This window comes from Pogona vitticeps, chromosome 6 (genome assembly GCF_051106095.1).
Source record: "Pogona vitticeps strain Pit_001003342236 chromosome 6, PviZW2.1, whole genome shotgun sequence".
In the NCBI taxonomy this organism is placed as follows: domain Eukaryota; kingdom Metazoa; phylum Chordata; class Lepidosauria; order Squamata; family Agamidae; genus Pogona; species Pogona vitticeps.
The window spans coordinates 83,128,039-83,416,396 of NC_135788.1; the positions used below are offsets into that span (position 1 = coordinate 83,128,039).

The window sequence follows — 288,358 nt, forward strand, 5'->3', positions numbered from 1 at the left end:
GATCTAATGGTTGTTGTGGGTTTTTCGGGCTCTTTGGCCATGTTCTGAAGGTTGTTCTTCCTAACGTTTCACCAGTCTCTGTGGCCGGCATCTTCAGAGTGCTGTCCTCTGAAGATGCTGGCCACAGAGACTGGCGAAACGTTAGGAAGAACAACCTTCAGAACACGGCCAAAGAGCCCGAAAAACCCACAACAAGCATTGATGGAAAGTATTATCATAATTCAACAGGGGCATGGCTAAAACTGGGGACTCTTAAGAAAGAAATGGAAGGCTTGATTTTTGCTGCACAAGAACAAGCACTCCAAGCCAACGGGATGAAAGCTAAGATCCAAGGAGTTAGTACGAACAGCAAATGTCGACTCTGCCAAGACAAAGATGAAACTGTGTCACACCTCATCTGTGAATGTCCAAAGACCTCACAAACAGATCACAAAGTTAGACAGGATAGAGTGGCAAAGTTACTGCATTTGTCATTATGAAAAAAAATGTAACTTGCCGGCCTCAAAAAACCCATAGGAACATCAGGTAGAGAAGGTGTCAGAAAATGAGGAAGCCAAGATTTTGTGGGATTTCCAGATCCAAATGGACAGACACCAGACCTAGTAGTAATAGAATAAAGAAATGTCTGGATCATTGACATTGCAATTCCAGGTGATGTTAGAGTTGGAAAAAAAAGAAATGGAAAAAACAAAGTACAGAGACCTGGCAATCGAAACATCTCACCTCGGGAAGAAACACATTTCAGTGGTCCCCATAGTCATTGGGGCTTTGGGAAAAATATCAAGAAATTTTACACAGTATTATTAGCAGTTGCAGATCTGAGAAATCACACCACCATCAGAGCCCCAAACATTGGCAATATTGGGAACAGCATACATACTGCATCGATATTAAACAGATACTTAACTTTTTGGTTAAAACCTGTACAGTGGTACCTCTACTTAAGAACTTAATCCGTTCCAGAACGGTGGCCATAAGTTGAAACGTTCGTAAGTAGAAGCACCATTTCCCATAGGAATGCATTGAAAACTGATTAATCCATTCTGGCTGAAGAAAAAACATAATAATAATAATAATAATAATAATAATAATAATAATAATAATAATAATAATAATAATAATAATAATAATAATAATAATAATAATAATAATAATAATAATAATAATAATAATAATAATAATAATAATAATAATAATAATAATAATAGATTAGGCACCATTCAGTCTTGAGAGACTATGGTAACGTGCTCTGAACAGAGGAACTGGAACAGCATCTAGTATGGCTGAGGAGGCCAATTTGAGAGTGACAATGCCTTCCACACTGAAGACAAATACAATCTGTCACCTGTCCAGCTCCCTGATTTTGCTGGTTTTGGAACTGCCTCTTTGCCTCGGAACTGCTGGACAAGTGTTTCTTCAAAATGGGAGAGGCCATGATGCACTGCCTGCCTCCAGGCTGAACGCTCAGATGTCAAAATTTCCCATCTGTTGGGGTCCATTCCTAACGCCTTCAGATCCTGCTTGCAGATATCCTTGTATCACAGCTGTGGTCTCCCTCTGGGGTGATTTCCCTGCACTAATTCTCCATACAGGATATCTTTTGGAATCTGAACATCAGCCATTCTTACGACATGCCCAAGCCAACATAGTCGTTGTTGTTTCAGTAATGTATACATGCTAAAAATTCCAGCTCATTCTAGGCTACTCTGTTTGGAACTTTGTCCTGCCAGGTGATACCAAAAATGCATTGGAGACAACACATATGGAACATGGTCAGCTTTCTCTCCTGCTGTGCACAAAGGGTCAAGGACTCACTGCAGTACAGGAGTGTACTCAGGACACAGGCTCTACAGACCTGGATCTTGGTGTATGCCATCAGCTTCTTATTAAGCTATACTCTCCTTGTGAGTCTAGAGAACATGGTAGCTGCTTTGCCAATGCGTTTCTCCAGCTCGACATCTAGGGAGAGAGTGTCAGAGATTGTTGAGCCAAGGTGCACAAAGTCATGAACAACCTCCAATTCTTGTGTGGAGATGGTAATAGAGGGAGGTGAGTCCATGCCCTGGCCCACAACAACAACAACAACAACAACAACAACAACAACAATTCCCTCCTCCCTCCTCTTTCTCCTCCTCCTCCAGCAATAGTACTCCATGTGTTTCTTTCCTAGATACCTCTATTGCCTCTTGACACTTTCCTTTAGGCTTGCTCCATCTTGGAGGAAAACACACACAAGGTTAAGGAGGAGTAAGAGCTGTGTGAATGATGGAATTTGGACAAGTGCTCCTCAGAGGTGGATAATGGTGAAAATTAACTTGACTCTGGAATCTTATCGGGGAAAAAATATCATAGTGCCTAGATATATGGTGCCACATGCTTTCTGGCATGGAGCTACCTCAAAACTTCCTCCAGTCCCAACATTCAGTTTCTGATGACAGCACCCCTATTTCACATATAAGTGTAATACTTGAATGGTCATGTTTGGTAGCTATTATGTTTATGTCCTTCTAGCAAGGGGATGATTAAACATAAGCACATATGTCAACATGCTTTCTATTTCCCTTGATCAGTCATGAATTCAAAGGAATTCAGAAGGGCGACTTCACCCATCATCATGAAGACCTTCTTATTTCAAGGGGCCTCCTCCCACCTTCCTGCAGAAGTCTCTTTTATGTCTCTTCCAGTGCTCCATCCAAAGGAGGCATCCACACTGCCATGTACAACTCTACTCAGCGGATCTGCTTTTTTCCTCTACTCCTTCAGTGGCTGCTTCTCTCTCAGTTGACGTTGTGGAGGGGCTGTGGCCCCTTCAGCAGGTGTGCCCTGACTTATTTCCTCTAGGCTCATCAGCCTGAATGGAAACTCTAAACCAACAGTCCTGCTCTCATGCTCTGTTTCACACAAAAGGTCCTGTGGGCAGCTGAAATGAGAGTCTGCCACAGGACATTTCCAGGACTCTTCTTTCTGTATGAGAACACAAAGTTGGTTTTTGTAATGAAATGTATCACTGTGTAAAGGTAAGCTGTAGCCTTGGCCACAATAGTACTCCCCTTCATCTTCAGGCCGTACCCCACTGATGGTGAAGGAGAAGTCAGTGCCGCTGCCGCTGCCACTAAAGCGATCCGGGGTCCCTTCAAAACGGGTTGAAGCTCTATAAATAAGAAGCTTGGGGGTTTGTCCTAATTTAAACTGATACAGGTGCATGTAGTTACTGACAGATGAGGAAGCTGTGCATCGTATGGTCACAGTGTCCCCAGGATTTGCCTGGAAAGATGACGGTGTCTGAGTCACGACAATCTGCCCATGGGATCCTAGAAGGAGAAAAACAAAGCTTTTTGGTGAATCTGTAACATTTGCCAGAGAACTCAGACAAAAAAAATCTTCAGGAAACTTACCTTCAAACAAAGTCAAGGTGAGACAAATCAAATATATGTGGAACATGATGACAGAGCTGCTAATTTAACTCTCCTTTCCTAAAAAAATATTGATTGGCAACGAACCTTCCACACAACAAGGATCTACATGAGGTCTTAAAAAGGCTGGTGATGGAAATCTATGCAAATCGACCAGAGGTGGAATCACAGTGTTGGCCTTTCTTGCAGGGATCTTCAGATACAAGGACTTCAGGTAAAAGCAACAGATGGGGGTGGAGAGGTAGGGTTAAAACTGATGAAACAGAAGAAGAAACCTCAGAGAGTAATCATCGAAGATCGAGGGAACAACTTCTCACCACAGAATGATACAATTGTTTTCATACAATACATGAAAAACATGTATTCATATTTATTCACTGGGTTTTCCACATCACAAATGTCTTTCTTTGGATTATGGAAAAATTCATTTTTAAAATATATTTCAGATATATTTACATAGAAAATTCATCCCAGCCAAACAGAAAACAAGAATAGCCGTTTTGTGCGGCAAATAAACATTAAAAGCAGCAGATGTTTCGCCATAATTTATAGCAACGTTCTGTGATTCTGCTGGTGTCTATGGGCTATCCTGGCTGGAGAGCTCTGTGGCTTAGACATCAGGCTGTGGGGCCAGAGGTCAAGCATTCAATTCCTCAGTTTGCCTCATGTGAGCAGATTCACTCTGTATGCCCTTGGGCAAGCTACCCAGTCCCAAGGTGATTCCAGAAGAAAGGAATGGTGAACCACTTCTGAATATTCTGTACCTGGAAAACCCTGAAAGAGGAATCCATAGGCCACAGTTGACTTTAGGCAGAAGATGATTATTATTTATGGCCAGCATCCTGTTGCCTAGATGCAGAGCAAAAGGGAAATTATGTGTGAGTGCCCAGTTTGTGACTGATTCCGTTGTGCTCCCTGCTACATGACTAGTTGCAGTACGAGAACATTTATACAGAGAGATACAGAGAGAGAATTTTCCAGAATTAGGGGGCTGTTTAACAATTTCACTTCCCCACTGCCTTCAAGCAAGAGGAGAGGCGCCATGGTGAAACTGGCCTACGACTCCTTTGAAGAGTTAAGTGAGCACTGAGAAAGACAACTTGTATTGGGCCATTTAAAAAAATCAAACAACTTGCATGCTTTCATGGAGAAAATTCCACTTCATCAGGATTAGCATTCCTGGTTTGGGCTTTTTTTATATCTTGCCTTTAAGACCTACGGCTTTGTAGTCACCTCTGGTCATTGTGAAGAATCCAAATGGTTGGTGTTGAGAGTCCACATTGTCTTATAGGTGGTGTTGTTTGTGGCCATCCCTTTGAAGCCCAAGGCTTACCCGGACACGCTAACAACAGTGTCTTTAAACAACATGTCAGGCGTGTCATGTTGTCCTCTGTTCTTTGCAGATTGACTCTGCTAGCAGTTTTCTTTAGCAGTGCCTGAAAGGGTTCTCAGAGCCAACATGCAGACATGGATAGCAAGGTGTCCAAATAATGTGGGTGGACAAATTTTGTCAATAATAGATATTGATTGTTGACATGCCTGTAGTTTTTATCTATCTGCATTTAAAGAGATATCATGTTTATGATTGGGAAAGGGGTCAAGCACCCTTCCTTGCCTCCCCTTCAGACACCCACAGTGGGTCTATAACTTGGGAGGGTTGGTCCCACATCCCTGCAGGAGGATGGAGCTTTTCCTCTGCGCTGAATTCCAACCTGTTTGGGATCCCCAGGGGGTTAGAATCACCCCAAAGAGGTTGTAAAATGGGGGAGAAGCCTGTTGATCATGGGGGGAATGGTGGTTACCCACATTTGATCCAGAAAACTCCCCAATCAACCAGTGGGCGGAAACAAGCAGCTGAACTAGCTTGCTTGCAAGTCATCGGCAGCTGGGAATGAAGAAGCAATAAATCAACCTAATTAACATTGTGTTACACCTGGGTGAGAAACATTTTTTAAAACTGTATTCATTTACTATCCCTGGACGAGACAATTCCTTTGGCAGAAATAGTGTCTCATAGCTCTTCATCACTGATTGAACTGCAGAGAAGCTGGAGACAGGAGGAAATGCAAGGAAAATAAATTGGACATTAATTAGACATTTAATTATACTTAAAGGAAGGATGTTCGGTATTAATTTGTCATTGTAAACCTAAGAATCTTTCTCCTGAAAACACTGCGGGCAACAACTCTGGGAAACAAAGCTGTTTATGCTATGTGTAACAACTATCTAAGGCACTAGCCTCCCACTTACTCCTAGTGCAGCTCCAACAGGTGTTTTCTATTCTCTGGCCTGTTGTTCCTACCTTGCACATGATGAGAAGCCCTGCCATTAGGCATAGTGGGGCAACTGGTGGCAGATGCTGTGTGATGTGGAGTAGGCAGCAGTAGCCCCTGGGCTCTGTTGGTATACAGATTTGTGTATAGACACTATATATACCAATAGACAATGGTCTGAATCACAGTAGGATTACCTGTATACTGCTAGACATTGTCTCTTGAACTGCCCTAAACTAGATTACTGCCATCAGCTGAAGTAGAAGATGATGATTTTCCAGGAGTGTTAAAGTAAGATTCAACTGCCTGTTTGTAGCTGGCTGTGACAACCCCAGACCTACTGGGATGTGCCACAGTTTCACTAAGCTGCCACCAACCATTCCCTGTAAGGAGTCACACAGACCAGGAATGGATTTTTAAACAAACAAAGGAATAAGGTTTATTTAAATAACACACAGGGAAAATAAAATGATCAAGTGAATAAGATACAGTAACGTGGCTTAGTCTCAATCATACATACACCAGTTTGGTTCACACAGAACACCTTTCAATAAAGCACAGACCCTGAACCTATCAGTTCTGGCTACCCATAAAGACACCTGAACCTATCAGGTTGGTACTGACTGACACACAGACTCCCACACCAGCTTCTTCTCTCAGCTCTCCTCCAGCTTCTTCTAACTTCTCCACACAGGCTTCACATATATATACAGTACAGCCCCTCCTCCTGATGTCCCGCCTTCCACTCCCCATAGGATGGAACTTTCCCTCCAACCCATGACAGACAGGTAACATCAGTGCTGTATGTAACACCTCCCCTCTTTATAAGTTGTTTTGTAGGGGGAAAGCTAAAGTGCTTTTCTCCAAAAAACAACCTGGATCCAAAACATACAAAAACAGTTATACAATAACATACAATACCATACTTACTCTAGGATAAACATATTAATTAGGCATTTAAACATTTACCATTTACAATACATCAAGTTACCTTTATTCATACAAACCAAGCATGTTTAATAAACAGGTACATTTAACCTTTGGTCACCAAAATATATACATAGTCCATGTTCCTTCGCCGTCTTCATTCTTCGGGTCTTCTTGACAAGGCGTCAGCAACACAGTTCACTGACCCTCTGACCACCTTCACTTCAAAGTCATAATCTTGCAGGTTTAAAGCCCACCTCATAAGTTTACTATTATGGGTTTTCATTGTCTTTAACCACTGCAGTGGTGAGTGGTCAGTGCACAGAACAAAATGTCTTCCCCAGATGTAAGGTTTGGCCTTCTGAATCGCGTATACTATGGCCAGGCACTCCTTTTCCACGGTTGCCAAATGTCTCTCACCTTTCTGGAGTTTCCTACTCAGGTAGGACACTGGATGCTGGTCACCATTCTCGTCCTCCTGGCAAAGAACTGCTCCTACCCCGCTGTTAGACGCATCGGTGTAGATGATGAACTCCCGGTCGAAGTCTGGAGCACGCAGCACTGGATAATTGATGAGCGCCTCCTTCAACCTCCGGAACGCCTCCTCACAGTCGCTGGTCCACGGGATGCGGTCATCAGTCGTCTTCCGCGTCAGATCGGTCAGCGGAGTCGCCATCTCGCTAAACCTCGGGATGAACTTTCTGTAGTAGCCCACCAACCCAAGAAATGATTTGACCTTTTTCTTGGTGTTGGGTCTGGGCCAATCAGGAACAGCTTCTATCTTGGCCTCTAGGGGTTTGATCACTCCTCCCCCTACTATGTGACCCAAGTATTTTATTTCTGGGCTACCCAGCTGCAGTTTGTTCTCTTTGCAGGGCCTAGGCCAAAGCACTTCCTCCCCTGGGTTAAAGTGCCTCTCCCTGCCTTCCTGGTCATCCCAAGCTTTCTTTCTGACCTTTTGAGCTTGTAGGGTCTCTGCTGCTAGCTCTAGGTTTCTCTTTAGGTCATTCCTTAAAGAGTCTATATATGTCACAACATCTTGTGGGTCATCCTGGGTGATCTGCTCCCACTCTTGTTTGATTAAATCAAGGGGCCCTTTCACCCTTCTCCCAAACAAGAGTTCAAACGGACTGAACCCGGTACTGGCTTGTGGCACTGATCGATAAGCAAACAAAAGGGATTGCAGCTTCTGGTCCCAATTGTTTGGATTCTCTGCCAAGTAAGCCCTAATCATGCGCATTAGAGTCCCATTGAACTTCTCAGTTAACCCATTACTTTCAGGGTGATAGGCAGTGGTTTCCTTGTGTTTAATTCCACAGATTTGCCATAACCGTTTCATGAGCTTCGATGTAAACGACGCGCCCAAATCTGTGATTATTTCTGAGGCAAATCCCATCCTGGACATATACCCCACCAAGGCATCTGCCACTGTGTTAGTTTCAATGTTAGTCAAGGGAATGGCTTCAGGGTACCTCGTGGCATGGTCCACAATGGTGAGAATGAACCGGTTCCCCCTCTTTGTGGCCTTGGGCAAAGGTCCCACAATATCCACCCCTATACATTTGAACGGAGTGTCAATCACAGGCAAAGGGCACAACTTTGCTTTGGTCCTGTCACGGTTATTCCCCTGCCTCTGACACACATCACATTGTTTACAGAACTCCTTGATCTGCTTCCCTATTTCAGGCCAGTAAAAATTCTGGGTGATTCTCTGCTGTGTTTTGTTCACCCCTAAGTGCGCAGCAAACATGTCAGAGTGCCCTCTTTGTAGGATCATGGGGCGATACTTTTCAGGTACCACTATCTGACTTCTGATCCCATCTCCCCCTTTTGAGATATTCCTCAGGGTCTCTCTATATAAAATTCCCTTTTCCTCTCGAAATCTCACTGGGGTTTCAGGTGTTAGCTGGGCGTCTGTCACCTGTTCAAAACACTTTTGGAGAGTGGCGTCTGCCTTTTGCTCTTGGCCGAATCTGCTGTCCGTGGTCAAGGTTTCCACCACAGCCTCTGAACTCCCCTCTGCTTCCGTCTCGGGCTCATCAGTACCCTCCTGAACTGTCCCCGTGGTGGCTTGTGAACGTGTAATCACTAGCACCCGTTTCACATGTTCAGCCAGGTCATTTCCCACGAGCACGGCTGCTGGCAGAGTCGATGAAATCGCTAGCCGCCAAACTCCCCTCCAGCCTTGAAAGTTCACAGGTACCTCAGCTACTGGCAGCGAGATCACCTGTCCCTCAATCCCTGCCACCTTCAAGCTCTCATTCGGGATTATATACTCCCTAGGAATAATATCTGGATGGCACAGGGTCACCTGGGAACAAGTATCCCTCAGCCCCCTATACTGATGGTCAAGTATTCCTACGTCCACCCCTGCGGTTTCAAACAACTGAGAATCTGTTCTCACTAGTAAGCAGCGCTTGACCTCCACAAGAGGACCATTTTCCTCAGCCTGATCAGCAGATGTAACTGTTCCAGATTGAGTAGCCATGGCAACAGGCTCCCTCAGTGACAAGGAGCTTTGCTCTTTCTGGACACAGAACACAGCTTTTGGCTTGGTTCCACTCAACTCATGAGGCACATTTCCTTTTAGCTGCTTTAATTTCTCACACTCTGAGATTAGATGGCCCTTTCCTTGACAGAAATAACATTTTCTGCTGTACTTGGAGTCTTTCTCATCTGGTTTTGGTTTTCCCTCCAAAATCTGAGGTCTTGGTTTCGTGTCTGAGGGCTTCCCTTCACCATGGGCCCCTCCCACTTGCTGGTTTTTCCCTGGTCCCTGAGAGTACTTGCTGTAGGTTTCTTTGGGTTTACCTACAGATTTCCCCTCACCTAAGGGCTTTCTTATTTGGGAAATAAAATCTGCGATCTCGGCCGCCTCTGCCACAGATTTCGGTTTCCTTTCCCTCACCTGGAACTTCAGTTCCCCATGCAGGACTGAATAAAACTGTTCCAGCGCTATCAGGTCTTTGAGCTGCTGGAAGGTCTCTGTTCCCTCCTGAGATAGCCATTTCTCTAGCAGCCTCACCAGTTGGGCCCCCACTTGGGTAAAAGTCTGCTCTGGTTTCTTGGTGAGTGACCTGAATCTCTGCCTCAGCTGTTCCGCATTTATCCCATGTCTGGCAAACACCAGTTTTTTAAACTCTGCAAAATCTTTTAACAGCTCCTCTGGCATCTCTGCATAGACTTCTGCCAGGCTGCCACTGATTAAAGATCGCATGATGGTCATCTTCTCAGTTTCCCTTACTGAGAAGTCCACAAACGCTCTTTCCACTAGGGAAAAGAACACCTCAGGGCAATCCCCCTTGTGGTACACAGGGAATTTCTTCAGGTCAGTTTTAGACAATTGGCCCCCCTCAGAATCCCTATTGTTATTATTGTTCTGATTCATCAGTTCCAATTTTCTTAACTCAAACGCCATTTTCTCTCTCTGCAATTCCAATTCAAATTGTCTCTGTTTCTCCCTTTCCCTTTGCTCCATTTCAAATTGCCTTTCCCTTTCCTCCCTTCTTTCTCTCTCTAATCTTTCCTCCATTTCCCTCACCCTCAGTTCATGCTGTTGGGCTAGGAGCAATTTTCTGAGTTCTGGGTTCTGTTCTCCCGTGCTCTCATCCTGCACTGAGCCAAGTTCATCCTCAGAACCTTGGTCTACCTGGGGTTCCCTCGCTTCACCCATTTCTGCCATTTGGCTTCGAGTCAAGGGCATAATCCCCCCCCCCAGAACAGGCTGCTGTCAAAAGTCAAGCCTCTAAATAAAGCGACCACTTTTTTTTCTTTTACCTCAGAACCAGCCTTCTATAGATTGCTGCTGTTCTTTCAGCACTAACTTGCAACTGTTGCCAGCCAGAGTCTACCCCCCTCTGCTAGGCCTCTCAGCAGACAGGCTAGATCACTGCTATTTCACTCAGCTTTGCCTCAGCTTTTTCCCGCCAAAACAGGTTGCCTCAGAGCTCCCTAATCTAATCCCACCAATCTGAGGTTACACGTTCTTCCACTAGCGTACCTCCCCGTGAGGTAAGCCTAGAAGATTACCTACGCGCTCTCAGATTGTCCCTGACTAGACCCCCCTTGCTCTGGGCACACTTGACAAGGCTTTGCTGGACCACTGGACAACTGGACCAGTCGTATCCCACACGCTGGACACCAATCAATGTGACAACCCCAGACCTACTGGGATGTGCCACAGTTTCACTAAGCTGCCACCAACCATTCCCTGTAAGGAGTCACACAGACCAGGAATGGATTTTTAAACAAACAAAGGAATAAGGTTTATTTAAATAACACACAGGGAAAATAAAATGATCAAGTGAATAAGATACAGTAACGTGGCTTAGTCTCAATCATACATACACCAGTTTGGTTCACACAGAACACCTTTAAATAAAGCACAGACCCTGAACCTATCAGTTCTGGCTACCCATAAAGACACCTGAACCTATCAGGTTGGTACTGACTGACACACAGTAGTACCCTGTCTGACACACAGACTCCCACACCAGCTTCTTCTCTCAGCTCTCCTCCAGCTTCTTCTAACTTCTCCACACAGGCTTCACATATATATACAGTACAGCCCCTCCTCCTGATGTCCCGCCTTCCACTCCCCATAGGATGGAACTTTCCCTCCAACCCATGACAGACAGGTAACATCAGTGCTGTATGTAACACTGGCTTCTGTAAGTATACACTGGGGGAAAGGGGATTTGTCCTTCATGTCAAGCTGCAAAATATCTTGGGCTGATTATGCTGAAAAGTAAACCTTCCTCCTTCAACTATTTTCAACTGATCAGTCTACCATTCCATGACCAACTACATTGATGTGATTGCCAGGACTGGTGGGTAGGTAGACTGAAAATAAGAGAGGGGACTATTTTGTTTTAATCTCATATAGTCCATTACAATTATTGGTAAGGCAGGCATATATCACAGTCTTTCAGGGCAATATCATCATCAGCAACAACAACCATCAATTATAAATTATAAATCATCATCACAACTGCCACCACCATCAGATCAGTCAGACACATTTTTTGTTATCAACCATTAACTGGTAGTAACCCTAATGGTAGTAATTGAGGTATTTCAAAGTAAGTGAGATATTTAGTAAGTGGTTTTACCAGTTCTGCTCCCCCAGTGAGTTTTCATGACTGGGTGAGTATCTGATCCCAGTCCTCCTGCGTCCTAGTCAGTCACTCTATCCACTACCACCACACTGACTATTGATGCCAAATTCCAAACAACTGATTCACCTGCTTTGCCTCAGAATGAACGCTGCCTGTGGAGATCAGAACCTTCCCTAAGTCCTCCCATCAATTCCAACCTCGCAACCTCCAGCTACCAAATCATTAATTCGGTTCAACTCTAGAATGTATGTTTGTATACACACTTCCTCTCTTATAACATTGAAAACAGGTTATAGTTTGGGCGCCTCAGCATTTTCTCACTAGTAACAAACCTGCTACCCAGGTTTTTGTACTGAGTGATATCACTGTGGGAGGAATACAAGAGACGCGAGTGCAGAGTTAGTATCTGTACTGTCAGCCTCTGCTCTGCTGAAATGGAAGACACATGGCCACAGTATCCGCCACTAAATCTTGTGGGAGCATCTTCAATGAAGCTGTTAGAAACAAATCTCTCCCCCCACCACTGCAAATGAGGAGGGCTCTCCTGACACCCACTGCCATTACAAGGAATACAGTACTAGGCAAGGAACTGCTGTACATGGGAACAGCCTGAGAGGAACGGCACTTACATTTCCCTCAGAATAATTGAGTTGGAAGGTGCCTATAAGGCCATTCAATCCAACCCCCCTGCTCAGTGCAGAATTCTAAGTCAAAGGAGGTGACAGATAGCTGTCCAATTTTTTCTTGAATGCCTCCAGTATTGGGGCGCTTCAACCTTAATATAAAGCTATATGTTGTTACTGAACTGTTAAGCACTGTGGTACTAATGATCACCTCTTGGGAATGTGGAATAAAAGATTTTTGATCCTTTCCCTGGCTTCCTATGCAGCAAGGTTTTGAGCAGAGATTGGAAAAGTAATGTTTTGGAACAGTCTCTTCCCCCAAACACCACTGACCAACAGCTTTAGACTAACAGTGGTGTCAGGAAGTCCTATTGAAGCCTGAATGCTGGAAGTGGCAAAGGGTGAGGATCAGACTTTGGACTGACTCCGTTCAGTTCAGGAAGAGCTAAGTGGGATCACCCAGTCAAGGCTTGACTGCATTAGACAAGATGAATACATTTACCTGGAACTTAAGGCCACAAATGTTCCAGTGTTTAGGGAGGTGCGCAGTGCACCATCTAATCAGCTTTTGGGGATCAATTGCAGTCGATACAGCCTGATGCTGCCTGAAAGACATTTTGCTTCTCTCTGGTATAATTAGCTCTGCAAACTAGCAGAATCACAATATGTAAGTATGCTTTATATAAGGCAAGGGTTATTGTACTGTATGATGCGGAATGGTTACAAAGATGTTTGTAGGTTAACCTCATGTTGAAAAATCAGTCAACAGCACCACCTTGTGTTCATAATTAGAAAAGTTGTAATTTTGGCAGCAAATCCAGGAGGCTTGACATGGCAGTTCTTTACACCCTCCAAACTATTGTCCATTTTGAAGAACTGGTGGTGGTGTCTGTGAGCTCACTGGGATTGCAAGGGATATGGAAAACACTGGATGTTGTGGAGAGGTGACAGCTAGCCCTTCTTGTTAGACTGTATGGAGGCAACAGCAGCAGTCTACATAAACGAGTGGCTGAAACTGCAGCCACATGCCTACCAATTGAGACTCTAATCAATTCACAGCCCTTCAGGTCAATTGAATTTGTGGAAGGCCACATAGCTGCCACACACCTAGCTATATCATGGCAGTGTGCTTGAATTGTTAAATGGTCAGAGCAAGTGGAAACTTTAAAGCAGAATGATAGCTTTTTTCCTCTCCTCCGTCCCAGAAGACATAATTTCCTAGGTTCCAGTTCCACATCGGGCAATACAGTGGTACCTTGCTAGACGACAACCTCGCAAAATGACAAATGCGCATGACAATGAGGTTTTGCAATCGCTATAGTGATTCGCAAAACAGTGATTCCAATGGGCGATTTTTGCTGGACGATGTTTGGGTCCCTGCTTCACAAACCGTTTCTCGCAAGACGACGATATTAACACTGATTGGTGCTTCGCAAAACAGGTGTTTTCGGAACCAATGCTTCGCAGGGCAGCCATTTTAACAGCTGATCGGCGCTTTGCAGAATGGCTTCCCTATGGGCAATCTTCGCAAAACGAGAACGATTTTCCCCATTGGAACACATTAAACGGGTTTCAATGCATTCCACTGGGGAAACGGTTTTCGCAAGACAATGTTTTCGCTAAACAACGATTTCTATGGAACGGATTATCATCGTCATGCGGGACACCACTGTATAAAAGGGTATATTTTTAATCCAATGTGCACAGTTGTAGTCAGTATGGAAGCCAGTGTTTGGTATCATCAACAAAAGATGGCATGCACTAAGGAACTATTAGTACAGGGTTGGAAAATACGCACTCCATAGGTAGCACATGCTCCCATAGGAAAAAAAGGGGTCACAGCAGCAGTCCAGGAATGGGAATGTATGGCCCCCAAACTTATTCAGGTTGCCCACCTCTTAATTACTGCCTCTACTGCTCCCTGGAGGTACAGTACAGTTCATTGAGAAAACATGCCTGCACATTTCTTCCATCTCAAGCCCTAGATTTCATACAAGTTAAGAAAAATAATAGTTTTTAGAACAAAGATGGCAGCCAGTGTTGCTGAAAAGCTCTCCCTGACTCCTGTACATTATAGCTATATTAGGTGCACTCGCTAGCTTCTGTTTGCTGACAAGGCACAAAAATATTCTATGTGACTAGAAAGATGACAAAACTATTCAGGTGTAAACTACTGTAAAATTTTCAAATGAGACAATGATGCAACTACTTTAGTGGAAAAAGGGAAATACGTGGCATAATGACTGAAGCTGGGGAATCCCTTCCCTCCTCTTATTCTGTGCAAGCATAGGAAGAGGAGGAAAAGGGAACCAAGCCATTCCCCAGCCCCGGGGGTGGGATTCCCTTCAGGCCCAATTTAGTAGGCTGCCCTAAAGGAAAACCAATCTCTGCTAATGGCCCTGAGGAAAGCTGATCCACAGGGACATAAGCAGATAAGGAATGAAAGGACAAATATTGCTTCGTATTCGTTGGGGTCTCTGGACTCCAAAAATACGAAGCAACTAATCTCACGAATCAGGGATATTTAATGAATATCCTGATTCGTTTTGATATTCGTTCCCACATCTAGCAGATACCATAGTTGCCTGTTGGTTTTAGTTCTGATCAATTTTCTTTATTATTTTTAGTATAAAACATTCAAGACAGAGAGCGGTATCTTCACTCTTCCAGAAATCAGGCAGTTAGCTCCTTATAAATGCTTTGCCCATAGCAGAGTGTAAGATACAGTGGTGCCCCGCACGACGATAATCCATAGAAATCGCTGTTTAGCGAAAACATCATCTTGCGAAAACCATTTCCCCATTGGAATGCATTAAAACCCGTTTAATACATTCCAGTGGGGAAAATAGTCATCATTTTGTGTTTTGTGTTAAAATCGTCGTCTTGCAAAAATCGGTTTGCGAAGCAGGGACCCAAACATTGTCCAGCGAAAATCGCCCATAGGAATCAGTTTTGCGAATTGCTATAGCGATCACAAAACCTCATCATCATGCGGATTCATCATTTTGCGAGGTCGTCATCTAGCGAGGTACCACTGTACAAAGCTTCATTTCCCAGAGGCCATGATTATTAAACATACTTCAGCTAGCAATGAATGGAGTCTCCAGCCTCAAAAGTTACAAAGACCTGTATTATTCCAGGAAATTTTCCTAATAAAACGCATCAAAATATTTATCAAGAGAATACGCCCGAGATTTTCAGAATTATGTTCTGAGCCATTAAAGCTGGTTTACTTTTGATATTTCAGAGACAATGTCTTAAATCGATTTGCTGGCAGATGGATTCCTTGTCAGGATTTCATATGCCCAGGGTTCTTTGTATTCAGTTTTAAACTTTTAAGAACCTGTTTAAGCATACCCTGTTTCTCTGAAAATAAGACCTAACCTGAAAATAAACCATAGTATGATTTTTCAGGATGCTTGTAATATAAGCCCTACCCCCAAAATAAGCTGTAGTTAAGTGAAAGCCCACCCTCCACCATTGTGTAGCAACCAGAAGATGACATGACTGTATTTGAATAAACGTAGGTTGTACTTTAAAAAAATTAAGCATCCCCTGAAAATAAGCCCTAATATGTTTGGTTTTTTTGAGCAAAAATTAATATAAGACCGCGTCTTATTTTCGGGGAAACAGGGTAATCATACACTGAAGACTGTAAGGATAATTTTTTATTTTTAATGACAATACCCGAGACTTCAGGAATCCAAGACAGAACAAATACATGTATAGAAGTGCTTTGGAATCTGTATACAATTTGAAAACCTATGTGTTAACCGCTTATATCATAGCTAGTAAGAGAGGTAATGAGTATTCTTGCACTCTCCTGAAATCTCAGTGGAATCTCCGATACCTTCCAGTGATATGTACTTCTTTATTATAAAAATAACGATGTCTCAGTTCTCATTAGTTCAGAGGAAGTGACACATTAAATACATCCTGTTCAACTGACCATAATTCTATTCCAGTCACTTGGGTCAACAGCACAGCTCTTCCCAATGTTCAAGAATTTCACTTGATGGAAAACTTCGCACAGAAAGCCGAAACAAGATCTCTGTAAGGAGTGTCTGAATGGGACTTGGTCTGAGGTATGGCACAGAGTCTACGGAAAGCAGGAGAGCGCAGCAGAAGATTGTGTGAGAGGCCCATGAAGCTTGAGGACAACCAGTACAAGGCTATGCACTATAATAAAAAAAGAAGGGAGATATTAATTCCAAAAGTCTAATGTATTATGGTCCCCCAAGTAAACACATGTTGCTCGTTTTTTTAAAAAAATTAGGAAACAGTCACAAATTTAAAAAATATAACATTTTCACAAGGCCAGGGTGGCAAATAAGGCTCCATCACTCCATATTTTATCTTTATTAACAACACCATGAGGAAAATTCGGCCAATAGATAACCAATTGAACCAACATCACCCCATGGTGGTCAAGTTGGGATTTGAATTCAGGCTTATCTGTAAAACTCTAATCCCTACACAAAATGTATGAAAACATCTTTACAGTGGTATCTTTTAGAAATGACGTTTCATAGAACTTGCCTTGGGATTAATGACATAATATATGACACACAATTTCTTCTTTGTGAATAGTGTAGTGCAGTAGTCCCCAACCTTTTTAACCCAGTGGACTGGTTGAGGAAGGCAGGGCACCTCCCGTGCTCATGCGTATGCACGAAGGAGTGGGTGCGCTAGTGCGAAGGAGTAGGACAGCGCTCATGCAAGCGTGGGCACTTGGGGAACACTCGTGAGCATGGGTGGGGGAGCGCTCGTGCGGGTGCAGAAGCTGCTGTGCATGCTCAAAACAGCTGTGGGGATGGAGTGCGGGCGGGGGTGTGGGGGGATGGTCTGTCTCCATGGCCTGGTCTGTCTCAGACCACGGACTGGCACCAGGCTGCGGACTGGGGGTTGAGGACCTCTGGTGCAGTGTAGCAAATAAGGCTGTAGACAGAGAAGACCTAGCTTCAACTCTTGCTAAATCTTGATGAGTATCGAGTGGGCCTTAGGACCAGTGACAAAAACTTTATTGTGTCACTGAAGTCTTAGAAAAAAAGGTGGGCTATAAAAATATTCTAAGTATAATTAATTAATTAAATAAATAAACAATAGTAATACTGTCAACAAGTTTTTGCAAATAAAGTGCTAGAACATTCTCATGGCATTCTAATGTAATTTCTAGAGCAAAGTGACCCAATCATGAAAGTATTTTGAACTAATGTATATTATACACTTTCTCACACATAGCTTGGAACAATGAACCCAGCAGAGGAAGTTGCTATATGCAAGGTCAGACTACTTGCCCATCTAGCCCATAGTGGTTTGACCTCATCAGCACATCGTCTCCGGTGTCTCAAGCAGGTGTCTTTTCCCTTATCTGCCATCTGACCCTTTTAAACTGGAGATGCCTGGGACTAGGCACAGAACCTTCTGCATAGAAAGCACATGCACTGTCATGGGGTACTGCACAGAAAGCACGTGTGCCCATCCAAAAGAACAGCACGTGATCTCTTCAACACCTGTAAATACTGCTGGGCAACATTTCCATACTGGAAAATGAAGGACTTCTTTGTGATGCATTTCCAAAAGCCTGTATCATTAACACTGCTCTGAGTTACTTACCGAAGGTGCGGTTGCAGCAATTGGGATCATTAATACAGACACGGCTCGGCAGAAGTGAGTGATATACTTCTGCAATTTGGATACTTCTGTTTTGCGCAAAGCAAATAACTGGGGAAAGAAATACCAATTATAACGAAAATAGAGAAAATTTATCATATGATGTTACGTTAATAAAACAGATGCTTTGTCTCTGAGCTGACTATTGATGTTACTGTTGGAATATACCTGGAGCCAAAAGTCACTGTGCATGACATGTGCATGACAGTAGAAATCAGGGCACCTAGGCAAAGAAATGCAATAGACTTAAATATGGCATCTCTTCCCCTCTTTCTCTCTCTGATATGTAATCAGCAAGGACACAAGACCCTAACATTAGAATAACCAAATACGTGTTTTATTACAAAAACAGAGAAGTTACTTCACACAAATACAAAGGTAAGAACTGCAAGTATTTTGATGATATCACAGAAAATAAACGAAGGAGGAGGAACCCTGGTGCCAATAAGAAAAAGGAAGAGTTAAAAATATCAGACAGGGAGAAATCCTAAGCATGATCAAGATGGGAGTCAGGATATAAACAACAGGGAGCAAAGCAATACAGCTGATGCACCTGATGCAGTTAAAATGCCAAGGAAATAAGAGCACACATGCTAAAAAGAGAAGAGAAAATGTGTCCAGTTCTAAGGTGGGGGCAAACTGTGCTACAAGGATTATCACAGGTTCTGCAATCATGTTATGGGGAAGTGGGGACCAGCAAACCCCAGCACAAATTCTTAGTCTTGGGTATTATTGAGGGGTGGGGGAGTTGCATGTGAAAAACCTGAAGAAATAAAAAGCTATGTGTTCCCTTCAAAACCCTGATGAAGCCAAGAACAACACAACACATATTGGTATAGGGGAGAAAACTGGGGGAGAGAGACAGGAAGGTGGGTGGGGTTCACCTGCAACATCTTCTAGAAATGAACAGAACAAGCTCTGTAAACAGAATTAAAAATAGGAATTTTGGTTCACTACAAACTACAAATATAATTAACGCAGGGAATAATTTTCTTAGAAAATAAGGAGGAGCATGTTTAGGGTGCAAATTCTCTCACTATATACTGTACAGTTATGTGTAAAAAGTGTGAAGTGCAAAAAGGGTTTCACATACACTATTTGAGCAGAGACTCCTAATGTTAATATATGCTGATGTGGAGTAATACATTTACTGGCAGTATTTCCAACATGGAGTATTATCTCATTATCTCTGGGTAGATCCATCCCATGAGTGCACTCTGATGCCTGAATGTGTTAAGGAACAGGCAGGGAAGAAGACATCTGCATATCACGGTCTAAAATGGATTAAAAAGAAAAAGCGGGCCCAATTTTTCTCCTGTACTTCTATGCTTAGCTCCACATGGCCGATTAGGTACTGTGGCTGATTAGTACTACCAATGAACTGCTTTGCTAGGCAGTGTTTTAACATCTTAAGATGATATTTCACAAGAGATGGTCTTGCTGCCAACCAAGATAAAGATATGGCACACTTGGTCCTCCTTCTGAGAACTCAGGAACCCACTGATCCAGTGGTTCCCAACCTTCGGTCCCAAGATGTTCTTAGACTATAACTTCCAGAAATCCTGCCCAGCCAATGGTGAAGGCTTCTGGGAGTTTTACTCCAAGAACATTTGGGGACCCAAGGTTGGGAACTACTGCACTAATATATCCCATTCTTTGCAACATTCTGTCAGGAATGATCTGAAGCAAATCCAAGCCCCCAAGCAGAAACTAAACTACAAAAAGGACTTACAAAAAGTCATATTGGCATTTGCAGCACTTTACCACAATGTCTCAAGAATAGGAAAGGAGATACGCAAACATTAGCTTTCCCTTGCATCTACTGAGAAACTATCTTACAAAATAAGTCAATTATGAGGCATCTAAAGCAACAAGGCTTTTGGGTTTTATAATAATTCCGGTGCCATCATTTAGTACCTCTATTATGAACAGATTGAGGAGTCCAAGGGTAACTGGCATAATCCAAGTTGAGTCAGGTACAGTGAGGTCTGTAAACCAAAGCACACCTCCTGTAGAAAGCTGCTCCTGAATGAAATCCCCTGCAGAAACACAACAGGCATTTTTGTTGTTATTTGCAGTGAGCCTGGTCATTGTTCAGTTCAGCAAGGGCTCAGCAAACATGCCTAACCCAGGGTGTGAAGAATTGTGGGAAGATGGAAAAATTAGCCATTTCTGAACCTTGGCCTCTCCCCAGTAGTTTGGATTTGTAGCCAATGGGTCTAAATTCATTACTGCACCTAGAAAATCATGTTACATCAGTGGCTAAGAACTCCTGTGGATTTTTTAAAAACTGCTTTTTCAAGGTACATTATGTTAACAAATGTTCTTCTACTGTGGTCTAAACCAGTACTGTCCTAAAGGTGTCAACAACTTTGGCCAACACCGAATTTACCAACCAATCTCTCAATATGTTTGGCTGTTGGAAGGACAGGGAGTCCTTCTGCAGTCTTCTGTGAACAGCCCTGAGACTTTCCTGCATCACAAACATTAAGACTAATCAAGTTATATCTACTCATAAGACTAATCAAATTATATCTATTCATAAGACTAATCAAGTTGTATCTACTCATTTATATTTACACCACAAATCGTAACAAAAAGTAATTACTGTATTTTTCGCTCCATACGATGCCCTTATCCCCCCAAAAAAGTTTGGGGAAAAGTGTATGCATCTTATGGAGCAAAATCACCACCTTCAGGGACTCTTTTAAGGCTTGGGAAGCTTCAGAAGAGTCCCTGAAGGTGGCAATTTCGGCCCCTCTGGCCCTGGGGGGGGGGGCAGGGTGAGCCTCCAAAGGGTCCAAGGGTGTGTTCCAGGACCCTTTGGAGGCTCAGCCTGCCCCGCCAGAGGGGGCGAAATCGCCACTTTGAGGCTTGGGAAGCTTCAGAAGAGTCCTTGAAGGTGATGATTTCGCCACCTCTGGCCCCGCAGGGGGCTGGATGAGCCTCCAAAGGCTCCTAGCGTGTGTTTCAGGACATTGCCGCTAGCCCCACGGGGGGGCAGGGGGAGCCTCAGAAGAGTCCTGGAACGCACCCTAGGACCCTTGGAGGCTACCCCCGCCCCCCCGTTGTTATTTCTGTAGTGAACATCAAACCAGATACCAATAAGAAAGTACCTACTGTTACCATTAAATGTTTAAAAGCCATTTATTAATCATTAAACACAGATAGCCCTAATACATCTCAAATAACCTAACTTCCCTTTTCTTTCCTTCAAAAAGACTAAAAGATAAATTATCTTTATTGTGAGAATGTTTTTAGATGGCTATGGCTATCAAAAAGGGCTTGTGAAAAAACTATTCACTAACATCTCCTGTTTAGCACTAAGCTTTAATATAATTTAAAAAAATTAACTAACCCGAATAAACGGAGGTGGAATTTAGCTAAATCTACAAAAGGAACCTTAATGAAGTCTTTTTCAATCTGATGTTCTCTAGATATATCAGACTACAAGACCTTTCAACAAGAGCTAGTCTAATGCTACTGGGACTTGGGAAGCCTCAGATGGGTCCCAGAAGCTGGCGATTTTGCCCCTGCTGGCCCCATGGGGGGGAGCGTCTGAAGGGTCCTGGAAGGCACTCTTGGACCCTCTGGAGGCTTCCCCCATCCTCACCCCTGCTGGCCCAGAAGGCCGAAGTTCCCAGATTATTTTTTTCTTGTTTTCTTCTCCTAAAATTTTGGTGTGTGTTATGGAATGAAAAATATGGTACATTTTCATGAGCAAGCCATCAGACAGGCCAGCCAAGCATTTCCATTTGTAGACACTGAATTTAACTCACAAATATTTTGATAAGGAGAACTCAAATGAGGACCAAGGAAAAACCACAGATTCACCAGTGTCCTTTTCACATTAATGACCAAGCAAAGCATGTAAATATGGACATGAAACTCCATATTCACGCTGACATCAAGTATGTCAATGGGGTGGGGAGAATGTTGTAGTTGATGGAACTATTTTTAGTGTCATACAACTTGTATTACTCCAATCTATACAGTTTATATTTTTGGTTTCTTACAATTTATATTACAAGCTCAACACAATTCTACTGTTAGCACAGAGTTCCAAGAAACAGGCACTAAGTCCCCAGGCAGCTTCAGTCAACTCAATTACACAGTACAAGATAATGAAGTCCTTATGTTTGAAGAGGAGTAGGTTGACTCTGGAGAGAACTTTTATGAACAGCTTTTTCAACACCACTGCCTGACTACAACGAGAAGCAACAACTGTTTAGCCTTCCATAGTGCTCCCATGTGAACAATAATGTTCCGATTCAAATCTCTAATGTTCCCCACCCCAAGCCTTGGTTTTAAAAAGCTACATGACTTCTTGGTCATAAGTATTCTATGATTCAGTTTAAAAGCATTACCTTCAGAAGCTGTCCTGCCAATGCTCAAATTACGCAAAGCAATTGAAACAAAGACCCACATTGGCATCTGTACTAATACAAGCAGGCTGGCCTTGACAGGATGACAATTATCTCGGATGTACAAGTTTGAAACAATCCTTCTCATGTTCCTCTTGAATTGGAACCTAGTTGAAAAGAAAGGTTTCAACCTAGTTGAAAAGAAAGAACTAACATGCAGATCAGCATATATTTATGCACTTGGAAGTTCTATTATGTTCATGGAGCTTATCCCCAAAGGTATATAGAACTCCAGCCCTGAAAAGCTTTTTAATGCAAGTGGTAAGCACCATAGATATTAATCATGCTTGGGACTCAAATGTGTATCTCACTTTGTTTTAGTTGAATAACAAACCGAACACGACATTCAGTTTAGATCAGAAAGTAGTTAGCAACACAATTTTTCATTTATTGTGCCCACTAAGGACATTACAGGGATGATTATAAAGGCACAAACATAGTATACATAAAAAGGTGGGTCCTGAAAGTGAGTGTGTCTGTAATCTATGTGCAGCATGGAAACCAACAGTGATAGTCTAATATGGGACACAAAACCCAGTGCAATTAGAAGCTGCAGGGGGTGGGGGAAATGCTACAGAATTGCCCTTCGCATGCAATGCCACAATATATTAGCTAAAATCCTGTTGGTACAAGTTATGCCACAGAACTCTGATGTCAGCAGCAGCAGTTGTGCTGTACCTGTTTTCCGGCTTTAAATCATGCCTTATATCATTCTGCTGCTCCCCAAAGTTTCCCAGGGTAAAGAGGATTGCTGGGGATCCCTCAAACCTGGATTGGGACATTTTTAATTCTACTGACTTCACACCACCAGAGTTTTGCAGTGGAACTTACATCAACAGGACTGTTTGCAGTGGCTAGTCCCAGCCAAAATACTAAATAACATTCACAATTATTCAGCCTGAGCTGTTATTATGATCTTACCTCTTTTCTTTTTCAGACCAACCCAACTGTTTTCCATAGACTGAAACTTCACAGTGAAGTTCCTTGGCTAGGCTTTGAATTTCAGGTTGCAAGTTTTCCAACTAGCTGAAAAGACACCAGAAGCCTCAATTATAAAATCAAATCAAGTATTCTTTCTTCATGCACAGTCCCTAAAGAGTAAGACAGCTCTTAGCTTTATAATAGTCCGTTGCAGTATGGATAGCTTGAATTCCAGGAAGAATGTGGACTGTACTTTTTAGTAATCTACAATAAATGCTACAGAAATACAATTTGTATTTTGTGGTTCTTTGAAGGGCACAAGAATCTACAGGATGTACAATATGAGGTCTATACGGAAGATGCAGATGACATTAATGTGCCAAGAGGTGTGAGGAATGGTTCAGAAGATGACAAACATACAGATGAATCTGTGCCTACCACTAACGTTTGTTTGCAAACAATAGGGAAAAAAAAAGGGGGGGGAGAAGACAGTTAAATGCAGGGTGGATAAAGATCAATTTTTAAAAAATCGAATTGGTTTAAGTAATAATTTAAGTCAAAACTATTTTTTAAAATTTAAATCATCCAAAAAGAATCTATTTTTTAAAATTTAAATCGAATCCACCTGGTTACATGCACAAAATATTCCAAGCTAAGAGGATATCAATCCTGATCAAATATTAAATGCACCAGTGAATACAGCTGAACTCCCCCATTTCACATTGCCTCTGCTGGATGTGCATCTACTATTTTGTAAACCATTTCCCTTTGTGGCCTCTAGCCTATGAAGCCTTTACTTTCCATTCTCAGTTCTTCAGAAATGTTTCTACAGAGCTCTGAGAACATTTCATTATTTGCAAGGTAGCAGTCCTTATGTATAAACTCTATAAGGTTTCTTTAAGTATCATACTGCAGCTTGTCATAGCAATAGAAATTTATCACATTTAAGAAACTTCCTGCAACAGAATACATGTACTGGCCAATTTAGTTTGTACAAGCAAGGAAAACAATAGAGTGCTTCCATAAGGGCGGGCCTAATAACTTCGTGCTGCTGACTTCGGTTTTAACTGATGTTTACAGTTAGCGTTACCCGAACTGCTCCTTTTCATGCTCTTGGGGCTTACGACCAATCAACTAAAATCAACTGTTCTTCTGCAAAGCCTGTGCATGCCAGCAATAAAATAAGAAAAAATAAAATTTTAAAATCCTTTTTCTTTTACGGGCCAGCTTCTTTCCTCCTGGTTTTCCAGGATCCGTTCCTCGCTAAGTACGGAGGAAGCCCTCGGCCAGTGCCCAGATGGACCCGTCCTGCGTCCTGCCTCCTTCCCGGACCCACCTTGGCAAGCACACGGTACTGCAGGACGGCGAGCGGGAGGGTGAGGCCGGTGCGGAGAACAGCGCTGGTCGCGACCAGGGCGGCCCACCAGGGCAGCCCCGACGCCGCCTGCAGCGCGACTATGCCCGACTCCACAAACACCACGGGCGCGGACGAGGCCAAAGACTCAACCCCACCCCAGAAAGGCTGAGCAGCTGCTCCTCCTCCTCCGCCGCCGCCGCCGCCGCCTTGGACGGGCGCGGGCGTCGCAAGCGTGCGGACTCCGCCGCCGCGGCACAGGAGGCGGAAGCGGGACACAGCCCGCCACTCGCGCACTGCCGAAGCCACGGCCAAAGAGCCGGCGAAAGTGCCGGCCGCCATCTTGCTCACGGCGATGCGCATGCGCCCACCACCCACTTCCCACCACGCGCCCCTCTAAGCTCCGCCCACTGGCCAATCGAGCCGGAGGGGCTCTGTTCTGGGAGCGAAAGAGGGGGGGGGCGTGGCGGGTGTGGAGCTCGCGGTCGCCTCCGACTTTGCCTCTCATTCGCGCCTACGCTCTTCCCTTCCAGTTTTCCTAGCATTATTTTTTCAGAGTCTCGCCTTCTCTTGAGGCTTGTAGCTTCAAGTTTGTCATTTTTGCGTCAGGAAAGAAAAAGGGTTCATTCTAAATGGAACTAAAATTAGGCCTTAATTTATTTATTTGATTTATATCCCGCCCATCTGGTCTATTCGATGCTAACATTCCGTTTTTACTTTCAGGGAAGACCAGAGGTATGGGTGGAATTTCTGCCTGAGATACCAAAGTAATTTGACCTGCTGGGGGTATTATAAACCTGACTTTGAGGAATGGAGCCTTATTTTTCCCACTGCCAACAAAACATCTCAAATCAAAAACTATTTTGTTTCAGGGATTTTAGATTGCAAATGTAGCATAACTATCGATGCAAATGGGCCATATTTGGATTGTATTGGGTTGTATTGAAGCTTAAAGTCTCAAACTGTTGATTTTCTTTAATGAGAGAAGTAGAATGGGATGTGCATCTCTGAGATTAATCTGTGCGTTAATGGCAGTTTTTGAAACCAAAATCACTCTCTTGCTTTGGGATTTCCTTGTCATTTGGAAAAGTGCATAGGCAAAACCCACAAGAAAAAAACTTTCTAACACAGGCTTCACTTTTGGAGAGAGAAAAACAGTGATTTAAAAAAAAATCTCAACAGGATTTCAGAATTGCAGTTCTGATACAGTCAGGCATTTTTCATATTGCCACTTGGGAGCTGTGGGTGAGGCTTGTGGGATGAGGTTCCCTCAAACCACTAAGTAGTCCAGTGTTATTTTGCACCTACTGTGGCAGGCAGGCAGGAAGATATGAGAAAAAGAGTATTAGTGATAACCCTGCTTCTCTCCAGGTCATGGAGAGACAGTTTTCCATCCTTATCTTACCCAGTTGCTCAATTTTTTTCCCAAGGGAGTGTTAGTCTTCAGCCAGTCAGGAACACAGATGAGGGGGAATGAAAAGTTCCATTGGAGACTACAGTACAGCAACTGAGTGGCAGATGCTTAGAGATTTGATCCCTGTAAACTGATAACTGTATTTTGTATGGCCAGTTGGTAGAGGTGGTGCAACCATAGGCGATTGTGAATAGGACTCTTGCATGCCTTCTTGTGAGTCCTCAGAAAAGAATCAACATCTTCATAAAGAGCACAGCAGAAAAATACATGACACCAGAAAAAGAAAAGTGAAAAGCTATCAAAAGTTGTTCAGTGATTTTGCATGTCAAGAGTATCAGTCTTGGGGGTTGCTTAATAGTAGGTTAGGATAATCTGTGTGCACAGCAGTACAAGACAGTGCATTTAGAAATTTTTTTGGGGGGGGGAGTGCCTTGTTCTCCTTCAACACCTGTGGAGTATGATGACCTACCTGCTTGGCTTCTAAATCCCGTCGTCAGCATAGTTGCCCTGTCCCCCTCCAGCAAACCTAAAACTATTATGAAGGCAGGAGATCCCGGACAGCTTCTCTAAAGAGCTGAGATGTTATTAGTTTTCAGAATGCTGGGAGGGAAGGGGCCTGGCACAGTTCCACTGGCAGCACATTCCACAATGTATTGGCCACCACTGAGAGGGCCCTGTTCCTGGTCATAGATTTACAGGCCTCCCTTGGGGTGGCCACCCGCAGCAGCCAAAGCTTGTGAGGAGTGGGTGGTACAGGTAGAGATGCTCTGACAACTAATGAGGTCCCAAACAGGGCTTTATATGTCAACATAAATACCTTGAATTTGACACAATTTGATCACATATTTAGGAATATGTACAAAAAGCAAATAGCCTTATCCCGGCAACATCATGATGTAAGAGTCTGTTGTAAGGTTTTCTGGTCTTGCCAAGTCTTTGAAAACAACTATTTATTTATTTATTTATTTATTTATTTATTTTATTTTATTTTATTTTATTTTATTTTATTTTATTTTATTTATACCCCGCCTATCTAGTCATTTCGACCACTTTATGCTTTACAACATAAAGCATAACAAGTTCAAGAAAAATGTATAACAATTAATTAAATGATTCTGCAAGATGGAAAAAATACAAAATAAATCAAGAGGAAAAAAAGGAAAGAGGACAGGAATTAACTGGAAGGGAAGGCCTGCCTATACATCCATGTTTTTAGTTGGTTCTTAAAAGTACCCAGCGAGGGTGCAGCGCGAATCTCCGGAGGTAGGTTATTCCAGAGGCGAGGAGCCACCGCCGAGAAGGCCCGGTTTCTAGTTCTTTCCTTCCGGGCCTCCCTCAGCATCAGGCTCCTCAGCCTCACCTCCTGGCTCGCGCGGGTGACACGGGTAGAACTAGTTGGGAGTAAGTGTTCCGCCAAGTATCGAGGTCCTAAACCGTTTAGGGCTTTATATGTAAGCATTAACACTTTGAAGTCAATGCGGAAACAGATGGGCAGCCAGTGCAGCATGGCCAGAGTAGGAGAGATATGTTGGTATTTTCTCACTCCAGTAAGGAGTCTGGCCGCCGCATTCTGCACCACTTGAAGTTTCCGCATCAGCTTCAAAGGAAGCCCCATGTAGAGCGCGTTACAGTAGTATAATCTAGAAATTATGAGCGCAAGTACTAAGGTAGTGAAATTATTGAGCTATACCTGCCTTTGATGAGTGAAGAAATGAGTTTGCGACAGATGGTGGTGGGGATTCAAAAATATTTTTAATAGAAAAAATTAAAGGCTGTTTTTCCTATCAGCAGGAAAGGTGGCAGGTTTTAACATGGAAGAGTTAAGTGGAAATTCCAAGTTAACTGGTTCCACTGTTGTGAAGTTAGGAAGTTTTTCTGATATTCAACTGAAATCTGGCTTCCTTTAACTGGAGCCCATTGTTGTATGTCCTGCATTCTGGGATGATCGAGAACAGATCCAGCCCCTGCTCTGTATGACAACCTTTCAGATATTTGAAAAGTGCTATCATATCACCCCTAAGTCTTCTTTTCTCAAGGCTAAACATGCCAAGTTCTTTCAGCCTTTCTTCATAAGGCTTGGTTTCCAGCCCCTTGATCATCCTTGTCGCCCTCTGCACTTATTACAATTTGTTAGCATCCTTCTTAGTGGTGTAGTGTGGTGTGGTGTCAAGAACTGGACACAGTACTCAAGGTGAGGCCTAACCAGTGCTGAATAGAGGGGGGCTAGCACCTCGTGGGATTTGGAAACTATACTATTAATGCAACCTAAAATAGCATTTGCTTTTTTTGTAGCCACATCACACTGTTGGCTCATATTTAGTTTGTGACCAACAACAATTCCAAGATCCTTCTCACTTGTAGTTTTGCTGAGCCAGGTATTGCCCATCTTGTAACTGTGTAATTGGTTTCGTTTTCTGAGGTGCAGTACTTTGCACTTCTGTTGAATTTCATTCCGTTGTTTTCGGCTCAGTGCTCCATCCTATCAAGATCATTTTGAATTTTGTTTCTGTCTTCTAGGGTATTAGCTATTCCGCTCAATTTTGTATCATCCATCAATTCGACAAGCATTCCCTGTACTCCCTCATCCACACTATTAATAAAAACATTGAAGAGCACTGGGCCCAGGACTGAGCCTTGGGTTACCCCACTTGTTACCTCCTCCCAGTTAGAGAAGGACCCATTAATCATCACTCTCTTGAGTACTATTCTGTAACCAATGGTGTATCCACCTGACACTTGATCTATCCAGCCTACACCTAGTTAGCTTGCTAATCAGGATATCATGGAGCACTTTGTCAAAAGCTTTGCTGAAGTCAAGATATACTACGTCTACAGCGCCTCGTGGCGCAGTGGTTAAACTGCTGTACTGCAGCCAAAACTGCTCATGACCTGGGGTTCAATCCCAGGTAGCCGGCTCAAGGTTGACTCAGCCTTCTATCCTTCCGAGGTCGGTAAAATGAGTACCCAGCTCGCTGGGGGGGGGGGGGCAATGTGTAGCCTGCATAATTAACTTGTAAACTGCCCAGAGAGTGCTTGAAGCACTATGGGGCGGTGTATAAGCAGCACGCTTTGCAAATTCCCTCTATCAGGGAGGTTCCCTGATCAAAAAATGAGATCAAATTACTTTGGCAGGATTTGTTCTTGGGGCTTCCCATGAGACTAATCCAGAGATTGCAGTAGATTCAGAATGTGGCGCCAGGCTGGTGGTGGGTGTGAGTAAATTTTAACATCTCCTCAGTCTTGGCTCTCCAGCACTGGTGACCTGTGATATCCTGGGTCAAGTTCAAGATTTTGGTGCTCATCTGTAAAGACCTCCATAGTTTAGGACCTTGTTACGAAGCATTTTCCCCCGGTATCTATCTATGCCAGCAGATTTTCCCAAGGAAAGCTTCTCTGGCTAGCCACACCAAAAAAGGCCAGGAAAACCTCCACTAGAAGTCAGGTCTTCTTAGCTGCGGCACTGCCTCCCGGTCAAACTGTGCTTGGTCCCCTCTCTGCCTATTTTCAAGAGGTTGCTTGAGAGATGGCTCTTCACTGAAGTTTTTGATAGCAATCTCATGAATTTGCCAGTTCACCTGCCTGCCCTATAACAGGCAAAGTTTATGCTGTCTTGGCTTAGTGATGTTTTTAATGGAGAGTATTGTTTTTATTTTAGTATTCTTATTATTTGATTTACGGTACTGTTATTGCTGTTCAATTACCTCTTTTGTGAACCCAGAATAGTGCCTCACACTAATGGGGCAGTGTAAAAATCTATGAAATAACTAACTAAACAACGTCTATGCTGAATTTGCTAGTGTGTGCGATCTCTAAACCACAGAACTATTTTTTCCCAGTTAGCTCAAATAAAACTGATTATTGATACTTTGAGTTTAAGCCTTCATGTATTTTGCAACTGTGAGGATAGAAAACCTTATTGTGGAAGCAGTTTTTTAAAAATTGCTTTCGATTAAACTGATAATTGTTAAAAATTAACCTTGCCTCAGAATATGGAAATGGGGCAGGGGAGACCTTCTGGTTTCCACTACCAACAAAAGGAAGAAAACCAAAACTGACAAAAAGGTTCCAGCCTGTTCACTTCCAGAAACTCTGGGACAAGATGAAGAGCAGCTTGGTCCCAGCCATCAGCCAGAGATGAAACAGCAACAACAGGCTGATTTCATCTGCCTTGCATTTACTAGTTCTCTCTCTGAACACAGATGACAGAGGAACAAATCTCTCTGGTTGCCTTTCAGTAAGGTCATGTTATATAAAGTGTGATTGAAAGAGAGGATATAAATCTTGAATTGCATTTCATCTTTTATTTAAAACTGCAATAATGACATTTTTCTTTCTTTGTTTAAATAGGAATTTGTCACAAGGTAAATCGGAGTTAATGCTTGTTGAAATTTAGCCTGATCCCGTATTTGTGATTAAACCATTATGACTTCACATAGCTGGACCTATCAGGGAATACCTTTTGATTAATTACAAGGCCTTATTTCTTGTCCAGAATCTCCAAATTCTTTAGAACAATTTGATTATTATGCAAAGTTGCTTATACCACAGCATTTGTCAGTTTTGCTTCTGTGGTATAAAACACTGGCCATTTCTTTATAATGCTTTGATAACTAGCCACACAGCCCTTGCCTCTCAGGATTAACATGTTTTGACCTCATCTCTTTGGCCTTAATCTTCCTAGCTGTAAATGGCAAGTTTTGTGCATTTTACTATTTTCTAATCTGAGTCTCTTTTCTAATCTGATTCTCTTTTCCTCCCATCCACCTTAAACAGGTGATTATCCTGTTTGGAAGTTGCTGGTTCAGATCTCATCAGAAACACCAAGTAGCTTGTTTCTCAGCCTCATCTTTTGGACCTTTGTTGTAAGAGTTACTCAGTTAACTGATGCTGAATTATTTCGTATCTAGCCTTTTGCTATGAGTTACTTTAAACAATTACTATTGCTTTAAGACCAAGATGTACAACTGGACAATTCAAGAGCCAATTCAGTTTTCAAACAGATTTTTCTAAAAGGATGGCAAGGCATCTTGCAGAGACAGTAACAAAGTCAACAGCCTGGCTCTGAACAGTTACATTTCTAACTCCCAAGAAAGGGTCGGGCTTGGGTTTATTGGACAGCAGCTCTCCCATTCAAGTCTCTTTTCAAACAAAGGTGAATTGTAGTAGAAAGAAGGATGTAAGTCTATATGCATTCCAAATAGGTATATATATATTTCTTTTAAAAAAATAGAGATGTCCTAGATGGTCTCAAAAAGAACATGTTCCTTGTCTTTATTGGTCATGTATGCATTACATTTGAAATATAAAAAGTGTTCCAAAAATGTTCCTAATACAGACTTCCAGCAACCCACCCCTCCCCCAATATTTAATTTAACAAGCCTTATTCCATAAACAAGACATGGGGTGTTCCAACCTGTTCTCCTATCAACAGTTTGTTTTCAGGTCAACAAAATACATATAGCTTTAATAAGAAACCACATCCTAAGAAACTTATCTCAGCTGAACCTATTGGTTGTAATAAATATTAAGCAGCATCTATTCCACTGAAGGATTATTTCAAAGCTCAAAAATAATCCTTGTTAGCTGTGGAGAGGCATAAACTAAGAGAGTAGTAAATGTTACATAAAATATTTGAATAACATAATTTCCCCACGCATTAAAGTGCTGAAAATTGGATTTGTTTTCTTTTTCACCAACAGCTATATGGTTAGGCATTCCTTTTGCTTCAACCAATTTCAGACGTTTGAGTAAGAACAGTAAGTGATAATGCAATTGTTATTTTTAAGAGCACCAACAGAGGGCATGTACACAGATGAAATACGTGTTCACAAGCTTTTCAACATCTCAGGTCAAAGAATTTTTTGGGAAAATCATTTTACTTGCTGGTTCTATATGTAAGATAACATTTAGAACTCTGGTTTTGGAGTTGAGAAAATGAGCTGGTCTAGATAAGCTGAGAGTTTATTTCAATTAAGTCTTGAGTTGAGCCACTGAGCTTGTTATTGTGTAGTCAACTGAGAATGAGCTCCACTAAACTGGACTTGCATCTAAATAGACAAGTTTAGGATTGCACTGCAACTCTTTTATGAGAAACGGCTAATTCAAAAGTATAAACAGATTTTCAGGGTTCTTTTCTTCCAACTAGCAAAGGAAAGACACTGGACTGTTTGTATCTTAACATGCAGTACTAAACATGAGTAACGGATTGATTTATAAAATTTAAAAATACATATCACACATTCATAGACATATCTGTTATAAGATGGGTTTCAAGTAATGATAAAGTATCATTAGCTCTACGGCTGCTTCTAAAATCTGCTGTGGAGCTCAAGAACTTCCTAATTTAGAATGCTGATGTTTTCATTCCAGCTAATATTGTAACCCACCTCATATATTGTGGGCTGGAATTTTGCAAGACACCATCCCTAAACACTTTTGTTTAAGGACTGAAGTTTTTATTATTATTATTTAATATTCCAGTGTCTTCTGAATAAAATCTTTTCAGACACCTTTGTTAGTGAAGTTTTGAGCAGATGCAGTTGCCAGACATGCATACTTCTTTGTAACTGACTATAAAACAACATGAGGCAACAAATATGTGACAAATTCAAGACCATAGAGGGCTATGCTATAGGATGTAACTCACCAATATCTGTTAACCCACCTTTTTAGAAACTTCTTTAGCTAGATCTTTGCCGAGTTTCAAAATGCACTAAAGGAAGTACCGCCTAATGATGCCAAAGCTTTGAAAATGTCTAAAGACTGAGGGGTTTAGAGGTTTGTATTTTGAGTTGTTTCAGATTCATAAAGGAAGAGTGGAATATTTCTTTGACTTCATATTCTTCTTACAAAACAAAATAGTGAGTAGCTGCTGAAAGGTGTGGGGATAACCCACAAATAATGCCCATTTAATGCTGTATTTAAAATTACACAAGTAGAAAAACGTAATGCTTATTAATAGTTTAATGTATGAAGGAAACATCCAGACTGCTGTATATGAAGGTACATCTGTCACATTAAAGTCTACATAAAGTAGAGCCTCTATACTGACATACTGAAAAGATTTACTTTCTGCTTAGCCATTTCTGTTATGTAAACAATTGTACATTTATCTGCCACTCTAAAACTTCAGGATCAAGTTTACATAATTTTGCTAAATTTTTGTGTATGCCCAGAAGCAGCTTACAGTACTAAAAACCAACCAGCCAAAGAACAGTTTCAACAGAAAGTTATGTCCAAAATTAAGAATAATCAAATGGGAAAGAAAATGAAACTAAGAGAGGCTAAGTTGAACCATATGATGGCAGGGAATGGGCAGTCACAATGTTCACAGAAAAGGGTCAGTTAGTACGTTCTTCTGCGAAAGCCTACATACTTCAGTCCAACACAACCGAAGAATGATCTGAGAGCTGAGGAAAACTGGTTCTGTTTGCACGTTCCTCTAAGCCAAAGAAAATTGCCAGGCTAACAAAAGTGATCCCCACTCAGCCAAGCTGGTTCATATGCACACTGTTCATGTGAGGTGTCCATGTTCCAGTCCATACCTGAAGAAGAAGAGAGAAGGTTTTAAGAAATGAAAAAACAATCTCTTTGCAACATGGTTTTCTGCCATCTGTCTCCATATATCGAAAACAGGCTGACTATACTTTCAGTAAAACAACTTAATTGACAGTTGGTTGACAGTTGACAGTTGGTCAAGATGGCGGCGCAAGCACTTGCAGCGGCTAGGCATTCCAGAGATCGGCCCTTATTACGGACTCTACACGCTCAGGCACAAGTAATTTACAGTCGACAAGAATTATTATCTATTGGCAGAGAAGGTTACAACTTTGAATCGACGGTCTCAACTTACAACATCCCAGCTGAGCTTTTAAGACAGCCTGCATATCCGGGGGTTACTCCCACTGCTCTCCCTGTCAGGAAGAAAAGAGCACGGAGAAAACGCAAGCAGAAAAGAGGTTGCAGGGCCGGTCTACGAGTGAGGTTAGGCAAAAATCCTCACAAGCCTGCATTGCCAAGTCTTTTTGTCTCAAATGTTAGATCTCTACCCAACAAGATTGAGGAGCTGGAACTTACTATCTCCCTACAGAAAAATATTCGAGACTGTTGCGTTATGATCTTTACAGAGACATGGCTTGACTCTTCCATCCCAGGGGAGGTAATTGAACTACAAGGACGCAGAGTACATCGAGCAGACAGATCTGTTGAATCTGGGAAGAGCAGAGGTGGAGGGGTTTGTGTTTACACAAACGATAATTGGAGCACAGATGTTAAAATACTGGACATTCACTGTTCTCCTGATTTGGAGTATTTGGCAGTGAAATGCCGCCCCTTTTACCTGCCTCGTGAGTTTAATGTTATTATAATAACAGCAGTATATATACCTCCTGATGCTAACACAACCACAGCTTTGAGTTGTTTGTTAACTGCTATCAGCAAACAGCAGCAGGCCTACCCAGATGGAGTGCTGGTGGTAGCAGGTGATTTCAATCAAGCCAATTTAAAGACCGTCCTCCCTAACTTTTATCAGTATGTGGACTGTCCCACTAGAGGGGAAAATACCTTGGATCAGGTATATAGTAACATCATACATGGATATAAGACGAAGCCATTGCCTAGCTTGGGACAGTCAGATCATATATCTCTTTTTTTGATTCCATCATACAGACCTCTTGTTAAAAGAATCAGACCATCAATTAGAGAAATACAAGTGTGGCCAGTGGATGCATCTGAGCAACTTCAAGATTGCTTTAGGAGCACTGATTGGGCACTGTTTGAGGAGGACAATGTTGATACTTATGCCTCAACAGTACTGTTTTATATCAAAAGCTGCATCAATGTTGTTACTACTACCAGACAAGTACGAGTGTTTTCTAATAACAAGCCTTGGCTAAATAAAGAAGTGCGCCTTTTATTAAAAGCCAGAAATGCTGCTTTTCATTCTGGTGATGAACTACAGTACAGAGAGGCTAGAGCTAAACTGAAAAGGGGCATTAAGGATGCCAAAGCTATGTACAGCCAGAGAATTGAACAACACCTTGAAAGTTCTGACACTCGCCGAGTGTGGCACGGCCTAAGACAAATCACTGGTCAGAGTAACAAAAACAGTCTGTGTAGCAGCAGTGATTTTTTGGCTGAGCAGTTAAATCAATTTTTCAGCCGTTTTGAGGTGGAAACAGGAACAACCATTATTCCAGCACCTACTGTCTATAATACATCACTAGAATCTACCATCAACAGACAACCACTAGTACTGCAGATTTCAGATGTGAGACGCGCTTTCCAGAATATTAATGTTCGAAAGGCAGCTGGACCAGATGGAATCATGGGACGAGTTATTAGGGGCTGTGCTGCAGAATTAGCTGGAGTTTTTACGGATATTTTCAATCTATCCTTGTTGCAGTGTTCAGTCCCCACTTGCCTGAAGACATCTATTATAGTGCCAGTCCCCAAGCAGTCAGCTGTGGTATCTCTCAATGATTACAGACCAGTAGCTTTAACATCTGTTGTTATGAAATGTTTTGAGAGATTGGTGCTGGATTACATTAAGGCTAGTCTTCCACCTTCTTTGGACCCATGGCAATTTGCATACAGGAAAAATAGATCTACTGATGATGCTGTGTCCATTGTACTCCATACTGTATTGAGCCACTTAGAACATCAGGGAACTTATGCGAGGCTGTTGTTTGTGGATTATAGCTCTGCTTTTAATACCATTCTACCAAATAGGTTGTTTTTTAAAATGATCAACCTGGGATTACCTCAGGAGATATGCATGTGGATAAAGGATTTTCTGACAGATAGGCCACAGTCAGTAAGGATGGGATCTCACCATTCTTCTACCCTGGTACTAAGTACAGGAGCTCCCCAGGGCTGCGTGCTAAGTCCCTTCCTCTATTCCCTGTACACACATGATTGCACCCCACTGTATAACACCAATGCAATTATTAAATTTGCGGATGATACGACAGTGGTGGGGCTCATAAATAAGAACAATGAGTCTGCTTATAGAAAGGAAGTACAAAGGTTGATACTTTGGTGTAAAGAAAATCATCTCACACTTAACATCAAAAAAACTAAAGAACTCATAATTGATTTTAGGAGGAAGAGATATGTACATTTACCACTGTACATAAACGGTGAGGAAGTGGAGAGAGTTGGTAGTTTTAAATTTCTGGGTACTTACATCTCAGAGGACCTCTCATGGACTATAAATGCCAACATGCTAATGAAGAAGGCACAGAAGAGGCTGTATTTCCTGAGAATGCTCGGCAAGTTAAATTTATCTCAGCATTTGCTTCTGTCATACTATCGTAGCACCATTGAGAGTGTCCTAACCTATGGCATTCTGGCATGGTTTGGGAGTAGCTCTGTAGCGGACAAAAAAGCTCTACAGAGAACCATTAAAATTGCCCAGAATATCATCGGGCTCCAGCTACCAACCCTGGATGACATCTTCACATCCCGCTGTCTAAGGAAATCACATAGCATCCTGAGAGACTCTTCCCATCCTGCTTATAACTTTTTTGAACTGTTACCATCTGGCAGAAGATATAGAACAATTAAGACTCGGACCACACGTTTTCTCAATAGTTTTTATCCCAGAGCTATAATTGCAATTAATAATGAGCTTAAAGACCACCAGTAGTGAATAATTAACTGGACTGTGTTACTTGGCCTGCGGTGTAGATGTTTGTATTTTTAGTGGGGGACTTTTAGTGGGTGGGGAGTGTTTGGGAATTTTATGTGTGTGCATGTGTCTGGTCTCTGGGTGTCTGTGAATTTCGTTGTATGTGTATATACTTACAATGACAATAAATTATTATTATTATTAATTTCCAAAAGATTCTTCATTTTCCCTACCCCACCACTGTGTGAAATAAGGATATCACTTCTATCAGCTCTAAGAAGAAAGAACACTCTAGCCACTAAAGTGTACTACCCCTCCATAGGGCTTAAAGCACTCTGGGCCATTTACAATTTAATTATGCAGGCTACACCCTGCCCTCCTACCCCACCCACAATGATTGGGTAGTTGATTTACAAACCCTGGAAGGTTGAATCAACCTCAAGTTGGCTACCTGAGCACAGAACTGAGGTCATGAGCAGAATTTTCACGGCAGTATTACTGTTCAACCACTGCACCACACAGCGGCTTCTACTTGTACAGTATAAAAGTAATATTTGAAACAACCCATGAATTGTGCTTATTTTAAAAATTATGCAAAAGAAGCGTGACCACTAAAAGTCTCATGTTTGAGCTTCTCTAGCCCTATTCAGGTAGGGACGTGGTGGTGCTGCGGGCTAAACCGCAGAAGCCTGTGCTGCAGGGTCAGAAGACCAAGCAGTTGTAAGATTGAATCCACGCGACGGAGTGAGCTCCTGTCGCTTGTCCCTGCTCCCGCCAACCTAGCGGTTCGAAAGCATGCAAATGCAAGTAGATAAATAGGGACCACCTCAGTGGGAAGGTAACAGCGTTCCATGTCTAAGTCGCACTGGCCATGTGACCACGGAAGATTGTCTTCGGACAAATGCTGGCTCTATGGCTTGGAAACGGGGATGAGCACCGCCCCCTAGAGTCGAACATGACTGGACAAAAATTGTCAAGGGGAACCTTTACCTTTACCTTTTTAGCCCTATTCAGGCAATACCTATCTATCTATAGTCACCATGGATAGAGAGTAATGTTCCACTCCTGCCTCTGTTTCCAGTGATATTAATCCTGTACTTAAGGAGATTGAGTTTGAAGAAACAGAGCTTCCACTACCTGTGGGGGTTCACCATGTAAGAACTCTGGAAGATTAAGATAGATAGTCTTTGAATAGAGTTTTGTCCTGCAGAGCTCCATGTCTGTTCTCTCCTGCTATGTTCTTCTTTCTTTGATCCTCTCTACCCACTCCCATAACTAGCACAAGAGACCCAAACTCTGTCAGAGTAGTACTGTTATCACCATCAAATTATGCATACTTAGTATTTTCAGTTACTGAATAGAGTCACAACTCATGAACCCTAATATTTCAGCTACAGATAGTTTACACACACAATACCTAGCCAATTAATGTCCATTTCTGTTCCCAAATTACATCTACAATTTGGAGTTATTTTGGCTGTGTACTAGAGTTACAAAGTCTTTCAGGAAAAATTAAGAATCATATCTTAGATCACTGGTTCTTAACCTTGGGTTACTCAGGAGTTCTGGACTGCAACTCCCAGAAGCCTTCACCACCAACTGTGCTGGCTGGGGTTTCTGGGAGTTGCAGTTCAAAAACATCCGAGTAACAAAGGTTAAGAACCACTGCCTTAGATAATGAGGTAAACCCATAAAATTAGATGGCTGGGACATGGCTGAAGATTTACAGAAAGATCAGGTTAGTTTAGGAAAAAGCTATGGTCGGGGTTCGGTAATCTAGCACTCTCCAGATATACTGGACTACAATTCCCATCTGCCCCAGCCAGCATGGCTAATAGTTAACAAATAGTTATAGGAGTACTGTATACAAAACATTTCGAAAAGACAAGTTTGCCTATTCCTATATGGTGGTATTCCCAGCAAGCACTAAAGGGAACGATACAGTAATTATCAATTTCATGTCATCAGTACATCAAATATGTCAAAAAAACAAAAAACAAAACAAACAAACAAAAAACACAGTGCAACGCGAGGACCTACTGTCTGAGGGCCGTTATTCTCTGTAGAATTTGAAACCATCTTTATTAATGAGTTCCAAGATGGATCAGCAGCATGAGGTCCGTTGAATATAGGTCCTCCAGTACCATCCGCAATGGGTGCAACAGGAGGAATCATTGCATTCCCATACACTGAGAAAGGCATGCCCTATTTGGGAGGAAGATAAGTGATTATTCAAATATTGTGTATATATATATTCCAGCAATAGTAATAATCATAATCATAATCACCATCTTAGAACTGCAGAGCTCGAAGGGATCTGATGGATCATCGAGTCTACCCCCTGTCGAGGAGGCACAGAGGGGGATCAAATTCCCTGCCTCTGGCTCCACACCCAAATACCTAAACCACGGAGCTATTAGTCTGTTAATTTTTAAATACATACATTTTAATTCAATAATTCTAAAGTCAGCATATTTCATTAGAATGCCAAAGGAATTTGTTACTTCTCTGAAGTATTTTGTTTTTCAAAATCTACTTGCCAGAAGTTTGAGTTACTATAAAATCAGGGTACAAAGCTGTTGACATTCCACTTCAAAGTTGCCCCTGTATATGTAGCAAAGGTGGCCAAGATAGTGTGGCTCAGAAGACATTCAAAATATGATCCTGGGCTTAGTTATAGTAGTGAGCAAGAAAAAATTTCAGGACCACAAATGCAACTGATTCTTGTTAATTCTCTCAACTTCACAGGAACATTCTAGTCACACTGGGGCCAACAAAACAATGGAAAGAGCATTGCAGCAGGATCAGATGTAATACAATATGTTGATCTGGGAGATGGCTCATAGATAGAAGCAAGGTCTAGAGAAGATCAAGACTGGACAGAAAAGCCAAATCCAGGGAAGGAAAAAGGTGGATACTATACTCAGGAATTTAACAGACACACGTTTTTGTTTGTTTGTTTGTTTTACTATATAACCACATTCCATTTAATAATATTTTTCTTGACTTTCTGTCACTAAAGGCAACTAGCAAAGTATCATACAAATAAAAATCAATAAAAATTAAGAAATATAAATCACTATCATGGCAGAAAGGGGCAGCATAGAAGAAGAAAACAGAAACAAAAAAGGAATTACTTTCAATTCAATTAAAAAAACTGATGAGAGTTCACAGCAAAACATTTGGATCCTTACCCCAACTTTAGGGAAGTCCATGTATCCTGCAGGAACATGCTGATGGAATGTACCGGAAGGAGTTACAATTCCTGTGCTATCTCTCTCCATTGCTTGATGTTGTGAGAATACACCTGGGTCAGACATTGGCCTGTGAATCATATGGTTTCCCATTCCACTGTGACACCAATCTACTTTATCTAGCAAGAAAGAAGTGGGCGTATCTGTTAGCAGCACACTTTCGGACAGAACATTCAGCTGTGACAACGAGCAGTTAATGCCAGATAGATCATGTGTATTCCTAATGTATGGCACAACAATCAAAATGATCCTGGTGGGTGCAGGGAATGATTGGCTTCACTTCATTTTCATGCACTCCCCAACTAGGAAAGTTGTACTGTGCTGCAACTAATACTTCATGACGAAATTAAACACAAATGGCACTCTTAAAGAAGGATTTCAACCAGGGAACTTTAAATCAACTAACCAATTAACAAACTGCAATGCAAAGAGCCATAAACCCCATTCAGGAATTCAGCATGAAAGTGTGTACTGCTCTGAAAGGACAAGGTGATAAGCATGTGCATAGAGAACCTAAACTCCAATTCTCCCCCAGTTCTGGATCCTGCAAACGTTCACATGATCAGTGCAAAGGTCTGTGGATATGCTGAATGCACATTCAACTGCGTCCTAACATTATCACCACCTTTTAAACTCTACATACTTCCAGACTGAATAACTGCATTTTGTTATACAAATTCTTCCAATGGTACGTTGTAGTTATTTACAGTAGGGAAAGAAGTTAAATAGATTTGTGCGAGGCAATACATACCACCTTGATTTCCTCCTATCCCTTCAAATGACCATATACCACTGTGACCCACTGGAGCGGCAAGGTTGCTCCCTATAACAGAAGGTGTGGATGTTCCAGTTTGTCTGATACGTGCAGAACGCTCAGTTCCAATTGGGACAGGAACTTTTCTATCCTGAGACACACTGTTGGGCTTTTCTGACCCCAGGGAAACAGCTGAAGGGGTTGGAGATGGTGCTCTAACTCCAGCAGAGACCGGCTGAGCAGGTGGCTCTAAAGGATAATAAATATTTAAGCAAGTTAATGAAAATCGTTAAATCCTACTGTTTTCAAGACAAGAGGATCCCATTCTCACATATACATTCAACATGAGATTCTATAAGATGGGCTGTTTAAATGTTGTAATTTAAATAAGTGCATGGCATTCATTAGAAGAGGGCTTGACCTAGTACAGGTTTGACACAATTGGTATGCTGAGCAAGCAGTTTAAAATCATATGCAAGATTAAAAACTACCACCAGCATCTTTTTTTGTATCAGCAAATGGCTGCAAAACCACAAGCAGGACTGTCAGAACATGGGCCAAAATATTCTTATGTGGGCAAGGGATATCACATACCTATTGTCCTCCCTCTCCACTCCCACAAGCTATCTTTCATGTGACTGATACACCTGATTTGCAGCAAGACTGCCACTGATTGTACAAAGAAGAACGTGCCAGAGAGGAGGAAATGCATGCACAATGGCCTTTCTGTGGACATACAAATGAGCAGCATTCTAGCCCTATAGTTTTACAGATCATAAGAGAAGTAGAATAGGAACTTCCACTCTCTCCGCAAAGGATGAAGTTTGCAGTTTGTATGTACTTATGGACCCAGTTCTAGCGATGGAGTCCCAAGTAACATCTGTGGTCTGTGTGGCCTTTCTCTATCTGAGGCGGATTGTCCAACTGCGTCCCTACCTTGGCACTGGGTCCCTCACTATGCTGCCCCATGCACTGGTGGTCTCATGATTAGACTGCTCAATGCTCTTTGCATGGGGCTACAGACATTCCAGCAGGTCCAGAATATGGCGACCAGATTGTTGAGTGAAGAAATAACACATATCCCCTACACTGGCCGCCTTGCACTGGCTACCTGTCCATTTCCATGCCAGCTTCAAGATGATGACCTTGACATACAAACCCTAAGTGGTTTGGGACCTTGATACCTGACAGAATGGCTCCTCCCAATGAGATCTGCCCAATTTACCCAATCTTCCTAGCCTAGGCGCTTGAGAACACTGACCCTGAGAGAGGCCCGGAAAGAGAAGACTAGAAATCGGGCCTTCTTGGTGGTTGCTCCCTACCTCTTGAAAAACATCTCACCCAAAATCCGCCTGGCCCCTTCACTCAGAACTTTCAAATGATCTCTTAAGACATGGCTTTTCAGACAGTCTTTTCCAGAGAATACATCATGATAATGCAGTGGCAGTCTCAACATTTATTATTGCTCTGCCATCTTTCCTGTTAATTATTCTTTTTTGTTTTTGTTTTGCTTGTATTTATGTTTGTGATCCTGTTGTTTTGTTTATTGTAATGGTATATTGTAATTTTGATCCCGATTTTTGTATAACTATTATGTCTAGGTTTTTTAAAAGTTGGTGTTATTGTTTTATGGTTTTGTTTTATTATATTGTACACTGCCCAGAGTGGCCTTGCAGCCAAATAGGTGATATAAAAGTCGAAGAAATAAATAAAACAAACAGAATAATAAATGTCTGGTTATCACAATTACTGATTTTCACATTTGAATGCTAGAAATAACTGGACATAATGCAGACATCTAAGTTAACTTGTTAGTTAAAAACAACCCAATCAAAGTGGTGTAGATCTACCAAAAAGGGACACATGCATACCCATGCCACTGTTGCCTCTGGCATCCAATCCTGGAAATATAATACAATGTTTGGAATATCATAAATTACATTCACAACTTGGAACGGTTACCTTTTGAACTACAACTTCCAGAATCTCCAGCCTATGCCCACATTGGCTAGAGATTCTAGAAGCTCTAGTCCAAAAAAAGAGTAGTTCTTCTAAGCTGTGACTCCACTGCTATAATAGAATGAATATGTGTAGTTGTGGTGACAACTCACCATTTGATGCAGAGGAACATGGAGGCAATAAGTTGAGTGGGGAGAAATGCTGTCTATTAAAATTAGCAGCTGCTGGCGCTCCACCAAGAGGTGTTCCTGGAGCATACACTTGACCGCTTGAGAGGTTTGAGGCAAAGTTACCCAAATGTGTAGAAGGAGGTGTTACAGAACTATATGGAGAATCCATACTGACAATACCTACAAAATGGTTGACAAAATATCAGTTTTCTCTCAAAAAACAAAACAAAACAACAACGTTATATTAAACAGAAGTTTTCGGAAGGGGGCAACATCTGTGTCAAGGACAGTTCCTTCTTCAGCAGCACCAACAGTTATGATTACTCACGTATATTTCTCTCTTTTCTATGCACTTTATGGATCAAAAGGTGGCTGCAAACAGATCCACTTGCAGATCTCATGTATTTAAGTACATTTTGAGAATGACCATACCATCTCACTATTTACATAATATACCAGTCACAATGTAAACCACATAAAATTAACTCCATTAGACTGAAATCAGCATTAATGGGAAAGGCACATTTTCAAGAGTGCCTGGTTTTTTATGTTTATACTAAGCACAAAAGCTTCCTGAAACCTTAATGCAGGAGTGAGCTTCATTCCATTGTCCACATCTTATATCTTCACAAATAAAAAATATGCCATGGGCACTACAGTACTTCTAACATTTGTATTTGCTGCTGATAAAGAAAGGCTACAGTGGGGTCTTGACTTGAGAACTTAATCCGTATTGGAAGGCGGTTCTCAAGTCAAAATGTTCTCAAGTCAAATCTGCATTTCCCATAGGAATGCATTGAAAACCATTTGATCCGTATCCGCTCTTTTCCGTCCATAGAAACTAATGGGAAGCTGCTATTCTGCCTTCGACAACTACTGTAGAGGCGGATATTTTATTTCTTTTTTTCTTAGGTCAAGAAAGGTTCAGGGAAGGCAGGGAAAATACAGTCCAGGCAGTACAGTACCAGGCAGTCCGAAGACTGTCTCCCAATCCACTCTCTAAACGCTGGGAGGAGTGAGGAAGCAGACAGACACACTTTTTACTGGCCAACAGTTAACTGAAAGTTCAAATTTTGCACTTTCCCTGCCTCCCATGTGGGTTTTTTTCAGTTCTTAACTCAAATCTAAGTACTTAAGTCAAGTAAATATTTTCCTATGAGAGCGGTTCTTAAGTCAAAATGTTCTTAACTCAAGCCGTTCTTAAGACCCCACTGTACTTTCTCTTCTCTTCTGTCCTAGCACAATTCACTTCACCTCCAAGCAATAGATCTAATAGAAACAATGTATTTGAAGACACCTAACTCATTGCTTCCCACGGGGTGTGTGTGTGTGTGTGTGTGCACTTAGAGGAGCTAGAAGAAATTCCAAGGGGTGGTGCATTATTTTTGTAACTGTTAATATTTTTACCAGCCTAAGTTAGGGATGGGCAACTTTGGCAGGGCCAAGAGTAATTTTTTTTTTACTTCCAAGGGTCTGAAAGCAAGGTGGAAAAGACCAGGCCAATGTGGCTAATTTTTAATTTATTTGTTTAAAAATACTTTTAAAATAATAGATAATTACATAAACATTTCATTTTGTTATATAAACAAAAACCAAAAAATGTTTGCCAGCCCAAACATACGCACATATACTTAAGACACAATAAACACAAGACTTCTATTCTTAATATGGTGTTTTAGTTCATGAAGTATTACTCGCTCTCTGAAAGCAAAATTCATTCCTTCAGGTGAATTTATTAAACAAAATTGATGCACAATTTTTAAATTTTACATCTGCACAGATCAGTACTATTTGGGGCTACGGTACTTTGTTTAATAAGGCAGCACTGAGCAGTAGCAGCACCAGCAGACAATCCTAACTTTGTGACTCTGTGATGCCTGTCCAGTATCCACCCATCCAGGAATGTTAAGAGAACACTTCCCATTGCACCAGAAAGGGAGCCAGTCTGCCATAAGCACAGCTTAACTGAGTGAAAACGTCTAAAGATGATTAACAGAGGATTCAGCTAGACAGCTAAATTGGATCGGGTTGGATCGGGCTAAATGGGGTGGGTCACTTAAGGTTGGGCAGAGATGTGCCATACCATTTGGTGCAGTTTTTAAAAAATCAAAGGCAGTGGGGGTGGTGGTTTGATGTTAAAATGTCTGGGAACCACGGATATATTCCATTCTAGAATCCTTGCCAAACATACGAAGCAATTGGATGTCCACTGAACACTTAAACTACACCCTTAAAAAAATTGCACCTCCACTATTTGCTGTCAGGTAAACTAACCATCTTCATTATCACATGAAGCACAGCAGCAGTATTAGATTATAATTTCTCTACTAGTTTTCAATTAATTTTCATTCAGGTTAGTTTTTTATTACCATTTGTCATGCACCTTTCCACTCATTTTATTTTGGAGCCACTATCCTTTTATAAATTCACAATGGCATTAACATGGCACAGCTTCCATGCCAAAATTATGGAACACCTCAAAATCCCGAAGTATTTTGCATCAAGAACATTTATACATTTATACCTGAGCAGATGCTAAGCTTGTGAAGCTCCTGTTTCCAACCAAATTAAGTGAGAGAGAACTGGTTAGGGTTGAATGCAACCTCCTTTCTTCCCTAAGATGGAAGAGAGGAAGACAAGCTCTCTGCACCAACTCTGCCTTGAAGAAAAGGCAGATGGCAAAGAGTCCACTAAGTGCCCATCTAAATAGTGGCCAAATCGCTGGGTATGTGCCAGCCTTCTATCTACAAAGATGTAGAAAGCGCTACCTACCTTGAAGTGTAACCCTGTTACAATTCCACTTAAAGCACATTCTTCCAGCCCGCAATCTATGTCCTGGGAATTAAGTCTAACTACAAATCCAAAATCTGCAATTCCCTCCCCCTCTAGTCAAAAAGATTTTCTTCCTTCAGCCTCGTTTGGTCTGTCCTCTAAAACAAAGCAAATTCAGAGAATTGTGTCACTATCAAGTCAAGAGAATGATTAACTTCTGGGAGTCATTGTGAGGTTTATCATAGTCCACTCTTCAAGTTTGTAGGAAAAGGGCTTGCTCTCTAGCACACAGAAAAAAAAAATACTTATGTTTGGGACTAGTAGATGATGCATGCAGGAAGTGAGGGAGAATTCATACCATTAAAGAAGAACTTGGCACCCAGCACCAAAAGGCAAAAAAATCAACATACATCCACAGAAAAGGGAAGATAGAATTCACATATTCACCTGAGGAACTTGGAGCTGGTCTCTGCAATGGGGGCCTAAAACCTGGAGCTTTGGAAGTATCTAACTGATGTAATGGATCTGAGTTTGGCAGAAATGAAGATTTTCCAGGTAGAATGGATTCCGGTGTTGTCTGAGATGACAAGACAGATCCACCCCAGAAGGCATGAGCAGAGGCAGGGCTATTTTCAAACAGTGTGCTGAAGGGCCCAAATGGTAAAGCAGCACTGAAGTTGGTAGCCATAGATTTACTTGCTGGATGGACTGTATTTTGAGAAGCACTTTGTGTACTTAAGGTAGAAGGAAGTTGCACTGAAGAAGGAACACTATGGGGTCTTTTTATGTGGCTGACATTAAGGACGGCAACGGAAGAATTCTGAACTGGAGGAGCTGAATTCTTATGTGTAGGATTTGCTGCATGGGAAGGTAGCCTGACAGTGGTGCTTTCCATTTTAGCTGATGGAGGTTGCTGAGAAGATCCCACTGTTGCCTGAGGCAAAAGATAGTTTGCTGGGGAGTTCACTGGTGCATTCGCAGGAGCAACCACTGGGGCAGAAGAACTCACGGTTACTAAATTTGGAGGCACAACCACTCGAGGATCTTGGGATGGAACCTGAGGCTGTGGTAGAGGTGGCCTTGCTTCTTGGGCAAGCGAGCCAAGAGTCTGTGACTGAGCAGGATGCTCTGGGGGAACTCCAACAGAGCCACTACTTGACTGCCTGTTGCTGGCCAGACTGGCTGCTTCTACTACTGGTGGGCTCCCCACTTCCTGGTCAGAAGACGATGCCCCTTTACTTGGAGAACTGGTCACACATTCCGAAGGACTGCTTCTAGAAGCCCTTGCTGGCTGGGCTGGTGGTGAAGGGGAGGATGTGGATGACACAGGATAGTGCTCTTTGGCAGTAGGAAAGGGGTATGTGGCATTTGTGGGTGTTGTGCTGTTGTTACTTGCTATCGTTGCAATTGTGGTTGTGGAAGTGCTGGAAGTCTTAACCACAGTGACAAAGAGTTGCCTTCGAACGGAAGGTGAGCTGGGGCTGCCACTTGCAGAAGAAACAGGCACAGTAGACACAGCCGAACTTGTGGTAGCTGTTGGACTGGAAGTCGAAGAACCCACCGAATTCACCTGAGAACCACCGCTGTTCTGATTGCTGTGGCGAGGCACCGTGTGAGGCTTAGGTGAGTTAGTAGCTCTTGCAGGGCTCAGTGGTCTAACAGGGAAAGGGCCCCAGGTAGACTGAGCTGGTGGGAAAGTTCCTCCAAAATGAGTCATGGGCAACCTTGGTGGACGGATCTGCTGGAAAGTCTGAGCAGCGAGCAAAGCATGTGCAAACTGGGGAGGAGGATATGCTAATGGCAGAGAAACTGGAAATCCAGGCCGCACATTATTCGCTGGATTCTTGACTGCTTTGTGAGTAGGTGTTGAAGAAACTGTAGGCACAGAAAGTGCTGTGGTAATCTGAGATGAAGACGAGATTGCTACAGTGGTCACCTTGCTTCCAGTTACAGAACTGTGAGCTGCTGTTGTAGTGGTGTGTACTGATGTCCCCGTTTTAGGATAGGCCACAGAGTTCTTCAGACGATTCTTTGGAATGAGCTCATCAATCTCCTTGTCTGGATCCTTAATCAGAGCATTTATTAGCTGTGTTGCTTGTCTTGTTGATTCTGTGCCTCCCCTAGAATAGAGATGGATAAAACACACATTAAAAGATGAAATTCAAAACTAAAAGATTGACTCAGTGAAGACTTAGCATACTCAATAGTCCCCTAGGAACCAACAAATGTAGAGTGTCACGTTGAAAAGGACACATGAGCTAGTCTATTTTAGCCTCTTACAGTCTGAAGCGTCTAGAGAACATGCCTGGCTGGCTAGTTGGAGCTCAGCACAGGGTTAGTCCTGCTCATTATAAGAATACAGCAACATTTAACTGCAAATCCTACCTCCAATGATCCATTAGTATTTTCAAATCTGTTTCCTATGACACAGTGCTCACATCAGGCTACACATGTTTGTTAGTAACTAAAATAAGAAGTCCTCTGCTTCAAGTGAATTCATTTGATTTGAATAAGGAGTACCAAAGTGAATATTTACCTTATTGTTATGATTCTGTCCCCCGTTTTGTCCTTTTGTTTATCAATGTCTATGTGCGCTCCAGTAAATTCTCTGATAGCGTTAATATTACAACCGCCTCTCCCAATTACTCTGGAAATAACTGTCGAGGGGACAGAAACCTTCTTTGATCTAAACATGAACAAGTATGGAAATCATACAATAGTATTAGAAAACTGGAAGCTAGGTAGGACTGGATGTACAGAACAAGATGTGCAGAGTTTTTAGCTTGCCAAAAGCTTCAATCTTCTGCTATGTAAGCTTTGTCTAAAACCACAAATGTGTGAACATTCTCTATGGTCATTCAGTGGGTAAGAAAGGTACTCTTTCACACTTTGTGGTAGTCTCCTTTCTAGACTGGTTATAATTATGAAGAAAGTTAGAATTCACTAATACATGATACATGGCAGAGACAGGTTTCAAGATCAAACACCTGAAAGTTTCTGCTAATCCAAATACTGAAGCACTCCACTGAACGTTTTTAATGAGAAAGTGTCATGTTTCTATGCAAAAAGCTGAAAGGGCAGAGACAGAAAAACACTTGGATGGAAAGTGCATTCCTATCCTGCTTCTCGAAAGCTGGTGCAGAAATAATTAAATTTGCCAGCAAGACAGAACAGGATTGTAAAAAAGATATTCTGAAGCAGAAATCGCCATTGGGAAAAATGGCATCTACTACCATCACAAAAATTAACTTGCCTTCTTACAACCTCTTTCCATCCCTCTTCTCTCTTCTGTCCACGTTTAGGGCTAGCTAAGGTGATTTTTCCATTAGGAGAAGAGAGCGGTGATGAACAAGACTTTGTGCAAGTAGACAATGAATTACCAGTTACTTCAGCAATAACTTCTGATAACCTTTCAGGAAAAGGGAAAACAAAAAATAAAGGGCAAGAAACAGTTGCACGTTAACACAGTTTTTATGAGATAAACGTCAAAGACAAACAAGTACACTTTCTTCTAGCTTACTAAGTGTATTGGTGAGAATCAAGACAATAAGTCCCTTTAATTTCAGCAGGTCTACTCTAGCTATCACCAAGTCCAGATCCAAACCAAACTATTACATTTATGTCATCCTAGGGGGAAAAAAAGATTATAGGGGTATGTGTACATACGTATACACATAAAGGCACAGGCAATTTCTATCCCATGCATGTTTGTTTCTTTTACCATTCATTATATTTTAATGCAGTACTGACTGTGAAAACTATAATAGGTTTGATCTTATTGGCTAACACGTCTGCTATTATCTGTCTGTTCCACCAGAGGTTACAATTATGGATTAATTAATAGTTAATTAATATTGTTATCTTCAATTAAGGAATTCAAACCTAAGTAATCATGACTGCTCAAATTTTTGTTTTCTTTATGGTTCAGTAATGCTGCTTATTTGTGGGCTTACTTTATCAAAAGTGCATATTGCTAACTTGTTAATTTTTTTTGAAAGCCACTGTATCATGTTCAGTACAGACAAATAAAATATATAAAATAATCCAGAATCCTGGTCAATAAAGTAATATGGGAGAAAAGAGAGATGTAAGCCAAATCATTCTGAGAAGCCAAATCATCTTTTCCCAACATCCTACATGCTCCAGAGTAACTGGAATACGGCTTTCATTATTTGCAGCCAGCACAACCAATGGCAAAATAATTTGCACCCTAAGCTAGCTGGAGGACATCAGGTCAGAGAAGGCTAGGTAAGATCCTGGGGCCATTTAAGTGGAAGCCATCAATGCTTACGTGACTGAAGATTTGCCAGAAACTGCTTTGCGCTCTTCTTTTGGGAAAGTGACCAATACTGATGGCTGCTTCTTGTTTGGAGCACTAGTGACAGTTGCAGAAGAATGACTGTCACTTCTGTGGCTGCTGTTACTATTACTGCTTTCATCGCTACAGCTGGAAATCCTCATGTTGTCGCTGTCACCACTTTCACTGGTACTGCTGCTTTTTGACTCGCCGTTTATTTTCTCTGGTTGAGAATAGGAGATTGGGAGCTGATCATCAAAAATAATCTGAACAGTATCTTGGCTGATTTTGTTTTTCCTGCTTTTCCTCTTAGAGCTGCTTGTGGTGACAGTATTGTTTCTTTTTCCATGGGAACCTGCCAAAGTTGTCCACGTTGCAGATATACCTATGGTGGTGGTGGTGGTAGCACTGGGTGGTTCTGTAAGGACCCCTGGCTCATCTAATTGAGAACCAAAAGAAGAATTACTGAAGTCGACACAAGTACTTGCCTGAACAAGGTTTTACTATACATACCCACTGACTGGCCCAGTCATATCTGCGTAAGTCACTTAAAGAGATTTGAGGTCCTGTTAGTACTATCACTAGATGTCAATATCTATTTAAGGAATGCATAGGTGTATTCCACCTCCCAAAGTGCTATTTCAGCTAGAAGTCTAAATCAGAAATATCCAGGAAAACAAAACACCAGATTTTAGAGAATGATGGGGGAGGTGTGTGTGTTAGATTTTGTGAATAATTCCCATTATACGAGAAAATTCTCTCATGGAACAAGTAAAGTATAAGTTTAAACTGCACTTAGGCATCAATCTAAACCACCAAGTAAAAAGCAGCATCCCTTGGCATCTAGAGAAGTCTCAGGAAGAACCCTGAAGGTAGTACATCTTTTCCACATATCAGAGGTGCAGGCAGAAGTACAGTGGACCCTCGACTTACAGACGGCTCGACTTAGAGACTTTTCGAGTTACAGACTTCTCTGGCTGCAAAATTTAGGTTCGACTTGCAGCCAGAGAATCGACCTACAGACCAGAAAAAAACTAAAATGGAACAAAAATGGTTGGTTACGGGATTAATCGGTTTTCAATGTATTGTAGGTCAATGGAGACTCAACTTACAGACTTTTCGACCTGCAGACACCATTCCAATACGGATTAATTCTGTAAGTAGAGGGTCCACTGTAAGTCTGACAACAGTTAATATGAACAGACTTTAAAAAGATTAAACATAACATGTTATCTTTGGAAGGGGGTTCAATTTTGTATTTGAATGTCAAGGGATGAGAGGATCAAAATATTCAGGTTAAAATAAGCTTCTATAAATATAAATGATTCACACAACATGATGATAACTTAATGGAGCAGACATAACACAGAGTGTTCACATAAGGAACACTGGGAACTATATGTAGTTGTGAAAGATAAAGGACTACAGTGGTACCTCAACTTAAGAACTTAATCAGTATTGGAACGACATTCATATATCAAAAAGTTTGTAAGTTGAAGTACCATTTCCCATTGAAATGCATGGGAACGGAATTTATCCGTTCCAGCATTTCAAAAGGCAAAAAAGCAGCCCTTTCTCCCTGCCTTTTTGCCTTCGAAGCTCTCAAATGGCTTCCTCCGATGTTGGGGGGAAAGCCCTTTGAGACCTCCGAAGGGGCTGATGGCGGTGGCGGGGACCCCCAGGGAGGTTTCCCATGGTGGCTGGCAAGCCCTGAGAAACCTCCCTGGGGGTCCCTGCTGTCATGATCGGCACCTTTGGAACTCTCAAAGGGCTTTCCCCCCAACATCGGAGGAAGCCCTTTGAGAGCTCCGAAGGCACAGATCACCGTGGCAGGGACCCCCGGGGAGGTCTCCCATGGTGGCCGGCAAGCCCTGGGAGACCTCCCTGGGGGTCCTCACTGCCGCGATCGGTCCCATCAGAGGTCTCAAAGGGCTTTCTGCCCGACATTGGAGAAAGCCGTTTGAGACCTCTGAAGGCAAAAAGGCAGGGAGAAAGGGTGGGAAATTCGAATTTCCAGCCCTTGCTCCCTGCCTTTTTGCAGGGAGCCATTTACGAATGGCTCTGTTGGCAAAAAAAATGGCACTGACATGCGAACGGGGCCTCTACCTCGTTTGTAGGTCGAGCTCTGTTCGCAAGTCGATGCTAATTTTTGCCAACAGAGCTGTTCTTAAATCGAAAAGTTCGTATCTAGGGCCATTCAGAAGTCGAGGGTTGACTGTACTTTGATCCATTATATTATTTATTGCATTTACGAAACTGTGAGATGAGAACAGACAATTTTTGCCCATGGACCCTTGGCAGCCAGCCTCCTAAAAAGAAGGGACATCAAAGAACTACAAAATTAGTTCCACAAGACCAAATGTGCTCAAAATGTGTTTGGCCTTACAACAACTTCCTGTGCCATGTAGCAAAATGGTTCTTCAACTGAGGAGTACTTCTAAAGCAATTTGATAGTTGACACAGGAAGTGACTGCTGAAAAGTAATAAACAATTCTTTCAGTCTAACACAAGCAAGCCCCTTGTACATAAAGCAGCATTTTGGATCTAACCCAAGCAGTCTGTTCTTGCCCCCATTAAAGTTCATATCAACTGCAGTTCTGAAAAGGAATTTCCTTCATTTTGCATGGAACAGTACTTGTTTGCAAAAAAAAAGTCGGTGTCATGTTCAGCATGGTTAAGGAAACACACACCAACTGCAGCCGAATGCCAATTCAATTAGATCTTCAGTGATGAAAATCATAAGATAAAGGTTAATCCATAAACACCTTCCATATCTTCAATAATTTATAGTAAGAACTTCACTCTAATTAGATTACAGTCATGTTAATTGATTATATTCAAGCTGACAAGACTGATGATTAGCTTAAAGGTGGTGATTTTTCAGAGAAGAGATGCTATGAGGGAAAGAACAGAAATATTTGTGTACAGAAAACTGTTGTAACTTGCTCTTTGTCTATGTGATATAAATCCAATGCCTACCTTCTGCTTTTAGTTTTTCCTTTTCCTGTGCAGCCTGTAGTTCAAAATTTTCTTTGTTTTTCGCCTCTATTTCTTCCAGCTTCCTCCTTTGCTCCTCCTTTTTCTTTCTCCTCTTCTCTTTTCTCTTCTCTCTTTTTGCAGCTAGTGCTAGTCTTCTACTTTCTTCCCGGAGCTGCAAATTAAGATCATTTGATGATGATCAAAGGAATCTGCTAACAGGCAACTACACCTTGAACAGGTGAGATTGTTCCTGACTGTCTCTTTCCCGAACAGAAACATACACATCAGTCAGAGCCGCTATATATGACCCAATATTTTACATAAATCCAAAGTGTTAAAGCTAGTTTACCTATAATCCCAGCAGACTGAACAAACACAGCCGTATAGTCCCATAGTGTGAGTAGAGATGATAGATATGGCTGAGCAAAAAGCTTGCCCTAAGGTCACCTACTGGTGGTAAAGAAAGAACTTCACAGTTCACAGTTCTTAAACTATTTTGCTAAGCAGATTTTTTTTCCCCAAAAAACTACAGGAGATCTCTCTGTTCCTCCATCTGAAGAGTAGGGAATTCATTCCTATAATTCTCTAGTCAGGCATAGACTGCCTTGAACCACTGCAGAAAAGCAAGACATAAATGTTTTTAAAGAAATGTGAGCTTGATCTATATTCTCATTCTTAGTACTTTCTGGGTGGGGCAATCTTTATTTCAAGGAAAGTGTTTCTTCTTGGTAACTATCAGGATCTCCTTTGAAACACTATCAAGTGTTTGTAGCTTCTGATTGGAGTTCTGAGCCTAGAAAAAAAATGCTCTCCTAGATAAGTATTTATTTTATTTTATTTATTTATTCAATTTATACCCCGCCTATCTGGTCAATTACGACCACTCTAGGTGGCTTACAAAACACAAAATAAACAAGTATATATATAACATAACATATAACGTAATTTTCATAAATTAGAAAAAAGAAAAGAAAGTTTTTTCTCCAAGATGGCAAGTAAACAGAGTATGTTATAACAGAGAGGAGGGAAGAAAAATTAGGAGTACAACTGTAACCACAACACCTAAAAAATATGCGACCATGAGGCTCACAAAAAGCAGCAAAGGAAAGAGAGAAAGTAATCTACTTGGTCTCAGAATATCTCCCTCAGTCCTGTGGACTATGTGACTACAAGGACTTTTCAGCCCGAGGGGAAAGGAACAAATTCACAATTTAGAGGAAGGCCATTTAAAAATATTTTAAAATATCAGAAAATATGAGAGCCTGGCAAAATTCTTATCTACCATTTTTGTTTCCTAGGTATTGAAGGGCAGGGGAAAAGGAAGAAGTTGTTAAAGGTCTAGATGAAGGATCACCATATCCTGCTGGAAAATGCAGTTTTCAGTCTACCCCCAGTATTCCCAGTTACGAATCTCTACAACCTAAAACTAAGAGGATTCTGAATGTGAGAACTGTCAGAGGGGCTCTGACGACACCTGAAAGCTTCACCCATATGGCAGAAAACTCTTATATGCCAAGCAGACAGGGCTGTTATGGAGGCTAAGAGGAATCCACTCCCCTTGGTGTCTTTTACAGTATGATCATGCCTGCTATCAAGAGGAGGTAGGAAACCTCCTCTGAATCTTCACCACCCCTGGCAAACAGCAATGGCTTCTGTAGTTTCCTTTCCCCACAATGGATGCTGTGGGGAAAGAAAACTATTTTGCACATTTCCAAAAGAGGATTTCTTACCTTTTCTAAATCCAACTCCTCCAAAAGAATGCTTGCATTCTTATTTGCTTCAGCAGCTTGCCTGTCTTTGGCTTGAACAATTGATTCTATACAAAGGTGGCACTTCTTCAACATTTCCTAAAATGACAAAGTCATTTTTTAAAAAAAGCTATCAGAAGGACACAAATAAGAAACTGAAGAAATATAACATGGCATTCTTAATCATTGGTATATAAAAATATTATTGAATAGTAGGGCTCGACTATAAGAATACAAATACAAATACTGTATTGCTTCATAATCAATCAGGCTGTACGCACAAACAGAAATTAAATCACTCTTTTTAAAAAATAGTATTTGGCATCTAAGTACATATAAATAATTTAAAAAGCACAAAATAAGCATTCTCAAACTATCAAGTTGTGAAATTAACTTGAAAGGCTTGTGAAGCAGGCAATGAGTTCCATTTTTCCATGGCTTATTTAATGAATTTAGCAGTCCTATAGGACAGTGGTCCCCAGCCTTTTTCCAACCATGGACTGGTTGGGGGGCACAGTCTGTGCACATGGGGGCGTGGCACACGCGCAGGGCAGGGGTCTGTGTGCACAGGGGTGTGGCACGCTCACACGGGGGCCTGGCATGTTCGTGTGCACAGCACTCACAGGGGGGCAGGAGATCTGTGTCTGCAGCCCGCTCCTACCTAGGCCACGGACCAGTGCTGGGATGGGGAACCCTGCTATACGATACATAGTAATCTGTGCCAGCTAGCAAAAATAAAATTGTACGTAAAGGGGAACTGTTCTTGATCACAGTCATTAAGGGTTTAAAATATTCAGCACACAGAGGGCATTCTTTTAGAAAATGCACTACCATATATCCTCCATCTTACAGCATTCTGCTGGGCAAAATCTGCCTGTACCATGTTGGTCTGTACAATGTCCCTGAATATCTTTCAACTGTAACAAGTTCAATCTGCATAATTTTATTAGCTCATCTCATGTGAGCTAATAAGGGACAAGGAAAAGCCTTTGTATATCCTATTGTAGCAGCAGCTAACTATGAGTGCCATGGTAGTCTGAATATCAATATCATATAATCTTGTAATAATGTTTTCTTAGGCAGTCTCATATCCCCTGATGTGGAAGTAGGCTGAGGAGTAGCCCATATTCAATATAATTGTGGGCATCTTAGCTGCTCAAAGGCTCATGATGATTATGAACCCTCAGCATGCATGGGGAAGCTGCTTAGTACTATTACAGGTAAGAGTTCAAAACCTCTGGACAAGACGTTCAGTGTTCTTATTGGAGGGCTTGAAATGATGATTGTGGGTGTAATGTAGGAGAGAAAACATGGAGAGGGGACAGAAAGACCAGAGATAAGAAGACATATTGTGCACTGATTGAGGGAAAGGGCATTATCTGCAGTGTGAGGCAAGACAGCTAAAAGACTGAAACAAGATTTTTATCTTTTTGTTTTAGAAAAGATAAAACACTATTCAAGGCTGAGAGGTGCAGGATTTTAGTAACATTTTAAGGCTATTCATCAATTTACTGTGAAGCATTAATTCCACCAAAGCCTTAACGGAGGATTGATTATAAGCAAGGAATTATGCTTACCTTGTCAGTAACAGTTGCTATGTATCTCATACATTCTGAATCTGATGGGAACTGATTTACTTCTTTTACAAGGTAGCGTACAACTTTCACATGACCCTAAGAATTAAGTTTCTAGTGTTAGCCCCTTTCAAATGAAGGAAGATACACATTTAAATACATTTAAAAATAAATATCAATTGTGTTTACACTAGCAAAAAAAATCAATAGGATTTTCACGGATGAAATTTAGTTGAAAATCTATTATTTCATTTGTATAACATACTCCATACTATTTTTAAATTTTACACCAACTTCTCTGCATCTGTCTGCATATATCTTTATTCAACCATATTTTTAATATGCTGTGAAAATCTTCTGCAAGGGTTTTAAATATACTTCTACCATTAAGAATCAGATTCCATGGATGGCATAACTGTTAGTTTATAACACTGGTGCCATATGACATTTGCAGAAGATGGAACAATAGAATTGTGTGTGTGGTGTAATCTACTTTTTAAAAAATTGTCAAAAAATAAATATAAGGGTTCTTATTTATCAAGAGAACTTAGCAGGCATGAATGCTTAATATGCAATTATACAGTACAGTTGTATTTTTAAATGGGTTAACAAAAGTAAAGCAAAAGTTCTACCTTTCGAAAGGCTGCCATCAGTGGGGTTATCTTTCTGTTATCAGCTGCATCTACATCTGCTCCGGCTTGAACCAGCAACTGGACAACATCTAAATGCCCACCATTTGCTGCAAGCCATAATGGAGTATTTCCTTTCTTGTTACGAACATCAATATGAGCGCCCCTAAAAAGGCAAAATGCTTGATCAAAATAAAGGATACATAAATACACGGGCTTAGGCATCCGTTTGCACTCTTGTCTTTATTGAAAGCTTAGATTTCTTATACAAAACGAAAGGCTTTACATTTTAAAATTTTATTAGTATGCCAAACAGTACAATTTTATATGCTAACTAAGTTATGAATGATGTTTTTTGTGTTGCTTAAGCAGTAATATGTATTTTGGTTTGGCAGGAAAATAAGTGCATATATTTTAATTTTTCTCCAAGTTCTCATTCCCCAAACACACACAAAAGAGAGGTGTACACATCAGAAAATGTGCTCTGGTTGCTAATCTGGCAATTAAATTCGCTAGAAAGGAAATACAGATATGATATCAGAAATCAAAAACCTAGCACATTTCTCTCCTTTCCACAATAAGTCATACTGTAATTAGAGGATAAAATATGGTTACCTGCTAATAAGAAGCTCACAGAATTTGTAGTGTCCTTTGTCTGCTGCAATAGTTAAAGCTGTGTCTCTTGATGAGGGGACTGGAGGAGCATTTACATCAGCACCTTTGTCTAGAAGAACTCTGCCTACTTCTGCATACCCACCAGATGCAGCTTCCATAAGTGGTGTCAGGCCAGTCTAGAGAAAGAATACAATTAAAGATACTTCTTCTATTAAAGCAAAAACAAAGGGCCTTCTATTGTCCACAGTATCAATGTCCACTGTTAACTTAAAGAGAGAGAAAAGTAGAAGTTTTTGTAAAACTTAAGGAATGGAAAGCTTAATACTACTGAATCCTGATAGTTTACCTATCATGTTTGGAACAATTAATGGGTCTGGGATTATTACTGGCCACACTGAGTCTGATGGATGTTGGACCAAGGTATCTGGGGGACATGGGGTTAGAGAAGGCTGCTGTATGTACTATAACTTTGGCCCTCATCAATTCCTTTTCAGAAGAGTGGTGCACGGAAAGATTCTACCCTCTTCAGTCATCCAGAGTAGATTGGCTCTTTTTGAATGGAGAAGCCAAACTGTTCTTGGTAAGATAGCCATAAGTCATGGATTGTTTTCTGGAGCAGTGATACCTATGGAGTTGTGCCATCTTAGTATCTCTACTGTTCTGAGGAGAAAGAGTAGTATGCAAATATCTATAACTATCTCTAGCCCAAGAAAACTTATAGGAGTAAGAATTTAGTGTCCTTGATGACTGGGGAGAATAGCCCCTGCTTCCACAATCATCACCATGGTGATGGGAAGAGAATAAATTTGTCTAAGGTGACCTCAATCCAGAAGACAAAATGCAGGCATTTTCTTATTTCACCATGAAGTGGATGGATGGATGAAAGAACAAATTAATTCCTTATACTGTACTAATTATGACAACTACAGAAGACTGCATGTAAGGCTTCCAAAGGGCACGTTCCACTTTCTTTGATATAGTGATAAGCTATTTCTATATCCAGTGTTTGCCCAAGTTGTGCCAGGGCAGAAAGGCAGCTACACCAGGCTTCAGATGAGCTTGGTATATGCTCAGAGGAAGTCTGAATATTCCTTGGACCATTATTATTGACCACTGCCAATTATCGAACTTAACTCAAAACTGGTGACAGCATTTAATCATCTAACCCCTTGAGCCTATCATAGTTTGTTGTCTCTACCCTTGCCACCCAGCACAATTCTTTGTTTTTCAGAAAAAGAGAAGAAAAACACCTTCAGCCATCCAAAACAGATTTTATAATCACACCCCAAGTTTCACCCTACTAGAGCTTTACAATTGGCTGCATTAAAAAAATAACTCAAAATGCACATTGTTTACTTTGGGAAATGTCTGACATTCAAAGTGCTAATAAAATTAAGCAGAAGGCATGTAAACCAAAGATTACTCTGTACCTTAGCTCTGTGTTCTACATTGGCTTTTCTATCGAGAAGAAGGCTAACCACTTCAGTTCTTCCTTGGAAACAGGCCAGGGTCAAGGCAGTGTTCCTGTTGGTCTCGATCTGTGCATTGATATCAGAACCCATGTCCAAAAGCAACTTAACAGCAGCAGTGTGACCATTCATGGCAGCCAACATTAATGGGGAGATGCCCAGCTTGCTTCCAGTTCTGGGGGGGGGGGGAGGAAGAATACATATGTAATGTGGACACAAAACATTTCCAGTTTATAATGTGGTGCATTTTGTTCATTTTTATACATTCATATAGTATGGAAATCCACATAAGTCTCAAAAAATTTCAAAAATTTGAGATTGCACTACTGAAAGGTCAATACAACCAAATGTCATTTTCTTCTAATGATTCACTTTCCAGAAGCCTGCTGAGGTTTCACACTTCTAACAGAATTAGGTCTGGATGCTGTCACATCCTTGTGAATTCCTAACCCTATAGCCTATGGAACAGAAGGCAGGTGGAACACCTTCCTGTCCAAGACAAAACATGGACTTGTAGTCCATTGAATGAGACAAGATGTAAGTGAAGTTGCTTTTGTCCACATAGTACTTCATAGCTTGCTTGCTTCTCACAGGGAAAATGGAATGAGAAAAGAACAATTCTTGAGCTGAAAAGTTGTCAGTGTAAAACAATGAGCAGTTTAAAGGACCATCTTGTTCTGCTGAAAAAGAGTTCTTTTTCTAAGGAGACAGAAATAAAAGTGTCTTCAGGATTTTTTTTCCAACAACACAAGAGGCGACTCTACACGTGGACATCACCAGATGGGCAATACTGAAATCAGATCGATTATATTCTCTGCAGCCAAAGATGGAGAAGCTCCATACAGTCAGCAAAAACAAGGCCTGGAGCTGATTGTGGCCCTGATTATCAGCTTCTTATAGCAAAATTCAAGCTTAAACTGAAGAAAGTAGAAAAATCCAATGGGCTAGTGAGGTATAATCTTGACCAAATCTCTTATGAATACACAGTGGAAGTGAAGAACAGATTTAAGAAACTAGATTTGGTGGACAGAGTGCCTGAAGAACTATGGATGGAGGCTCATAACACTGTACAGGAGGCAACAACAAAAACCATCCCAAAGAAAAGGAAATGCAAAAAAGCAAAGTGGCTGTCCAACGAGGCCTTACAAATAGCAGAGAAGGGAATTAAAATGCAACGGACGTAGGGAAAGTTATGGAAAATTGAATGCAGACTTCCAAAGAATAGCAAGGAGAGACAAAAGGACCTTCTTAAATGAACAATTCAAAGAATTAGAGGAAAATAACAGAAAGGAAAAAAACAGAAATCTGTTCAAGAAAATTGGAGATGTTAAAGGAACCTTTTGTGCAAAGATGGGCATGATAAAGGACAAAAATGGGAGTGACCTAACAGAAGCAGAAGACATCAAGAAGAGGTGGCAAGAATACACAGAGGAATTATACCAGAAAGATTTGGATATCCCGGACAACCCAGATAGTGTGGTTGCTGACCTTGATCCAGACATCCTGGAGAGTGAAGTCAAGTGGGCCTTAGAAAGCTTGTCTAACAACAAGGCCAGTGGAGGTGATGGCATTCCAGCTGAACTATTTAAAATCTTAAAAGGTGATGCTGTTAAGGTGCTACCCTCAATATGCCAGCAAGTTTGTAAAATGCAACAGTGGCCAGAGGACTGGAAAAGATCAGTCTACATCCCAATTCCAAAGAAAGGCAGTGTAAAGAATGCTCCAACTACTGTACAATTGCACTCATTTCACATGCTAGCAAGGTTATGCTCAAAATCCTACAAGGTAAGCTTCAGCAGTATGTGGACCGAGAACTCCCAAAAGTACCAGCTGGATTTTGAAGGGGCAGAGGAACTAGAGACCAAATGGCTAAGATGTGCTAGATTATGGAGAAAGCCAGAGAGTTCCAGAAAAACATCTACTTATGCTTCATTGACTATGTAAAAGCCTTTGACTGTGTGGACCACAACAAACTATGGTAAGTCCTTAAAGAAATGGGAGTGCCTGACCACCTTGTCTATCTCCTGAGAAACCTATATGTGGGACAGGAAGCAACAGTTAGAACTGGATATGGAACAACTGATTGGTTCAATATTGGGAAAGGAGTACGACAGGGCTGTATATTGTCCCCCAGCTTATTTAACTCATATGCAGAATAAATTATGCGAAAGGCCGGACTGGAGGAATCCCCAGCCGCAATTAAGATTGCTGGAAGAAATATCAACCTCTAATATGCAGATGATACCACTCTGATGGCAGAAAGTGAGGAGGAATCAAACCTCTTAATGAGGGTGAAAGAGGAGAGTGCAAAAAATGGTCTGAAGCTCAACATCAAAAAACAAAAAAACAAAAAACAAAAAACAACTAAGATCATGACCACTGGTCCCATAACCTCCAGGCAAATAGAAGGGGAGATATGGAGGCAGTGACAGATTTTACTTTCTTGGGCTCCACTATCACTGCAGATGGTGACAACAGCAACGAAATTAAAAGACGCCTGCTTCTTGGGAGGAAAGCAATGACAAACCTCGACAGCATCTTTAAAAGCAGAGACATCACCTTGCCAACAAAAGTCCATATAGTCAAAGTTATGGTTTTTCCAGTAGTCATGTATGGAAGTGACAGCTGGACCATAAAGAAAGCTGAATTGATGCCTCTGAATTGTGGTGCTGGAGGAGGCTCTTGAGAGTCCCCTGGACTGCAAGGAGAACAAACCTATCCATTCTAAAGGAAATCAACCCTGAGTGCTCACTGGGAGGACAGATCCTGAAGCTGAGGTTCCAATACTTTGGCCGACTCATGAGAAGAAAAGACTCCTTGGAAAAGACCCTGGTGTTGGGAAAGAGTGAGGGCAAGAAGAGAAGGGGACGACAGAGGATGAGATGGTTGGACAGTGTCATCAAAGCTACCAACATGAATCTGACTCAACTGTGGGAGGCAGTGGAAGACAGAAGGGCCTGGCGTGCTCTGGTCCATGGAGTCATGGACTAAACAACAACAACAAGAAGCCTCTTGGTGGTTTGTACAGTAGCCTGCTTAAGCCTTGTGGAATACTATCACCAGTGGATGATGAATCAGAGAAGCTACTCTGAGGAACTGAAAATACATGAAAATTAGGAGACTTGGGAGGAAGTAGTCTGTCAAGATGCAGGACAGGGCCAATGGGCACCTTCAACCCCTGTCCATGGGGACAACAGGAAAGAGATTACTGAAGAACAAGTCACTGCTGTGGATGCTGGAAAGAGGCAGATACTGGTGCTAATAGTGTAGGAAGGCAAGGCATCTGTGTAGCAACAGCCAGCACAATACAACGAGTTCTCTAAGCAAGAGTAGGCAAAAAAGAAGGAGATTAACAGGAGAAACAGCTGGGTTCTACACCTTCCAACTCCCCTTTTCTGGACTGGGTTCTTTCCCCTCCTAAACAGTCAGCCATGTTAAAAATCATGAAGCTCTGTTGGCAACTCTGCATATGAGTGTTTTCCCCTTTATGCTAGTTGTCTCTTGTCTTGAAAGGATAACTTCTTTAACTTCTTGTGCAACTGCTTTTAGAGTGGGTGCTGAGTGTTTGAAGGAAACTCAAAGTCATCTTCCAGCACTGCTTTTTGCAAAATTTGGTCAAATTTTCATATGGATGCACAATTTAAGGAATGTAATTTCCAAATTACTGAGGAAAGAGATCATCTGATATATTCAATTCTCAGTGCTTCACAAAAATAGGAAGAATATCTAGTTCTGACTTATATAATGTGGCAAGAGAATAGATTCTATAAATTGGAGAGAAAAAGGATTGAGAAGATACATAAAAGAATTGAAGAATCTGAAGTGCCTAAGTAGTTGAGTGTCCAGAAATATTAATAATAGTATCTGTTTAGCCTGAATTAAAAAATATTGTAAAGATGGAGATAGTTTCATTGCAGGATTTTTTTTTTAAAAAAAACTCTGATAAAACAAGAGTGCCTTTAACTGATTTTAAGAGCAATGAAAACTTGTTTTTATCAAAAGATTGATTGACTATACCAGGAGCAGGCTCATTTCATGTCATGAGTGTACACTGCCATTTGTCATAAAAGGTGATTTTGGGGAAATGAAAGACACAATTATGCAGGAATATTAAAAAAGGAACTTGCCTGGAATTTATCTCTGCACCAGCATTCAACAAAATTTTGATGATGTTCACGTAACCACCAGAAGCAGCTAAGCTTAGAGGTGTATAGTCAGAAACATTTCTGTGTTCTTTGTTTGCACCTCGAGCTAGCAAAAGTTCTACCACCTGAATTAATATAAAAAAGAGTTACTTCAAGAAATGACAATCAATTCAGTCCTGAACACATAGTTTGCAATCAGAATCCCTCTCAAGCTTATAGGATGGACCAGAATGCTTACATCCACCTCCAATGCCACTACAAGGGACACACACAATTCTGTTTCTGTGGTTTGGCAGAATGCACAACTAAGTAACATGCTAGAACACCAGTCTCTTAAAAAGCACAGTAAACACGATTGTAGGATTTGGTTCAACTATGCAAAATGATGAACACACTGCTTGGAGCTGCTCCTGTTGCTACTTGTAATATATAATGGAATCTAAATGCCACTGACATCAAGATATGAATAGCAGACACACCCACTCCCATTCACACTTAAGTGATACGTTTTAGGATACACATGCATTTGTTCATTTTATTTCTGGCACCTTCCTCTTGGTGTAAGAATACAGCTTAGGTCACAAATGATTAAAAAAAAAAGATATATTAGAAATATGATGGCTGGAATCCAACAGAAAAACTACACTGGCACAAGTCCATTAGCATGCATTCCTGGAGCAAATCACTGTGAGTCAAAAAGTCAGCACTTGTATTTATAGTCATGTGAAAGTTTATGTCATTAGTGTCTGAAAGCCAGTGCCTATGCCAGGTGATGAACTTCCGGCACTCCAGATGTTTTGAATGTCAACCCCCAAAATTCCTGGCTTGTATTGCCAATGATAAAGGACTGTGGGACTTGTAGTCCAAAATTTCTCAAGTGCCATCGAATTGCTACCCTTGGTCTATGCCAGCTTCTTAACTGGCAGCAATTCACAACTGAGATTTATGCCAATGGTTGGTGTAAGCAACAGTATTCTGACCAACTGAAATAACATCAACTGTGGGTCTTGATGATGGCAATTTTAATTGTATTTTAATCATATTTTAATTGTATTTTAATCATTTTATATTTTATTGTATTGAATTTTAATTGTTGTAAGCGGCCCAGAGACCTTTGGGTAGAGTGGGAGGCATACAAAATAAAATAAATAAATAAAATAAATAAACTAAAGATGGGGGTATTCGTATACAAATATCTCCGCACAGCTGGACCTAACGATGGGCTGGCTCCTGTGGCCAGCCTGTCCACTCACACATCCAGTGGCGCCAGACGCCTCCCTCATCCTTCCAATCGCTCCCAGAGCTCTGCTCTTTTCCTGCTTGCCTGGCCACTCTAGGCAGTGGGAGGGAGGACGAGTCTCCCTGCATGGCTGCTGAGTCGCTAGCTGAGCAGGAAGAGAGTGGAGCATTGGGAGCGATTGGAAGAATGAGTGAGGCTTCTGCTGCCACCGGACGTGTTAGTGGACGGGCTAATTGCAGGAAACAGCCCCTCATTAAGTCCAGCTGTGCGGGGATATTCACATTCATATACAAATACAAATACCTCCATCTCTAGTTAGAACACTAAAAAGCACTTGAACATCCAGAATGAAATCCTATTAGGTTTGTGGAGGGATGGCATAACTTGCAGTGGCTAACTGCAGTTAATTAATGAAGTTCCAAGGTGTGTGTTAGAGCAGAGGTCCCCAAACCCCAGTCCGTGGCCTGGTGCCAGTCCATGGCCTGAGCCCGACCGGGCCACGGAGACAGACCTCCCCCCACCCCACTCCCCCACAACCTGTTGGCGCGTGCGTGCGAGTGCACAAGCACCCACATGAGGGCCGTGCTGCCCTTTGCGCATGCGCACAAGCACGCATGTGCCCACACGAGCGCCGCACTGCCCCTTGTGCATGTGCACAACTTTGCCCACCCGGATGAGCACTGTGCCGCCCTTCATGCATGCACACAAGCATGCACACACACCTTCACACATGCTCACGAGAGCAGGGGGGTGCCCCGCCTTCACCAGCTGGTCCGTGGGCTAAAAAGATTGGGGACTGCTGTGTTAAGAGTGTGACCAGGCATATGACTGACACATGTCTGGCATGCTGTCAATCAGCTGTGGCAACTTACAGGATCTCTCCACAAACATTGGGATTTGGGGTGTATTGATTTTTAAAAGGCTACTAATTTAATAACAGTTTAAATACACCTTTAAAAACATACTTTAAAACATAGTAAAACATGCAGTATCCTACAATAAAACTCAAAGCTTTATCAGCTGTTTATTTATTTATTTATTTCATTTATATCCCGCCTATCTGGTCGTGTCAGGACCACTCTAGGCGGCTAACAACATTAAAAGATAATACAATAAATATACAGTGGTGCCTCGCTTAACGAGTGCACCGTATAGCAATGTTTCCGTATAGCGATCCCTTTTTCGGGATCGCTATACGGAAACATCCCCGATCGTCGCAATGGGGAAAACCCGCATTGCGAAGATCGGGTATTGCGGCGGCCATTTTGGAGCCGCCGAACAGCTGATCGGCGGTTCCAAAATGGCCGCCGGAAGCCCAGAAATGGCTGCCGGCAGCCGTTTTCGCGCCCTGCCCTCGCTTAGCGAAGGCGTGAAAATGGCTGCCGGCACCTGGAATCCTCGCAGAACGGGTAAGTAACAAAGGTATTGGAACGCATTAAACGAAGTTTAATGCGTTCCAATACATTTCCCCTACCCGTTTAGCGACGATTTCGCATAGCGAGGGTTAATCCGGAACGGATTAACCTCGCTATGCGGGGCACCACTGTACGTATAAACAATTTTACATAACAGAAATACTGAACAGAATGGGAGTTCTAGTCAGTTGTTAAAGGTTTGCCTAAAACAAAACAAAACAAAAAAGAAAAGTCTTTGCCTGTGACAGGAAACACAGCAGGGAAGGGGCTGACCTAACTGCCAAAGGGAGGGATTCCATACCACTTGAGAAGCAACTATTAGAAAGGCCCGCTTGCACATCCTCACCAAATGTACCTGTGAGAGCAGCAGGACAGGAGAAAGCTCTTCTCCCAAACATTTAAAAAGCTGGACACGCCCGTAAGAGGACATATAGTCCTTCAGTAGCTTGATTCTATTCCACATGTGTCAAACTCAAGGCCCGCAGGCCGTATCCGGCCCATCAGGACATTTCATGTGGCCCTCACAGTGTTGCCTGCTACTCTGCAGTATACAATATGCAGGCGCTTACTCGGTCAGCCGTAATGCTCCGCAAGAATGCTGGGAATCCACCCAGTGGGACTTCTAATCCCAGCATTCCAAGCAGCGAAAAGTCAGAAAGTGCAGTAATAATCGAATGAGGAGGATTATATTTAATATGATAAAGAGTAGATAAATTTATATAGTCTTGCAGATACAACTGGCCCTTTGAGGGCAACCATAATGCTGATGCAGCCCAAGATGAAATCGAGTTTGACACCTCTGAAAATGTATGTGGGAGAGAACTCTTTAAACCTAAACATTTCAGTGGGCTAGTCAATAACCCAGAGATAGCTCTCCTGATTCTGTTCTGAGGTCACGATCTGCAAACTGTTTACTCTGAACCAGTAAGACAACAGATTTACCGGTTGAAGAACTGCATTTTATGACATAAATGGTTTATGTGCACATACAGGAATTATTCTAACATGTCAGTTATTAATGCAGGGTCTGAAAGCAGTAGGGCTTACTTTCCAAGTATTCCTAAATACTACCCTATTCTGACATCTACAGCACATAGAACTTGAAATCAATTAAATAAGATTCTAAGTAGGGTTTTTACAATCAGAGCAATAAGCTAATTCTTATGAAGAAAGGCTCTATTTTATCTAGAGCAATAAGAGTCTTCCTTATTTACCTCTTGTCTTCCTCCAGAACAAGCTAAAGATAATGGTGTATCCTTGGTTCTCTCAGACTGAGCTTCAATATCTGCACCATTGTCCAACAAGATCTCAACAACACCAACATGACCAGCTGTAGCAGCTAAAATTAGAGGAGTAAAACCTGGAAAAAACAAAGAAAAATTGCTTAAGGATTTTAAAAAATCCTACCCAACATAACTTTGTATTTAGCCATAGATCACAGTACACACACGGAAATTAATCTACAAATGGGAGAAGAATATAAAGAGATACTACGGTATTTAAACAAAGCTCTAAAAACATTCTAATCAATCTATTAAAAAAGAACCCCTAAAATAAGAGTTAAAAGATGAAAAATTGGGATTGAAAACAAGACTTAAAATTACACTGAATATTTCTTTTTCACAAAAGAGTGACATAATTTCTTAGTTGCCATAGCTAACAGAGCAACCATATAGATGGCAAAAGGCTGATTAAAGTCTGGGAATTCTACTATTAGTCCGGATTATCTATTAACATACTGGGCAATTACATTAGAGAGGAATTTTATCCTTGGTTTCACATCTGAGGGGCAAAATAGGTTGTAGTGCAGAACATCCTCAACCTGGCCATGACCAAAAACATAAATTCATTGTGAGAGAGGAACACTAGAATACCTCCCAGAAATTCTAGATAAGCCGTTCAACAAGACAAGGAACAAAAGGAACTAGTATATCCAACAAATGTGAGTCTGAAGGAGAAACCGCAGTCTTGGGATTTAAAACTGAAATAAAAGGAGATTTATTTTCTTACATTCTGTCATTGAATCTTACTTCAGTAAAAGCTCTGCAAAGCTGAGAGTAGGTCAATATTTGAAGATAATCTGCCATGCAATGGTTTCATTTGATCTTTTCAAGCAGGATGAAAAATCAGAATGATGAATAACCCTCTTCTATCTACACCTGCATCTTGATTAAGACCCCTGTTTTTTTTGAGCTGTGGTACACCCATGTGCTATCCAATTCTTCATCAAGATACGGTAATTTCTTGCCTAATTTTGGCAAAGCCGTTCCCAACTTCCTAATCTCAATTGCTTGAGCTAGCATTGCTTAACAAGTAATTCAATCTCATTCAGCTTCAGCTAGTATCTGAAATAAACAGTTTGGGACCTCAGTACCTGGCAGAATGCTTTCGGCCAATGAGAAATGTTCGTTGCACTCACTCGTCCCAGGCAAGTCAAGTGAGGATGTTGACCCCAGGAGAGGCCCAGAGGGGGAAAACTAGAAACTGGGCCTTCTCAGTGATAGCTCCCCTACTTTGGAATCAACTTCCTTCAGATATCCATCTGGCCTTCAGATATCCCACTGGCAATTTTTAAGAAGCTTTTTAAAACTTGGCTTTTTCAATGGGCATTTTATTCTGATTCACCAAAGGAACCCGGTGAAACTATCAGCCAGTAAGATCATAATACCACCATTTTAACGTATTTGCCGGCGTAGACGATGACTGGGCGTATAAGACGACCCCAACATTTAAACTCAAAATAGAGCGTTCTTTACATACTTGCCATATAAGACTACCCCTCCCTCTGCCTTTTACCCCACTGGAGGGGCCAAAGAGGGAAGAGAAGGAAAGAAAGTTTCTGGGGCGGGCTACCAGCTGGCCCGAGGCAGAGGCCAGCACCTGCTCACTTGCCCGGCCTCTGGAAGTCTCTTCGGGAGCCCAGCGCAGCAGCGGCACTGGCGACGAGCGGGGCGGCACTGGCTTGTTGCAGGCGCCGTTTGCTTGCCAGCTTCTCTCCGCCCGGGCAACATGGTGGTAGGTCACGGGGAAGAAGGAGGTGGCGCTGCTGCTGCTGCTTTCCGCGAGGGCAAATGTGCGAGGAAGTGACTGAGCCGGTGGGGACCGAGCTCCGCCCGCTTCCCGGGCTGGGCTCGCCTCTCCATGCTGCTTCCTGCTGGTCCATGCGTCGCCTGAGAGCTGGAGCCGCCCGCTGTCTCCTTGGGAGAAGAAGCGCCACCTCTGCTGCCTCCTCTTCTTCCTCCTCCTCCTCCTCGTTCACCTCTCCTCTTTCCTCCTTGTTTTATGTGCTGCCCGCTCTGGGTGTACCCGGTGTATAAGACATGGAGGCATGTTTTTCAGGGCAAAAAAGTCATCTTATACGCCAGCAAATAGGGTAAATGCTTAAATATTTTAATACTGTTTTATTTTCTCATGATTTATTATGTTGCATTTTTATTATGTTCCAACCTCCCAGAATGGCCTCCAGTTAGATGGGCAGTACAGTGGTGCCTTGCAGTGAAAATGGCGGCACTATGGAGGATTTTCGCTTAAAGGTGAGTTTTAAGCCCATAGGAACGCATTAATCGCGTTTTAATGCGTTTCTATGGGCTTTTTAATTTCCCTTAGTGATGTTATCGCTTATCAACGTTTTTTCCGGAATGGATTAACATCGCTAAGCGAGGCACCACTGTATATGCACTGAATAAAATAAAATAAAAGATGTCAGTCCTAGAAGTGATGGTAATTCTAATTCAGCTCTAAGAAGGGTGACTGGTGTACCAAGGGGAAATTCAAAAATATTTCTCATAAAGTTGTTCTGCAAGATCTCAAGAACTGATTTGACTAATTTAGCTTCTTAGCAGATTTCTGTCCATACAATAGGTGAATAACCAGGGGAATAAATAGGTAACAAATAGGTGTTTATGACAATAAATACATGAATTCTAATTTAGCTCATTAGGAACAAATTAATTTCCACTTTTTAAAAAATATTCCGAGAAAAATATATATACATATCACTTAATTATTCAAATAATATTTAAAACCTACGCAGAACACATTAGTGGAGGTAGTTTATTTTTAGAAACAAAGGAATCACCCTACATCTACTTCCAAAGGTTTATGTAAATCTGTAACTCACTGAAAACTTTTAAAAATTCACTAGCAACCGGTAGGCACATACCCTTTTTGTCCCTATGTTCGATATTTGCTCCTCTCTCTAGCAGCGTTTGTACCAGCTCTTCATGTCCACCAGCACAAGCAAGAGTTAACGCAGTATCATGGTTACTTTCAGTCTAGAAAATATAGCATTAATGGCATTTGTCACATGTCAAGAGTATATGCTACTTGTAAGAAATACCATGTTAACAATTACAACCTTTAAAATTTTAGACACTATTATAGTTAAAGTAGCTGCCTCTAAATTAGATGAAAAAGAATTTAGCACAGTTCAGGAATCTGCCACTTTTGTTTCCTGTTAAAGAATTATCATTTAAGTCCATAATCACGCTTCCTTATACTTGAACTTTAAAAGCAATTAAACACAAAACAACAGATCAGAGATGCTGCATGCATGTGAACATTATGCTGTAAGCACTGGCTTATGTGATCCCTCTTTCTTTTCGTCCACTTCTTTGTGCATGTGAAAATAAAAATTCTACATTTCTAGTTGCTGTTTTTAGGAAATCATTTTCTTTTCATATCTGAATATGCCTATTGTGACATGACAATCGGAAAAAAACAGTTTCCGCCTAGTTTGTCTGTTCTATTAAGAGACAGGATCAAGAAACAGTATTCAGTAGTTGACCATGCTTAATTGTAACCAGAAATCAAGGGTGGAGATCCTGAGTTTAAATAGAGATTGTTCCTCTTCATCATGGGCAAAGACTTTAGGAGCCATTTTTAAAGAATTACCAAACTTCACTGTCATGGAAACTGCAACGATATTATAAACCATAATCTATTTCATCTCTCTTTTATCAACACAAGGAATCTTAAGTCTTTCATAACATATCACTTATTATCTAGATTGCGTTTTCAAGTCCACTGAGGATACAAACAGAAGTTTCTGTTCTTGATTATGGTTTATTATTACATTTCATTTCAGGCTTACCTGTGCATCAATATCTATGGCAGGGTAAACTGGTAGCATAGCTGAAGGCGAAATTATAGGACTTGGCGCTGGTGTCTGAGGTTGGGAAACAGATGTTGCAATGCTGTGGGTAGGAGTGTTTGACACTGCAGATGCTCTTCCACTCACTGCTGTTGAAGAAAATCACTATGCTTATTAAAAACAAAAGTAATTTTACTTTTAGAAGTTCTTGAAATGTGTATAAAAGTTTACATGGAAAAATGACAACATATTAAATGAGTTTTTAAAGTAGCATTCTTTGGATGTTATGTATTCGCGAAGGCTTTCACGGCCGGGATCTAATGGTTGTTGTGGGTTTTTTGGGCTCTTGGGCCGTGTTCTGAAAAACGAAGAAGTTTAAGCGATCGCAAAACAATGTTTCCTATGGGATTTTTTCGCTTTGCGATGATCGGTTTCCTGCTTCGCTAACCGATTATCGCAAAATGATGATTTTCGCACAGCTGATTGGCGGTTTCAAAATGGCCACCGGGTTAAAAAAATGGCCGCCCGCTGTTTTCTGGGACGGATTCCTCGCTGCACGGGCAGCGAAAATGGCCGCGCTATGAAGGATCTTCGCTGGACGGTGAGTTTCAAGCCCATAGGAACGCATTAATCGGGTTTTAATGCGTTTCTATGGGCTTTTAAATTTCACTTTACGATGTTTTCATTCTGCAGTGATTTCGCTGGAACGAATTAACATCGTAATGCGAGGCACCACTGTAACAGGATTCATCAGTGCTAAAATAAAGCCAAGTTGAATTGTCAAAATGTGACAGCCATTTTATCTTTCATGAACACTGCCAATGCTATACAATAGTGGTTCCCAACCTTGGGTTTCCAAATGTCCTTGGACTAAAATTGGAACCAATTACCTCAAGAGGTGGTGAATGCTCAAAACACTGGAGGCATTCAAGAGAAACCTAGACAACCACCTGGCAGATATCCTTTGATTTGTATTCCTGCATCAAGCAGGAGGTTGGACTTGATGGCCTTCCTATATGCCCCCTCTAACTTCACTATTCTAATATTCTATAATTAGCTGTGGCACAATTTATGGTAGTTATAGTCCAAGAACATCTGGGGACTCAAGGTTGGGAACCACAGCTATACACCAATATGAATCCCAAAATTACAACTACCAAGGTACAAGTGACAGCAGCTGGATTTATGGAACTATATTTAGACCCATGAAAATTAACAAAATGTAATTTATTTTGGCTAAATATTGTAAATGAGCTTCAACAGGCTTCTGTCCCTACAAAATTTTTGAGGTGATAGTAGTGGAAATCAGAACAATGAAATGTGATTTTGACCAAGGAAAAACAAATTCAAAGTTATTTCTCCCCTGCAATATTTATTTTATTTACCAGGATGTACTGATACACACTTTAACTTCTTAAACTGCCTAAATCACACCACTGAACTATGGTTCTGAATGGCTGGTACTCAGAAGATAGGTTGTCAAAGGATTAACTAATTTTTAAAATGAAATTAATGGAATTCCAACTCCTGTACTTCTGTCAGTACAAATCTCTGGTCAATCTTTGAATCAGTCAGGTAGTCTACACTCAAACATTCTCTGAGCCACATGTGTTTCAGAACTCCCTAGGAGTATTTACCCACTGACCTCGATGCAAGCCTTCAAGACACCCAGAGTAGTTAAGCTGATGAATGTTGCTACAGTGAAATGGAGGATTTGTGGCAGATACAAGTGGGAAGGTGTAATTTGACCTAGGCTGCTTCCAAAGCTTTTCGACTCAAAAATAGGATATAGCCACTTATAAACAAATGAACAGAACATACTGTAGGATCACTTAGACAATAATCGTTTCACAATAATTGCTTAAAAAGCCAAGCCACAGTGATAGCAGCAAAGAACTGTCACATTATTGCTCATCACCATCTGGAGAAAGTATCAACCAGAATAAGTTTTCATGTTTAGAATAATCAAAACATGTCCAAGTCATCACATGATATATTGTCAAATTTATGACCTATTCTGTCAATTAGTTTGCACAGAGATGGAGGCAGCAAAATCTGCTCCACTCCAGTCTACCTATCTGAGAGAAAAGGAGTCAGGCAGATCCTTGATGCTACTACACAGCTCTAGAGATGTGCACTGGAATTGCTGTATTGGGTTTATAAGCCTTCCAGATTAGGTCTGTTTAGATGTTTTTTAAGGGAAGAAGTTAAGTTTCTTTCCCAAATCTATATTTCCAAAGTTATTTTCATCCATAATTCAAAAGTACTATTTTCATGTAAGTCAGAAATCTGAAAAATGCAGCAATCAAAGAGGTAACTAAAGACTTTAACACATTTATGGGGGCTTAAAGAAACCTAAGGAATGCAACATCAATATCAGGGCAACAGATTCTGGATTCCAGAGCTTGGAATAAAAGGGGACAATATACTTGACTACACAGATATGACTCCACTTACTCAGTGACTGTCAATTTCTTTTACTATATGCTCTGCCTGCTTCTAGAGAAAGCCAACTGGCTCAAAATGCCAACACTTTAAATTGAATAAATAATAAAATAAATAAATGAATATTCTGCCAAAATTTTGTTCCTTTAAACTATTAGTTATGTAAAACAGAACACAATTTCCCAGAATGCCTGTTTTTAATAAAGCTAGTTGGTCAACAATGCAAACTTAAATGCAAATATGATCTTCAGGCATCAGATATCTTAAAATGGGAAACAAAACAAAAACAAAACCACCTTGGGTGGTAAGGAAAGAATGTAAGGATGGCAGCATTACACCTGCATGTAACCAGCTATACACACCTGCCATGATGTCATCCAGTGTGTCATTGAGTGTCTGGGCAGGGCTGGCTACCATTAACCCTTGTTGTGCGTCTGTCAGAATTCCTTGTCCCAGCCCTGTAAGTTGTGCTTGGCCCAGTACTGGCTGTCCAACTATAACACCTTGCAGTTCTGTCAGATTAGCAATAGACCCTGGAGGTAAGGAGCTTGCAGACAGAGGCAATGCTTGGGGCATTGCAAGAGGCTGAATTGGAGCAAAACCAATCTGGGCAGCAGTTTGCTGAGGGTCATCTTTAAGCAAGTAGGGGTCCACCTGTTGCAATCGTGCATAGTCTCCTTCCGTAAGCTGCTCGCCTACACCAACAGGAGTTAGCAGTCCCAGATGTTGGCAGGACTGCTGCTGTTGCTGCTGCTGCTGCAGTTGAATCCGCTGCGCTTTCACCTCCAGGTACTGCTTTTTCAGTTGTTGCTGTGTTTTCAGCTGCAACTCTCGTTCTACTTTCTGTAGCTCTTCTAGGATTTTTTGCTTCTTCTGAATTTGTTCCTCTCTAGTTTTGTTCAGTTCCTCAATCTTCTCCTTGGTGAGCTGGTCGGCGTGAGCTAATTCCAGGGACTGCAGCTGGGCATTCTTTTCGATGGCTTCCTTTATTCTTTGCTCCAGTTCTGTCAACTTGCCCTGAGCTTCCTCAACAATGCTTTCTGGAGACTGACTGGCGATGTAACCTTGTACATCTGGGCTGGCTGGCTGCACGTGGCTGCTGGACTTTTGTTTGGAAGTGGCTGCGTGAAAGAGAAATCCACTCAAAACCAAACAGAAGTGCGCACACACAGCATTCTTATTAAAGACTGTCAATAAAGAACAATGACATTTTGGCACTTTTTTAAAAAGGTGAAAAGCCTATGGGAAAGACACATGCTTATTTTTCTTTGAGCCTTTTAGTGGGGAATGAGAGAATGTTATTTATATAATATTAGTAGCTTATTTGCTACGGAGTCTACAGATCATTGTTTAATATTGGTAAAGTAACAAACTGTTTTAACAAACTTTCTCTTCAATGGTAACTGACAGTTCAATCCCATGCATGTTGTTAACTTCAAAGTTAACTGTACTGTGTGAGGCAGTACTTATGTTCAGCAAGTATGCACAGGAATGGACTTTAAGCTGAAAGATGAGCTATAGAGACCTGAGACACACAGTATTTCAATGCAATTTCATTTTCTTCACCAAGAGAGAGAGAGCTGTAAACCCTTATCTTGGTATTTTTATGAATCATGATTTAACACCAAATCCTTTTGTACTGGACACACAAGACTGATACCAAACACCCATAATCTTGATAGTGATTAATGAGAGGACCCAAAGCAGCAATCTAACTAATCTATGCATAAAATGACCTTTAAATAACCCAATATGAAAACAGCCCTTGATTTTTATTCTCTAGAGAATACTTCTGAAATATTCTTTAGAGAAGCTAGCAATAATGAAGAAGTTAAAGCAAAAACTGTACCTATAAAACCTTTTTAGTAATCATCTACAAAATTACAACTGACCTTTACTTCTGATAGGGAGGGTAGTGGCAACGGTGGCCGGGGGTTTGTCAGGCTCCTGAGGTGGAACGACCATGGGGAGTGCCTGCACTGGTACACGAGGAGCCTAGAAAATGGGACACCACAGTTACATTCTTTGTTGTCCTACATGACTAAAGCAGATTATAACAAAAACTAACAAGTATTTTTACAATTCGTAAGATAAAATCAGCACCAATACGTACAGTTTTAGATGATATAGCTAATGATTATTGATCCTTAACCATTTAATTCTCAGCATCAGTGGTAATACTTTAAATATGGGAATAACAACACACTTTAGTTGCTTAGGGCAAACGTAAGGTGACACAAATTGTCCACAAGCTCATCTAAGAAAAAGTGACTAGGTAAAAATTCTTCCCCAGGCAAGGTTTATTCCACATCAATTTCCCCTCAGAAATAGAAAGCAAGAATGGAAAGAAACGTGACAACAGATGGCAGCATCTCCTCTGAATTTTACAGTATCGCATCGAAACTTAACAAGTCTTCTACTATACTACTGGTTACAATACATTTTTCCAGATGAGAAGACTTGTTTTAGCAGGAATCCATTATTAAGAAAAGGAAAACAAAACAAAAAGAAAAAAGCACATCAGTTCTTTAACTCTTACCCTATTTAAATCATGAGATGGGGGAGTCAGTTGGGTAGATTCAGGAGGAGGAGCAGAAAGGAGGTTATTAGGATAGTCCAAGAGGTAACAAACCACACTAGTATGACCGCCCTTCGCAGCTTCTATTAGCATGGTGGAACCATCCTATAAAGACACAACAGGGGAAAAGAAAGAGTCACACTAGAAGATGCATTTTGGTTTTGTATTCTGGGGTGGGGGGAAAACACAGGCGACTATGTTCATTCATATTCTATGCTTTTATAAAGCATCTGAAGTATTTTAACAGACACTTCAGTATCATTGCCTCTAAAGTACTTTTCAATCAATTTATTTCAGTTCCACCCACACATTAACCTGGTTTGTATTTGTTTATGCCTTCCTACACACTGCAAGATTCCTCCGGCACTCTGCAAACCGCAGAGTTGATAGCAAGCTCCCTGAGAAGTTCAGGGTGAATGAAGAAGAATGCAGAAGTATCTAGATTTATCAGAAGGGTCAGCTCCACCACGTTTACATTTATGCAATTAAAATTAGCATGAAAAATTAGATATAAACCCCTTTTTAGTGACCGAACATATTTTAGTCAGGCAAGTCATTATGCTTTATTTCCCAGAGTTAAAAAAATAATCAAAAGATTGCTCACAAAATGTACTCATTATGTAATAAAATAATGGAAAAGAAACCTCCACATACTTTTAGTCTGTGTGTAGGATCAGCTCCATGAGCTAACAATAATTCCACAACTGCAAGATGGCCGCCAGCACAAGCAAGTGACAATACTGTATGATCATTGTTAGCTGTGGTTCTATTCACATTTGCTCCTGTGGAAAAAATTTTAAAAAGATATTGAGTTCTTCTTCATAATGTCACTGTTACTTTCTGATGACTGCTATCTCACTGATCTCCTTCCACTGAGAACTGCAGTAACCAAATGGGTCAGCTATACCAGTTTCTGAACATCATGATCTTGCTCAGATTCATCCCCACTGTACAGTTGTAAAAAAAAAAAAAAAAAAAAAAAGCAGATCAAGCCCCTCCCCATTAGTCATCAGGGATGCTGATGGTCAGATGTCCTTAGTCACCCTAATACTTAAGCAAAAGAAAAGGAATGAAGAAAATCCACCCAGGTTCTTTCTGGAGGATCCTCAAAAAATCCTGCTGTCTTGTACAAGACAAGAACAAAAAGGGTAGAGAGCTCTTCCAAGAATTCAGAATGTATTTAGAATATAATTCTAAACTGCTCAGCTTCATCAATCAAGCTATATGATCTCTTAGATCTTGCTGGCAATTTTATGCATAAAAGGAGAATGCCCCAAGTACAAGTTTCTGATTTGATAAATATATTTATCGCACTTGGGTCCTTTCCTAACTTCAGAAGAACTCAGGGATGTGTACATACGCTTATTCCATTTAATTTCACACCTCCCCAACTTGAGGGCTGAGAGATTTGTGCTGTAGTCTTTCTATTATGTGTCCATTAATCAAAAGTTTGGCCCCAGGGTTTGAGGTTCTCCATTCCTGTTTTATTTAAAGATATATGAATATCTCATAGAACAAAACATAAATGTAACAATTTAATATAAACAAACTAATATTTAAAACATACACCTTAGAATACTTACAATTGAAATACTGCTCATAAAAACTTACCTTTACTAATTAAGAACTGAACAGTACAGACATGACCTGCTCTTGCAGCTTTCATTAATGGAGTTCGTCCTCCTTCAGATTCATGCTCCTAGAAAGGAGTGCCTGAGTTAAACAATGGCCAAATCAACAGTGATCACAATTTTTTTGGCTTATCTGGCAAAGTTGTGGATAGCTGCAAATGACTGTGACTCAGAAAAATTGGACATAAAATGCCTAGAGGAGAGGAAACTTTGGACTTGATCCTGAAATGTACCCAGTATTTAATTTAGAATGGAAGTATTTTTGAATACAGAAACAATGCATCACAGTCTAAGCAGAGACCCTCCTATATTATCTGAGTGACCTTACTGTATTTTTTGAGTGATAATTTCTGCACTATCCACAAAATCTTGGTGCATAGCATGAAAAGACAGATTAAAGTAGAAAACTAGCTGTTTGTGGTCTAATAAAGGTATCACCTGCACTTGCAGTTGTGGGTATAACTATTGTCAAATAGACTGCGAAAAGGGATAAGGACAGAAACATCCAGCGTTTCTGCCTAAGCTCCTGTTCATTCAAGGGCAGGCAGCTTCTCCAGCTTGGTTAGACAAACTTCATAATTTCTTTGTCTGCAAAGTTGGCTTCCCAGACCTATACTCAATGGCACAATACAGTGGTGCCTCGCAAGGTGAACACCTCGCCGGACAAAAAACTCGCAAGACGAAAGCGTTTTGGGACTGTTTTGGTGACTTGCAAGATGGCTTCTTCTATGGCCGTGCTTCGCAAGACAATGTTTTTCGCAAGACTAATGTCTCACAAGACTAAAATAATTCATTCATCTTGCAAGGTTTCGGATAGGAATGCATTGCAATGCATTCCTATGAGAAACCGCTTTTCGCAAGACAAAAATTTCGCAAGACGGTGCTACTTGCGGAACGAATTACTTTCATTTTGCAAGGCACCACTGTATTAGGAGAACTGAAAATGAGAACTTCATGTAGAAGTCAAGGCATTTTAAAACATTAGTTCTACATATTATTATTATATTGTTAGAACTTTCAGTGTATTTGCCCGTAACTCTAAGCTGTAATTAGTGTTCCTGGATCAAATGAAAATGAATGTAACAGTGATAACTTCTGGAATAAGACTGATCTCCCAGTATGGTAAATGCTATGATAGATTCAATCTTGAATAGAAAAGCACTCTGAAGAGCTGGCACTGAAAGCCTGTTCAGAAACTAACACTGAGCCAAACTGCAGCAACAGCATCTCTCTTGCCCATAACAAGTTTTGTATGTTTATTCATTAATTTGTTTATTTATATATTTGTTTATTTGTTTATTCATTCATTCGATTTATATCCCGCCCATCTGGTAAATTCTACCACTCTGGGCGGCTTACAGCAAAAAATAATACAAAACATTTCCATACAAAAATAACAAATGGTGTGCAGAAATATAATAATAGATAGAAAGGAAAAGAAAAAGTTCCCTCCACTTTCTCATTAATTTACTTTGCATATAGGCACAGAAATTTATATTTAAATATGTATTTCAAGTGTGTTTTCTCTCAAGTCATACACATTTCTAAGTATATTTTATGCTAAAATATGTACTTTAAAGGACATTATGTCACATTTTCCTAACCAAGAACTGCATGGGCAAAATCAGAGAAATGTGAAAACTGAAAGACAATTGCCTTCTTTATCCACATAGAAATCCAAGAGTTGTAGATGAAGTCAGTTCACCTCAAAATTCACAAGAGATCAAATTCCTCAAGAATTTCTACTTTCACCACAAACCTTAAGATTTAAGGGAGGGTTCTGCTATGTGTCTTGGGACATCAAGATGGCACAGAAAATGTCTATATATCTCTCTGCCGAGTCATCCACTCTTGAATTCCTTTTCCTAGGGAAGCTGATTTTCTCTGAGCCTCCAAGAAGTTTGTTAAAACTTTCCTGTTTTGTTAAGGCTTTCCTCTGGTGATCTGTTACAATGCTAGGAGTTTTTTTAAATCTTTTGTTATTTTGTTTTCTGTTCATAGTATTCGGTGAATTGTTATAAACTTAATCCAATCCCATATGTTTCTTATATTTTGTTATATGGTGATATGTAGCCTTGAAACCTACTGTCCTCATCACTCTAAACCAAACAAAATCCAATCCAGTCAAAACAGATTTTTAAAATTAAACACCTAAAGAAGCCCAAAATGTAATCTGCCATCTTACCAGATCTGCATCGGCTTGAAGCAACACATCTGCTACATCTGTATGACCATTTTCACAGGCATAGGTCAATGCAGTGTCTCCTGTTGCTGTTGTTGCATGAACATTAGCTCCTGAAGCAACAAGAAGTATATTAAAGTTAGAATATATACAAGCAACTCAACCCTTATATTATTTAAGCACATTTCAAAGTATCAGAATATTACAATAGTTAATTATTATACTACAACCACCATTTAAGATGCATTTACCTAAATTTCATGCACAAGTGACAGGTTAGCATACACAACGACAGAATCAATTAACAGTATGTAGTTCAATATATGGAATATAAACATATCATTAAAAGTCTTCAAGAGTGTTCCCAACTGTACACATAAATTACAAATGCACACCACTAGCAATTCTGTACCTGCAGCTAATAAATATTTGACTAGCTCCAAGTGACCCTCTTGTGCAGCTTCCATCAAAGGTGTAGAGCAGCCAAGTTCTATATCCGCTCCTGCCTTAATAAGGAAGTCAGCTACTTCCAGAAAGCCCCCACAGCATGCTAAAGTTAAGGCAGTTTCTTGGGTCTCTTCTGTCTGAGCATTAATGTTGGCTCCTTTGAGAAACAAACAGACATACACAAAATTAGTTTTGTAAACAGTACTTTGAGGTAGCTTAACACTTTTCAAACCATTTTTCTCACATAAGACAGTTAATGTTATATATGCTATTTACATATAGTTTTTCTTTATTCCACGTAGTATTCCTTACAGCTGTTAAAACCCCAGGAATCTGCCTAGTGTATCTTTTAAAATAATCTAAATTAAGCATTCTAACTGACTAGCTGGAGACACTAAGGAATTCATTTCCTGTTGGCATTATTTATTAATACTTTGCATATGAAGCAGAATGTAATCACATTCATTGTATGGTCATAAGAAGAATATTTCCTATAGTCAACAACATGTTGTCCAACTGCATCCAAGTTACTTAACATTTCCAAAGAAACAACCATGTTAAACTATGTCAGTATGTGGGCAAAATTTTTTTGAAAAGGCAAAATACTACAATACTTTAAAGACTAACAGATTTTCAGCAGTGCAAGCTTTCCTGAATCAAAATGTGCTCCTTCGGAAACAATGAGTAAAATACATGTCCCTTTTAGTCATGATGACATTCATGTACAGGTGATGATGCTAGAAAAAGCAGCAATTGTTTGTTAACACAGGAATGGGTCTATTAAGTTGTTACTTGATGATAAGATATGTCAAGCAGACATGCCTGTCACAAGAATGCTAAACGTTGTATAGGGACAAGAGGTCAAACTGTCAAGGGAGATAACTACTTTATACCCATACAATATTACAGAAACCTGGGTTATTTACAGAGGTAGTTTACTCCTTGATTTCTATTGAGGCCCTTAGAGATCTCCTGCACCTTGTTCATGCAGCTGAGTACTGCTGTCTCCCTCTTGAATCTCCCTTTCTGATACTATATGTCTTTTCTACAATACGCAATTGGAGATTCATAACAGAGAGCTCTGGGAGGCTGAAGCGTTCCAAAACTGGATTGTGTTTTGGAATTCCTAATATTAGATTTGTGTCCATTCATTCTTTTGCACAAGGACTGCCCTGTTTGTCCTATGTAGAAAGCAGAGGGGCAACACCAGCAAAAAGATGACACAGATCATATTACAAGATGAACAAAATGAGTCCCCAATGTTGTGGCTGATATTGCTGGGCCCCTTGATGGTGTTGCCAGTATACATATGCAGGCACAAAGGCAGACAGGTTTGTGACAAGGTCTTGTTCTTGTCCTCATCTGCACAATGTGTTGCCTTTGTGTTAACAGATTCTAGCCGGGGGAATAAGCACGGTGAATGTGGCTAGTATAAAAATGCTAAGAACTGTTGTGTTGCCTACTGTGTGTCAGCAGTTATTTAAGTAAGAGGGTTGGCTGCCTGTAGGCCAGCCTACAGGGAGCCTCCAATTTAAACAGCCATTGACACACAACAGGCAACTCAGTAACTGTTAATATTTCTGTTATAGCCATATCTACTTAACTTATCACATTGGCTAAGACCTGATAATGAACAACTAGATAATCCTTTTCCTGTGCTAACAAACTATTGTCACTTTGTCTATGTCACCACCTGGACATAAGTCTCACCACCACAGAATCCTCCTCATCTCAGAACAGCAGAGCTGAAAGAGACCCTAAGGGTTATTGAGTCCAGTCGCTGTCAAGGAGGCACAGTAGGGAATCAAACTCCTAACCTTTGGCTCTACAGCCAGATACCTAACCATTGAGCTATTCAGCAGTTATAGCACTGGTATGTGTACTCCCTCTTTTCAAATAAATGAATCTTGATCCACAAAACCTCTCAGTGAAATTGTCTTGAGATATACAGTGGTGCCTCGCTTAGCGATGTTAATCGGTGCAGCAAAAATCGCTACAAAGCGATTTCATCGCTAAGCAATTTTTAAAAGCCCATAGAAATGCATTAAAACGTATTTAATGCGTTCCTATGGGCTTAAAAACTAACCTTATGCGAAAACCCTCCATTGCGGCGGCCATTTTTGGTGCCTCTAAAGCGAGGCAAAACAGCGGGCGGCCATTTTGTTTACCCGGCGGCCATTTTGGAACCGTGGTCAGCTGGCCGAAAATGGGGGCTTTGCGATGATCGCTTCCCTGCGATCATCGCAAAGCGAAATTTCCCCATAGGGGCCATCGCAAAGTGATCACTCTTGCGATGGCAAAAAGTCCATTGCAAAGCGATTTCATCGCTATACGGAGCAATCGCTATGCGAGGCACCACTGTATATTTTAGGAATAGTTTTACTATTGCCACTACCAATGAGTTTTCACAGTCAAATGGGGATACAGTATGAACTTAATTCCTACTCTTGAATCCCTGCCCACACTGGCTTTCAGACAATATATTACATATAGTAAAGTGAATTTGTATATGACTTGGTATTACACATTATAAACTATGTAGTAAAAACTAACAACAATTCCATCCTGAAAGTATTCTTTCCAAAAGATACACTTCAGAGAGTTTTTGCATTTTCAACACCGCCAGCATAGTAATTTGTACTCTTACAGTTACCTTGACCAAGAAGTAATGCTACCATCTCCTCATGACCTTCTCTGGCTGCTTCCATCAGTGGTGTGTAACCTTCATCATTTACTTCCTCTAGATTAGCACCTCGTTCAATTAATAAAGCAGCCAGCTCTACATGCCCACCACAGGCAGCCAAAGTTAATGGAGATTCAAAGGAGTCAGCAGGCATGTTAACCTGAGCACCACTATCAAGGAGCAACCTAGCAACTTCCACATGTCCATCCTAGGAAGCAAAAATATGAATAAAAATGATGAGTACACAAATGTTGGCTAAACCCATTATATCATTTTCCTAACACAAAATGAATCTTATGCAACATTTCTTACAGCATACTGGCCAATCAATAGTAGCTTTAGGGAAGATGCAACAACTAAAATAACGCTTATTCGCAGAAAGCCCTTGGGAATGCTGAAATACCCATTTACAAATCTGGAGCTGCATGATTTACTGTGGGAACACAATCCCAAATGAAGACTTTCCTCTCATAGAGTTACATGTTTTGCTTGGATTTCCATACTTGTGATTTATAAAAATGGGAAAAATTGACTGTTCTCAATCTCTCACACAAACTTAAGTATCTATTGTGCTGACACCTATATTTCATGTTCTTTTCAATGATAGCACTTTTTATGTGCTATACTTCTAGGCTGTCATCTGGAATGCTATTATTGTTAATTAATGATACAAATTATTTAAGAGATGGGAAAAATCTATCTAGTCAGTAAACAGCTTGAATACTTTGTAATTTGTGGTACAGAACAAGAATAAAGCATAAACATTTTGGCCTGAAGACAAGACAAACACAAGTCACCAAACAAACATAAATGTTGATTGTGTATTTGCTAGAATGTTTGGGACCACCAGTTTCGCACCCATCTGCCTTGGATAAGTTTTTTTGCCACCAAGGTTAAACTACAATGTTACAATTATAATATCAATCAAACAATTTTTAACTACTGCTGCAAATGAAAAACAGATTAGTCTCTTGGATCCACATGTTGCTAACACTTCTTACCATGCATGCCTCCATTAATGCTGTATGCATCTCATCTGTTTTATGCTCCTGATCAGCACCTGCTTCAAGCAAAAATCTCACCATTTCCAAATGGCCTGAAAATAATCAGAATAAAGAATCCTAAACATCAAATTAAACCCAAAATCTGACATGTATTTATGGGTAAACATGCAGTGCCACAAACTAATTGCAACTAAAATTACCAACGCAGATAGGAACACTAAAAATTATTTATCTGTAATTACTGAGTTGGTTAGCTGGTTCTAGAAACTAAAGATTTTTCTAAACTAAGGAACAAAGAAAGAGCAAAAATGCTGCTGTCAACATCCCATTAAAGGAACAAAAACAGCCTGAAAATATTCTTCCAAGGTTGGGAAAGAGGTACGTTATTAGCTTACAAATCTAAGGCATAAAACTTGGAAGAAAACTGAACAGAGTCTTTTAAAAATGATTTTCCATCACCCTGAATGCTCAAGCTGTTCCCCTCGCTCCCATGCTGTTCTATAGTTCACAGATTTGGAATGAAAGCAGGACTATGTAGTCATAATACAAGAAATTTGCACTGCTTCAACCTGTTCCCAATCCTGGAAAATGTTATATGCTATTGTCCGATGGAAAAGAACACAAGTATGACAAAGGTGCCAAACATTTCTCCTGCCTCAGCAACACATAAACAAAGAAACACTATTGGTACAATATTGCTTGTGACTTATTTTGCAGTATATGCTGCAACTGAATGCATATACTTTTAGATGGCTCTTTTCCTCAAACAATATGAAGGGTTACATATTAAATCAATTGCCCAAATTAACATGATTTAGATTAGGAATTAAAAACACAGTATTCCTCAGTTGGAATTACATAAAATCAAATGAAAATCTTTACATTAAATGTTAATAATTGCAGTATGTTCTGAATTGTATTGTTTGCATCTTTGAGAGTTCAATACTGTACCTTTATAGCAAGCCAGGGTAAGTGCACTCTCTTTAAATTCATTGGAATGTGTATTGATTCCAGCTCCATTTTCTAACAGCACTCTGGCAACTTCCACATGCCCTGCGCTCCCTGCCTCCATAAGGGGAGTGTGGCCATTTTCATTATGGTCCTCAATACTAGCACCCGACTCCAACAGGGCCTTCACAACATCTACATAGCCTCCAGCACAAGCATATGTGAGTGCTGTGTTACCTGGTTTCAGAGAAGAAGATGAAATAATAAAGTTTGTTTAGATAATTGTCTCACTCACCCCAAATGCATAGAAGCACTGATTGCTTGTCACTATACTTCATCACGTTTTCAGCTGTGTCAGCAATAAATTGAACAAGGTAATCTTAAATTCAAAATACTACATCTATCACATGTTAACTCATTTTGTTGCCCTGAGGAAAATCACCATCTGTTTTCACCTTCTCTGTAGGAATAATAATACCAAAAGAGGAAGATCAAATAAGAAATAAAGGAAGGATATTTTGGAGGCCACTGATTCATAGGGTCACCTTAAGTCAGCAGTGATTTGATGGCACATTAACAACAGTATATGTGAAATACTTGAATCTCCTTTATATAAGTTGCATCTTTCATTCACAAAAGGCTATTTTATTCAGTAGATGTTTTCTGTGAACATAAATAGGAAGAAACCATTTCCAAAAATCTGCTCCGGAAGGCATCTGGGAAAGTAACGTTGGAAGCAACTGAAGACCAAAGGGGAGCTGGTATATATCACCATCCCCTCCCATTAACAGAAGATGGTTGAACTTGACAAAAAGGAAAGAGATGGTCAACATTACTATATAATCCCAAAAAGGATCCTCTAAGTTTCCACACACAACTAATGTCTATATGCCACACATATGAAAGTTGGACAAAAATTATAACATCCTCAATCCCCAAAAGAGCTTTTATTGTCAATGATTTAATTGTATTTAAGCCTCTCTAAGCATTCATAGAAGTGAGTGGTCTGTTTCAATAATGAATCTTACAGTTATTTACATAAATCCCCCTAAATTTAAAGATTAAAGTAGTGAGTCAAGAGGCCCATATATTGCCATGTGTTGATGAATCAATTCAATTCAACTTCTGATTCAAGCCTTGAATGTGTAAACAACTGTCTAAAGCAGAGGCTGCTATCCCAAGATATTCCAGGTTACATGATCATATAAAACAGAGGCCTCACAACTGTTTCAACGGTTTTTAAAATAAAGACAAACTGAAGAAAAACTGTGATAACAGCTAAGAACACTAAGAAAGGATTACTGTGGTCATAATCAAAAAAACAAAGACGCATTCTGAAGAACACTAGATCGAGTTTAGAGAACAGGGACAGATTATATTCAATCTTAGAAAATTGCAAGGACAAGCATTATCTAGCAATCAGCTGTAGCTGAATGCCTGTGGGCACCCAATCAGTTCTTCCTGTTTTCTTTGCCCGCTCACCTATTTTGCTTGAGCACAGTGAATGGGCAAGAGAAGGAGCAGTAACCTTTCCAACCAACTTAAAAATTGGGTATTCTACTGTGATTTGGAATACTCTTGACCATAGCTCACTTCTGATTTGTGACCACAGATTTTACGCTTTATTGTTATTTATGCCAACTTGTTTTTTTAAAGTTGTTTCTTATATTAAGATTTGATACAAAAACTCTATTTGATACATCCAGATTTCATGAAGACCTTTAGAATTCAAAAAGTACTAACTAAAAGGAACCAAAGTGGATCAAACTGGCAGGGGGAAATTGCCTAGTGGTGGGTTTTGTTTTGTTTCCAATGGGGAAAAATCGTCGTTTTGTGAAGATCGCCCATAGGGAAGCCATTTTGTGAAGTGCCGATCAGCTGTTAAAATGGCTGCCCTGCGAAGCATCGGTCCCGAAAACACCTGTTTTGTGAAGTGTTAAAATCATTGTTTTGCAAGAAATGGTTAGCGAAGCAGAGACCCAAACATTGTCCAGCGAAAATCGCCCATTGGAATCACTGTTTGGTGAATCACTATAGCGACTGCAAAACCTCATCGTCATGCGGATTCGTCGTTTTGCGAGGTCATCTAGCACACTGGTTCTTAACCTTGGGTTACTCAGGAGTTTTGGACTGCAACTCCCAGAAGCCTTCACCACCAGCTGTGCTGACTGGGGTTTCTGGGAGTTGCAGTTCAAAAGCATCTGAGTAACAAAGGTTAAGAACCACCGATCTAGCAAGTTACCACTGTACAATAATCCAGCTAGGATTTAAATAAGGCATGTGTCACTTGTGATCAGATCAGACCTCTCCAGGAATGGGTGCAGCTGACACACTAGTTTTATTTGTGCAAATATACCCCTGGCCATTGCTGAAACCTGGGCAGCCAGACTCAGAAATGAATACTGGAGCACCACCAAGCTGCACACCTGTGTTTTCAGAAGGAGCGCAGCCCCGTCCAGCACAGGCTGCATCTCTACTCCTTGATCTGCCTTAGATCAGGAAGAATATTAAATCTTCTTAACATATTTTTTTTGTGATCTTTGCTCCAGTGTAGCAACATCCCTGTTGTATCTACTCTACTGCCCACTAATTATAGTCAAAATTCTAAGGATTAAAGATAACACAATGAAAAATTACACAAATTTTCACATTTGGTATAAGAACTTGCATACATATAACTTGTTAAATTCTTTGATATATGAAGTGTGTAATTTATGATCCAGAGTTCCCAGTTTCCATACCCATTACAGTGGTGCCTCGCATAATGGGCGCCCCATTTAACGACGAATCCACATAGCGACGATATTTTTGTGATCGCTTTTGCGACTGCATAACGATAATTTCCTATGGGGGGGAAATCGCTTTGCGATGATCGGTAAGCTGTTTCGCTTACTGATTTCGCATAGCGATGTTTTCCCCCCAGCTGATCGGCGGTTCCAAAATGGCCGCCGGGTAAAAAAGGGACAGATTCCTCGCTTACCGGGCAGCTAAAATGACCGCCATATGGAGGATTTTCACTTAAAAGGTAAGTTTTAAGCCCACAGGAACGCACTGAAGGGGTTTCAATGCATTCCTAAGGGCTTTTTAATTTCGCATAGCGACAAATTCATATAGCGACGATTTTTGCTGCACAGATTATCGTCGCTATGCGGGGCACCACTGTATTTTTAACTGTAACACATATCTTACCTGTTGAAGACTGTGCGTTGACATCAGCACCATGAGCTAGCAGCAACTTTACAATTTTGACATGCCCACCGTTAGCAGCAGCCATTAAAGGTGTTATGTCTCCTTTGATACCTCTATCTTCAACATTTGCATGCATTGCCAGGAGGACCTATTGACAAAGAGAACCAAAAGTTGTTAATTAAGGTAAAATTGAGCAAGAAATGCATTAGGAAGTTTCAGCGTAGCACCAGCAGTTTGAATTGAGAAAATGGTTTCCTATCATGCTACACATTTTAACTGGCACACATAATCCCAGGATGTTTCTGTTATCCACATCTGTTCTGTGAACAGCCAGTGTTAATAATGCAATTGTTACTCTCAGTACTTTATTTCCCCTGCATTTAAATCACTATTTGCAATTCTACCACCTACCACTGTGCATCTCCCTTCTCTCTCTCTCTCTCTCTCTCTCTCTCTGTGTGTGTGTATGTGCACACCCTGTTCTGAGTAACACCGCATGTATTTGATGAAATGACATAAAATTCACAAAAACACAAGCTATAACAGTTTTTTTTAGTCCTCAGGGTGAAACAGGACTTCCTTCTTTTTTCTATTTCAAATGCTTTATATGACTATGCAGATACAACCTTTGTGTACTCACTATGCCTTGCATACAACCCCTACAAGCAAATTCTGTGCATCAGTGTTGTAACACTGAAGATGAATTACCACATTTGCATTTTGCAAAGTCTATTAATAATACCTACGGATTATTCATCTGACTTTTTCCACTACTATATGTAGTACACTCTCTATGTACAAAGTGTCTGATCTGTGAAACCTGTAGACAGAACAGCAGCATTACATCAGAAGTAAGCTGTCTGCTAGCTCACTCAACTCTCCTCGGGAACAGGAGGGCTTCTGGTCTCACAGGAGAAGCCTTCTACTCTCTCACTGACCTCAGTACTCACTCTACCTACACTTCTTTCTATGTGTTTGTAATACATGTGTCTGTTTGATGTACAGTGGTGCCTCGCTAGACAGTTACCCCGCATGACAGTTTTTTCGCTAGACATTGACTTTTTGTGATCGCTATAGTGATTCACAAAACAGTGATTCCTATGGGGGAATTTCGCTGGACAATGTTCGGTCCCTGCTTCGCAAACCAATTTTCGCTAGACAACGATTTTGACAGTTCCCTCCGCGCTCGCAAAATGGGTGTTTTCGGGACCTAAGCTTCGCAAGGCAGCTATTTAAACAGCTGTTCGGTGGTTCACAAAGCAGCTTTCCTATGGCCGACCTTCGCTAGACAATGACGATTCCTCCCCATAGGAACGCATTAAACAGGTTTCAATGCATTCCAATAGGGAAATGTTTTTCGCTAGACAATGATTTCGGTAAACAGCGATTTCAGTGGAACGGATTATCATTGTTTAGCGAGGCACCACTGTACCTGTGTACATTTAAAAGAAATGCCAAATTTAGGGTTTGAGGGTGCCCCACCACTACAGACATCCATGGCTCTCACTACTTTTTCCTTGCCAATTTTCACCTCTTGCCAATTTTCACCTCTTTCCTATTGCATCCAATGACTACCTCAGTTCTGAGTGAGTTGGTTCCTTTTACAACTATTTCAAAAGAACTTGTTTTTGTCATGCAAAGATTCAAAGTCCATTCACTATAAATCTTGCAAACTTGATTCCTGCATGCTTAGATATGCTTGGGAGTTGTGAGATACTATTCTGATTTTGGGACTGATGACATTACTAGGGGAATGGGACAGAGATATGTCCAACATCAGACATTGTAATGAGACAAGTCAAATGCTTCAAAGAGAAAACATGTTAAGGAGCAAACCAAACTACTACATGCATGTAGCAAAAGGGTTAAACAAACTCTGAAAGGGAGCAAAGAAAAGATAAAGAAATCCTTCCCTTTAACAAAGGTTATAGAAATTAATTGATCAGACTGTCAAGGGGTTGGGCGGGCTTCAAAACAGCTACAAGATGGAAAAAACAATACCCTCAATCTCAGAAGATAAGCTAAAAATACAGATTGATGGCGGATAGCAACAAACTAGATAGATTAGTTGCCTTCTTTTCATCAAGAAAGGCTCCACTGGTAAGCCTAGACATTCTATTTCTCCTTTTCAGGGGAAGAAGACACCAAGTGCTGGAAAAACCACACTCTGAAGCCCTATATATGGGGCAAATCCACTGGAGGATGCGAAGATCCTCATATAATGCCTAGTGAAAGTGTATATCAAGAAGTTGTCAACTGCTGTACACTATCTTCTCCAGCACAGCTCTTTCCCAGAAACAGAAGTTAAGTAATTTCTAAAACTAGACAAGGAGAGCTTCATGAAAATACAAATAAAAACCAAGATACTTCTTTTTGCCTCACATCCAAGGAAACGGTGTACAGACTCCTTTCCAGGGTCCATTTTTTTAAATAAACTGAAAAGCCTCTTAAGTAGTATCAGTCTTATTTGTGCAGAACTTAAGCTCCAACTACACAACTCAAAAAGTTATAATTTTCCGGCATAGCAGAACTGCCCCAGCAGCGTAGTCATTTCAACTGCCCTTTTCTGGTTCAACTTCACTTTGTATAACAATGTAATATCACATTCTGTTGCACAGGTGAACGTGTAAGCTGATGATCTCCATAAAAGAAAAACCTCAGAGCCAGAAGCCCAGACCTTAACAATGTTCTACAGACATTCAAGAATAAATTAAATTAGAATTAACAAGTAATTCCTGAATGACTTGTTTGACTACAGAAAAGACTGCACTTGAATGTGGTAAACGCTCCCTCCTGCAAAATGTCTGAAGTAGACATTAAACAATCATCTAACTTGGATGCTGTAGCAACAAACTTCATGCATTGGTAGAGGGTAGACTAGATTACCTTTGAGATCCTTTCCAGTTCAATAGTCTATGAACAGGAATCTGGAATGGCTCCCATTTAGGTAACTGAGCTACAGAAAGAATCAAGGCCTTGTATTTGTAAAGGAAAGTGAAGATAACTATTTCAAAAAAAAAATCAAAATCAAAAATGGCCTCCAAGTGAAAAATGGACTAGGTTTGCGACTAAAATAAAGTGTACAGAAACAAACCTGAGCAAGTTCATAGTAGCCAGCTGAACATGCCAAACAAAGAAGGCTTTCCCCTTCTTCAGTGTGTTCATTAACACTTCGCCCTTCAATAAGCAACTTTCGCACAGCATTTACATCTCCTTCTGAACAGGCTTCTGCCAAACTGCGGCTATGAGAAGAAAAAACAAGTTAGCACTTATCTACTAGCATTTTAAAATTATGAATAATAATATTCTGTGGCGTTTGAAAAAGAACCTATGGAGGTGGTTTTGATTTAAATAATGATTTACATTTTAAAAATCAGATTTTTAAATAATTTAAATAAGAATAGTTTTTGAAATTTAAATAATGATTTAAATTACAACTTAAATTATTTAAAAATCATTGATTTTTATCCACCCTGGAACCTATTCAGGTGATGATAAAATGAAGTTTACTAGAATAAGAACCACAATTCTTGCCTATGGTTCCTCCAAAAATGAGCAATATGACTACAGTTCTAAAAAGCAGTAACTATATCACAAAACTTAATATCAGTCATGGTGGCATGTGATGATCTACTAGATACAGGGCTAACAGACATAAAATGAAGCTATAAAATGGACAATCTAATCATGGTTGTGGATGAACAGTTATGATCTCACATTATTGTGGGAGATAGAAGTTGAAATCCCACTGCCTACTAAAATCAGTCGATTTTTCACACTGCCTCTGCATTTTCTTATTCAAAGTGCTATTCACTGAAATGTCAATAGCTATACAAGCACATTTTGAGTCACTTGTTCTCTCAGATGAAGCTAAGAAGGAGTGACAGCATCTGTTAGACTGATATGAACCCATGTTCGGTATTCTACCTAAGCTGCCATATCAGACTGAAGTCACATATTGGCTGGAATCCTGTTGTGTTGTGTAGGAAATAAAACTAGAGTAGGCCCACTGAATCAGTGGTGATTTGGTGAGTCACCTGATCCATAAGTTCCATTCATTCAAGTAGGCCTTCTTTAGTTGTGACTTAATGTGCTACAATAAGTTGCAACTAGAATAGGCCCATTTGAATTGGAAGTTATAGAGCAACTGACTCACCAAATCCCTAACAATTCAATGGGTTTACTCTAGTAGAACTTGCAACACTAAGCAACAGAATTTTAGTTATTTTGTCTTCCTCTTATAACTTCTATTCAGTGATCAAGTCTCATAAATCTGATGGCTCTAGGTCTTTGTTAATTAAAAAGCATTTATCCCAGGTGCTTACTGATAATATATCTGATTTATGATAGAAATGCTGGTCAAAATCCTGTTGCATAATACAGTATAATATACTAGAGTAGAATAGCTAGTTGAATCCATACAGATTTACTGAATCAACTCCTCCATGAATTCCTTTGATTCAGATGGGTCTAACTGCAACTAAAAATGCTAAAGTCATAGTTAAAGTAGATCTGTTTGAATCAATGAAATTTACAAAGCAGATAGCTCATCATTGATTCAAAGGACCTACTCTAGTGCAATTTACTATAACATGCAACAGGATTTTTGCCACTGAGTGAGCAGGTTTGGTAAAGCTGCAAGGAGAAATTGCCAACAGAGATGGGGGTATTTGTATTTGAATAGAATATCCCCCCACAGATGCAGATAACAAGGGTTCGGCTCCCTCTGCGACCTGGCAGAGAAGCTCACCATCCCGCCTTCTGCCAGGACTGGCTAATCTATTGCAAGCAACAGAGTGATAGGAAGGCTCCGTGGAACTCACGGCAGCAGCAGAATTATGAGTGGTCAGTCTGGCCACAGGGGGCCAGACCCTCATTATCTGCACCTGTGGGGGGATATTCGTATATGAATACCCCTATTTCTAATTGCCAACTATCTGACGAACACTGCTATATCAGAGTAGGTAGTGCATAGACAGTGAACCGATTCCTCCTCTCTGTGACATCCATGGTCATGGTCTGGATGAAAGATGGTGAAGGTAAATATTGGGTGAAGTGCTAATGGCCACACAACTGTAATAACACTACACCATGGCTAGTGTTTTCCTTGTACAACTCCTGCAGAAATTATCTGGCTGTCTCACTGGAATCTGTGGGCACTGACTTATTATTTTAACATGGCTAGCGATGAGTTGATACTGAATGAAAAAAAATCATAAAAAATCGTTAATGAAAATATAAGCAACACTCCTCATATGATCAAGCGGCCTGTAGTACTTAGAAAATATACTGCCTGGTCTAACATAATCAATTAGAATGAGACAAATTGATGATGCTGTTTCATTGTCAACAATGCGCGTAGGATTTAGAAGACTTTTGAGATCCTTCTCCTCCTACTGCAATAAAGAACAACTAATAATTAACTATGCTAAAACCAAGGTTATGATTGTTAGTAGAAGGAGAATAAAGCATAAATTTTCTCTAAATGGGGGACGTGGTGGCGCTGTGGGCTAAACCGTAGAAGCCTGTGCTGCAGGGTCAGAAGATCCGGCAGTCGTAAGATCGAATCCACACAATGGAATGAGCTCCCGTTGCTTGTCCCAGCTCCCGCCAACCTAGCGGTTCGAAAGCATGCAAATGCGAGTAGATTAATAGGGACCACCTCGGTGGGAAGGTAAACAGCGTTCCGTGTCTAAATCACACTGGCCATGCGACCACGGAAAGATTGTCTTCGGACAAACACTGGCTCTATGGCTTGAAGAGCGGGATGAGCGCCGCCCCCTAGAGTCGGACACGACTGGACAAAAATTGTCAAGGGGAATCTTTACCTTTACCTTTCTCTAAATGGGCACCCTGTAGAGCAGGTAGCATGCTACAAATATCGTGGCATACTTTTTCATTCTTCAGGATCCTGGCTTACTCATGTAAACCATGCAGCAATGAGCGTCCAGAAAAATACTGTAGCACTAACAACATTTTTTCATACTGATGGGAGTAAACATGTTCCCTCAACAATAGAAGTTTTTAAGGCCAGGATTATTTCACAAATCCTTTACAGCTCTCAAATATTCACCTATGCTAATTTACAACCTCTGGAAATTGTTCAGACCAAATTTGCGAGAGCCATTCTTGGAGTTCCACCTTGTACTTCCAATGTGGCTCTTCGCTTAGAGGTAGGGTTAATATTTGTGACAAACCCAGACCTACTGGGATCTATCACACAGTTACTAAGCTGCCACCAACCATTCCCTATAATAAGTCACACAGACCAGGGATGGATTTTTAAACAATAAAAGAATAAGGTTTATTTTAAATACAAACAGGGTAAATAAAACAATCAGGTGAATAAAATAAAGTAACGTGGCTTATTCTCACACACACAAGCATACAGTTTGGTTCACCTAGAACCTTTAACTTAAAGCACAGACCCTGAACCCATCAGTTCTGGCTAACCAACAGACCCCTGAACCTTTCAGGTTGGTACTCTGACACACAGTAGTACCCTGTCAGACACCCAGACTCCCACAACAGCTTCTTCTTCCCCAGCTGCTGCTTCGTCCCAACCCAGTGTCTCACAGTGTCTGTCTCAGCATCTCATATTTATACAGTACAGCCCCTCCTCCTGATGTCCCGCCTTCCACTCCCCATAGGATGGAACTTTCCCTCCAAACCCATGACAGACAGGTAACATCAGTGCTGTTATGTAACACCTCCCCTCTTTATAAGTTGTTTTGTAGGGGGAAAGCTAACGTGCTTTTCACCAAAAAACAACCTTGATAAAACACACAACACCATTTATACATACGATATTATACTTACTCATACTTACATTCTAAGTTAACCATAGCAATTATGCATTTAAACATTTACCATTTACATTACATCCATTTACCTTTATTCATAAAAACCAATTCAAAACCAGGTACATTTAACCTTTTATCATCATTATATACACATAGTCCATGTTCTTTCGCCGTCTTCATTCTTCAGGTCTTCTTGATAAGGCGTCAGCAACACAGTTCACTGACCCTCTGACCACCTTCACTTCAAAGTCATAGTCCTGTAGGTTTAAAGCCCACCTCATAAGTTTGCTATTGTGGGTTTTCATCGTCTTTAACCATTGCAATGGTGAATGGTCAGTACACAGAATAAAATGTCTTCCCCAGATGTAAGGCTTGGCCTTCTGGATCGCGTAGACTATGGCCAAACACTCCTTCTCCACGGTTGCCAAATGTCTCTCACCTTTTTGGAGTTTCCTACTCAGGTAGGACACTGGATGCTGGTCACCATTCTCATCCTCCTGGCACAGAACTGCTCCTACCCCGCTGTTAGACGCATCTGTGTAGATGATGAACTCCCGGTCGAAGTCTGGAGCACGCAGGACTGGATAGTTGATTAACGCCTCCTTCAACCTCTGGAACGCCGCCTCACAGTCGCTGGTCCACGGGATGCGGTCATCAGCCTTCTTCCTCGTCAGATCGGTCAGCGGAGCCGCAATCTCGCTAAACCTCGGGATGAACTTTCTGTAGTAGCCCACCAACCCAAGAAATGATTTGACTTTTTCTTGGTGTTGGGTCTAGGCCAATCACGAACAGCTTCTATTTTGGCCTCCAGGGGTTTTATCATTCCTCCCCCTACCATGTGACCCAAGTATTTTATTTCTGGGCTACCCAGCTGACACTTGCTGGCCTTTACTGTTAGCCCTGCTGCACTTAACCTCTGCAGCACTAACTCCAGGTGTATCAGGTGATCTTCCCAGGTATTACTGAAGATCCCTATGTCATCAATGTAGGCCACTGTAAAGTCACTGAGCCCTGCCAAGGTCTGGTCCATCAGCCTTTGGAATGTGGCTGGTGCATTTCTGAGACCAAAGCTCAGGACTCGAAACTCATAGAGACCAAAAGGGCTGCAAAAGGCAGTCTTTTCTTGATCCCTGGGATCAATTCTTAATTGCCAATATCCCTTTACCAGGTCCAATGATGAGATGAACCGACAACCCCCTATGGTTTCAATCAGGTTGTCTAGCCTGGGCATTGGGTAGGCATCAGGAGTGGTTACACGGTTTAATTTCCTGTAATCGACACAAAACCTAATGCTCCCATCAGGCTTGTCCACAAGGACTATCGGAGAGGACCAAGGACTAGAAGAGGGGACGATTATGTTCTCCCTCAGCATTTCGTCCAGCTCCTTCCGCACCTTGTCCCTATAGGGTCCCGTTACTCGGTATGGGGATACTGCCTGCGGGAGTGCATCCCCTGTGTGGATCCGATGCATCACTCCCTTCACTATCTCCGGCTTGTTGGAAAACACCTGTTGATATTTACTAAGCAGCATTTTTAGTTCTTGCTGCTGGTCTTGGTTGAGTGCAGGACTGATCTTTACCTCCTCTGGGTTGTATTTTACTTCCCCTCTACCCTCCCAGAAGGGTAATTCAGCTTCCTCACTCTCAGCTGCTTTTATCGCGAATAAAACCCTCTGTTCCCCTCGGTAGTAGGGTTTTAGGGCATTCACATGAACCACCCTCCTTGCTTGGTTCTCCTCCTGCTCTATTAGGTAGTTCAGGTCTGACATCTTGGAAATGACCCTATATGGTCCTGCCCATTTGAGCTGCAGTTTGTTCTCTCTGCAGGGCCTAAGCCAAAGCACTTCCTCCCCTGGGTCAAAGTGCCTCTCTCTAGCTTTGTGGTCATACCATGTTTTCTGTCTGACCTTCTGAGCTTGCAGGTTTTCTGCTGCCAGCTCTAGATTTCTCCTTAGGTCATTCATCAAGGTGTCTATGTAAGTCACAACGTCTTGTGGGTCATCCTGGGTGATCTGCTCCCAATTTTGCTTGATCAAATCAAGGGGCCCTTTCACCCCTAAGTGTGCAGCAGACATGTCAGAGTGCCCCCTTTGTAAGATCATGGGGCGATACTTTTCAGGTACCACCAGTTGACTTCTGATCCCATCTCCCCCTTTTGAGATGTTCCTCAAGGTCTCTCTATATAAAATCCCCTTTTTCTCCAGAAATCTCACTGGGGTTTCAGGTGTTAGCTGGGCGTCAGTCACCTGTTCAAAACACTTTTGGAGAGTGGCGTCTGCCTTTTGCTCCTGTCCAAATCTGCTGTCTGTGGTTAAGGTTTCCACCACAGCTTCTGAACTCCCCTCTGCTTCCGCCTCTGGCTCATCATTACCCCCCTGAACTGTCCCTGTGGTGGCTTGTGAGCGTGTAATCACTAGCACCCGTTTCACATGTTCAGCCAGGTCATTTCCCACGAGCACGGCTGCTGGCAGAGTCGATGAAATCGCTATCCGCCAATCTCCCCTCCAGCCTTGAAAGTTGACAGGTACCTCTGCTACTGGCAGAGAGATTATCTGCCCCTCAATCCCTGCCACCTTCATGCTCTCATTTGGGATTATAAACTCCCTAGGGACAACATCTGGATGGCACAGGGTCACCTGGGAACAAGTGTCCCGCAGCCCCCTATACTGACGGTCAAGTATTCCTACGTCCACCCCTGCTGTCTCAAACAACTGAGAATCTGTTTTTATCAGCAAGCAGCGCTTTACCTCCAGAAGAGGACCATTTTCCTCAGCCTGATCAGCATAGGTAGCTGTTCCAGACTGAGTAGTCATGGCAACAGGCTCCCTCTGTGACAATGAGCTTTGCTCTTTCTGGACACAGAACACAGCTTTTGGCTTGGTCCCACTAGAATTTTGAGGCACCATTCCTTTTAGCTGCTTTAATTTCTCACACTCTGAGATTAGATGACCCTTTCCCTGACAGAAATAGCATTTTCTGGTATATTTTGATTCTCTCTCATCTTGTTTTGGTTTTCCCTCCAAAATCTGAGGTCTTGGTTTCATGTCTGAGGGCTTTCCTTCACCATGGGCCCCTCCCCCTTGCTGGCTTTTCCCTGGTCCCTGAGAGTACTTGCTGTAGGTTTCTTTGGGTTTACCTACAGATTTCCCCTCACCCAAGGGCTTTCTTATTTGGGAGATAAAATCTGCGATCTCTGCGGCTGCTGCCACAGATTTCGGTTTCCTTTCCCTCACCTGGAATTTCAATTCCCCCTGCAGGACTGAATAGAACTGTTCCAGGGCTATCAAGTCTTTAAGCTGCTCATAGGTCTCTATTCCCTCCTGCGATAGCCATTTCTCAAGCAGCCTCACCAATTGGGCCCCCACTTGGGTAAAAGTCTGTTCTGGTTTTTTAGTGAGGGACCTGAACCTTTGTCTCAGCTGCTCTGCATTTATCCCATGTCTTGCAAACACCAGTTTTTTAAACTCTGCAAAATCTTTCATCAGTTCCTCAGGCATCTCGGCATAAACCTCAGCCAGGCTACCACTGATTAAAGACCGCATGATGGTCATCTTCTCAGTTTCCCTCACTGAGAAGTCCACAAACGCTCTTTCCACTAAGGAAAAGAACACCTCAGGACAATCTCCCTTGTGGTACACAGGGAATTTCTTCAGGTCAGCCTTAGACAGTTGGCCTCCCTCAGAATCCCTATTATTATTATTGTTCTGGTTCATCAGTTCCAGTTTTCTTAATTCAAACGCCATCTTCTCTCTCTCCATTCTTTCTTCTCTCTCCATTCTCTCTCTCTCTCGCTCTAATTCAAATGCCATTTTCTCTCTCTCTAATCTTTCCTCCATTTCCCTCACCCTCAGTTCATGCTGTTGGGCTAGGATCAATTTTCTAAGTTCTGGGTTCTGCTCTCCTGTGCTGTCACCTTGCACTGAGCCAAATTCATCCTCAGAACCTTGGTCAATCTGGGGGTCTTTCACTTCACTCATGTCTGCTACTTGGCTTCGAGTCAAGGGCATAACCCCCCCCTCAGAACAGGCTGCTTTAAAAGTCAAGCCTCAAAATAAAACGACCACTTTTTTCCTTTTTGCCTCAGAACCAGCTCTCCCTAGAGATTGCTGCTGTTCTTCAGCACTAAATTTGCAACAGTATCGAGTCAGAGCCTACCCCCCTCTGCTGGGCCTCTCAGCTGGCAAGCTAGCTCGCTGTTGCTACGCAGTTTTTCCTCAGCTTTTTCCCGCCAAAACTAGGCTGCCTCAGAGCACCTTAATCTAAGTCTCCCCAGTTGGCACGTTCTTCTACTAGCGCACCTCCCCGTGAGGTACACCTAGAAGATTACCTACGCGCCTCAGACTGTCCCTGACTAGACCCCCCTTGCTCTGGGCACACCTGCCAAGGCTTTGCTGGACCGCTGGACAACTGGACCAGTCGTATCCCACCGCTGCCACCAATCAATGTGACAAACCCAGACCTACTGGGATCTATCACACAGTTACTAAGCTGCCACCAACCATTCCCTATAATAAGTCACACAGACCAGGGATGGATTTTTAAACAATAAAAGAATAAGGTTTATTTTAAATACAAACAGGGTAAATAAAACAATCAGGTGAATAAAATAAAGTAACGTGGCTTATTCTCACACACACAAGCATACAGTTTGGTTCACCTAGAACCTTTAACTTAAAGCACAGACCCTGAACCCATCAGTTCTGGCTAACCAACAGACCCCTGAACCTTTCAGGTTGGTACTCTGACACACAGTAGTACCCTGTCAGACACCCAGACTCCCACAACAGCTTCTTCTTCCCCAGCTGCTGCTTCGTCCCAACCCAGTGTCTCACAGTGTCTGTCTCAGCATCTCATATTTATACAGTACAGCCCCTCCTCCTGATGTCCCGCCTTCCACTCCCCATAGGATGGAACTTTCCCTCCAAACCCATGACAGACAGGTAACATCAGTGCTGTTATGTAACAATATTCATTAAAGCATGGGCTAAAATCCTTATGGTAAAACACTGGCTTAAACTGATTTTTTCATTAGTAGACTTGGCCCCACTGATCCTACTAGATTCTTTTCAGTCTGAATGGAAGAAGCATATAACTAAAGAGCTATCAAAAATTGGCTTTTCTCCCAGTATACTTATAGCAATGGGTCTCACGGATGCCATCAAAGAAGTGAAATTAAGGGTATGGAATACTGAACTACAGGACCATGTTGGCCAGTTAGGGAAGTCTAACTTTCCTGCTTTTATCACCACCTCGTATTTAGCTAGCATTATGTCATCTAAAGCCATAAGGGCTTTTACGCTAGCTAGGCTTAATGTACTAACTTCTAAGCTTCTGGAGGGAAGATTTTGAGGTTTGCCTACATCAGTACTTTGGCCATCTCATGAGAAGAGAAGACCCCTTTGGATAAAACCTTGATGTTAGGAAAGTGTGACGGCAAAAGGAGAAGGGGACGACCGAGGATGAGATGGCTGGACAGTGTCTGTGAAGCAACCAACATGAATTTGACACAACTCCGGGAAGTAGTGGAAGATAGGAGGGCCTGGCGTGCTCTGGTCCATGGGGTCACGAAGAGTCGGACATGACTAAACGACAACTATATCAGATTGTCTCTCCCCTTGTAATAATGATAAAGTTGAATCAGTTGGTCATGTTCTCCTTTTCTGTACTTGCTATCGGGATCTATGTATGGAGCTTTTACTACCTGTTATCGGTAAATTTCCCGGGAGATCAGAGGAGGATTATGTAGAGATACTACTTTCTGACAATACCCCTAATATTACGAGACAAGTGGCCAAATTTTGTGCTGCAGCAATGGTTATTTATGTTCAGATGTTTGGGTAGGTGATTTTATAATGCTTTTAATATAACACTGGCTGAAGTTTTACTTATACTAAGGATTTACGATGTTATTAACTGGAAAGTAAGGGTTGTTTTATCATGTTTTAATGGAAATTCTATAATTCTGCCTGATTTTATGAAACTACAATTATATGTATGTATTTTATATTGATTTGGTTTTACTGGTCTTTGATCGTAATAAAGTATTCATTCATTCAATGAGACAAATAGCTGATGAACTAAACTACACTATGCATGCAAACATCTGATAAAACTATATTTTTCAATCAGTGATAACTGGAAGACATGACTGCAAAAGAGAACATATCATGCATTTACTAGGAAAAGAAGATATCAACAGAAATTATGTAACACCACACTGAATCTCAATTTTTTTGCCATTTTCTCCTCTTGTAGATAATATATGTTCAATGATTTTGCAAGATGGTAAGATAGCTATTTATACTGCCAAGTAGCTTAGCTCTGGCCATCCAGACGTTCTGAACCATCTTTTTTTCAATATGGCGAACAGTAAGGAATTGTGGCCCAAAATAAGTGGTGGGCTGAAGTTTCCATCACTGGTTTGGTTCCCACCTTTCCTTAAAAAGCTAACTGAACTAACAGGTTTTATAGCATAACCAACCCACACATGAAAACAAAGACCATTTCAATTTATCTAATATCCATGAGGTCTTTCACACTAATGTAACCAAAGACACCTAGGCAAAATAACATATTCCATTATTTTTAATTACAAAAAACTCTAGCACACAAAAAAAGGTAAAATGAAAAGCTTGAATGAACTTCTCCAGAAAAGATTTACTATCAACTACAGCAAAGTTATTGGTCAGTATTTTGAAGCCCTCCACAAATTAGGTCTTAAGCAGCAGCAACGGAGTCTGTATGCATTACAAGAAACACAAATGTCACAATTTTTCCTTTAATATATCAACACTTCTAGAGTTGAAGATGGGTGTGTGTGCCCAGGTATGGTTTCTGGTTGCAACCTCTGGACCAGTGATACCCCTCTTCTCAAATGCCCAGCATAAAGACTCCTTGCCCTGTAGGTGCTCTTTCACCTGTCACCTGCACCACATGCAGAGAACTAGTGGAAGAATCATTCTCTCATCTCACACTGGTTTTGCCCCAGTTATAATCCAAAAGAGACATTTGCTAGAGGAAGAGATGATGATGGCCTCAAACAATATCTAACTACTAAGCTACACTCAGATTTCTGGATTCCCTTCTTTGGAAATACAAGTTGAGGTTGCAACATACTGCTTTCTTGTTTCTTAAAGCAAACTAGGTTAAATAAGAAATGTCATATTTTAAAAGTGGAATTAAGAATGAGACAGTGTAGCAGAAAATTGTTTTACCAGAACAAAAACATTAAAGAACCATCAAATCTATTAGAACTGACTGGCATTCCTAAAACAAACACTCACTTGTCCATCTGCCCTGCGTTAACTGTGCTTTCAGCTCTCATTCGGGTAAGTGCAGCAGCAGCTTCATCCAATGCACAGCTGACTGAAGAAGTTAATCTGCGAAGCACCTCAGGATCAGCAAAGGCTTTTCCATCAGCTGTGGATAATTTACCTATTCCTTTTATTTCAGATCATAAAGTTGGTGGATGAGCAAGTGCATATGGAAAAGACAAAAACAAAGCAAACTCAAGACCATACAATATACTAGAAATGCATGTTTTATTATAGAAGGCCATCAGATTTCAAGCACTGCACATTTGATATGGATATTTCTTGAACAAAATCTCTGGAGATCATTACAGAATTATTATTTAATATATGTTAAGATTTGAATGATTCTCCACTCTCTTGCTGCAGATTACTTCAGAGTTGTTGACTAGAATTACACAGAGACCAGAATAACACGAATAGGTATTAAACTACACAAAAAAGCCCCAACAAATTATGTGAATACAAATATCCATTAGAATTTACACAACAAACTCTCTAAGTAGTTCAAACCAATAAACACAATGTAACTTTTTAAGTATAAAGAAGCAATCCACAAAGAAGCAGGCAGAAAAAGCACCTTAACTCAATACTGTGTTTTCCTGAAAATAAGACATGGTCTTATATTAATTTTTGCTCCCAAAAATGCATTAGGGCTTATTTTCAAGGGATATCTTATTTTTTTCATGTACAACAATCTATATTTATTCAACTACAGTTATGTCATCATCTTCTGGTGGCTGCACAATTGTGGAAGGCAGGGTTTCACTTAACTGGGGCTTATTTTGGGGGCAGGGCTTTTATTACGAGCATCTTGAAAAATCATACTAGGGCTTATTTTCAGGTTAAGTCATATTTTTGGGAAAACAGTGTAGTTTTAAATTAAAACCGTCACATAAAACAATATAAAGTAGACTGGGCAAATGTGTTTTATGGGCTAAAACATGTGCACTGTTTCCTAAAAACTTCAAAATGTTTGATCAAATAATAAAGTTGTATGTGGCAGTCAAAGCCTGGCAAAGACAGCACTACGAGGATCCCCACACAAGGAACCACAAAGAACATGTATCTCACCTCCTCAGTGGGGACTCTGGTCCTCCGATGGAGATCAGAGTATTTAGGCAGGTTAGTATGAAAACAGGCAGCACTTAAATACCCAGGTTGCAAGCCAAAAAAAATATGGGAAATCATTAAAACCACGATTCTGAATTGTGTCCAGAAACAAATGGGAAGGCAGTGAAGCTGTTTCAGCGCTGCTAGGATTTCTTTCTAGAAACTAATATCAATTGCAGCTTCTAGAATATTGCTCCGGAAACACTGCAGTAGCTCAAGCTCGATGTTAGCACCCATAACCAGAGCCAAGCTAAAGAGTTCTAAGAATGAATGTCTTCATTTATGTTAAATTATCTTGAGAACACGAGGAATTGCACTTCAAAATCAGAGCAAGGGTTTTTGGTATTTACCTGCAGCTTCCAATAAAGCTTCTAACCTAGCTTGGGTTTCTGGATCTACTGTTCTTAAATCAGCACCATCAGTAGTACTTGAGAGCAGCAACTTTGAGGCTGTCTCCAGCATTGGATTTTCCAGGTCATCCTGATCCAAAATGAATGACTCCACCTAGAAGGAAAAAATAAGTTTTAACAAAAATCAATGTTTAATTACGTAACAGCTCTTGTGTTATATTATTTTTAAATACACATACACATCTGTTTACACATTACTTCCGAAATCAGAAATACAACCTATCTCTACTGACAAAATATATGCCTGCCAATTCTTTTTTAAAACAAACTTCAACTATCAAACCAACTGCACTATCTGTCACTTTTCTACTTTAGCAAGTATTCAGAATTTTCTTCTGCATTCCTGGCTTCTACCTAGAAAAATCACAGTTGGCTGGATAGTTCATGAATCAGGCTGCAGAGCTAGAAGTTTGGATTCCCCCCTCCCCAATACATCCTAGAGGACCCAACCTGTGTTGCCTTGGGCAAGCTGCAGGGTTCTAGGGTGATCTCAGAAACAGAGAATGGTGAACCACTTCTAAGTACTCTCTACCTGAAAAAAGGCACCAAAAGTCGGAATTATAAAACATCATCTAAAAACATCATCCCACCACACTACCTCTAAGACAGCATCGTCCTGAAGCACTTAACAACCTGTGACTCCACGCTAGAGATGGGGGTATTCGTATTCATATATGAATATGAATACCCCCACACAGGTAGCGTTAACGAGGGTCCAGCTCCATGGGCCAGACAGTCCACTCACTGATCCGCTGTGGATGAAGATGGCACGATTCTACCAATGGTGCCACAGCACGCAATCCGCTCACCACTCTTCGACCTTGCAGCGAGGCTTATCCACCCACCATCTGCCAGGAGTACCAAGTGGATCGTGCGCTGCAGAGCCATTCATAGAATCGCATCATCCGTAACCGCGGCAGATCAGTGAGTGGACCATCCAGCCCCATGGGGCTGGACCCTTGTTAATGCCACCTGTGTGGGGATATTCGTATACGAATATCCCCATCTCTACTCCACACCTCATGCACAAGATCCCACTGAGATCTCCAAGCCATGAACATATACTGCTACAATGGAGTACCTGTCCCTCCTTATTTGTGCTATGGACTAATTTTGCATTATGCTTGAATAATAAACACCAAAAGCTGTGCAAAGATTGCATACATTGGTCACCATTATTCAAGCAGGACTTGGGCCATCAGTTAAAAGGGCAAAGGAGAACATAAAATGCTGTTGAGCAACAGAGCAACAGTAGCAGCAAGGCTGTGCAGCTAAAAAGTCTTACATTAGCACTGAGTGAACAACTGGAAACCTTATCTTTTGCATAATTTCCTAGTTTATTTGTAGAGTAAGGCAACATGTAATTCAGATAACTTTCCCATGCAGAGTATACGCTTGGTGTGAAACTAAAGGTACATGCAGAAATCTGTGTTAGAAAAACAATTCAAACTCTTTTTACTGTTTTTAAATTTGTAATGCCACCCAGAGTAGACCTTTGGTCTAGATGGGCGGGCTAGAAATCTAATAAAATAAATAAATAATAAAAACTTCACTACCTATGAAAATCACAGCAGCAGCCTTCAACAAAAGTGGACCCAAGGAAGTCTTAGGACCTTAGGGGGAATCGGAAGTTTTTCATTTACAGAAAACCACTGGGGCTGATGATGTCATCAGCCATATGCAGCATAAATGCTGGCAACAGGATTTCACTTGTTGACTTATCCCAAAGTAACAAGCTTAGCATACATTTAAATGCACGTAACAAACAACTGCTTAGGCTTGTCAATAACCAGCTATTCTTCAATATAATATGTAATTCAATGCTAGTTAACAAGATGTTGAAACCACATATTCTAGCATTCTGATCACTCTGTGTTTTTTGCTGCCATTGTTAATACTGAAAATCTAATAAAAACGCACCATAACAAACACAAAATTACTATATGACCCTAGGAGCCCATACTTCCTAACTTAATGAAATTCTTAAATTCAAATGATGTATTTTTAAATCCAGACAAATAATCCCCATTGTCATAAGACTTCATAACATGCTCCAGGCTGAACCCTTAGTTTCCACATCAGGGTTCTGAAAATCAGAACAGAATTCCATGACCAAATCAAAGTTTCCTACAGAGGAAGATGACAGAATCCAAGATTAAATTTACTCTATTAGTAAATGTTACATACAGCACTGATGTTACCTGTCTGTCATGGGTTTGGAGGGAAAGTTCCATCCTATGGGGAGTGGAAGGCGGGACATCAGGAGGAGGGGCTGTACTGTATATATATGTGAAGCCTGTGTGGAGAAGTTTAGAAGAAGCTGGAGGAGAGCTGAGAGAAGAAGCTGGTGTGGGAGTCTGTGTGTCAGACAGGGTACTACTGTGTGTCAGTCAGTACCAACCTGATAGGTTCAGGTGTCTTTATGGGTAGCCAGAACTGATAGGTTCAGGGTCTGTGCTTTCTTTAAAGGTGTTCTGTGTGAACCAAACTGGTGTATGTATGATTGAGACTAAGCCACGTTACTGTATCTTATTCACTTGATCATTTTATTTTCCCTGTGTGTTATTTAAATAAACCTTATTCCTTTGTTAGTTAAAAATCCATCCCTGGTCTGTGTGACTTCTTATAGGGAATGGTTGGTGGCAGCTTAGTGAAAGTGGGGCATCTCCCAGTAGGTCTGGGGTTGTCACATTGATTGGTGTCCAGCGTGTGGGATACGACTGGTCCAGTTGTCCAGTGGTCCAGCAAAGCCTTGTCAAGTGTGCCCAGAGCAAGGGGGGTCTAGTCAGGGACAATCTGAGAGCGCGTAGGTAATCTTCTAGGCTTACCTCACGGGGAGGTAGGCTAGTGGAAGAACGTGTGACCTCAGATTGGTGGGACTAGATTAGGGAACTCTGAGGCAACCTGTTTTGGCGGGAAAAAGGCTGAGGCAAAGCTGAGGGAAGTAGCAGTGATCTAGCCTGTCTGCTGAGAGGCCTAGCAGAGGGGGGTAGACTCTGGCTCGCAACTGTTGCAAGTTAGTGCTGAAAGAACAGCAGCAATCTACAGAAGGCTGGTTCTGAGGCAAAAGAGAAAAAAAAAAGTGGTCGCTTTATTTTGAGGCTTGACTTTTGAAAGCAGCCTGTTCTGGGGGGGGATTATGCCCTTGACTCGAAGCCAAATGGCGGAAATGGGTGAAGTGAAAGACCCACAGGTGGACCAAGGTTCTGAGGATGAATTTGGCTCAGTGCAGGATGACAGCACGGGAGAACAGAACCCAGAACTCAGGAAAATGCTCATAGCCCAACAGCATGAACTGAGGATGAGGCGATTGGAAAGAGAAGAAAGATTAGAGAGAGAGAGAATGGAAATGGAGAGGGAGAGAGAGAAAATTGCTCTGGAAAAAGAGAGGATGGCGTTTGAGTTAAGAAAATTGGAACTGATGAATCAGAATAATAATAACAATAGGGATTCTGAGGGAGGCCAATTGTCTAAAACTGACCTGAAGAAATTCCCTGTATAGCACAAGGGAGATTGCCCTGAGGTGTTCTTTTCCCTCGTAGAAAGAGCGTTTGTGGACTTCTCAGTAAGGGAAACTGAGAAGATGACCATCATGCGATCTTTAATCAGTGGCAGCCTGGCAGAAGTCTATGCAGAGATGCCAGAGGAACTGCTAAAAGATTTCGCTGAGTTTAAAAAACTGGTGTTTGCCAGACATGGGATAAATGCGGAACAGCTGAGGCAAAGATTCAGGTCACTCACCAAGAAACCAGAGCAGACTTTTACCCAAGTGGGGGCCCAACTGGTGAGGCTGCTAGAGAAATGGCTATCTCAGGAGGGGACAGAGACCTACCAGCAGCTCAAAGACCTGATAGCGCTGGAGCAGTTTTATTCAGTCCTGCATGGGGAACTGAAGTTCCAGGTGAGGGAAAGGAAACCTAGATCTGTGGCAGAAGCGGCCGAGATCGCAGATTTTATTTCCCAAATAAGAAAGCCCTTAGGTGAGGGGAAATCTGTAGGAAAACCTAAAGAAACCTACAGCAAGTACTCTCAGGGACCAGGGAAAAACCAGCAAGTGGGAGGGGCCCATGGTGAAGGGAAGCCCTCAGACATGAAACAAAGACCTCAGATTTTGGAGGGAAAACCAAAACCAGATGAGAAAGACTCCAAGTACAGCAGAAAATGTTATTTCTGTCAAGGAAAGGGCCATCTAATCTCAGAGTGTGAGAAATTAAAGCAGCTAAAAGGAAATGTGCCTCATGATTTGAGTGGAACCAAGCCAAGAGCTGTGTTCTGTGTCCAGAAAGAGCAAAGCTCCTTGTCACTGAGGGAGCCTGTTGCCATGGCTACTCAATCTGGAACAGTTACATCTGCTGATCAGGCTGAGGAAAATGGTCCTCTTGTGGAGGTCAAACGCTGCTTGCTAGTGAGAACAGATTCACAGTTGTTTGAAACCGCAGGGGTGGACGTAGGGATACTTGACCATCAGTATAGGGGGCTAAGGGATACTTGTTCCCAGGTGACCCTGTGCCATCCAGATATTATTCCTAGGGAGTATATAATCCCGAATGAGAGCATAAAGGTGGCAGGGATTGAGGGACAGGTGATCTCGCTGCCAGTAGCTGAGGTACCTGTGAACTTTCAAGGCTGGGGGGGAGTTTGGCGGCTAGCGATTTCATCGACTCTGCCAGCAGCCGTGCTCGTGGGAAATGACCTGGCTGAACATGTGAAACGGGTGCTAGTGATTACACGCTCACAAGCTACCACAGGGACAGTTCAAGGGGGTACTGATGAGCCAGAGACGGAAGCTGTGGTGGAAACCTTGACCACGGACAGCAGATTTGGCCAAGAGCAAAAGGCAGACGCCACTCTCCTAAAGTGTTTTGAACAGGTGACAGACGCCCAGCTAACACCTGAAACCCCAGTGAGATTTTGTGGGAAAAGGGGGATTTTATATAGAGAGACCCTGAGGAATATCTCAAAAGGGGGAGATGGGATCAGAAGTCAGCTAGTGGTACCTGAAAAGTATCGCCCCATGATCTTACAAAGGGGGCACTCTGACATGTTTGCTGCGCACTTAGGGGTGAACAAAACACAGCAGAGAATCACACAGAATTTTTACTGGCCTGAAATAGGGAAGCAGATCAAGGAGTTCTGTAAACAATGTGATGTGTGTCAGAGGCAGGGGAATAACCGGGACAGGACCAAAGCAAAGTTGTGCCCTTTGCCTGTGATTGACACTCCGTTCAAATGTATAGGGGTGGATATTGTGGGACCTTTGCCCAAGGCCACAAAGAGGGGGAACAGGTTCATTCTCACCATTGTGGACCATGCCACGAGGTACCCTGAAGCCATTCCCTTGACTAACATTGAAACTAACACAGTGGCAGATGCCTTGGTGGGGTATATGTCCAGGATGGGATTTGCCTCAGAAATAATCACAGATTTGGGCGCATCGTTCACATCGAAGCTCATGAAACGGTTATGGCAAATCTGTGGAATTAAACACAAGGAAACCACTGCCTATCACCCTGAAAGTAATGGGTTAACGGAGAAGTTCAATGGGACTCTAATGCGCATGATTAGGGCTTACTTGGCAGAGAACCCAAACAATTGGGACCAGAAGCTGCAATCCCTTTTGTTTGCTTATCGATCAGTGCCACAAGCCAGTACCGGGTTCAGTCCGTTTGAACTTTTATTTGGGAGAAGGGTGAAAGGGCCCCTTGATTTGATCAAACAAAATTGGGAGCAGATCACCCAGGATGACCCACAAGACGTTGTGACATATATAGACACCTTGATGAATGACCTAAAGAGAAACCTAGAGCTAGCAGCAGAAAACCTGCAAGCTCAGGTCAGACAGAAAACCTGGTATGACCACAAAGCCAGGGAGAGGCACTTTAATCCAGGGGAGGAAGTGCTTTGGCTTAGGCCCTGCAGAGAGAACAAACTGCAGCTCAAATGGGCAGGGCCATATAGGGTCATTTCCAAGATGTCAGAACTGAACTACCTTATAGAGCAGGAGGAACACCAAGCAAGGAGGGTGGTACATGTGAATGCCCTAAAACCCTACTACAGAGGGGAACAGAGGGTTTTATTTGCAATAAAAGCAGCTGGGAGTGAGGAAGCTGAATTACCCTTCTGGGAGGGTAGAGGGCAAGTAAAATACAACCCAGAGGAGGTAAAGATCAGTCCTGCACTCACCCAAGACCAGCAGCAAGAACTAAAAATGCTGCTCATCAAATATCAAAAGGTGTTTTCCAATAAGCCGGGGATAGTGAAGGGAGTGATGCATCGGATCCACACAGGGGATGCACCCCCGCAGGCAGTATCCCCATACCGAGTAACGGGACCCTATAGGGACAAGGTGCGGAAGGAGCTGGACGAGATGCTTAGGGAGAACATAATCGTCCCCTCTTCTAGTCCTTGGTCCTCTCCGATCGTCCTAGTGGACAAGCCTGATGGGAGCATTAGGTTTTGTGTAGATTACAGGAAATTAAACCGCGTAACCACTCCTGATGCCTACCCAATGCCCAGGCTAGACAACCTGATTGAAACCATAGGGGGTTGTCGGTTCATTTCATCATTGGACCTAGTCAAGGGATATTGGCAATTAAGAATTGATCCCAGGGATCAAGAAAAGACCGCCTTTTGCAGCCCTTTTGGTCTCTATGAGTTTAGAGTCCTGAGCTTTGGTCTCAGAAATGCACCAGCCACATTCCAAAGGCTGATGGACCAGACCTTAGCAGGGCTCAGTGACTTTACTGTGGCCTACATTGACGACATAGGGATCTTCAGCAATACCTGGGAAGATCACCTGAAACACCTGGAGTTAGTGCTGCAGAGGTTAAGTGCAGCAGGGCTAACAGTAAAGGCGAGCAAGTGTCAGCTGGGTAGCCCAGAAATAAAATATTTGGGTCACATGGTAGGGGGAGGAGTGATCAAACCCCTAGAGGCCAAGATAGAAGCAGTTCGTGATTGGCCCAGACCCAACACCAAGAAAAAAGTCAAATCATTTCTTGGGTTGGTGGGCTACTACAGAAAGTTCATCCCGAGGTTTAGCGAGATTGCGGCTCCGCTGACCGATCTGACGAGGAAGAAGACTGTTGACCGCATCCCGTGGACCAGCGACTGTGAGGAGGCGTTCCAGAGGTTGAAGGAGGCCCTCATCAACTATCCAGTGCTGCGTGCTCCAGACTTCGACCGGGAGTTCATCATCTACACCGATGCGTCTAACAGCGGGGTAGGAGCAGTTCTTTGCCAGGAGGATGAAAATGGTGACCAGCATCCAGTGTCCTACCTGAGTAGGAAACTCCAGAAAGGTGAGAGACATTTGGCAACCGTGGAAAAGGAGTGCCTGGCCATAGTCTACGCGATCCAGAAGGCCAAGCCTTACATCTGGGGAAGACATTTTATTCTGTGCACTGACCATTCACCACTGCAATGGTTAAAGACAATGAAAACCCACAATAGTAAACTTATGAGGTGGGCTTTAAACCTACAAGACTATGACTTTGAAGTGAAGTGTTACATACAGCACTGATGTTACCTGTCTGTCATGGGTTTGGAGGGAAAGTTCCATCCTATGGGGAGTGGAAGGCGGGACATCAGGAGGAGGGGCTGTACTGTATATATATGTGGAGCGTGTGTGGAGAAGCTGGAGAAGAGCTGAGAGAAGAAGCTTGAGTGGGAGTCTGTGTGTCAGACAGGGTACTACTGTGTGTCAGTCAGTACCAACCTGATAGGTTCAGGTGTCTGTATGGTTAGCCAGAACTGATAGGTTCAGGGTCTGTGCTTCAAGTTAAGTGTTCTGTGTGAACCAAACTGTGTGTATGTATGATTGAGACTAAGCCACGTTACTGTATCTTATTCACCTGATCATTTTATTGTCCCTGTGTGTTGTTTAAATAAACCTTATTCCTTTATTTGTTAAAAATCCATCCCTGGTCTGTGTGACTTCTTATAGGGAATGGTTGGTGGCAGCTTAGTGAAACTGTGGCATATCCCAGTAGGTCTGGGTTTGTCACATTGATTGGTGTCCAGCGTGTGGGATACGACTGGTCCAGTTGTCCAGTGGTCCAGCAAAGCCTTGGCAAGAGTGCCCAGAGCAAGGGGGGTCTAGTCAGGGACAATCTGAGGCGCGTAGGTAATCTTCTAGGTGTACCTCACGGGGAGGTGCGCTAGTGGAAGAACGTGCCAACGGGGGAGACTAGATTAGGGAGCTCTGAGGCAGCCTGTTTTGGCGGGAAAAAAGCTGAGGCAAAACTGTGTAGTAGCAGTGATTTAGCCTGCCTGCTGAGAGGCCTAGCAGAGGGGGGTAGACTCTGGCTCGCAACTGTTGCAAGTTAGTGCTGAAGAACAGCAGTAATCTATTGAAAGCTGGTTCTGAGGCAAAAGAAAAAAAAAAGTGGTAGCTTTATTTTGAGGCTTGACTTTTGAAAGCAGCCGGTTCTGGGGGGGGGGATTATGCCCTTGACTCGAAGCCAAATGGCAGAAATGGGTGAAGTGAAAGACCCCCAGGTTGACCAAGGTTCTGAGGATGAATTTGGCTCAGTGCAAGGTGACAGCACGGGAGAACAGAACCCAGAACTCAGGAAATTGCTTATAGCCGAACAGCATGAACTGAGGGTGAGGGAAATGGAGGAAAGGGAAAGAGAGAAACAAAGGCAATTTGAAATAGAGAGAGAATGGAAAAGGAGGAAAGATTAGAGAGAGAGAAAATTGCTCTGGAAAAAGAAAGGATGGCGTTTGAGTTAAGAAAATTGGAAATGATGAACCAGAACAATAATAACAATAGGGATTCTGAGGGAGGCCAATTGTCTAAAGCTGACCTGAAGAAATTCCCTGTGTACCACAAGGGAGATTGTCCTGAAGTGTTCTTTTCCCTAGTGGAAAGAGCGTTTGTGGACTTCTCAGTAAGGGAAACTGAGAAGATGACCATCATGCGATCTTTAATCAGTGGCAGCCTTGCAGAAGTCTATGCAGAGATGCCACAGGAACTGATGAAAGATTTTGCAGAGTTTAAAAAACTGGTGTTTGCCAGACATGGGATAAATGCGGAACAGCTGAGGCAAAGATTCAGGTCAGTCACCAAGAAACCAGAGCAGACGTTTACCCAAGTGGGGGCCCAATTGGTGAGGTTGCTAGAGAAATGGCTATCTCAGGAGGGGACAGAGACCTACCAGCAGCTCAAAGACCTGATAGCGCTGGAACAGTTCTATTCAGTCCTGCATGGGGAACTGAAATTCCAGGTGAGGGAAAGGAAACCGAAATCTGTGGCAGAAGCAGCCGAGATCGCAGATTTTATTTCCCAAATAAGAAAGCCCTTGGGTGAGGGGAAATCGATGGGGAAACCCAAAGAAACCTACAGCAAGTACTCTCAGGGACCAGGGAAAAGCCAGCAAGGGGGAGGGGCCCATGGTGAAGGGAAGCCCTCAGACATGAAACCAAGACCTCAGATTTTGGAGGGAAAACCAAAACAAGATGAGAAAGACTCAAAATATAGCAGAAAATGTTATTTCTGTCAGGGAAAGGGCCATCTAATCTCAGAGTGTGAGAAATTAAAGCAGCTAAAAGGAATTGTGCCTCAGGATTCGAGTGGAACCAAGCCAAAAGCTGTGTTCTGTGTCCAGAAAGAGCAAAGCTCCTTGTCACTGAGGGAGCCGGTTGCCATGGCTACTCAATCTGGAACAGTTACATCTGCTGATCAGGCTGAGGAAAATGGTCCTCTTGTGGAGGTCAGGCGCTGCTTGCTCGTGAGAACAGATTCTCCGTTGTTTGAAACAGCAGGGGTGGACGTAGGAATACTTGACCATCAGTATCGGGGGCTGAGGGACACTTGTTCCCAGGTGACCCTGTGCCATCCAGATATTATTCCTAGGGAATATATAATCCCAAATGAGAGCATGAAGGTGGCAGGGATTGAGGGGCAGGTGATCTCACTGCCAGTAGCGGAGGTACCTGTGAACTTTCAAGGCTGGAGGGGAGTTTGGCGGCTAGCGATTTCATCGACTCTGCCAGCAGCCGTGCTCGTGGGAAATGACCTGGCTGAACATGTGAAACGGGTGCTAGTGATTACACGTTCACAAGCCACCACGGGGACAGTTCAGGGGGGTAATGATGAGCCAGAGACGGAAGCAGAGGGGAGTTCAGAAGCTGTGGTGGAAACCTTAACCACAGACAGCCGATTTGGCCAAGAGCAAAAGGCAGACGCCACTCTCCAAAAGTGTTTTGAATAGGTGACTGACGCCCAGCTAACACCTGAAACCCCAGTGAGATTTCTAGAGAAAAAGGGGATTTTGTATAGAGAGACCCTGAGGAATATCTCAAAAGGGGGAGATGGGATCAGAAGTCAGCTAGTGGTACCTGAAAAGTATCGCCCCATGATCTTACAAAGGGGGCACTCTGACATGTTTGCTGCGCACTTAGGGGTGAACAAAACACAGCAGAGAATCACACAGAATTTTTACTGGCCTGACATAGGGAAGCAGATCAGGGAGTTCTGTAAACAATGTGATGTGTGTCAAAGGCAGGGGAATAGCCGCGACAGGACCAAAGCAAAGTTGTGCCCTTTGCCTGTGATTGACACTCCGTTCAAATGTATAGGGGTGGATATTGTGGGACCTTTGCCCAAGGCCACAAAGAGGGGGAACAGGTTCATTCTCACCATTGTGGACCATGCCACGAGGTACCCTGAAGCCATTCCCTTGACTAACATTGAAACTAACACAGTGGCAGATGCCTTGGTGGGGTATATGTCCAGGATGGGATTTGCCTCAGAAATAATCACAGATTTGGGCGCATCGTTCACATCGAAGCTCATGAAACGGTTATGGCAAATCTGTGGAATTAAGCACAAGGAAACCACTGCCTATCACCCTGAAAGTAATGGGTTAACGGAGAAGTTCAATGGGACTCTAATGCGCATGATTAGGGCTTACTTGGCAGAGAATCCAAACAATTGGGACCAGAAGCTGCAATCCCTTTTGTTTGCTTATCGATCAGTGCCACAAGCCAGTACCGGGTTTAGTCCGTTTGAACTTTTATTTGGGAGAAGGGTGAAAGGGCCCCTTGATTTGATCAAACAAAATTGGGAGCAGATCACCCAGGATGACCCACAGGACGTTGTGACATACATAGACTCTTTAAGGAATGACCTAAAGAGAAACCTAGAGCTAGCAGCAGAGACCCTGCAAGCTCAAAAGGTCAGAAAAAAAACTTGGGATGACCAGGAAGGCAGGGAGAGGCACTTTAATCCAGGGGAGGAAGTGCTTTGGCCTAGGCTGTGCAAAGAGAACAAACTGCAGCTGGGTAGGCCAGAAATAAAATACTTGGGTCACATAGTAGGGGGAGGAGTGATAAAACCCCTAGAGGCCAAGATAGAAGCTGTTCGTGATTGGCCTAGACCCAACACCAAGAAAAAAGTCAAATCATTTCTTGGGTTGGTGGGCTACTACAGAAAGTTCATCCCAAGGTTTAGCGAGATTGCGGCTCCGCTGACCGATCTGACGAGGAAGAAGACTGATGACCGCATCCCGTGGACCAGCGACCTGTGAGGAGGCGTTCCGGAGGTTGAAGGAGGCGCTCATCCAGTATCCAGTGCTGCGTGCTCCAGACTTCGACCGGGAGTTCATCATCTACACCGATGCGTCTAACAGCGGGGTAGGAGCAGTTCTTTGCCAGGAGGATGAGAATGGTGACCAGCATCCAGTGTCCTACCTGAGTAGGAAACTCCAGAAAGGTGAGAGACATTTGGCAACCGTGGAAAAGGAGTGCCTGGCCATAGTCTACGCGATCCAGAAGGCCAAGCCTTACATCTGGGGAAGACATTTTATTCTGTGCACTGACCATTCACCACTGCAATGGTTAAAGACAATGAAAACCCACAATAGTAAACTTATGAGGTGGGCTTTAAATCTGCAAGACTATGACTTTGAAGTGAAGGTGGTCAGAGGGTCAGTGAACTGTGTTGCTGACGCCTTGTCAAGAAGACCTGAAGAATGAAGACGGCGAAAGAAACATGGACTGTGTATACATTTTGATGACAAAAAGTCAAATGTGTCTGTTTATTAAACATGTTGGTTTGTATGAATAAAGGTAACTTGATGTATTGTTAATGGTAAATGTTTAAATGCCTAATAGAGTGTAAGTATAAGTAAGTATGGTATTGTATGTTATTATATGACTGTTTTGTTTGTTTTGGGTCCAGGTTGTTTTTTGGTGAAAAGCACCTTAGCTTTCCCCCTACAAAACAACTTATAAAGAGGGGAGGTGTTACATACAGCACTGATGTTACCTGTCTGTCATGGGTTTGGAGGGAAAGTTCCATCCTATGGGGAGTGGAAGGCGGGACATCAGGAGGAGGGGCTGTACTGTATATATATGTGGAGCGTGTGTGGAGAAGCTGGAGAAGAGCTGAGAGAAGAAGCTTGAGTGGGAGTCTGTGTGTCAGACAGGGTACTACTGTGTGTCAGTCAGTACCAACCTGATAGGTTCAGGTGTCTGTATGGTTAGCCAGAACTGATAGGTTCAGGGTCTGTGCTTCAAGTTAAGTGTTCTGTGTGAACCAAACTGTGTGTATGTATGATTGAGACTAAGCCACGTTACTGTATCTTATTCACCTGATCATTTTATTGTCCCTGTGTGTTGTTTAAATAAACCTTATTCCTTTATTTGTTAAAAATCCATCCCTGGTCTGTGTGACTTCTTATAGGGAATGGTTGGTGGCAGCTTAGTGAAACTGTGGCATATCCCAGTAGGTCTGGGTTTGTCACATTAAGGTGGTCAGAGGGTCAGTGAACTGTGTTGCTGACGCCTTGTCAAGAAGACCCGAAGAATGAAGACGGCGAAGGAACATGGACTATGTATATATTTTGGTGACCAAAGGTTAAATGTACTTGTTTATTAAACATGCCTGGTTTGTATCAATAAAGGTAACTTGATGTATTGTAAATGGTAAATGTTTAAATGCCTAATTGATATGTTTATCCTAGCGTAAGTATGGTATTGTATGTTATTGTATAACTGTTTTTGTATGTTTTGGATCCAGGTTGTTTTTTGGTGAAAAGCACTTTAGCTTTCCCCCTACAAAACAACTTATAAAGAGGGGAGGTGTTACATACAGCACTGATGTTACCTGTCTGTCATGGGTTTGGAGGGAAAGTTCCATCCTATGGGGAGTGGAAGGCGGGACATCAGGAGGAGGGGCTGTACTGTATATATATATGTGAAGCCTGTGTGGAGAAGTTTAGAAGAAGCTGGAGGAGAGCTGAGAGAAGAAGCTGGTGTGGGAGTCTGTGTGTCAGACAGGGTACTACTGTGTGTCAGTCAGTACCAACCTGATAGGTTCAGGTGTCTTTATGGGTAGCCAGAACTGATAGGTTCAGGGTCTGTGCTTTCTTTAAAGGTGTTCTGTGTGAACCAAACTGGTGTATGTATGATTGAGACTAAGCCACGTTACTGTATCTTATTCACTTGATCATTTTATTTTCCCTGTGTGTTATTTAAATAAACCTTATTCCTTTGTTAGTTAAAAATCCATCCCTGGTCTGTGTGACTTCTTATAGGGAATGGTTGGTGGCAGCTTAGTGAAAGTGGGGCATCTCCCAGTAGGTCTGGGGTTGTCACAGTAAACTGTAACAAACAGAAGGATCCTGCTGTCTTTACAGGAAGATACACTCGAGTGTATGGAACAAATGCCCTACTGTTTTCTCAATGCAAGAATAAAGACTAGAAGGGAATGTCCAAAATTTTATAAAAAGAAAACCAAGTTGAGAAATTAAAGCTACAGTTCAATGTCATTTCATGTACTAGCTCTACAACCATAGGAACTATACTGGCAATTATCCCATGCTCTGAAAATTAAAATCACATACAGTGGGGTCTCTACTTAAGAACTTAATCCGTATTGGAAGGTGGTTCTCAAGTTGAAAAGTTCTTATGTTGAATCTGCATTTCCCATAGGAATGCATTGAAAACCATTTAATCCGTATCTGCTCTTTTCCGTCCATAGAAACTACAGTGGAACCTCTACTTAAGAACTTAATCCATTTTGGAATGGTGTTCTTAAGTTGAAACGTTCTTAAGTTGAAGCAAAATTTCCCATAGGAATGGACTGAAAACCAATTAATCCGTTCTGGCTGTTTTTTTGTTATGTAGAGCAGTGGTTCTTAACGTGGGCGATAATGCCCCCCAGTGGGCGATTTCATTTTTCAGGGGGGCGGTAGAACAAAAAGGGGCGGCAGGGGGGGCGTTGGAGCAGAAGGGGGCGGTAGGGTGGCGCTGGAGCAAGCCAAACCTGTGAAGATGGCTGCAGCCTTTTTACAGTGTGCATGAATATATATTTTCCTCCAATTTTAATTTAGTTTCAGACTTTCTGTCTTGAAATTTTTAGTTCCTGCATTTGTTTTTATGCCCTTTTTATATTTCTTTTTGCGTCTTAAAATTCACTTGCAACTAAATCATTAAATGTTACTTTTTGGGGGGCATTTCATTTTCTTGGAATTTAATTTTGTTTTCAGGGGTCATTGGATTTAACTGTCTTAAATAAATAAATAAATAAATAAATAAATAAATAAATAAATAAATAAATAAATACATACATACATACATACATACATACATACATACATACATACATACATACATACATAAAGATATCATCACCGTGGGGAGGGGGGCGATGATAACTTCCTCAATGGCTCAAGGGGGCGTTTCTTTCAAAAAGGTTAAGAACCACTGATGTAGAGGTCCCATAGGAACTAATGCAAAGCTGGTTAATACGTACTCTACCACTAGGGGGAGAATTTTTTTTTAACCTAAGATGACCTAAGGTTAAAAAAAGAGCAGGAAAGGTTTTTTTTTTTCTGTTCTTATCTTGGATTTCTGTTCTCAAGTAGAAGCAAAATTTAGCAAATGGAGCTGTTCTTAAGTTGGATTGTTCTTAAGTAGGGACGTTCTTAAGTAGAGACCCCACTGTAGACCAAATGGCACACACAATAAAAAGTTGAAGACATAGGGTACCACATTGAACTAGATAAAGCAAAATGCTCCCATGGAACCTTATTGCTATCTTTTAAATTAGGAAAAAGGATTAAACTATATGTACTTCTTAATGTGGGATCACAATGTACCTCATAATGCCACAATGTGCCTCTTAATGTGGGACCAGGGGCAGTGCTATTAAACTGCACCATGTCTCATTTTTCATTCTTTCCCAAAGATAAGAAGCAAATAAGAAGCAATAGGTGCAGATTGTACAGCACAGCTCACTATTAAGGAAGGCAGCACTAAGTATGCCACAAGTGGAGTTCAATCTGTGCTAAACTGAAAGTAGCAGAGGCTCTTAAAAGTTAAAAGATTAAAAAAATGAGTTTCTTGTGTGTAAGTACAACTCTATAAACAGAGTACTGTAGTCCTTATATGTGCAACTCCTTCTCTGGATCCATGCCGATAGGCCCAATAACGCCTTTTAAAAGCATTATATAAAGATGTTATTTATATAAATGAAAATGATCTTAAATGGAGAACACTGACACACCAAACAAGAAACAGCAATAATTTCTCCTACAGCCCTTTGTCTCATTTCCTGACAGGGTTCTTCTCCCAGAGCACACAGTCTCATTCCTTCACGAGAAAGGCCCAATCAAGTACTGTACAGGAAGAGTAACAAGGACTCTATAAAACAGTAATGTTTAACATGAGGAATAATATAAGAAGTCTTACACACAGCCTTCAAAGTCCATCTGTATCAAACACAGCCTGAATTTTGAACTGCAGTGTATAAATAGCTATTTAAGAGCAAAAATTCAGTGAAATCAGCCTTAGTTAATACACACATATTATTATTCCCTTTAAACCAGGGCAAGTATTATGCAGCCCAAGAAAACCAGAATTCAATGCTGAACCCACAGATCTTAGAGCACAAAATATTTTACATAACAATGGTATGAAAACCGTATAAAAGTATGCATATTTTGTAACATTTTTAAACAAAGCAAAACCATGTATTTAAGGACCTAATAAACCCTTATTCTCTATCTGTGTTTTGTAAAATAGTCACCACTTCTTTTCTGGCAAACACCCATATACAATGGCAAGAGAAAGACATGTCAAAATATGACTGATTTTATAAGTGACAAGATGTGAGGTGAGAACTCCTAGTCATACAAGCATAAAAACTTTTTTCCTGGAATGGAAATGCTTTTTGCTTTTGCCAAGCACATGTGCTTGTGTTTGTACAAAGCTGCAAATATTAAAATGGTAATACTAATTCTTCTGATGAAATTGTACTTTAAAATTCTTCTGCTTTTATTAGATTTTACCATGTTCTACAAACAGACACCAGATGGATGAGTTTTATCTGACAGTTGACTTCAAAAACTTGATTTCAGTATATGTACACTACAGCAACCACTTCAACACTAAGAATGGCACTAGACATTTCTACCACTACTGTATACTCTTGATTTGTGCAATTGGGAAGGTTACATTCTTAGGATTGTAACTAGAACCCTCCGCCTGCTTTTTTTTTTTTTTAATGGAGGAGTGGAATGCAGCATGTAAGTTATCAGCTCCCCAAGACACTTTACAAACTTGGTTTTCATGACAAATTCCACATTGACAGCTAGAAAACAAAGGATTCTCTATATATTGTATTCTACAAATGTGGCAGAAACAGCAGCCTTCATACTTTCACAATAGCAAGCCTTGAACTGCAATATTAGAGAAGCAGTTTGTCCAACCCAGATGACACCACATTTCCTCATTTGAAGATGTCAAAGAGGACTTCAAGTGGAGCTATTTTTCATGAGCAAGTTTATCTCTTGCTGTCCCACCCCCACAGTAGCATCTATGATTTCAGACATGAACCATACTGATCTGGCACCATTTATCCAGTGTCTTTTGAAAGCATGATAATATTTCATTTCTACAAGGATATACTGAAAAATCTTTGTACTTATTTTGTATTTTCAGAATACAAACAGTGCACCAATAGGTAGGAAGATTTTTCAATATTCTCTTGTACCTAAAGATCTTTTAAAATGTGTCACATTGAAGCACAGTCACCAGAAAGAAGCAGAAAGATGTTAAAAATGAATTCCAGCTCTAAAAGAGATTACATTAGATTACTGACCTAGATCACATGATTTTTACTACATTTTAAGAGTGTGTAATTACAAATGCCCACAAAGAAATCTTCTTGATAAATGGCAGCACAGCAAAGAAAGTAAGCAAAAAAATCAAATCAAATCAAATCAAAGAAGGGTAGTAGGTTAGTGCTCTGATAAATGTGATTTTAAGAAAGACTGCATCAATGTACCTGCAAAGATCATGATTGGGACTGTCCCTTTCTCCTCTGGTGAGTGCTCCCTCCCCTCCTCTCCAAATGGACTGAATAAGATGATTTACTGTTGACTGTGATGAGTAGCTCAAATTCAGAAAGGATGGAGAGACTGTCATCCTACAAGAGAATGGTTCTTTGGCTATTTTGTCAATGCTAAACAGAGCAAACAGAGATTCTAGATTAAAAATTAAGATTGGGAGATGGACTTGGACTACAAATTTTTTGGACTGCAACTCCCTGAAGTCCTCTGGCCACAGACCATGTACATAATGTTTTCAAGCTCCATGAAGAAATAGGAAGGGGAAAGAAAAAAGTAATGTTTCATGGCTCTGGGAAGAAACAGAAAGGAATGAGAAGAAAAGGATCAACAAAGGTTAATTATTTTCCTCCTCCTTTGATGGAGCTTCTAAGTTAGACTAAAGAGGAAAAGAACCATTTCCGAAAAAATGCAATACAATTCCTTTGTAACAACTTAATATTAACTTCACTTTTAATTAGAAATGCAAAGATTGCATTTGAGCTTGATGAAGAAAAGCCATTAAACAAGCAAATATTCCATGTTTATTACAAACCAATCCTATCCATTTACAGAGCAAAGCAGGAGTCTGAGTTCAGTGGTACTTACGTCTGAGTAAAGTACCTATGAAATGTAGTTTTAAAATAAAATGCTGAAGAGTCAGCATCTGTATACAAGACTGGCTGACCATTAGGAAATATTTTATAAATTATGAAATCCAGGAGCTCTAACCCCTTCTAATCAGAGTTCTATCAATTGTCTTTAAAATATATATATACTGTAGTTGGGAGCTTACAGAATGCAGTCAGCCTGATTTTGGGTTCTTCAGTATGCACCAAGAGTGAACTGTTGTCTGCTTGTGATAGCATGATTGTGACCTGCAATTCATGGGGGCTCTAGATGACAGATCTGATCAATCCTTATTACTCTGAGGGCTATGAACAAAGGACTTTACATGCCACCTCACTGAGACAAAACCTTTTTATTTACTATTGTTCTTCCAAACAATACAAGACCACCAGTGATTCTCTCTGTGTGTGTGTGTGTGTGTGTGTGTGTGTGTGTGTGCGCGCGCGCACACACACACGCACACACACACACACACACACACACTCACATCCACAACGAAGCCCACACCAAAAAAGCATCTGATAAGTACAGTCTGTAGTGGATAGGTCAATGGACTAGGGCTGACATGACCATAAAAACTCACAGGGGTGTAGCACTGGTAAAATCATTCCTTAAATACTTCACATACCTTCAAACCCCTGTTAGGGCTGACATATGCTGAATGCAATTTGACAGCAGACATTGATAAATAAGCTGATACCCCCTTTCTGATTGTTCTGGACACCTGGGTATGCTTTCTGAGATAGACAGGTGACATCCCAAAAATCAGAAAGCACAAGGTTGCCCATTCCTGCCATAAAAAGTATTAGTCATCACGAAGCCATACTAGTTCCCTGAAAAAACTGATCTTCCTTTCCTCCTCTAATGTTTCAGGGTCAGGAAGACATCAACATTCTTAACACATGGGCCTATAAATATCAGCATGTAGGAAATAAAATCTGAAATAGAAAATATTGTACAATATTGAAATATTGAATAATGAAGTAGGAAAACTGTCAAAAGGAATGGGGAAAAACACAATCACACTAAGTAAGAGCCTGTTCACACTGGCATATACTGTAGTTATAATATATGGAACCATGATGGCCAGGGCTTGAAAAATGCACTCGTCCACTTGTCTGTGACGAATGAAAAATGCTGCTCCATGAGTCACAGCTCCCTCCCTGCCTGCCCTACTCCTACCCCTCCATCTTTCTCTCTCTCTAATCCTGCAGTCCTTCCCTCTGCCCTCCCATTGCGAAAGGAAAACTGCCCTCTTCTCACAAGAGAGTTCGAGCAGTACATAGCTCTGCAGGAAAATGCAGAGTAGTCACATGCTGGAGAATATGGAGGTTCCCTGCTCCCAATTTCAATTTAAAGAGGACATATCCTGGGGCGGGAGGGAACCGTGGCTCCTTAAGAGGCCGGGTGCTTTTGCTTTCAGTTTTATTTTTGCTGGGGACATTCAAAAGAAAGGCATTCAAAATATAAGCTTCATGACCCCACAGGCAAGCAATAAAGCAGCCCAAGTCTGAGGGTATCAATCAGTGATTCCCAATCCCAATAAATTGCAAGGCTACAGTCCAGTCATGCTAACTGGTGAAATTTCTGACTGACTGGTGAGACATTCTAAAATTTTTCAAGTCCTGATGATGGCGCTGTTTAAAATTGAAAAAAAGACATTGTTTGCTTTTGTTTGTACTTATAAAAATCCATCTCCTTTAAAAGTTATCCTATACATTTCTGATCCTTGCCTAGGGCACACGTTCTATTTAGCACAATCTGGAGCCCTGAAGGTGGGGAAGAGTAGCCCAGGAGGCAAAGACTGGGCTCCCTACAGCATGGTAATTGCACAGTGCCCTGAAGGCTAGTACCATCTCCATCACTCGCAGCTCCAGAGATCACCTTAGTGGTGACAGAGGCGGCAATGGCAGCAGCTGCTGCCAGGCTGCTGTGAGCCTTTGAGTCCCTCCAACTCTGGTGCCAAATTGGCTTCCTGCCTCAACTATTCAGCTGTCCTCAGCTGATTTTTCCTTACTTGTGAGTAACTGGATAAACTTACTAACAAGTAAACTGGGTAAACTTTGTTTTGAATGGATCTGAGTATGGGAGAAGAGTTTAACTTATGGCTGATATAGCTACAAGGGGTCGCTTGCTGTGGGGACCGAAGTAGTGCACTAAAGGGTACATCTTTCCTACCCCGCACCCTCAACGGACCCTTTGCAGCCCATTCCACCCCACACTCAAAACAGTCAGTCAGGAGAGGTCCTAAATAACTTGATGTGTACAGGATATCACAGAAAGCTTGAGTTTATGTAACTACATTGAAATGTGTTACATGTTGTCAGCAAACCTACCAGGAATGTAGTGTATTATGGAACACAGTGCAACTTGCTTTCAAATACTGTAAATATGCATACCAATAAATAGATACAAAATTGTTGTGTTATCTTATTCAACATATCCATTTAATGCACATGAGAAATCCCCACTGACTGAACCATGAGCTCCCCCAGCATATTAACAATTATCCACATAAAGTGAATTCATTACATAGAGTTTAAAACTATATCCAGGCACAAATTCCACTAACAGCCCAGCCTACCCTGCATTACTTGTTGTTTTTTAAGTAATTTTTCAACAGCCCAATATTAGATTATGCTTGCCAGCATTGCGGTAGTATCTCCAAAAAAGATTTGTACAGCTGTTCTACAAGCTGAATATGCAACACTGTACCTACAGAACAAATATTTGTTTGAATTTCATCCAGACTTACTTTACTGAGATCTTGGATAATTTATTAATGAACATCAGCTGTATTCAAATATATTGCATATTAGATTAATATGCTGGGTTAATTTCAGGCAGAGTCAATTCTCAACCATGTTTCAAGAATGGAAACAAGATTTCATGATATAACACAGTTTGATCTGAAATGGTGAACAATATAAAGAATGAATCCTGCTTCTCCAACTATTTCAACTGTCAAAACATGTATTTCAATACATGCACCTGAAGGAAGAAATTTCCAAGACATAATATGGAAATATCATGTTCCCCTTCTCCTCTCCCCACTTATACACCTTTGTCTCTTAAAAATTGTATAGTTAATATTTCAGCCTCATTAATTGCCCCATTCAAGCCACCTAAAAAAACACATGCCAAACGCACTAGACGAGTGGGGCAAAATTGTCTATATAAATAACTAAACTATATAAATAACAAACATAATTTTAATGCATTGTATTCTTACACCAATAGTCCATCTATCACTGGAGGAGAATAGGCTTATAATAGCTAGTCAACAGAGTCAGAATTTGCTCCATATGATCAAACAGTTTGTTTATGTAAACACAAAAAATTCAGTCCTTGGTGCACACCATCAGTGAAGCACAAGTAATTAAAAACAATAGGGCAACTGAGATGATTAAAAATGCTATGAGACATATTTAAATGTTGCAGACATTTCAGAGTGAATCACAGTTTAAATTTTAAAAATAAGTTTTTTTGATGATCTAAATAAAAAATAGTTTTTTTTATTTAAAGTGCGATTTAAATCATGATATTTAAATCAATTTGATTTTTTAAAATCATCTATTTTATCCACTCTGGGACATTTAAAGCAGTGGTCCCCAACCTTGGGCCTCCAGATGTTCTTGGACTTCAACTCCCAGAAATCCTGGCCAGCAGAGGTGGTGGTGAAGGCTTCTGGGAGTTGTAGTGCAAGAACATCTGGAGGCCCAAGGTTGGGGACCACCGATTTAAAGGATACTTTGGTTTTCATGCTTTCCCATTTACCAACTCTACATCCCAGTAAGTTTTGAAGGCCAGGCAACACCCTGAACCCTAGGCTTGCCACTCTATCCACTAATCACTGGTTCTTAACCTTGGGTTACTCAGGAGTTTTGGACTGCAACTCCCAGAAGCCTTCACCACTAACTGTGCTGGCTGGGGTTTCTGGGAGTTGCAGTTCAAAAACATCTGAGTAACAAAGGTTAAGAACCATTGCACTACATCACACCAGATATCACATCTGGCTTACTCGTATAAAGACTTTACAAAAACTCTTCCCCCATATATTTTATTTGTGTGGGGGACAGTTTATTATACACCACCTTCAAAATCCATCTATATGTATAAGGGAAAATATATAGTTACATGCTTCACTGTAAAAATCCATATCCCAAAAATTGATGAAGCCTTTCTTTCATAATCTAGTAGGTATATATCCTTCTTTTCCCTGCTTGAAATAGGTAACAGTTAAATATTGTATTCCCTGCATTTGCAATGCTCAGGCAGAATGCTTTGTTTTGACTACAGTTTTTAGCTGTATGCTTCCTTTACACAGAACTGTCACACTGCATGACACCAAAGTGATAATAATAATTTTTAAAAAAGATTTCTATCCTCAGTTAGAAAGTGAGGTTACCTACCTGTAACCATGGTTCTTCTAGCGGTCCTCTGTGAATCCACACAATTGGGTTGTTCTGCACCTGCACAGGACGTCTCAGAAGTTTCTAGAGCTTAAAGATAATTGATTAGTGGGATGTTCCCCCACGGAGCGCATGCTCCGCTTGCCCAAAGTCCCTTCAGTTCCTGAAAGAGTCCGCCACTGTCAAAGAACTATTTAAAAAAGACAATGTGACGGACAGAGGGGAGGATGGGCGAAATTGGGTGGATTCACAGAGGACCACTAGAAGAACCATGGTTACAAGTAGGTAACCTCTCTTTCTCCTTCGTGGTCTCTGTGAATGCACACAATTAGATGACTGGCAAGCTCACTTACCGGATGGTGGAACATCATGGTAGAAGAGAAATCAAAACAGTTCTGCCAAAAGCAGCATCATTTTTCGCCCAGACATCAAGATGGTAATGTTTCACAAAGGTAGATGGAGTAGACCATGTAGCTGCATGGCAGATGTGAGGAAGCTCAACTCCATGATAAAGTGCAGTAGAGGTGGATAGTGCTCTAGTAGAATGGGCCTTCAAATGTTCAGGCAGTGTTTTGCCTGTCAATTTATATACAGTGGGGTCTCTACTTAAGAACTTAATCCGTATTGGAAGGTGGTTCTCAAGTTGAAATGTTCTTATGTTGAATCTGCATTTCCCATAGGAATGCATTGAAAACCATTTAATCTGTATCTGCTCTTTTCCGTCCATAGAAACTACAGTACCAGTGAGATAGTCTGAATAATCCATGAAGAGATAGTTTGAAGTGAAGCTGCAGCACCTTTATGAGGGTCATGGAAACACAGAAAAAGTCATGGTGATTTTCTAAATGATTTAGTCCTATCAATGTAGAAGGCCAAAGAGAGTCTTACGTCAAGCATATGGAGCATGCGCTCGAGTGCTGTAGAAGGAAAAGGGAATAGAGTAGCTAATATCAACGGTTGATTAAGATGAAATTCAGAGACAACTTTAGGTAAAAACAATACATCAAGATAGAGGGTTACTTCATCTGGGTGAAACTGGAGGAAAGGTGGGTCAGATCTGAGGGCAGCAAGTTTGCTAGCATGTTTAAGCAGATGTTATTGCTACAAGGAATGATGTCTTCAGAGAAAGTAATTTAAAACTGTCAGTAGCCATTGGTTCAAAGGGCGGTTGAGTAAGTGCATTGAGGACAGGTTGCAAAGACCACTGTGGAAGAGGATGTTGACGTGGTGGGTGAATATTGTGGAGTCCCTTGAGGAATTTTTTTCAAAGTTGGGTGGGAAAAAAGCTTAGCGGAATCATAATGAAGCGGCTGGTGCACCACAATACCAGAGATATAAACCTTCAGGGTAGAATGAGACAGTCTGAGATGAAAGAGATGAAGGACAAAGGTATCTACAGACCTCGGAGAAACAGGGATCACAGGTAAGTTGTGGAAGGGATAGGGAAGCCTTCCATTTATTCTGATATAGAACTTGGGTCGAAGGTTTTCAAGCTCAATCAGTTATGTCTCTTATGGCGGGAGTATTCTCGACACTGTCAGGTTCAGAGAGTCTATGTCTGGATGGTAAACTTTCCCATCGTCCTGGGTGAGAAAACTGGATATCGAGGGGAGACAGAAGACATCTGTAGACATCAACCTGAGGTGGGTGAACCATGGTTGCCATGGCCACCACGGGCAAGAAGTCTGACATTCGAGCGAAATTGACGAAACTGAAGGATGGTGTGTTGTATGAATACAGCGGGCCCTCAACTTATGAATGGCCCTAATTGCGAACGTTTCGGGTTACGAACCCGATCTCATTGCAAGTAGCAGACCCTACTTGCGAACGCAGATCGAGTTACGAACCCAAAAGGCAGGGAGAAAAAATTTGAATTTCCTGCCCATCCTCCCTGCCTTTGGAGCTTTCAAAAGGCTTCCTCCGACATCGGAGGAAGCCCTTTGAAACCTCCGAAGCCAAAAAGGCAGGGAGAAAGGGTGGGAAGTTCGAATTTCCTGCCCTTCCTCCCTGCCTTTGGAGCTTTCAAAAGGCTTCCTCTGACATTGGAGGAAGCCCTTTGAAACCTCTGAAGCCAAAAAGGAGGCAGCCCCATCAGTATTGGGTGAAAGAAAGGAGCCGATTTCTCCCCTGCTGCCCGGCTTGCTTTTCCAAACGAGAAGCAAGCCGGGCGGCCAGGGAGAAATCGGTTCCCTCCTTTCACCTGATGCTGAGTCCCTTTTGCGCCAGGCTAAACTCAGTCCCTGGCCCGGCGCAAAGGGGATTCAGCAGCCACGGCAACATTGGAGGAAAAGCCTTGCTTCCCCAGCACCATGGAAGGACTTCCGCCGGAACAGATTAATTGCTTTTCAATGCATTCCTACGGGAAATGCTGGCTCGATTTATGAACTTTCTGATTTACAAACTGACTTCCGGAACGGATTAAGTTCGTAAATCGAGGGTTGACTGTAGTATCGGAGGGAAGACATAGAGGAATTTGTCATTCCAATCTATCATAAAGGCATCTCTGAGTGAGTTCGTGCAATATCAGTGACACTTGGTGTTTGGTTTTTGGAAACATCAGGCGCAGCTTGGAGATTGGGTAGAATATTATTCCACAACTGTCTGTGGTATGCACCTATTGTGGCCTGGTAATTGGCGACCCTCATAAAAAAGGTTGCAAGAGAATACAGGGGCCTCCCTATGATGTCAAGTTTTCGCCCTTCTCGGTTTGTAGGGGCTACCAATGTTTTGTTCTGTGCTCTTGATTGACTAGACTCTACTATGATTGAATTCAGTGTGGGATGTTTAGAGAGAAAAGCTGTGCCAGGACCATGGGTCTTATAATGATTCTCGATGCGTCTCGAAATTTGCAATGATGAAGGGGGCTTATCCCATGATTCTTTAACCAACTTGAGCTTTGCAGGATGAAAGGCTAAGAGTGGGTGTCTTGTCTTGATTTAGATCATCAAAGACCAAGTCCTTTTTCTGAGGTGATGGTTCTACAACATCTAGTTTCAGGGATTTTTTCAGGGAGTAGGACGTGAAATCTTCTGATGGAGAAGGTGGGTGGGTTTCAGGCACGTCAGAAGAGGGGGTAGGCAAATTCAAGGGTGATTCTTAAGAAGCGTCAGAAGAGGAATCTTGAATATAAGGAGAGGATTCAGAAGATGGTGATTGGTGTGTAGGTCTGACTGCCGATGTCGAAGTTCGTAATGGCGGTGGTGGGTGTTCAGTTGGAGGCCGGTGTAGTACAGGAGACTGTTCGATGTCAGGAGGAGGAAGGGGAGGTCTTTTGTAAGTAGCAGTGACATGGAGAGACGTATGGGATGGTCTGGAAGAGTGTTTGGCCCGTTTAGATTGAGTTGGAGAAAGCGGAGGAGGAAGAGTTCATTTGAGAGCTGATTTAGTAAGGATCAACATATGGTGGGTTGATGTAGGATATGTAGAAGGAGAACAATGTCGATCTGGTGAGGGTGATACGGAGGGTGAACATCAAGGTAGTAGACAAACATCTCACTCTCTTGGGCTCATCGTAATAGACGTGTTCAGTTGGATCCTCATGCTAGTAGGGGTCATAATGACGGTACGGATCCCCATAATCATCTCTGGCTGAATAGCAAACTGGCTCAGGACAGTAGTAGAATTCCCTATGCGGGAGATCATGGTGCATGGACAAGAGATGTTGTCTCTTTTGCCGGTGTTTGCAGGGAGAGTGATGAGACAATTCCGAGCCAGAAACCTGAACAGGCACTGCATGACCTGGTGATCTGGGGCTTGAATGGGCTGAGGCCAGGCTTGAATGAACATCAGCCGGAGATAGGCCAGTGCTCGGCAAGAGGCAAGCAACTGAGGCTGCAGCCTGAGGTGGTGTCAAAGTAGGGTCATCTCTATCTCTATATGACTCTTCAAGGATCAGTGATGGGAGTACCAATTGGGGCAGGTCTATATGAGTTCATTTTGAAGGCTTCTTGGTCTTTTTTGTTTAGCCTTATCTTTCTTTTTCTTAGAAGAGTCATCAAGACAGATAGGAGTTTTCAATGTGGACATCGAGCTCGATTCCAAAGCCAATTTCGAATGGTCCTTCTGACGAGGGGAAGGAGTCATAGGGCTTGAAACCAGCCAAGGGGTTTCTCGATGTTCTGGACATGGAGACATCACTGGATCCATGGGAGTCAGATTAAGAGATTTTTCCCAGAGGTACGAACGAAGTCTTTGTAGTCGCAGTTTAAGAGCGGGTTTAGTGAGTTTTTTACACTCGGGGGCAGGAGTGTGTTTGATGTTGCTCTCCGAGGCAAAAGTTGTGACCATCAGTGAGCAGGATTTTATTCGTGCAGAGCACGTACTGCTTGAAAGGCCCTGGAGGGGCCATAAAATGTAGGAAAAAGGGGGAAGGGAGAGGAAGTTGGGTGGGCAGCGGGGAAAGAAAAACTGTGGGAAGAAGAAAAAATAGATTTGGATAATCTAAAGGGGAGAACATAGAATAAAGAGGGGAAATGTCCAACAAAAGAGATGGTTGAAGAAGAACAATAAAGGAATGATCTCACAAAATACAATCACTCAATCGCTCTAACGTTCCAAAAGAGGTCCAACCGAAGTGGCGGCTAAAAGGAACTGAGGGGACTTTGGGCAGGCAGAACATGCGCTCTACTGGGGAACGTCCCACTAATCAATTATCTTTAAGCTCTAGAAACCTCCAAGAGGCCCTGCGCAGGCGCAGAACAACCCAATTGTGTGGATTCACAGAGACCACAAAGAAGAACAGATTCTTTGGGATCAATTTCCACTGCAACATGAGGAAATGCAGCTATAGGAACAATGCACACAAGCATTTCAAAGAGTATAATGGCAATGTAAAGAGCAGCCTTGCTAAATCAGATCCACAGTGACCTAACCAATGCTGCCAGGAAACCAAAAAGTGGTACATGAGGACAAGTCTTGCTCCACTGCTGCTTTCTAGCATCTGGTACTCAGTAGCACACAATCTATGAACTTAAAAATTCAACTGCAATTATTATGACAAATAGCCATTGATAATCTCCTTGAATTATCAATTCCTCTTCTATACTAGTGACCATCATATCCCTGTTGCCGGGAATTTCAAGAACTAATTATCCACCGTGAGAATTTTTTTTAACAACGACAAAAGAATCTATTGCCAATCAAAAGGCAAGTGGTAAGGGGAGTGGGATACATCTATAACACCCTACCCCACATTTGAATTGTGTACAAGGACCAAATGGGGTTTTTTTCTTTATTTTCAATTAGTTTCACAAAATTGTCATGTCTTTTATCAGAGAGACAAAGAAAACCCCTTTTCATATATTATTCTAAGCTTTTAAAACTCTTATCACATTTTTTTCCAAGTGCCTATATTTTGTTTGCCCTAAAATGTTCTACACTTAACAATTACCTGGTAAAACGACGAATCCGCTTGACTATGAGGTTTCTGTGATTGCTATAGCGATCGCAAAATAATGTTTTAATGGGAGAAAATCACTTTACGATGATCGGTTCCCTGCTTCAGGAACCGATTTTTCGCTTAACGATGGTTTTGAAACAGCTGATCGGCGGCTCTCAAAATGGCCACCCGCTGTGTAAAATGGCTCCCCGCTGTTTTTAGGACAGATTTCTCGCAAGACAGGCACTGGAAAACAGCCGCCCTATGGGGGATATTCACTGGACGATTAGGTATTTAGCCCATTGGAATGCACTGAGCGGTTTTCAATGTGTTGCAATGGGTTTTTCCCCCGCTTGACGACGATTTCTCTCTACAGCGATTTCGCTGGAATGGATTAATATCGTCAAGTGAGGCACCACTGTATTCAGTGCTAATTAACACACAGCATGCTTATTTATTCATTTTTAAAAGGTTTATAAGCCACCTTTTAAAGATAGCTCTTACAAAGTGAAGCGGAACAAAGTTCAAGACCATGTACAAGAAAACAAGGACAGAAATAAAAATTAAATGATTAAAACTAACAATGAAAACAAAATAGTACCATACACACCGTAAAGTTTCATCTGAAGTATGGCCCAAGTTTTTACAGTTTACTTCGGTGCTTCCCAGGTGTTCTGGGACTGCAACTCCCAGAAATCTTGGCCAACACAGCTGGTGGTGAATGATACTGGGTGTTGCAGTCCAAGAAGACTCAGGTTACCCAAGGATGGGAACCACCCATTTACTTAAAAACCTAATGGACATCAAGTAGATCTTTCTTTTCAGGCAAGCTTTTGAGTGGGGTTTTAAAATGAATTGTTGTACCTAGACTCTTTGAATGTGTTTTGCTGTTGTTTTTGTTTACCGTGTGTGTGTGGGGGGGTACTTGATCTTTTTTAGTATTTGTACACTTACCGTTGATAACTTTAAATACCATCTTTTAATGGTATTTGTAGGCCACCTTGGATCCCTTTAAAGGAGAAAGGTGCAGTAAAATATTTTAAATACAGTGGTGCCTCGCTTAACGAGCGCACCGTACAACGACGAAATCGCATAGCGATCCTTTTTTGGGATCGCTAATGCAATTGCTCAACGTTTTTTAGATAGGGCAAAATTTGCTTTGCGAAGATCGGTAAGCGTTTCGCTTACCAAAATTCGCTTTGCGAAGATCGGTAAGCCTTTCGCTTACCAATCTTCGCAAAATGAAGCCTGACGATCAGCTGTTCAGCGGCCAAAATGGCCGCCGGAAGCCCAGAAATGGCCCAAAATGACCACGCGCAGCATTTTCGCGCCCTCGTTAAGCGAGGGGAGGGCGCAAAAATGGCTGCCGGCCATTAAGAAGCATCGCTGAACGGTGAGTATTTGGCCCATTTGGAACAATGGAATTCCCTGCCCCGTTCAACGATGCTTCAGCATAGCGAAGGTTAATCCGGAACGGATTAACCTCGCTATGCGAGGCACCACTGTAAATTAAAATTAAATATGAAGAGGTCCTTATCCCTTGTGCTCACCAATCTTATTGCTTTCACAGAGAACAAAAAATCAGGGCTTCTGATGATCTCAGGGTACAGACAAACAAGTAGGGTGAAGGTGTCCTTCAATAACCTGCAGTCAAAATGTTATGGATTCAAAGCCCAACACAAGCACTCTAAATTCATCCTGGAAATCATTTACAACCAGTGCAGCTAGTACAATATAGTGTCACATGATTTGACTATCAAGCACCTACCAGTACTTGAGCAGGTGCATCCACACCACCTGGAGATTCCAAAACATTTTTAAAGGCAGCACTACATACACTGCATTAAAAGTATTGAGGTTTAGATGACACTAGAACTGAGACAACTCAAACAAGGTCTACCCTCTGAAAATCAGATGTTCTTATTTATTTATGAAAGAAAGGCCTCTCCTGATGATCTTAACACCCGTAAGGTAAAGGTTCCCTTTGACATTTAGTCCAGTCATGTCCGATTCTAGGGTGTGGTGCTCATCCCCGTTTCCAAGCCGTAGAGCCAGAGTTTGTCCGAAGACAGTTTCTGTGGTCATGTGGCCAGCGCGACTAGACATGGAACGCTGAGTTAACACCTGAGAAACTCATAATGTGAGACATGATCTTTGAGATAGCTTGGACCCAAGCCATGTAGGCATGCCAGTCTATATTAGTAAGTAACAATCTCAGCCACCTGCACTACTCAAGTCTCCCCAATTATTGCTGGGCACAGGAGAACCTGGAAAATATACTTGACTCTTCATGCGATGAGGACCAATACCCGTCAAGGACCAACCAGAAATCTTCATGTGAAATAATCTGCTTTCCTACTCTTCCATATCTCTGCCTTGTCTTGATTACATTTGCTCTCATCCTTTACAACACTGTCCTCTAGACATCACTGCAATAGTTCCACATCTTCCCTAAGTTGAGTGGAAGTAAGGAGTAGTACTCAGCATAATTTGCATACCAAGCCCACCTCGAACAGATAGTGCATGGTATTGAAAGCTACCAAAACATCCATGATAATGAAGAGAGGAGCTGTTGCACTAATCCATTCCCTTGTGTAAGTCATCCCTCATAAACACCCAAAGCCAGCTCTGAAACCAGACTAAAGGGATTTAAATAATCAGCATCACCCAACACATCATATTCTTGAGAAAGCATTATATACTCCAACATCCATACTACATCATCTTCCAATTTCTGGCATATTATATGTTGGTTCCAATCCTTCAGTTTTTAGTTATTTAATGAATAATTTTATTTAATAAAGCCTTCATCACTACCTCTACTGAAGCAGCAAAGACTATGACACATATAAAAGAAGCATTAACCACTACCAAGGTTCATATCTCCAATCCAGCCTTGACAAACTCTAGCAGACAGGACAGATGCAGTTTAAGAGAGCAGGCAGTAGACCTCACATATTCAGACTATACCTTCAGGCTGTACAAGCTGAAAAGTATCCACAGAAATGTACCGTATTTTTCCATTTATAACATGCCCCCGTTTATAAGACCCCCCACATTTCTAATGCATAAATTAAGAAAACTTAGCTTTGAGGATTCAGCCTCTGGACTCAGAACGTCGGACATTTTAAGTCTCTGTTGAATCTGAACCTACAGACTCCACCTCGAACAAGGTGTGTTCCAACTGGTTTGTTCAGGATCAGCTGACATCAGTTTGATAAGGCTCATGATTGGAGGAAGCTAAGTCTCCTGACTATAGGAAGCTAAGTCTCGTGACTAAAGGAACCCTGTTTACAGAGGCAAGGTACAGGACATTTTGTTCTCTCCTCAACTATCTCAGCTTACTTCCATATAAAAGAGGCCCTCAATTTTTGTGTGTAATGATTTTAGGAAAAAGTGGTGTCTTATACATGGAAAAAATACAATAACTAGACTGTGCTCAACCTCCAGTATGCATCGTCACCCATTAAAACTAGTACATCCTATTAGAACTAGTCATACATGTTTAAATATACATCAACACTTTCCACAGAATGTGCAGCAGTTTGGACATACTAGGCCTTCAAGTGTTCCAACTCTTCCATATCGATGCCTATACCAAGCAGAACTTTTGCCACCTGGAAGTGCTTCACTGTATGGTGGTAAGTGAGAACAATCCTTGCAGAGATGTTAAGGTTTCTTTAGCACCACCACAACCACCATGATAACAGTAAAATCAAATATATTTTATAAGTTTACTTCTTTATTGGGTGGTGGGAAAAGCAGGGTATAAATATTTGCTGAACATCTTCTGCCATTTATATTCTAACAAGCCAACCCTGTCATTTTGTCATTCGCAGATCCTCAGAATATCAAAGAGTTGACAAAGCTGTACAAACGTGCTGAAGATACTTGAACATGGTCATGTAGATAACCAAAATAATTCCTCCATCCAGAGAATAATAACCTTGCTGGACCTGACCCCCAAGTTGATCTGCAGGAAAATCTCTACAAGACCTCAGAAACCATCTGAATTAATCAGCCTATAAGAGTGGGTTATAAACCTTGTTCCTCTAACCTGTGAACAGCAAAAAGTTCCTCAACTAGATGAGGCATATCCACACCTCCACCACCTACAGATCATTTTCTCCAGATGAGAAATGAAAATTAGACCCTAAAATAAGACCACTGCCACATATGTTGGGCAACATGAAATGTAAAAAATATAAAACAGCCCAATGGTTGACATGACAGCCATGAAATCCTGAGCCACACAGGATAAGCTGGTATCAATGAGAATCCTCACTCAACAGTAGTACAGTATTAGGGAATGGATCACTTTGTTGCCCATTCATGTAGTTCACATACATATTGCTAGAGTTCTACACACAGCTTTTCAACAACCCACATAATTTGGTGTAACATAGATCATTTACCATGCAGATATTTGGGAAAAGTTAATTTCCTCTATTATCAGAAATGTCTGTACCCCAGTCTCCATTTTTTGTTATTTAAACAGTTTAATTCAAAAGATTATTTTGTCCCATGACTTCTTGGTATACCTGTGACAGACTTTGTCACTTGTTTCTCAGATGTCCAAGTATATAATCTACTGCAGGGGTGGACAAATTGCAGTCTTGGAACCATATGCCTGTCCAAGTGGAGATTTCCACCCTATCTTCCTCAGATTTCATTGCTCTGCCAAAAATGGTTTCCCTCAACAAAGAGAGTAAAGAACAGTAATTTACAATTTGAACAAGTCATGGAAATCCCATCTCTCTCATAAACAAAACATCACAAAATATTCAAAACTAGTATAATTTAAAGTTATCATCCTTTGTTCTGGTACTCCTGAAGAACTCCAAAAGTTTACGGAAGCAGGATCTCTCTTTTCATAAATTAAATCTGCATATGCTTAGCTGGGAATGTAACAGCTAATGAACCCTTACTTCTAATGTTATATGTTTAAAATGCATGTTCGTTATCCTGTTTGCAGTATTATAATATTCACAATTTTTTCTTTAATATTCATTTAACGTAATTCTATATGCCTATTAAGTTCAGCAATTCTCAGCCTGTTCACAACAATGCCTTCTACCAGAATACCCCATCTCTGAAACAATGTTAAGCTAGAAGACCTATTCAAATTTGGGTGCTCTTTTAAATTCTCAGTATTATACTGGATATTTTTCAGTCTTCTGGTAGGGAGACTGATTTTACAGACATGTTAATTATCTCTATAAGACTATCAGTGATGTTACATTTGCGTTCTTTCTAAAATTTCTGAGTTCTACCTGATGATTATTAACGTTTAATTTGCCAATAGGCCATAAGTTACACTGCAACAATTCTATCTGACTCAGGTACTGTATTTAGCTCTTCTCCATAGAGTCAGTTCAATAATAGGCATTTAGCTTACATCTTTTTCAGTGACGAGATACGCAAATAATTCATTCAACTTTCCTGCAGTGTTCCTTTACCCTGCCTTTTACAACTTACCAAATACAGATTCTTTCTACAATTGCTTGGTCACCTATGCTTTTTCCACAACTCATCTGACACAGTCACTTTGTTTTGCACCTGCATAATTAGGTCCCCAAGGAGGGAGACAGAGACTACCCCATTGATTATCTGACTACTACTGTATATGCATTTCTGCTGGCTATTTTATTGCCTGATACTGTAGTTCTTCTACAGTTCCTTTACTGTACTGATTTGGCCCAAAGTCTGTTAGCTCCTTCAAAAGTCCTATAGGCTATGAATTGTGGGATATCAACTTCAGAAATAAATAAATAAGTTATGAGGCCAACTGAGGACACAGTATTATACAAAAAAGAAGCAATTTTTTGTATCTGGTCCATGGGGTCACAAAGAGTCAGACACAACTTAATGACTAAACAACAACAACAATATATTTGATACTTAAACATTTAGCAATTTATAATAATTCACTATAAGTTAGAAAACAGTTTTGCTAAATGTCTGTTTCAGTCTATCCCAAAGGCTACCATGCCTAACTACATTTTATACATAGTGTGAAAATAAACTACTGTTTTTGAAAGTGTTGATAATATATTTGAAGTAGAATTAAACACAGGGTAGTTAGTGTTAACAGAACAATATTCATAACAAAACTCTTATTTTCATATCCTATTGCATGTACTGCTATAATTTTCATTAATAAAGGTACATCCATAAGTCAACTTTTAAGAAGTATCATCTGAAATCTTAAAAGGGGCTAGTCATTCATATTGTTTCACTGGGAGTGGGGTTATTTAATCAATCCAGTAAAAGAAAGGAAGCCTGATAAAAATCAGGAATTTAAGTAAAACAAATTGTAGAAGCAGGTTTCATTCTGCAGATCAGAGGAATAAAACTGCTACTGCAGTGTCATTCCCCCAACACCCGTACATGCATACACACACACACACAAAATCATTCTACCTCTCTCACACACAAGACTCCAGAAAATATTCATTGATCACGCAGCACTTTATAATGCGCAGAAGGCCTTTACTTCCTTGACTGCCTCTCTTCCTCCCAACCCAGCATTATTGTTAACAGTGAATTCAAATAGTCTGCATATGTTCACTTTTAAAAATGTAGCCCGACCTCACCATCCAGCTGTCAAAGTAACAACAATGTACAAGCAGCAAATGTACACGAGATTCACAGTGCATATGTTGAAAGGCTACAACCTACAAGATAAGACTGTTATACTGTATTTTCATTATCTCTAAATAACAAAATGAGGTTATGTATTTCACACTGTAATTAACTTTCTGTTAAGCTATTTCTAGTTTCAATTTATGTCAGAACTAATATTAAATAACTGTGTTAACTCAAACCTGATTTATAAAATCTAATGTTTGTTTCATGCAGGTTTTAGTACACTAAATTAAAATCTAACATGATTATCTACTGATGTGAAGCCCCACCTTCTAATGAGTTAATCTAAAGGTCACAAGCAGGCAGGAATAACAAGAAATCCTAGGCTTCCCTCTCTCTCCCCACTCTCTCCCTGTGCTCTGTACACCACATCCTCAATTTATAAACAGTGAATAAGAACATTCAATTCTTGACTGATCTAGCTGCACTGCAAGTCGATCTTGGCACATCACACACGTAACAAGGACTCAGTGACTTGCCTTGCTGCACAGCTTCCTCTGTAAGGGACTTTTTATTTACTGGCTCTTGTTCCATATTCTGCAATATGTAAAAATGCAAACCCTACCTCAAGAATGTCTTCTAAAACATAAGCTTCCATTTCAGCCGCTGTCTCCACCATGTTTTATCAAACTGCCATGATTCTTACTGCACTATGATTAGATCACTGCCAGTAGGAACACTCCTCTGTGTCAGCAAGGGAACAGGAAATGGAATGTTCTATTATAGCCCTCAAGCAGCTTTACTGCTGGCAAACCAGGGATCTACCAACAGAGCAGGGGTGACTCACTATCTATACACTGGTTAAAGGCACAGCTGCTCTTTTCTGAGCACACAAAAAACCAAAACATCTAGCCAATTTGCAATATGCCTTCTGAAAATATATTCTGATCTGAAATTAAATAAAACCAATTGTAAAAGAACCCCAGATTAGTTATTTCTAACTAAATTACAATTTCCTTGACTCCTTTAAACATTCTGCACTAGCCAGAAGTTTAACTAGCTATATAACAACTAATACCACAAACTGAATGAATTTGAATTACCTGTGGGAAACCTCTGGTACAGTAAATGACAGACATATCATGACTTCTGAAGTGCAAAGATTTATTCAAGCCATTCACACACCTCTTTTGGAAATATTTTAATTGTTTCCATGGATTAGCTTTCAATTCCTGCACATTTCCTTCCTAAGATTCTTCAATGCTTTATGTAAGATGGCAAACACATACCCTTTCAAAGATTGAAACAAAATAATTATATCAATATTGTCTGATTAAATTCAGAGCTGTGTGCCATCTGAAGTTTAAAATTTTGTGCTCAATGCAAATTTCATGGCATGAAAAACTGGATTCCATTGCTTGGATAAATTATGCAAATACAGTACTTAATTTGCATAATCTCACTTATTTGGCATGGTTATTTTGCATATTGATTATATTATGCATATACTGTAGAAAGTCCAACTACAGTACCTGTCACAGGAAACCCATGCTCCAAAACTGGGAATCTTATGCAAGATCTCTTTTGGCGTCTCTGAAACTTGCTTTTTTTCTCAAACAAATGTAGATATATGCTCAAGAATTCTAAATCCAGCATCACATTCTGAACTCTCATAAAATTGAGCAAGCATGTATTACAGAAGCTCAGGGTCAGTCTACATTTGTATTTTGGAAAGCTTACATGTTCTCAGACTACTATCTAAAATACAATCAATCTGACCAAGTTATAAATACAGCAGAGCTGGCAAAATTCAGTTCATCTAGTAATTAGGGCTACTGCCAGAAAATACATACAGCTGAGTCAATACAATGGGCTGAGGAATAAATAGTTTCCTGAAAAAGTCTATTCATGAGGTAGATGGACACATGTACCAGTAGTAAAACAGAACAGGAACTGTTCTAGAATTGTTACACTTGCACCTTTCTCATTAAGAAACATATAGATTTATCTACGTACAGTGGTGCCTCGCATAACGATGTTAATTGGTTCCAGAAAAAAAAACGTTATGTGAAAACATCGTTATGGGAAGCACCATTTCCCATAGGAATGCATTGAAAACCGGTTAATCCGTTCCAACTGGAACGGATTATCCGGTTTTTTCCCTCCCCCCCGCGGCTTGGATCTGACCCATGGTGGCTACCTCAGCCATGGCTGGACTCCCTAGAGTCCGGCCATGGCTGGGGTAGCCGCTGCGGTTACCCTTTAAGCGGCGGAGACAGGCTGGGGGGTGGATCGGGGAGCTTGAAGCCTCTCCGCGCCGCCTACCCAGGTCGTTCCCGGACTTCTGGAAGTCCGGGAACGACCTGGGTAAGCAGCGCTGGGAGGCTTCAAGCTTCCCGATCCACCCCCCAGCCTGTCCCCGCCGCTTAAAGCCTCCTTGCGCCGCCTACCCAGCCCTTTCTCGGACACCTAGGTGTCCGAGAACGGGCTGGGTAGGCGGCGGGGGAGGCTACCGGCATCGGAGAACAGGCTGGGGGGTGGACCGGGGAGCTTGAAGCCTCTCCGCGCCGCCTACCCAGGTCGTTCCCGGAGCTCGGAAGGGAATTGTCGGCAGGGGACGGTGGCTTCGGGGTCCTTCCGAGGCTGCAGCCCACTGCCGACATTTTCCCCCAGCTGAGCAGCGGGGCTTCAAAGCTCCCGCCGCTCAGCTGGGGGAAAATGGTGCCTATGGGGAAAAATCGCAAAGCGATTTTTCCCCATAGGCAAGATCGTTGTGCGATCGCAAAAGCGATGGCAACAAAGCCATCGCTATGCGATTTTTTCGTTAAACGGGGCACTCGTTAAGCGAGGCACCACTGTAACTTCCTTTCTCCCCCCTCAAGGAAAACATAATCCAAGATGGAACTGTGAGACAGGAGACAATACTGAGAAAATCCCTGTCTGCAGGCCATCCCATCTTTCCCCACCCCTGGGAAGGATGGGATGGCCAAGGATAGGTATCTCACTAACAGCTCCCCAACAGAGTTGGAGGAAACCATGATGGAATATGAATCGTCTAGGGGTCCACTAAACTCAAGCAACTGGGAAACCTGAGGGAGGAAGGTGCACAGTGACTCCCTTTCTCTCCCCTCTCGCACGCTCCCTGGGCTCTGGCTGTTTGCCGGGCCTCTGAGCTTTCCCCCAAATTGCCAACCTGCCGCGTTAAGAGAGCCCGGAGGAAAGTGGACGCCAGGGAGTCCTCTGCTCTCCATTGCTGGGAGTTCAAGAAGCCCCCCCCCCAGGGAGCGAGGAGAAGTGGATCAGCAGACTCACTGGCCAAACAGCCTGTGTCTGCGAGAAAAGAGGGATCTTGGGGGCTGATGCTAAACCAGCCGAAGGCGCCCTGGAAAAATCAATCCAACCACAGGAGGGAAAAGCTCTTCCCACCCCATGACCAGAAGCGTTTCAAAACACCCCGGAAAACCCACCCTGGGAGAGTGAAAGAACAGGAAGTTCAGGGCCAAGAAAGCCCTCGAGCAGAGAATATGAGAAAAAAATATTTCTTTTTATCCTCTAAAAATTTAGTGCGTCTTATCGTCAGGGGCATCTTATGGAGGGAAAAATACGATATATATTAACCTGCCCTGATATTTTATATTTGCCCTTATTCTTCCTCATACAATCACCAGAATCTTATTAGTTTTGCCCACCAGTTTTACTCAACGGGTGCAAATACAAGCAGTAAACTGCTACAAGTTAAGAAATTAACATACACATTTTCTGTTATGTGCCATGTTGAACAATGCAGAACAAACAGCAAATGTCTACACTGCCTACTTACCTTGCAGGAATTTGATGCTGAGATTATGCAATAGGATTCCAGCCTACTTTTTTTTTTTTTTTTACAGAATAGCAGTGCCACACTTCATTCCTTACAAAAAATGTTGTTATATGCCATCAAGTCATTCCAATTTATGGCAACTTTAGCAGTGTTTTAAAAGTATGTAATACAGTATGATCAATGACTGACTTGCTATTGTCATGACCCCCCATGAGTTTCCAAGCAGTAACAGTGCAAACAAGATGTACTTAAATAAACAATAAAACAAAAATGAAATAAGCTACCTCTGTGAAACATAAACACTCTTTGTCAGCAAGCCTAATCATAGTCCCATGGCCAGAACCCAAATAACCACACATACACACAACCTGTTTGGTAAAAAGTTTGCCACAGCTTAATTGGTTACAACTGTCACTAGGTCCTGATGCTAGCACAGGAAATGGATCCTCACCCGCCTGGTGTTTGATGCAGGTCAGGGAGACAGATACAGTGGTGCCTCGACTTACGAACATCCCTACTTACGAAAATTTCAACTTACGAAAAGCTATGGCCGCAAAATTTTGATTCAAATTGCAGCCGGAGCTTCCACTTACAAAAATAAAAAGGCAGGGGGAAAGGGTGGGAAATTGAAACCGTTGGTGGCGAAGAGGCTGCTTATTTGCCCCAACGGTTAGGAAAAGGGAGGCTCAGCCTCATGGGCTTCCAACACCGCCCTGACCACCGTGCTGGGTGCCGGTGCTTTGGAAGCCCGGGAAGCCTCCGCAGCGGGAACTGGAGCCCTGACCCAGCAGCAGCGGTTGAGATCTGGGAGGCCTCCTGGCAGCAGCAATCACGGCGGTGGCGGTAAGGTGCTGCTTTTTCCTTTTTAAAAAATGTTTTCATGGCTTTTGCAGGGTGGGATTGGGCTGGTGGGGTTATATTTACATTTATTTTTATATTTGTTTTGTTTTTTGCAGGCCCAGGGACTTGAAGTGTTTTATTTTTTTTATTTTGGGGGTGGGCGCATTTTTTTCTTCGGCCGGAATGGATTAATCGGTTTTCAATGCATTCCTATGGGAAATGGTGCTTCAACTTACAAAAATTTTGAGTTACGGTCACTGTTCCAATACGGATGAATTTCGTAAGTCGAGGCACCACTGTATAGGGCTACCCATATGGATGCAAACCACTGAATGGCCCTGCCTCTCCTCCAAGGAGCAGGGAGTGTGCAACAGTACCTGAGCTCGGCATGCATGTGAACTTCCTAACCCTCATCCCAGAAAGGGGCTCAACCAGAGAGGGCATCCCACACCCATGGGGCCCTATAGCTACCACCTGGATACATCCCCATGCTTCAAAAACACTCCCAACAAAGCTGAAAAAAGGAGCTAAATTAACATAACTCAAATTATTTATTGACTAACCACATTTCAACATTCTCCTGTTAACCAAAAAGACTTGAAATTTTTATTAAAATGGGCGGGAGAGATGATTAGGAGAAGCTTCTGAAACAAAGTGAGATCTGGAGTGGCCAGGGAATGTTTTATGCTCCCCTGGAGGACTGGATTGGAATCCCCTTTCTTCTGGTCTGTCAGGAGAACCGCTTCTGCCCATCAGCTAAACTGAATACTAGGCAAGAGCAGCCCTCCACCAGCACAGGAAGCCCTGGGAAGGAGGAGCAACCTCTAAGATGGTGTCCACCATGATCTTCTACATGGAGACAATGACAAAATGCAGCCTCACAGTGAGTCTGGGACGAACGCTTCTAATGTTCAAGAAGTAGTTTCTAGCCATAGAGATTTTCCAGAAAAACACTCCAACTTTAGAACTTTGTAGCAAAATATTTCATTTTTCTAGATTCCAACTGATTTCTGATTTATTGAATTGGCTCCAGCTTTACTTCATCTTTATCTTGCTACTCTCCTTCCCACCTCACAGAAAAGCATGACAATATTCCTCTAATCAATCAATACTTGTTTTTTTAACTATGAAAACTGAACCATACAGTCGGATGCCAGTTTTCAGACAGCTTTTCCTCTTAGAATTGAATTTCAGGATGCAAAATTATGGGTTGGATCCAACAAAGGTAATAGATCAAAACTGGTAGACATTCACTAAAGTGTATGAACCAAAGAGAGAAACTTCTGAATGACAGTGACTGATTGCCTTTTCTGTTTAGTGTTCCATGGAACACAAAGCATTTCAGCCCTCTATGACTATTGTGGACCTTCCTCAAGGGAATCTCAACAAAATAAAAACACTATACAATCTTTTTAATTTTGTTGGGATTCCCTTGAGGAAGGCCCTAAAAGTAGTACAAGAGTAGTACAGGATCAAAATGCATTGGTTTCCATGAAATAATAAAAGGAAGAATAAATCACTGGCATTTTGAGGTATTCCCTCCTTGGCTCACTGGATCCAGAGAAGCCATCAAAGGAAAAGCAAGCATTTCTGAGTCCAATGTTGTGTGATGTGTTATGAAAAAGGTGATATAACAGCTTTCTTTTTTTAAAAAAAGCCTACCTGTTCCAGATCTACAAATATAGATATATGAAGGCCACAAATACCTGGGCGACCAGCTCTGAAAAACAAGCTTTATTGCTTCTACTTACATAAAAAGCACCCTGCTTCCTCAAACTGAAGTTCCATATAGCCAAATTCTTGTTTCCTCCAATAATATTTCTTGGAAACCCACAGTGGTGGAAGATAACAGCCTTCCATCACTGTTTCCCAACAACATCAGCACTCAGAGGCATACTGCTTCCGAACCTGGAGGTTCTATTTAGACAAGCAGGCAATATCCATTATCAGACTTAATTAATTTGATTAACAGGACAATATTCCTTACACAAGAAAAATATTCTAGTTCTGACAAATAAGCCACACAGAAAATAAGCCACACAGAAAACTGTGTGGCTTATTTGCCAGCTTGGCTTTTGTCTCTGCTACAAATTTCTTTTCACCCCATATGTTGGAGTTGTGGTTTCAAAGGCATAATAGTATCAACCACAGGCTACAATCATAACCATGATTACCATTCCAATCAGCAGGACTTGCTTGCAGCGTGGCACCCAATGAAAGCTGGATGGAAATATGACCTACATTATAAGTGAAGAAGAGTTCTAACTGGCAAAGTATATGCTGTATTCCCTTTCTCAATGATGCAATATGAAGAGCACCGAATTCACTTTCCTTTTTCTTATTATTCAAAAGCAGATGAAGATGATACTTGATTCCCCATGGCCATCTATCCTGGCACCACAGAATTACATGGCTTGTATTCTGGCAGAGACTTTCATCTCATTCCATGAAAAAAAAACTTACAGAGACTTTAAAAAGTTATGAAAGTGTATGTTCTAAGAACTCTTACCAAGTATAAAATGAAGAGTAATGCATTGCCTTTGGCAGATATATACAGTGGTGCCCCGCATGACGAAGATAATCCGTTCCAGGAAAATCACTGTTAAGCGAAACCGTCGTCATGTGAGAATAAATCCCCATTGGAATGCATTGAAAAACGGTTAATGCGTTCCAATGGGGAGATTACCTCGTCGTCCAGTGAAGATCCTCCATTTTGCGAGTGCTGATCAGCTGTTTTTAATCGCTGTCTTTCAAAACAAAGGTCGGAAAACAGCGGGAGGCCATTTTGAAAATCTGACAATCAGCTGTAAAGATCGTTGTCCAGAGAAAAAACGGTTCCCAAGGCAGGGAACTAATCATCGTAAAGTGGATTTCCCCCATTGGAACCATTGTTTTGCGATCGCTATAGCGATCGCAAAAAGGTCATTGTACTGTGATTTCATCGTGCAGCGGGGTCATCGTAATGCAGGGCACCACTGTACATTGAAAAAAGAATTCACTGCACTATGCAGCTATGGTTATGCCCTACTATTTTATTGCAACATGAAGAAATAGGTGGGGAAAAGCACATTTCCTTGGGACCAACCCAACGTTACCTTAGATAGCTATGAAGAACGTTTGGTTCTTAGTATTACAATCTGCAGTTAAGGGGGGGGGAGCACATGCATTTAATTTCGTTGTATGGTATACTGTGTATATACTTACAATGACAATAAATTATATTATTATTATATTATTATTTACCTGAAATAGGGATGTTGATATTTAGGGTAAATCTAGAATACCTACAGAATATTGGCCCACTCTCCTCTCCAGATCGTAACAAATTAGTAACATAAGACACAAACGTAGGAGAAATGAGGCGGGGGGGGGGAAGATACACATACATATACCAGCATTCTGCAGTATAAACATGCCAGTTGTTTCATCAAACAAAAATCCCTTACAAAGAGATGTTGCTTGCCTGCCATTAAGGCACAAAATAATTTCATTCATGGAAATCATTATTAACATTTCAATACAGATGAGATACAAAATGTAATAGGAATAATCTGTACCACAACAGCAACGCAAATGTCTTCTAAGGCAGGCTTACTATAGTATCAGGCCTGCAAACAACTGCACTGCCACTAGCAGAGCATGTCCAGGACATCTTCAGGCAAATTTCCCAACTGGTTCTAACAGTTCCTAACACTTTAAGGCTAAGGTACTATTTCTTCCCTTCTTGGAAAGAGGAAGGGAATGGTTCAAAGCCTCACCTCCAGAATGCTGCCTTATATTACACAACGCTTGATTCTAGAGACTACATGAAAGGTTTCTTTCTTCTTTCCTTCCAACCTCAGAGCCACATCCTCTAATGGTACACAAACAAACAGCCCTGACACATTTAATCTAGAATATATCCCTGTTCAAGATGAGACTGTATTCTACATTTAGGATGTAATTCTACACACTTTTATTTGACAGTTAAGCACACACCTCTAAGCTTAAAATCTGAAAAAAGCAGGCTTAAAATTGATAGCCTTATCCCCACCAGTATTTGATCTATGAGTTCCAATGAGCAAGAAAACATGCTGGGAAAGGGAGACGATGGCATCTCATTCTGCAATGGATGCAGTCAAATGGATTGAGGTTGAACTTGGAGAAGACGGAGGTATTGCAGGTGGGGACCCCTGATGTCAGTGGTTTGAGAAACTCCCTCTTGGGGGGGGGGGCGCGACTCTTACAATGAAGAGTGTGGTTCACAGTCCAAGGGTTCATTTTGACCCGGTGCTTACCATGGAGACCCAAGTAGCATCTGTGGTTCGGTCCACCCATTTACATCTTCAGCAGATCGCCCAGCTGCATCCCTATCTAGACGCAGGGGCTCTCACCACACTTGTCCATACGCTCGCAGTCTCAAGAATAGACTATTGTAATGCTCTCTATGTGGGGCTTCCTTTGAGACTGATGCGGAAGCTTCAAATGGTCCAGAACGTGGCAGCCAGGCTATCAACAGGGGTGAAAAGATTCCATTATATTTCCCCCATCTTGGCCGCCTTACACTGGTCACCTATTCACTTCCACATCAATTTCAAGGTGCTGACTATTACATATAAATGCTTTAAGGCCTCCATACTTGGCAGAGTGCCTTCTTACACCTAGTTCTACCCATACCACCCGTTCCAACCAGGCTGGGCGGTTGAGGGGCCTGACTCCAAGAGACGCCTGAAGGGAAAAAACTAAAAACTGGGCCTTCTCGGCAGTGGCCCCTCGTCTCTGGAACAACTTACCATTAGAGAACTGCGTAGCCCCCTCACTGAGGGCTTTCAAGAGCAGACTAAAGACCTGGCTCTACAGGCAAGCCTTCCCAACAGCTATCACTTAGTTTTGGTGTTGTTGTTGTTTTTACTCTTGTAGTAAAATTGGGCCCCATCTTTTAATGTATTCATGTTGTCATTGATTATATTCGTACTTTTGTTTTTTTGTATAAACTGCCCAGAGTAGATATGTCCATGATTACTAGAGACTAGAACCTGAAAGTTCCAGATATGTTCTATCTTACACTAACTCAGAAAATTATGCATATTTCTAAATATTGTTAAGACAAGCAGTTCTCTCAAGACTCAGAAAGAATTCCTACCAAGTCATGATACCCAGAAAAGAAATTAAAACTAATGTCTTACATACATAAGGCATGAGATTTATTTGTGAGTTACTTGTAAGTTGTTTTCACAAGTCAGGTTTCCAAACAAATCAACAGTATATTGCAGCCACGTTATCAGTCATTTTCTTGCAGCTCATTATACAGCTCCTCTCTTCCCTTGAAGAGCCATCAAATGAAAATGAAGCCAAGGTCAACTTTGGGAGATCATGCCCTGTGTTTAAAACATCGTTTTCGTTTAGTCGTTTAGTCGTGTCCGACTCTTCGTGACCCCATGGACCAGAGCACGCCAGGCCCTCCTATCTTCTACTGCCTCCCGGAGTTGTGTCAAATTCATGTTGGTTGCTTCACAGACACTGTCCAGCCATCTCATCCTCAGTCGTCCCCTTCTCCTCTTGCCATCACACTTTCCCAACATCAGGGTCTTTTCCAGGGAGTTTTTTCTTCTCATTAGATGGCCAAAGTACTGGAGCCTCAGCTTCAGGATCTGTCCTTCCAGTGAGCACTCAGGCTTGATTTCCTGCAGAATTGATAGGTTTGTTCTCCTTGCAGTCCAGGGGATTCTCAAGAGTCTCCTCCAGCACCACAATTCAAAGGCATCAATTCTTCAGCGGTCTGCTTTCTTTATGGTCCAGCTCTCACTTCCATACATCACGACAGGAAAAACCATAGCTTTGACTATTCGGACTTTTGTTGGCAAGGTGATGTCTCTGCTTTTTAAGATGCTGTCAAGATTTGTCATCGCTTTCCTCCCAAGAAGCAGGCGTCTTTTAATTTCGTGGCTGCTGTCTCCATCTGCAGTAATCATGGAGCCCAGGAAAATAAAATCTGTAACTGCCTCCATATCTTCCCCTTCTATTTCCCAGGAGGTGATGGGACCAGTAGCCATGATCTTAGTTTTTTTGATGTTGAGTTTCAGCCCATTTTTTGCACTCTCCTCTTTCACCCTCATTACAAGGTTCTTTAATTCCTCCTCACTTTCTGCCATCAGAGTGGTGTCATCTGCATATCGGAGGTTGTTGATATTTCTTCCGGCAATCTTAATTCTGGCTTGGAATTAAGATGTCCTATGTTTAAAACATAGGACAACACTAAATCCTTTACACTAGGAACTTAAGAGGCCACATTTTCCCCCTCAGACCTTAAGTGGATCCCCCCTCAAGTGTCTGATTCCATAACTACTACCATTTTCACAGATTTTATAAAAAAAATCTATCTGCTGCAATTAACAGCAAAAAAAAAGCTATCTTCATCAATTTCGTAAGAAGCGGAGGAAACGTTCTCAACTCCTTTCCCTGACAGCTTCATACAAAGCCCAGCCACAGACAACATCTCATGTGGCTTTCAGGGCTAAAAAATTTGTGTGACACTGGCTTCAAACTACAGTGGGTAACAGAAATTTCTCCCAGTTGTGCTTTACTAGAGGCACGCTTCCAAACACAGAGAAGATCTCCTGCCTCTGGTCTAGCCATTGTGGTAGTAGAGATATTCACAGCAGTTGTCTACAATGCCAATCCAAGTTTCAAGCTTTGATCTCAATTCTGGAATACAGATTTTGGTTCATTACTTGGCACTGGATGGCAGAGATCTCAGAGCACTCTCCTACCCAGCCTTTAGATTCTGATGAACTACAGGAAACCTTTAAATTTCATTTTGATTCTGTTTTGGAGGATGACTGCGATCTCTGTAAACAACAACAAGTACAGCTTGCCTAAACAAGGCGGCAAGGGAAAGGATCTCTGTCTAAAACCTGAGTTTTCAAGGAAGAACCATGTTTTAGCCATTTTATGTAATCCAAGTCTTTCTGTTTCTCAGATCCCTGGAGCAAGGGGGCCAGGCAGAGGCCAGGAGCTTTCCAGGCTCCCCACCCCCGCTCCGCCACCACTCCGGGACCGTCAGGGCTGGAAAGTGAGGCAGCCGCCCGAGGCCAGGACCCTTCTGGGAGGCACTTTTGTTTTCGGATGAAGGAGCGTCTTCCCTCCTTTAGGAGAGCTCAGGATCGGACCCCTTTAGGAGAGGACACACACAGGAAAATGATCCAGCCCAGGGAGGAGGATGCTCCCCAGGGGGACGGTGTTCAGCCCCAGGCGGGGCCCCAAAGGGGAACAGCCCCATTCCTCGGGGTCACAGACACTTCCCTCCGGCCAGAGTGGGTGCATCCTCAGGCCCTGCCTCAGTGGGTTCCCTGCCCAGCCACGATGGGTGCCCAGTGAGGCTCTGGGCTCCCAGCCCTGTCATTTCGGAGGGGAGGGCTGTGGGGTGCCTTAGAGGCTTGGCTGGGGACCTTCCCTGCCTTTGGCAGTCCCATGGGCAAGGTTGGAAGGGGCAGACATGTGTGTCGGTGCCCAAGTGGAATGGACCAAGTGGGGGGCCCCACCCCAGGCTGGCAAACTCCACACTCATTGTGCCCCCTCATGATCCACGTTCCCAATCCTGGGAGCCTGGAAAGAGGGATAGAATTGGCCGCCGAAGGATCCCATGGACCCAAATGATCGCAATAGGGCTGTCAGTTAGTCAGTTTCCACTGGTAGAATTTGGACTCTTCTTTCTCAGGAAGCTGCCCCCGTTGCAGAGGAGCCGATGGAGTGGAGGCCTTCTGTCAGGATTTTATTCTTTTGGTGAACAGAGAGTTAAATTTTAATACTGTAATGAAGTGCAGAGTTGGGAATGTAGAGTAAAAGCCAATGTAATGACTAACAGCATACAGGTGTAACAAGATGATGTAATGCTTGATTGTTAAGCAAGACCAGCTGTAAATGGTGAAATGTGATTGGTTGCTGTGGGTATAAATTTAACAGAGACAGAACAGACCTTTACCACTCAGCAGTAAGTCTGGTGGTCATTTGCTTCCATGTCATTGCTCTGAATGTTGTTATGCCAAATGTATATTGCCCTGTATATATGTGTAGCCATATATACTATATTATAACCACTAAGAACTCTCTCATGTTGTTTTCTCCCCACGTCTAAGTCTCTTACTTTGCTAAATTTAAGTGGGAGGAATTGAAGCAGTCTGATAAGAGGCTCTGTATAACTAGTGTCCTTAGTTTTCAAGGTTCGTCTTTCAGCGTGCTCTTGCCAAGCTTCACATTCAAGTTTTCTTGAGGCTAGAGCCTCATTAAGTCTCTGGAGTTTTGGCCCCATGCCAACACCTTCGTCCAATGTGGAGGAGCCCATGGACTGGAGCCCTTCGTAAGGCAACACCTCTATCCGGATGCCACCTACAAATTAAGTATCTCTGCCACACATCAAAGGGGTCATGGACTGCATGGAGAAACTTTTGAAAAAACACAACCTACAAACAGTATTCAGGCCCACCACAAAAATACAACATGCTGATCACCACAATCACCCATTTCCTGAAAAGGACAAAAGTTGATTCCACAGTTATAAATACTCAACCATCCAAAAAAAAACTGCACCAGAGCACAGACAGAGTTCTGATTCCTGTCCTCTGAAGATGTCAGCCACAGAGACTGGTGAAACATTAGGAAGAACAACCTTCAGAACACGGCCAAAGAGCCCAAAAACCCCACAATAACCATTGGACCTTTCCTGTTTGTCTACGTAAGGTCTACATGGGAAGAAAGAGAGGGAATAAACCCTCTTCAGCCGCATATGAGAAATGTACAAACAGTTTTGAGAGAGAAAGGAAATGCAGGGAAAATTCAGAACTTGGAGTTTGGAATGTGCCCCATTACAGCCTCTTATATTTAAAAGGCTTCATTCATAAATACTACAGAATAGGATAGGAGTCCTTATGGTTACCACACATGGCAGCACCTCCAGAAAAGTTCAACATGGAAGAGCACAGGACCATAATCAAGTTCCTGTTTCACCCCCAGTCCAAAGGAAAGCTGCGAATCAGATCCCTGATGAAATGTCACAAACCGTGGGGGACAGCGGCCCTTCCTGTGCAACAGGAAGCGGGATTGTGCCGGCGGAAGGACCTTGAACCCAATCCAAACCCACCACAGCTGGCCAGTCTTTGAGTTTGGAATGTGCCACATTACAGCCTCTTATATATAAAAGGTTTCATTCATAAATACTACAGAAAATTATAGGAGTCTTTATTGTTACCACACCAAATAAGGGAATTATTCGTTATTTGTTACGAAGCTAAAGCCTTAAAAAACTAAGGGCCCTTTTCTTTTTCTTTCCCACTTGCTGATCAAGAAGCCAACGACTAAAAAAAAACATTCGTCTTTTTCTCCTCTTACGGTATTTTGGAAAAGCTTCTATTTTAGAACAGATTGATATTCTCCTTCATTTTACACAGATTTCCCCATTGATTGGGGAAATCTACAATTAACCATGATCGGCAGAATTGCAACCATCAAAGTTGATTTTCTTACTCTAGTGATTCTGAAACAATGAATATTTAAAGAACTTGATCAGATTATATCTAAGTTGGTTTGGCTAGGAAAGAAACCAAGGATAAAATTAAAGTCACTTCAGGACAGGAAACAGTGGATGGGTCTTCCTAATTGGCTGTTATACGATAAGGCTGCCTCATTAATGTGGATTAAAGATTGGATTTTATGGGAAAATCTAATACTGCTAAAATTGGAAGGTCATGATATGAAATGGGGGTGGCATGTCTTTTGTACAGTAGAGTGGATGACTTTAAACAATTCAATAATCATATTTTGAGAAAAATCTTTATTATGGTCTTAGACCAAAATTCAAAGACAGAAGTATGTCAAAATACCATGTTGGGTAACGTCAGTGGAGGCATTTTCTCTTCCAAACTTGAGAGAAAACAAGAAAATCTTAAGGTATGTTGTTGTTGTTTAGTCGTGTCCGACTCTTCATGACCCCATGGACCAGAGCACGCCAGGCCCTCCTGTCTTCCACTGCCTCCCGGAGTTGAGTCAAATTCATGTTGGTCGCTTCAATGACACTGTCCAGCCATCTCATCCTCTGTCGTCCCCTTCTCCTCTTGCCTTCACATTTTCCCAACATTAGGGGCTTTTCCAGGGAGTCCTCTCTTCTCATGAGATGGCCAAAGTATTGGAGCCTCAGCGTAAGGATCTGTCCTTCCAGTGAGTACTCAGGGTTGATTTCCTTCAGAATGAATAGGTTTATTCTCCTTGCAGTCCAGTGGACTCTCAAGAGTCTCTTCCAGCACCACAATTCAAAAGCATCAATTCTTCAGCGGTCAACCTTCTTTCTGGTCCAGCTGACTTCCATACATCGCTCATGGAAAAAACTATACTGTAGCTTTGACTATGCGAACCTTTGACGGCAAGGTGATGTCTCTGCTTTTTAAGATGCTGTCTAGGTTTGGCATTGCTTTTCTCTGAAGAAACAGGTGTCTTTTAATTTCATGGCTGCTGTCACCATCTGCAGTGATCATGGAGCCCAAGAAACTAAAATCTGTCACTGCCTCCATGTCTTCCCCTTTCCAGCAGGGGAGATCTGTACGTACTGCCACACACCGAGGCCATGGCTGTGAGGATGGTCACACAGCCAGGTTGGTGACAGGATGATGGGATTCGTCATCCAACAGAGCCGCTTTCCCCATCGCTGCCTCTGATGGCTGAAAGCTGATGCTTTGCATGCGCAAAGGAAGGTTTAGCAAACATTGGATACTGACGATTTTAAGGATGCTGCCCACGTAAACAAGATGCCCCCCCCGACTCTCCTTTGGGCGCATCATCCCATTTTCTTTTATCTGCTACTGACCTCTGGTGATCACACACCAGCTTCCCTTCCAAGCCAGTCTTCAATTCCGGATATAATGCTATCTTATTTGTGACTAATTTTGTTATGGACGACTCTTTCGCAACAGATTTCAAAGCAGACTGTATGGATATTTAAGGAGTGGTTTGTACAAGTTCCTCTCCCCCAGTTCCTCCTCCATGGCTGAGCAGGGATTAAAACCTAAGTCACCTGAGTCCACTACTCTACCCACTACACCACACTATGAGTCACATAATAAATAGAGAACGCAGCCCTCTTTTTATGTCAATGTATTGTATGCAGGTTGTGGGGTTCGCTTGTTATGCTTCACCCAGAGTTCTGTGAATTTGGCTGGTATATAAATTAAATAAATAACAACCATTTGAAATCTTGACCAGAATCCTATTGGTCATTTCCACTGCCTTTAATGTAAACCAGGGGTGGGCAATTAATTTCTATTGGGGGGGCACATGAAAAATCTGAACTGTGTTTGGGGGCTGAACTAACTTTACTTTAAAATAAAATGAAACAGTGATGCTATGATTGTTTTTATTTTAAACTTAATCTTCACAAATACTAAAGAGGTTTTTGCAGTATGTTAAAGATAAGCAACTGATCAACTTTAGACAAAAAGCTATAAATGGTTTTGATGTTCAACTTGTTCAGTGAGAGAAATTCAGTCTGTCTTGGGCTTCACAAGTGCTTGAACACTGGACTGGAGCGACAACCGGCGGGCCGGACAGGGGCTGCTCGCGGGCCGTATGTGGCCCTCGAGCTGCACTTTGCCGAGGTCTGCTGTAAACCATAGCAGCAAACTTCTGGATAGCTCTGTGGTGTAGGCATCTAGCTGCAGAACCAAAGGTTGGGAGTTGATTCCCCCACAGTGCCTTCTTGACAGGGGCTGGACTGGATGATCCATATGGTCCCTTCCAGCTCTGCAGTTCTAAAATGAGGATGATGGTTCCTAGTTCATGGTGCCTATTTTCCACTTGGCACCAGAGTTGTGTGTCTTGTGTATAGAAAGCAACACAGGACTTGTGAATGAAGGGTAAACTTTAGAAATATCCAGGATGTGAATCCCTGAATCCAGCCGTCTGGAATCTGGCCGGCTTCCTCTCCTCTTTAGGGCTTCACCTCTCTCTTCCAATTTCAAGCAGCTCAGCGATGAAACAGAAATGTGGTGCCCCTTCTGGCATATGATCTCTTAACGTTAGGAGGGGGGACTGCAGTGGAACCAGGTGTGGGGGCTCTTGTTTCCTGCCTCAGGTGGCAGGAGAGCGTGGGCCACCCTCATGAAAAGCTGGCCTGGCAGCTAGTAGCACCGAACATAGGTTGCTCTTATTTTCTTGACACTCTCCAGAAAACCTGCTTCTAAATCTGGAGCCCTCTCAAGGCGAGCACCCTGGGGTACAGACCCTGGCCACCTGGTCCTATTTTGAGCTTTGCCCCAACGGCTTGATGGGAGGCAGGTCTGGCTGCAGGGCTTCACTCCTTCCTTAGCCAGTAGGGTGAGTGCTGTGGACTGGGTGGTGTGGGAAGAGTTGGATGATGCAGATAGGGTTGTGAGGACGAGTCGCTGGAATCCAGAGGACTCGGGTTCCTTTCACAGGAAGAGTGTTTAGAAACTTTAGCTGGTTCAAAATGTTCCAGCCAGACTGCTAACTACAACAGTTCCATCGGCTGCCAGTCTGTTTCTGGGATTAATTCAAAGTGCTGGTTATGACACATAAAGTCCTATATGGTTTGTATCTAGGCTATCTGAAGAATTGTGTCACTTCGTATTAGCCTACTCAGCTTTTAAGGTTTTCTGGGAATGTTCTTCTCTTAGTTCCATCACTTTCCCAAGCTTATTTGGTGAGGACATGAGAGAAGGCCTTCTCAGTGGCTGCTCCCAAGCTTTGGAATGCAAAGACCTTTCTCTTCAGGCAAACTTTTAAGAAATAAGTGGGGATCTTCAAAACACTGCATATATCAAAGATACTGTATTATTTTTAAGAATCAATTTTATTTTTAATCTTGATTAATGTTCATTTTTTAAAAATAGTATTACATAATATTTTAAACCTGTTACTACTGTACTGTAGTATCTGCCACTATTCCTTCACTATTGTTAACTAACTGCTTTATTTATGTTTGTTTCAGGAGTGGGACAACCACATTTGTAGGGGAAAATTGTTCAGTTAAGGAAATCAATTTTATTTAGGGCTTTGAGATTTCCCCAAAACAAAAATATGGTGAAGGTTGAAAGTCGGCATGGGGTGGAAATCATTGAGGAAACTAAAAGTGTTGAATTACAAATCTTGTTCAATTACTTTGAAGTTAACACATAGCCCTGGCATTGTGTTGTTTTTACTTCTTCATTCCAAAGCTGCAGCTTCCTCAGCCCCCATCCTTCTAAAGGCTGCTTTATATGCTTTCCTTTTGATTGTTTCCCCCCAGGATGCATGGCAACCAGAAGGCTTGTAACTGGGAAACTGATATTAAACAATGAAATATATTGACTTAATTTACGGAACTAAAGTTGGGATTATAATTTTGATATACATTATATTGTTACTTTTAAATTAACCCTGGCCTTTTTCATATTGAGAAGTACTAAAACATGAATTATCCAACTTTTTACTATCACACAGTCTTCAAATTTGGAAAATGTACAGAAGACAACCAAAAGCATCATGGGGTAAACCTACTCTCTTACAAATCAGAAAGTTAAAGGAAAAGGCAAGTAAAAGGCTTCAAGACAGAAAAATAAGTATCCACAAATAGCCTTACAAGCCCACCACTAGCAAGAACATTTCTTGTTCTGGTGATAATCTGAAATGAAGGACAGCCATGATCATCTTCCATCCTTTAAGCAAGCTAAGGAGTAGAAGAGGAAGGGCTGTTGCACTCTGTCTCTGGGAGGTTTAGAAAGTGACCAATTATTACTGCTTATTGAAATAGGGACAAGTTCCCATTCTTCTCCTCAGAAGAAGATAAGAGATCAGCTTTCTCCCCACAGTTTTACGGCATTCAAACTTTGCATAGTGTTAGAAGACCATGACTTCATCTCTAAAGGTGGAGTCATCACAACAGAAAATTTTGTCTATCTACCAAGACTAGTAAGTAATAATTTCTTGATCAGAGCAGAGATGCCGAAAATCATGCATGTTATGAAGAATGTGGACAGCTTTCTTCTCTAATACCAAAACCCACCGCCAATCAGTGTAACTGAACGACAGCAGAGTTAGAACTGATGAAGAGAAGTTCTTCAGAGTTAAAGCTATGGAATTTGCTTGCTAAGGATGTGGTGTGGTCTATCAATACAGACAACGTTAAAGGAGAATTAAATAATATTATGGAAAACAATTCCATGGCTACTAATTACAAACACATGCTACTCCAGAATCAAAGAAAGGATTCCCAATTTATGAGTCACTAGGTAACAACAGCAGAAGACTGCTACTCTCCACTGTTCTGTCCTTCCATGCATCACTGCAGCAAACAAGGTGCTAGATTAGACAAGTCTATGACTTGATCCAGCAGAGTTTTCATATGTTAATGATAGAGAACATCACCTCATAAAACATGGGGCATCCTCTAAATTGATGTGCTGAACTAGTTGTTAAAACTAAAGAGTCTGTTGATATATGACCTAACAAAACAGAAAAAAAAAACTCAGATTCACAGATAGTACCACAGTTTAGGCATAAATACAGAGATCAGGACAAGGCTCCTGTAGCCTTTCAGATGATTCTGAATTGTAATTCCTATTATTCTGAAACTATGGTAACCTTGTGGATAGGCACTGGAGTTCAACAATGTCTGGAGGGTTAAAGTTCCCTCCTCTCATATTGATGTATTTAGAGTGTAGGCAACAGAATGATAATCTTCCACCATTTATTAATTCTTTCAAATTAACAAACTTCACAACATTTTCTGTTCAATTCTGTTATCTAAAATTCTTTTCTTTTTTTCCATTTTGGCCCCAACAAAATCAATTTTAGACAAAAGAATTTTCTATCACTACAATAATACAGAGATTTCATAGCCTTTTTGTTTGGGGATTTTAATAAACTGCCCTATAACCTTCAAGGTGAAAGAGTGTGCAAAGCACCACTCCCTTGTCTCCTTCACTAAAACATCTTACAATGACATTGTCATTGAATGAGCCATGAGGTGGGGTAGGGGAAGGAAACACAGTTTATTCCAATATGCTTGGCTGCCTATTTATTTGTTTGTTTGTTTGTTTGTTTGTTTGTTTGTTTATCCCACCTATCTGGTCTTGCGACCACTCCAGGCGGCTTCCAAACACATAAAACAATATATAAGTATAACAAACAAATAAACAAAAAAGAATTTTACATCAATAAAACATTCACATTCTACCTGTTATGGATAACAAAATTTTCCTGAAAGGTCATCAAATACCAGACCAAATTTGGGTGCAGATCAGAAAATTATCAGGCCAGGATATTTACACTGCTCCTGCAGGAGCTCTTCCTCAGGAACTGACTTTAAAGTGCCCAAGAGCTTCACAGGAGATGCCTGAAAGAGTAGGCTTGCTCCCTTACCAACAGTGGTAGCACATCTGGCTCCAGCAAAGTACAACTGTTCCCAGAAGTATAAGACTTACAGAGCAGAGCAAATTAACAAGGCTGAGACCCAAAGGACAGGACCGGCCTGTCCTTGTTCAGAGTTAATTCCCTCCATTCACATTAAAATCCAACACATGTCTACAAAGAAATTTAAAGTAAGGGTGAAGACAGTGAAAAATAACTGGCTGTATCCACTGCTCATTCATTTGTATCATTTGTATTAAAAGCACCCTTGTCCAATTAAGAAATACATCACTTTTTTTTGCCCAATAATAAGCAACATCAAGAGCATTTGGGGAAGCTACCACGAAATATTCCATGGTACAGACTGAGGGCCATATTGTATACTGACATAGATGTGAAACTGTCTTTTCTTCCCCATACTCACAAAAGGTTGTATTTGTGTAAAAACAGCAGAAAATACCAATACTATAATGTGGAAAAAAATTACCCACATCTTTAAAAAAACAACCATACTTGAATATTCAGGAGTGGTATTCTACAACTAACAGAGTAACAAACTGGACAGTAATGAAGGGAAAACAACCTATGAGATAGGTCCTCTTTCTGGAATGAAACAAGATAAACCCCAATGGCACTACTGTATGGAAATTACGGCAGACAAGGAGAAATTTAATGGGAACAATTATTCAAAAATATCAGCTTTTAGTAAATAAGAAATGGCTACATATTTAAGAAAGCTAAGCTCTGACAGACAACAGTTGTGGTATCTGTTCATGAAGATTTGGAACATACACAAATAATATGCTTTTAGCAAATGTTAAATGTATAAGATTCAAGACAAGTTAATTCCACTGCCTGGAAAATATTTTAGATGCCTAAAGCTATACATCATGGGTAACCAGGATAACCCTCCCTTAGATGCATATCTTAACCTGGTAAAGGGGTTTGGCTGTGTCTGTGAACTTTAACGTACTGCCATCAGGAGACCAGGCTTCATCAGGTGGGGTTTTGTCACGACGAGAACCAGTTGGGTTTCAGGCAAGTTTCTGAAACCGACCAGGTCCCCTCGTTTCTGCCTCCCAATGGGTGGGGGGAGGACGCTGCAAGGTAAGTGGTGTCTGAAGCAGCAGAGATGGCAAAATGGGGGAATGGAATCGGTGAAGGGTGGTTTCCCCTCCAAAGTCACATCTGAGTGCACAGACTGAGGAGAAAGTCATCTTAGCAAAGAGCTGGGAACACCCCAAGCAGAGAGTGAGGGAGTGCAAAAGGATGTTGGAATAAAATCTTAAACAGAGACTCTGAGCAAGTTAAAATATTTATTCATGTAAGGAAAATCTCCATGGACTCAAATAACTACACAGAAAAGAGATAGATATAAAGAGTCACCAAAATGAACTTTACCTTTTTAAAAATCTTACTATCATGGTAAATGTGACCCCCCCCCCCCGCTTGGATCAGGAGGAGAGGAGGAGAGAGGAGAAAAAGGGAGAAGGGGGAGAAATCTACCTTGTCACGAAAGTAGATCAATCTAAGATAAAATTCCTTCTCCCATGGCTATCTGAAATATTGATATCAAATCCTATTTACATTAAAACATTGTGGGTCCTTTAAATTTTTACTGTTGTGACTTGGCAACTGTGAGAATTTTCAACCCTGAGGAAAGTTCCACCCAACTCTTGGATTAGATATCTAAACAAGACTGAGAAAGAAAAGTACGGTTACAGTGACATCTGCTGACAGAAGACCTAAAAAGCACTCCTTAAAGAAAGAAAAAACATCTGCTGACAGAAGACTTGAACATCATCCCTTATGTACTTAATTTAGGAAGGAGGGGGGAAAATCAATATGGTGACAAAAGGTGAAAAAGAGAGAACTCAAAGAGGCTCACCAGCACAAGAACAGAATCTCAGTGGGTTATTGAGGCAAGAGTTATGTAAGGACTGGCAACAGAGTATTCAAGAGACACTATCTACAGGGCGACAGGAATTACAAGGACTGATGGTTCAGCTATGTGTACAAATGAAAGACTTAGGGATGTAAATGGTTGATATTAAAAATCAAATTACAGAAAACAAAAAAGAAATAGCAAGAATAGCTGGGACATCAAAAAGAATGGAAGAACACACACACACATACACACACAAATATTTGTGTGTGTGTGTGTGTGTGTGTGTGTGTGTGTGTGTGTGTGTGTGTGTGTGTGTGTGTGTGTGTTCCATTTTAAAAAGAGGCCGGTGGCCAGACCATTACAAGTCTAGACTCCTAGTATGGTCGCTGAATGGTCACAGCTGAGGCACCAGACTAAGACGTATCCACACTCTTCAAGGCAACTACAGGGCAGTAGTGTTAGCTGAAGGTGACCCTTAATAATGGATGCAATGGTGGTGACACTTCAGCTACGTTTTGATAGTACCACCTAGAAGGTGGAAATAGTAAACTCCTCCTGGACTATCATGAAAACCTTATACTGTACAGAAATACAAAATTCAAAATGAAACAGTCATGCTTAAAGATAAGACTCCTGGGTCAGAAAGCACTCCAATACCTGTAGCTACTGGGGAAGATCAAAGGAAAAGTATAAATAGCTCAGTAGTTAATAACACAACTAGTTAAAGCCAAAATGACATCTAGTGGCTGATGTGCACAGAAAGGAAAGTCCAACACTTCACAATACATACAATTGGAACATGGTACCTGAGAAGCATGAATCTAGGTAAACTGGAAACCATTTAGAGAGTCAACATAAGTCAGAGGTGACTTGATAGCACACAACAACAATCTGAATATGTGAATAATAATGACCCCATCTCTCAAAGGCAGAATGTGAATGCCTGGAGGTCAGTGCGGAAAACGTAAAAGAAAACTAGTTTCATTTTTTCCAGAAGAATTTATTTATTTATTTATTTATTTATTTATTTATTTATTTATTTATTTATTTATTTATTTATTTATTTATTTATACATACATACATACATACATACATACATACATACATACATACATACATACATACATACATACATACATACATACATACATACATACATACATACCCCACCCATCTAGTCAAACTGACTAGTCTGGGCGGCTAACAGCGTATAATATAAAATAATTTGAAATATAAGAACAATGTAACACATCAATAGACAATACTCAAGATGGAAGAGAAGAAAAGTAAATCAAGTAGTGGCTGGAGGGAAGGCTTGCCTAAACAGCCAGGTTTTCAATTGGCCTTTGAAAATACTCAGTGAAGGGACCGTGCGGATCTCAGAAGGGAGGTTATTCCAAAGGAGAGGAGCCACTGCCGAGAAGGCCCGGTTTCTTGTTTTTTCCTTCCGGGCCTCCCTCAGCATTAGGCTCCTCAACCTCACCTCCTGGCTAGATCGAGTGATATGAGTAGATTTAGGTGGAAGGTGTTCCACCAGATATACTATATGCCAGATATAGTATTAAGATATACTTTTTACTATAAATTCTGGTCAACCTTAAAAAACGCTGCAGTCTTTCAAGAGAAAAATATTTCAAGACAGAATTCTACTCATTCAATAGGCCAGGAACTGCACAGTGTGAAGATCTGCTTATAAGACAGTTCATAGAATTAGAGAATGATATTTCTTGTGCATGTTGTAGACAAACAGAATACTAAAATCCAACACACTTTTCTGCATCACTTGGGTAATGCCACCTTCTCTATAGGAGCATACAGTGAGGCCTTCAATGCCTGTGGATTGCACATGCCTTCCTCTTATGATTTTTTACTGTACTTTGGTGAAGATAGTCCAAGCAGGAGACAGACCAGTTTCTGTCAAACAACATACTTTGTTTATTTCATTAAAGAATGTGCAAGTTTGACTTCATTTTTCCTACTTTTCGTATCCCACAAAGATACTTACAGTACATGCACTTGGATAGCATAGAGCAGTGGTCAGGAAACAGGGGTAAATTACCCCAAATGGGGTAAAAATGAAAATCTTGGGGGTAATGAGGACGCGACCCTAACCCTCTTTCCTCCTCCTCCTCCTCCTTGTCTGCCCAGAGGGGGGTCCCTGGCAGCCCAATCGCCCTCTTCCCACCCCCTTCTCTGGCCCAGCTGCAACCGAACCACTGGCTTCCTTCAGTGGTGCCTCCACGCTGGCCAGCCGGGCCTGGACGAGCCTCTTGCCCTCCGTGCAGGAGCTGTCATGGCGCTTTGACAGTGAGGTCTGCGGCCGCCTCGGTGAGCAGCCGCTGGAGCCGGTGTCAGAGCAGGAGGCGGCATTGAATGCCCCCGGGGGAGTGAGCCACCTGCTGCTCTTGGATGGTCACCTAGGAGCTGCCCACCGACAGAGAAAGGGAACCGCCCCATGGGGCCAAGGACTGAGCGCAGCCCCGCCAGGCAGCGGCAAAGGAGGTGTCGGCGGCAGCAGGTGGTGAGGCTTCGGTGGCGGCGCTCAACTGGCCAGGTGTGACCAAGATCCTTCCTTTCAAATCAAGGGGGTAATGTCGGCGTTTATAAATTTTTTAGGGGGTAAAAGGTAAAAAAGTTCCCTGAACCCTGGCATAGAGGGTACCAGTTTGCAATTCTCTCATCAATACATGGTACAGTGGTGCCTCGCATAACGATTTTATACGGTGCATATTATTTTCTTTAAAAACCCACATCGTTATGCGAATTCATCGCTAAACGAGGCACTTGTTAAACGAGGCACCACTGTATACAATTTTGCTTGCATAAAACTAAGGATTTTAGATATTTTAAACTTAATGCAATTATATATGCCAATCCGGTTATGAAATAAATGTTCTCTATTCATAAAGGACTAAAAACAAGTGTATAACTACAAATAAAACAAGTATATGACTGCAAATAAAAACTGAAGATAGTTAACTTTTACTATACATTTTCATTTTTCTCCCTGTAGGAAATGCTACTCTTCTTCCATAGCTTTAACACTCCCGAAAATTTTACATTTCTACTCTGATATTAAGAATAAATTCATTAAGGTTCTATAATTACAGCAATATAAATGGCACAAAGCTTTGCAAAATGGTATAAAATGAATAGATTATATATACGCCTCTTTGTCTCCTTCCCACTTGATGTCTGCTACATACACTCCCTTTTCTTATGGGGGATGTACTACATCAGAGTCTACTTTGACCAACAGCAGAGACCAGGCAGAGAGGGCAAGGTAATGCGTTTCTCAACAGTAAGTGCTGAGGTCTCGCGTCCTTGAAACCCATTAGTAGGGTCAAGCCTGGGCCACAAACTCATTGCAGAGGGAATGGCTGCAGGTGAATAATCTTGAATTAACTTCTTCAGATTAGAGATCAAGGGTTCAATCAGAGCTATATAGGGCAGTACTGGCCTTGAAAACTCAAGAGCTGTAGTTTCAGTATGGGGTTGCACCCAGGGATGGGGCTAGATCTTCAGATGTCAATAGTAGGATGCAGGAATAATCAGCTAAATATTAACTATGATAAAGCAAAGTGTGCTGCTTGTATACCGCCCCATAGAGCTTCAAGCACTCTCTGGGCGGTTTACAATTTAATTATGCAGGCTACACACTGCCCCCCCCCAGCGAGCTGGGTACTCATTTAACCGAAGAAAAACCACCACAAACTAGACTTAGCTAGAAATTTATGGCAATTCAATTGAACAGTCAGGTTCTTATAAGCACCTGGATACTGTATTTATTTTCACAAATCCTCTAACTGGGTGGTGCATAGGGAGCTTGCCATGGCTAGAACTGAACATTGCTCCAAAACAATACTATATTTCTTCTGACCAAAGGGGATAAGTATATCCCTGCTGTAGTGGAGGTTTTAAAGACCAAATTAATTTTCCAGCTTCTGTGTAGATAAACTGACAGTATGGGCAGTATGGGCAACTAATTTGAACCCATCTATCGAAAAGCTTCAGTCCTAATTTTTGAGATTTATTCTGGGAGCTGGAGGTGGGTTTATGCTCACCAATAGGTTTGGTCTGGAGTGGTACCCTATGCTATTGGAAGCAATTATTCCATAGCAAAACTGATGATTCTTATGAAGCTTTGACAATGAATGACTCATTTGCCCCCTCTTGGGAAAAGATATGGTTCAAAAAACCTCATTGTAGAGCACTGTAAACGTAAAAGCACATAGGCCAATTTCATAATAAAGCAATGGACTTTGATACTAACAGGCAAAATCAGCTAGTTCTGTATAACTGGTCCTGAAATTCAAATGTTAGGATTATATACAGTGGTGCTTCGCATAACGATTTTAATTGGTTCCAAAAAAAAAGTTATGTGAAACATCGTTATGTGAAACACCATTTTCCATAGGAATGCATTGGAAAACGGTTAATCCGTTCCAATAGGCACGGATTGCCGTCCTTAAGCGAAAAAACCCATAGGAAACATCGTTAAACGATACAATGTTTCCTCCATTGGAATGTATTGAAGCTGACTCAATGCATTTCAATGGCTTTGCAAAGTCAATTTTTGCAAATTTAAGTGTGTCATAAAAGGATCAAAAATGGTTTTAAATGCTTGGATTAGCTTCTGCACCCTCTAAAACGGATGCAAAAGTTAATTTGGCTTTGATCTGACTTTTCGTTAATTTATGGTGAATTTTTCCCCCCAACTTTTGACAGCTGTCATAATCTGACAGCTACATTGTTTCCTATGGGGGAAGAAAAAATTCACAAAACATTAACGAAGACTCAGCAACTGTTCTAAATGCTTGGATTCGTTAGAGGACCCCCTAAGTCGTGTGCAAACCTGATTTGGCTTTGATCTGAACTTTCGTTAATTTATGGTGAATTGTTTTCTCCCCCATAGGAAAGCATGGAGCTGTCAGATTTTGACAGGTCCATTGGTTCCTATGGGCCGAAAAAAAATTCACCATAAATTAACGAAAAGTCAGATCAAAGCCAAATCAGGTTTGCACATGACTTAGGGGGTCCTCTAACGAATCCAAGCATATAGAACCATTTTTGACCCTTCTAAGACACTTTTTAAATTGAAAAAAGAAACATCGTTAAGTGAAGCAGGGGACCTAAAATCGCATTCGTTATGCGAAGCATGGTCCCAAACTTCGCTAAGCGAAAATCGCCCATAAGAAACATCGTTATACGGTGCATATTATTTTCTAAAAAAACACATCATTATGCGAATTCATCGCTAAACGAGGCACTCGTTAAGCGAGGCACCACTGTACTTTTTATAAATATTTATAAATATTTTTATTTAAATAAACTGGCAGTCCTTAAGTGCAGGAGAGCTTTTTTCTTAGCAAGAATCAATGCTATGTCCTCAATGCTGATGAAGGATGCTTCTAAGTTATACCTCATGACCAAAGATTATGTCCATATAATATGGGATAGAGTCCATTGCACATATGCTTTTGTATTTTACTTTTTACAAGAGGCAAGGGATAAAATATTGCATCCAATTATGGTACAGTTTGGTTGTTGTAGGTTTTTTTGGGCTGTTTGGCCGTGTTCTGGAGGTTTTGCTTCCTAATGTTTTGCCAATTTCTGTGGCTGGCATCTTCAGAGGGCAGGAGCTAGAACTCTGTCTGGTAGAGTTTCCTGATAGACTTTCTGGAAATATGTCTGAAGAAGAGTAACCCTTCTGTTGCCAATGTCACAAAATGTTTAAATATTATAATTCATATTAGACCAAAGATGCTGGTAGAACTTAGTCTATGCAATATCTGATTACACATGATTCTTTTGGATTTGTTGACTTAAGTGTATATGCTCTTTATGACTGATTAACCAATAAACATCTCACTTAAACAAAATATGTAAACAGGAAATGCCTGTGGAGGCACTTCCAGTTTTGTTTCCTTGGTAGGGCTGAGTTCAGGGGACTTTCCCAGGTCTCACAAAATGAAAAGTACTGCTCTAAGAGGCCTTCAGGAGCAAACTATCAACACTTTTTGTTTTAAAACTTTTTAAAGGGCGGGATTGGGTACCATGAGGGACCATAAAAATGTCCAGGAGGGACTTTTGTATCTCACAGGCTATACTTTACCTACTCCTATCTTAGGCTGATGGGCAAACTACTACTATTCCTTGAGATGTCAGATCTAGCAATAGTGACACGTTTTAGTTATATATAATTATTGAATGTGCACCATATGGGACTGGCTCTAAAAATGTTCAGAAATTTCAGTTTGTGAACAATTCTGCAGCCAGAAGCAGTTATAGAGCATATATGTTTACTTTATTGTTATAATAACTTTACTAGTTCTCAGTCCATTTCCAACCCCAATACAAAGTGCTATTATGACTCACAAAACCCTAAATGACCTAGGACTAGGTTATCTGAATATTCAGCATCTATAACACAAACCTGCCCTTCTACAACATAAAACTGCACAAGTGTTAGAATCTGGAGGGGAGGCACAGCACTGTGTCTGATCAGTTTAAAAACACATTTGGTAGGGACACAGGGAGAAAAAACTTTCTCAACAGCTGCAGAAGAACACCTAATCTCTAAATCCATTCCCAAGAATGCCTATCAAGCCCCACTTTGCTAGCTGTCAAGGTCACAAACATCTAAAGATGCTCTTGTTCAGAAAACCATTTGGCCTATCTAGTAAAGGCAATTTCTGTCATCAGCTGAGAATGCTATCTAAACTGCTTCAATTTCTGAATTACTTATTTGTCTCCTATTTAATTCTCAGGCACAATATTTGATGCTATAAATAGCATTGTGATTATTTTTTACTTTTATAGTTCCAGAGATGCTGCGAATACAATATATTAGTTAAATGCAAGGTAGAAAACATGGGGCCTTTAATATATGTGCAGTAATCCAGTATTATACTCACAGCCTATGAAACCTTCATTTAAAGCAAACACGCTCCTTCCTTTAAATGGCTTGTAATTGTTTGCCAATAATTCCTGGGAGCAGGTTTGAAATGGGGATTTTGGTGACATGAATTTCAGCACCAGGTCCTAGGATAATGAATTTGGCTCCAGTTGACTGAAACTGCTTACCCTTTTTTAAAATAAAGCAATCATCATCAGTCAGAAAAGGAAGATAAGATGCAAAGACATTTCCTGCTATCAGTAACAGTTTATCAAACCATGAAGAATTCAGATCCAGGGTACTTGAAAGACCATCACCCTGAACACCATCCCCACATTCACAATCAATAGGGGATGTCCATTTGCCCAATGTTGGAGACAAAGAAGCATCAACTCTGTATAAAACTGCATGAGCAGAAGAATTTCACAAACAACGCTATATAACATTATGATACAGTTTGGTTGTTGTAGGTTTTTTGGGCTGTTTGGCTGTGTTCTGGAGGTTTTGCTTCCTAATGTTTCACCAATTTCTGTGGCTGGCATCTTCAGAAGGCAGAGTGGGGATCTATTAAATCAGAAGGATACCTCTACTGGATGCTGAGCCACATAATGTATAAAGCATCCCCTCCAGTCACCCCTGAAATTAGAATAAGCTACAACAGGGGGAAAATTGTAGGAAAAGCAGCAGGAGGGATCCAGAGTGATTACATGTTTCCATGTAACTCCAATCCTTAACAATCCTTAATGAGTATGCTAGTTACACCCATTCAGTTGCTATTTTTATCACTATCCACATGTTGATGTCCCTCCTGATGAATCAGAACTGTCATTTTCCAAAGTCCTATATCACAGGGTCTTCATGGTCAAGAGGGTCTTCCCTTCATAAAGAGATTAAAAAAAGGGTGAGAGGAAGCATGGAGCTAGTGTGCTGTCTCCCTTCATGTGCCTCAGATATTTCCAGTATACAGTTAAAAACGCCTAAAAAGATGCCACCCAATATAACACACTTTCTGAAGAAGTCCACCTTCTAGAGACACTTTGGTCCTATGAGCACCTGCTGAGTACAGGCAAGAGTCAAAGCATGGAGGCTCACTGACTGCAAAAGAGGCAGATGATGTACATAACAATCTCATATACCAAGATCCCATGGATAGCGGAAATTTGTGATGCTGATAGGACATAAAGACACGACAAAAGAAAATAAATTATGTAGCCCACAGAGAGATAATTTCTGAACCATCTTCAGCAAACTTACCTACCAAAAGGACAGGTCAAGAAAACCTTTGATCATTTTATTTTATTTTATTGTATTTTAAATCAGGATAAGCAAGAATGTTCAGGAATAAGGTGCAACTAAATTAGGCACCATGTACTTGGGGACAGTATTCATATTCCAGTACTATATGGCCTGTACAAAGTTTTCTTTCCCTATCCTCACTCCCTTTCTGGGATTACCACAGAGAGGGGGTGAGGCTGCTAGAATAAGGAGTACATCACTGTCTTTGTGATCCCCAGCAAACTTGTACTGTTGTCTCTTGCTTCCCTTTCCCAGTACTTACTGTGCCCCTTTAAAATAAACTTTGTAGCCCCAACTTTCACCTCTTCTTACGAGAAGATACTCTTTCCAAAAACTTCCAAATCAACAAGCTCCTGCAACTCCATAACAATGATAGACAGATCTCTGTGGCTTTGCTGGTTCGTTCTTCTCTTTTTTTAAACAGCTAAGGTTCATTTACACACAGACCGGAGGACTGCACAGAAGGCAGCAACTGGCAATTTCAAATCTTTCACTTTCCCCAAGTGTGTAGTGCCTTCTTACTTCCTTCTGCAGATGTGAACATTAGGTGGCTTGCCAAGCCACATTTTGAGCCTTCCAAGACCCCTCCCAAATATTTCTTTTATCACTAAAATAAACATAACTGAGCAATCTGCCACAAAAAAATAGTAGCATGATTCCTAGTGGGTTAAACTTATACCAGTTTGTTTAGAATTGTTCAGTGGTTCACTGCCATTAAACAACTATTTTCTTTATTCATATAAATTCCCAAGCAAACTGGAATTTGGCTCTTGTCCTGGCCAAAATCTACCCCCCTTAAACTGCATACCCATTTGTAGGCCCTCTTCTCTCTAACTCGTTCATATCTAAAAAGAAAGAACACAGTATATAAAGTGCACTCTAATTCCCCTTTTTAAAATCCTATGAAGACAATTAGAATGACCATTAACCATCACAACAACTGTGTCATGAAAGGGCTCTGCTGCATGGAACAAAGAAAGTATGTGGTGGATTTCTTTGTGAGGAATGAAAGACTGTCTCCTGGCCTCTATAACCCTAGTTTTATAAACTGAGACACATTGCATTGTGGCTTGCCTGGAAAGTGGAAACAATACCTGATTTTCAAAAAGAAACTAAAAGGGAGACTTAAAGGAAATAACGGCACATGCTATTAGCCCTTCTCCTTAATTCTGTGATAGATAAAGGATCTCAGATGCAGCCCTTCTGTTCTATGGAACCACAAGAGTCACTCTACATTCTTTCTAGCTGGTAGAAACTTTTTGTGTATTATAAAGCCCAAATGTGAGCTGTGGGCTTCTGGTAGCAGGCCCTCAGAAATGATACTTACAAACTGAGCAGCCATGTATGTACAGGTACCAGTATCACACAATGGTTCCCCTGTTTTCACCTCATCCGACAGCAAGCATATCTTGCTGAGTCATAAGCAGTCCATAAACTTTAGCACCCCAGATGGTAGATCAGAACCTACTGACAGATCCCAAGTTGATCTGCACTTGATCAGCAATAGCTTTTGATTTTCAACTGTGAAAAAAATTACACGAACAATTTCTTTAAATTTATTAGATTTCTATCCCACCCATCTAGAGCAAGGTTTACTTTAAATGGCACTCTTATTCTAAAAGGCATGGCAGAAATGAAGAAAACTTAGGACAATTGGGGCTGTTTTTTCCCCTGCAACTGAATACTACAAAGCAGCAAGTGAATACTAGAAAAAGGTTGATTCAAAGTGCACGCTTCAAAGGTACTAACTGACCACATGGTTCCTCATGGTTCGTTATACTTTGTCTACATATATATACAGCCTTGTTGATTCTGGTTCTTCTATCACAGCAGCAGGTTTGGAGCAAAGTGGAAGTGCCAAGGTTGTAAACAGCCATTCATGGGGGGAAATGGCATCCAGGTGACTATTACCAAAATTTTACAAAGATCTGATCCTTTTTTAGACCAGAAACAACTAACACAGATGTGATGGGTGGTTTAATAATATTTGTGTTGCACAGTAACTTTTGTGGGCTTATCTCAAGGACTGATCAGTGCTATCCATCGTACTCTAAAGAAGTGAGGCTCTACCTACGAGAAAATCTATCTCCTTCTCACATGTGCTCTTACAACTGCAACAGGCCACTCTTGATTTTCTTGGTGGCAGCAGAGAATTTGACTGTCAGGGCCTCAGTATAAAAACCATGAAACTGGTCATCTGAATTTTTCCTTGGAGGCAATGAGACCCCTAGAGATACTGCAGAATTCTAAAATATGTTAATTTCTATGTTTGCACCATACTCAATGACTGTCTAGCAGACTTTTACATCCAACATGCAGATGTGCAGTCACTAAAATATGAAGCCAGTAGAAGTAATTTAAGGGACAGAATGTTAGGACTGACCTCTGATTTGTCCTATATCTCAATTTCTCCTTATGGTCATGAAGTAAACAAGCCACTCATTCACAGGACTGCAAAAATACAAAAAGGTAGGGAGCATGCCTTGCAGTGCCAGAAGCAATGGCTTTGCTCTAGCAGGGGGTGCACAATATCTCTAACTTTGACAGCTCTACAACTTTGCTTGAAAGTTTCAGCATATTAAAACTGAAGCCTGTATCTACCACCAGAACCAAGTTTTTTTAAAAAGTGGTAACACCTTTCTTCTACTGAAATTGACAAAAACTTACAGTTGAGACTTTGTCAAACCAATGCAAAACTCCTCATTTCAACCAGAGGAGGATTTGGGCAGACTGAAAAACTATTTTAAATCTCACATTTACTTAATGTGTTCCATACATTTATCCCCTTTATGATCCTTTTGGTCAAATCACAAAAATTATAGGCTGTAATTTCTTAACCAAATTCCCTAAAATTATTAAGTACCTTTATCAGTAGAAAAGTTTGATTTTTAAAAACATGTGAATAAACAAATTGCACAACATGAGATGGCAGAACAGATTAGTAACATGCTAGGTAAATAAGCATCTATAGATCTATCTGGGAAGCACTGGTTTAGAACTTTATGCTTTAAATTGTAAGTAATGCTTTTAAATTGTTCCTGAAGATAAAATGGAAGCCAGTACAGATGAGGCAAAGTTGGAACAACATGGCCAGAAAATCAGTCTCCAAAAATGTATCTGGTCACTACATTTTGCATCAGCCAAAATTTCTGAATGCTTTTTAGATGTAGCCCCATGCAGAACATGCTACAGTATACCTTCCCCTGCCCATTCTGCTCTCTGGTTGACCTATGGTACCTCTGACTTGTCTCTATTAAGTCCCAACTTATTAGTTCACATCCAGTTTATTACTGCATTCAGAACCTCCACAGTTTCCCTAATATTAGAAGGAAAAGAAACTGAGACAGGGATATTATTCACATACTGGTAAATATGGCGTCAGACTTCATGTTAGTTTTTATTCCTGATGATTTATTTCAGACAGCTGCCAAATTGTTCTTTGACTAATAAACAGAACTAGTCAGCACTAGTTCTACCAAAACTCTCTGCTGACTTCTGATGGAAGCACTTGTATTAACAACAACTGAATCTTAACTTTTTGTTAAATTATATATGCTCTAGTTATATACGGCTGATCCTGCAAAAGAAACACATTCCATACAATTTCCTCCTGGCAATTAAGCTATAAATTATGTACATATGTTTTGAAAGCACAAAATTTTACCAGATCTGTTACAGTATAAATAACTGGTACCATTATAAAATAGAACAGAGGCTTTGCTCCTTCAAAAGGTAACATTTGTGTCTCCTGTAGGACAGAAATCAAACATGCTTTGATTGGCCAGGAGAGGAGTAGATGTCTGCCCAAGAAGCACCTGCACTGTGAAAGCATGAAAATAATGTTCTCCGGAAATCTGCATCAACACTTACCTGGAAGTAACTGCAACTGAATCAACTTACAAATAAATAGTTACACACAAACAATTACATCATCTTAACAAACAGTTACTGATAAGTCAAGACATCTAAGGTAGCATATGTTCTGTAGTCAGAACCTAAGGCCTACTTGGAATCACACTTCATTAAATTGAAGTGTCAGTTCCAAGTACAATGTGCACTCACAGGACTGGGCTCCAAGTGAAATACACTGGCTTTCAAGAAAAAGTTACAGGAATAAGTTCCAAGTTCACCGTGGACAGGTTGTCTCAGGCTACTTGCAAACATCTAGGTCGCACCGCCACCATTCTCCCTATCTACAGCCATACAAGACTGCCAGTGCTGCTTCCCAGGATACCAAGAGGAAGAACAGACTGACACGTGATGCAACACGGAGGGAGCAAATCCAACTAAACTCGGTAGGACTTAGAGCTCAATAAACGCTCACAGGATGGGCTATAAAGGCATCAGATTGTTGGCAACCCCAAATAACGCCAGCTTCGATGCATTAAACCGGCTTAGCAACGAGCTTGTATCTTAAGAAAGGCGGAAGAGAAAGGGAAGGCAGGCCACCCTGGTTCAGTTCCCCCCCCTCCCGCACCCCGCCGCCCCTGTCAAGGCTCTCCCCCCCTCCACACCACCTCAACGTCCTGTCGGCTCCACCTGCGTCAGGCAGGCAACGAGGCTCTGCAAGCCGCAGGGCTGCCCGTGTCGTGGTGCTGGACTCTTCTTTCGCCCAGCACGGTGCGGCCGCAGCTGCTTCTGACGCCGTCATCCGCAGGGGCAAGGTTACGAAACCAGGGCACAGCCGGACCTCTTCCTGTCCTGCCACCAGGGCGAAAAAGCGGGCGGGCGCGGGGGCGGGAGATAGTGGGGGGTGGTCTCGCCTTTCCCTCCCAGCCAGCCCTGTCACCTACCTCAGACACTTCCTCCTCCTCCTCCTCCTCTTCATCCTCCTCTTCCTCCTCCTCGTCGTCTTCGTCGTCGTCTTCGTCGTCGTCGTCCTCCTCCTCCTCTTCCTCCTCCTCTTCTTCCTCGTCGTCCTCCTCTTCCTCTTCGCTGCCCCCGCCGCTGCTTTCGCTGCTGCTGCTACTGTGGCCGTTGCCGCCGCCGCCACCGTTTTCGACACCCGGCTGACGGCGGCGCCGCCGAGCCCAACTCCGTTTTGGCGGCGGCTGAGGAGGCGGCTGAGGCGGCGGCGAAGACGACGACAGCGGCGGCGGAGGTTGCTGCTGTGGCGGCTCGTTCTGGAGCAGGAGGTCGCAGACCCGTGCCAACCCCTCGGCCGTGGCCTGGCACGGGGAGAGCGACGAGGAGTCGGGCTTCCCCTCAGCTCCGCTGCCCTTCACCTCCGCCCGGGCAGGAGGAGGCGGCTCCATGGTCGCTCGCGCCACCGCTGGGCAGCTGTCGTTCTCGGGTCTCTTCTTCCCTCTCTGCCGGTCACCTCCAGAGCCGTCGCGGCGGTGAGAAACTCTCGCGAGATTCGCAGGCCGGCGGCGGGGCCCGACCCGGCTCGCTCCTCTAGCCCTACCACCGTTCTGAAGTCCGCCCCTCCCCGGCTTTCCGTCAGCCCCCGACGTCTTTTCCGCGCAAGCGCACCTACACCTTTTCACAGCCGGAAAAGCATGAACAGGGGGGGGGGTTCTTTGCTCCCCGTTCTACGCATGCGCCCAATCTCAGGCTTCCGGGTAGTGTGGTTGCGTCATTACTCTGCGCCTTCTAGAAATTTTAGGATTTGAGGTGTTGCTGCGGAGTGTTTGTCGTCACTGCTTTCGTTTTGTTGCTCGTTTGCTGGACGGGAATGTGGATGGGCAGGGGAGAAGAGGGCGCGGGGCTTTTAATGAGGGGATTTACTGGCAACATTGAAAACAAATGAAATATCTTGTAGTATTTAGTTAAAGGTCCCCCTTGACATTTAGTCTAGTCATGTCCCACTCTAGGGGGCGGTGCTCATCCCCCATTTCCAAGCCGTAGAGCCAGCGTTCGTCCGAAGACAGTTTCCGTGGTCACGTGGCCAGCACGACTAGACACGGAACGCCGTTACTTGACTGGTTTTAAAAGTTCTGAGTGCAGAGTCTCTTCTGGTCAGAGCCCAAGCCACCTTTACCTACTTGTTGGACGTGGGAGAGGGATATAAAAATAGTACAATAAATACATTCCTGGCTGGATTCTTGGAGTTACTGCTTAACTGTTTGTGGAGAGGGTTACATTTGTTTGGTGCGCCTCTATTTCTGCAGTTTTCAAAATCCAGAAGTAGTTGGCATATAAAACGTATTGATTACCGTGGCATGTTTCCCCACACAGGCACACACACACGTCTAGCCCAATCCTTCTGCAGAAAATTGAGACTTCGTTGCTAGCACTGGCGCTGCTCATCTGTCTTGCAAGCGTGGGAAGAATGGAAAGACGACTGAGAAGAAAGAGATCAGACTGGTTAGGGCAGTGTGTTTTCCTCACTCCACCCTTCCATACTGTTCTGAGTCTGCTAACCTAACCAAATGCATTTAACTTGAGGTTTTTTTAATGTAAGTAATAATTAAATGCATTTTCTCTTATATAAATGGTAGTGACAATCACTGAACCAAGAAGACTGGTACTTTTCCACACTGTAAAGGTTCTGCGAAAAGTTACATCTCAGAAGGGAAGAAATAGAAATGCCACTTGCTCTGAGTCAAGAGCACAGAATTGAAAGTCAGGAAAAAGAGAGCAAAAGGTATAAAACATAAAATCAAGACCAGTGCATTATAAAAAAATCCTCAAGAAATCTCTGCTGGATCACATCACTCTTTTCCAAAGGTGGCTAGCTGAATGGCACATAGATGTTAGAGGTAGGCTATTTGGGCAAAAATGGTCCCTTCCACTGATCTTTCTTAGGTGCTGGTATTTAAGAGGTACTGTATATTGGCCCAACTTAAACATCACTGCAGCAGAATTTTTTCCCCTTCCCTTTTTGCAACACTTTGCCTGAAAATTTACTCATCCAGATCTGATCTCCAATGTGCACAGTGGCAAAAATACTAATTTTTACCTAGAGCTAATTTTCTTGTGTGAAGACTGATGAAACAAGCTAATGTTGGAAAAAATGGATGGTGGAGCTGACTCAGATTATCATAAGTATGCAACATACAGTGTTGGTGACTGTTAGGTGGAGTACTATAAATATGCACACACAGATTAAAATCCTGTTGTGTAACCACCCACTCCAGAAGGCAAACTAATTTCCAGTGGCTTCTCACAAGTAACTAGTTTCTGCTTGGATTTTCAGTCAAAATTCTAACTCACCAAACTACTGTGCCACAAAGTATGTTACCAGAGCTAGACCACTGCAACACGCTCTATATGGGGCTGCCTTTGAGGTTGATGCGGAAACTTCAAGTGGTGCAGAATGCAGCGGCCAGACTCCTTACTGGAGTGAGAAAATACCAGCACATTTCTCCTATTCTGGCCATGCTGCACTGGCTGCCCATTCGTTTCCACATTGACTTCAAAGTTTTAATGTTTACCTATAAGGCCCTCAACAGTTTGGGACCTCGATACTTGGCAGAACACCTGCTCCCACCAAGATCTACCTGGATCACCCGCGCGAGCCAGGAGGTGAGGCTGAGGAGCCTGGCGCCGAGGGAGGCCCAGAAGGAAAAGACACGAAACTGGGCGTTCTCGGCGGTGGCTCCTCGACTTTGGAACAACCTCCCTCCGGTGATTCGTGAGACCCCTACACTGGGTACATTTAAAACCCAACTAAAAACATGGATGTTTACCCAGGCCTTTCCTCCTGCCAGCACTTAACTCTTTCTCCTTCGCTATTTATCATTTATTATATTTTGCACTGTTTTATTATTGATTATGTTATGGCTTTGTATTTTAATGAGTATATGTTTGTTGGTAGCCGCCCAGAGTGGTAGAATATACCAAATGGGCGAGATATAAATCAGATAGATTAGATAGATTAGATAGATTAGATAGATAGATAGATAGATAGATAGATAGATAGATAGATAGATAGATAGATAGATAGATAGATAGATAGATAGATAGATAGATAGATAAAAATATATCCTTTAGTAACAGGACTTTTATGATAATGTCTGATTTAGAAATATAAAAGTTATGGCATGGTGCTCTCTGTTAGGAGAAAGCATTGTTTATGACATGTGTTTGATGCTTCACTCCCAATTATAAAGGCATTTCTAGTCAATAATATGTTTAAATCTGTTTACTAGCCATGTGACTTGCATGATGCTGCCACAGGGCAAGTGAGAATACTTGTATTTAAAAGCAGACATGCAATGGCAAGCTCCACCCTGTACTTGATGGTAAGCTAGCAACAAGATGTAGGACTTGCTGCTACAGAGGTTTGAAGCTGGTAGTTCATGTTTAGGCACAGGAGATATTCTAGGTCAGCAAGCTGGCACCTGTTTTGTTGTTGTTGAAAAAGTGGTCTCTCAAGTGGTGAAATACGTGTTATATGATTGTCATGAGACGTGACTGGCCTCACCTGCACATCCATAGTGTTTGGTCATTGGAAGGTAAACATGGGCTTAGTGTGTACATCTCACTGCTGGGACACAAAAGGAACCCCTGCTATGAGAGGGGGAAGTGGTGTAACTGTAGATGATACACATTTCTCTTAACATCTGATTTGACCCTTATAGATAGCAGGTGATTAGTGAAGATCAAACTAGACATTAGGGAGACTGCTATAAAACCTATTTTCCTTTCCACAACTGAATTTTCTCAAATGTTTGGTCTTGTTCAGTGAAATTCTCAGAAACCCTGACCAGCACAGCTGGTGGTGAAGACTTCTGGGAATTCTAGTCCAAGATTACCCATGGTTTGGAACTACTGGTCTAGTCTGACACTCAGCTTCATGACTACATTGAATTCCACTCTCCCTTATCCAACTCCAATGTACTATATACAGTACAATACAATGCTGTCTTTCTATACCTCATATGTAGCTGTTTGGGTTCATTCAGTTACTAGACTAATAGTTGCACTAGAATATTACAAATCTGTGACAACTGTTTAGAATGTTAAAGTGTCCTTTTGGAGAAATTCCCCATGCTATGTGATATCTTTCTCAAACAGATTATGAGACTTCCAATAACAAAAAAAGAGAGCACTTTTATTTTTTGCGTCGACTTCAAAGTTTTGATACTCACTTATAAGGCCCTAAATGGTTTAGGACCTCGATATTTGGCGGAACGTCTACTCCCACCAAGTTCTACCCGTGTCACTCGTGCGAGCCAGGAGGTGAGGCTGAGGAGCCTGATGCCGAGGGAGGCCCGGAAGGAAAAAACAAGAAACCGGGCCTTCTTGGCGGTAGCTCCGTGCCTCTGGAACAATCTCCCTCCAGAGATTCGCGCTACCCCCTCATTGGGCATTTTTAAAAGTCAACTAAAAACATGGGATGTTCAGGCAGGCCTTCCCCTCCAGTTAATATTTGCTTTTTCTCTTCTCTTTTCCTTGTAGTTCATTTTCATTTTTCCCATCTGAAGTTTTTAATATCGATTGTAATAATTCTTTTTTTTATTGCTGCTGTTATTATTCTATTATTGTATTTGACTTTGTAAGCCGCCTAGAGTGGTCATGTTACCAGATAGGTGGGATATAAACAGAATAAATAAATAGAAAGAATAAATAAATAAATAAATAAATAAATAAATAAATAAATAAATAAATAAATAAATAAATAAATAAATATTTTCCATTTTTAAAAAATATTGTAAATCTGTTTTACAATATCTTCATATTACACCAAAGTACAAAGAATGCAAACCATTAAGAATACAGCTGTTGAACAGAAATAAACCCTGGCTAGTATCCTGTCCTGTTTTTATGTGTACACAGATAGGGGCCAAGCTGTTAAAGCTGCCATGACAGTCTAATGAGGTAGCAGTTGTACAGAACCAGCATCTTGTCAGGTAACCATGGCAGCTTCTGTAACTGACACTCTCTGTGTGTAAATATCGAACAGGATACTAGGCACTGTGTTAATAAATTAATGCCTCTTCTTACTTATTTTGCTCTTGTTTGTTTGGTTGTTTTTTGTGATTTCATAGAACATCAAGGCTACAGACTGCACAGTAATTTGAAAGATAGTACTGTAGAACCATAGAACAAAAGGGAAATATACTGAAACCAATGGACAATGACTAGGACAGGGCTGCCCTTTCATTAGGCAGAATGAAGCAAAATCTCCACCCACCCACTCTGAGAAAGAAATGTGTTTCAATCATGAAACAACAGTAGTCAATTATTTATTTTGGCATTATTATATTTCTGCTTCCACAATAACCAGACTGGCTTTGGGTCTTGTGCATTTTGATGTGAGGTGAAGGAGACAAAAAATTAGGCTAGTCTTGGACTGGGATCATATGTAGGCAACATTTTCTGCCTCTCGGGGAGAAGAACATCATAGTAAGTGGAGCACCAGCCGGCTCCATCCATTGCCAGCTAAGATTCTGCTGTGAGGAGCTTGTTTCCCTCCTTCCTTCCAGGAGAAACACAGGGTTTGATTTCACATGGAAATAGATGGCAATTTGGACCACTTGCTGAGTGGGCTGGTACAATCTGTTTCCTGACAATCATAAAACACATGGGGAAATGCGCTATAGCCCAACCCCAGTCTGTGCCCAAGCTGCTAGTACTTTGGGGATCTGAACTGGAGCGATTTCCTAGTTGCTTTGTAACTGTCTGAATGCACCCTTAATTCTAGCTGGTTTCAGAATGCAGTGGTGATCAATGCCACACTCTGACCTCTTGTCATTAGCCAAAGAAGCAAAGTCTTCTGAATCTCTAACAAAGGAAGACCCAAGGCTTGGTCTACCAGGACAAAGAGCGAGGTAGCCACTATAGGTAGCAGATGCCAGGGGTCAGGAAGCAGTGGCAACATTTTAGAAGACAGAGCTACGTGCACTGCATAGTTTACGCATAGCCTGCTGCGTTCAAGTGCAATAACGAACATTGTCCTCGTAACAGTGGAAAAGTGATCTTGAATTACTGATTTTGGCAATATCCATATACAGCAGATACCTGGTGCGATATACTGGATAGAGTGATGGACTGGGACTCAGGACATCTGAGTCTGAAACTTCGCTTAGCTAAGGAAGCTTAATGGGGGGTGGAACTAGTAAAACCACTCCTTAAATATCTCATAAAGTCCCATTGGAATTGATGTTAGTTCCAACCTGACAGCACAAAACACCTGCATAGTGGGAGGGAGTGCCATCTTGTTGTTTGCGACAGCAGCAAAATGTTATGGGATGGTCTCAGCAACACAACCAGCAAAGGAAGATCAGTCTTGACCCAACTCGTTACATTGTCATTGCACAATCAAACTGATCTCTCTCCGCTACCTCTCTTTCTCTTTCCCTCCCCTTATCTAGCTTGTCTTTTTAGCTTGTAAACCTGAGAGAAGAGTTTGTCTCCCTCTGTTGTTGTTGCTGTTATTGCCATCAGATGTGACTTGCTTTTGGAGGAAAAGGCCAAAATTCTGTTGTTCAAGTATGCAAAAGGTGTAACCTGTAAGCAAATTTCAGCAAGTTAAGAAATCTCCACAGGCATTATCTGTTGCAAGTTAACTTGAAATTTGCTTCCAAAACTTGCACCTTTTTTTGTAGGCATGTGACAGGGTTTCAGCCAATTTTTGTCTGGCAAAAGTACTATAGAGACCATTGTAGGAAATGAGCTTGGAAATTAGTGATTCATTTCCCTCTTTAAAAACAGCTGAACCCAGTTCTCAGTCAAATCAATAATGCAGCTATTCCTGGTTGCAATATAAATATAGTTAGGGCCATCCATCCTGAAGATTGTATGCATCTCTTTCATTGCCCCCACCATGTTTCACTGCAAAAGTTAGAGATCTGTGTTTGAAATAATGAGGTTATAATTGACATTTATAATCGACATTTTGAGAAAACCATTCCATTCTAAATTGATTAGATAGCTTGAAAGAAGCAGCTGTTCCATATCTACAGCAGTTGTAGATATGGCTTGCCAGGAGTTTGATTGCTGCCATTTTTGAGGCTCCAGGCTGTCAAAATGGAGGTTTGATGGGGCCTGTAATAGACCATAGACACTGATAGGTTCTGGAGTGGGCACTTACACATCCTTTCCAAAAAGAGCATGCACCACCAAAACAGGCAAAAGACAACACTGATGTTCACAAACCTGCATATGCTAACTTATATGTGCAAGATTAGAAATCATGTTTGTAATTTCAGACAGGATAAGAATACATCTCCCTGAGTAATGAAGTCCTTGGCAAGGTGAATCTGCAGTCCAGGTGCTAATTGCAGGTGGGCAACCATAGTGTTCCTAATTATTCCTGCTTCAAATCAGACTGGGAACAGAATGAAGTCCTTCAGGCAAAGGACTCCTTCCACAAGAGGATGTGGCAGCCCTTCAGAGAGGTAGTAGGCATCCTTCAGTCTCGAAAGACTATGGTATCGTGCTCTGTATGGAGGACTTGGAACAGCGTCTAGTGTGGCTGAGGAGGCCAATTCGAGAGTGACAATCCCTTCCACACTGGAGTGTCCGTACATTCCAGGTGCCCAGCTTTAGGGCAGAAGTTTTCTTATGATTGTTGCATGGTGCACGGTTGTCGATCTGCTTGTCGGGTTTCACCCTAAACCCCACGCACCCCGTGAGGTTAACAGACCGTGGCGAGGTAGCACCTTACTGGCTGGGGGCTGCCCAGCTTAAGGCGGGCGGTATCTACCTAGTGAGGTGCAATGACCTCTCCCACCGTCAGAAGTAGCCCCTGGCGTCCTGCTCTACGCCAATTGAGCAGAGACTTATAACCGGTAACTGCTACTTCCCGTGTTGTTTCGACGCTGTATGCGAAGCTGGAGTGTCCTCTCCAGAGCACGAAGCCTGGGTAAAATAGTATGGAGGATAGGCTGTTACCCAAGCAGCAAATCCCCCCTCTCCACATCGCTGAAATGGTCCAGTGGAAAGGCAAGAGCCAATACAACTGGTTCCAGCAACGTCGCAGGAGTTGGCAGAATGAAAGAAAATGCCTCCGGGACTCCGGCTCCGGATTTTGCCTCGAGGTTATCTCCTGAAGCCCTTTCCATAAGTGGATATAGCCACAAGGCAGTGGAGGTTTAAATTCGGAGTGGTCCTTCTCCTAGATGGGCTGCCTTCCAGGGCTGACGAGCCCCACCTACCCGGCCTGATCTCTATTGTAGTAGGCATCCTTCAGTCTCGAAAGACTATGGAGAGAGGTACAGTCCCTTGTAAAAGGGCACACATTGACAACCTACAAGCTGCTCCACAATCAATCACGATAAGAAACAAAACCTGCAGCAGCACTGGGGGTCAAAACATCACTGCCATACCAGCCTTGAACCAGAAACAGATACTAGAAATACATTGTGTCTGGAAGACACAATGTGAATTTCTGAGTGTCACAGCATGAGTTTCTCTCACCTCTGACATTATGCAAAGTAGCTTGATTTATTTGGTGGTTGGTCATGAGGACTAACGCCAGAGATTCTTTTGAAGTCTAGTTTCACAAACATGGAACAGCAGCATCAATCACCTTTCTGCAATGCTAATATGGTTCCAGCATTATTTCCAGGCTATCTCTATTGTCTGTTTGTGGCCCAAGGCACTCACTCAGTCTTGTTGTGCCAAGGTGAAATGATTGCAGGTGACCTACTTGTTGCTGATTACAGAAACAGGTCCTAGATTCCAGCCAAGGTCAAAGAAAAGGAGGCCAAGCCAAAATCGGGAAACCGAGACACAGTAACAATAGTAGCTGCATCAACAAACATAACATAAAACTGAATCAGAAATTGTCCAGGTTCTGGCCTTCAACTTCAAAACGCTTCTGCTTGTAAGTGTGCTGGTTTCTAAAACCTACTAGTGCTTAGCTAGTGATGAGTATTTCTCCAATCTGAACTGAACACGTATACAGAAGAAAAAGTACAAAAAAAGTGAACTGTCCTGTTTTCTCATCCATAACCCCCTTGAGAGATACACTTTCATACATCACAAAGAAGAACACTTGTGTGTAGAGCTACTGTACGTGGTGCCAATGGCTGAGTATTACCTTTTATTTTAAAAAGGGAAACTGCTTTAGTTTAGCACTCAACCCTTTCAGTTGTTTTCTATTGAAATGATTCATGGGCTTCTCATTCCCTGCTTCTTCCTTTCAGTTGAATCAGTATTCAGTACACTAATTTCAGGACCTGCAAGCACTTTCAATAATGCTGCATGTGGAATAACCCTGCAGTATAATTAAGTCTTCAGTCTTTCAACTACTTGGAGTATTGACATTATTTTTAGGTGGCAAGCCTAAAGCAAATCAATAACAGAGTTTTCACTGCATACATGTGTGTATAATTTTTGAATTATTTTCTGTTTTTCTATTGCAGTGTAATGTGAGGAACATATATGTAAGTTGATTGACAGGTGTGGAATATCTGGTGATTGGCAGAAAGCATGAGAGGGGGAGGTGCTGCTGGGATGAGGCAATGTGAATGAGCTGCAGAGACTCAAGTCTGTTGTTGCTTACTTAATTCTCAGCAACATGGTTAGAAAGGAGCACCTAGCCTCTCCTGGCTGCACCATCACTTTCTCCACAGCGAAAGCAACATTTATGAAAAATGTTCCTTCATGCAAGCAGTTTCTCCAGACCAGGATGCCTCTCTTTAGATATGTCACTTCCAACAGGGAGAAAGTGATGATGGAGAGGAGTAGGGCTAGGAACTTTTTTTAAGTATGTTGCCGAGAAGTAGGTAGGTAACTAATGACTGGGTGTTGCTTCATCATCATTTAGCCAGTTGTCAACATGTGTGGAAAGGACCATCTGGCACCTCCCCTATCCATTGTTGCTTTCTCCACATAGAGAGAAATGGGTCTGAAGAGGAAAATTTACTACTTGGGAGTAGGCTCTACACATGAGCAGCCACCTCAAAAAATCAGGATTCTTGCTTTTGTGTTGGCATTGTAGGTGACCAGGGGTTTATGTTCTCAAGGCACATCCTTCTGCAGGTGGAGAAAACATAACAAAGGAGAGGGGAGAAAACTAGTTACTCCCCTCTAAGCATGACTCTCTAATAACAATGAGATAGATAGCAACAGAGTAGGCCTATTTATTTAATTTGTATTTATTTATTTAATTTATATGCCGCCCACTCTACCCAAAGGTCTCTGGGCGGCTTACAACAATTAAGAGAGGGATTCTATGGGAGGAGAAAAAGAGACTGTGTGAGGGAAGGTTATATTTATGTGGTTGAAACTGAGGTTGGTAGTATTGTATAAATGAATAAAGAGAAACTGATCATACGAGTTAATGTTCTGGAAGGTGTTAGGTAGTGACTAATAAAATTGAATTTCATAAAAATATATTTGTTGTCTCTCCTATCAACACTTTTCACCTGGTCATTATCACCAACAGTGTTATAAATACAGTCCCTTATGAACAAAAAAATATAGTGGGATGGAGCAAAAACCTTGTGGCAGCAACACCCTAGGAAGAAGATTGGAAGATAACTGAGGGATTTTTTTAAAAATGTGAAAAGAATCAAGGGCTATCAGCACATCTTTCCCACAATTACTTCCTGATGAAACTCTTTTGAAACTGTAATGAGGAATGGTGCATCAAACATGCATTTCTCTGTTACAACAGCAATGTTCTGTATGATAAAATGGAATTGAGCTTGTTGCCAGTTAATTTATGAGATCTGCAAGAATCCGTTCTGTTAGATATAAAAATAAGAATTTGGGAGTGCACCACATGACCTGCCAATAGAGTGAGACACTCCCAAGCAGCTTTGGAAAAGCCTGAAAAGGGTATCATTCTAGAGTTAGAATGATATTTATCTGAGCTTGCCAAACTATACAGATTATTAACTCTGCATTGAGGAGAGGTTGGAATCCTGTACTATTAAAGAAAGTTTCAGACTAGCAGAATATCTGGTAAGAGTTCATATCAGCTTGGCGAGGGTGTATCGGCCCCATGGAATCTCAATTGTGGGGTTCCGCAGGGCTCGATTATCTCCCCAATGCTGTTCAATATCTATATCAGGCCGCTGGGTCGAGTCATCAGGAGATGTGGGGCTTTGTGTCATCAGTATGCTGATAACACCCAGCTCTACATCTCTTTTTTTCCCCAGAACAGTGGATGCCGTTTCGTCCCATCAGCGCTGCCTGGGGGCCATTCTGCAATGGATGCAGGCGAATGGATTGAGGCTGAACCCGGACAAGACAGAGGTCCTGAGAGTGGGTGGCCCCGCCATCGGTGGTTTGGGAAACTCCTCTCTTTTGGGAGGGGGTTACTCTCACCACGAAAAGTGAGGTTCGCAGCTTGGGGGTCCATCTGGATCCGGCACTCACCATGGTAGCCCAGCCTATTTCCATCTTTGGCAGATTGCCCAGCTGAGTCCCTGTCTTGATGTTGGGGCACTCACCACCCTGGTCCATGCTCTTGTAGTCACGAGATTAGAATACTGTAATGTGCTCTACGTGAGCTACCTTTGAGACTGATGCAGAAGCTTCAAATGGTGCAGAATGCAGCAGCCAGATTTCTTACCGGAGTGAGAAAACATCCCCACTCTGGCTGCCCCACACTGGCTGTCCATTTGTTTCTCCATTGATTTCAAAGTGTTAATGATGACATATAAAGCCCTAAACAGTTTAGGGCCTCAATATCTAGCGGAATGCCTCCTCCCACCTAGATCTACCCGAATCACTTGTTCTAGCCAGGATGGGTGGCTGAGGGGCCTAACACTAAGGGAGGTCCAGAGAGAAAAAACAAGAAGCTGGGCCTTCTTGGAAGTGGCCTTGCCTCTGGAACAGTCTACCTGGAACAGTCTACCTGCAGAAATGTGCCTGGTTCCCTTGTTGGGTGTTTGTAAGAGCAAACTTAAGACCTGGCTCTGTAGACAGGCCTTCCCTCCTATCATCACCTAATTTATTCGTTGCGATATTAATACTGTTGTTTTTATTTTTAAATTGCTTTTACTTTTATGTATTGTTATTAGCTGCCCAGAATAGACTTTGGGCTAGACTGGCAGAGTATAAATAAATAAATAAATAAATAAATAAATAAATAAATACATACATACATACATACATACATACATACATACATACATACATACATACATACATACATACATACATACATACATACATACATACATACATACATACATACATACATAGGGACCATTTTGTTTAAACTTTTTTCTATGTGAAGATGAGAGGTGACATAGGGTAGTATTTGTGGAACAAAGTAAAATTGATTGGCTTTCTGCTAATGAATTGGGCCAATAGCTCTCCTCTCTCATTTTTCTTCTTTAAATAAAGACAAGGAAGTAAAGCAAAGATTTCACATCAGGTGCTAAGATCTATGGATGACACCACACACTTTGGAAATAAGACTCAAATGTATCTGGGAAATGACCGTATGTGATGTACTGTTATTTCCAGGGCAATGTCTGGGAAAAATATGGTTGCCCCCTTGTGACATTTGCCAGCGACTCAAAGCAGTTTGTACATTTAACATAATTCTTTGTCACTTTTTTTAAAATGAAAAAAATCTAGATCATCTCATAAATGAAAGCTTTCTAAATACTTTTTTAAGAAATTGAGATGCAACTACAGTAGATGGGGAATATCCCTTGTTAATTCAGGTTTATTCAAAGTTCTCTATGACAATCAAAGTGCTATTGCTGTTCACATGGAATGTTTAATTGTCATGGGCAATTTTGGGTGCAAGAGTCCACACCAGACTAAAAATCACTAGAGATCTCTCCAGGATCACATGCCACCCACCCTTCTCTTTCAGTAATACCATCCTCTTCCCCAAATGTATTTTTTAAAAAGAATTTCAAGTGACATGGTTCAGTACTGAATTGAGACAACAGTTTGTGAAACTACAGTGCTTATCTGACATAGCCCAAAATTAGATGGGCATGATTTAAAAAATTATTCCAAAGAAAGACAAGAGTCGAGGGAGTGTTCCTGCCGTGCTAAACATACTGTACTCCACTGAAGATGATTCCCCAACTCGTTTTAAAAAATTAGCAAATAAATAGTATTGAACTGATATAATAGTTTGCGAAACTTTCGTGCTTATCTGATATACCTCTAAAACTGACACACACTATTTTTAAAAAGAAAAAATTGTTCAGAAGGGGGAAAGAGATGCTCATTTGAGGGGGATATTCTTGCTGTACTGGCATATTGCACTCCGCTGAGATGTAACTATCGACATCACTTAGTCCATTTGCCTGCCTCTTTGGACTAATATAAGCAATCCACATTCCACAAACTGAAAAAAGCAGAATTATTAGCAAAACACACATGAAACACTGGCCCCCAACTGGTTGAACAAAAAGCAACAAATGCCCATTAAAAAAAAGAGAGGACTAGGCTTACTTGAGATTACTGTACATGTATGATCATCATGTGATTTATGGAAAATACATCATTAACTGTACCATCTCCAGCACAAACTGTGGGATAAACTGCAGTGTAGCAGCATGCTCATCCTCCAAACTCTATCATCTCCTAAGTTTCAGGAAAGTCCCCCACCCAGTTTAGCCTGGCCTGCTGGGTCACACTATAGTTTGCAAGGACAACATCTCAATTTGCAATATTTTCCAAATTCAAACATGTTCTAGAAATATATATGAGCTGTGCAATCTTGACTGCTTAGTTTTGTTCACCAAAGGGACAATTTCACACAATCTTTTTTTTATGATTCAATTTTTATTCATTTTCCATAGGGATAGGCTTTCGGGCTGGAGGAGTGGACATGAGTAGGGGAAGGGTAAAATTCCAGATAGCACGACGGTGCTTTTACATCTACTTATACAATTCTAGTATAATTTTTAAAATTACAAAAAAGAACAACTTAACAGGTTTCACCAGAATTGCTATAATTACTAATCTCTTCATTCCCTGAGTGGACCTTTTCATTCTTCTTTTACCTATGCTTTCCAGTCCATATTTCTAGTCCAGCTATAAAAACATTGTAAATTTTTGCGTCCTTTTAAAGATAACCATGTTTCTGTTTTCTTCCAATGTTTCCCATATTATAGCTACAGTACTTATGTGTATTATCAAACGTTTCATAATTTACGTGTATTATCAAATCTTACACGTAAGACTTAATTAACATAATTCCAGTTTAAATGATATCTCACAAAATACAATCCCCCCCAGCATTTCAATATTTCATATACTAATCTACAATAATCTCCAATAATTTTCTGCTTCCCTACCAATCCACCCAATATGGGTGAAAGTACCCTCCTGTATTTTACATTTCCAATGCTTATTACAAAAAACATTTCATAAAGTGGTTCTTGATTTTCATACTATAGTGTCTAATTTTAATTTCTATATTTGTTTGTAGATTCTTTTACATCTGATGCTATTCTATTCTTTTCATATGAGTTTCTTGGAGGTTCATTTTATCCATCTTTGTTATTAAGGTTTTCTTTCCTCTTCATAGATCCTCTTTTTTCCATGGTGGGCTTTCCTTTTGCACTTCCCATTTGGTTTTCTAGCTGAAATTCTGAATTTCCTTCTGAGTTTGGTCCTAATTAGAGATGGGGATGAAATTAAAAATGGATGGGCTTTTTTTTACGAAAATAGCTGGTTTGCCAAATATTCATCAATTTGTATTTGTCAAATTTTAAGTCCGAACAAATTATTATAAGTCGAGACGAATATGGATCAATAAATATGGCTCAACAAATATTTTCCCATTTTTATTCATCCTTCATCATTAAACAAAACAAAAACACAATTCTGCCTACCTGCCACCGATCATCTAATTGGTGGGCTGATAGTCAGTCACCCACCCCCACAGCCTGCCCCCACCCCCTTCCTCTCCCTATCTTAGGCTCCCCACCCCCACTAACATGCCCCCTTACCGTTATCATCACCACTGCTGTCGAGGTCTCCATCAGGCCTCCACAGCCACAGTGTTTGAAAAGGGAAACAGACTGCCCTTTGCAAAGATGGCAGCTGTGGCTTCATCTCCCTTGAGTCTCCAGTGTTCCTCCTCCCTCCACTCCTCCTGAGAGCACTTCACCCCATCACACCTTCCTGACAGATTCCAAGCCTCACCCTTCCACCCACCAGTACCCTGGCCCATCTTTCTCAGGATGAACATTTGGAGGATCAAGGAGGGGTTGAGGAAGGGGTTCTCACCATTTTGTGCCTTCACTGGAGTCCTGCATAATCCAATTGGAGGCCAATTGGCTTGGAAAAAGCCAAGCCATGGGCTTTGATTCTGCCCAATTGAAGATAAATGTGTGTGTGGGGGGGAGGCACTCATCACTGGATGGCAGAAAAGAAAAGGGCGACAATGGCTTCGTTCCCTCCCTTCCTCTTCCCCCTCTCCATGTCCCCTTCCCCTCTTTTCTCTTCTGCTTCCTCCCCAACCCTTCTGAGGCTGCCAAGGCTACTCTAAGAGCATTGGAAGAGCCAGAGGGAAATGGAGGGGGGAGACAAAAAGTGAAGGGAACCATAGAAAGTGAGGAGTGGAGGGGGAGAGAGTCCCCCGTTCATTCTCTGCCATTGCATCTGGCACTCTCACTGGAGCCCCACTGGAGCCCCTGGAGCCCAGCAGCTGCAGCCATCATGTAAGGGTGTCTGGGGGTCCATGGGTGGGGGGATGAGATGGGGCTCACGGGGGGGGGGGAGAAGGCTGGGAGAGGGCTCAGGTAGATCAGCCAATTGCATCCTGGAACATTTCCCACTTATTCTCTATTTCAGGAAGTGGCTCAGATTTCAGGTGTTCAAAACGACTGAGGTCCTGGGAGCTGCAGCAGACTGGTGGAGAGAGAGGGCAGGAGGGATCTGCTGAGAATGAATAGGATCCTGGAGCAGAGTTCAGACCAAAGATTGCAATGCCGAAATTGCTTGACTTCTTATGCTCCTTTTTTCTTCAGGCACTTGCTTCCCTGTCCTACAGGTCCAGCGACTCCTGGGGCTGATGGCATTTACCACAGCTGTGAGACATTAAGTATGCTCTGTTGCATTATGTGCATAGCATGACCTCACATGTGTCTCACAATGTCTCTTTGTCACCTTTGCTGGCTCCTCCTTCGGAGCACCAGCTTCCTTTCAAACCATCTCTAGATAGTTAGTCAAGACCATCTGCCTTCCCTATGATTTGGCAGAGTCTCCTCTTCCAAAGTCAGCGAGAGCTCACTCTACTACAGCTGTGGCATCAACAGCCTTTCTCTGTGGATTGGACGTTGCAGATGTCTGCCACATGTGCCACTCTGCATATCCTCATCTCGCTCTACTGCCTGGATGTCCGGCCAAAGGCTGAGGCTGCAGTAGGTCGAGCTGTCCTGGCTTCTGCACTTTCGTGACATCCCTCCTCCTGGTTAGTTAGCTTGCTAGTCACCCATTAGTGTGTATTCACAGAGGCCACGAAGGAGAAAAAGAAGTTACTTACCTGTAACTCTGGTTCTTCGAGTGTTCCTCTCTGAATTCACGTCCCGCCCTCCTCCCCGCTGTCCGTCACGTGTGTCATGGCATGCTGGGCAGCGGTAGTCGGTTCCTTAGAACTGAGGCACTAGTGCTGGGGGCAGAGTTATATAGCTGGTGTAGGGGAGGTCCCAGCACTAAATGCCTAAAGCTGTGAAAGTTTCCGAAACTGCTCTGCTCGAGCACAGATTAACCCATTAGTGTGAATTCACAGAGGACCACTCGAAGAACCAGAGTTACAGGTAAGTAACTTCTTTTTTTATGACAGGGTCCTTGAAGAGCATACGGGTAACCCCATGGATGTGTCAAGTTGTTTTTTTTCTCCCAAGGAAGAAGATATCACACACCTCTCTGGGAGCAAAAATGAAATATGAAATGATGGTTTGTCCTTGCTTGAGACCTTAATTTTCCTGCCTTCCTCAGCCTAATGGCAAGGCTGGCTCAGACCTGTGAAATGAGACGAACAGAAGACAGGACATTAGTTGCAGAGCAAAAGATGGAAGAAAACCACATACCCAGGTTGCAACTGACTCCCACTTGTTCAAGAAGGCTCTGCGCTCTCGCAATGTCTGGCATTCATTCTTCCTCAAGAGTTTTGGAGCTGTGGCCTCAAAATGTACCTTTTGTAAGCTCTAGACAAGACAGGCAGAAAAGCACAATGAAAACCTTTTTAACAAGTCCTTCTCCAACTTTTCTCTATCCAGGAAAGAACAGTCTTCTCATGGTCAAGTGTCGTCATTGAGTCATCTCTGACTTCTGGCAATCCTAATAGGGCTTTTGAGATAGAGATGTTCCAGGATTGGTATGCCTTTGCCACTGCCCAGAGGGTTTCTGTGGCCTAGAAGGGATTTGAACCCAGGTCTCCTGAGTCCCCATCAAACGCTGTCTCCTCTCAACCTCCTCTCAATCACTGTGGCTTTTCAAGGTTAAGATCACCCACCTCGAACCCCATTCTTTGCTTACTAGCAAGATCCATCCTGATCATGTGAAGGCTCAGCCTGACTGTTACCTGTTGCTCAGTTTGCCGAGAAACCAAATCTCTCTGGGTTGTGACCTCATTCTGAGGTCAAAGAATTCTGTTTCCATTGGGTCTAGGCTGTATCCATGCCAACTGTAGGAATTCCTTGGCCTCTTTAATTTGGGAACCATCAGTCGGAGTCTTCAAAACTTAGATCTTTGGTCTCCTCATGGACCTGAAGAGAAGTCTGTTGTGACTTGCAGCTCTGCTGGCTTGGGGAATGGTGGGAGCTGCCATCCAAAACAGTAACTTTACCAAGCTTGGCTTGGTATATTGTTATTGTAAATCATACATCAGAGTGGATGTGATGATAACATGACAATAACAGGACTTTGATCAACTGTGGGGAAGTTTTAGTGTTACCGTCAAATTGCGTCCAACGTAGGTCAACCTTCAAAATGTTTATTATTCATGGCTCTGCTCAGCTCTTGCAGAGTCACTGGCCTGATTTCCTTCCTTGTGTTACTCCATGATGCCCACCAAGCTGTCCTTCAGCCTTTCATTTCATTGTTTGTTTAGTCGTTTAGTCGTGTCCGACTCTTCATGACCCCATGGACCAGAGCATGCCAGGCCCTCCTATCTTCCACTGCTTCCCGTAGTTGTGTCAATTTCATGTTGGTTGCTTCGCAGACACTGTCCAGCCATCTCATCCTCTGTCGTCCCCTTCTCCTCTTGCCTTCACTCTTCCCCAACATCAGGGTCTTTTCCAGGGAGTCTTCTCTTCTCATCAGATGGCCAAAGTACTGGAGCCTCAGCTTCAGGATCTGTCCTTCCAGTGAGCACTCAGGGTTGATTTCCTTTAGAATTGATAGGTTTGTTCTCCTTGCAGTCCAGGGGATTCTCAAGAGTCTCCTCCAGCACCACAATTCAAAGGCATCAATTCTTCGGTGGTCTGCTTTCTTTATGGTCCAGCTCTCACTTCCATACATCACGACAGGAAAAACCATAGCTTTGACTATGTGGACTTTTGTTGGCAAGGTGATGTCTCTGCTTTTTAAGATGCTGTTGAGGTTTGTCATCGCTTTCTTCCCAAGAAGTCATTTCATAACTATGCCCAAATAATTCAAAGCTAGTAATACAGAGGTGGGGGCAGGTGTTGTTCTCTATCATCCCAGAGTGCAGGACACATGATAACAGGCTAAAGCTACAGAAAGCCAGATTTAGGCTGAATATCAGGAAAACCTTCTTATCTGATTGATATGACAATGGCACAAGACCATGACCACAACAACAGTGGAACCAATTACCTTGGGAGGTGGTGAGCGCTCAAATGCTGGAGGCATTCAAGAGAAAATTGGAATACCCTCTGCCAGATCTGCTTTGACCTGAATTCCTGCATTGATCAGGGGTTGGACTCAATGGCATTATAGGCCCCTTCAACTCAATTATTCTATGATTCTATGTTCTCAGAGGGGAAAAACAGTATATTCTTTGTTTTATGCTGGTTCTGCTACTATCCCATGAGCCATCTTGATAATATACTGAAGGAGGATAAATCTAAACAACAACAAAACAAATAAAAAAATTAATACATTCCTGACAATGGGAAAGAAAGTGAGATTGAGGAAAAAGCTCTGTGACAGAGTTCTCAGCACTCAAAACAAAAGAAAACAAAACCAAACCCACTTTCTCTAATAGGATGGAGTGGGAGGTTGTGGAGAAGGAAATCTGTTTGTAGTATTCAGTAAAATCCAGCAGGTGGCAATATTATATGGAGTGGAAATGCATCTTCAGCAGGCTCTGTTTTTCAGCAGTCCTTAATCAATTGCTTTCTCTTTATGTGATGGCAAACATGTTCATATAACCAGACTCTTCAAATATTTTATATTTTAAAGAAGAGTGCAAATGTTCAATTCGCCTTTAACTGCTACTTGTATATATTGTTTTCATATAATTTTATCAGGTGTTTTTCAGCTGTGGTTTTAGATACTCATAATTTTCAGTGGATTTAATGTGTGATTTTAGACTTACATTTTTAAATATTTCTGGCCTGTGATTTTAACTCTGTGTTTGTTCATGTGTCTGAATTGTCGGCCTCTCTGAGCTCTCATGAGGAGTGGGGAGAGACAGAAAATGAATGAATGAATATTTCAAACATATGTTGGATTTGTTCACAGCAGGTTGTGTAGAGCAAGGATACCCAGATGATGCGGTCCCCAGCTGCTTCTTGTAACTTCTGCCACCAAATTACAGGCAGTTTGTGAGTGGAAAAAGGGGAGCCCACTTCATTGGTCCATGAGCTTCCCTCCTCTTGCTCCACACCACTGAAAGATAGCATGGACAGCTGCATTGACTTCCTGGCTCACCACTTAATGAGTTACAGTGGTGCCTTGCGCAACAGTCACTCCGTAGAGCGACGAATCTGCGCAACGGCACCTAGATAAGGGAAAATTCACAGAGCGAAGGCCAGTAAGCGGTTTGCTTACCGACCTTCGCTTTGCAACCTGCCGATCAGCTGATCGGCGGGTCCAAAATGGCCACCGCGCGACCCCAAAATGGCCACGCGCAGCGTTTTTGTGCCCTTGGTAAGCGAGGGGAGGGCGCGAAAACGCTGCCAGAACAGCCGAAATGGCCGCACGCAGCGTTTTCGCACCCTCCCCTCACTTACCAAGGGTGCAAAAACGCTGCGCGCGGCCATTTCGACTGTTTCGGCAGCCATTTTGGACCCGCCGGACAGCTGATTGCAGTGTTTTCGCGCCCTCGTTCAGCGAGGGGAGGGCGCGAAAATGGCTGCTGGCCATCCCGGAACATCGCACAACGGTGAGTATTCGGCCGAATTGGAATGCATTAACCCACGTTTAATGCGTTCCAATGGCTTTTTACTTTCCGTTGAGCGATGTTTCACACAGCGAGGGTTAATCCGGAACGGATTAACCTTGCTGTGCGGGGTACCACTATATTATGTAGCACAACATGGCAGAGGAGAGTACTTCATTTGGGACCATTCAGGTACTAAAATGTCTCAAGGGGTTGCTCTCATAGTGACCTTTCATGGAAGAAGCTTGCATTGAAGGTGTGGCTAGTCAACTGTACAGTGGACCCTCTACTTACGGAATTAATCCGTACTGGAACTGTGGCTGCAGGTCCAAAAGTCTGTAGGTCAAGTCTCCATTGACCTACAATGCATTGAAAACCGATTAATCCCGTAACCGGCTGTTTTTGTTCCATTTTGTTTTGTTTTTTTTCCTGGTCTGTAGGTCGATTATCCGGCTGCAAGTCAAACCTAAATTTTGTGGCCAGAGAAGTCTGTAACACGAAAAGTCTGTAAGTCAAGCCGTCTGTAAGTCGAGGGTCCACTGTAGTTGCTTTCTTTGGCCAAAGCTGTGAGGAATCACTGAGACTGAACCCACATGGTTTAGGTCACAAGTTCCAGATCTGTTCTGTACTAAAGTAGATCTACTAGGGGCCCAAAGCGCCTGTGTGCTTTGCGTTCTGTGCATATACAGAATCAAGAGTATACAGAACCCATGAAGAGACTCCAAAGCACACAGGTCTTCTAATGCAGTGGTCCCCAACCTTGGGCCTCTAGATGTTCTTGGACTTCAACTCCCAGAAATCCTGGCCAGCAGAAGTGGTGGGGAAGGCTTCTGGGAGTTATAGTCCAAGAACATCTGGAGGCCCAAGGTTGGGGACCACTGTTCAAATGTACTCTTTAAATCTGCAAATAGGCCCTATTTATGCTAGAAAAATATGAGGGAAGATTTCTTACCAAAAAAATGGGGAGGACTTCAGGGTATTAGTAATAATAATAATAATTGTGTGTTTTCCAGCCAATTTTTTCTCATGGAGACCCTTTTCAGGGTTTTCTAAGTAGAGTACTCACAGGTGTTTTCCTGTTCCCTTCTGAGGAACTGTGCATGGCCATTCCAGCTGGCTGTTCTCCCAGGAGAGACCGTACAGAATCAAACTCCCAACCTCCGGCTCTGCAACCAGATACCTAAACCAGCTATCAGCCAGGTTTAGGATGTATATCATACAAATTTTTGTATACTTATCTGATTTATTAGTGTCATTATTATTTGTCACAAAGATGTATTACCAGAAACATTGAATGTCTAGAGTTATTGTTCTGACACGTTCAATAAACAGGAAGAAAGAAAGATCCTTCACATTTCAGCAAATTACAGTCTAGTCCAAATTAACACACTGTAGTAATAAAATTTGTGGGAAAGGAAGACAACATTACTGCTATTAAATAATTGTTTTTATTGGTTTCTCAAATCAAACATCTTATCAACCCATCTGTTCCCTTTGGTTTGACTGTTTGATTTGTTTCTTTCCTTCCTCTTCTTTGACTTTGTAAGTTTATTTTAAAAACTCTAAAACATAAATAGTGGTATTGTATAATTTTGCTGACTTGTAAAGCAAGACAGAAGAGAAAGTATCTTGCTGTAAAACGATGCTTCCTTATAAATCATGGAGGTGCAGTCACTGTTGTCAATGTTTGCCACATGGTGGTGCTACTCCATTGTGTACTAAATCCAGTCAAGGAAAAAAAAATGAAACTTGTGACATTATGAGAGATAGATGATAATTTCATTCAGAGTGGTTTTTAATCATCATCATCATATCAGAACTGCAGAGTGGTATGAATAGTGATTAGTTAGTTAGGCATCCTTCAGTCTCGAAAGACTATGGTAGCGTGCTCTGTATGGAGGGCTTGGAACAGCGCCTAGTGTGGCTGAGGAGGCCAATTCGAGAGTGACAGTCCCTTCCACACTGAAGACAAATCCAGTCTGTCCCCTGTCCGGCTCCCTGGTTTTGCTGCTTTTGTGACTTCCTCTTTGCCTCGGCCTGCTGGGCAAGGGTCTCTTCAAATTGGGAGAGGCCGTGATGCACCGCCTGCCTCCAGGCTGAACGCTCAGATGTCAGGTTTTCCCATCTGTTGAGGTCTATTCCTAAGGCCTTCAGATCTCGCTTGCAGATGTCCTTGTATCGCAGTTGTGGTCTCCCTCTGGGGCGCTTTCCCTGCACTAATTCTCCATAGAGGAGATCCTTTGGAATCCGACCATCAGCCATTCTCACGACGTGCCCGAGCCAACGTAGACGTCGCTGTTTCAGTAGTGATTATGTAGTGATTATGAAGATCTGAAAAAGAAACCATGTGATACCCTTGGGTAGCAGGCAGATTGATAGATTGGGGCAACCCACTGGAGTCTTTTGGCCTTCTCCTGTGAGACGATAATCCCAGATCTAGAAGTGTGTCGCCCCCTCCCCCGCAGGAGGGAACTGTTGTTCCTGAGAGAGATTGTTCCTCCACCCCCACTACATCTGCACAATATTTCTTCCCATGGGGGGAAGCCACAGTTTAGTGAGACACCAACTGTAGGCATGGGTTCCTTCATTTGAAGGATGCAACACTGTAGTTGTATAGTCCTGTTCAGATGTTTTGCTTGAAAACAGGATGGGCTAAATGGGTACTGGAGAACCCACATGACTTCCATCCACTACATCGCCACATAGATGTCAACAAGACCTCATCCCCACCTATACGTTGACTGAATGTACTTGTGGTCTTTGTATGGTTGGGGATCATTATGGGATGGTGCTCTTTCGAATGGGAACATTGTACTGTGAGCCTATTCTGCTGAATGTGCTGCCAACAGGTTCCTTTGGAGATCTCTGCATTAAACACTCAAAGGTGCTTCTAGCTTCCAGGTGGAATTGGGCCATGCACTCTTCCCAACCCCACCACCCATATAACCCTCCAGTTTCATTTGGCTCCTTTTTAAATAAGAAGACTGCTACTTTGAAACAAAACAAAGGGGGAGGGGCATATCAGATTTACAAATATGATGGAAATAATTTTTTTTAAGTTTAAAAACTAGTAGATTCCTCCTTCCCCAAACATCACCTCCATTAAGGACTTCGAATGGAAACTTAACAAATGACATAGTGGCTGAGGGATTCTGGAGGTTGTAGTCCAACTTGTAACTTTCCTAATTTATCTGCCTTAATACAGGAGCACATTTCAAAACTTTTCCTTGACTGACGTGACTGCTTCCTCTGTAATTTCCTCCTTTCCCCCTCCCTGTGCAATCAGATACAAACCTAACTCTTATCAGCACAGAACTACTCAGAATCCTACAAGTACTAAATATTTCACAAATATTAAAATATTTTATATGTCCAATGAATAAACACATTTCAAGGACCAAGGTTGATTCTGGTATATTTAATAGTCCAGATTAATATCATGATATGAAACAAATGCTTCAACCTTAATTTCCTCAAATTAATAATGTTCATTTTAAAAGACAAAAATCGACAGACATCACATGTGGAAAATGAGTCACACATTTCAGTAATGACTATGGTTATATTTCATATTGACTTTTCTAATATGGTCATGTTACTCAATGAGTGTCTTGAACTGTAACAGGATGGCGGCTCAAAGTAGGAAGACTTTTTTAAAAAAATGTTGATGAATAATTTTTAGAGCAATGCCAAGTCATTATTTTGAACAGAGAATTAGACATCAGCAATGAAGGAAATTGTTTTCTCATTTCCCCCAGAACATGAATCTTCCAAGCGTTACAATAATGTTAACTTAGGCTTCTTTGACACCTTCCAAAACAAATATAATTTATATTGCAGGCTCAGTACAATAGGCAAATAAACAGATAAATAGTGCCTACGTGATGTGAAGCAGTGACCTTCGTGCTTCAGTCTTTTGATGCTTAACAGTTGTTCTGCCATGAGAATGAAGTAAAATGTTTTTGCCACTACAGTAAATTGGGGGGATTTCCCCCCCCCACTGGCATCTGCATTTAATTTGCACTGTTCTTATTGAACACCCATGCACAAGTTTAGAATTAGAGGACATAATCTCATCTGGGACAGGGACATGAAGACTCTTCATAAAAATATTTCTTGGCTTTTGAGAATAGTCTTGGCGGATTCTGGAGAAAACATCCCACAAATCCAATCTTGGCCAGGATTTTGGAGTGCACAATGGGGGTCAAACCCCCAGCCTCTGACTCTGCTACACAGCTCACTGAGCTGTCTAGCCAGCTCATTGGTCCTGACGACAGCCAATTGCAGTGCTGTTCTGCCCCACTCTTCCTTCTGTGGCAGCGACATGCAGGGAAACATGTGGAGGAGCTACTCAACACTTCTGGCAGTGGGAGCACTTTTCTCTCTAGGGCCAAGCAGTGCAGCAACTGCTACAGCTATATGCATAGCACTAACGTTTTGCTTCCTCCCTAAAAAAAAGTAATGGTAGAGCTGATTCCTGCATTAAAACGGTTTTAAAAAATGAATAAATAAAATAAAACAGCCACATAGTCCATGAGCTAAATGCCAAAATGAGGATGGGTAATACCTTAATGGGATCACTAATCATGAAAAGGTAGGCTTTCAGAGTAGGATTTGAAAGCTCATTTCTATGATATTTTAGTAGTCCAATATAAGAATCATCCCTTCCTGTTTTTATAATTATCTAGTCTATTCTGTTTTATGCTTCAGTTTCTGTAGTCTTGCAACACAGTTTAAAAGAATGGGCAGTGACCGGAAAACTTTTTGGTGGTGTATTTTTTGTGGGGGAAGGGGACTACAGCTCCCAGAATCCTGTAGCTAGCATAGCACCTGTCATAATGGTTATGAAATTCCAAAGCTGTAGTCCAAAAGAGTAACTTTCTTCATAAAATCAGGACAGGTATGCTAAATTATCACTAGTAACTGATCACAAGACTGATACATAAAAACCCATATGGGCCAGATCCTTTTCTCACCACTCTTTTGATATGTAAATTGCTACTCTCCACTCAAAACTGGACATTACAAATAATTCGTTGTTAGAGCTCAAAACTCATTAGTATGCCAGAGATGCAATTCAGGGAGGAATCTGTCTGAAACATCAGATTCTAAAACAAAGACTATTCTTATGTCTTAAAACCCTGTCACAAAACAATGAAAGTTACTTTCCAAACTATGGAAGGTGAGAAAAACTCCTGCTGTAAAAATCAGACATATTTAGGGCTTAAAGAATTCCCTCTTCTAATTATGACTTATTTGTAACATGTCGTTCAGCATTTAGGTTTTCCTGCCTTTTTCTTGTTCTTGTCTTCCTCGGTAGGAGAATGTAGGAGAATATGGGGTCACCTTTAGGGGTATATGGAAGCCTTGTGATGTGCTCTGTACCTGAATAAAGGGCATACAATTCAGGAATGACCCACTGTGTACCCTTTATTCTGATCCACATCATCCCCAGGTCCATTCTTTGTGCATTTCCAAATCTCTATCTGAGAATATATCCTGCAAATGGGCAGCAGGAAACACAAATAGTTTTGACTGGCATGCTGGCAACAGAGCACTCTAACTGTGTGACCTACGCACACAAAGCCCATACAAGTCATATTTCTGCAATCACACATGCACTCAATTTTCATAGCATAAAACTGTTTCAAAAAGTTTAGCAAACTAAGCTGCATCAGAGAACAAAGAAGAAAATTATTCCAAAATACAGAAAATTTCTTTAAACAGCAGCACAAGTCTGTCATTTTCCCTCTCTGCTACAGCTCCGAGAAATGGCCAGCAGAGTGGCTGTAAGGAAATGTACACACACACACACACACACAGTACACACACACACACACACAGTACACACACACACACACACCACATGGTGATTACAGTCTAAGCCCTCCCTAAGCATGCCAGGTGAGGTCTTGAAAAGAGATGGCACAAATTTAGAAATAAATTGCAAAATTAATTAAAATTGCTAATTTGTCAGTTGTGTTCTTATGAATCGATACAGCTGACAAATATGAATCATTGATTTTTTGTGATTTTTTATTTGTTGGCCTATAAAATGCCCACCCCAAGACATGTGGAGATACTAAAATTGCAGAGAAGCTTCCTCTGACTCTCCTCTACAATCACTCTAAGTTTGGAGGTTCAGATGTCTGAGTTATACATACACAAAGAAAGCCTCAACAGGAAAGTTATCCTGATGACTCAAAAATTACAGAGAAGGTTCTGCTGACTCTCCTCTACAATCCCTCCATGTTTGGTAAAGATTGGCTCTTCCCAAGCCAGCTGCTAAAGGGCACTTTCTTCGGGGGCCCAATTTGTGGGTGTATAACTTGGATGTCTGAAACCCAATCTTCACCAAACTTGGAGGGATTGTATAGGAGAGTCAAGGGAAGCTTGTTTGTGATTTGGGTGTCTCTAGATGCTTCTGGGGGGGGAATTTTATAGGGTCTTAAAGTCAGAAATGAATCAACAAATCTATTCATCAGGAAAAAAAACAAATTTGTTATTTGTGAGTCATCAACCTTTATGAATCATGAATTGAAATTAATCACAATTTTTCTGATTTCTGCCCATCTCTAGTCTTGAACTTTACTGTCCTTTGCCTTCACCTTTGGTATTGGTACTTTTGTCTCAATCTACTGTATTACTTTTGATTTCAAATTGCTCATCATATTTTTAGCCCTTTGAATGCTTAATGGGATACAAAGGACCTGTTATATTTTGGGGGGTGGGGTGGGGTGAGCAGCAGCTCCTTGCTCAATTCTGTAATTGTCCCAGAATAAGTAAATACCCCCAGTTCAGTTTATTTTTGCATATATTTTGCATTATTTTGCAGTATACATGCCTTGTTTCCACCATAATTGCCACCTGCATGCTGCCATGCATACTAGCGAATTTCAGGGGCTTCTGTAACTGAGTTGAAGATTTTTTACCTCTTTTACTTTATTTTTGAATGGATTTCCAAGTATAACAAATATGTTTCTTGTATTCACATGAATATGAATTCCCAGAGTACGGTATTTACTCTTACTCAGTAGCCATAAACTTAACACTAGTGTGTGGGACTATGGCAGCATAAAATGCCGTGTCTTTGGACTTTGAAGTCCATGTTGGAATTACTAATCTGCTTGAGAAGTGCTTTAAAAAGTATTGGGAAAGAGTGGAAATCACTAATGGTTCCTCTTATATATAGATGGTGGTTCCCCTCTGAAACCAGTTACAAAGCATATGTTATCATTTTCTCCATTACATTGTTCTGCTTTTTCAGTGGAAGAGGTGGAGGGACTCCATGAAAGAGGGGAAGAAAACATTGGCAGAAAGCAGAATATTTCCTGTTGGCTAAAAATTTGTCACAGAACGCTGTTTATCATTGTTAGTATGTAAAATCATATTCCTCGAGCTTGGGTCACAGAGAGTAGAAGAGATGTTTGAGATTAAAAGAATTTTGTTGCTCCACTTTTCACTGTCCCCTCCTTAAAACAAATAAATCACAATGGGGGCCATTGTCAAAAGACATCTGAAGACAAACCACTTCTGATTTCCTTCCTGGAATGAAAAACAGTTGCTTCTACCTAGCTGAGAAGAACACTAGTCACTGGGGATTTAAACTATTAAGCAAACATGGGTGAGCTTTATCCACACCAGCCCTGGAAATGCCATCCTCCTGAATCCTCACCCAACCATAAATCTCATGTTTTGACATTACAAAGAAAAAGTCCCTGGTTTTAGTCCAATGCTGTTTTGATGCAGCAGAATCTGCTTTTTTCCTAATCTCTATCTAATGCAATTCTCTTGTGACTCAGCCCCCATCTTAAAAAGCATGTTGTATACTCTAGAGACTGTTAAGAACACAGTCAGCATTCTCTACCAATAGAAGCCCCATTCAAATGTTCTTCCTGAAAGCATGTAAGCCTCAGAGGGTGTTGGGAATCAGGGGCATACACATAAATTTCATCTCCTTCCGGAAGTTCTCTGGACCTTAGTATGTTCAGTGCAATGTTCTTTGTATGTGCTGTAAGACCTTTCAAACATGTTTATATCATTTCCACCATTCAAAAAGGCCATTCATCATGACAAAGCTGTATGTGACAGTGCTCTGAACACATGAAGGCTTAAAAGACTTCTGAATGGGGACATGTACTGCAGAGCAGCCAGGGGTTTCCTGCATCCCCATGTCACCATCATCCTTTAAGGCAGTGATTCTTAACCTTTTTGAAAGAAACGCCCCCTTGAGCCATTGAGGAAGTTATCATCGCCCCCTCCCCGCGGTGATTATTTATTTATTTATTTATTTATTTATTTATTTATTTATTTATTTATTTATTTATTTATTTATTTATTTAAGGCACTTAAATCCAATGACCCCTGAAAACAAAATTAAATTCCAAGAAAATGAAATGCCCCCCAAAAAGTAACATTTAATGATTTAGTTGCAAGTGAATTTTAAGACGCAAAAACAAATATAAAAAGGGCATAAAAACAAATACAGGACTAAAAATTTCAAGACGAAAACTCTGAAACTAAATTAAAATTGGAGGAAAATATATATTCATGCACACTGTAAAAAGGCTGCAGCCATCTTCACAGGTTTGGCTTGCTCCAGCGCCCCCTACCGCCCCCTTCTGCTCCAGCGCCCCCACGCTGCCCCTTTTCATTCTACCACCCCCCTGAAAAATGAAATCGCCCCCTGGGGGGCATTATCGCCCACGTTAAGAACCACTGCTTTAAGGCATCCAGACTTTCAAACAGAACATCTGATTAGGCCTATAGGATCCGATGTATTTGCAGTGTAGTCATGTTGCTGAACAAAGAGCTGAAGTCGTCCATGTAATAATGTGGATCATTATATTTATCTCACTTCACCACATGGTGAGAAATTTAAGGCAGGCTGGGTCGGGGTGGAGCAGAGAAAGACATTTAGTTTCCTTCCAGTGGAGCTTACTGGATAGTTGTGGTGGCAAACACAGTTTGTAATGCTACAGTAACTACTAACTCCACATCCTGACAAACTGAAGCAGGCCTCATTTAAATATCCATAATCACATACATTTCCTCTCTCTACAACATCCTCACCTGGGACCTTAAGTATTACCCCTATTCACTTATTCTCTGTTGTATTTAGAAGTGTAGTCTTGTATCCAGAGGTCACTGGATGGAATTCAGTAGAAAATTACACTGGCATCAAGTCCATCAGTGTAAATTTAATTGGCAAATTGCTACATGTCAAAAAGGCACCATAGGTATTTGCTATTGCACATATAAGTGGGGTGCCTATATTTGTTGTTGTTTAGTCGTTAAGTCATGTCCGACTCTTCGTGACCCCATGGACCAGAGCACGCCAGGCCCTCCTGTCTTCCACTGCCTCCCGGAGTTGGGTCAAATTCCTGTTGGTAGCTTTGATGACACTGTTCAACCATTTCATCCTCTGTCGTCCCCTTCTTCTCTTGCCTTCACACTTTCACAACATCAGGGTCTTTTCCAGGGAGTCTTCTCTCCTCATGAGATGGCCAAAGTATTGAATCTTTCCTTCCAGTGAGCACTCAGGGTTGATTTCCCTCAAAATGGATAGATTTGTTCTCTTTGCAGTCCAGGGGACTCTCAAGAGTCTCCTCCAGCACCACAATTCAAAAGCATCAATTCTTTGGCAGTCAGCCTTCTTTATGGTCCAGCTCTCACTTCCATACATCGCTACTGGAAAAAACATAGCTTTGACTATGCAGACCTTTGTCGCCAAGGTGATCTCTCTGCTTTTTAAGATGTTGTCTAGGTTTGTCATCACTTTCCTCCAAAAAAAACTGTTGTCTTTTCATTTAGTTGCTGCTGTCACCATCTGCAATGATCATGGAACCCAGGAAAGTAAAATCTGTCACTGCCTCCATATCATCCCTTTCTATTTGCCAGGAGGTGATAGGACCAGGGACCATGATCTTAGTTTTTTTATGTTGAGCTTCAGACCATTTTTTGCACTATCCTCTTTCACCCTCATCAAGAGGTTCTTTAATTCCTCCTCACTTTCTGCCATCAGAGTGGTGCCATCTGCATATAGGAGGTTGTTGATATTTCTTCCGGCAATCTTAATTCCAGCTTGGGATTCCTCCAGTCCAGCCTTTCGCATGATGTATTCTGCATATAAGTTAAATAAGCAGGGTGACAATATACAGCCTTCTTGTACTCCTTTCCCAATTTTGAACCAATCAGTTGTTCCATATCCAGTTCTAACTGTTGCTTCCTGTCCCATGTATAGGTTTCTCAGGAGGTAGATAAGGTGACCAGGCACCCCCATTTGTTTAACAACTTGCCATGGTTTGCTGTGGTCTACACAGTCAAAGGCTTTTGCGTAGTCAATGAAGCAGAAGTAGATGTTTTTCTGGAACTCTTTAGCTTTCTCCATAATCCAGCGCATGTTAGCAATTTGGTCTCCAGTTCCTCTAACCCTTCAAAATCCAGCTTGTACTTCTGGGAGTTCTCAGTCCACATACTGCTGAAGCCTACCTTGTAGGATTTTGAGCATAACCTTGGTAGTATGTGAAATGAATGCAATCGTATGGTAGTTGGAGCATTCTTTGGCACTGCCCTTCTTTGGGACTGGGATGTAGACTGATCTTTTCCAACCCTTTCTAAGGCCCACTTGACTTCACTCTCTATTGTGTCTGGCTCAAGGTCAGCAACCACACTATCTGGGTTGTCCAGGATATCGAGATATTTCTGGCATAATTCCTCTGTGTATTCTTGCCACCTCTTCTTGATGTCTTCTGCTTCTGTGAGGTCCCTACCATTGTTGTCCTTTATCATGTCCATTTTTGCACAAAATGTTCCTTTAGTATCTCCAATTTTCTTGAACAGATATCTGGTTTTTCCCCTTTCTATTCTTTTCCTCTATATCTTTGCACTCTTCATTTAAGAAGGCTCTCTTGTCTCTCCTTGCTATTCTTTGGAAGTCAGCATTCAATTTTCTGTAACTTTCCCTATCTCCCCTGCATTTTGTTTCCCTTCTCTTTTCTGCTATTTGTAAGGCCTCATTGGACAGCCACTTTGGTTTCTTGCATTTCCTTTTCTTTGGGATGGTTTTTGTTGCTGCCTCCTGTTCAAAGTCACAAGCCTCCATCCAAAGTTCTTCAGGTACTCTGCCCACCAAATCTAGTTCCTTAAATCTGTTCTTCTCTTCCACTGTGTATTCATTAGGGATTTGGTTTAGATGATACCTGACTAGCCCAGTGGGTTTTCCTACTTTCTTCAGTTTAAGCTTGAATTTTGCTATAAGAAGCTGATGATCAGAGTCACAGTCAGCTCCGGGTCTTGTTTTTGCTGACTGTATAGAGCTTCTCCATCTTTGGCTGCAGAGAATATAATCAATCTGATTTCAGTATTGCCCATCTGGTGATGTCCATGTGTAGAGTTACCTCTTGTGTTGTTGGAAAAGGGTGTTTGTGATGACCAGCTTGTTCTCTTGACAAAACTCTATTAGCCTTTGCCCTGCTTCATTTTGATCTCTTGACTCCCTACTTTAACATTCCAGTCCCCTATAATGAGAAGATCATCTTTCTTTGGTGTCAATTCTAGAAGGTGTTGTAAGTCTTCACAGAATTGGTCAATTTCAGCCTCTTCAGCATCTGTGGTTGGTGCATAAACTTGGATTACTGTGATGTTGAAATATCTGCCTTAGATTTGTATTGAAATCATTCTATCATTTTTGAGATTGTATCCCAGTACAGCTTTTACCACTCTTTTGTTGACTATGAGGGCTACTCCATTTCTTCTATGGGTTTCTTGCCCACCATAGTAGATATCATAATAGTCGGAATTGAATTTGTCCATTCCCATTCATTTTAGTTCACTGATGCCTAGGATGTCAATGTTTATTCTTGCCATCTCCTGTTTGACCATATCCAGCTTCCCAAGGTTCATAGATCTTACATTCCAGGTTCCTATGCAGTATTTTTCTTTGCAGCATTGGACATTCCTTTCACTTCCAGGCACGTCCGCAGCTGAGCATCTTTTCGGCTTTGGCCCAACCACTTCATTAGCTCTGGAGCTACTTGTACTTGCCTCCGCTCTTCCTCAGTAACATGTTGGACGCCTTCTGACCTGAGGATCCCATCTTCCAGCATCATATCCTTTAGCCTTTTGTTTCTGTCCATGGAGTTTTCTTGGCAAAGATACTGGAGTGGCTTGCCAGTTCCTGCTCCAGGTGGATCGTGTTTAGTCAGAACTCTCCACTATGTCCTGTCCGTCTTGGGTGTCCCTGCAAGGCATAGCCCATAGCTTCTCTGAATTACTCAAGCCCCTTCGCCACGACAAGGCAGCAATCCATGAAGGGGAATACCTATATTAACATGTAGCAATTCAACACTGTGATTTATGCCAATGGGCTTATGCTGGCAGGTATAAAATACAGTGGACCCTTGACTTACAGATGGCTTGACTTACAGACTTTTTGAGTTACAGACTTCTCTGGCCGCAAAATTTAGGTTTGACTTGCAGCCTGAGAATTGACTTACAGACCAGAGAAAAACCAAAATGGAACAAAAACGGCCTGTTAGGGGATTAATCGGTTTTCAATGCACTGTAGGTCAATGGAGACTTGACTTACAGACTTTTTGACTTGAGAACCGCCTTCCAATACAGATTAAGTTCTCAAGTCAAGACCCCACTGTCGGCTTTTTGTTAATTGTTGAGCAAACAGGAGTCTGTCTTAGATGATTAATACAATCTACAGTGGTCAACAGAAATCTGATAACGAACTCTATAGCATTACTATTACAAAACAGAAGCCGGGAAAAGTGCTGAACAGCATGTATAAAGGAAAGAAACACAGTCATTTCTCCTAATGTATCTTTGCAATCTGCAAATAGACAATAAAAAGTGAAATAAAAGTATTATTTGTTTATTCTGTCTTCATACTGATAAACTTTGACCGGAATTGATTCAATATCCGGCTTATTGGTTCACTTATAAATGAGGAAAAGTGCCAAATGCCGTAGTCTATTGCTAAATCATAATTGGGTGGTGTTCAAATGCAAATATTTACAAAGAAAATAAATCTCCCAAGTGTGTGCTTCCTGTGAATAATAGGAATGAGGATCTACAATCAAATTTAACTAGATAATCAGAATTTGGCATTAAACAGAGGGACACACCTTTCCCTATGGCTTATAATGATCCTCTAAGAACTGTTTCTGTTATGTTCTGCTTGTCAGGCCCAGCTCTCTGTCTCTGTTTCTCTCTCTCTCACACACACACACACACACAGACACACACACACACACACACCCCAGTCTGTAGTGTAACCGAACATAACAATATGTGTAGAAATGCACCAGCTAAATGAACAGAGCTAATTTAATGGGTATTTCCACCCCAGTGTTGGCTTCTCTGACATGTGGCAGCCTACATACATGTGCCAGGTCCCTCATACAGGTTGGCTCGTGTCACCCCATCACAACTATTCAGCAACAACAGCTGAATCTTCAATGGCATGAATAAAGACCATTCCTCTAAACAGCCACTGAATGTAAGTGGCTCTATATAAAGTCCGAGCAAGCAGCCATATGATAGGCATAATATCACATATATCCCTACTTACAAACATATATGCCTATCTATTGTAAAGTCAAGCAGTTCATTTGCTGCCAGAACCATCCAGCAACTCCATATGTTATGTCAAGGACATGGGAAGTGAAGAATGGTGCAAGAATGCATAAAGAAGCAAAATAGTCTATAGCAGTGAGTAGTGCTGCATGCAGACAAACACTATCTGCTTGTACCCTTACTTGCTGACATAGACCTGCTGATACATGGCCTTCTAAAGCTGTTTTGCGGCCCTGAGGCACCCAAGGATCCCATCTTATTCTGGCAACAAAAAGAAGAGCTTCGCCTCTAGAAGTGGTGATTCACCCTTTTCAGCAAGCCACAGGGGTTCCCAACACCATTTAACATCCTAAAATACTCGTTTAATGTGAAATGGACTTCCAGCCACAGCTTCATATTTTGCATTGAGGTTTTTTTGGGGGAGGGGCAGTCTGTATGGCTCTGAGGGAGTCCCTGGAGGAGAAAATTGGGCCCCGGCATACATCAAACTTGCCTTCCCTGCTGCAGACTGACAACCTGAAGGAGGATTATATTTCTTTCTTCCCAATTTATCTTTCAGATCAATTCAAAGCAATGTAGCAATTACAAAGTAACTGTAATATATAAACAGTAAAGCCTGTTTCCTTTGCCACATTCTTCCAACCCCCTCCTTTTTGTTGGGGACAGAATTTTTGAAAATCATTCAGAACTACAAAGCTAGACGAGAGATAGATACGTATACTTGATGTATTGGAATCCAACAAAAATACCATAGCCCTCTGCGTATAACATGCTAACCAGAACCAATGGGCAACAAGAAGGGATGAGACTGTTTCACAGTTAAAGTAAATGACCTAGTTGACTGCTGTATTGCTGACTGACGACTCTTTAGTCATGTCATTGTGAAACTTGTATTTGTAAACTTCCGTCTTCAGTGGCTTTTTAGTAGTGTTTTGGCAATTGCTTGGTATTGTTTCAGGAAAGTAACTCAGCAATTTCCCATTGCAGGGTGGCTACCTTACACGCCAGCTATACGCTGACTGATTTATACTTTCGAATCTCAGATTACAAGAACACCTGCTATTCTTCTTATGTACACAATTCTCTAGGTCTTCTTTGTATATTACTTTCAGCAGTGTAGGCTAAAAATAACAGCACATCTCACTGATACCAGAAGTCTCTGATCATATGGGAAGAATCTGCACTATTGCTCTTTCACTAAATGCTGTGTACCACATGTTATCAGAGTTAGCAACTGTAACGTAAACCCTTCTCAAATGACCATACATTTCTGATATTCAAGCAATCCAGAAAGGATTTGTGGCGTGGCAGCTCCCACACTGTTAAGGGCATCATTGGAAAGAGCAGAGAATGGGAAATATAGCTACGCTGGTTAGGAATTCTGAAAGATACAGACCCAAAAGTAACTTTTCCGTGCTCTGGAGAAAGGCCTTCTTTGTTCCTGCAAGCTTCTATGTTATCCGTTGGTCTAAGAACTGGGTTGCATTTTGAGACCATGACAAGAAGAAAGAACAAGAAGGCCCTTTCTGGTGGCTTCAAAAAATAATGTTGACTATCAGACACTTCAAAAACGAACACAGGCAAAAACAAAGGAAAATAAAGAAGACAAAAATGTTGTGGCAGCTTAATGATGAGTGTGGGTCAGCCATGTTCCTCTCTTGTTTAGCTCTGTAATTCTCAATTATTTTCAAATTGTCTGCCTCCAACAGAAGGTGGTGTAAAGGATGTGGTTAAGGAAGCAGGCTTTATTATTTATATATATCATAGTTACTTAGGATATTATGCTACAATTGCTACATGCTTGGGTGGTCCAGAAAGAGGAATCAGGAGGGAATAAGTAAAATCATCCATCAAATTGTCAGAAACCGTCTCATGTTGAGGAAGTGGACTTACCAAAAAGTTCACATTAAATATAGCAGTTAATTCTTAAGATGCTACATTGTTTTGGACTTTTTTTAAAAAAAATTTTTTTGCCTGATATGCTAGCACAGACTAAATGGCTACCTCTTCTAAATTCTAAAACTGAGGCACCAATAAATAAGATATAAATAATTTTTAGACCCACAACTCACTTTTGACATCAACTACTTACGGAATTAATCTGTATTGGAACGGTGGCTGCAAGTCGAAAAGTCTGTAGGTCGAATCTCCATTGACCTACAATGCATTGAAAACCGATTAATCCCATAATTGGCAGTTTTTATTCTATTTTTGTTCCATTTTGGTTTTTTTCTGGTCTGTAAGTCGATTCTCCGGCTGCAAGTCGAATCTAAATTTTGCGGCCAGAGAAGTCTGTAAGTCGAGCCGTCTGTAAGTCGAGGGTCCACTGTAGTCATATGAGACCTCTTTTACTTTGTTATCACACATATCATTATATATGTGAATCTTTCTCTTTCATTCTTTCAGTCAGTTTCAGGATTTACTGGGATTCATGTCCTAACTGCTGTCTAGCACTAAAGTCCTTCATTGCTTCATTGCTAACTGCACATTGGCTAGTGGCCAGGGATGTTCCATTGATAATGGCTGTCATATCCTCCTTTTCTTTTCTTTTTTTTTCTTTCCCTTCCCCATCTTTTCCTGCTGTGGTTTTTGCTGCCTCAGAGTGATAGACAAGTGCTTCCTGGACCATTGCCTATTCCCTAGCAATGGGAAACAGTTTGTGAAGGAGTCCACCTCACAATGAGGCAGTGGGATAATGGGAACAGCTTTTCAAAGACATCACACACTTCATCCAGAGGGCTTTTGATTCTGTGAAGCAAAGGCAGCCCAAGACAAGAGTCAAAGGTGGAGGGTGGAAAGCAACAACTGAAGCAGAAGCAGGATTTTTTGGACAGCAGTGCAACCATCACAAGAGTTTCTCTACACTAGAAAAACAGATATAAATTAATTCCAAAACCCCAATGAAAGCCCAGAATTCATCTCAAGAGTGTCCCTGCACTCACTAAGTTCTACTATCATCTCTGATGTGCTCTGCACAGACATCTGTCTTCACAGTAGGGTATCTTGTCATGTGGTTGAACTGCGGCTCAGGAGACATGTGTTCACATTCTCAATTCCCCATGATGCTAAATTGGTGATCTTGGGCCAATCACGCTTCCTCAGCCTGACGTACCCCACGGGCCATGAGGATCAAGCGGAGAGGAAGAAAGTCACATTTGTTGCCCTGAGCTTGTTGGATGTAAAAAGTGGGATAGACCGGTGAAAAATAAAGAGATCTTACACTCCCTTTGCATTGCAGGGTTCAGAAGCCATAGTCTACTCCTCTTTTTCTCTTTGCCAATGCAAAGGAATGTTTATGCAATGTCCCTCCTGTTCCACATTTAGATAACAGGATATGAGCCATCTTCAAGTTTTTTTTCCTTTATTCATATAAATTTTTCTTACATGTGTTTTATTTGGTCATGCAAACTTATTTACTGTGTATATAAACAGTAGCTTTTTCTATTTTCTGAAGTAATCCTCCGTTTTTTCAGTGGTGCCATATGAAATAAAAATACTAACCTAGGACATATCATCTCTGTAACAATTCTTTTTTTTTTTTACTTCTTATTATATACTACCTTTCTACCAGTTCAAGTGCTGAAGGCACCTTTATCTTTTTTTTTCCTGCAAAGCCAGTGTAAACATTTCCACTTTCAACTTCTTCATTGTAGCTTTTGGAACATGTTCACATAATTATTTTAATCTTTATATTGGTAGTCTTTGTAATTGTTGTTTAATAAATAAACTAATCTCTAAATCAACAGAGAACTGGGAATTTATTTAAGAGTTTATATGATCTGTGCTTAAATCTAACATTGTAGAAGTTTATTTGTTGTATTTTATTCATTACATACATAAAGGTCTAAAATAAAATAAAAGCAAATAATTTAAGTAAGTTAGCAGGAGCTGATTCATTCCCTGCTTTTATTTGCTTTTATTGCCCTTATTTACGCAATTCTTTCTCAATCACATCTAGATTTAGAATTCTCTCTCTCTCTCTCTCTCTCATTTTCTGGATTGTCTGGATTTGATTAAGTGCTATAAGATGTTGTCAGAAGATGCACGATCCAAACTCTTCTAGAATACTGTATCTGTGATATTCAAAACATAACATAAATTCCATAGTTTCATAGTACTAAAAGATGCACGGTTTCTTAAGTCTTCTGTCAGCACCCATGCAATGTGGATTAGGAATTGACTTTTGAAATATTACAATAGTTTTGCACAATTGGTGGTGTGACAGAGATGTATGTGGTGTATGTAAATGTACAGTCAGCTGTTCTGATTCTTAAACTGTTTTGTTGCTTTATATATTTTTGTATGACTATCTGCGTTCTTGTTTCTGTTTTTTTCCAATCAATATTTCAATCCCTGTTGTTCTTTTTATGTCTTTTGTAGGAACAGGAAGCATGAGAAATAAATTGGCTTAGCTGCCTTCCCATGTCCTAAACAGACTGGCATATTTTGCTATTCTGGTTTTCTTAAAACAAACAAACAAACAAAAACGCACCTCCAGGAGATCTTCTCCACACTCACCAAGGTGCAACAGGGTACTTCAGTATTCAATACCCAGCAAAACTGGGATTGTCCTCTGTCTCCTGTTGCACCTCTCTGTGGCACCTTTACTGTGCATAGAAGACTGTAGGAGGGAGGGGAGATTGCTCAGTCAGATGGAACTAAATTGGCCATTTCTTTTAAATGTTCAATCGAACAAAAACAACAGAAGGAAAGATGAAGTTCTCCCACACATTCTCTCTTTACTTCCCTTTTCCCTGAGTCTGTTTCTTTTTGACTCACCATTCGAGGCATTCTTGTTCTTTCTCTTTCTCTTCAGGTCAGTTTTAAAAGGGTTTTATTGTTATATAAACCGTTTAGCTGGCAAGTTCCCCGAAGTATTTCATTATCGGTTTCCAAAGCTATATAATTATCCCATTAATCTGTTTCCTCCTAGCTAATGATCTAATACTAATCTGCCTGGGGAGCTAAAGGACTTTCTAACTTGAAAACAAAGTTGTCTGAGGCAGTTTTGAGGATGGTCTGTGCCAATGTTCAATAGAAGAGACAAGAAAAAGTTAATAAAATAATTGTTATCACTGAAGTTATCATGTGAAAAGGATGTGCCTTTCTCGAGGAGCTGTACCAGGAGCACACTACTAAGTGTTTCTTTCATGGTTGCCTAGCAACATCCTGTTCCATCCCATTTAATGGTTTTTACAGAGCTTGGAAAAGTTCTTTTTTAGACTCCCAGAACGGGCATGCTGGCTTATGTGGGGCAGGACAGAGTCTTCTTGAAGTCAGAATCCCCCAAAAGGATTTTTTCCAACCTCTAGCCTTGAGGCCTCATAGTTTTTTTTCCTCTCCTCTCCACTTCAGCTAAAGAGAGGGTTTCCAATCCATTTTTTGGTAGAATCACAGCATAAGCAATAAGGGATCCTCAAAGGCATATGTCTTCATCTATGTACCGAAGTCTCCCTCTGAAAAAAAAAATGCCTTGTGAGGTAATGGACCAAGGTTCTTTTGGAGGATCAGTCATATTGGCACTCGATGAATGCCCCTGAGCAAGACCTTATCAATTGTAGTTGTTAAATCTTCATTCCCACCACCACCACCATGTGTGGGATACGTGTGATCCAGTGAAGCCTTGTGTGGAAAGGTACCCAGAGCAGGGGTCTTTAGTCAGGGAAGTCTGAGCTAAAGCGTGGGTAACTTCCTAGGACTTTTCTCACGGGGGAGAAAGTCTAGTAGGAGGGCGCTGAAGCTTCAGATTGGGGCAAAGACAGGGAGACTCTGTGGTGACCATTTCTGTGAAGAGTTGTCCTGAGTTTGGGGGAAACTCTGAGAGGACAAAGCAAAGCCAAGGGCAGTTAGGCTGAGCGAACTCAAAAGCAGCTGAACCTGGGACAAGGGGAAGCTGTGTGTGTGGTTAAAAGTTGGTGCCTGAGACAGAAAGGAAAATTCTGTTTTGGCGGGAGGCCTAGCTGGAGGCTGAAGCCTGGTAACAGTAGCTAGCTTGCCAGTGTATATTAAAGAACCCAAAGTACTGTACCTATGCAACAAATCTGTGCTGCAATTCATTGAGGTGCTGGTGAGCAAACATTCCACCCAAGGCAAAAAACATGTGAACTGCAGTTACAGTACTTGCTAACATTCCAGAGGAAGCTTGGCTCCTACCTATTCATTCTTTGAAAGGTACCTGTGAGCAATAATGCTGCACAGACAGATCCATCACTGTCTTTCGAACTGCAGACTTAGGAAACAGATGATGACATGATGGCTGTTGGGCAAGTAATAAACTTAGACAGGGATTGCACAACTGAATCCATAATCCGATAAATTGCAATAGCCCCAAAGCATCACCACGACTAAACATTGAAGCTTTATTTTGCACCCAGTTTTGGGGAGCATCTTGTTCATGGTAAGGAGATCCCTAAAAATCTGCAAGCAGGAAGCACTGGTGAAGGAATTGGATGAGTAGAACGGCTGGTGATGGGTGGATGGATTGATAGTCAGCTAGGAAGGTAGATCCATAGTTAGCCATACGTTTTCCAAATTGAACTGTTTTGGGGGCTGTGTGGTCCCCGAAATTACACAAATGTGAGAGTGGGAGATTACTTTTATTGGATCACTAAAAATCAAACAAATTGCAAGCTTTCATGCAGAAAATTCCATTTCTTCAGGCTTAGCACAACCCCTTCATGGATAGTACAGAAAAACTGTGCATAAGAGTCCAAACATGGGTGGTACGTGTCTGTAAGAGTTGATGTAAGTCCTCTGAGGCAGGGTTTCAAGCCTGTAGTAACCTCAGGCTGATGTGAAGAATGCACATGGATTCTTCTTCTTCTTCTTCTTCTTCTTCTTCTTCTTCTTCTTCTTCTTCCTTGGTCATATTTAGCATAATCCTACTGAAAATAATGGGGCTGAAGTTAACTATAACTAACTTAGGTCCCACTGATTTCAAATCACCTACTCTAAACATGTCCAATGTAGAGCCAATTGGGCTCTGTGTGTGTGTGTGTGTGTGTGTGTGTGTGTGTGTGTGTGTGTGTGTGTGTGTGTGTGTGTGTGTGTGTGTGTGTGTGTGTGATGTATTGATGTATTGATGTATTGACTGATTTGACTTGATTTGATTTGATTTGTATCCCACCCATCTGGTCTATACGACCAATCTAAATCACTCTGTATGATTTAACTTTTTAAAACATCTGTTTTAAAAAGACCTGTGATGTAACCACTATTTTAAAAAATAAGTAAATGTTTTGTTTTCTTATGTCTGCTGGCACAAAATGGCTATGTCTATGTACAGAAGCTCCAGATGTCCCTTTTGCATGATGCTGCAGCATTGACATTGATAGGGGCATAGTGTATGCATTGACACATGGCTGATCAGATGGCTGACATCCAGAGTCCAGCTTACTGGGAGTGAAAATTACAAAGGAATGGGCTGGTTTCTCTTGCTCCACCGAAGTTGTAATCTCACTTACCATGTGCTTTATCAGCACTGCCTACCCAAAGGCATCACGAACCTCTCACATTCTGCAGGTGGTACTGGTGGAGAGTCTTCGAGGTTGGAGAAAGGGTGTTACTGTTTGTTTGCTTTGGATCACACCAGTAACTTGTAGGAGAGATTCCATGAGCCTGTCTTATTGAACAGAGAAGGTATGCAAAGAATCTGCTGTACCAGGTGTTCCCAGCCATGCCTTAACTCTCCTTTGGAATCATTAGTGCCTTTCAATAAAGCTGCAGTTGCGTACAGATAAGCCCTCCTTGCCTCTTATTTTCCCAATGCAGTTGCCTTCCAGTAATTTGTAATTTACAAGGTTATGGGATGAAAAGAACACCCTTGATTAGTCTCTTGTTGTATGTTTAAATAACACTATTACATCACATGGCAAATTGACTACAAATTTAAACAAGACTGGGGTCCCTTTTTTGCAGTCTGTATCCTACATTATCACTCTTCCCCAGAGCTTGTAAGCTACTTTTTTTCATTTTCCAAAAAAAGGGGGTAATTATTTCAAGTTCTGCTCTTTTCTCTATCCCCTGCAGCTTCCCTTCATGTTAAATAATTACCTGGAGAATCCTGGTAATTCAGTGCATGGAACCATGTGATTGAGCATGCAGTGTGTTTAGCTTCCAGTTGTAGAAAGTCTGTTGATTACATAAATAGGTTTGCCAATGTTTCTGCTAGTCATGCTCTGCCACCCTGTCAAATCTCACAATCTCTCCGAGTGCCCAGTGAGGCACCATTTTAACTATCTCTGGCCTCTGAACACAGGTGTACATTTATGCTATCCAAACTTTTAATGTTCAGTAGTGATTGTGAATCTTTCCCTTGTGTGCTGTTCAAAAAGTACAGCCTCAGTCAATGCTGTTCAGAATCCGCTTAATTGCATTATGACAATAAATTGTATATGGGTGGAAGGGAAAGAAGGATAGGTCTCTGAAGTCAAACCTTCACCTCATTATTGAAACTTTGGAAAGGAAAGAAAGAAAAAAAGAACAGGGCAGCTTGTTATAAACCACTGGAATTACTGCACATCCTGCTGGTTGAGTAACACCAGCTAGCAAGGAAGCTCTCTCAGAAGATCTGGAAGCTGTCATCAACCAAACGTTTTGACGAAAAATTGCCCACCAATGTTCTGTAGAAGAATCTTTTTGTTGCCAAAACTTAATGACCTTGATATCACATACACAGATCTCCATGCGGGAGAGGATGAAAGGCAGCTCCTCCTGTCTGAGAACTGCTGAGGAGACTCATGCTTTCTTGTGAATTGACACAGTACTTTTCTTTTCTTTTTTTAAAAATAGCTTTTGTTTTGAGTATAAGCTTGGGCCAAGAGGTCCTCTGAATCATCGTTTCAAAAGATCAGTAGCAGATAGACTTCAGGCTTTGGGGAACCCCTTGTTCCTCTTCTTATCTTCCTTCCTTCCTATTTTGTTGTTGTTTAGTCGTTAAGTCAAGACTCTTCGTGACCCCATGGACCAGAGCACGCCAGGCCCTCCTGTCTTCCACTGCCTCCCCGAGTCAGATGGGGTTCTGGTCTAAGTGTGTGCATGCATGGGAGGTTCTAGGCCAGAATTCAAGACCCAGCAAGGTTTACCAAATTCAGGCACACAAGAGAAAAGAAAGTTTGATTTCCAACAGGCTCACTTCAGTTGCCAATAAGGGTGTGTATGTGATGTGCTGTCAAGTCAGAAAAAGTAATGACAACCCTAATAGGGATCTCAAGGTAAGGGAAACATTTAAGGAGTGGTCTTACTAACTCCCAATGGGTTTCCATGGCTGATATTCAGATATAACTCTCATGAGCACTAGCCTATAACTCTATCCAGTATACCACACTGGCAGATGTAGGTACATTTCACAGCCCTAAAAATTTAGCTAGATACCAGATGTTGGCACCCCTGACAATTGGCCATGCAGGCTGTTGCTCGGGCATTAGAGTCCAACAAGATCTGGAAGGCTGTAATTTACCCATTCCTGGAGCAACCCATAGTTCAAGTTCAAGTTAGCACCTTGGATAGTTCTCTGTGAACTGGAGACTAGAGGTTCATCGATCCAGGCTCCAATGTTGCTTCAGCAACACACATCTTCAGGACAGTCTATGTGGATAGTTCTGCCTCCACAGCGAACATCATCTTTTCAGAAGCCCTTGGTTCACAGAGTGCAGGGAGCTCATGCCTTTGCTGACTTCCAGAACAGAATCTTTGAACTTTGAGCCCAAGCAATGTTACATCCAATGATCCCAGTTCAAGAAGACTTATGAGTAAATTCTGATAGAAAAGATACTGGAAGTGGTGGAGATGGATGTACTAACAGAACCATTAAATGAAATATCATCTCAAAAAGGATGTTAAAAATGGGAACGGTTTTATAAATGGATCCGAAATACAGTCTGGAAAGTAGATAAAAGAAGTATGAGAAGGTCCAAAGGAATGGAGAGAGTTGTAAAGATAGTCTAGAAAAATTGTTAGATTGTTTACTTATGTGATTTCCCTTTTTAACCTAACTAAGTAAGCAGATGTAAGAATACTCTTTCGCTTTCCCCAAAGCTATTCCTCCCTTCCTTATTCCACTGTACCCACATCCCAACCTTTACCCCTATTGAAAATGAATAAAAACCTTTAAAAAATACAAGAATGTGGATGATTTTGGTTTTGTTCTCCAGCAGCACTTGATGATTTTATCTAACTCCTTCATTACTGCCTTTCTGAGTCTTCTTCTGATTTCTTAGCGAAAGTGTAGTTTCATTTTAACCTTCTTATAGAGAAATAGTGTTTTAAAACATTTTGTGATTTGGGATGGTAAAATTTTATTGTTTCATTATTTGAATCGTGCTTGTTGCCTGCCTTATATCCCATTGGTAGAAGGATTAAATATCACTGTTTTAAAAATGGTTGGTGTATATTTCAAATAGTTGTGACTAGGGAGCAATCTCGCATGCAATGGTACAATTTTTCAACATGCCAGCTTTCTTCCCATTGCATCATATAGTTCTACATTTCCTGAATTTTTGCATGCTCATACAAGCTGGTCTTCGGGGAAGAAAGAGCTACTCATCAGACAGAGGGTCAAGATTGCTCTTGGTCTCATAATTGTTGGCTTAGGGGCAATGATGCTACTAAGTTACCTTTGACACATTTTTGTTGTTGTCACCTCAAATGGGAAAAGTGAAGTTCAGAGCTTACTCATAATTGCCGCAAGACTTAAACCCATCACTTACCCAGAATGTGGAAGAGAAATTGAGCAGATACAACAACTGTGCCTCACTTATGGGGGGGGGGGGAGTCCCACACATCCCCAATGGGGTGAGGTTGGGCATACCTGTAGTCTACTTCATCGGATGGTTCAGTATGTTGCAATGTAGAAACAGAGTTGTGAACTAAGAGTCTGCTCGTACGTGCTTTTTATCTGATGGCTTTTGAGTCAAATCATCCATTGAACCAGAAGTCATCAAGTGCAGAATTAATTGGTAATGAGAAGTTATGTTATACATACTTACAAAAATGTTTAAATGAATCAGTCCCTAAAAATGGCAGCATCAGGTTGCCATTTCCATGGCCAAGATTTCCTCTCTGTCATGTTTCCACACATTCTATGACTATATGATTCACCACATCTTGGGTGCTCTACATGCAAATTTCAACACTCTCCAAGAGCAGCTCGTTATTTTGGAGAACATATAGAAATAAGAGGAGCCATGCCGGATCAGACCAGAGGTATGGCTGGTCCAACATTCACAACCCATTGTATACAGGAAGCCCATATGTGGGACATCACTCTGGCATCTCTTTGCTTTGCATCCCCTGGCAACTCGTACTGGTTGTGATATATAGCCGTATATCCAATTTTTATGGTGAAGCGGCTTATTGGAGCAATAGCTTTATAGAAACTAGATGTGTATTTGGTTGAAAAGCATTTCATCTCCAATTCATGTTTTTAGCATGACAGAAAAAGGAGGAACATGTCACATTTCATCTGGTGGTCCCTTTTCTCCCATCCCTGTTGTACTACTAGGTCATTGGTGATAATGGGGACAAAGAGAAGCATGTTGTGCATTGTTTTTTCAGGGGAGTAAAGATAACCCTCATCTTTCTTGGGAAGAATTTATAATAGGTAATGTTTCCTATTATTCAGTGACAATTGTTGAATTTGGGGGTGGGTGGGACTTCTTTTATATATAAGGGCATAAACTGAAACTTCATTTTTCATGATGTAGATATAGCAGCTAAAATGAATGTCTTTCCCCTGATTTTTAAAATATATTTTTTCAAGGACACAGAAAGAGATGATGGCAAATCTATTAAAAATGGGAAATTCAGCAGCAAAATGTGGTGGATCAGATTTTAGCTGTGGCATTTGTGAAGATCTTTTAGTCCCCTCCTATATTATGTCCCTAGAATTCCTCCTGGAATGTGCATCTTTTGAAACATGAGAGCTTTCATCAGTTGGGCAAATGGAAGTTAATTGTATGGGCAATCTGAATTAACCTAGCAAGAAGTGTTCCTTTACCCATCACTGTGGCTTTGAAAAAACATTCAGACCATTCCCAGAGAAAAACTGTGGGAGATTTTCTCCACAAATCTCCTGCTTCACATCCAGTTTGTGGAGAGACACCCTTAGATCCACCCAGCTTTTCAGACTCCAAAGCTCACTCTCACTGCATCTTCCCAATGCTTCTTCTGTTTCTCATAAGCTCATCTGGATTACATTGCCCTTATCTTGAGCTCTGTCTCTCTCCTTCAGGACAAGAAATACCTAATAATTTCCTGCTTAGTGAGAAAGCCTCCTCAGTCAGTTCCAGCCATTCTTCTTGACAGAAACAAGATGTACCTGGTACAGTTTAAGCAGAATGTCTTCATTCTGCAGTCTCATGATAACAAATAATATTTCTCTGCGAATGAGCATGAAGAGAGTAAGCAAGCAGACATGAGCCAGTGGGACTTTCTAGGTAGGATGGAGGGATGGAAGTATTAGAGTTAGGAGAAATGGATCTAGAACATTCAGTTGACCTGGACTATAAATAATATATAAAATGTAACTGACAGAAATTGTGCATAGAAGTTTCAAGCATTATGATTTTTTTTAAAAAAAAGAGTAAAAATTCTTATTCCCTCTTATGTGTGTTTGTGCCAGCAGTTGAAAATAAATAAAATGATCATTTGGTCTTTGTTTAAAAACAATAAAGGACTTTTACTGTTTAAGACATGTAGAATAGAATAAACTCATGGTGCTTAAACATGTTGGATACTTGTTCCATAAACTTGTACTTTTTTCTTAAATTAATTATCCTAATTGATATAGTAATTGTATTTTTAATGATTATATATATTTTATATTGATTTTTATGTTGTAAGCCGCCCCAAGTAGACATAGTCTAGAGGGGCGGGGTATAAATTTAATAAATTAATTAAATAAATAAATAAAATACTTTACTTAGTTGTGTTTGTATTTCATTCTTAAACTTGACAGACTTAGTTACTATAATAGACAACTAACTCGCAGATCCTATCACTATTACGTATTTGACCTTATGTGAACCGATCAATTCCTACCACATGCTGTGGCTCTATCAGCCCTCATCTATATCTAATACCTATCATGACAGACTATATCCTGGTACATATTTGCCCTATCAGGCCCTATCAAACCCTGTCAGCCCTATCAGAGAGACTGCTAACTGACACTTGCTTTATATTATCTATCTCCCTGATGCCGCACACATTCTGACAAGTCAGAATGCTTCACTATGCAAATATAATATTCCAGTCTTCCCATATAACCACATATTCATCTATAGTTGTACTATTACATATGGTGGTGCTGCGGGCTAAACTGCAGAAGCCTGTGCTGCAGGGTCAGAAGACCAGCAGTCGTAAGATCGAATCCATGCGACGGAGTGAGCTCCCATCGCTTGTCCCAGCTCCCGCCAACCTAGCGGTTCAAAAGCATGCAAATGCAAATAGATAAATAGGGACCACCTCGGTGGGAAGGTAACAGCGTTCCATGTCTAAGTCGTACTGGCCATGTGACCACGGAAGATTGTCTTCGGACAAACGCTGGCTCTATGGCTTGGAAACGGGGATGAACACCGCCCCCTAGAATCTAACACGACTGGACAAAAATTGTCAAGGGGAACCTTTACCTTTACCTATTACATATTCCAACACATTCCACTCAGCCCTTCTCTTCCCCACCCCAGAGATTATTTTCCTTTCAAGTATCACTTAACCAAGACACACCTGGGCTTAAGTTTGCCGACAGTTGTTTGCATCTAGACATTTATATAAACCAGAATTTGTTGTCATTTTTATTTGCCCAACTCAAGCTCAAGCTAGTCTTCTGTGCCTTCACTAACCCATTTCTCAAATATCCCAGTGGGCCAATCAAACCCTAAGTGTAGCTTGGCCATCTCACTATGCTTCAAGTACTGTACAGTGATTATTCTCCACTTTTGTCTTTAAAAGCTTTTAAAAATATATCTGTTCATTTGAAATACAATGAAGGCCCACTCACCCACCTATTCTAAATATTTGTTTCACAATACTGAACAAATGCAGATTAAGATCTCTGGGGAGCTTGTATAACATTGTGTTATCTAGTTTTTCTACAAGGAGCTCAAGGTGGCATATATAATCCTTCTCCCCATTGCTTAGCCTCATCACAACCTTGTGAAATACCATACTTTTTCTGTGTATAAGACTATACTTTTGTCTAAAATCTTTAAACTAAAAATTGAAGGTTGTCTTATACATGGAAGTAAGCTGAGGAGAGAACAAAAAGAAGTGGAGGGAAAAGCAGGGATCAAAGTGATCCTGCAGCACTTTGATCCCTTTCCCCCTACACTTGCTAAGCCCCACTTATTTTTCTTAATTTTGGATTAAGAAAAATGTGGGGGGCGTCTTATACACGGGAAAATACGGTCTATTAGTCTGAGACGAACTGGCTGACCCAAAGGATTCGAATAAGAGTTTCCCTTGTCCTAGTCCAGCCTTTAAACACTGCACTATACTGCTGAATAGGGATGTGCATGGCCAAACGTTTGCTTTTGTTCCTATTTTAGTTGTTTCAGGCAGATGCCTCTTTTGTTTTCATGCCTTTCATGTACCTTAGTTAAACACAAAAGGGATCAAGTCTCTCTGATTCTTTCCCTTCATTTTCCCCATTTGTGTTGTATCTGGTCATTATCCAAAAGCTCTAAAGACTAAAAACTATTCCAAAAAAGCAAGGCAAGACAGCCAGTCGGCTCCAGAAGCAAGCAACAATGCAGCCAACCACCATCACCACCAAAGAAGAATCCCCTCCCACAAAAACCAACAACAAACTAGATACTTTTAACAGAATAAATGCACATGGTGATCCAAATAACAATTTTAAAAAATCTAACAGACAGGGACAGTGCCCACATAAACATGCAGGGAAAGAAATGACAAAACAGCATACACATATATGGGCACACAAACACACACACCTTTTCTCAAAAATGAAAAAAGACAAGCAAGCAAATAAAGGCCAAAAATACAAGCACAGCCTCAATCACAAACCAAAATGACTAGAATATGAGATCTCCCTTCTTTCTTTTGTCTTTGAGTTGAGTTCAGTGCAACAGCAGGCAAGTCGGCAGCAAAAACAAGGGAGGAAAGGGTTACTAAGCTGAAAAAAATGTTGAATTTCTTTTTTTCTATGAAGTAGAAGTACAGAGTCTCACAGAGGAGAATAGCTACAGGTTTTCCACAATTTTCTCATTAATCGGCACTTAAAGTCTTAACAACTAACTCCAAGACATTTGTAGGAGAAACAATAAAAACATTTTACTTATAGTTGCTTGAAATCACAGGCTTCTGCATGCTGCTCTCTTTACTGCACATATACTGGCATCCAATTGAACAGATCAGCAGCAAACAACTGCCACCAACTGAGAAAAGAAGCGGGAGGGGACACTCAGCAGAGAGGGAGGACTCTCTTTCAATTCAAAGGCTGGAATGAAGGATTGGTTAGTGCTAGGTAAACCACCTCAGCCCAGGAAAGTCCTTCCCAATCACACAAACAACAGATAACATGTACGGTTTTCCAGCTGGGTAAATATTTAGGCACATCTTGCGATGTCTCTCCTCCCACTCCATAACTTCTATATTGTTTTCCTCAGCTTCAGCTGGGCTAGGCCACCTTTTCTCTTCCTTGTCTCCCTCTGGTCTAGGTTACTTACTATTGTGCCAAGAATTCCACCCTCCATTATCCTCTTTTTCCTGGATTACTTGTATGGCTGTAATAAAACTTCCTGGCCGATCCGTGGTTAAAGAACCCTTTATCTCATGAGAGCAAAGTCATTTTTTAGAGCACCACTCTCAGAATCCACACACACACCAGCCAACCTGTTGGCTCTGCTAGCTGGGCAACTCTAGGAGTTCTTCCCCCAAAATGCTAATTTTCAAATTCTCATCTCCCTCCTGGAATCACTGGAGTCCTGTCACATCCATACTTCTACCCCTTTCTTGGGAGAAGAAAGGGGAGGTGTGGGCACTTGGCAATGATGCCTAATTCTAGCCTTGATTATTTGGTTATTTTTTTTAAAAAAACCCTCAGCTCTAATGTTATTTTCTAAACTCCATAAGAAGATCTAGTATGAAGACAAAGCAAGCCATGGCATTATTATGGACAAATAATAAATGCCCTCAGATAATAGTAAGACCTACATCTACAGAAGCTTAATCAAGTCTCATTGGAACATGCTGTTTCTTTCTTTCTTTGTTTTTTTTTAAGAGAGAGATCTCATAGAATCATAGAATTCATCATATTATACTGTATTTTTGCTATTGCAAGAAAATGTGCACAGAGATTCCTTCTGAGCATGCCCAAGAATACAGACACAGCTGGGAGCAACTGAGGAATGGTGCTCTCTAACACTGCCTACCTTGCTATGTAAGGCTTGACATCGCAGACAAAATGTGGAACTAAGATTCAGGAGACCTGGGCTCCACCCACTCCTTGCCTATGGAAACTCACTAGGACAGAGGGTGGTAAAAATACTCCTTAGATATCTGATACACCTTGAAAACTGTATTGGGGTCACCTTAAGCAACTTGACAGGACATTAAACATGGAAGTAAAACCTGAGGGGTCAGCTAAAATCCCCAAAGCTGCTAAGAGGGGACAAACCAGGACAGGATAGGGTGATACCAACTGACAGTCTGACAGTACGGTTAGAAAGGGAGAGGAGAGAGAAACTCTTCCCCCTCCACAGGAATGTTAGGACAGAAACCTGTACTGGAGGGAAAGATTTGATGGTATCCAAAGCGCTGAAAAGGACTGGGCAGGGCAGGAGCCATAAGTCTACTTTGCGAGTGACATCAGCTACGAGGAAGAGATGTTGATGCCAGGAGTTTCACCAAGGGAATTTCCTGAGGGCCAATACTTGGAGGAAAGTCCAGAATGCCAATGGCAGAGTTGCTTATTGACACAGGTGCACGGCAGAAGCAGTGCATAAAAGTGTGTGTTTGTAGCATTCTGTAATATCATGTCCCATATGTCAGAGATATTTTTCTGTATCCCTAGGAGGTTCTTAACTAAAGGGTAAACCAAAAGATTTGAGAAGTTACTTTCTGGATTTCAGCTGCCTGAATTCCCAGCTAGCATAGCCACGATAGTTGTCTTGGAAATGGTGGTCTTAAAAAGCCACTTTTCTTGTTTCTTATGTGTGAATTCTCGTTACCACCATGGCATTTCAAAACACAGAGATAACACACTGGCAAAAACTGTGAAGTAACAAGATAGAAAATTGCAGCACTTAAAACCATACACTTACAAAAAACCATCACTGGCTAACACCTAGTCTGATCCTGATCTAGTTGGGAGTCTTACTAGTATATTATAAAACTGGGTGGCAAAACAAACATTAATCAAAATGGGAGTCGTTGTTCTCTTATTTCCTCACTTGGAAATACGTTACAACTATGGATATGCCCCACCTTATCTCTGAGATCTCCTTGAACTATATTGGCTGATGGGAGTTGGAATCCAACAACATTCGGGGAGCAGTATCCCCCTACACTTGCACTGTATGGATTAGCCCTCCAGAAGTTGTTAAAAACTAACTTCCATCATACATAACCAGCAAAGCCTAACATCAAGGGATAATGGGACATGTAGGCCAATATCTGGGCGACCACAGTTATCCTGATGTAAATAATCAAGTTGAAGCTACTTTAGAGGTGGGTAGGAAGGTAGCCTTTGAACAAGTCTGAAACTCTTTTGCTGTGCTTACCTAATTAACTAAAGCTGTATTGCTTTCAGTCTTTGTCCTACACTCAGGCAGGATTCATGCTAAACTAAGCTATGAAAACCCAGATGGGATTTTGATAAAACAATTGAGGTCACTAATGCTCTAATTGAAAGGCATATTTTACTTATTTTTAAAAAATTCTATGGGCTTTTTCAAATGTTTCCCCCTCTTTGTGGGCTCCTTTATGTGCTTTGCCTAATGGTGTTTTTTTGTTTGTTTGTTTTTTTGTTTTTATTTTTAGGGACATAGACCCATCTACACAATTAAACTGATGTGTATATGAAACAGGCCAGAAATCTGACAGAAAATTGGCAGTTAATAAACTGATTTGGGAGTGTCATGAAAAGACAGCAGCTTGTCAGTTTATTAGCCTATTCTGGGTGATGTATACTTGGAATCATAGTCAAATAAATGTACCTTTTCTGATTTTTCCTCACAGGAAGAAGTTTTTAATTGGTTTGATGTTGTTGTTTTTGCTACAGAAGCCAAACTAATCTGGCCAGTTTTGATCACTATCCATCCATCCACATGGGAAGAACATGAAATTATTTGCTGTTTCACCTCAGAAAATAAAATGCCTTGGCCTGGCCCTGAGATGGGTGAAAAGTATGTAAACACAATTGTTGTTAATGGCACTCAAAACTTTCTATAGAAAGCTCTGGGCGTTTTTACTGCCTTGTGTTCCAGGTCAGAATTAAGACCAATAAGGTCACTGAGATTTGCAATGATGTTTACCTAACCTTGTGTGTGGTTTAGGAACTGTTTATTCAAAAGTAAAGCTACCAGAACTACACCAAACCAAAGTAAACTATATTTACTTTGTGACTGAATTCATCTTTATTGATTTCACACCATTTTTGTTGAGAGTGCATGAGAGTTTGAAAAAAATTAAGTCCAAATAGCCCCGAGACTATCAGCTCTGGAAGTAATGTTTAAGTTGTTAAAAAAAAAAAAAAGCATGTGTTTGGTTTCGTCATTTCTGAGCTGAACAAATTCTCCCCTAAGCCTTGCATAGATTTTGTATCTGTTTGGAATGTTTCCAGTATTCAAAAGAATTCATGCAGTGTTGGATTGGGAATTTAGTTCGTTTTAGCAGACGTCAGTGTCTGGCCAAACGAGATGGTTCAGATAATAATCTTAGAATTATAGAGCTGGAAGAAACTTGATGGATCACCAAGTCCACCCCCTGTCAAGGAGGCACAGTGAGGAAGTGAACTCCCAGCCTCTGCTCCACAGCTAGATACCTAAACCAATCAGCTATCCAGCTATGTGACATTAAACATATGAAAGGTCCTATGTTGTCTCCTCTCCCCTTTATTAACAGTAGCTGCAATATTGCTGACAATGGAGGCTGTGGGCATGATAGAATGTGACATAAACCTTTTTCCTTCATGGTCTTGATCCAACTCAGAAGACTTTACAGTGGTGCCTCACTTGACGATGTTAATTTGTTCCAACGAAATCACTGTAGAGCTAAAACATAATCAAACGAAATGAAAAAACCCATTGAAACGCATTGAAAACCATTCAGTGCGTTCCAATGGGCTGAATACCTGCTCGTCCAGCAAAGATCCTCCATACAGGTGCCTGTAAAGCGAGGAATCCATCATAGAAAACAGTGGGGGGCCATTTTCTTCAGCTGGTGGCCATTTTGAAACCTGACGATCAGCTGTTTGCAGATCATTGTAAAGCAAAAATCGGTTCCCTACTTTGGGATCATCGCTAAGCAAAATTCCCCCATTTAAACCATCGTTTTGCGATTGCAAAAGCGATCACAAAAACGTCAATGTAATGCAGATTCGTCGTAGAGCGGGATAATCGTCCAGCGGGGCACAACTCTATGCTGTTTGCCCTGGGAACCACTGGAAGCTCATGATTAAAGTGGTGCATGGGCACTCCCCCGACCATATTCCTTATTCTACATCTTCCAGTTCAGGATATCCTCCTATTCCAAGAACTGTCAGAGGATGGTCCTCTGTGTAAACATGTCTTCTGTTTAAAGGACATTGCAAAGATCAAGACCCATATGAAACAAAACCATGTCCTTGCAGTTGCCTATCAAGCATCTGCAGGAGCACCTGGTCAGCAGAGAGGTTGTCTGGCCACAATCTCCCTGCCTATGCTGAGATGTATTGTATGTACATTTCAATTATTTATTTATTTATTTATTTATTTATTTTATTTCTATCCCGCCTATCTGATCATATTAGACCACTCTAGGCGGCTTACAGTAAAAACAACAATGTAATTTTAAAACTTTACAGCAGAAACTTAAATAAAATAATAATAATAATAAAGAACAGAATAAGAAAAAAGATCGTCAAGGGTTTTCTGTTGGGAAAATTAGCAATTATTAAATTATTAAATTAAATTATTAAATTAGCAATTATTAAATTAGCAATTATTTCTGAATTTATATCTGTAGTTATGAATCCATATATGCAAATTATATGCAGATCTGTTGGAGATGCATTTCTTGGCAATGCATTTTCTTAGCTTTGTTGATTTATAAGTGGTCAACCTAACTATAGGCAGATCCCCTGAAAAAGTATCTGCTCCTATTAAAAATGGCTGGTACCACTTGAGAAGACTCATTGATACAACCCACCCCACTCCAGACCTAGTGGTACCAAACAAAGCAAGACCTTTTATTGTTTCTGCTCTGCATTCTGCTTTCAGTGGCTGACATACTCTTACTTAACAAAGTAAGTGGCAGTTTGAGTAGTCCCACTGAATGAACCAAACTTCCAGAAGAGGAAGCAACAGGATTTCAACCAATGTGTTTTTGTTACATCATTCAGCTTTTCTATGCTTTTCTTTGCTTGGCGACACCAAATTTGTATGACTTAGAACTGCAACATTTTGTCTTAAGAATGGAATTCTGTTTCTAGATAATAATTATGTGAATGCCTGTGATAGTTGGCTGGTTAAGTAGGAAAATAAGTGATCTGCAGAAGCTGAAATAGAATAATATTATTGTTAGTCTTCTCTTATTACCAGCTACTTGTGTGAAATTTTTTTTGGGGGGGGGAATCATGAATACTATTGATCAGGAAATATTTTCTTTCTTTTTTCTTTTTGCATTAACAGAGCATTCTAAAATCTTTTGATGCAAGAAGACTGCCAATTAAAGCAAAAAGAGATGTTGGGAGGGGTCCCCTTAACACACCCAACTGTTTTTACCTCCACTAGCAAAACATTATCTTTTTCCTACTGGGCATAATAGGAGGACAGAGGAAGAAACTGCTTGACTTCTCCTGTTCCTTGTGCCATTATCATCATTCAAACTGCAACCCTAGCAGCATCCTCCTACAACAAAAGAGCCTCTAAAAAGCAACTGAGAACTCGACTCTGAAAAAAAATCAGAGCTTCAAAAAAGTTGGTTTGTGCTCCAAAAATGGGATGTGTCCCAAGATCTGCTTAAAACGTGCCAGAGACCTAGATTTCAAAATTAAGAAGTCTTGCAAATAATTGCTTTGGACAAAAGAGATACTGGAAAGCTGAAGATGAATGTGCTGAATCATCTTTCAAATTCCGGTTTTGTCATCACCTTGGGGCTGACACGCACGGGAGTCTTTCAGTGTTCCTAGACCACATACGTCATCAGCCACAGCGTCTATGGCATTGCTCGTGATTTTTCTCTGCAATGATTTCCCGTTTGGGACATCAGTTCACTTCCTGTGTATTAGTAGCACGCTAGATAAAGCAGGAAGCAGGTTACTTACTACTTTTAAGCATTTTTATCCAAAAGATCAGTGGTGCTAACAAGGCTTAAAGTCCCCTAATAGAGGCCAAGCTTTAAAATAAAAAATAAAAAAAATTAGACAAACAGGTCAGCAGTTAACACATTGCAGTCTCTGGAAATAAAAGCTGGGCCCTCCAAAAGACAAGAAAGGAGCTAAGTAAATTTCAGCAGGATGGCATTCCAGAAGCCGAGCTCTACAGCAGAATAGCATACTCTGGAAAAGTTATTTGTTTTCACTACAACTCTGAATTTCTACCCACAACCATGCTGTGTCAGGACCTTTTTTTCCTCTACATATATTTTGCAAGCTTTGTAGAAATGCTCTAGTCTTCCTGTCTACTTTCTCTGAGAGGGGAAGAGAACACAGCAGAGCCTCCAATGTTGTTCTAGTATTAAGGGCAACTTCATATGAGAAGAGGTGGTGCAGTGGTTAAACTGCAATACTGCAGCCAAAACTCTGCTCATGACTTGGGTTCAATCTCAATCTCTGGCTTGAAGTTCACTCTGCCTTCCATCCTTCGGAAGTCAGTAAATAGTGGACCCAGCTTGCTGGGGTTGCAGGGGGAGGGAGGCAATGTGTAGTCTGCATAATTAAATTATAAACTGGCCAGAGAGTGTTTTAAGTGCTCTAGGGTGATATATAAGCAGCACACTTTGCTTTAAAGCCATCTGCGTCCTACTAGCTTGGAATCGCATTGCTTCAAGCTGAACTTAAATAGAAATGGACAGCTCTTGGATATGATTTAGCACAGGAAGGAATATAATGTGCTTAAGATGGTGCGTTGTAGAGCGGAATCCCCTAGACAACATAGCCACTGATTTATTCTTAGAACTGTAAATCCAAAATAGTCACTTTTCTAAGGGTGCAATCTGATGACTGCAAAGGCACCTACCGGAGCGCACCAGAAAGGGTCGTTTTAATTGGAGCGATCTCCCATAAGGTAACCTTTCCATCGTTCAAGGTATTGCTCCAGCCTGGCCTTACAAAGCCGTACAGCTGGACCCAAAAGTTTCAGCTTGGGGAGGGATTTGGGTTGGGCTGGAGCGCATTTCCCTATGTGTTGTAGTCTACGTTGTAATCTATTTCCCTGTGCAATCACATCTTTGTGCTCTTGTTCAAGTTATCAACTAGCAATGACCGGCTCCAGAGCACTCCACTGTAGCCACTCCTGCCTTTTTCTTCCCCATCAGTCACCTTTCTGCAGATGCTAAATAATAAACAAAACATTGCTTTAGTCTTCAGTGAGCTGTTTCTGGGGTTTTCCCCCCCCTTTAAATATTTTTTTTCCTAACACGCTTTTGTACTTCTGCCAATCCTGGGATTTTCCCAGGCCTGTTGATAAACTATGGAATGTGCTGTTTTAGCTGCATACGTTTCCTCATTCGGAGAATTAAATAATGTGATGTGATTTGCTAGCTCCAGTTTAAAAAAAAAACTGGCTGCCCTCATGGTGCTCATTACAGTAATCAGATTAGAGATGTGCATATTGTAGTGTTTAATATGTTTATTTTAAATAAACAAATTATTGTTTGTTTATTTAAACAAACAGTAATTTTCTGTACTTTATCAAGAATTCATTCCAGAGAAAGCCACAATTTTGCAACAATTAAAAAAATCTCAACAAAGGCATTTGAATGGGGTTTTTTTTGGGGGGGGAGGGTTTTCAGTTTTAATCTTGTAAACTGTCCAGAGTAGTGCTTGTGCTTATGGGGTGATAGACAGACAGACAGACAGACAGACAGACAGACAGACAGACAGACAGACAGACAGACAGACAGACAGATGATAGATAGATAGATAGACAGATAGATAGATAGATAGATAGATAGATAGATAGATAGATAGATAGATAGATAGATAGATAGATAGATAGATAGATAGATAGATAGATAGATAGATAGATAGATAGATAGATAGATAGATAGCGTCTGAAATCTTGTTCTGTAAATTACACTCTGTAAGGTTGATGGTTTCTTCAGTCACAGCAATTTTCTGGAAATATACTTCCAGGTCCATGCACACAAATTAAAGGTCCCAAGGCTTGCACAGAATTCCTTTCATTGTTAGAAAGCCACTGGAGGCTATGAGATGGGATGTGAAGGAAGAGATCTTTAATAACTGAAAATCACTGGCAGCAGTAAAGAAATCCTGGCAGCAGTGATTTTCAGTAGTTAAAGACTCCACCCATCTGGCAGGCCTAAATGGCTTTTTGATAATGAGATCCCACAGAAGCCTAGGAACCTTTGGGGAGGGGGATTGGAAATGTTCTCTCTCTCTCTCTCTCTCTCTCTCTCTTCATGGCCTTATGAGATGTAATTTATGCAACAGGATTTCAGCCAGAGAGAAATAAAAGTAGTATATAAAAACCAATAGAAGCCATACATACAAGGCAAGGATGTGAGAAAACGACATTGCTGGTGTGAATTTGTATTCGTTTGTGAACCACAACATTTAGCAACAACCCTTGTGCTCAGATCATCAGGAATCTGTAACCAGGAGTGCTTCTGACTTACTCAGATTCAAGTGTGTCCTTCACTTCAGGCACCAAACTGTCTTAGACCATTCCCAAGAAGATCTCTCACATTATACCACTCCTCTGAAGTTTGTTCAGGAGTCATAAAAAGCTGATTATAGCCAGTGGCCATTAAAACCATGAAGATATACATATACATTATAATGCACAATAAAATGATATAACAATAGTCAGAGTTCTACATCTGATAAGCTATGTAGACTCTAAATCAGCTTTATATCCTAAAGAATAAAGAGGTAACATACAGAGTGGCCAAATTTGGATGGCTGGTAATAAAACGGTGTGATAACTGGCTAAATAATGAGGATAGAATAAGAAGTACTAGAGATATGGTATAAGATATAAAGCTGTTCAGGAGTCTTTGATGAGAGACTCTGAAATATCAGCATCTACACAACCTCCTATCCTTGCACTTGCAGACACTTTCAAAGAACCTGGTAACGGCTTAGTGAGGAAGGGCTTATCTCTGCAGAAGAAAAGTTATGCAGATTCTTCTTCAAAAAATAGGAACAGTGTTAATTCTACTCGGAATATAGGATTTTTAATGCTATTGTTCAAATTGTCCAGAATCCTATTGAGGATTTATGATGGTATTAGTGCAATATTAATTGCTAATTAACCAGCGGCAGTGTGCATTCTTCATCACATACTAAGTTGACATGTGACCAGAAATGCAAACAACAAGTCATTAATTAGTGCGGTGATATATGCCATTACACCTACAGCAGCATAAATCCCCAATAAAATGCTGATAACTAAAGAACCTGTTTTTGCCTTGCTTCCTCCAAATATCCTGATCCTTTTGTTTGTAAAATAAACTGTGATCCTCTTTGATAATTTAGAATGAATCTGCACCATCCAGAATTAGACTACTTCTGACAACCAGAAAGCCACTGAGTAGCCTGCATGCCACCATTCTCCTATCTCCAACTAACCCTTAAGATATTATCTGTTCATAAGGCCGCCCTTCATAATAAAGAGTTCCAGGTTCAGCTATATCATTAGGCAACAGGAAGTTGGATGTCCCTATCATAAGGCAGAATGAGGTGACTGCCTCTCTCAGTAGATTTGAGATACAAAGGAATGGCGGCTAAAGGTTAGTTAGTTACTTTGTCATGATTGTATTTTAGCACCAGAAAAGTGGAAAGAGTTTTGTGGGTGCCAGCACAATATGACAGGGTTTGAATGTTATATGCTTCTTTGCTTTGGGTGGGTGATAAAGATTTCACTTATTGTTCTGCTTTTTTGCTGGTCAGTGACCGTAATAAAACGTTCTGTTCTGCTTCAGGCAACAAAATCTCTTGGATCAGCCCAGCAGACTTTTCTAACCTTTGCTTCTGAAAGCCATGAGATATAATACGTGTGTGACCTGAGTGTATCTCTGTAACCCACCCTGTCTACCTTCCAAGTGATGAGGTTGACTGGTGTTTTTTCTAATGATCCCAGTGAAAACATATGTTTGTCTGTGTTTTTGTAGGGAATCATTAAAAGCAACAATAAATATATACGTCACAACATTCTTGTGGATACCAACAAGGAACTTCAACTCTAACACTAGAGATACTAACTCACATTTGGTGATTCATTGGTTAAATCATACAAGAATTTCCCAGTCAACTTTCAGTGGCAATAACATCTCTTGAAGATTATTTTATTTGCTCTGGTTTTTAGTGTTCATTAGCTGGTCATCATTGTTCCTTCCAATGCAAAAAACAACAAAGAATAGTTCTAGTTTGCTAATCGTTGGAAGTAAAAAAAAATCACCCACTTGATCCAATTGCTCTATGATTGATGTGGATATTTTACATGAGGAAATCATTTCTCAGGTGTCAAGCTGCTGTAGAGTCATGGTTCTATGGGCATGTTGTAACCTTGAAAAAAAATAGGAGTAGCATGAACTAAAGAAGGGAAAGGTTTAGCAAAACAGTATAAATTATGAGTGCTATATGTGGTCCATGATACCAAGTTTAGAAAGAGCTGCTGAAACCAATGCCAACTTTTAAAAGAAACACTATATTGTTGGATTTTGGAATCATCTGTTTGTCTTGGATTATTTGTGAAATTATAGAATAGAAAAGAATTTCTCTCCCTGTTTTATGAAGACTTACAAATTCACATGTTGGCTGGGATTTGAAGAGTTTTGCAACTGTTTCATTAAGCCCGATGAGTGCCCTAGCTGCCTTCCCTCTGTCAATACACACACTTTTTGTGAACAGCAGCTGCTTGTACTTCCTGACAAACAGCTGTTATGCAAGGGAAGAGTGAAAACAGAGTTTATCAATTTCCTTTTTTGACCGCAGCCTCCAGAATACCTTCTTCAATACAGTCAATGGTCATGGTAGATGAGGTATTGTTGCAGCTGTAGTCCTAAAAAAATAACTTTTCTAACTCCACTGAATCCAAAGAGTGAGGCTTTAATAACTGCATGAGCAATTATTTGCATCCCATCTACCCAGAAGACATACAATTTTTTAATGTTTCCTTTTTATGGCTTACTACTGTAATTTTCCACCTTTCTTTTGAGCCCTTGGTAAGATCCCAGCCTGCTTAACAATCAGACAGAAAAATAACATTTTCTTTGATGATTTAAAGGCCAACAATAAGATTTCTGGCAAAAAAAAAAAGAACAAAAAATTACATTTTAATACACAACGAGTAATAGAAATGTGTTTTAAATGTGCTTTAAAATGAATTGCTTGCGGGGCTATATGTATATCAGCAATTATGGCTCATATGCATGAGAACATAGTATGCATACCAGACGTATGAAGGTATCTGAAAAGTACTTAAGGCGCATAGAGTGGAATTGGGTGCGGGCCTTGGCTGAGAACATTTGAGCTGGCTTTGCAGTGCATATATCACTAATTATGAGCTATCGACTTTATTGTAATTGTCATTATGAGTACAAGCAATTTCATCTTGGCAGTGAAAAGTAACCATTCAGAAATAAGGATTGCACCACACTTGGGACTGTGCCAGGTATATGGAAAAGGTGTAAATTTAAAAAATTGGAGGGGGTGTTGTTTTGTAGATTTAAAAGGGAGTTATCCATAGAAAAATATTAATTGGTAAAGTCAATATTAATTGGAAGGCCACAAAACAAATCAACAGACATCTATATTCAGCTCCTTCAAGAGCAGTTTATCGACCAAATGTAGGGCATGACTGGGGAAGGGAAGTAGTGGCAGAACTGAACTCCTAGCAGCATAGAATAGCATGGTGATGATAGGGGTTTGGATGAGAGAGATTCATTATTTTATTTTATTTTATTTTATTTTATCTAAAATATTTTTATCCTGCCTTTCTCTTCCAAAATGACCCAAAGTGGCTTACATCATTAAAAAGACAATAATTAAAAACTAAAATCAGTAAGTATGCAAAGATTTTTAAAAGAATTAAACAAATTCTTTGAGCTCCTTCTCCTCAAAGCATGTTGAGTTTATCTGGGTACAGCATGACTGAAGACGGATTATCTCATGTACCATTTTCCTAATGGCACAAGGTATTTTGCTTTCTGTTATTGTTGTTGTTTAGTCATCTCCGACTCTTCGTGACCCCATGGACCAGAGCACGCCAGGCCCTCCTGTCTTCCACTGCCCCCCCAGAGTTGGGTCAAATTCTTGTTGGTAACTTTGATGACACTGTCCAACCATCTTGTCCTCTTGCCTTCACACTTTCCCTACATCAGGATCTTTTCCAGGGAGTCTTCTCATGAGATGGCCGAAGTACTGGAGCCTCAGCTTCAGGATCTGTCCTTCCAGTGAGCACTCAGAGTTGATTTCCTTCAGAATGGATAGGTTTGTTCTCCTTGCAGTCCAGGGGACTCTCAAGAACCTCCTCCAGCACCACAGTTCAAAAGCATCAATTCTTTGGCGGTCATATATACATATGTATATACTGTTATACATATACATTTTTTCGGTGGCTTTGCACACCCAAGAAAAGCACCTGATTTCCTTGCCCTTTTCACAGAGGATGATACCTCAGACAAAACAATTGCAGTTTTCTAGGGATGCATTTTGAGAAGATTTAGGGGAAGAAAGAAAAAGAAAGAAGGAAACTGTTCACCACACCTTATGCGTTTTAAAAGGAGAAAGTGGGTACTCCAGAAACTCCCCTCCATATATAGCAATACGGTTTTAAAGAGTTGTGGCTGGTGGTTTTCTGGTACATCCAAAACTAATGTTGCTTCAGCAAAAGAATTGCTTTGCTCCCACACTCTATCTGGTTCTGTCTCTTTCACAACATACAATTCTATGGGCTTTCCGAATCAATTAATTCCTTCCTTCCTTCCTTCCTTCCTTCCTTCCTTCCTTCCTTCCTTCCTTCCTTCCTTCCTTGCCTGCCTGCCTGCCTGCCTGCCTGCCTGCCTGCCTGCCTGCCTGCCTGCTTGCCTGCTTGCCTGCTTGCCTGCTTGCCTGCTTGCCTGCTTGCTTGCTTGCTTGCGGGCCTGGCACCAAGTGCTTGGGAGAGTGAAGTATTCTTCTTAAGAATTGTTGGAGATCATTTATGATGCATGTGAGTGGTCTCAGTTGTGGGCTGCAAATGACAACTACCAATGTTTGGTTGTTTTCTTATCTGGGTTTCTCTTGCAGTAGGTTACTTCTGATATTTGTCTAACCCAATTAATTAAAAAAAAGAAAGCCTGCTTATATAGGGCCCCATAGCAATTAAAGCACTCTCTGGGCAGTTTACAATTTAATTATGCAACACACACACACACACACACACACACACACACACACACACACACACACACACACACACACTAGTTAGCTCAATTTATCTACCTTGGCTGGAGTATTGCAGTTTAACCACTGAGCCACGAATTGTTGATATTACTCAGACAAGAACAGGTGCTATGCCTTATCTTAGCCTCAGTGGCTGAGAAGCAATGATCCAGATTATATTGGATGATCCAGACTTCATTGCTTTATCAACAGGAATTGCATTTAGCACTTATAATGATACTTTCTATGAGAAAGGGAAGATACTGGTTCTCAGGATGCTAAGTCTCTCCATTTTTTGCCCCCTGGAGGAACAAGATCTCAGGATTAGATTATAGATGTACAGTAGCTGCTGCTTTTTCCTATTTTGTGCAGGTTGTTCAAGACAACCTTTCTTGAAAGCCAACTGAGAAGGTGACGCACCAAATATCAACTTTGAGGAGTGCCTGCTTGAGGCTACAGAAGCAACCACACCCCTTTACACCCAACACACTTTTAATTAGTTTTGCAGGAGCCTGAATCTCTTCCTTTGTGACACCAGAAAGGCTGATGTAACTATGGGAAGAATCTGTGGAAAGAGAGTAGAGAAGGGGATCAGAGCATGGAAATATTACCTTTTGGGACAACAAGTCCTCAAATTGCCTAGCATGAAAATCAAGAGTTTCATGGGGGGGGGGGATCATTTTGTTTGTTGCCACTATACCCATTGCTGCACAGTCAATGTACATAGAAACAGTAGGAAACTGTTGTGGGTCAACCATATAAAAGCCAAAGTGCATGTATCAGAGGCAGGTTTGTGTGTTCAAATTGCATCTGTTGTGATTTTCAGTTAAGAAAGAAAAGTTACTCAAAGCACAGTACAGGTGAGCAAGCTGTGGCTTCCATTTGACTTTTCACCCCTGAGTTGTAACTGCTCCCCACCACACACCTGCTGGCTTCTTTTCCTCCTTGGACATCAGAACTAAACGTTACTCCCCCTGGGAGAAGAATTCCTGTGGCACAATGTTTCTTGAGTGAGAATCACAGAGAAAAGAAAATTTCCCCCTCCCTTTCCTACCTCTGCGGGCTGGGTAGCTCAGAGAGTTAGGTCTCTGGCTGCAGAACCAGATGTTAGGAGTTCTATTCCCCACTGTGCCTCCCGTGAGTAAAGCCAGTCTATGTGGTCTTGGGCTGATGGCAGAAAGTGAGGAGGAATTAAAGAACCTCGTAATGAGGGTGAAAGAGGAGAGTGCTAAAAATGGTCTGCAGCGCAACATCAAAAAAAACTAGGATCATGGCCACTGGTCCCATCACCTCCTGGCAAATAGAAGGGGATGATATGGGGGCAGTGACAGATCTTATTTTCTTGGGCTCCATGATTACTGGAGATGGAGACAGCAGCCACGAAATTAAAAGACACCTGCTTCTTGGAAGGAATGTGATGACAAACCTCAACAGCATCTTAAAAAGCAGAGACATCACCTTGCCGACAAAGGTCCACATAGGCAAAGCTATGGTTTTTCCAGTACCTATGTATGGTAGTGAGAGCTGGACCATAAAGAAGGCTGAGCGCTGAAGAATTGATACTTTTGAATTGTGGTGTTGGAGGAGACTCTTGAGAGTCCCCTGGACTGCAAAGAGAACAAACCTATCCATTTTGAAGGAAATCAACCCTGAGTGCTCACTGGAAGGACAGATCCTGAAGCTGAGGCTCCAATACTTTGGCCATCTCATGAGAAGAGAAGACTCCCTGGAAAAGACCCCGATGTTGGGAGAGTGTGAAGGCAAGAGGAGAAGGGGACGACAGAGGATGAGATGGTTGGACAGTGTCATCAAAGCTACCAACATGAATTTGACCCAACTCCGGAGGGCAGTGGAAGACAGGAGGGCCTGATGTGCTCTGGTCCATGGGGTCACAAAGAGTCGGACATGACTTAACGACTAAACAACAACAACGTGGTCTTGGGCAAGCTGCACAGTTTTAGGGTGCTGCCAGAAGAAGGGAATGGTAAACCGCTTCAAAGTATCGTCTACCTGGGGAACCCTGAAAAAGGTTCACCATTAGTCAGAATTGACTTGATGGGACATGATGATGATGATTCCTACCTGTCCATGATGTTTTCTTAGTCATCATTTCCTCCTAATTCTTCTCACACACATTCAGTAGGATCACAGAATTTACTCTCTAAATCCCCCAACCAGCATGTAGTCCAAAGAAGCAACATTACCTATCTCTTGTATTTTGACAGATAAGACAGGTAGGAAGAATTCCAGCTGACCACGGCAACCTGTTTGCAAAGCACATTACAGATTGTGTTTTATTGTTACACCATCTTGTTGAACACCCTAGAATTGTTACGGTTGATGAGATGATACGGAAATATGCCAGACAAAACCAATGCACTACTCACATTTCTCTGACAGTTTGAATTGTTGACTTAGCAGCCAAGCAAGGAGAGGAGACCAGCTCATTCCATGGTTGTAGTCAATGTGTTATACCAAGAAAGATAATTTCTCTTTACTCCCTTGAAAGAGATTGTGGGCAGAACGGTAGCAGTGTGTGTGTGTTTGTGTGTGTGTGACTACTGGTCATTCTTCAATGTGTTACTTTGGTGACAACAGGAGTCTCAAGTGCATCTTGACAGAGAAGTCCAGAGCCTTAGCAAATGGAACTGATTATCTTAATTCACACCCTTCTGGACTGTTTTTTTGTGACTCAGTCCAGAAACAGCAGTTGTAGATAGACCAGAAGCGGGAAATTCTTAACTAATGTATCTGTGTGTCAGTCACAGTGTGAGGTCTTTTAGCCTCCAAGATTGTGCAAATCAACTTGTTTTGTGTGCAATTGGTACTCAGGACTAATGCATGCATTCATTAGAATGCGGATTTCACAAATGTGGAAAGGCTGACTCAAATAGCTCTCTGGACATTAATAGGGTTTCAGCTCTAATCACATGCTATCTCTAACTTCTCTTTCTGGCCTCAAAACATATGGTCACCTGATAAATAGGTAGGAAGTGCAAGACTTTCTTGAATGACGTTCACAGCACAATCCAGGCATGTTTACTTGGAAGTAATTCCCATCAGGTTAGATAAAATTTAGTCCTTGATAAGTGTGTTTAAGATTGCAACCCTAGGGCCATTGTTTATGATATGAGGGGCACCATTTCTTGAAGGTTCCTGTCCTTCTTGGTTGGTGGGTCACAAAAGAGGATGCTGGAAAAACTGCTGTTGTCCCTAGTATCGTACATACTACAAAGCTGTCTTCCCATCTCCTCTGCTATTTAACGTCAAACCAGGATTTTCATTTCTTTGCCGCAGGTATCCTAAAAGATCCAGTTTTACTTTTCTGTTTTTTCTGAAAACCTCACATCTATTGGAATATGTTGTACACAACTTTGCCTTTGAAGAATTTCCAGAATCTTCAGTTAATCTTCAAAACCAACAGCTAGGCTACTAATCAAGGCAGAGTACAGGAGACAGATATTTTTAAATATCTATATGAACTGTCAGTCATGTTAAGACAAAATTGAGTGTGCTAATTACCAACTATAGCCCTAAACCCTTTTCATCTAGCTCATTAAAGGACCCACTTACTCCCATACAGCCTTGATTTGACCATCTATTCTTCCTCTGAAGTCATCTGTTGGGAACCCCTGTCATCTGAGTTAAGGTTGATAATAGCCAAAGGGGGGGGGCTTTTTTTCATTGTGGCACCCCAAATGTCCCTCCCATGACAGTTGCATTCAAAGTAGCCATGTTAGTCTGTGCACTAGAGAGTGGGGGAGAAGGAGAGAGAAATGTTGCTTCTCCTAAAATGTCCATGTACAACACAAGTAATTAAATACAAAATAAATGAAGGGACAATGTTCAGCTGATGACCAGAACAAAATATTTAGAAAAAGTAATGAATAAGACTTGGAAAATGTTGAACTTCATTTTACTGAGCACAGGAACCACACGATAACTGGGAAAAAACCCAAGTGATTCTTCATGTGTGTGTGTGTGTGTGAGTGAGTGAGTGAGTGAGTGATAAGCAAGAAAAGAAGGCACCTTATGCAGTGATAAAAAGGAGGGGAGGGGATGTCTCCAAGCATTTAATTTTATTTGAGCTCAATGTGTTTCACAAATACTTTTAAAAGTTCTTCTCTGGGTACCAGTCTAGAAACAAAAATTGCAAATACTTACAAATATCATTTTTACACTGCCACTTAGCCTTTTTTTAAAAAGATATCTGAATCACAATTTACCTCTCTACATTTAAATCCCCAGTATATATTACCTATAAGGAATGAAAAACTGAAAGCAAAAAACTTAAATGTGTGTGTGTGTGTACTAAAAATAGAAAAGTGTGCATTAAAAATGAAACAGATGAGAAACTGCTAACAGGAACAACATCACATATTTCTGAGAACTTAGTTTTAGATATAAATTTAGATTTACTCTAGAGCAGGGGTGGCAGTGTAGAGCTCTGCAGAAACAGCTTAACAATCACTCCTATCAGCCATAACTAGCATAGCCATGATGACGAATTATGGATGTTGTCATCCAACAATATCTTGTGGGCTACACATTTCATATTCCTACTATAGATCAAAATTTTAGTCTGTGACTGCCACCACTCCCACTCAGGGTGTGCTAAACAGCAGCATGTGCCCCCCCCACACTCTTGGCTTTTAGCAGGCCACAACAGTACCCGTTCCCCAGTCCAGGGGTTCTGGACCGCCCGCAGGTGGTCTTCCATGAATGCACAGAAGATGGGCAGCAGTTCTCCCACAGCCTTTTCCCACAGCTCCCCCTCAGATTTTTTTTGTTGATGATGGTGTTGTTGGTTCCTGCCTGTCTTCCAACTTATGGTGACCCTATGAATGAATGACTTCCTAGATGTCCTGTTCTCAACTGTTGAGCTCTGTTCTTACAAACTCAAGCCTGTGGCTTCCTATAGGGAGTCAGTCCAGAGGGTGACATGTCTGAGCTCTATTCCTTCTCCTCTCCAGAACAACTCTTTCTTCCTCTTGCGAATCCAACCTGGGCTCCGCCCCACCCACAGGTGTGGCTCATCAGCCTCTGCTACCTTCTTCCTAACTGCGGTTTTGCTCTAACTTCCAGTGCCTTTAGGCTACCCTGTCACCTTTGTGAAGTCCATCATGAGGTGTGGGGCCAAGGTAGATTGGGAAGAACCAGAGCATCCCTTTCACACAGTCATTCTCTTCTGACTGCTAATAAAGAGAGTAGTTTTGTTCCTGCATCCTTTCAAGAGTATTAGGTATGCCGTTCATAGCTATATAAAAACAGCTGTAAATGCCCATTTTCTGATTTTCATTTTGTAAACATGAAGGATGAGATCCTTGCAGTAATGGCTCATGATCCAGATTCTCTTTAAACCTGCTGGCCATAAACTGTTGGGCTTGAACCTCATGAACAGCTCTTTCTTCAACAGATGGTTGTTGTCTTCTACATTTCAGTTCCTCAGAATGTTAACTCTGAAATGGAATGCTTGGGTTGTATGAAGCAGTTCACTAGGTGATGCACCATGCTGGGTAGTTTACAATGTGACAAAAACACAACAATGCATAAAATTAACTCTGACTCCCCCAAACAAAGACGTAAAGAAGCACAGCAGTTCCCCAAGGCTTCAGCCACTGCCCCGAGCCCTTGCAACCCTACGTACAAGTTATTGTCCTGAACTAGTTTAGAGAAGGTCTGACATATATTTTTGCATTTGCACTAAATAGAGTAGATTAAAGAAGTGTCCCCCCAGAACTGCACAGACAATGGACGGAGACTTAGTAGTTCCAAGACTGGAATAGCTATTGGCCGGCTAATATTCAAAATCCCTTGCTCTTCTGAAGTATTCAGGGACACATTGTTTTTATCCAGGGGTTTTGCTGCAGCTAAATAACAAATGCTGTATTAAGAATGGTTAGGCATACTATTTTTGGTCAAACTGCAAATTAGCCTGTCATTATATTTTTGGAAGGTAGGAAATTAAAATATCCTCTCTTTCTTCTGGAAGAATAGCTTTCCTTCGTCTTTCTCCATAACCAGTCAAGGCCATATCCTGCGCTGTCCAGCTGATTTTGCAAGAAACCAGCTTCATATTGAAAATTATATAAAAAGGAACAATTTCATATTTAAACGTAACTGTAAGTTTCAGCTGCTTTTAAAAAAAAATACTCCATATGGCAGTGTGTTTCAGATGGGAACTGTCAAAAGAAAAATGTGTAACTTTATATGTAACATTTTGTACATAGATGGACATGAACTTTTTTTATTGGAAAGCCTCATTGGAAGCCGCCCAGAGTGGTCGACCAGACCAGATGGGCGGGATATAAATCAAATCAAATAAATAAATAAAAAATACTATATTGTAATATCCAGAGCAGTAACTTCACATTTTGAGTGGGCCTCAGAATGGGTGGGTTTCCTCACAGATGTAAAAACAACTTAAAGGGCACTCCAAATCTTAATATTAACATGTATATAAGATTAACCCAGAGGACTAAGAATTAATGCCAAAACTGACCATATAACATGTAATTTTCAAAATCTTATATCTGAAGAATAGCGACTTCAGGAACGCAAAGACCTTCAGTGGCAACCCTTCTATGCTGTCAATAAAATTAGTTGTTAAAAATAAAATAATTGTACACAAAGAGCTTTCTAACAAACATCTGAACCCCAGGAAGTTACTATCCTTGCAAACATGAGAACTACAAGTGTGGATGGACAGCACAGCTGCCTACAGAAGCCTAACCCTCAAAGTTCTTATCTCCATTCCCTCTGGCCTAAATGTCATCCTGTTAAACAGGGAAGTCTTAAGGGAGCTTCTGCTTGACCATAAAGCAGAAACAGTCTTGCAACTGGGAAACTCAAGAAAGCAGATTTTCTAACTTCACCCTTCTGTGTGGGGCTGGCTTCTAGTAGTTTTCAGACAAAGACAGACAGAACCAACAGCATTCAGATCTCCTTCCACGTAGGAAGATCAGGGAGTGACCAAGTAAGACCACTAGAGGTGGGTTTTCAGTTCATACCCATCTTCCCTTCATGCTTTCAGGTCTCATACAAAGAAGCCAAACAATCATTATAAAATGTGTCCAAGAAATTCTTACATGCCATTTCCAAAGAGTATGTTCCATGATTGATAATGCGTGGAATGTGAATATACAGCGTGGTAGACATTAGGCCTGGGGGCCACAACTGACTCTCCTGCCCAAAGCTGTTTTTGTTGCTCCTTTCTGTTACTTTTGTGTGGGTGGGTGGCCCCTGCACTCCCCATATAATTTGGGGAAAGTACAGCTACTGGAAAAATGGTGCCACCAAACTCACTACTGGAACTGTTGCTGGCAACACGGTGCCACTAGACATTTGTGCAAAAAAAGGCTAAAAATTTTGCTTCCTGCCTGTAAGTGAAAAAGATGATCTTTGGACAGAGCTGTTTTATAGACAGACAAAGAGAGAGAGAAAAAATTCTAATGGAGAAAGCCAGAGTCAACTGAAGCAAGACCTGGGGTCCTGATTGAAGCCCAGTGAATCCCCAAAACATGGGAGACCAGCTGCCAACTTCCTCTTTTTCCCTGGGTGCCCTGCAAGCCTGGTAGAGAGCTAATGATGCACAGGAAGGTAGATCAGACAAGGCTGATCAGGTGGTGAATAGGTGGAGATTTTTTTTATTATATAAAATCCATCCATGTTGATTTAACATTGTGCCACCTGAGTACAGCTTATATTCATTTGTTAAAACAACTACCATACACATTACGCTCCTAATCTATACAACATCCTTCTAACCATTGATAGAACAAGTCCCATGTTTGATAATAGTTTGTATCTTCTTTTCCTTTGATTTTTCACTGTTAGTCTATCCATTTTGGCACAGTCCAGTATCTTTTTAATTATTTCTTGATTTGTAGGTGTTCCTTCCTTTTTCCAGTACTGTGCATATATAATCCTCGTGGCTGTTAAAATATGCAATATTAAATATACATTTTGTTTATCAACACTTTCTGGTATTATACCTAACAGAAGGAGCTCTGGCTTAAAGTCTACATGCTTTTTAATTATTTTAACAAGCCATGTATGTATTTTGTTCCAAAAGTTTTTTGCTTTATCACAAGTCCACCAGAGGTGATAATAGGTTCCAGGTTTTTTTAATGATATTTCCAACATTTACTTGAATAGGTGGTGAATAGGTGGAGATTGTTTGTCTCAGTTTGATTGTTTGTAGTGGTGGCCAGCCTTGAGTATCGGAGCAGAACCTCTGAGAAAAAAAGGCATTTGAACCTATCCCATACATTAACCTCTTCTCAGGAAGATCAAGAAGTGAGGTGGGGTGGGTGATGGGGAGCAGCTCAGGGGGGTGAATGCAGCTCTCACCTCCAGAAAAGCTGGTATCAAGGAGGCTCCCACCTCATGGTCTTGCACCCGGGGACATGTCCCACTCTGGTCACCAGCCCTTGACTAACCCAGCATTGGTCTGGGGAAGGTGGGCATTGGTTGGCACACAAGTTATTCAATGCAGGGATCTACTCTTAATGCTGTGCCAATAATTTCTGCAGCAGCCAATCCAAGTCATGTCCAATTTATACTCTTTCTCAAGTACAGTATTAGGATATCAACTGAAAGCCATTGTGTGTTTATTGGGGGTTGGGTGTGTTTGCAGTTATCTCATCTGGGACTGCAGTGTATCCTGTCTATAGCACCTCTTCCAGAAAGTCACGGGTGGCATAGACAAATGTTTGGTGTAGTTTGCTGGACAAGAAATATAATGTGAAGTATTTGCTAGTTGCATCTCCTTATTGTGTCTGTTCTGACTGCTTCCTTAAGAAGGATGAAAGAGACCAAAGATATGTTTCCAGCAGCAAGATAGTGTGTGTGTTGGTGGTGGTAGTTTTAGATAAACCATGGTCAGCTTGAAGATTTCTCTGTCTTCTAATATTTTACGCTCAAACATAGCAATAGACTGTTCAATTGGTTGTGTGAGCATAAATTGTGATGGGGGCCCTTCCTCTTCCCGATCTGCTGTCTTTTAAACTCAACAGCATGAATGTATTAATGGCCTATAGGAATGGGTGATGTTATCCATAGAGGTAAATTAATTGTGGATTATGGGTTTGTACGGGGAGTTGGGTTATAAATCTTGTATTATAATCACTTTCATTGTGTTTGTTTTTTTTCCCCAAGGATTGTCAATAAAACCTTTAAAAATGCTCATGGAACCATAAATTGTGCTGATCCTAAGAGTGAGATACTGTATTTTGGGGAGGATTAGATTAAACCATGGGTACTTTGAATAATTATCTGTCTTGTAACATTTTGCATTCAAACATAGAAACAGACTATCCAATTGGTTGTGGAAGCATAAAGTGTGATTGTGGCCCTTCCGCTCCCCTTAAAAATTTTAGTGAGCTACAGGTGAGAAAAGTGAGTGACTTCTTCAGGTGAGAAAAAACCCGCCCCTTTAAAAATGCCCCATAAAACCCTGTAAAATCAATGAGAAGATGTCAGATATGTTGGAGAAATTCTGGCTCAAAAGGATCATTGGAATATATATGGATCTTCTGTCCAAAGGTCAAATTATTCTGACACAAAGTAATAGAATGAATGATCAAATTAACATGCCAAAATTAATCCCCAATAAAACCTTGATATTGTTCTCATTATTCACTGAGATTCAGTGAGAATTGAACTCCTCCAAAGAATTTGGTGGCAATCTGTGTAAGGGCTATGAGAACTGGAATTGCTAGAGTTCGAAAAAAATGTTCAAGGACTCTCTTTTTGAGATATTTGGATAGGGTAAAGAGTTGTAATATGGATGCAGAAATTGACTACTCACATTAGATTGTTTAGAGGTGAAATAAATGAAGATAATTCCATTAAGTGTTGATTTCCTTTGTTGGATTCTGGTCTGGCTTTAAACGGGAGAATGACATTCTGGAAAGTCGGCTGGAACACTGGTGTACTATCTTTTAAACATAACAGAATGCATGCGTTATAGGAATATTTGATGTTACTCATAGAGGTAAATTAATTGTTGTTTATGGGGCTGTATGGGTAATTAGACTGTAAGTCTTAAATCATAATCTCTTTTATTGTGTATTTTTTCCAATGATTGTAAAAAAAATGGTTTGAATAAAAGTGTTGTGGAATCATAAATTGGGTTGGGGGCTCTTCCTCTGCCCTGAGAGATTTCCATGGTCTGCTTTAGATAAAGGGAGATATAGCCCCTATTAAAAATTCAAAAATGATTATCAATTTATTATAAGCAATTAATAAATTAGGAAGTGTTGAACAGCACCCTAAGAAACCACAGTGTAATCACAGAGGACATTGCCACAAGATTTCCCGATGACTCATTCTGTGATAACATCTTGCTCGCTCTGGGAATTTCCTCTGACATGCTACGTTAGGGCAAGATGGTATTTAAGCACGAGAACCTCTGGAGCTCAGTCAAGCACAACCCTTCTCTGGAGAACAAGCATCTTGCTTCTCAGGACCACAGCCAAGAAAAACATTGCTCGCCTCACTATGAACACCAAGATGGTCGTCACCCTCCTCGCTCTTTTTCTGGTCTCCGCCACTCTGACAGAAGGTAGGCAAATGCTTCACTCCAAACTTGGTCTCGTCTTTGCCTCTGAGGGATACCTTTCTGTTGAAACTGATATGCGGTCTCTGCATGATTGTGCTCAAAAGCTGGAGCCACCAATGCAAATGCCACACTGAAATTATGATAATAATTGCATATTGTTCAGAAAAAAAATGTCCCTGCTGTTCTTTTGGCTCATGTTCTGAATGCTGTAAATGCTGTTTTGATTGCTGTAGAACTTCAAAATTCTGCTGACCCCTTGTGGAAAATATATAGAAAGGATTTCAATCCTTTTCTTGTATTTATGTGTCCTTCTCGGTTTGTGCTCAGCATATTAGATACACACAAATATGTCTTTACAGAAGCTTTAAACTAATTCTTAGATAATACATCTATCTACAGTTGTTAGAAATGACAACTAAATGGAACCTCCAGGTTCCATAGCAGGCTACCCCTGAGCACTGAGTGCTACAAACAGTTGAGAGGGAAGGGACATCATCATTCTTCACCAGCTATTCTTCAAAACAGAATGTATGACAGGTGGACTTTATCCTCATTCAGAAAAATGACACATTCAGATCCAGATGTAGATTGTTTGAGTTATTTCCTCCCCCCTTCCCCAGATCTGTTGAATAGCATCACAGTACGCTAAAATTAATCTCATTCCTACAGCGGTTTATGATGGAAAATAATAACTACCGCTAATTTTGTAGCAGGGGTTCTAATTTTACAGCATTTTTACAGCCCTTTCTGAATGACTCTGAATTGGGCCTGAAGGCCAGTTTAAAGAGGCTTTTGGAAAATTGTTTCTAATGAGATTTTAAACATTAATATGCATTCGATTGTTGGAGTATTATTCTATTTAAGCCAATTTCTATTCTTCTGTTCCTTTATAGCCACCCCCCTGGCTCGGTTCGGAAGTGAGCTTCGGTGCCAATGTATAAGCACTCACGCCACTTTCATCCCGCCTTCTAAAATCCAGGATGTTACACTGACCCAAAGTGGGCCCCACTGCAGCAATGTTGAAGTTATGTAAGTACCCTTTTTGTTCCCTCTCTGAGCATTCTTCAGCTGGAAAACCCTGAAAAGGGTTCCCAAATTTGACCGAACAGTCAAATTGATGATTATTATTAGGAAATAGCAACTGTCTGCAAGTGATGTCTAACTCTTCTGATTTATTTTAATTGCAGCGCTACTCTTAAGGACGGCCGACAGATATGCTTGGACCCCACCAAGAACTGGGTGAAGGTGATCATCAAGGCCATACTCAAGAAGTAAGTTGTCATACTCAACTCTTCCCAACTTCAGAGTGTGATCTTATATATATACTACCTGTATCTATGCAGATGTAAGCTCTACTGAGTTTCATGGGACCTACTTCCAGCTAGATCTGCTCAGGGCTGAAGCTTCCATTTTCCTTTAAGTAAACCTTGAGCCTGAGAACTGAATTGTGTCCCATCACCTCACTGAGTCCCCTGCCCATGCTTTACCCGAATCTATCACCAGTACTCCAACAGGCCAAAGAGTCATAAACAAAAGTGGAGATTTTAATAACCTTTCCTAATTGCTATGAACATTGTTTACAGAGATATCATGTGCCTAAAGAGCCCTATAAGGTACATTTGGCAAAAGAACTGGTTTTGATCTCTCTGAAATTGACTAGATGACTTTGAAACCTGAACACAGAGTTAGGAGACCACATAAGTGAACAGAAGTCAATCTCTCACCTTGCCCCAGAAACTGAATCAGACCTTTAATGCTACCAAGTTTTTGTAAAATTGTGTAGCTTATTCCATTCTGAGTAATTCTTGTCAACGTTTTGTCGCTAATCTCTTCCTGCTTTAATTTATTCCAGTGCTGAAGACAACATCTAATCTCAATAAGAAGGAACGCTTCAAGAATCTCTTTATTGAAAGAAACTGAGCCATTTTCATCAAGACAGAACACTTTTATAACCCAATGTATAACTGCATTGCTAGAAAGATTTTCTAAGGATATGTCACATATGTGTTGAAAAATCTATATGAGGAAAGTGTGAAGAAAGATGTGATGGAAAATGAAGGAAATCAGGAAATTGCAACAAACGCCTGAAACGAAGGTGCAGCCGTGACAGCCAAGTGAATTGGCAACAGATCTGCTCCCTTGGGGCATGCAAGGGCAAACTAGTACAGTTGCATCCAGAGGGCTATGAATCAGAGCCAGCTTCAATGCTACCTGTTGTGAGTCAGCAGTGGTTAGAATACCAGTTTCAGAAAATGCAGGTTCAAATCCCTGTTCAGCCATGAGAGTAACCTAATTAATTTTGGCTAATCACTAATCCTTAGCTTAATCTTCATTGTAGAGCTACTGTGAAGTTTGCAGGATGGGGAACAGAAAGAAAGAAGCAGGTACACTGTGCTGACGATGATAGGGAAGGGAAATAGCTTTTAAAAAATTTATATTGTTTTCAATTTGTGAGATTTCCTAAATTATTATTTTTCTCTTACCATGGTCACATGTATATTTATTATACCTGACATACTTTTCTATTTGTTAGAATTTATAAATGGTCATATTTAAGTTGGGGAAAGTATTTATTTAAATATTTTTTAAACGAATTGCTTTGGTTGTTTCAAACTTAAGTATTCTTGAAGGAGAAATGGCATTTCGAAGTATTACATTTTGTACTTGATAAAATGTATGTCCTTATTTATGTATTTATTTATTGAGAAATAATGGTGAACACTGTTAAAATATTTTTGTACACATTTTGTATGTTGATTAAATTATTATTAATATTATGCTGAAATACACGTTTGTGTGTCGTTTTGAGTACCATACTTAAAATGGTCAAGAACATTTGGTCTCATTTTCTTCACTATCCACAGAGGTCTTGTGATATTAGCATTCCAGCTTTTATAATAAATGGGGTTTCCCTGGTTCCTGTAAAACAGTAAAATTATTGGCAGTGGGAAGGTGGAATGCTTCCCATAAGATAGCTGTGGTGGCTGGGGGATTGTGGCCCTTGTTGTCAAACCAAAAAGAAAAACAAACAAAAAACCCACACCTTTTCCAAGCTATAGTCTATTCAGTGATGAAAGGTTTAAACATACGCATCCTGCATCAAACTGAAGCATCAGGTGTGACACATAAACAATATTCCTGCAGGTTCGGGAAATCTGAGAGTTGTAGTCCAAGAAATAATTTCACTAAGCCCTGGCTCGAGCTTTATATTTCTTACTCATTTCTCTCTCTACATCAAAATCATGGGCATGGCGTCCACACTCTGAAAGGCATCTTGCATTTAAATCAGGTATTCAGCTGGTCTCACAGAGAAATTCTTCCACTTTTGCTGCATCGTTAGTGGAGAGACACCGTTCTAGTTTTACTGCATCATTAGTGATGGCCTAAAACAGTGGTTCCCGACCTTGGTTTCCAACCCACCTGTTCTTGGAGTGGAACCAACTACCTTGGGAGGTGGTGAGCCTTCCAACGCTGAAGACATTCAAGAGCAAATTGGACAAACATCTGTCAGATCTTGCATTTAAATCAAGGATTCAGCTGAACCTGGTGCCTGCAAACTCAAGGAGAAATTCTTCCCCTTTTATCATTCGTGGAGAGACACGCTTCCAGTTTTACGGCATCATTAATGATTGCCTAAAAAGCTTAGAGATGGGCGCAAACATGCAGTTCATTATTCACTTTTAAATACAATAGCAGTTTTGCTTCTCAGTCAGCTTAGAATGGTTGGCAGTGGTTTGCAATCCAACAAAGTACTGGACTGCATATGATACTGTGACATATTGTGGAGGATACTTTCCTGTTGTTGTTTTTTTAAATTGGTGGTCACCCAAAATTTAGTTTCAGATTGATCACCACCATCCCTATTTCTTATTAATGTTATCCCACGGCTGACCATTATTGGGATTGGCACTACAGGCCTTGATAGCATCTTATGCCTAAATTGAGCCAGATGCAATTCTGACTTCCATAACAAACTGCCTGGTCACTCTCCTAGTTATTTGGGTGCATGATTTGGGTGACTCAAAAATAATTGTGGGGTGAATCCCACCTTGGCTTCTTTCTCATTTATATGTATGCCGGATATTACTGCTACAGGAAGTAGCCTCCTTGATCATTCCTTAAGCCAAAACAAAGCAATGGGCTAGCCAGTGGGCTAGGTTATCTTGTAGAGCAGTGGTGTGTTGGTCCCTATGTATTGTTGGATTGTAACCAAAGAATCTGGACATAGTCATAATATGCTGGTGCTTTAAAATCTGCGCATGATCTCAGAACAGTTTTCCACCCAACTCAATGTGCTTTTTTGACCCTTTAAAGCTCAAGTTACCTGAGGGGGTGTCTCCTCCCATACTTAATGTACCCAGACCATGAGGTCACCAATGGAACTCCTATGTAAGATGGCTTCAGTAGATGAGGTGAGGCAGGTGGCTACAAGAGAGGGGGCCTTCGCACAGAGGGTAACCTCTTTATGGAATGCCCTCCCAGGAGATTCTTACTTGGTGTCTACATTATGGTTCTTTTTGATGCCAGATGAATACCTTTTTACTCTCCTAAACATTCTAAGGAGAGTTTTAGTAGATTTTGGACTACAGCTACCAGTCCACTACCCACAGCTATCTCCTGCTGATTTTAATTTTGCTTCATTTGCTGAAATGGAAGTTGAAGGCCAGTAAGATTTGAGAAACATCTGGGGACCCAAGTTTGAAATCACTATTGCCAAAAAGACTGCTCTGGAGATAAACATGTATTTTTGTGGTGACCCAAAGCTTAATTTGCAATTTCCATTCCTTATTTGCAGTGGTTGTGTTGGGTCATCACCTTGTCAAGGAGTGTTTAACACAAGCAACAGTCTTGATGTGAGGAATGCCATGTGGTTTCCAAAGGAGACAGCCTCTTAATCACAGAGATAAAGCCTGATGTTTTCATGAGCTTCTTTTTGAGGGTGCTGACGTGTTTTCGAACTTCCATGATGGGCTTGAACACACACACAGGAAAGAGAAGGCACTACAGGGCAGAGGACTCCAGGGGGTTCCCTGCTGAGACTTGCCTCTCTCCTGCTTTTTGCTGTGGGTCAGAAGAAGTTGCTGTTTGTTTGACTGCCTCTCCTCACATTCAGCAGTTGCCAGTTGGCACCTTTTCCTCCATAACAAAAGGAGCTGTTTAGGCATGCTTATTAAGGCACAATGCTTTTTTTTTTTTTTTTTTTGGAACAGTGTAGCTGACCCTGAGCTACCCAACTAACAGTGAATGAAAACAATCAGAACTGCTTCAGTGTTTCAGAGGAAAAAAAATTACTTACTTGGCTTCATGCAATGCATAATTTATCTCATTTGTAAGATATGGTGGTTACTTCTTCAGAAATCTTCTTCAGAAATATTTGGACAGAAAAACATCTACTTCTGCTTCACTGACTATGCAAAAGCCTTTGACTGTGTGGACCACAGCAAACTTTGGCAAGTTCTTAAAGAAATGGGAGTGCCTGACCACCTTATCTATCTCCTGAGAAATCTATATGTGGGACAGGAAGCAACAGTTAGAAGTGGATATGGAACAACTGAGTGGTTCAAAATTGGGAAAGGAGTACGACAAGGCTGTATATTTTCTCCCTGCTCATTTAACTTATATGCAGAATACATCATGTGAAAGGCTGGACTGCAGGATTCCCAAGCCATAATTAAGATTGCCGAAAGAAATATCAACAACCTCCGATATGCAGATGATACCACTCTGATGGTAGAAAGTGAGGAGGACTTAAAGAACCTCTTAATGAGGGTGAAAGAGGAGAGCACAAAAATGGTCTGAAGCTCAACATAAAAAAAAACTAAGATCATGGCCACTGGTCCCATCACCTCCTGGCAAATAGATGGAGAAGATATGGAGGCAGTGACAGACTTTACTTTCTTGGGATCCATGATCACTGCAGATGGAGACAGCAGCCACAAAATTAAAAGATGACTGCTTCTTGGGAGGAAAGTGATGACAAACCTTGGCAGCATCTTAAAAAGCAGAGACATCACCTTACCGACAAAAGTCCGCATAGTCAAAGCTATGGTTTTTCCAGTAGTGATGTATGAAAGTGAGAGCTGGACCATAAAGAAGGCTGATCGCTGAAGAATTGATGCTTTTGAATTGTGGTGCTGGAGGAGGCTCTTGAGAGTCCCCTGGACTGCAAAGAGAACAAACCTATCCATTTTGAAGGAAATCAACCCTGAGTGCTCACTGGAAGGACAGATCCTGAAGCTGAGGCTCCAATACTTTGGCCACCTTATGAGAAGAGAAGACTCCTTGGAAAAGACCCTGATGTTAGGAAAGTGTGAAGGAAAGAGGTGAGGGGGATGCCAGAGGATGAGATGGTTGGACAGTGTCACCTAAGCTACCAATGTAAATTTGACCAAACTCCGGGAGGCAGTAGAAAACAGGAGGGCCTGGTGTGCTCTGGTCCATGGGGTCACAAAGAGACCAGCATGACTCAATGACTAAACAAAGTAGATAAGTCCAGGATAAAAATCAGCATGTTGCTCTTTCTCCAGTGAGCTTAAGATGGCCTATATGAAAGAAGAAATCTACAGTGAGAAAATAACTCTTTGAACTGCTCCCAGAATCCTCAGAGATCATGGCACTGCCCCTTGCTGGCTGGGGGATTCAGAGCTGCAGACCAAGAAATAACTTCTTCAAAGTCTGCCAATGCCATAAGAGAAGGTTATGGTGGGGAAAGTGAGACTGGTCTAAGATCACAAGGAAAGTTCACAGCTAACTGAAGACTGAGTGCCTTACCCGGTCACCTGAAGGCCAGCACACCAAACTTTATTGCTAAGTGGTCAGCTTAATAATATAATAATTGGAGATGGGCACTAACCAGTTCATCCCAGTTTGTCCTAGTTCATAAAGGCAGCAGCACAGGTGCTGCTAACGCCTTCCCTGCCTCCTCTGGCTCAAACAGTCATCAGGCCCAGCTTGCTTGTTTTTCCCCCACCTCTATTAATCTCCCAGTCATGAGCAACAGCACAGATTTCTCTGCTCCACACTTTGGTCTAAGTGAGAGATCAGTCAAGAGGATGGGGCTGAGAAGCCTGAGCTGTTGCCTGGCCTGAAAAATCTGCCAAAGAGGTGGGAAAAAGCAAGCAAACTGGGCCTGATGAGTAGCTGTTTGAATCAGAGGAGGTGGGGTAGGGGAGCAGTAGCACCTGTGCTGCCCCCTTTACAAATTGGGACAGTTTGTGCCCATCTCTAATAATAATCATGCACCATCAAGGCAGTTCTTACTTATGTCAACCCTTTCCAGGGTTTTCTAGGTACAAAGTACTCAGAAGTGATTTACCATTCCCTTCTTCTGGGGCATCCCAGGACTATGCAGCTTGGCCAAAGCCACACAAGCTGGTTTTTGGCACGTTGGGGAATCAAACTCTCAACCTTTAGCTCTGCAGCCAGAGACCTAACTCATTGAGCTACTCAGCCAGCTCAAAGGGTTACCAATTAGCAATAATAACTATTAAATGCAACCTTTGGATTTCATGTACCAGCCAGCAAGGCAGGGACAGCTCTTGTCTGTTTAGACTGTATCAAATCAATGTCTGACAGATTGACAGTCTTAGTCAATATAGCCCACTAGGTGAGGTTTGGCCCAAGACAGTTTTCAATATATGATCCAGATCAAGGTGGAGTTCCTTTCTACCCAGAGATGTAAAATGCTAATTTTCCAGCTACATATACCAAAATACCCTGGGAGGTGTGGTCCAAACAGATGCTTATTTCCAAGTCTGTTGCTACCTGCAGAAGCTCATGGGTTCCTAGCCTAAAGCAAAGTCTCTTAGCTACCAATTGATTAAGAAGAGTCCTGAGACTTTAAGAGTGTAATATAATAAAAACGTTTATTGAAATCATATGACCCACAGAAATATGCAAAGCCAATCAATGCAAAAAAAAAAAACCAAAGGGAAAGAGAGAAAGAAGAAAAGACAACACATACATACAACATTCAGGCATCTGCAAGTAATGCAGCTCTTCTATATATTGCAACCAGGAAAAAATTAGCAACTTGAGCCATTATCTAAGAATTCTGGAAAGATCCTTTTTAGATAAAGAAAGGTGGCAAACAATCTTCTCCCACCTGTGTTACTATATTTCTCAGCCAGATGAGCTAAGATCACACAGTGGTCCAGTGTAGGTTCCATTAGTATGAAAGCCAATCTGTTCCAGCCCTAGTATTTTTTGTTGTTGTTGTTTCCATCCAGGTTGTCAAGGTGCCTTGCGTAGAGCTTGCCTACGATGGCAACAAACTGACAGGGTAGTAATTCCCTGATAAATGTGGATCTCCTTTTAAATGATTGCTTTGGCCTATATAGTAAGGACACCCTCTTGGTTTTATCTATTAAGCTACAGGCAAAGATCATCAATGAAAATGCTCTTTTAGAAGTTCAGGGGGAAGCCTGGTTGGGCCTTGTACCTTCCCAACATTTAGACTGCCAATTAGGGCTTTTATTTCCTTTGGGTTCATTGGAAGCTAGGCTGGTAAATTAATTCTTACAAAATCTGTAAGGGCATGCTCGGAGGCTAGTGGGCCACAAAAATATATTGGAAAGGTGCTCCTTCTATACCTGTGCCGATACCAGACAGTGTAAGGGACCTGACATATTAGCCAAGATGCAGGTGACCAAGGTCAGGAACTGTTTGCTATTATTAGATACAGCAGCGTTAGGCATTAAGTCCCACCTCTCCTTTTGTAGCTTACTTTTCTTGCGAGCTGTTACAAATTTATACTGCTTTTCTTGCTCGTAGTATTTATTTCAGAGCATATTCATTTGATTTGATTGGTAAGCTATAGACCGCAAAACAGTTTCCTCTTTTGAAGAGGAATCCTGTGATAAAGTAACTATAGTTCTAGAAAGTGAAGTAAAAGCTGCTCTAAAAGCACTTGGAACAAACAAATTCTTACGACCTCTGTCTGAGGAAGTGGACTTGTCCATAGAAGCTCACATTAAAATATAGCAGTTAGTCTTTAAGGTGCTACAACATATTTGTCTTCTTTATTTTTTTTAATTCCCTTTAGTTTTGGCCTGAAAGTCTCCTTCCTGGTAACTTTCCAAGGTTGATAATCACACTTTACCCCTTTTCCATGGAAGCTGGAATCACTGTGGGGAGCTGCTCGCTCCCTGACCACTTCTCTGGAACTGCCTTCAAGAAGTAATTTGGTTGAAGTTTTGTAAAAAAAAAAAAAAAACTCCATTTCTGGAAAAGGTCTTACTTTCTCTTTATTATTCATGCAAGTAAACTCTGGACTCCTAAATTTAATAACATCCATTGGTACCTGCATATTTATACAAGTGCCGGGTTTTAAATCAGCTGTACCAACACTGAGGGAAACCTGCCCTCAGGAAGCATGAAGAAAAGAGTGGGACGGAGTTCCTCCAGAAGAAGGTGGGCAAAATGTATCCCATAGGACAGTGGTCCCCAACCTTGGGCCTCCAGATGTTCTTGGACTACAACTCCCAGAAGCCTTCACCCCACCTCTGCTGGCCAGGATTTCTGGGAGTTGAACTCCAAGAACATCTGGAGGCCCAAGGTTGGGGACCAATGCCATAGGACACATGCCAGGGTGGGTGGGTTGGTGGGTGGGTGGGTGGGTGGGTGGGTTGGTTGGTTGGTTGGTTGGTTGGTTGGTTGGTTGGTTGGTTGGTTGGTTGGTTGGTTGGTTCAACCCTAGAAACCTTCAAGGTCAAACATTTAAAAATAGCACCTCCCCCAAATGGCCTATTTTGACAAAAAAAATGCCTCTGGTGGCATTCTTCTGCTGTCAGCCTTGACGCTTCCCCTAAGAACCCGCCCACTCCCTGAAACTAAGAAAACAAATGTAAATCACCCAGGCAAGCTTCTTTTAAAGCCATTTTTGGCCATTTTCAGTGGTCTTCAGTCCAATCCCCAAACTCTCAGACCTCTTGCACCCCTGTTGTAGGATGTTAGAGAGAACCCCTTTTCCACTTTGCCTTGTTTGTGCTGCAGAAATATTTATTCCATAAATAAAAATTCTATTTCTATTCTACAGGCTACATCTCCATCAAGGTCGAGATGTAGCCAGTAGACATGTATGGAGACACACGTCCCAAGCAAAGAGACAAAATGTCAGTTTGCAAGGATGTATGCGTGCATGTCTGCGTGTGAGACAGAGTGGGAGACAGAATGTGTGTCACTCAGCTTCAGTCACCTGGAGGCACAGAACAACAGTATTACAACACTATCTCAACCATCTTTGTACGCTGTGGATTTCCTGTAATTCTGTATGGTGCAAGAGAAGAAAAATATCTTCTTTGACCAAAGTCCAACACTCTGGGGTGATATTTTAAGGCAATAAATTTAGCTTCTGATTTATGTTGTTGAAAGAGATGTTTTGCAAAGCAAGTCTAAAAGACAAAAGGATTTCTGCATAACAACCACTCTGCTTTCTAAACAAGATTCATAAAACCCAGGAAGCAACTATTCAATATAAGTGCTTCAGTGGAATGAACCAAATTGCCAGATGACTGCATCCAGGATGAGAGTGTAAGAATAAATTGATTAGTTTTATCTTGTATTTCTGTGAATGGAAAAACATTCAGAGTGAACCAGATGTCCCCCTTCTTGGATGCAAACCTTAAGGGGTCTGAGTGTGTCAGTGAAGCTCAGAGCAATGCCATCAGGAGGTCAGATTCCATTACAAGCCTGGATTTCTAGCAGGATCACCCAAGGTAGAATGGTCACAGCTGAGACAACAGGCTAAGATGCATCCACCTGCTTCAAGGCAGCTACAAAGCAGCAGTGGTAGCTATCTGTGACACCAGCAGAGAAGATAACAGCAGCCACACTCAAATTAACTTTTGTTAGTACTGCATAGAAAGTGACAATGGTGAACTCCTGCTGAACTTTCTTACCATGAAAACCTAAGATAAGACAGTCCAAAATGAAATGAGATAGTGCTGGAAGACGACTCCCAAGTTGGAAAGCACTCAATCATCTACTGAGGACAAGTACAAACAGCTCCATTGCTAATAATGCAACTAAATTAAAGCTGAAAGTATGTCTAGTGGCTGACGTACACTGAAGTGAAAATTAATTCTGATGCTGCACAACACATACAATTAAAACATGGAGCATGAAAAGTATGACTTAAGGTAAATTGGAAACCGTAAAGCAAGAAATGGAATGTATAAATGTTACATTGCTTGAGGTCAGTAAACTCAAGTGAACGGGAATGAGACATTTTCAGTCAGGCAATTAACTACAAAATATTGTACTTTGGAAATGAGAAATCTAGAAGAAATGGAGAGGCTCTAATACTGAGGCAAGATGTAGCACAGGCTGTTTGGAGCTGTAATGCACAGTCTGACTGAATAATATCAGACTCCAGGAAAAACCTATCTACATAACCATGATTCAAGTCTATGCTCCCAACTGCCAGTGCTGAAGAAGAGGAAATTGAAAGGTTTTAATGCCAGAATCCAAGAAGAAATTGATCACACTCCAAAACAAAGCTTGCTTATAATCATAGGTGATTGGAACATAAAAGTAGAAAACAAAGCACAACCAAATGTTGGAAAATTTGGTCTAGTGGACAGAAATGAAGCAGGAAGCAAAATTCATAGCATTCTGTGAAGTTAACAATCTGTTTATTGTAAATACATGCTTCAAGTAACTGTACAAACAACTGTACACATGGAGATTGCTACATGATCAATATAGAAATCAAATATGTACTTGGAAGCAGGAGATGGAGAAACTCTATTCTCTCTACCAGAACAAGACCAGGAGCGGATTGTGGTACTGATCGTGAATTATTAATATCAAACATTAGAGCAAAGCTGAAAAATAACACTAAAAGAATTTTAGTGCCAATATGAAATTTAAACACAATTCCTGATGAATTTAAAGTCTATATAAGAAACTGATTTTCATTACTAAACTCAATTGACTGGGAACAAAAAGAACTGTAGAGCGAAACCAGAGATATTATCAGGAAAGAAATCAAAGAAACAATTCCTGTAGTAAAAAGAAAGAAAGAAAGAAGACAAGCCTAGATGGATCAGGGAACAAACATTTAAAATTCTAAAGGATAGGCAAGAAGCAAAAGTAAAAAGTGACAGAAATAGAATCAGAACTCTGAATGCAGTTTGTCAGTGAATGTCACATAGAGACAAAGAGAAATATTTCAATAACCAGTGCAAAGAAATAGTGAGGAACAACAAAACAAGAAAACCAAGAGATCCATTCCAGAAGATTCAAGAAATCAAAGGGAAATTTAAGCCCAGATTACAAATGTTGAATGACCAACAGGGAACCACACTATCTGTTCAGGAGAAAATAATGAGACGATGGGAAAAGTATATGGAAGACCTATACAGAAGAAAAGGATGGCAGACTCTTTTGAAGAGGAATCCTGTGATAAAGTAACTATAGTTCTAGAAAGTGAAGTAAAAGCTGCTCTAAAAGCACTTGGAAGAAACAAATCGCCAAGGGTGGATGGAATACCAATAAAACTGTTTCAAGCAACAGAGACTGAATTTGTCAAAATCCTACTAAGAATATGCCAACAAATATGGAAAATAAAACACTGGCCCACAGACTAGCAACACTCAATATACCCTCTAAGCCCTAAGAAAGAAAATGCCAAGGGTACAGTAACTATAGGACCATTGCTTGAATTTCCAATGCAAGCAAAGTGATGCTCAAGTTGTTGCAAGAAAATGTTCCTTGGAACTTCATTGTTTTGCTGCACAAATTGTATTTTGGATAAGAAGCTACCATCAGAACAGAATATGGAGAGACAAAATTGTTTCCTATAGAAAAAGGGGTCAGACAAAGGGTGCATTTTATCCCCTTATCTGTACACAGAACATATCGTACAGAAAGCCAGACTAGATTCAGATGAAGGAGGAGTGAAAATTGGTGGAAGAAATATCAATAATTTAAGATACATAGGCGACACCATCTTACTGGCAAAAAGTAGCAAAGACATGAAATGATTTTTAGTGAAAGTGAAAGAAGGAAGTGTCAAAGCAGGGCTGCAGTAAGACAGTGCAGGACTGCTGGGATAACTGCTAAATAGCTCAGTAGTTTAGAACAGAGCCACAGGTTGGAAGTTCGATTCTCCAGTGTGCCCTCTTGGCAGGGCCGGGACTCAGGGGTCCCTTTCAGGTCTGCAGTTCTAAGATGATGGTGATGATGATGATTAAGAAAACAAAAATCATGACTGCAGAAGAACTACACATCTTTATAGTAAAAGATTTTGTTTAGCTGGATTCAGTCATCAATCCAAATGGAGTCTGCAGCCAAGAAATCAGACAAAGACAAGACTCAGAAGGGCTGCAAGGAAGGAATTTTAGAAGATCATCAGGTATATAAGGATGTGTCACCGGAAACCATGATCATCCACATTCCTGTATTTCTGATCACCATGTATGGGTGCAAAAGCTGGATGGTAAAGAAAGTTGACAGGGGAAAAAATTATTCATTTGAAATGTGGTGCTGGAGGAGAGCTTTGCAGACACCCCAAACTGCCAGAAAGGCAAACAAGTGAGTCCTAGATCAAATCAAGCGTTAACTATATCTTTGAGCACATTGTGAGAAGGCAGGATTCTGTGGAAAAGACAAGAATGCTGGGAAAGGTGGAAGGCCACAAGAAAAGAGGAAGACCATATAGAAGATAGGACTCGCCAAGGGAAGCCGCAGGCTTGAGTTTACAAGAGCTGAGCAGGGCAGCAGAGGACAGGACCTTCTGGAGGTGGCTCCTTCATAGGGTCACCATAAGTCAGAGATGACTTGACGGCACATAAAACAACGACAACATAAAATAAGAACATATTTCATTATCTTCTGAAGCTATCATACACAAAAGGCCCTCCTGTTCTAAGTCAGGTAGAGGTTGAATCTCTAGCTGGCATGCTCGTGCAGCACAAAATGGCCCTCGGCTACCTTCTTAGCTGTGACGCTGGTCTATGCTTCTGGTTGAACACCACCTGTTGCCAATACAGTGGACCCTTGACTTACAGATGGCTTGACTTACAGACTTTTTGAGTTACAGACTTCTCTGGCCGCAAAATTTAGGTTTGACTTGCAGCCTGAGATTTGACTTACAGACCAGAAAAAAACCAAAATGGAACAAAAATGGCCTGTTACGGGATTAATCGGTTTCAATGCACTGTAGGTCAATGGAGACTTGACCTACAGACTTTTTGACTTGAGAACCGCCTTCCAATACGGATTAAGTTCTCAAGTCAAGACCCCACTGTATATTAATCGGGGTGGGATTTTTTGAAACTGATATTGCCAAGTTACATCAAATAGCCTCAGATATACGCAAAACGTATAGTCCTCCTGGGTGGTCCCTGTGGGGATGGTTGACTGATTGGTTCCCTGGATGGGGATGCGGATGATTACTATTTGCTGGGTTGGTCATCTTCCTGGCTTTGTGCGTTCTAATCTGTTGCTGTATCGAGGCCACCCCTGCCATTATGCAATGTATTTGCCCTCACCAAATGCGCTCCTCTTTTTATTAAATGAAACACCTTCGTGGACATTGATGCTACATGCTTATCTCAGTTTCTAGAGGGGGGGGCTGTAAGAAGGGAGCAAATGCCAAAGAAGAAGAACTTTGTAAAGAAGACTCAACATTCCTTAGATATAAACTTGCTCTGTGCATGGGTAACTGCTTTGCTGAGATGTGAGAAATTATAACCATTTCATATGTTCTTCAAGGACCAATCAACTGCTGCATACTTTTGTTCTTTTTAAAGAACTGTATAAAAACTTGAACCCTGTTGATCTTGGGGGGTACTCACCCTCCTGGGCACCCAAGTGTGTGCTTGTTTTATCTGAATAAATCTGTTGCCCTTTCCTCCAAAAACCTGTCTGCTTATTACTATTGCTTGAAACTTGGCTTAATGAAATTAGCTAAGAGACTGAGCTCCGGGAATAACAAAAGTACTGAATTGAGAGCTGGTGGGTGCATGCATTGCAGCCCATCAAAGTACAGTATTTGGACCAAAGCAGGAAGCAGAGCTCCAGCATTACAATTCATGAGACTTCTTTTTGCTAAAGTTCTGACAGCAGTGGCAGAATACCTAGAAAATTCCCCAAGTGTTATGTGTAATGTAGGGAGGCCTGTACCTGTTGTGCACATGAAAGTGTTCCAAGAGCATGCTTTTCTGTCTAGCGTATGGATTGCTATATTATTTGGTTAATAAAATTTTACCCCAAGTCTGAGCTCAATTACCTGGATTCCCCTCATGCCTTTTTAAGCCCTGCTCTCATATTGTGATATCACAAGGATCCACCTTGTTACATCACAAACAGCCATGCCTGTGACATCACAATAACATCTGTGCCCCTAATTTCAGGTATGGATTCTGAAATCTCAGTGAATGGAATATTGCTCTCTAGGCAATCCTAATTGAGACTGCAAGTGGAAAAAATCTGTTATGCCATGGGATTGTGATTTTTCTGTATCGAAGACTGCCATATTCTAATTCCCAAACCCTGGTATCTTTACCTGCATCAAATGTAAATTGATTGCTAATTATGAAGTGGGAAAACCATTTTCAGGAGGGCTTCCAACCACAGATTACAGGTAAACATTACATATGAAGATTTTATCTAGAAGACACACTCTCTCACCACCCAACTGGAACAGGTAGAATCAATAAAGAGTTGTATGTTAGTGGATAGACTGGTTAACTGGGACTCAGGAGGCCTAGGTTTGAATCCCTATTCAGGCATGGAAGCTCACTGGGGGTGTGGAACTGGTAGAACCACTCCCTAAATATTTCAAATACCTTGAAAGCCCTAATGGTTCCAACTTGACATCACACAACGACTCTTTGAGATGCTTGGTTTTAAAACCTGAGATTATCTAACTTTTATCAGTTCCTTTCTTCCTTTGTGTGAATCAAACTAAATTATAAAAGACATGCATTAGGTGCTGGGGTGGGAATTATTCAGCAGGGAAAGGCAAGTGGGAAAAAGTTTGGGCATCCCTCCCATGATTCCCATGATCTTCATGCCTCACCTTCACCTGCCCTGATGTTTACCTAACCCTTTTCCTTGGAAATAATGTAAGGACTTCAGTGACCCAATGAATGAATGACTTCCAAAATGTCCTGTCCTAAATTGCCTTGCTCTGTTCTTGTAAACTGTGCGTTCCTTTGCAGAGTCAGTCTATATTGTGGCAAGTCTGGGCCTGGATCCCCCTCTTCCTCATCCTCTCCAGAACAGCTCTTTCTTCCTCTTGCCAATCCAATCCAGTCCCGCCCCACCCACAGGTGCAGCTCATCAGCCTCTGCCACCTTCTTCCCACGTGGGGCTTTGTTCTCACTCCCGGTGCCCTTAGGCTGTTCTGTTGCTGGGACGTCTGTGGAGTCCATCAACGGCATGGGCCAAAACCTCATGAACAGCTCATTCTTCAACAGTTGGTTGTTGCCTTTTACTTCTCAGTTCCTCAAAATGTTAACTCTGAAATGGAATGCTTGGGTTGCATGAAGTAGTTCACAAAGAGCTGCTCTTGTATTTCACGTGTTGCAGAGAAATTCTCCAGACTTTTGCTTGAGGGGCCATTGACATTTTGGCATGAGGATGTTGTGCAAGGACTACACACGTACGACATACTTCAGCAATGAGTGAGTGTGTGCTTTCGTGCCAACTTGGAATGGATGGAGATGGGAACCCAAACTCTAAAGCCAACTCATGCACAAAGACCAGACTTTCCCTTCCATCAGTGCCAACTGCTCTGAGACTTGACTCCCTGACCTAGAAAAGCACAGCAATTCCCCAAGGCATCAGCCACTGCCCTGAATCCTTGCAACCTTATTTACAAGTTACTGGCCTCCACCAGATTAGAGAAAGTCTGCTGTGTATTTGTGCATTTGCACTAAATAGAGTAAGTTAAAGAAAAGTGTACCCCAGAACTGCATGCTATTATTGATCAAACAGCCTCATCCTGTTAAACAGAGAGGTCTTAAGGGAGCTTCTGCTCTCATTTGCTTGAAATTAAAGTAGGAACAGTCTTTCAGTTTGGAAAAAAAGCAAAGCAAAGCAAAGTGTGCTGCTTATATACCGCCCCATAGCACTTCAAGCACTCTCTGGGCAGTTTACAAGTTCATTATGCAGGCTACACATCTCCCCCCCCCCCAGCGAGCAGGGTTCTCATTTTACCGACCTCGGAAGGATAGAAGGCTGAGTCAACCTTGAGCCGCTACCTGGGATTGAACCCTAGGTCGTGAGCACAGTTTTGGCTGCAGTACAGTGGCTTAACCACTGCGCCATGAGGCTCTGAACCCTGAGAAAGCAGATTTTCTAACTTCACCCTTCTATGCAGGGCTGGCTTCTAGTAGTTTTCAGGCAAAGACAGACAGAACCAACAGCATTCAGATCTCCTTCCACATAGGAAGATCAGGGGAGTGACCAAGTGAGAACACTACAGAAGAGGTGGGTTTTCAGTTCATACCCATCTTCCCTCCATGCTTTCAACTCTCATACAAAGAAGCCAAATGCTTATTATAAAATGTGTCCAAGGAATTCTTACAGGCTATTTCCAAAGAATAGGTTCCATGATCGTTAATGCTGGAAATCGTGGAATGCAAATATACAGCATGGGGTGGCTGACATCAGGCCTAAGGGCTACATATGACTATTCTCCCAAAACATTTTATTCTCCTTTCTGCTACTTCTGTGTGGGTTGTTGGCTCCTGCCATTCCCATGCCATTTGGGAAAACTATAGCTGCCGGGGAAATGGTACCACCAAACAGACTGTTGTTACCATTGCTGACAAAATGATCCAACCAGAAATTAGTGCAAAAAGAGGGTGTAATTCCGCCTTTCCATCTGTGAGTGAAAGAGATGCTCTGTCCTGTGATTTGACAGGGTTTTCAGACGGAGCTGTTCCCCAAACAGAGACACAAACTTCTAATTGAGAAAGTTAGGGTCACCCAAGCAAGACCTGGGGCCCTGTTTGCAACCCTAAAACATGGGAGACTAGCTGCCATTTTCCTGTCTTTTTCCCAGGCTGCCCTGCAAATCTGGAAGGGAACTGAAGCACAGGAAGGCCGGTCAATCAAGGCTAATCAGGTGGTGAATGGGTGGAGAGTGTTTGTCCCAGTTTGATTGTTTGTAGTGGTGGCCAGCCTTGAGTATAGGAGCAGAAACTCAGTGAGAAAGAGAGTCATTTGATCCTCTCCCAGTCATGAGATCCTCTTCTCAGGAAGGTCAACGAGAGGGACTGAAGGGCTGATGGGGATTTGCACAACTTTGGACTGTGACTACAGCTCTCCCCATAAAGGCCAATATCAAGGGGACTCCTACCTGGTGGTCTTGCACACGGTGGTATGTCCCACTCAGGTCACCAGCCCTTGACTAACCCAGCATTGGGCCAAGGAAGCTGGGCATTGATTGGCAGGCAGCTTATCCAATGCAGGGATCTGCTCTTAATGCTGTGCCAATAATTTTGGCAGCAACCAGTCCAAGCCATGACCATTCTCAATGAATAAAATCTCAACTGAAAGCCACTGTGTGTTTATTGGGGACTGGGTGTTTTCATGGTTATTTCAGCTGGGACCGCAGTGTATCATGTCTATAGCACCCCTCCCAGAAAGTCACAAATGACATACAGGAATGTTTTGGTGAGTTTGCTGGACAAGAAATATAATGTGAAGCGTTTGCTAGTTGTCTTATAACTTGCATCTCCTTATTGTGTCACCTCTGACTGCTTCCTTAAGAACGATGAAAGAGACCAAAGATATATTTCCAGCAGCAAGATAGTGTGTGTGTTGGTGGTGGTAGTTTTAGATAAACCATGGTCAGCTTGAAGATTTCTCTGTCTTCTAATATTTTACGCTCAAACATAGCAATATGTTCAATTGGTTGTGTGAGTATAAATTGTGATGGGGGCCCTTCCTCTTCCTGATCTGCTGTCTTTTAAACTCAACAGCATGAATACATCAATGGCCTATAGGAATGGGTGATGTTATCCATAGAGGTAAATTAATTGTGGCGTATGGGTTTGTACGGGGAGTTGGGTTATAGATCTTGTATCATAATCACTTTAAAAATGCTTATGGAACCATAAATTGTGCTGATCCTAAGAGTAAGATGTTTTGGGGAGGATTAGATTAAACCATGGATACTTTGAATAATTCTCTGTCTTGTAACATTTTGCATTCAAACATAGAAACAGACTATCCAATTGGTTGTGGAAGCATAAAGTGTGATTGTGGCCCTTCCACTCCCCTTAGAAATTTCAGTGAGCTACAGGTGAGAAAAGTGAGTGACTTCTTCAGGTGAAAAAAACCATCCCCTTTAAAAATGCCCCATAAAACCTCATAAAATCAATGAGAAGATGTCAGATATGTTGGAGAAATTGTGGCTCAAAAGGATCATTGGAATATATATGGATCTTCTGTCCAAAGGTCAAATTATTCTGAATGATTAAATTAACATGACAAAATTAATCCCCAATAAAACCTTTATATTGTTCTCATTATCACTGAGATTCAGTGAGAATTGAACTCCTCCTAAGAATTTGGTGGCAATCTGTGTAGGGGCTATGAGAACTGGAATTGCTAGAGTTCAAAAAAATGTTCAAGGACTCTCTTTTTAAGATATTGGATAGGGTAAAGAGTTGTAATATGGATGCAGAAATTGACTACTCACATTAGATTGTTTAGAGGTGAAATAAATAAAGACAATTCCATTAAGTATTGATTCCTTTGTTGGAGTCTGGTCTGGCTTTAAACGGGGGTTTGTATGGGTACTTGGGTTTGTCTGGGTACTTGGATTGTCAATAAAAGCTTTTAAAAATGTTCATGGAACCATAAATTGTGCTGATGAATTAGGAATTAGGAAGTGTGAAACAGAGGAACTTGCCCTAAGATTTCTTGATTACTCAATCTGTGATCGTGTTTTCCTTTTTCTATTGAATTTCCTTTGAAAGTCTACTTTAGGCAAAGGCATTATATAAGCACGAGAAGCTCTGGAGCTCAGTCAAGCACAACCCTTCTCTGGAGAACAAGCATCTTGCTTCTCAGGACCACAGCCAAGAAAAACATTGCTCGCCTCACTATGAACACCAAGATGGTCATCACCCTCCTCGCTCTTTTTCTGGTCTCCGCCGCTCTGACAGAAGGTAGGCAAATGCTTCACTCCAAACTTGGTCTCGTCTTTGCCTCTGAGGGATACCTTTCTGTTGAAACTGATATGCGGTCTCTGCATGATTGTGCTCAAGGCTGAAGCCACCAATGCAAATGCCACACTGAAATTATGATATTAATTGCATATTGTTCAGAAAAAAAATGTCCCTGCTGTTCTTTTGGCTCATGTTCTGAATGCTGTAAATGCTGTTCTGATTGCTGTAGAACTAGAACTTCAAAATTCTGCTGACCCCTTGTGGAAAATATACAGAAAGAATTTTAATCCTTTTCATGTATTCATGCGTCCCCTCTTGGTTTCTGCTCAGCATATTAGGTACACACAAATATATCTTTACAGATGGTTTAAACTAGTTCTTATAGAATACATCTATCAACAGCTGTTAGAAATGACAACTAAATGGAACCTCCAGGTTCCATAGCAAACTATCCCTGAGCACTGAGTGCTACAAACAGTTGAGAGGGAAGGGACATCATACTTCAGCAGCTATTCTTCAAAACAGAATGTATGACAGGTGGACTTTATCCTCATTCAGAAAAATGACACATTCAGATCCAGATGTAGATTGTTTGAGTTATTTCCCCCACCCCACCTTCCCCAGATCTGTTGAATAGCATCACAGTAGGCTAAAATTAATCTCATTCCCACAGCAGTTTATAATGGATTATACCACATGGAAAAGAAAAACTACGGCTAATTTTGTAGCAGAGGTTCTAATTTTACAGCATTTTTGCAGCTGTTTCTGAATGACACTGAATTGGGCCTGAAGACCAGTTTAAAGAGGCTTTTGGAAAATTGTTTCTAATGAGATTTTAAATATTAATATGCATTCGATTGTTGGAGTATTATTCTGTTTAATCCAGTTTCTATTCCTATGTTCCTCTATAGATGTCTCTGTGCCTCCGACAGAAAGTGAGCTTCGGTGCCAGTGTATAAGCACTCATGCCACTTTCATCCCACCTTCTAAAATCCAGGATGTTACACTGATGCAAAGTGGGCCCCACTGCAGCAGTGTTGAAGTTATGTAAGTACCCTTTTTGATCCCTTTCTTCTCCTCTTTCTCTCTTTCCCCTATTGACTTAGGACACAATACATTCGGACCTTTTGCTGTATAAGGGACACTGAAATCCATGGAACACTTTGCCACTCCCAAGCATTTCTATAATGGGACCGTCCCAGGAGAATTTCCCAACTGGCAGTTAAAAAAAAGAATTAGCAAATATTTTAGACTGGCAAGATCAATAACTTAAATCCAATTATAGTCCCAGATGGAGTGAGTCAATGAGAACAGACCAGCAAGAGTAGATCAGTGAGGACTTGACAAATCAATAACAGTCCCAGGGTGCTCCCCCAGAAGAAGAGAATGCTAAACCACTTCTGAGTGTTCTCTACCTGGAAAACCCTTAAAAAGTTTACCAGAACTCATAATTGACTTAACAGCACATGATTAATATCATGAGAAAATGACAACATTCTGCAAAACTGATGTCTAACTCTTCTACTTTTTGTAAAAAAATTGCAGCGTTACTCTTAAGAATGGTCGACAAATATGCCTGGACCCCACCAGGAACTGGGTGAAGGTGATCATCAAGGCCATACTCAAGAAGTAAGTTGCCAACCTCTTCCCATTTTAAATATATGCAATCTTGTGCATATCTATTCAGATGTAAGCTCCACTGAGTTTCATGGGGCCTACTTCCAGCTAGATCTGCTCAGGGTTGAAGCTTCTGTTTTCCTTTAAGTAAACCTTGAGCCTGAGAACTGAATTATGTCCCATGACCTCAGTGAATTTTACCCCCTTTACCCAAATCCACCACCACAGCCTCAACAGATCAGACAGGCGTTAATAAAAGTGGGGGGTTTAATAATCTTGTCCTAACTGCTATCAGCACAGACATCATGTCACTCTGTAAAGTGGGTTTGGTAAGACAACTAGTTTTTTGGTCTCTCTGAAATTTGCTAGACATCTCTGAAACCTGAACACAGAGTAGGAAACCACATCAGTGAACAGAAGTCAATTTCTCACCTCGTCCCCACACTCCAGAAACTGAATCAGGCCTTTAATGCTACCAAGTTTTTGTAAAATCTTATAGCTTATTCCATTCTGAATAATAATTGACTAACTTTTTTCCCTAATCTCTTCCTGCTTTAATTTATTCCAGTGCTCAAGGCAGTGTCTAATCCCAACTAGAAGGAACATATCAAGAATCTCTTTATTGAAATAAACTGATCATCAAACCTACTTTTTTTTTAAAAAGCATTTATTGTATATCTACTTTGTTAGAAAGCCTTTTTTAAGGATCTGTCACAAATGCACTGAAAATGCCATATGAGGAAAGTGTAAAGATGTGACAGGAATTGAAGAAAATTTGGAAAGTGGAACAAATAGCTGAAATAAATATGATTGTCTGTCTGTTGTGCTTTCAGAACATCTGTGTACCAAAACCCAAGGAACAAGGTGAGAGTACTGAACTGAGAGCTGGTGGGTGCATGCCAGTATGGTATTTGGACCAAAGCAGGGAGCAGAGCTGCAGCATTACAACTCATGAGCCTTCTTGCTAAAGTTCTGACAGCAGTGGCACAGTACCTAGAAAAAAGCTCTCCAAGTGCCACACATAGTCTAGGCTAGCCCATGTGGGATGCAAGTCCTTCGGGAAATGGTGGCAATTGCTCTACCTGGTGTGCACGTGAAAGTTTGCCTGGCTTTCAAAAAGCTTGATTTTCTGTCTAGAATATAGATTACTATATTACCTGGCTAACAAAGTTTTACCCTGAGTCAGAGCTCACTTACCTGGATTCCCCTCATGCCTGTTTCTGTGATATCACAAGGATCCACCCTGTGACATCACAAACACCCATGCCTGTGATATCATAATAACATATGTGCCCCTAATCTCAGGTATGAATTCTGAAATCTCAGTGAATGGAATATTGCTCACTGAGCAACACTAGTCGAGACCCAGAGTTCCCCTTTTGTGACCAGGCCTGAGAAACGGTAGCAGTGGAGAAAATCCCCTTTTAATCCATGGAATTGTGATTGTTCTATACTGAGGACTGCCATATCCCAGTTCCCAAACCCTGGTATTTTTCTCTGCATCAGATGTAATTTGATCCATAATTATGGAGCAGGAATCAATTTTCAGGAGGGCTTCCAACCACAGGTAGATATTGCACATGAAGATTTTGTCTGAATGACACACTCTCACTCCACCCGAATGGAACAGTTACAGTCAACAGAGAGTTGTAGATTTACTCATGAATCAACTTGAACAATTGCTTCCTTATGACGAAACACCAGTTAAAGTTGGGCTATTCCTCAAATGTGTTTCCCACAGAACATCTCTTGCACAGATTAAATAGAGAAAATAGAATTTTTGAATCTTTTCATATCAACAGTAGAGGCTCTTTCAGTTTTCTTTTCAATGGCATTAGACTGTTGCTTTCAGCGTAACACACTGGCAAAAAATTTTCACACCGGCCCCTTGGCTCATCAAAGCAGAACTAATCCTCCATATCTTGGTCCTTAGGATGCTAGTGGCTGGTAATTAGGAAAGTTCAGGTCATAGTAAATGAATACCGTAACCTTGACTACTATTATTACATTATTTTTACATCTCTGAAAAGTGAGACATTCTAAGCATAGATGTAACTCAGGCTATTTTTCTTTCAGACTGCTAGAGATGAGGGATTTTGTAATACAGTATATCTTTACAAATACGTGAACAGACCAAACAGTTCAATACTTGGAAATGTTATCATTGAACTAAAAGCATCAGGACCATAAATAATGGGACAGTATAGTGTGTAGACAGCTGATCATGAAACTGTTCCCTATTACTATAGTGAAAGAAAGAAGTATCATGCTTGGCTTTAAAAGCTGAAGTTCTCTAACTTTCATCAGTGCTTTCCTTCTTTTTTCCTTTTCCTCCTTCCTTCTTTTGAATCAACCAAAATTATCAAACGCCTGCATCAGGTGCCGAAGTGGGGAATTTTCAGCCGGGAACTGCAAGTGGGAAAAAGTTAAGACATCTTCTCCCATGATCCTCATACACCATCCCCACCTGTCTTGATGTTTCCCTGAACCTTTGTTCAGGGCTTTGTTTACACATTTATTTCTGCAACCGGATAAGAAGAACATGTGGCGAAATGATTTGTACAAAGAACAGCAGAGGCCAAATCACATTGCAAGGGAAATATCTGCATTCTTGCAATTCTCTTGCAGGAAAAAGCCCAACACCCTTGACCGTGGATGGGCAGGCTGTTTTATGAACTGTAGAAGCATTTGAACAGGCAGTGAACTTGATCACGTGAAGCAAGACAAACAGAAATCGTGTCCTCTGTGTGTGTGCTTGTTTTAAACTGCTGTATCACAACATTGGTGCTGACCTGGGTGGGGATTTGGTGAGTCATCTCCTCCATTAAGTTCCTTTGATTCAATGACCCTGTTCTGCATGCAACTTATTATGCTAAGCAACAGGATCTCAGAAAACATTGCAGTACCGAGTGCTCCTCTACAGGGTTCTTGTCAGCAATGCTCTTTTCCATTATTCCCAATTCCCCCCTGGAAAACACTGTGTTTTCTGTTCCCTTCAACAGATCCTCAACACTCAATGGCCAGTGAGCCTGCATGAGCCTTATTATACTGTTTTAGGTTTTCCCTCTCCCTTCCTCTTTCTGTTTGCTTGTTTTTTCCTACGTTTTTAATACCTTTAGAAACATTTCGGTTTCTGCAGCGAAAGATTTTCTGAATTTAGTATTATGGCCCCTTTTCATTCCTGCTGTTTAGTTCTCTGTTTCTCCTTCAACATGTACATTTTTAATTGTTTCTGAAAGTACTAATACTTGCAACTTCAAAGTACAAAATACAAACTGTTTTTCTACTTTTAGAACAGAACAAACTGCTTCTGAGTGAACTATATTTAAAAAAAACACCTGGAAAGGGTTGCTTTAATTCAAAACAGAGTTGACGGGACATGATTACTTAATTCTAGAAAGATTAAATGCTGCTTTCCTGGGAAATGGCAGCAGTTGCCTAAAGGAAGGGAATTTTAGCATCTTTTCTCAGGGAGCACTTCCCACAATGGACCACTTGTGGCCAGAGGACTCCTTCACTAGCCACAGGTTCTTACAAATTCTTCCCTTGAGCTCCCAAGCAAGCATTCTTCCATGGGCTTGTTGACACAGATTATTTGCATGTCAGTGGCAGAGAATTTCCTGAAATGATAGCTATACTATTGCTGCATTATGAAATCATGCTGTTTTTAATTAACTTTCAGATACAGAAATAAAACTAAGTACAGTACTGTACCTGTAGTATACAATAACAAGTTGCCGCCTCAGAGCATCAAGTTTACCCAAAAGGAACCTGTTCCTGTTTTCTAAAGTCCAGACGGACAGACTGAGACTCCAGAGAGGGGAATTCCCTGGCCTCTTCCTTGTTTTTGGTCATACAGGTTAACCCAAAAGCATCAAAGCCATTCCATTCCCCCCTCCAGTTCTAAACAGTTTCAACTTTTGTTTTAGCAATATGGGGGTTTCTGGGACTTAAGTCCACAAAAGCAATATTTCGAACCTCAATGCTTAGCCCACATAATACTGTATCACCTTGGAAATGTACAAGGGAAAGAAAACATTTTTAAAAAAAACTTCAGCAGATGGCAAAATGTAATCGTTGAATTTAGCAAGCTAAAATGGCGCCCATTCCTGGTTCCAGGGGTTCTGGATCACCAGCAGGTAGTCTTCCATGAACGCATGGCAGATGGGCACTGGTTCTCCCCACAGCCTTCGCCCACACCGACCAATCAGACTCTGTTGTTGTTGTTAATTATGATGATGACAACGATGTGTGTCACCAAGTCACTTCCAACCTACAGTGATCCGATAAATGATCAACTTTCCTGTCCTGTCCTCAGCTCCCCTGCTCAGCGCTTGTAAACCCAACCCTGTAGCTTCCTTTAGGGAGTCAGTCTTTAGGGTGGCATGTCTAGACCTGGATTCCCCTCTTCCTCGTCCTCTCCAGAACAGCTCTTTCTTCCTCTTGCCAATCCAATCCGGTCCCGCCTCACCCACAGCTCATCAGCCTCTGCCACCGTCTTCCCACGTGGGGCTTTGTTCTCACACCTGGTGCCCTTACGCTGTCCTGTTGCTCGGAGGTCTGTGGAGTCCATCAAAGTGCTTGAGGCCTGGTTACAGCCAGAGCATCCCCCTCACGTAGCCATTCTCCTTTGACTACTGATAAGGAGTGTTTTCCCCTCTCTTGCATTCTTTGAAGAGTATTAGTTAAGCAATTTAATAATTGTGTTGTTAAATCAATTTTTTACTTATGGAAACCCTTTTCAGGGCTTTCCAGGTACTCAGAAGTTTGCATTCCTTTCTTCTGGGGGTACCCTGGGACTCTGCAGCTTGCCCAAGGCCTCTCAGATTGACTCTACTCATAGGAGGCACAGTGGGGATTTGGACTCCGAACCCCTGCCTCTGCAGCTAGATAGCTAAACCACTAAACTATCCAGTCAGCTAGGTATCACGTTTACAGCTATATAAAACACCTATACAAAGCCATTTTCCGATTCTCATTTTATAAACATGAAGGGCGAGATCCTTGCAGTAATGGCTCATGATCCAGATTCTCTTTAAATCTGCTGGACACAAACTGTTTGAGTTTGAACCTCACGAACAGCTCTTTCTTCAACAGATGGTTGTTGTCTTCTCAGCTTCTCAAAATGTTAACTCTGAAATGGAATGCTTGGGTTGTATGAAGCAGTTCACTAAGTGATGCACCATGCTGGGTAGATTACAATGTGACAAAAACACAACAATGCATATAATTAAAATAAAATATTGAACAAAGACGTAGAGAAGCACAGCAGTTCCCCAAGGTTTCAGCCACTGCCCCAAGCCCTTGCAACCCTACGTAGAAGTTATTGTCCTGAACTAGTTTAGAGAAGGTCTGACATATATTTTTGGATTTGCACAAAATAGAATAGATTAAAGAAGTGTCCCTCCCAGAACCGCACAGACAATGGACTGAGACTTAGTAGTTCCAAGACTGGAATAGCTATGGACCGACTAACATTCAGAATCCCTTGCTCTTCTGAAGTACTCAGGGACACATTGTTTTTATCCAGGGGTGGGGGCTGCAGCTAAATAACAAATGCTGTATTAAAAATGGATAGGCATACTATTTTTGGTCAAACAGCCTCATCCTGTTAAAAACGGAGGTCTTAAGAGAGCTTCTGTAGACCAGAGATCCCCAACCCCCAATCTGCAGCCCAATGACGGTCCATGGCCTGAGCCAGACCGGGCCGCCAAGACAGACCTCCCGCCCCAGCCCCTGCATGCACTCACCCCTGCACAGCCTGTTTTCACCTGCATGTGTGCACCAGCACACCCGTGCGAGCGCTGTGCCGCAGTTTGCGCATGCACACAAGCGTAAGTGTGCCCAGACAAGTGTCATGCTGCTGTTTGCACATGTGCACAAGCGCGCTCACACACGCAAGTGGCACTGTGGCGTTCGCATGGGCGCACCTCATGCGAGAGAGAAAGCACTTGTTCGTGCATGCGCACGAGTGCGGGGGTTGCCTCACCTTCCCGAGCCAGTCCGCAGATCTAAAAAGGTTGGGGACTGCTGCTGTAGATGATCTTGACTGCTGCCATTGGTGTTATTAGCGTTGAGGCTACCCTTTAATATGTAAAGCTTGGCATCTTTTTTTCCTGCTGGCAACATGGGCACAATATTTTACAGCAATATTTGGCCATTTCCTGGCTTTTTGAATTGTGGGTACAGAAGCACAATACCCCCGATTCATAAACATGAAGTTTTCTGAAGAACTTAATTCCATCAAGATTGAGAAGTAGCCTGTAGACATGTATGGAGACACTCATCACAAACAAACACAAATACAGTAAGTCTTCGGTTTGCAAGTATGTGTGTATGGATATGTGGATGTGAAAGAGATTGAGAGACAGAATGTGTGTATCACAGGAGGTTTCAATTCCTCAGCTTTAGTCACCCGTAGGTGCGGAATAACAGTATTTCAACACTATCTCAACCATCTTTGCATGCTGTGTATCTCCTATATGGTGCAAAAGAAGAAGAATGTGCACTTTGAACGTAGTCCAACATTCTGGAATGATTTCTGGAGGGAACAGGGCAAAGTGCTGCTTTTTCTGCTCCACCCCTATCCCCACCACAGACTGCCAAGGAACTTCTTAACAAAAACCAAGGGATCACCGATTAAAGCTCCAACCAACTTATTTTGCATGTCTGATAACTAGTGCTATCCACTGTGTATCTGTAGCCCGCAGGGCCAATTCAAGGCTCTGGCAGGCCCTGGGAAAATAATATAATAGTTGGGGGGGGGCTTCCTCCTCCCTCCCTCTCCCTTACATCCCACATAAATAGGTGACACAACGTGAACAATGTAATATGACATAAATAAGACTGATTTGCTAAGGAAATTTTATTTTATTTATTTATTTATTGGATTTTTACCCCATGTCTACTCGGGGCGGCTTACATAAAATCTTGGAAGCAGTAAAAAAGTGAACAATGCTTAGGTAAACAAACAAAAGAACAACGAAAAGAAAGTCTAGATTATGGCCATAAGCAAGACTTCAGTGCTAGAAAACAAACAAATGTATCCAAAGAAAAACATGCAATAAAATTAAGAGTCTTGGTGTCAAAGGGCTGAAGTGCTACGTCCGATTACAGTGCCAGAATAAATACTTTGGATAGGTCAATTTGCTGCTCAAAATATAATTGAATATCCAACAGGGATAAGACAGTATACTGATTCCAGACAATCTGGATAAATCATGCAGAGAAATGCACTGCACAAGGTGCAGGGAGGATTGCTTTTGGTAGGACTACTCTCACCACAAACAGGTTAAAGGTAGTATTATGAGGTTTCAAATAAAAAAGAACTTTTATATATTTTCTTGCTTTCTGTTTTGCAAATTCACTAATGATGTCTTCAAAATCAATTTGCTTCAACATGTCACTCTCAATTGACATTATTGTTAATCTGTTAAGGCATAGTTCATGCACTGAAGAGCCTAACATTGATTTTATAAGCTTTACAAAAGGGGACAGGAGTCGGCATGAAAGAGGGGAATGATATTGATGGTTGTTGTGGGTTTTTCGGGCTCTTTGGCCATGTTCTAAAGGTTGTTCTTCCTAACGTTTCGCCAGTCCCTGTAGCCGGCATCTTCAGAGGACAGGAGTCAGAACTCTGTGCTCTGGTGCAGTTTGTTTGGATAGTTGAGTATTTATAGCTGTGGGATCAGCTTTTGTCCTTTTCAGGAGATGGGTGATTATGGTGATCAGCGTGTTTTTGTTGTGGGTGTATTGTTGTGATAAGGGGGAGAGATTATCTGTCACTGTGATTGATGGGTGCCGTTAGCTGGTCTTTTGTGTGCAGTGATCACCAGTCCTTGTGGCTGGGTAGAGTTTGTTGACCTTTTGCAGGCTGTATTTTTCAGTGCTAGGACTCAGGCTTTGTTGAGTTTTAAACTTTCTTCTTTTTTGTTGAAGCCCTGCTGATGTTTGTGGATTTCGCGGCTTCCCTGTGCAGCCTAACATAATGATTGCTGGTGCTGTGAAATAAAATTTCATGTCCAGGCCCTGGCCTCAGCACCCTTCGCAGCAGCATTATATCTCTCAGAAGGACTGTAATTTCCTGCCAAATTCTGGCACAGAGTAGGACCCCATGGACACCAGTATTCCCGCAGCAAGTTCTTCTTCTGTTTAGACCATAAGGCAGGATCAGTAGATGATATATTGACATCTTCCTTATCTTTTACAACACTGAGAATGTCATATTCAGCTACTGTTCTGTCATTTTTTTCAATTCACTCAAATTTACATAGTATAAAATCTTCTTCACATTCAGGAATATTACCCTCTTCAACTGTGTTGGTGCTGTACACAATATCTCTTTAGGATCATCAGCTCTTTTCTCTGAAATAAGTTCTAAACTTTCCATAGGTATGTCACAATCTCCATCATGGGATGTTGATGGCACAGTTTGCCCAAGACTAGGTACCCTGTTCTACATTTGTCTGCTTTTCCTGTTCCTTCTTCTGCTTTTCTTTCCTTTTTAAGAGATCCAGACTTGTATTTTTTTAAGGTGGTGCCATGTGTCTATCTAAATTCTTTAAGTGTAGTAAACATATGCAAGAAAGTATCATCACTATTTATATATAGAAAGCATTGTACAAGAAATATTAGGAGCCAGCAGCAGAGATTTTATGAGTGGATCTATCAAGCCCTGAATTAGAATGTGTAAAAGAAAGAAGATGGAGGATTTTAATGCTAAACACAAAATATCCTCCTTACAATAATGCAGTCAGTCTTGTCCACAAAGTGAGTATCACAAAATAAACTCAATTCAGTGGTGCGACGTCATCGGTTTTTAACTCAACATTTTCTATTAAAGCATATAATATTCAATGAGATAAATGAACTCATTCTATCAAGCTGAGTCCATTGAGTGCAAAAGAGAGATTGATTGATTGATTGATTGATTGATTGATTGATTGATTGATTGATTGATTGATTGATTGATTGATTGATTGATTGATTGATTAGACTTCTACCCTGCCCATCTAGACCAAAGGTCTAGTCTCCCAACACCCACAGTTCTGGGGCTCCAAGAATTAATCAATATTGGCTGGAAAGATATTCTCCACTGTTAGAAGGAGAATTCTACAAACACACCATTTTAATGCATATACTTGGTATATCATGCAAATGAGCAGTAAATGCATAAACTCTGTGTATCGTGCAAATGAGTAGTAAATGCATAAACTTTGTACATTGTGCCAGTGCCCTCTGTGCCTCCAAACAGCCTCTCTCTACCATCTTCGCCCCTGAAACTGCCTCTTTCTGCCATTTTTGCTCCCCAAAGTCTCTCAATGCTTTGCCTTCCACTGTAAGCTCTGCTGGGCTGGGGTCCTCAATGACACGGGTGGTTGGAGAAAAGTCTGTGCACGCTGCTGGTGCTCAAACAGGGTGAGGTCACGAATCATGGTTCATCATGTGACCTCAGCACACATAAGACTTCAGAGGTGCAGCAAGTATCACAGGCTGTACAGCACCATCACAGAAGGCAAACAAAAAAAAATCTCCTCTTAATTTGGGCCCCTACAGACAGTGGGCCCAGGGCAAATGCCCACTTTGCCCTCTCAATAAAGGGGCCCTTGTAGCCTGTACCTTAGCCAAAGAGTGTATTTACATTCATAGTTTTAGCAGCTGGACATCACTTCAGCTCCAATGGCTGCATCCTCCAGAATCTCAAGTTTTGTATGCAACATGATGAAGTGCCTAGATTTCTCTGCTAGATAGCAACATCCACACAATTCTCTAGTTTGAAGCTCTGACACAAAAAGTTTGAGAACAGGGCTGAAAGACATGCAAAGATTTTTTTTCTTCAGAATATATACTCAGTGGTTTCCATAATACACAGTGGTACTCAGTGGTGCTAAATGCCAATGGGTACTGCGAAAACCAAGTATCAAATGATACAATTGCATGCATGACAATTTTGTTTGTTGCTGATTTTGGGTGACTCAAACCACTAATTGCCTTTTCAGCATGTTTTCGCAGTAACAGTCTAGAATGATAGTTTGCTGAATACAGCATGAAGAGGAACAAGAACGCCTACAAGGTTCCCAACATTGCATATTATGGGACAAAATGGCATTACAAATATAGTCAGTCATGGTACAAAGCAACATCTTGTTTACAGCTTAGGCTCAAGGACGTTGTAAAGCAAAAAAAAAATTGGTCTCTGATCATGTAGTTGAAAGAGATGTTTTGCAAAGCAAGTCTGAGAGACAAATGGATTTCTGCATAAGAACTGCATAAGAACTACTCTGCTATCTAAACAAGATTCATAAATTCAGATGACAAGTATTCAACATGTTGCTTTGAAATGGACCACATCGCCAGATGACAGCATCCAGGATGACAGCATAAGAGTAAAATGATCAATAAGTTATATAAACAAAAAAAATTCAGTGCGAACAAGCTATCCCCCTTCTTGATGCACACTTTAATGTGGTGAGAAGGTTTGCGTCTTTTAGCGAAGCTCAAACCAATGCCATCATGAGGCCAGACACCATTATGAGCCTGGGCTCCTAGCAGGGTCACCCAAGACGGAATGATCACAGCTGAATCACCAGACGAAGATGCATCCACCCATTTCAAGGTAGCTATGGGGCAGCAGTGGTGGTTGTAGGTGACACTGGTGAAGGGGACAATGGTAGTAACACTCAAGCTAATTTTTATTAGCATTCAACCCTTGCTGAACTTTACTTATGAATGAAATCCTAAAATAAGGCAGTCCAAAATGAAATAAGAGAGTGTTCAAAAATAAGATGCCCAGGTCAGAATGCATTCTACCAGCATTTTGGAGAAGAACACAGGAAAAGTATGAATAGCTCTGTTGCTAATGATGCAACTAGATTAAAACTGAAAGGGCATCTAGTTGGTGATGTGCACAGGAATGAAACTCAAGCCAGATGCTGCACAATACATATAATAGGAGCATGGAATGTGAGCTGTAGGAATCAAAGCGAAATGGAAAGCATAACGCACGAAACAAAATGTATAAACGTGGCAGTGCTTTCGGTTAGTGAACTAAAGTGGAATTGGGTATTTTTAGTCAGACAGGACTGTGTGCAAAAGGATATCTCGTTGTCCCCCCTGCGGTCCAATCCTGTTCTGTTCCCCTGTGAGGTAGCTGAATGGGAAAGAAACATCCTGTTCCTTTTAAGAGAATTGTTGCCTCTGTAGAGAAAGGCAGTGTGGGAGACACTCTGGATCAGCCAGTAGGTGGAAGGGCATGATGGCATCTCACAATTTCCTGAATCTGATCATGGTCCACATTTTCTTCTTCTACAGAGTGCTCTCCCACCTTCCTCTAAAAACAAAGGTGGACAGAGTGCAACCATTCCGATCTTGCTGGCTTCTAACTCCCAGCATTCTACATCACTGGATGTGCTGGCTAAGGCTGAGGGGGGCTGCAATCCAGTAACATCTGGGAAGCTGCATTTTGCTCTGCTGTGTTTGGCTCACCTCTGTTCTAAGGAGAAAAGCCAGCCTGTGTCAAGCTATACAGCCTTAGAGCATCCTCCAGAACAAAGAAACAGATAAAGAACTTCTGAATGCGCTACAGCTAAAAAAAAAATCCCTGGAAAGGGTTGCCGTAATTCAAGATAGACTTGAAGGGACATAATTATTTAATTCTAGAAAGAAGAAATGCTGCTTTTCTGGGAAACAGCAGCAGTTCCCTGGCCTCTTCCTGGTTTTGGCCATAGAGGCTAAACCAAAAACCTGGGTGCTACTCCATCCCCTCTCTCTGGCCAGTTCTAAACAGTTTCAACATTTGTTTTAGCTAGGTGGGGGTTTCTGGGACTTACAGTCCACAAAAGCAATATTTCCAACCTCAATGTTTAGCCTATATAGTATTGTATCACTTTGAAATTGTACAAGGGAAAGAAAACATTTTTAAATCTCCAGCCCAGTTAAGGTAAAGGTAAAGGTTCCCCTTGACATTTTTAGTCCAGTCGTGTCCGACTCTAGGGCATGGTGCTCATCCTGTTTTTCAAGCCGTAGAGCCAACGCTTGTCCGAAGACAGTTTCCATTGTCACGTGGCCAGCGTGACTAGGGAGCGCTGTTTTACCATCCCACCATGGTGGTACCTATTTATCTACTCGCATTTACATGCTTTCGAACTGCTAGGTTGGCGAGGAGCTGGGACAAAGTGATGGGAGCTCACTCCGTTGCGTGGATTCGATCTTACAACTGCTGGTCTTCTAACCCTGCAGCACAGGCTTCTGCGGTTTAGCCCGCAGTGCCACCCCGTCCCCCCAGCACAGCTAAACAAATCCTCAATTCAAGGGAGAAGATAAGGACATGCAGTTCCAGCAAGGAATAACCTTTAGGGCATTGTTAATTATAGGGCTCTAAATACCAAGAGCCAGAAACAGGAGTTAGAAGCATCTCAAAGGAAAAAAAGGATTTGTATGTCTTGTTAATGAAGTTTACAGGAGGCAAAACACAACACTCTCATAAGACGTCTTGAGTGGAACATGAAACAGCTCTGCCCCCAGAAATTAAATTCAGTTCCGAGCTAAGGAAGAGGTATTCCCAACATATCACCCCGTTCTCCTCCAAGGAGAACTTTCCTTCCACTGTGATTTCATCACTGGATTTCCTTTCCTCACTTACAGTGGGATCTTGCTACCATTCCGCTCCTTCCCACTGTAACAAATGTTCGATGATAGGGTGAAACAAAGAGTAAGAAAACATTATGTATATGTTAGCAGAGTTTTATCTGGATATATATACGAAATCATGAATATATATATAGGAACATGGGATATATATTCATGAGTTCGTATATATATCCAGGTAAAACTCTGCTAACATATACATGTTTTCTTACTCTCTCTCTATATATATTCATGATTTTGTGTACATATATATCCAGGTAAAACTCTGCTGAGGAGGCAAGACAAACAAACTATAAAACCCTCTTCAGGAAGCAATGTCTGAACAATGTTTTGCGAAAGAATGAGGAAGGAAGACGAGGCAGACATTTAAGCAAGTCTCTAGCAGGTGCTGTGATTATATTAGGTTTCACCTAGAATAACCCTTACAAATTACAACAACAGAAAAGGCAGAAAGCGTAGGTGGCTTGTGACTGGGACAATCCCCTTCCAACTGTAGAGGTAAGACACAGATGTAATGGTTAATCTACAAGCTGCACTTTGCAGAAAGTTTTTTTAAACTCAACTTTTGAAAATTACAAAATGCAAACAATTTTCAGGGATGGAGGAACCAGCTCTCCTGTTATTCTTCATCCCAACATTCTTAGGGAGTCACTTCAGGGGAAACCTAAAACCACCCCACCCTATTGAAATGACCACAGGCTTGCCTTCCCTATTCCATTTCAAGATATCATGGCTCTGCCACCAACTTAAGTCCCCCTTATCTTTTTGTAACATATTTCCTGAAGAACAGAGAAGGATAACTCAAAGGCTGGCACACACATTTCGGTGCCCTCCTAGATGCCCTAATAAAGCTGTCATTGGCATAGATTTTAGAATTCCAGAGTGTCTCAAGAAGTAGATTTTAACATATTAGAGGGAGAAGCTTTCCTTTTATAAAGTTTAAAAAGCATGATCAGTTTTGATGGAACTGGCTGAAGAAGTCTCAGAACCACTGTCTATTACAGTATTTTCTTGAAATCATGAAGGGTGGGTGAAGGACCAAATGACTGGATTGTTGTCCCTATCTTCAAAAGACACAAAAAGGAGGAACCTGGAACTAATGTGATGTCAATCCCAAGGAGATTTCTAGAGCAGATTAGAAAGTTGTCATTCTGTAAATCTTTTAAAAACAATGCAGTGATAACTAGAACTCAACACAGATTGGTAAAGAAGAAAACCTGTCGGACTAATCTTACCTCATTTTTTGCCTGGGTAACATAGACAACAGGAATGCTATGAATATAAAATATCTTAGCTTCAGGAAAGCTTTAAACAAAGTGTTCATTATATTTTGATTAGCAAGCAAGCTAAATATGGGCTGGATATAACAAATATCAAATGGATGGATCCACAGTTAGTTACAGAATTGTACTTAGTGCTTATCAATGGTTCCTTTTCAAACTGGAAGAAGTAACAAGTGGGGTACCACAGAACTGAGTCCTGGGCACAGTGGTCTTCCACGTTGTTATTAATGACTTGGGAAGGAGGTGCAGGGAATGCTTATCAAATCAAGAGACCAAATTCACAGTTACAAGTCAGGGGAAGGTTGGCTCAACAATGTTACATGCTAGAAAGATCTTGGAATTGTTGGGGGTCATAAACTGAATATGAGCCAACAGTATGACGTGGCTGCAAAAAGGGCAAATGCTATTTTAGGCTGCATTAACAGAAGTACAGTCGCCAAATCACATGAAGTAGTAGTTCCCCTCTTTTCAGCACTGGTTAAGCATCATTTTGAGTAATGTGCCCACTTCTGGGCACACACATGAAGAAGGATGCAGACAAAATGGAACAAATTCAGAAGAAGGCAACAAGGATGATCAGGGGACTGGAAACCAAGCCCTGCGAGGAAAGACTGAAAGAAGTGGGCATGTTTAGCCTTGAGAAAAGAAGACTGATAGAATGATAGCATTTTTCAAATATTTGAATGATTGTCATACAGAAGAGTTGCAGGATCTGTTCTCAGTCTTTCAGAGTACAGAACACATAATAATGGGTTCAAGTTACAGGAAGCCAGATTTTGGCTGGATGTCAGGAAAAACTACCTGTTGTTAGAGCACTATGGCAATGGAACCAATTTCCCTCTGGAGGTGGCACGCTCTCCAACAGTGGAGGAATTCAAGAGAAAGTTGGACAGCTGTCTGTCAGACTTGCTTCAATGGCCTTATAGGCCCCTTCCAATTCCATTATTTTATGATTCTATGACCATCCACAAGCAAAGCACCCAAAACTATCTATAAACACATTTGATATAGGAGGTCATACATATATTTATACACACTGGCTTGAAATCAGCATAGTGGTCACTGGAGCTGTGCTCTGGCTGCTGTTGTAAGATAGCAGGCATCCTTCAGTCTCTAGAGATTATGGTAACATGCTCTGAACAGAAGTCTTGGAACAACGTCTAGTGTGGCTGAGAAGGCCAATACGAGAGTGACAATCCCTTCCACACTGAGGACAAATACAATCTGTACCCTGTCCAGCTCCCTGATTTTGCTGGTTTCGGGACTGCCTCTTTGCCTTGGCCTGCTGGACAAGGGTCTCTTCAAATTGGGAAAGGCCATGCTGCACTGCCTGCCTTCAGGCTGAATGCTCAGAGGTCAAGGTTTCCCATCAGTTGAAGTCCATTCCTAAGGCCTTCAGATCCCGCTTGTAGATGTCCTTGTATAGCAGCTGTGGTCTCCCTCTGGGGCAATTTCCCTGCACTAATTCTCCATATAGGAGATTCTTTGGAATCCGACCATCAGCCATTCTCATGACATGCCCAAGCCAATACAGACGACATCGCTGTTCCAGTAATGTATACATGCTAAAAATTCCAGCTTGTTCTCAGACTACTCCATTTTAGAACTTTGTCCTGCCAGATGATACCAAAAATGCGTCAGAGACAACACATATGGAACATGTTCAGCTTCCTCTCCTTCCGTGCACAAAGGGTCCAGGACTCACTGCAGTACAGGAGTGTGCTCAGGACACAAGCTCTATAGACCTGGATCTTGGTATATGCCATCAACTTCTTATTAAACCATACTCTCTTTCTGAGTCTAGAGAACATGGTAGCTGCTTTGCCAATGCGTTTATCCAGCTTGACATCTAGAGAGAGGGTGTCCAAGATCGTTGAGCCAAGGTACACAAAGTCATGAACAACCTCCAGTTCTTGTGTAGAGAAGGTAATAGAGGGAGGTGAGTCCATGCCCCAGCCCATGACTTGTGTTTTCTTCAGGCTGCTTGTTAGTCCAAAATCTTGGCAGGCCTTGCTAAAATGATTCATAAGTTGTTGGAGCTCTTCAGCAGAATGGGCAAAACATCTGCATCATTGGCAAAGAGGAAGTCCTGCATGCATTTCAGCTGGACTTTGGTCTTTGTTCTCAATCTAGAGAGATTAAAGAGTTTACCATATGATCTAGTCCGGAGATAGACACCTTCTGTTGCAATTCCAAAAGCATGCTTCAGCATGACAGCAAAAAAGATCCCAAACAGGGTCAGTGCGAGGACACAGCCCTCTTTCACTCTGCTTCAGATGTTAAAGGGATCTGATGTTGAGCCATCAAAAACTACAGTGCCCTTCATTCCCTCATGAAAGGATCTGATGATGTTAAGGAGTCGAGGTGGAAATCCAATCTTGGGAAATATTTTTAAAAGGCCATCCCTGCTAATTAAATCAAAGGACTTTGTAAGATCTATGAAAGCCACAAAGAGTGGCTGTCGTTGTTTCCTACATATCTCCTGCAACTGTCTGAGGGAAAATACTATGTCAATGGTGGAGCAATTAACTAGAAATCCACACTGTGATTTTGGATAGACTCTGTCTGCAAGCACCTGGAGCCTCTTCAGCACAACACAGGCAAGCAGCTTCCCTACAATGCTGAGAAGAGAGATGCCACAGTAGTTACTGCAATCACCCCTGTCAGCTTTGTTCTTGTACAATGTAACAATGTTTGCATCCTTCATGTCCTGTGGTACTCCACCTTCCCTCCAGCAAAGACAAAAGATTTCATACAGCTCGGTGGTGATGATCTCTTTACAGCACTTCAGCACTTCAACAGGGATGTTATCCTTCCCAGGTGCTTTGCTGGAGGCAAGGGAATCCAAGGCTGCTTTTACTTCTGTTAAAGGTTCGCTTTTCAACTCTTCCAACACAGGCAGGCACTCAATGTCATTTAATGCTTCTTTGGTTACTACATTCCCTCTGGAATATAGCTCAGAGTAGTGCTGCACCCAGCATGCCATCTGCTGTGCTTGGTCCTGGATAATCATACCTGTAGCAGACTTCGAGGGAGCAGATTTCTTCTGTATTGGACCTAAAGCCTGCTTGATACCGTCATACATTCCCTTGATGTTACCTGTGTCTGCTGCTATCTGTATCTGAGAGCAGAGCTGAAGCCAGTAATCGTTAGAACATCTTCTGGCAGTCTGTTGGACTTTGCTACGAGCAGCTCAAAGAGCCTGCAAGTTGTACTCACTAGGACAGGCTTTGTATGCTGCTAGAGCTCTCATCTTTTCCTTGATGGCTGGCATCAACTCCTCCGAATGGGCTTCGAACCAGTCTGCCATCTTTTTGGTCTTCTTGCCAAAGGTGGACAAGGCAGTGATATACACAGTGTTCTTGAAATGTTCCCATCGTTCAGGTGCATTTGCACCAGCTGGGCCTGGAAGAGTTTCCTCAACCACTTGAGCAAATTCCTCCACTTTTCTTTTGATCACGAGTCTTGCTGATGTCAATACGTGGTCTTCCTTCCTTTTTCGTGTGATATACTCTCTTTGTTTGCAGTTTTACTCTACTACACACCAGGGAGTGATCAGTATCACAATCAGCACCCTGATAACTGTGTGTGATCGTAATACTAGGAAGGCTAGGGTGTCTAGTGTGCATCATGTGACACATTCAGCAAATATTAATTTCTTATCCTTACAGCATTTTCCTCCCAAACATACAGTTCAGTACTATCCAGCATACAAACACACCTGAGCTCATCTCCTGATGACCAATTACAAAACAAAAGCAATTTCCAAAGAAGTAACCATGTTAGTTTGTCCTGCCATGAAGGCAAGATAAAAGCAAAAAAGTGGGGGAGACAAGGACAAAATATTGTGGCACGCTGAAGACTAATAAATATGTCGGAGCTTTCATGGATCCAAATCCCCTTCAGTCACATTGTTACTCGCGGAGCTCGGTGTCTTAGCTAATTCTGTTAAACCAAGTCTCCAGCAATAATAATAAGCGGACAGTTTCTTGGAGGAAAGGGCAACAGGTTTATTCAGGTAAAACAAGCTCACACATGGGTGTCCAGCAGGGTGGGAACCCCGAGATCAACAGGGTTCAAGTTTTTATATAGTTCTAAAAAAAGAACGAAAGTATGCAGTAGTTGATTGGTCCCTGAGGAACAAATGCTTGTTAGTTACAATTTATCGCATTTCAGCAAAGTAGTTACCCATGTGCAGAGCAGCTTATCACAAAGGAATGTTGAGTCTTCCTTGGAAGACACTGGATTCTCTGTAGCAGTTTCTTCCTCTTCACACATGGAGTACTCATACTATGTTCTCCAAACATATACATTTCCTCATGAAGGGTCATAACCTCAGGCGATAAACAAAATCACAAGGCATAGGAATGAAGTTTCCATTCCCCAGCAATGGAAGGGGAAACTACAGATGTGGGAGGAGCTACAGGCTGATTCACATTTCCCTTTGCACCACATGATCAACTGAAAAAATTGTGAGTTTGCCCATCACAACCCCATAGAATCTCCCGTGCCCCCCCCCTAGTGTAGTCACACCCTGAGTAGGCATTATGGTAACCTCTGTCTTCTGCCACTGTGTTGTGATGGTTTGCATGTTTCTGCTCCAGGGAGGAATTCCCAGAGGTATCAAAAAAAAGAGCTAAGAGTAGAACAGAAACAGTTTCTTTTAAAAATGAGTTGTGATTGTTCTTCTATTAGTCTTCTGTCCATTTTTAAAATGTGTATAATTTGATTCTAGCTTTTTGCTTGTGGTTATGTTTTTTTCTCCACTTGAATGCCTTCGGTTTTTCTTGTTCTTTTACAATTTAAAACCACAACAAAAATAATTTTAAAAATAGTACAGAGTGTTCTCAAAATAAAAAGTTATTTGCCTTGCTTAGTTCTGGAATCTTTTCATCAAGGTATATGCTATCCAATACAAGCTTCAGATTCCACCCACCAAAAGAGAACGAACGAACGAACGAACAAACGAACGAACGAACGAACGAACGAACGAACGAACGAACGAACGAACGAAAGAAAGAAAGAAAGAAAGAAAGAAAGAAAGAAAGAAAGAAAGAAAGAAAGAAAGAAAGAAAGAAAGAAAGAAAGAGGAGACACCAAAAGAATACAGAATTTGAGTTATCCTACATTTGAGAGAAAGGCAAGAATAATGCATTTAATGTCCAGTTCTTTGAACCATTTCTGTCCACAACTCTACAATGACTACCTTGTTTCCCCTAAAATAAGACCTAACCCTAATATGATTTCCAGGAAGTTCATAATGTAAGCCCTACCCCAAAAATAAGCCCCAGTTAAGTGAAACCTAACCCTCCACCATTGTGCAGCAACCAGCAGAAGATGGCATGACTGTGTCTGAATAATTGTAGATTGTTGTACATGAAAATAAAATAAAATATTCCCTGAAAATAAGCCCTAATGCATTTTTGGAGCAAAAATTAATATAAGACCCTGTCTTATTTTTGGGGAAACACATACTATGATGGAGGGACATATTTGAGAGATTCCAGAAAGGTTCAGGATTAAAAAGCAAACAGATGGAGGATTCAGCAGATGATGTTCTGCCATCATTCAGTCTGAATGAAGAGGATATAAGGAAAAGGAATAACATCTGACTGAAAATTTTGATATTGATGAGTGATGCACCATATATGCAAAAACATGGCTGATTTTATGAACTCCATAACACAGCCAAGATGACATTTGTTAAGGCTTTTGGGAATTATAATCTAAGACCACTAAGACCATAAGGCTGGGAATCATTTCTCTATAAAGACCCAATTTCAGTCCAATTGAAATTAGTTACTGTGATCTCAGCAGAGTCAGAATCAGCTTCTAATCGGGCCTATTATTCCAAGGAAATCATTTTATGTTTTGTTGAAAAAGTATAATTGGGAATGGTCATTAAGCTCTTTCTCCTGATAATGACAGGCTGTGAGGAGCAGCCACACATGTGCACTCTTGTGGATGTTACAATCTAAATACAATTATAGAGCCAAGATTGGGCTTCCTTATACAAGTCTAGTTTTTAGAAAGAAAACTGTGACATCATTTCCATTTCTGTGACCAAATCAATCAATCACTCAATCACTCAATCAATCAATCAATCAATCAATCAATCAATCAATCAATCAATCAATCAATCAATCAATCAGTAGGGAACATCAACAGCTAAGACAAGTGTAGGCCATGTAGCATTTTCCACTTGAGGGATGTGGTAGAACTTAACTTTGTGGCCGGAATCCCATTAGGCAGTGGGTATATGAACCACTGCACTATAAATTGAAAAAGAGATAGGGGAGCAGAAAGGATGGAGTGGGAGAGAAAGAGAGGCTCAAATGTTCCAGTTGCGCAACCTGTTCAGTCAAAGCCTGTACAGCAACCATCTCTCCACAATCACTTACAGACCCAGTTCTAATAGTGTAATAATATTCAGTAAAGTTGAGTAAAATAAACTGAGTACAAATAGAAGACTGTCCAGGGATGCAAAAAGACTACCTAAGCAATTATGCAAGCTTTCTCTTTGCTCTATGTTTCTGTGAAGTCGTTAGCACA

The 288,358-nt window shown here is 41.4% G+C and overlaps 5 protein-coding genes across 15 annotated transcripts in view; 2 read left to right on the forward strand and 3 right to left on the reverse strand.

The window, feature by feature from the left end:
- CD8B (CD8 subunit beta) overlaps window positions 1-3,545 on the reverse strand; it is a 51,079-nt gene extending 47,534 nt beyond the window's left edge. The window contains exons 1-2 of one of the 2 annotated variants that reach the window (XM_078377707.1): window positions 3,396-3,545; window positions 3,020-3,311 (exon numbers count right to left, since the gene is read on the reverse strand). In XM_078377707.1, coding sequence (XP_078233833.1) covers window positions 3,020-3,311; window positions 3,396-3,441 — 338 coding nt within the window. In that variant the 5' untranslated portion in view covers window positions 3,442-3,545. Of the gene's footprint in view, window positions 1-3,014; window positions 3,312-3,395 lie in introns of both variants that reach the window. The other variant, XM_078377701.1, reaches the window with a different exon arrangement.
- Window positions 3,546-16,006: 12,461 nt separating this feature from the next.
- Window positions 16,007-25,100, reverse strand: COX18 (cytochrome c oxidase assembly factor COX18). Of its 2 annotated transcripts, none has more exons than XM_020814083.3 (6): window positions 24,708-25,100; window positions 23,372-23,472; window positions 22,394-22,557; window positions 19,944-20,065; window positions 17,970-18,077; window positions 16,007-16,532 (listed from the first exon to the last, which is right to left on the reverse strand). In XM_020814083.3, exons 1-6 carry the CDS (start codon window positions 25,086-25,088, stop codon window positions 16,362-16,364), a joined length of 1,047 nt encoding a protein of 348 aa, XP_020669742.3. In that variant the 5' UTR covers window positions 25,089-25,100; the 3' UTR covers window positions 16,007-16,361. The 2 variants fall into 2 exon arrangements, with proteins under 2 accessions (XP_020669742.3, XP_072860122.2); XM_073004021.2 differs by having other exon boundaries at window positions 23,372-23,476; window positions 24,708-24,742.
- A 6,279-nt stretch (window positions 25,101-31,379) lies between these two features.
- On the reverse strand, window positions 31,380-173,555 carry ANKRD17 (ankyrin repeat domain 17). 8 transcript variants are annotated; one of them, XM_073004024.2, is made up of 34 exons: window positions 172,875-173,555; window positions 103,564-103,717; window positions 102,074-102,230; window positions 91,083-91,230; window positions 87,989-88,136; window positions 84,803-85,036; window positions 83,849-83,943; window positions 82,818-83,055; window positions 80,130-80,321; window positions 79,721-79,830; window positions 77,516-77,603; window positions 76,559-76,686; window positions 75,866-76,009; window positions 75,219-75,321; window positions 73,689-74,447; window positions 70,882-71,030; window positions 69,952-70,063; window positions 67,004-67,149; window positions 63,117-63,259; window positions 58,951-59,164; window positions 57,521-57,696; window positions 56,909-57,071; window positions 56,280-56,375; window positions 54,685-54,801; window positions 52,955-53,126; window positions 49,970-50,414; window positions 48,932-49,087; window positions 48,215-48,364; window positions 46,126-47,798; window positions 42,889-43,086; window positions 40,775-41,026; window positions 39,964-40,142; window positions 38,810-38,974; window positions 31,380-33,683 (listed from the first exon to the last, which is right to left on the reverse strand). In XM_073004024.2, the coding sequence occupies exons 1-34, from the start codon at window positions 173,334-173,336 to the stop codon at window positions 33,624-33,626; spliced, it is 7,926 nt and encodes a 2,641-aa protein (XP_072860125.2). In that variant the 5' UTR covers window positions 173,337-173,555; the 3' UTR covers window positions 31,380-33,623. The 8 variants fall into 8 exon arrangements, with proteins under 8 accessions (XP_072860125.2, XP_072860123.2, XP_072860124.2 ...); XM_073004022.2 differs by having other exon boundaries at window positions 70,882-71,027; window positions 172,875-173,484; XM_073004023.2 differs by having other exon boundaries at window positions 49,970-50,198; window positions 172,875-173,484.
- Window positions 173,556-245,270: 71,715 nt separating this feature from the next.
- Window positions 245,271-248,911, forward strand: LOC110090460 (interleukin-8-like). Of its 2 annotated transcripts, XM_020814080.3 has the most exons (4): window positions 245,271-246,129; window positions 247,020-247,155; window positions 247,314-247,397; window positions 247,979-248,911. In XM_020814080.3, exons 1-4 carry the CDS (start codon window positions 245,886-245,888, stop codon window positions 247,995-247,997), a joined length of 483 nt encoding a protein of 160 aa, XP_020669739.3. In that variant the 5' UTR covers window positions 245,271-245,885; the 3' UTR covers window positions 247,998-248,911. The 2 variants fall into 2 exon arrangements, with proteins under 2 accessions (XP_020669739.3, XP_078233838.1); XM_078377712.1 differs by lacking the exon at window positions 247,979-248,911 and having other exon boundaries at window positions 247,314-247,401.
- Window positions 248,912-266,036: 17,125 nt separating this feature from the next.
- LOC110090469 (interleukin-8) lies at window positions 266,037-268,697 on the forward strand. Its single transcript, XM_020814086.3, has 4 exons — window positions 266,037-266,261; window positions 267,173-267,308; window positions 267,807-267,890; window positions 268,447-268,697. The coding sequence occupies exons 1-4, from the start codon at window positions 266,198-266,200 to the stop codon at window positions 268,463-268,465; spliced, it is 303 nt and encodes a 100-aa protein (XP_020669745.3). The 5' UTR covers window positions 266,037-266,197; the 3' UTR covers window positions 268,466-268,697.
- The last annotated feature ends 19,661 nt before the right edge of the window (window positions 268,698-288,358 follow it).

Excerpts from the sequence above, each read along its gene's own strand:
- COX18 (XM_020814083.3), bottom strand. The coding sequence starts at position 25,088 with ATGCGCATCGCCGTGAGCAAGATGGCGGCCGGCACTTTCGCCGGCTCT. Across the intron at positions 23,473-24,707 it reads AGTACCGTGTGCTTGCCAAG|TTGGAAAACTTGCAACCTGA; the intron begins GTGGGTCCGGGA and ends CTTTTCAGCTAG. Across the intron at positions 22,558-23,371 it reads TGGTCTGAAAAAGAAAAGAG|GTTCCAATTCAAGAGGAACA; the intron begins GTAAGATCATAA and ends CTTTTCAACTAG.
- ANKRD17 (XM_073004024.2), bottom strand. The coding sequence starts at position 173,336 with ATGGAGCCGCCTCCTCCTGCCCGGGCGGAGGTGAAGGGCAGCGGAGCT. Across the intron at positions 103,718-172,874 it reads AGGAGGAGGAAGTGTCTGAG|GTGGAGTCATTCATTTTGGA; the intron begins GTAGGTGACAGG and ends TTTTCCTTCTAG. Across the intron at positions 54,802-56,279 it reads TAGCAACTGTTACTGACAAG|GAAATGTTGAAGAAGTGCCA; the intron begins GTAAGCATAATT and ends TTGTCATTTTAG.
- LOC110090460 (XM_020814080.3), top strand. The coding sequence starts at position 245,886 with ATGACTCATTCTGTGATAACATCTTGCTCGCTCTGGGAATTTCCTCTG. Across the intron at positions 246,130-247,019 it reads CTCCGCCACTCTGACAGAAG|CCACCCCCCTGGCTCGGTTC; the intron begins GTAGGCAAATGC and ends GTTCCTTTATAG. Across the intron at positions 247,156-247,313 it reads TGCAGCAATGTTGAAGTTAT|CGCTACTCTTAAGGACGGCC; the intron begins GTAAGTACCCTT and ends TTTTAATTGCAG.
- LOC110090469 (XM_020814086.3), top strand. The coding sequence starts at position 266,198 with ATGAACACCAAGATGGTCATCACCCTCCTCGCTCTTTTTCTGGTCTCC. Across the intron at positions 266,262-267,172 it reads CTCCGCCGCTCTGACAGAAG|ATGTCTCTGTGCCTCCGACA; the intron begins GTAGGCAAATGC and ends GTTCCTCTATAG. Across the intron at positions 267,309-267,806 it reads TGCAGCAGTGTTGAAGTTAT|CGTTACTCTTAAGAATGGTC; the intron begins GTAAGTACCCTT and ends AAAAAATTGCAG.